The sequence below is a fragment of the Gopherus flavomarginatus genome, chromosome 2, assembly GCF_025201925.1.
Source record: "Gopherus flavomarginatus isolate rGopFla2 chromosome 2, rGopFla2.mat.asm, whole genome shotgun sequence".
Lineage (NCBI taxonomy): Eukaryota > Metazoa > Chordata > Testudines > Testudinidae > Gopherus > Gopherus flavomarginatus.
The window spans coordinates 31,098,854-31,387,211 of record NC_066618.1 but is presented as its reverse complement, the minus strand read 5'-3'; the positions used below and the strand labels follow the sequence as shown (position 1 = coordinate 31,387,211).

General features: G+C 42.4%; 1 protein-coding gene across 10 annotated transcripts; it reads right to left on the bottom strand.

Moving 5' to 3' along the window:
• Positions 1-80,312: 80,312 nt before the first annotated feature.
• On the bottom strand, positions 80,313-246,831 carry ARHGAP12 (Rho GTPase activating protein 12). Of its 10 annotated transcripts, none has more exons than XM_050939052.1 (19): positions 246,726-246,831; positions 237,033-237,777; positions 164,653-164,916; positions 153,964-154,104; positions 152,041-152,121; positions 131,708-131,833; positions 122,006-122,080; positions 116,314-116,375; positions 112,033-112,114; positions 109,019-109,141; positions 105,167-105,271; positions 103,772-103,870; positions 100,322-100,424; positions 99,188-99,307; positions 90,336-90,434; positions 87,951-88,028; positions 83,509-83,643; positions 82,469-82,571; positions 80,313-81,929 (listed from the first exon to the last, which is right to left on the bottom strand). In XM_050939052.1, exons 2-19 carry the CDS (start codon positions 237,693-237,695, stop codon positions 81,755-81,757), a joined length of 2,634 nt encoding a protein of 877 aa, XP_050795009.1. In that variant the 5' UTR covers positions 237,696-237,777; positions 246,726-246,831; the 3' UTR covers positions 80,313-81,754. The 10 variants fall into 10 exon arrangements, with proteins under 10 accessions (XP_050795009.1, XP_050795010.1, XP_050795018.1 ...); XM_050939053.1 differs by having other exon boundaries at positions 105,167-105,268; XM_050939061.1 differs by lacking the exon at positions 246,726-246,831 and adding an exon at positions 246,142-246,146 and having other exon boundaries at positions 237,033-237,384.
• Positions 246,832-288,358: the final 41,527 nt, after the last annotated feature.

Sequence of the window (288,358 nt, the reverse complement as noted above, 5' to 3'; positions counted from 1 at the left end):
TTGGGTACCAAGGTCTCCACATTTCTAAAAGTAAAGCTTCATTATGTTGTTGTTGTGTAAATATTGGTGATTTAGGACCTGATCCTGGGAGAGATTGAGCTCCTCTAGGTCCCATGAAAGTTTATTGGAAATTATGGATGCTGCAATGGGATCAGATCATATATAAATATTGTTGGTGAAATTCAAGGAACTACTCCCTTCTTGCTAGATGTTAAGTGGCATGTGAGATCTGTTGCTAATCAAAATGTTAGGCTATTTTGCTGCCCAAATGTCCAAGCACTTTTTTTTTTGGATGCTCCAGAATTAAGCATTATGACATCTTGGTAGATTTGGCAAAGCATTTTCTGCTGTACAGAAAGAAAAGTGTGGTGAGAGAAGGAGAAAGGGTATTTAGAGCAGAGGTGATTGCAGCTCTGTGCCAGGACTACTTTTTGTATGGAGTGGCTAAAAAGCTGTCTAATGCTGATTCATGGCTGCATCTGTAGTTTCTTATTCATTTGCTTGAACTTTCAGACATCCCAGGGTTTTAATTTTTTTTTAATTTCTTTTGTTTTAAATCTGAATGTAAAGGGCTTGCTCGCTAAACAATTAATGTAGGAGAAAGTGATAATCTTCACAGTATTGCTGAAGTAATAGCTAGACCTTTTTATCCATTTCTAGTGCACCAAACACCGGGTGCCAAATAGAATTAAAATCTATGTCATCTTGGGAGGACCATTTTCTCTCCTTCTCCCTTGTGATGTTTTATCATGTGGATTTTACTACATTCAAGCCATATATTTCTAAAATTTATTTACATTGAATATACCTGTTCTTTGAATGGGGAGCTTCATCTCCTGTAGAATAAGTATATGATGCTGGTAAAGTGCAAAGTACAGCACTGGTCACTTTTAGAAGCAGAAACAAATATAATTTAGTGCTGGGGAAAAATGCCATCTAGACAGCTTTGGTAATTGAAGTCTGCAGTTCGTCCATAGGCAACAGCAATACAAGAATGCTGACACTTCTCCACCTGTAGGCCCTGATTGTGATTGGGAGAGAGGGTCTCTCAGAGTTAAATGGGCAGATAGCTCTCATATGCATTCATTTCTGGGGAGTTTACAATCAGGGCACTTATTCATACCAGTTGTGGTGATATGGACTGAATTTAAACCAACTTGGTAGCCACTGAGCAAACATCATCAGACACTATTGAATTTTGGTTGCTATGGGGGTGACTAGAGCCATCTTAGAGGTAGCTACACATCCAGTCCCAGTATGATCTGCAGTTCTGAAAAGGATGTCAGTCTGAATGTGGGTATAGCTGTATTAATGAGTGTGTTATTGATACAAGTTCTGCCTAGCAGGAGCGAGGGGGTAGAACTTGGGAAAGAATTTGCAAACTCTCTGATCTATTCATGACTTGCTGGCTGAGTTCACATACATTCTATAGTCTCACATCCACTCTGAGTAAAGCTCCTTCCTAAGAAAGCTCTTGACAAAACATTATTCACATTGTATTAAGTGTGCAGTGGGGTTTTCATTTATACCCGATCTATGCTTGATTGTCTGCTTCTGGTGGGGGAGGGCAGCAAGATCATTCTTTATTCACAAAGGAAGATGCCGGAGAAAGTCTCGGCTGTGTGTGAAGCTTTTTGCCACCTCCACTTGTACATTCCTGAAATCTGACACTGCCAGTAATTTTTTTGTTTTGTTCCAAGGTGCTCATACTTCAGACGGTGGTGTCTTGACATTCACATCCATTATGTGAATGGATTGCGGAAATAGCTCAACTCGGCACTCTCTCTCCCTCTCGCTTTGTGATATTAATCTGCTGCTGCGTTCTAGAATTGAGTGGCTGTCATTTTTGTCCCTAGATCATAGACACACTGAACAGCCCACATGCTCCCCAATACCTAGAGTGCTAGATCATGAGGAAGGCACAGAGCATTTTCAAAATTAGGCCACCTCCTGCTTCAAAATTGAATCCACGTCAGCACATTTGAGCATTTCACTCAGCTGATCAGACACAAGTGCTCTGGGTAAAATATAAGATCTTTAGTCTGATGGTTGCTACCACTAATATCGCATTATGGGAACCAGAATGGCTTGATTAGGCAGTGGCTGAAAAGTGTACAAATGAGACCGAAGTCAGCAAATTTTAAAATGACTGTTTCTGTTATTGTGGCAAAGAATGATTAGCTTTGAGGTGAGGAGACCATGTTACCTTTTTATACCCTGTTGATTCTTAGTGCTCACATTTTTATACAAACACTGCAGGCTGGTTCAAGCAATGCAAACAGTAGTAATTACTCCAGATCTCAATCCATCACTCCTTGGAGCAGATGTCCTTAGGGAAAGAACCTGCTGAAGGAAAAGAGAGAGGAGAAAAGAGAAAATTAGAGTAATTGTACATTAGTGAAATGGGATGCCCATCTGGATTGGGGACTAGCGCTGGCAGAGTGCATGGTTGCTGCACAGGATTTTGCCATGATGTTGCACTATTTCCTGTAACCATTGGGCACTTCTCTGACTGCCAGCACTTAGGAGAAAACACAACAGATGGGGGAAATATCAAAGGTTGGAAAACAGCTACTTCCTCTGCTTAACTATTCCTGAAGCCTAAACACTCGCTCTTCCGTAAAAGGCCATGAAGATTTTTTTGGAGGGGGGGGGAAGAAAGGGGGAGACCTGAACTGCACCAAAACAAAAACAAAATAACCCATGGAACTGTCTGTGTGAAAGCTAAAAAGGAATGCAAAGATGCACTGACAAAACAAGCCAGAAATCTGGAGGCCTGGGTTTGAAACACGTTCAGTGTGTGTTGTTCTTACCGCAAACCAAAAATATGTTCCTATTTGAAATGGTTGAATCCACAGCTGTTTTAAAATCCCTTGGTACTTCTGAGACAAATGATTGAAGTCAGATTGTGCTAACAGGGTCAATTTTAGAGCCAAGTGAGAGCTGTGACTGATGCAGAATCACTGCAATTCCAACCCCTTTCACATCAATCACTGCTCAATGAAAATCCTGCCGGGCTGCCATACTTTCTTACAATGTTGTTTACATTAGAAGATGATGTAAAGCTCCTCCAGCAAAACTCTAGCTGTCTTGCTGTTCGTGAGGATCATAATCCAGCAGCAAAGTTACCATACTTATTGCAGCTGCAGGACAGTACCTCCAAATTCAGACATTAATGTGTATAAAACATACCTGGCAAATTTTATTCCTTGATCCCAATGATTATAAAATACCTTGGGGTGAGTCTGTGTCCAAGATACTTTATAAAGTAACCACCATTGACGTTGTACTAGCTGAAACGGCTTTAATACATTTCCTCAGAGTAGCAGTTTTAATTCTGAGAGGCTTGACTGTCAGGAAAATAATATTTTTCTCAGAATCACACCTGAGGTCAAAACCTTGCCCTATATGTCAGAGCAAATACATCACAATTTTCTTTTGAATTGCTAGGACAGTATTCACCAGAAAGACAAAAATGATCTTCAAGGGAGTATGCACCATAGCAGGGAGGGTTAAGAATCAAATCAGGAAATAAACCCTTCCAGCAATATACTATAATCACGCATTGGGAAGGGAAGGCTAGCAGTTGTTCCAGCTGTCAGGCTTTGCTAAAGAAAGATTGTGCACCTGTTTAATCTTGATTGAAAGATCTCAAGTTATGATTGCTATGCTCTAATAAACCCTGTAAAATATTTGCATATTAAAAATACAAAAAAGGAAATCTTTTTAAAGTGACAGTGAATGAATAACATCTCTACCTCCTTTGTCCTCCAAGACTCTGCTAGACAGGCCATTGCTTATTTCCTCCCTCTTTACAACTTACTGATTCAATGCTTAGCTGCATTCTTTTAAAAGGAACAAATACTCTGGACGAACCAATGGTGCAGAGTGGTCACCGTTTAAAAACAAACACACACCATGTGTAACTTTTAGGTGCCTAGAAAATCATGGGGATTTACAAAGACTGAGTTAGACACCTGGACTCCCTATGCAGTGAATGGGGAGAGATGGGTGCCTCAGAGAGGGATTCACAAAAACCAACGTGCTAGTCAGGCCTCTGCTTAAGCTAGCTACTGGCAGATGCCAAGGAGAGGGGTGTGTCCTTAACCCCACCCCTCTTAGGGAGTTAAGCGTGGAAGTCCGGGCTGTAGGGAGGCCCCTTTCTGTGCTTGGGATTCTCAGCTTTGAACCCTCATGTGGAGTTCGGCACCTATGCTGGTTTTTCAAGAAGTGTGGGAGAGAAGGAGCTCCCTCATAACATCTAGCCAGTGGGTAGGGTACTCACAGAGTGAGTTTGAGTGCCTACCGTGTTCAGCAGCAGCTGGCTGGAAGTTTTGTGAATCCCAGTGAAGTCTGATTCTGGGATTTAGGTACCTCAAGTGGCAGTTGGGCACCTAACTCCTCTGGTGAATCTAGCCCTATGCAACTCAGTTAGCGGGTTGAACCTCTGGAACTAGAATCCCACCTGGGAGGATTGAACGTGACGGCTGGCAAGCACCTAGAGGCAGACTCACCACAATGCTGTGCCCAGATGCCAGGGGGCACCCAGGCTGTGAGTTGCCTACTACAATTCAGAACGGGAAATAATGCAGGACCTCAGATGCTGCTGAGATTTTAATGGTGATCCCTGTGGGCCAAGAAACTCCATTGTCTTGGCTCTCCTGATACCAAATGTCCTCCCCCCACACACACTACTATTGAGGAGTCTGGCTTCCTGATTTCAGGTCCAGTGAGTCAAAATCAGATTTTTTTTACTTGAACTGAATGTCCCTGACTCTGCAACATCTCTACAGCTCACGTGATGGATATTTTCAAGTCCTATCCTGGGTTTCCGTGTAATTAGACATAGACAAAAATGTCTCTGTGCTGCTCATCAGGATACAAAAGAGACCTGGACTCGTTTGTCCCCCTCTTTTAGTCAAGCATATGTCCTTAAAATGTGTTTGCTCACCTGCTGTGCAGACTGACTTTGGAACATTCTCTCCTGATATCACCTTACATGCTCTCATATACTCCATCCTGTGTGCTAGCAAACTGCCCTGCACTAACTTGCAAATGCTGCAGTGGCAAATGGCAAACAGAAAACAGACATTAGGCCTTGCTCAACTTCTCTATTTTGTATTGAAATGTCCAAATGCTCTCCTGGAAGGCCTTTCATCATACTGATAGAGAGACCCATTGCTTAGTGCACTACTACAAAGTGCTTGGATACTAAGGTGGTGAAGGGGATATAAAAACCTATCTAGAATAGAACCTAACTGACATTGCAATAGCTTCTGAAACTGAGCTTAAAAGCGATGCTTCATGAAACTGCTCTATTCTGGTCCTGAGGACAGCAGGAAATGTGGTCACATGATCCATCTTGCCATGCATATTTGGCAGACTTATCTTAAAAAGCTGGCCTCAGATGTGGTTTTAGAGGTAGCTGATGTCTGGTTGACATGGTCTGTTTTCAGATGTGGTTTCAGAGGCAGGCCTCTCAAGTGCTCCTCGTTTTGCAGAGTGCTTCTCACATGGGAAGGAAAACTAACCATGCTCCTGCTCCTCAGGCTTCTGCTCCTCACTGGGCCCAGATTTGGCAGAGCACTTAAGAATGTGCTTAAATCCATCTGTAATCAGCAAAGCACATAAGTTTTGCCTGTTTAGGTCTCGCACTCATTTCCAACCTACGAGTTGGAGTATTGTTGCTGCCCTTCTGGTTCTGGACCCATTACGAGGCGTTTCTGAGCCACTGGATGCTCTGGTCTGTCCCCTGCCAGCCTTAATGACCCTCTCCAGGCACTTCTGTGCAGAGTTCCTTTGCTATGGCATGCAGTGAGTACAGCTGTCCTCTTTGTGTGGCTGCTTCACCCATGGTCCTTATACAGCCCCAGGGCATGGTTCAGATAGTATGGAGGGTCTTACATGGGGCCTTTACACATGGTAAATTTAACCCAAACCATGTTTTTTTACTATTATTGTTGTGGAACAGACAAAGGCCATAGTATCTCTTGTCTCCCCATTTACAAAACCTCTGGATTAATGAATATCTACAATTTCTCCAGATCCTGCTGTGGGGCTGAGCCCCACATCATCAGGTAAAGCACTCCTGGACTCTGCAACCATTTTAATTCTTTCCATTCTTTAATTCTTGCAAACATAGAGCAAAAAATCACTCAGGTGCTGATGTGCCTAATTGCCCAGCAGTGGCAGAAAGTGATTTGGCAGCGTACTCTTTAACCTGCACAGACTGATTCTTCACCTTGCCATATGTCTGCTCAGACGTTTGCTACTACTTGCCTGAACAAACATCATGACCGCCTGGAAACTCCATAAAAGCCATGCATGCTTTTCTAGAGAGGCAAATAAAAGTAATTCCAAATGCTCAGGTTTTCTCTGTCTGTGCTGGAGGCTAGAATTATGTTTCCAATCCTGCTTCCCACTCCTCTCCACTATCCCCGCACCGTAAACCTTGCAGATGCTGGGAATGAAATCCTGCTTTCTTCTTGTTACCATACTGGTCTTTTTTTGCTAAAGAAAGACTGGTAACATAAACAGAACCATGGAAAAGATGACTTTTCCTATCGTTATTAGCAGACTGGGTTGGTTTATTTCAGGCTCTAAACACATGCTGCCAGTCATTAATGTGCAGGAAGTGCCCTCCCTATCAGTCATTATTGCTCAACTGTCCTGCAATAGAAAGGTCTCAGATTGTCAGACTGTAGGAATGCTGCAGAGTTCCTGCTTCACTGCTATTCAGTACTTTTCAGGAGCTATACAGATTGCAAATCCATGCATTCTGTTAGGCTACTACCCTCCTGGTGCTCATGGAAGAAAATACTGCAGTGAGCCCCAACAATAGCTCCAAACACTTGCAGTATTTATCACTATTGCAATCTGTAGTATTTGGGACCATCACTTTACAACATGGTAGAACACTTTTACAAGGACAATCATTTCCACCATAAACACAGCAACCTCAACTTCTTGATTTATCCTGCTGCTGGGAGAATAATATCTGCAAAATATTTAATCATTAGGCATTCTAAAATGATACCTTCAGGATACTTCCTTTTGACTTAGTATTAACAGTATCCTAGGCTAACAAGTTCTTTGGCTCAGGTGTCTTGTACATTCCTCTTTCTCATACTCCCTGTTGCATTGGTCTCTCAGCAACAAAAAGTTGACAAATGCCTTCCTCTAAATCCAATGTCCTGTTACGGGCTTCAGCAGGTAGAAGGGGCTGAATTGCAGCAGTCTCAGCCCATTACCCAAGGAAATTAAATAAAAGAACATTATTGGGAAATACGGGCATGAGGAATCCTATCTGAGTGCTTGATCAGATGAAATGAACTCACAGCCAGTCTGTATTCGCTACCTGCAGTAGTCTCAGTGCTTTCTCCTGTGCTTCTAACCCCTTTTTTATGCCACATAGTTGTTAGATATAGATGTTGCTTGCTTTAGATACAAGTCCTTCCTCAGGCAAAACTTCCACTGAAGTCAGTGAGAGTTCTGCAGCAGTAGAGACTGAATCTCTCTCCTAGTCCTAGATGTATTAGGAATAGGTTTAAATCCATAGCAGACACATTATATGTGGGCTCCTGAGGATGAATGCACAAGGGAGGCTTAATGTACCATGTATTGTTGAATTTCCCTGACTCCTCTTTGCAGTATTCCTCTCCCCAGGCAGACGCACAGAGTAGGTGCTGGTGATTGGAATTCAGATGTCTCCCTTTACAGTCTGAACCCTTTATGGGTATCAGTGAGACAGAGGGAGCACAGAGGCACATAATGTTCTAAAGCTTCTGGGGGAGAAGGTGTGCGTGCAAGCTATCACCACTCACAGACAGCCAAAATGGATACTGAGCTAGGACTGCTGGATCCTGTTTGGAACCCAGCCAAGCTGAGGGGGGAAAGAATTCTGCACGAAGAGGACAGGCATTGGTCACTGAGTCTAGTTCCTGGGCCAGATTCAGCCCACAGAACTGAACCTATTTGCATCAGGGATGCACTTGCTTTAATAATAGGCCACCAACTGAGAGTCCTTGGAACAAATGAGCTCTTCCATTGTTTGCCAGAGCTTTGAACCAGCCCTACATAATTCCTCTGGCCACTAGAGTTGCAGCCTTGTTCTCCCCTTTTGTCCCCTCCAAAATTACCTGCTTTAGTCCAAGGAACTGTCCTGATTGGTCTGTTTGATGCTGGCAGCTCACAGATGACAAAGCTGTCCAAATAGCAGTTACTTTGTTATCAGTTTGAACAACCCAGCCACAGTCAAGGGAAACTAAGACATGTCAGCACTAGATTGAGCTTTCCCTAGAAGTTGTATATGTGCAGGATAGCTATCAAAATCAATACACTGGTTTCTTTTACAATTCTACCTCTTCCCTGGCAGTTGTTTGCCATAAAAATATTACTATTAGCTTCCATGAATGGGGAATACAGTAAACACATTCTTCACAGGACTGTGTTTATTCACTCTTCATACATACACGCTTCACACATGTCGTACCTACAGTCAGACTTCACACAAGAAATAACCATCCTCATATCTCACATCATCCCATTTGCACGGCTTATGTGCTATATTAAGAGGCTTAATGGCAGTGTCTTTGCCTGCAGTAAGGTAGCAGGATTAAGCCATGAAGGAAGGGAGTGGGTTTGAAGTCCTTTCCTCCTCACCTTAAAACAGGGGTGTTCTATTTTCTTGTAAAACTGAAGAGTCTTGCACTCCATAAATCCTGCCACATGATTTTACTTTTTTATTTTTATAATTCTTGAGTGAATTTATTGCTCATGAAAAGTAGGGGCTTGGCTGCCCTGGAAAGCAGATGCCTTTATTTAACAGAACAAGTACAGCACTAGCAGGGGTAGTCCAAAGTTTCTCTGCCAGGGTACTTCAACTCTGCTCCAGAAGGGCCACCTCAGCGCTGGGAGTGGAGTTCAGTTTCCACGTCCATCAAATCCTCAGCCTTCTACTGAGACTGCCAACAAAGAGGCTAACTAGAGCCACCTGTGCTGATGGTTTTTCTGCTGGAGAAACGTATTTATTTATGTTCCTATGCTTTTCTTACCCCAGCCTCCCTCTCCCTGCCAGCGTATTTGTTTGATTCCCTGTCACTTAATGTATAGCACCCTGGACTGCTGAGCTGGTTGAGGCCTTTAGGCCCTAATGCAGTTTAAATGATGAATAATAAAATAATAGTTCAATTCCTAAAAAAGAGGCTAAGACTTCCAATTCATGTCAGCACAGAGCTATCTGATGGCAATGACTTTTGGGTGCTATTAGTCTAACTTGGATTTGAGCTGGTGAGCTAGAGGTGAAAGTCTTCTGGTATTATTTAGATTAACATAGCACTGAGGAGTCCTGGTCATAGATCAAGACCCCATTGTGCTACGTGCTGTACTGTCACAGCACAAAAAGATTGCTCTTGCCTCGAAGAACTTACAGTCTATGTAGCAGCACCATCCAGATCTAACTTCTATTTTTTTTTAAATTTTACCCCACGGAAGCCACAACTTATTTTCCAGGGGTTCCGGGGAACACTCATAAACTGAATAAATTAAAAAGCAACAAAGATTCCTGTGGCACCTTAAAGACTAACAGACGTATTGGAGCATAAGCGTTCGTGGGTGAATACCCACTTCGTCAGATGCATGTAATGGAAATTTCCAGAGGCAGATATAAATATGCTTTTTACAGATCCAGACTAACACGGCTACCCCTCTGATACTTGAATAAATGAATACATTTCAAATATTAAAGCAAGGTTTCTCTGAAATAGATGATCAATAAAGTACACAAAGCATTAAATGAATCCAGTCATTCCCTAATATACTGTATATACATATTTTTGTTTCAAGTAATCCAGCCCAGTTTTTTCTAAGAGACGTAACAAGTTTGACTTAAAGATCTAGGATGCATTTGCAAACAGGTGCACTATGGCTTTTTTGCTATTGTCAGAAATGTTAGGAATGGGCCACTGCCAGAGGCAGCATACCAGACTTGATAGACACTCGGGCTACCCTTTGTTCCTATGTTCCTATTTTAATGTCTGGTGGGACTGAATTCCAGTCATGTGGGGATGATTTTGCTAATTAATATTTACCAAGTCTCTCTGCTCTGGGAATACAAGTCAAAGAACAACTCCCCATAAATTGAACATGGCCTAGAATTAGCACTGTAAAAATATGTCAAGAACATTTTCTCCTTAATAACGAAACAATAAAAATACTGCTGTGACTCACATCTACTTTTAGTACTCAGCTAGTCCAGCTTCTCATATTGTACATTTTACTGGGTTCTGGGTTCATAGGATTCCATGCAAACTATGACGCTAGGTAACGTGTTGGATCACATCTTTATAATTCAGCATCCAAACAGTAGGTTACCTAAGTCTCTTGGTATCCTCTGCAGTGACAATGTTTGTGAGTGCATCTGGCTAATCGCAAATAAACAGGCCACATCATAATTACCCTACCTTGTACCATGTGCCTTGTGCTCCCTCTGGGAACCAGACTAAGCCCCATCAGATGAATGCCTATATGTTTCAGCACTTCTTGTCTAGACCAGAGGTTTTCAAATGGTGGTTCGTTTATCACTTGGTGCTGAGTCTGTGGAGAACTGGCTGGTCACAAGGTATCTGCTCCACCTCCTTCTTTCCATCTGTTAAATTTGATTAAAACAAGCTACGAATTAATCATATTTTTCTCCAGTATTGCACAGAAAAGCAAGTAATTGCTGCAGTTGCTACAAGGCTGTTATGTAGTCACGTAAGAGAGGAGAGGTGGTCTGTGCGCTTATACATGGGAGGGGAGGTGTCTGCGAGGCAATCTCTCTATGAAGACATGGTTCCCCCCACAACAAAGTTTCAGAACCCCCGGCGCATAGCAAAGTACTGTAACAATATTCTTTTTAAAATGTGAACCAAGCTTGGCCTAGAAAAAAGATACCATATAAGGCCTAGAACAGCAGTGACTGAGCCACTAAGTGTTCAGCTTGGACCTTCCTAAATGATCTATCAAGACAAAAACAGAAATCTTAGTAAGAAATGAGCCTTTTTTCCACCTCTCTTAATACAGTGACTAAGGGATGGAAACTAATCTGATGAAAGATCAGAGTCCATGAAGTATTTATGAAGTATTTACTCCTGCTTTGTAGAGTGAGCCTCTAAAGCACAGGTTCAAGCCAGAGAAGATACGGAGAGACACTGTTACGTAGGGAGATCCACAAGAGGTTGTGCCTCAAAAGGGATCCTTGAAGATGATGTTGCCTGCTTCTCTCTCTGCAATCTACTGCAGAGGGGACTTAGGCCATCTGGCTTCTGCACTGATTCCCAGATTCCTCAGTCCTCTTGGCAGCACAGCTCCCCAGTGCAGGCTTGCCAACCACAATCATTCAAAAATCATGGCTCAAAAATCATGAGATTTTTAAATAATAAATGTTGGGTTCTTTGCCTTCTGGGTTATGAGCCTTTTGGGTGTACTTGATTCATCTTTTCAGACTTTCCTCTGCAACCATGAGGGTTAGAAAGTTACTTTAAAATATATATATATATAAAGATGAGATTCTCTTCAGGTGGAAAGCATCTGAGTGCTGCCAATTTTTGCAATCATAATGTGAGGCAGGGACTGTGTTTTTTTATTTTGTATTTGTACAGCTCATAACTGAGCTTTTAGTGTGTTGTTGGACATGGGAATATGCATCTGAATCTCTTCTAGTCCTGTCTCATTTTGGGTGATGTGGATTTGGCTACATTTGAAAGAATGAGGCAGAATTTGAATATTTACACAGGTCATCATGTAACTGCAAAAAATGTAGGACAGACGATTTTGCATTAATCTGTAATGTTAAGTACTTAATCAACAAGTTAAATATTCTTCAGGTTCACAGCTCGAGTGACAACATCTGAATAGTTTTCTGTGAATTAAGTGGTCTTAAATCTAAGCACATTAGTGTTTTTCTAATTACTGCTGATAGATGTAACCAGGGTTCCAGGTATGCATATTTATTCCAGGGAGTAGATAATGTGTTAAATCCAGCTTTGGAGGTGGGTTTTTTTTAGAATTGTAAAACCTCTCTAAAGGACCAAAGCATCAGAAACACATGGTATTAGTGTTGTTTATTTGGCATTTGCTCATTAGGAGCCCTCTCTTGCACGTCTGTAGGTGGTTTGGTTTACTGCACAGTATGTCTGTTCCCACTAGAATATTATCGTCACTACTACGAAATACATGACTATAAACAATGATAGGTACATTAAGAATTATGACTAGTCATTCATCTCTCTGGGCTTCCTGGGGCACCCTGTCTACTTTGTGTCTCTTCCTGGTACTCGCATGGCCCCATTTCCATAATAGCCGAGCACCTTGTGATCTTTAGCATATTTATGCTCACAACAGTCCAGTGATGTAGAGCAGTGCTATTATCTCCCTTCTACAGATGGGGATATGTGACCAACCAGGTCACACAGAAAGCTTGTGGCAGACCAGAGAATTATTATTATTATTATTATTTATTATAATTTTTTTGTATTCCAGCCTCATCATCAAGAACAAGCCTTATAACCATCAGCTCTTCAGTAGAAAGGAGCTGTAAGGACTTATTGGAGCCCATTTGTGCTGATTTTTAAAGCCACTCAATTCCACCCTCCCAAATGGGTCAGTGTTGAGTTACAGGAAGCACACGTGTTCCAGTGAATGAGTACATTACTTCCACATTAGCTTTTAAAGGTTATTTTCTTACATGGATGCCTTGGGCTAAGAATAATTTAGTTTGGTTTAAAAAAACCCTGACATTTCACCAAATTACTATTGGACTTGTACAATTTTGTATTTTGATATCACTGGACTCCTAACTGGCCTGATGGTAATGCATATGGAGCCGCCATATAGAATATATAGGGTTAGGAACTCTGAATCCCCAGGCTAATAAAGCCAGTGAAAGTGCCTAGGGTTAGGAGTGTGTGCAGTCTGTTAGGGGCCAGACACTGCTTGCTGGGCTGTTTGTGCAGCAGCAGTTGGTTTGTCTTGAAGCAGATTACTGGGAAGATTAGCAGCAGAAGTTGGCTTTTAGAGGTTGGAGATTCAAAAGATTATAGTGTTATTATTTATTATTGATGTAGAAAATTATACTGTACTGTAGGACTTAGGCCACAAGGCCAGAACTTTCAAATCACTGTGTTTGGTGCTTTATAGATGACATGACCTTTTAGGCACCAAAATCCGTAATTAGACACCTTCAGTAAAAGGGGCCTGAGTTTTCAGAGGTGCTAAGCACCCAGGGCACTCACTGATGCTTATTGGGCTGGAGGCTCTCAGCACCTCTGGCTTTTATACACCTGTAAAGCACCTGGCGCTACATAAATAGCAAAGCTATTTCAATAAGTAACATGCTAAAAGAAAAGTAATTACAGCAGAATTCAGAGGAGGATGAACAAGCTCCCTAGTATGCCAAAGTTAGTGTCCAGGATGGACCCAGGGAAAGTGAATCCCTCCTTTGAGTCCTGCTGGGGAGAATCTTTCCAGAGTCCTGATAAAGTGAAGCCCTGAATGCCATGCTCAGCATGAGCAAATAATTGCCAGATTTAGTTAGAAGAGGGAGGAGGGGGGAATTTGCTAGGAGAAAAAAGAGCATTTACTAATGCTGTAACCGTTAGCTGCTATTAGCAGTGAACCAGGTGTAGACTTTGTGAATATATTAAGTCTAATTTAATTTAGCACTTGGATTAGGTGGATACTATTTATAAGTAAGCAACATGGAATGAGTCCTCCGGTCTTGTAGCAGGTGGGAGCCAATTTAGCTCAGAGTCAGGCAGTGTTGTGAGTTTTGTCTTTGCCCTGCAGGGAGCAGCTTGAAGCCCTGTATGTCAGGCAGTGCCAAATCATCAGTACATAAAGAATAGCCTTAAGTTGTCTAACGGAATGCTTTTTAATAGGCAATGTGAGTGTGTCTCATTGGCTTTGTTATAGCATACACTGAAAAACAGCATAACCCTTTGTGTTCAATAATATTTGCATAAAGTACAGTAGAAGTGGTTTGCTCTGCCTTGATGGCTCTCCCTTTTAGAGAGGTGAATTTGGTATCTTCCACTGGACACAAAGAAACAGCTTCCAAATGTCCATGTAGGAGGCCTTGCTGAAGAGCAGTGTTGCTGCACTGAGACACGTGACAGGGGCTGCGTGAATGCGGGGACTCTGACTTCTCGCTCTAAGTGCAGAGTTTGCTTCACTGTCTAGACGCCATGGCTCTTATTAAATCAGATTCAGAAGTTGGAGACACTGGTCTGGCAAAGTTACCAAAGCAGTAAAACATTGTAGGAGATACGGACAGACAGTGAGGTTAGCCTGTGGGATTCATATGGGCTGAAATCTTGTCAGGGCAGTCAGCAAGAGGCAGAGCCAGTCCCAGCAAAAAATGGAAATCTTAAACATCCAGGAAGCAGGATGAGGAGCTGTTGAAATCAGAGAACTGTTAATTAAATCAGTGATATTGAGTTATTTCTGGTGCCGTGGGTTATTAACATTTAGCATTAAGGGTTGTGCATGTTCAGAATGGCAACTGAATAACAAACACCATTATACTTTCTCTAATATTTAAAATCCTCCAAATATTATCGCGAAGAAGTAATAGATCTTACGTGTAGGGTTACATAACATGTCCTACAAGACAGAGACTGACTCTCAGCACTTCTAGATGTCTGACTCTAACCTAATAAAACGTAGGCACCTTGAGAGACTACCTGTGACCCAAAAAACAAATAGGGCTGCCAGGGCCTGATCCTGTAAGGTGCTGAGCAACCCTACTCCGTCTGACTTCCAGGAGAGTTGTGAGGTCTCAGCAGCTGGCAAGTTCTTGTACAGAAAAGACACAGAGCCCAGCTGGTTTGGAAGAGTTTGCTGTACTTCTCAAAGTAGCAGTGCACCTTGCCATGCATGGGAATACATTAAATGTTGTCATTCACCTGACTGAGAAGTTGTTCACTTATGGCACTAAAGTATCTGTGAAATGTTTACTGCCGCTGTACCAGGCACACACTTCATTTTTTACACAGGTCACAATTTGAGTCTTAATATTTGCCTCAAACAATTTGTTGTTTATGATAATTTAGGGGGTTTCCTGGAGCATCAGCCAAACGCTGAAAGCACTGATGCTAGCACCACATAGTGGCATTAATAATTAATAAATAATGTTAGGCAATATTTAGATTTTTTAGTATCACATAAATTCCAGTCAGGATGATAAGAGTTGGTCTCTACCAAATTCCAAGAAAACAGTGTGGCCTCAAGCCTGCAAACAGTCTATGCACATGAGTAAAATTAAGCATGTGAATAGTTCCATTGAAACCAAAGCATCTTTATTCTATACCATCTTAAGACAATAGCCCAAAATGTGCAAAGTATTATATATTTTTAAGCAGGATTTTCTATTTGGTGTTTAATTTCCTTGTCCTATTTGTGAATGTTTCCTGCATACTCAAGTACACGGTAAGATCTTAGAAATGTGCTGGGTTGAAAATTGCAGGTTGGTTCTATACTAGACATGATAGAAGCCAAGAAATCCCACTGCACGGAGGATTCAGATGTAGAGATGTATACTCACTTTAGTTTTCCTTGTAAACTATCTTGCTCACTTTTACTAGCTATGTTGCATTATCTGTCATGCAACTTCTCATATACATGTTTTCCCAGAGAGAAAGCAGAGCCAATCTGGAATTTCCACTTAACTCAACTTGCCATGGCTTTACCAAAGGGCCATGAAAGCTGTCTATTGTTTTCTTATGCGTCGCTCAATATTTACTCATATCCTCTTTGATTATATCATATGGTATAACATGTATATTCTAAGGGCCTGATTCGAAAAGCATTTGCTACTGAGTGTAATGCTTGCTACCATCAGTAGTTTGCTGAAAGCATTGAAACTGTTTGGTATAAAGTGTTTGCAGGCCTGGCCCACAGTATCAAATACTATCCTGGACACATTGCACTGCATCAGAGATTTATGGAAACTGGCAGGTTTTTCACAGTAATGGAATTGGCTTGTGTTAGTGAACCAATCCCATTCAGGAGCTACACAGCATGGTTTGTGTTTGCAAGAGTTCCCAGCTAAAGTGAGGCAGATCACAGAAAGCCCTGAGAAAGATTATCCTCCAAAAATAACCCAAATGTCAATTTACACATGTAAATAACGCTGAGCACCATCATTTTGAAAAAACTATACTATGAGCCATCTTCCCCATTAGTTCTCCTAAGACAATAACTGCTGTTAAAGGGTTAGGGTGTTGTTTGTGTCTGGGGATACGCTTTAATTCTTCTGACAACAAGAGTTTGCACAGAAATTAGAAAATTACAGGTGGTAAAAGTCTTGTTAGGTCTTCTGGCCTGTTACCTCTGATAAAAGACAGAGGATCGAATGAAATAAGGGCAGAATGTTTGATTCTATTATTCTTTATTGGGTTTGCTGTAACACAAAGGCCTTCTGCTCTTAGCTGCCCTGCATACTAGCAGATGATGAAGATACAACAACCACAGAGAGTTATCAAACTTTCAGAGGCTCATTCTTTGTAGAGATGAACTCTGTTACTAGGATATCTGACACATGCAGGGATGAAGGTGTTGATCTGTTCACGTCTAAGCCACAGTCTGCAGGCTGCTAGTAATTGTGTCCCCATAAATGTGCCTGTCATGCCGCCTAAGTCTTTAAATATCAAAACTCAAAATAGATGTCTGTGCAACATGTTGAGCCCAGCGCTATTGTTTTGTTAGACAGTATTATTCATTTAGCTTCAGCCAGCTGCTCTCTATATTCAGAGGAACTGACTGGAATTTGCTACCTCACGGGATGGTAACTTATTCCCTAGGTTGAGAAACCAGTGCATCAAAAGTATGCTAAATAAATATCCACTAGAAACTCCTTGCAACCCAGTGCCTCAAAAACAAATATGCCCATTAAACATTAATTCCAGCATAAGCTGCATGACATGGTGTTACGGGTATGTTAGTCATGGCACGTTACACCAGGATATGGTGCTATGTTAGACAGGGCATTGTAATGTACTAGATAAGGTGTATGGATCCCACTGCCTTCTGCAGGATGGACTGGACCTGCTTAAGTGTTTGTGATTACATTGCCCTCTAGTGGCAAATCCATGAAGAGGTTAAAACCCTAATGCTGCTAAACCTAGCCTAGCAAGAGGTTCTCGGGTTAGCCAAGATGGTGTGATACAACATGAAATGGTGTCCATGTTACAGCATGACATAGGACATCAAGAAGGCTTTAAACTGACATGGTGCAGGCAAATTTTATACAGCCATAAGTTACTGTATTTTTATGGAGAGTGTTTTTACAGAAAAGAAGTAGTGCTTAATTGTTTTCATTCTATTCTTAAACCTGTTGTGGATATTACATAGTGGGTAGCAATACGGACAGTCCAGCTGCAGATTAATGATTAACTCACAGGTTGTGAGTTGCCCTAACTTCTCTTGCAGTGTTCGGCACTACTCTAGAAGCCACAAGAACACATACTCTCTATACATTGTTATTGCTGCTCAAAGAAATTGAGCCTTGTTCATGTGAAAGCAAACAGGATGTTTGAATGAAGGGGTGGAAGTATGGGTAAACCTCAGTGTTTACCTTGTTTGCAAGAAACTGCAAGTCAGCTACTGTATTATCCTAGGACAGTGGTTCTCAGCTAGTGGATTGTGACACCGTCTCCCTCCAAGGAGAGCACCAGCATTTGTTTGTGGAGCTCACAGGGATAAATTGAGCCCTGGCATAAAGTGGCACAATTTCAACTTCAATGGAGCTGTGTCCACAAATACCAGGCCTTAATTTGGCCCCATTCCCTGTCTTTAGTTTTCTGCTGAAGTGGTTTTGCTCAGTTGCTTATAACAGCTCCTTACCAGGCTCAAGGAGCACCACGAGCCATTGGGCTGATTCCTGGGGTGCATCTCTTGAAGCCTCGCAGAACTCAACAACGCTTCCTTTGAAGTACCAGCAAAGAATTCTCCAGTGCATTTAAGGAGGACCGGCTGCAAGGGACCGAGTATTAGATTATGGAGTGAAAAAGGTTGTAAACCCATGGCATATTGTACTGAGATATGATTTCTTCTCTTCTAGCCCTGTATCTAGCTGAGATGGCTATGAAGTTTTAAAATGAGACCACTGTAGTTTAACAACTATGAGATGAGGACAGACAGACAAGTTTCCCACATTATGAGCCCTACTCCTGTCTCAATTACACTGGTGTAAATCAGGAGTAATGCATATGAAGTTACACGTGATGAGAAAAGTCAAACTCTATATATTTCCCAGCTGAAGACCAAGATTCTGCTCTCATTTACATCAGTGCAAATCTGGGGTAACTCCATTGGGACCCATATTTTTTTTTCAAACACTAAAGAGCAGTGCTACATGATATTTTCAGTCACAATGTGTTTTGTTTTATATTAAAAGAAAATGACAAAACCTGAATACCTGAGAGAGCACAATGCATCTGTTCATCCCTCACACACTGCGCTCTCTCATACACATGTGCGTTGTTTATATGACAGGATTGCCTACTGTAACAGAGGAGTGGACACGATGACCCATGAGATCCCTTCTAGTCCTTTGTCCTATTAATGGCACTGTGTCTTCTCTACAACATGCTGCATTTGAACTGAACATAAAATGGCTGCTGCCTCCAAAAGAATCTTCGATATTTTAAAGGTGCAGTACATGGAAAACAAAATAATCTGTCACACTCCATACATGCCACAAACCCTACATAAACAACTCAACTTCAGTGCAGACTACTCTAGGTTTACACAAAATAGAACTTTGCCTTGATCTCTTTAAGCAAAAACAATGATTTAAAATAATCACATTTGCTCCAGATTTGGATGCTTATTATCCAAGCTGTTGATGGGCCTGAAATGTTTTTAAAGTTCTATGAAAACAAAACAAGTGAGAACATCTGTTTAGACTGATGCGGGTGGGGGGTTCGCTGGGTGAGCTCATCAGGAAGGAAACCAGTGATTGATCAGCTCAGCGTCAGGTGTCGTCTCAGTCAATGGAAATGCTGGCAATAAGGGGAACTGGACATGGGAAGGAAATGAGTAGCAAACAAGTCACGAATGAAACACTGGAATCAAAAGTTGAAAAACAATGAAGCATAAGTAATGAGAGAACACATGCCACAGAGGAACAGGCTGCAGACTCATTCCAACCCAATCACTTTAGAGCAAGTGTATAAATCATGAGGGTGAGCACATGAGAAGTTATTTATAGCTGTGAGTTGAACTACCTGTTATTTATTATGATGTTTATATAAAAAGAAAAACCTCAGCGTAGGAGGGATGCTGCTGCGGGTCTCCTGTGCTTCCTGCTGATTCTATATACATACTTTCCCCCCGGTTTTATTTAGGTTGATGTCCTTTATTTAAAAAGGACATGGATTAACGATGGCAGCACTGATAAATATTTATTAACACCCGTTGCTCCATCTCGAAAGCCTGAGCCTCCTGTGGGAGAGGTGTCTCAGAAGGATGTGGCGGGGGTTCTCCCACCCGATTAGCACATGCCAGCTCCTGCCAGTGTTTCCATTACCAATCTCCTCAAGGGCACACATACAATTTAAAAAAAAAACACTTCAGGCTTTTCCTTACAAGATAAATAAATAAATAAATTGACGTGGATCAGACTTCTGGCCCCTGATCTAGTGGGAGTAGAGAATGAGGGAAAAATAGTCAACGTGATAAATCTATGGAAATCGCCTTTGATGCCACATTCTGTCCTCGGATGCACCATGGACTCAGCATTGAGGCCTTGAGATTTTGAGCATAGGTGTCAATCCCATCCAGTAGTACTGGGGTGCCCATGACTTCAGGGACCCTTAGTTGCCTGAGGAAGTCCAAGTTCTAAGGTCCAGCTGCCACCTGTGGTCTGCTGCATAGAGGCAGCTGAGCAGGGAGAGCAGAGGACTTCAGCACTTGGAAACACTGTTTCAGTGTAGCAGGCTCTTGCTGGTGTTGCTAGGGAGTGTGTGGCTGTTCCTTTTGAAGGTGTTTGTCTGCCCATCTGACTGACTGCTGGCAAGTCACATGCTGTTCTTGGAACTGCAGATCCTGTCAGCAACCTAGGAGGAGGGCAGCTACCTACCCAGCGTGGGTGCAGACAGCAGCAATATCCTCTTTTGACAACCATCAAGGTAACTGGACAGAGAAACATGGGAGGGCATTGAGGAAAGGCAGAGCCACCAGAGACTGGAGGAATGGGGAAGGCAAGAAAAGCAACAAAGCAGAGAGGATATGAGGATGCGGGAAGAAGAGGGGCAGAGCTGGCAGGGACTGGTATAAGAGAGCAAAGGGGAAAATGGCATAGGATATGATGAACATTTTGGGTGGATAGCAAAAAGGACAGGATATGGGAATGGCCCCACATTGAATGTGTGCTTGGAGGAGAGGGGAATATTTCAATATGTTTAGATGCATTGTTACCTAAACTCAGGAAATTCAGAATAAATGCTTTCACAACAACCACAGCCAAGCTTTCTTGTGTCCATAACATTGCTGCAGCTATGGTCCTGAGACGGAGATAGCAAAGGGCCTATATATGACCTACACCCATACGTGCCACTAGGACACATTACTTCACAGTAAGGGATAGATCCATGACAAGTTATAGAGAGGCGTGCCCGGTTTCTACTGTAGGATAAACAGGTGAACCCAAATTATCCATAGTGCCCACTAATTTTGGATGTCCAACTGGAAGCAAAGGCATGTGACTTCAGCTGGAGCTGTGAGTGTTCAACACCTCTGAAAAGCAGGCCTGTGGTGTCTCAAGCTGGGCACCCACAGAAGGGGACCATTAAAATATGTGGCTTATGTGTAGGAATAAATCCAACTACACAGTATGAATTCTAATCCTGTCTGGCCAGGTCAAGGTGAGGGACTCTGATGGATAGGACTGTGAGTTCTGGAATCTCCTAGAGACAAGGGAGCATAAAAGCAAACAGTACTTTGGAAGCCTGCATTTCCTTTCTGTTGGGGATTTTTACTGTTTTATTCCTCCTCTGCCAAATATTTGATGCTGAAGAAACATGATATTCCAGCTGCTGTTGCCTTTCAGAGTTAGCCCCAGAAAAGGCCTGTGTTTCCAGCATAGCTCAAGAAAGCAGGGAGCAAGTTTTGCCAGCATGCCTTATGTGCATGCCTGGGACTGCCAGAAGCAAGAAATGCCTCTGGTCTCAAGATCTGCCTTTCTTGAAAAATTGCCAGAGTGAATAACTCCCCAGGCATAATGGGGACCTGTTCACTGCCTTTGACACTGGATACATCAGGCAATCAGCCTACCCCCTGTGGTTGACTCAGAAATGGCTCCAAAGAATGTTCTCATTCCACAGCTACAAGGATGAGGGATGTGGCCCATGGGCCTGAGGGGTTGTAAACCGTTTGTCTGTGAGGCAGCTGGAAGAGGTAGGGGCAAATGTGTGCTTGTGCTCTGACAGGAATAGCCCTACTCCATTAACCACTATTGCAATCGGCACTAACTGGCGCCTTTGTTGGCAGCCACACCAGGCCACTGTTGGATTAAATGGTCCAGAGACATTGTTTTATCTACCGTCTCTCCCCAAGTAGCAGTCCCTCTAAATCAGGGTTGAGAGATGCAGGTGGGGAGGGTATGGAGGAAGGAGCTTGAATTGTCACTGCCCCTACTGTACCTTGTGTAGGCTTCAGTGTCAAGGTCTGCTTCAGCATGACACCTTTCACTAGTACAACATTGTGTTTTCCCCTTCACCACAGAAAGGGGTCCCTATGTGATCAGTTGACTTGTTTGCAGGAATGAATCGAGCTTTCTCCAGTAACATCAGAATTGTACCTGTGGCATTTTGCTCCACTGAACACTGGAGCAACCCATCCTCCAACTTCTGAATGACAAAATAGTCATGTAATCTGGACATTATTATCCGCATTTACAGATAGGGATACCAAGGAAGAGACTCACCTATACAAGTGCCATCTTATTTTGAATGCCTTTGTAATGGGACAGGGAAGGCAGAGGCAATTGCGTGTAACTCCATTACAGTCTCCTTGCTTCTTCCTGTTTATCCCTTTGCTGAAGTGCAAGCCAGATTTCTGTCTTTTCAGAGTTAAAATCGGTCTTGTACAGAGTTAAAATCTCAGCACTACTGCATATAAAACCCTGACAGGTAGGTTTAATAGCTCCTGGTCAGCTACAAAGAGAGTACTGTACAGTTTCTTATTGCATATCTACAGTACAAGCAGCTATGCCACTATCTACTGCTGTAGTAAATCCAACCCCTTGAGAGGCAGTAGCAAGGTCAATGGAAGAATTCTTCTGTCAGCCTGGCTGCATCTATGGTGATGGTTAGGTTGACCTAACCACGTCACAAAGGGCATAAAATTTTTCACAGCCCTGAGCAATGTAGCTGTGTGGAACTAAGTTTTAGGTGTAGACCAGGCCTTAGTGCATGAACTTTTAATGCACACCAAAAGCATAGTAAGTAGTATTTGGAATACTTATGCTTATGCTTAAACAAAAGCTATTAGGCAGTAAATCTACTGGTGTTTGTTATACAGGGTTCCCCCTTTTCTGCTGTTACATATATTTAAATCCAAGGTTTCAACATAATATTTACATTTCTGTACTTCAGCACACACATATAAACACATTCCTCTCTCATCTTCTTTCAGACATTATTTCTCAGTCTTCAGAGTGTGACCATAGTATGTAGTCTGCCACCTGGACTCTTGGGAAGAATGGCCCCATCTCAGTTCTTTTCCAAACACTTCAGAACCCTCTCAACAAACAAAGAATCTCTCTCAACAAACAGCTAATCTTACTCCAGCTGACAGATCTCCTCCATTGCTGGTAAAACATACATCTGCAGCCTGTGTCCAAAGTGGTACAGGGATTGGAACCCAGCCCTCAAAGCAGACACATCTCTTGGACCTGCATCAGTCAGACACTACATCCACAGGGCTGTCTTTAAATCCTGTGTTTATAACCTTCTTCCTCCCAACCCATAGCTCTGGTTGGTTCATATTTCAAATGGTGAATATGTTCAGGACCTGCAAGATTCCTTGTCTACGCTGAAACCTTCTTACACAGATTAAGAACAGCTACGGAGCGTATCTAGTAACTATCACGCTCCACTTTGGATGTTTCTGGGTCTTTCTTGTTGAGTCACCTTGCCCTGGACGTGTGCAGAGAGACAGAATTTTCAAACAAAAATCCATGTTTCCTCTCATTGTTTCTCCCCCTTTCTTTGGGGAGGGGGCAACTGATCAAATGCTGCAGTATAAAGCATGTGGGTTACACCTCATTGTGGGGTGCCCAATTTCAGACACTGGCAGATTGATTTTCAGCCTACAAATCCAAATGGGCTCCAGAGGAGCTGCAGACGCCCAGCACCTCTGAAAATTAGGCCAGAGGTGTCTCAATTTAGACACACAAATTAGTGGATACCTTTGAAAATTTTGCACAGACAAGCTTGTCAGTTGTGCTCCAGAGTTTCAGCTGTCTTGTTTTTTTTCTGTTTTTTTTTTTTAAGTGAGCTTCTAACTTTTCCTGACTATTTGCCCTGAGCACACTATGGACACTAATCATGTGGATGTTGCTCCAGTTATCCTGGGATAACTGGCTTATCCTCTGCTCCCTGGTTAATGAAGCCATTCACAGGCCACTTGGACAAGAACTATTTAAATACTGCCTCGGAAGTTGCAGAATGACAGTGGAGTGTGCATTTGGCCATTTGAAAGGCAGATTTTGCTATTTGTGGAATAGATTGGAAGCAGCAGGAAAAAAATTCCCAAAGATCATAGCTGCATATTGCATTTTTAACTACATTTGTGAGAGTGAGGGGTATGGCCTCTGGGAGCGTCCGCAGGGATACAACAGGGAGGAGTTGCTGTAGTTCCCAGTAGCCTGTATTGTCTAGGGAAGAGGTTCTCAAAGTGGGGGGTGGGCGCCCCTAGGGATGTGGATTGTATTCTAGGGGGTATGAGAAGCTTTAGGAAAAGTACTTACTGTGCACATTTTATTCACAGCAATGAATAACTAGCAAAGCTGATTCCCCCAGACATAGCAGGTCCTCAGATGGCGCTGTGCATTTTGAGGGATTTCTGTTAAGCTTGTATAGTATTATACAAAGATGTTGCCAGCTGTACGTTAATCCGTTTGCTACGACACGATGTGTACATTTAATGGTAAGCATGGACTGCAATTGCATTTTTACTTTTGCTCTTATTACAATGGATTGTTCGCTCCTTTGTGCAACATAAAAAAAACCCAACTCAAGTTAAAAAACAAAGAAGCCAAAACTGATTCAAGTGAGGCACCACTGCATGTATTGGTATATGTACTTGTGTGGCTGGGGGGCGTACACTACCACAGACACAAAGAAGGCGGGTACAATCAAATAAGTTTGAGCACCACTGGCCTAGGGGTTGCATAATATGCCTGGGTGTTGGTTTACAGTACTGCACTACCTTCTGCCCTATAGTAACATGCACTGCAACTGGGAATTTGGGCTTTGTTTTGCCTCCAGGAGTTGCCTCTGCATCTCCCTGTCTTTTCCCTGGCAGCTGTCACAGTGTCCTTTGCCACTGCAGCGATCTCTATGGAAAGGTCTTTGTCAGACTCCCTCTCCATCCTCAGATACTGCCTCCACCTCTCCGCATTGGTCTTTTTTGGGGGGAGAGGGGGTGCTCTGTAATAAGATCTGCAAACATTTCATCATGAGTTTTCTGTTTTCTCCCCCTCAGGTGAGCCTGCTGCTTGGCCGTTGGTAAGGGCCATGTCCTTGAGGGTCCAGCTAGTGCAGGTGCCATGGCTGTGGGGATATTTTTTTAAAAATTATTATAGTTCATATTTTAGGAAGGCTTTGATAGCAGGGGGTTTTTTATGTACATTTCTGGCTGTATCTCCCTGCGATTCTTACCAGTTTGGGGGGGACCTCCGAGATGGCCAGTGATGTGTGCATGGAAATTTTTTGTTGATGCAGTATATGCTGTTTGGTTTTGCACTTGTGCATTGGGGGGTGGGAGATGGACTTGGGAAATAGATTCCTGGTCTGTCTTTGCTCTTTTGCTGTGCCTTGAAGATGTTTGTATAGTGTCAGTAGGATTAGCGGAGGAGTATGGGGGTGAACTGTACAGGAATCCCCTCCACATTGCCATTAGGCTGTCCTGACTCTGGATGATGATACACTGAGGCAGGTGACTAGGAGGCAGAAAATGGCCTTGTTTAAAAAGGCAAAGGGCAAGCTGGTGCCCTCATAAGGGCTGCAGAAGTGGAAGGAAGTTGCTAGCTGTGCTGCTGTTTCTCATAATCTCTGAGCATAAAAAGTGAGCAATTTCGCAGTCTTTGATTTTATTTTATGTTGAAAGTTCAGAGAAAAGTAGATAGGGTCTTGCAATGATTGCATGCCTGTAAAGCTACAAAGGGTACAAATCCCCACTGATGTATAACTGCCCTATAACACACATTCTTGCAAACTGGAAGAGTGAATGCCTCAGGCAAAGTCCACGTCTACCCCATGTACACTCAGAACACCAACCAGACTTTTTTTCCTGTTATCATAGTCTCAATAAACTATTTTGCATTTGCACAAAAGAATGTTTCCTTATATGGATCTGCTACAGGAGGAGGTGGAATAGAGGCTGCTGGCTGCCATTTTGAGTTAGCAAATGGAGGTGGAGAGGGGGTGCCATTCACAGACAGGACAGCTGAGGCAAGAGTTTAAAAAAAAACACAGATATAGTGGCGTGTGTCTTCCGCAGCACGGCCCTGAAGATGAATGGTAGTTGGGGCTTAGTCTGAGATGGAGGTTGTTTGCCCTGCTGAAATAGATGTCATTTTGGAAAGGTGTACGGGGCGGGCAAACAGATGGGGAGGGAGAGAAGTGGGGAGCTAAGACTCAGAAAAGCTTCTACCTGTCATCCGCCTACAATGGCTGTGGCCATGGAGTACCTGGAGCAGAAGCTAGCATGGCAGTATAGCATAACAATACATTAAAACTTAAAAATTACATTATTTTAAAAATTATTAAGAGACTTACATACCAAGATTCCCTCCACAGGGTCAGCTTCCTCAGTCCTAGTCTTTTGTTCTGCTCTTTACTCTGAGGTGCAGAAACTGGTGGGCCAGGGCCCCGGTGTATTTTAGGGTCTTGAGTGTGTCCCTCAAGAAAGGTTGTATTATAATAAAAAAAATTGTATTGGTAACAGATTATGAATTGCGAGTGTGCACGCCAGTAGCATTTTTTTCAGCAGGGGAAGGGAGTGGGTGGTAAAGAGTAAAGGCGTCTCTGAGCTGCCTGCTGCTCCTTTAAGAAGAGGGGAGAGAGCAGTGAGAGAATAAAGGTCTGGAGCCATGTACTCTTCCTTCCCTAGAGGAGGGAGCAAGCTATCAAGCAACTGGTGTAGGAGGAACTGGAGCTCCCACAACAGAGCACTAGGAAGAGGAGTAGCAGCAACAGAGGTCCCACAAAAACAGATAGGGAGCAGCAGCAATTGATTTTGGGAGGTTGTGGGGCCTCAGTAATTGATGTGAACTAATTTAAGAAAAGAAGAATTGCTTTTGGGATGAGGCAGTGTGGGGGGAATGGATGCAGAAGGGTTTTTTTTGGGGGGTGAGGGGTACCTGAGGAGCACAGAGTGGGAGGAGGAAGAGATTTGAAGGTTAGGTTCTGTCCCTGGGAACGGGGGTGGCAATAGGAGAGGTGGGTGGTCGGAGAAGACAAGGCTGGGATTGCTTGTAAAGGAAGCAGTTCTTTCACTCAGAGTTGAGGAGGAGGGTTTCTCAGCAGATAGGTTGGGGAAGACGACTGAGATAGGTGTGTTTCTGAGGGATGTGGGGGAGTTAAAGCAATATTTAAAAGGAGGCCACCTTTTCTCTTTCCAAGCCTAGCAGCTGCTCTAAAAATGCAGCTCAGCCTCTTTGAACCCAAATGTAAGGAGACTGTGGGCCCCTCCTTGCTTAGCGGGTTTTTTCGGTTGGCCCTCTCCCATTACCAAAAGAAAGCAGAAAGGTCAATGAGAAATCAGAACCCTGGGACTGGCAGTCCCCAGGGCCAATGGGAAAAGTAGATAGGGTCTTGCAATGATTGCATGCCTGTAAAACTACAAAGGGCTTTGTAGCTGATTGACAGGACAGGCAGGCCAATGAGGGAGTCGGGAGGCCATGGTCCCATCCTCTGTGTGAGCTGGAGCTGCCTGGGCCAGAGTGGGGCTGAGTTAAGGAGAGAGCAGCAGCAAGAGCCAGAATAAGTTGGGGGAAGGTGCCTGAGCTGAGGAGAGTTGCAGCAGCCAGAACCAGAGGCGCAGCCCAGGGAGCTGTGCTGGAGGGAGAACAGCAGCAGCAGTGCTGAGGCAGAGTGGAGTTGGAGCTACGTGTGGTGAGCAGCTGGGAAGTGCGAGGGGGGGCCCTGGGCAGTGGGCCCAGTGCAGGGAGAGGCCATCAGCCAAGGGGTCTTATAGACCAGACTTGGAGAGGGATCGTAACCCTGACAGGGCAGGGGCAGTGCTGGGGAGAAGGGTCCTACCACCTAGAGCCTGAGGGCGTGTGGCCACTGCCAGAGCAAGTGTCTGACCCACTGCACCCCTGCAGCACAGCCAGGGTCTGGGAAGGAGGCCTGGGACATGTGAGGAACAGACTGAACGTCCCTTACGTCCCAGTAGGGTAACCAGACAGCAAACGTGAAAAATTGAGACAGATGGGGGGAGTAATAGGTGCCTATATAAGATAAAGCCCTGAATATTGGGACTTCCCCTATAAAATCGGGACATCTGGTCACCCTACAGTCCAGAGACGCTGGTTGTGATGGACCCAGCCTTGTTGGGGTTACAAGGACTCTGTGACACAGGAGAGTGGAATGGCAGCTTTAACCAGCCCCTCTCCTCTAGGCTGAGGTCCCTTGACAGTTAGAAATAATGTACTTGGCTCTTGGGCTGGAGCAGTTAGACTCCTCCATGCTATATCATGCTATCTCTTTAACCTATTGAGACCTGTGCTTGGCATCCTACATCAATGGCAGGGAGTTGTAGTCTTTGTACTGCAAGAGAGCAATGAGGCCACTACTTGTTGAAGGAGAAACACTCGAACCCCTGACTTGATCCTGTTCCCATGAAAGTCAGATGTTCGAGTCTCATTCAATTCAATGCGAGCAAGATTGTGCCCTGAAAGGAGAGTCTATTCCAGAGGCTGTGTTTTGGTGTACCATGGATGTGTGATTTCAGATTACCCATGCTAATGATACAGGATTCTAAACAGTGTTTTAGGGTTTAGTCATGTAAAATAAGGAATTCAGTTCACTCTCAACAGGAGTCCCAGCTGAATTAACAATTCATTTCTAACATACTGTGTCTCTCAGAAGCCACAGCACTTTCTTTCATGCTCATTGCACTTCCCAGCACCTTTTTAACATATGGTCTATTGGGTGTAAGTGATGCTCACCTGCTTTATTGTCTTTAAAATAGCAGGAAAATACTAAATATATAACAGATGCTCAAGTACCTTCAGATTAATGTATTATGGAAACAGAACTGTCATCACACCCCTTGCAATCACATTTTTCACCTGCTTTATGTGCTGTTTACCTGTAGCTTGTTTTGACAGTGCATTTGTTAGCAGTTGGAAAGTTCCCAGCTTCAGAGCTAGCCTGCTGTCTATGTGGCTTTTGCAACTCTTCCTCCAAAGTTTTATCTGATTTCTAAGTGCTGCTTAAAACCTGTTACACGCTCTTTAAAATATGCTAAATATGTAGCCAGTCACAGAGACATCTGGATAAATAAAGATGCACAGACAATGTAAAGACCTTTTAAAGACCTCAGGACAAGCAGTCCTATATGGTTTTATTAAAGATGTGTAAACAGGGTCTGAATGAGCTGTCCTCTGACATCTACTGATGTGCTGGGGAAAAGACTTCAGGAGCAGACCGTATTTACATAGACACACCTACTGTGTCTAGGTGTTCAGCAGACAGGTCCGCTTTGCCAAAGCAATCAACTTTGGCTGGTGTAAGGTTAGAATTCACTTTGGTACTGAATACAGGGATAATGAAAGGTTATCCCTCCTATATGAGTACAGGGCAGCAGATCTGTTACATAGCTTGCCCTGATTGAGGGGGGTCACCCTAAACTGTGCCTCATTTGCTAATCAGGGGTAAGAATGCCAAATCCAACTGATAGTGAGAGGGGGTGTGGACTCTGCTTAAAGAGTCCGAAACACCATTTGACCCTTCTCTCTCTGGTGATAAAGAATGCAGGTGATTGGACTCTATTAAGGGTCTTTATTTCTGTTCAGTGGTTGTTAGTGTTAAAATTACTGATGAACTGGTTAAGGGGCTAAGTCTTAGACCTGGTTTGGGGACAGTGTTGCAGTGAAAGACAACAGAGGCAGTAGCACAGTGGTTCCTGCTACCCAGTGAAATTATTAAGAGCTGTGTTAGGTGGGGGAACCTCAGAACATGGCATTGTGGAAGCGCCAGAGATAATGGCAGCAGTGATCCAGTGGAGGCATTGCTTGATGACCCCCTCATGCTTTTCAGGGATGGGAGGTGGACCTATGTGAATGTACCACTGAACTCTGTGTCTTCACTGACTAAGGACAAACAACTGTGAGTGGGGTGCAGTAGAAGAAAAGGGGAGTACCACATTAAAGGGACATTTGTTCGTTGGACTTCACACTGCAAGGTGGGAAACGGAGGCAAAGGGCACTGCCCACTGTAGTGTGAGGTGGGTGTTTGCTTATCATTATGTGTTTTCAGTCAGTGGTTGTGTTCGCCCCCCAAAAAAAGTTATTGATGGATTCCCTTTCCCTTTTAATAAAGTTTTCTTTTGTTATACATAGACTCAGTGCTTGCAAGTGGGGAAGTATTGCCTCTTAGAGGGACCTAGAATGGTGGTTGTCTCCTTAGATTAGTGGGAGGGGGCTTGAGCTGTTTTTTTTTTTCATGTTTTAAGAGGAACCCCGGATATTGAAACCTTGTTTCTGCCGTCTCCACCTGACAGAAGGGTTACAGATGGATTCAAGTGCAAATTGTGACAGTGCACGATTCTGTGGGGATGACTGCACACAATGAGTTCTCCCAACATACTGAAATGACAGAAAACTCTGCTTAGAAGTTTTGTGAGGAGTTATTTCTACTGCTAAAAGCAGTGGATTGTTATGATCCTAAGAATTCTATATCTCTTCTTAGGGCTGACTTCATATTTCTACATTGGACCGCACAACAGGAAAAGCAGGGAATTGTCTCTCAATCACATTTAAAGGTTTTGAGGCCTGATTCTCAAATAATTTATACTCTGTTTGAGTACGTCTGTGCAGTATTTTGGAGCTCACAGGAGTGAGCATCCCCGCTGTGTTGGACAGATTTGGGCTAGCAGGGCTCACGTTAGAACTCTAAAAGCAGCTGTGCAGACAGCGCTTTGAAGTGGTGGCTCGGGCTCTGAAGCCCACCCCAATCCCCATGCTTCAGGGCCCAAGCTCCAGCCCAAGCCACAATTTCAAAGTGCTGTCAATTATTGCTGCTAGCGCAAAGTGCCCCCAGCCAGTGTGTGTCATCTCAAGCTGGGAGAGTTGCTTGTGCAGGTTCCAAACAAAACACTTGTGCAGATCTTGCTGGAATGGTGCAACGGGGCCTTCGAAGGAGAATTGGACTCTTTCTTTTCCTGCTTGTCTGTGAAATGCTTTTGTTTTGTGGCCACTCCAGCATCTTGGTTGTCAGCTATGCTGCGTGCTGTGGCTGCTCAGACGTAATGGTAATTAGCAGTAATAGCACTTAGGAACTTCTACTGCAAACACCACCCCTGTACTTCATCTCATCCCCTCTGGGAGAACTAAATGACAAGAGAAGGGCAGTTTTCTACCAATGTATAGCAGTGACCTGGGAATGTCTCAAATGCCATTTCCATCCTCCCAATCAGGGTTTGTCTTGAACCTAGCTCACGAGTGAACAGTCACACACAACAAAGCTATACCTGAGTTACTGTGTCCTTACTAATTCTGTACTCATCCCTCTGTGGTGTTAGGTGTTCTGAGGGCATAGTCCATGGTTCTTTGTGCTGCTCAGCCACTGTCCTTCTGGATGACCTGTGGGTGAATTGTGGGTAGGCATTGGAGGAGTATCAGGTTTTGAATGGTTTAGCTTGTGTCCTCACTACGCAGTGGATGTGTTATCAGACTGAGTGAAAGCACGCCCTGAGCTTTAGCCTTTACCCCCAGCCAGGCCAGCTAGCCTGGGTTGAAAGCACCACTAAAACTCAGGTGACAGGGATGTGTGTGTGGATGGGAGGGGGGCTAGGGGCAACTCCCAAGTAAGAGCCCATGTAAACTTGGCAGTGAAGACATACCCTTACAGCAGAGGTTCTCAACCCTTTTCTTTATGAGTGCCCCTACTCCTCCAGGATATAAAAACTCCACGGCCCACCAATGTCACAAAAACTGTTTTTCTGCATATAAAAGCCAGGGCCAGCATTAGGAGATAGGAAGCAGGGGAATTGCCCAGGGCCCCATGCCACAGGGGTCCCCACAAAGCTAAGCTGCTCAGGCTTCAGCTTCAGGTCCAGGTGACAGGACTGGGAGCCCTGGGCTTCAGTCTCACACTGTGAAACTTCAGCTTTCTGCCCTGGGCCCTAGCAAGTCTAACACTGGCCCTGCTTGGCGGCCCCCATGAAACCTGCTCGAGGCCCCCTCGGGGGCCCTGGACCCCTGGTTGAGAACCACTGCCTTACAGTACAGACCTGGATAACGCTGTGTACCAGGTTACTGGCAGGACTTTGAATCAAAGCAGAGAGACTCAGTATTGAGTTCTTACTGAAGCTATGAGCTTTATTCTTCATGTCTGTGCACTTCAGTATCTACACTTCTGACCTTTAGATAGCCAATGTTCTACACACTCCAACAGCAGTGAAAAACCTGGCTGTGATTCTTCTTCAGTTGTTCCAAATCTTGGCCAGGATGCTGGTGTGGGCCTTCCCAGGATTGTACAGATAATATCACTATAATTGTTAATCTGCCTGCCTGCCTTCTATGCACCTACAAAATGGAGAACGCTAGCATCCCAGAGTTCTGTAGCTGAAACAAGGAGCACAGCAGAGGCCTGCCCCATTCTTCACAAAGGAAACACCACCTCTGTTAATCTTCCGTGGACACATGGATAGATGAGCCTTTCTAAATTCAACAACCAAAGACAATTCTTAACTGCTATCCTTGCTCTCAAGACTAGCACAGCACTCAAATATAATACTATTAAAAGAGAAAGGTAGACTAATATCCTACTATTATCCATTTAGAGTCAAAATCCTGTTCTCTTCAAATAGTCTGATTGAAGCCAGTGGGACTACATGTGAATAAAGTGATTAGGATTTGGCCCTTAGTAACACCACAGAATGCCTTTTATTCCCTTCCTCTCTCCTGTTCTGTATGCATGCTGGCAGGATTACTTTGCATGGATGTGTTTGTATTTGAGAACTGCACCTTATCATTATAGAAGCAGCTTCTTTTGGGACACCCCTTGCTCCTAATGAAGTCAGTTGGAAGCCCCCACATTCACTTCCGTGAGAGCAGACCCTTAGTGCTTAGGAAAGAGGAGGAATTCTTTTAATAACAGAGGGTGGAACTTGCCTCAGTATAGTCTATTCATGCTGAGATTCCTTCTCTAATTCCTCTTTTGCTGCCCCCTTGGATGCTGGCGTATCTGCACTTGGGCCACATTGAGCAATGGGTTAAGGAGACAGTCTGGATTTTTATCTACCAATAAGACAGATCAACAGCAGCCTAAATGACTTGCTCTGTAAAACTAAAGTATTTTTTTAAATGGTACAAGAATACCTGGAAGTAGAACAATAGCTGTGGACTCCCTATACCTTGGACTACTTTAAGGATGAACTTAAACGGAAGTCTTGCATTGGCCACAATGTTTTTACAAGACTAAAAACAACTTGGGAAAAATGAAGACACTTCTTGTTTACCTTGCAGAGAAGGTGTCTGAGAACAATTAATCTTTACAAAAGTATTACCACAATAATGACATCAAGGGCTGATATACTTATTTGTCATGTAATTACTAGGTATGCAAATTAAACCTGACCAGAAGTCAGTCTGTGTTGGCAACTGGACTTTTTAATCTGAATCTTAAAATATGTTCTAATGTGTTATCTAGGATATCATTGCATTTTTTAAAATTGCTCTTTGATTGCCTATGGTATTCTGCTGTGCTCTAGTGTTATCCTCAACAAAAATTTAAACATTTTCTTTATTAAACAGAGCTGTGGAACTTAGAGCCAGTCACTAAGCAAATTATATTCTGGCTGAGCATAATTTATTATGAGCATTTCTGAGCACAAATAATAGCTGACATTAGATTATTAGACTCATTCTCACCTGCAGCCTTTTGCTTTTCTTAAAACATTATTAAACTGCTGCCATAGAAATCTACATAAGTGAATGCATGTATTGGCCATTGGAAATTCTGCGTGGTGTAATTCTCTGATAATCCTGAATGCACAGTCTAATGTCTGCAGTTTGAGAAGGCTTTGCTGTGTTGGCTTGATGTGACTAACTGGCATAAAAATGATTCCATCAGCAAAAAGTAATGACGTCGGCTACTGCAGTATTAGCAAAGGTTTAGTAGTAAAGGTTAGCCATTAAAATACATAGCACCCTCTTGTGGAAACATGCAGTGCCAATGTACCTCCTTTGGGCAGAGTAATACCAGAATCATTTTCTTTGCAAACCATCCAGAGCCTGGTTTTTCAACTGTTTTCCAAAATCCATTATTATGTACCTGCAGATGTCAGTATAGCCTAAAAAATACATATGTAAATAGAGGGTTCCAAATTAGTGAAGGTTGAGGCATCACTTTGGGCCATTCACAGGGATACCAGTGACTTTTTGGTACAGAAATAGGGCTTTGGTGAACAAATATATTGCTAAGGTAAATGAACTACCAAAGACTTCATTGAAATACATGGCTAAGTATGTGAGAGACCAGAAGAACAAAGCAATTGTCTGGCTGATACAGGTCGAGTGAAAAATCTGATTCCTAAAGCAAAGGTACGAATGAGTTGTTGTTCTTCTGATTAAGCTGTCAGAAGTACATGGCACTGATAGTGCTGGCCTGGCTTCCTTTAAGCTGTGGCAGTTTGTTCCTGGTGTTCCTTGTTAAAATGACATCTTAAAAGACAGATACAGGAGTCTTTGTTGAACTAGTCTTCCAGGATTCATGTGGTCACTCCCATAGCCTGCACTGGGTGACGTGTCCCTAAATGGCACAGGTCCTTGCACCCTCTCCATGTCATCACAATTCACTCTTACAGGCTCCTTTGCTGACTAACATGGGTTTTCTGGGCCGTTCTCACATGTTCTTGGAAAAGTTATAGAACAACTTTGGGTAAAATCTTAATCCCACTCAAGTCAAAGGGAGTTTTGCCATTGGCCTCAATGAGACTAGGATTTCACTCTCTATTTGCCTCCCTCCCTCCCTCTTCACTCAGAGCTTTCAGAGGTTTAATGAAAAGGGAACATTTAGTTATCTTTATTTTAGAAACAAATGTAATGTTAACACCTTACATTTGTATGGGGGCTTAGATACCAAATTGCTTTACAAGGTGTATATGGCACACAAGAATCACATCTCAGACCACTGAAATGCAGCCTCTTCTAGGGTGGAAATGCACAGCTCCACTACATAACAGTTTAGGATAGGAAATGAACAAGAATACTGTATGCAGCTAAACATGCAGAAGAAATGTAAGCAGGAAGAATGCAGTCATCCATGTTGGCCTGTGGTCAGAACACATTATCAAAATTGCTGTCGGATTGTGTGGGGCCCTTGGTTTTATGGCCATGCAAAAGACATGGCCCTCTGGGTACTGGTACATTCTGACTTGGGAAAGAATGCTACACAGTGAGTTCACAACACCACTTCCTTTAGCATCAGGAGCTTTGCTTGGAAGCATCTCTCCTTAGCTTGTGAGCTCACAGCCTCAGGGGGTAGTTGAATGAACTACGTCATAACATAAACCTTCTATTTTCCGATTTAAAAATATACTGTGAAGTCTTGCTGGAGTCGAGCACTATAATGAATATAGACTAGCTTGCTTTGAAAGGGAAAATAAACATCATTCCAGACCTTCCAGCATTCCATTTTATAGCAAATATCATGTGTAACATCCTCAAGGTAACAAACCATGTACACAAAGAGCTGGAACTATTCATGTGTGGTGTCTCTAGGGATTACACAGAAAAAAGGTTGTATCTGGCTGAGCCCAAATCTGAGAGAGAGAGAGAGTGAGTGTGTGTGTGTGTGAGTCACTCTTTCCCTTCCCATATATGCTTTTTTCCTATCACTTCCTGCCAGCATCCAGAGACAGCTCCCCCCCCCCCCGCAGTCTTAAGGCCAAGCGAAGAACACAGGTGATACTTCAAGAATCACATTTAGGGGCCTGTTCCTGTGGGATGCTAAGAACTTGGGCTCCAATCGGCATGGACGAGGCACTCAGCATCTCAGGCATTCAGCCCTGAAGAATGAAGCAATAAAAGTATATTTCTGTTAGTGAGAGAGATGTGGTAGCAGTCTCACCCTTGTGCAGCTTCTGTAACATAACACTAAAGCAACCAGGAATGCTGAATCACAGCCTCGCAGGTCTTGTTCTTTTTTGGCAGAGAGGCCGTTGTGTCTGCAGTGGAGTGTTCACTCTCATTGCTACGGAGAGGAGGGTGATGTATGATGTACATTAATTTAAATTAAAATAAAGGGGTGTTGTCATGGCTGTGCAACCCACCACTCCCAAATCAATAAATAACTAGAAATTGAAATAAGAATCATAAAGAGCAGAAAATCACCAGCAGCTAGTGCCCCCAAATCTGCCAATAAGACACCAAATAACAAATAATCATTGCAGCAGATGTAAACAGAGATGGGAGGGTGCCATGAATATTCCATTTGCATTTGTCTCATGGACCAGGAATAATAGTATTCACTAAGTATTTGTAAGTGATCATACTTGTAATGTGGTGCTCCCCCCAAAAGTATGAATTATAAATAGAACTTGTGTGCATTCATTAAGCCTGTGTCACCGACACAGGGATAAATTCACCTGTGGTTTATACAAATGGTGGCAATGTCCCTGGTAGCTGACAGTGTGCCAGTGTACCATGTTACAGGAGCTCAGAGGGGCCCACTGGGGGCTGTGCAAACTCAGAAGTAGATGGTGCTTGCCAAAAACGTGGTAGTATCCAGGACAGCTGAAGAGAGCATTAATTTATCATCTGATTTCATAAACTCTTGCATCCAGAGTTCCTGTGAGTTGAAATATTGGATATTAAAGTTGAACTGCCTGGTGGAAACCTTGCTGGATGGAAACCCTCCTACCATCATCTCCCTTCAGGTGCAATGGCCTTAATTGGTGCAGACAAGTGTACTTTAGACCTCTGTGTTTCAGCTTTGCTAAGTTTGTTCTTGTGACAGATCAGATTTTTTTTCTTAATGACATCACACTTAATCTGATACTAACACCCCCACCCCATCCTGCTCTGTGGGAAAGCAACAACCCCTTGCTGCTCTCTGGAGCATTCATTTACTTCAAATAAATTATTGTTTAAAAAAAATTGGGGAGGTGTTCTAAATTGTAACGTATTTCAAATACCCCAAAGAAACTCTCTCCTCTTGGCATCTGATTCACTTCTGGGTTCAACTCAATCTGAAGCCCTGGACCTGGGTTTCTCTATCTGAGAAGCTGCCTCTTCTCCATGCCCTGTCTCCACCGTAGAGACCCACTGAGGTGCTTTTGTTGGCAGTGCCTCAGATTGAACCACTGGGGACTGGGAGCTACGTGTGAGCAGCAGTACTTTGCTCTGGATTTCATTTGGTGGCAAAGTGCGTTAATGCAGATACTTTTTTTTTAATTCTCGGTAATGTGAGTTGTGTATTAGGGAGTTGTGAATGGTAATGTATGGTGCAGCATAGTTTGTTCTGACTCCTCTGTGGGTGATGTGCACTGTATGTGCTTTTTTTCCCTGAAGTTTTGCACGCAGATGGCATGGCATAGGTGCCAACAAATCTTTGCATAAATAGAGCATCTCACCTATGCCACTCCCACAAGGAGGCTGATGAGAACAGAGGCTGAGTCAATGGCTACAGCAATAATATATCCTTTAATCACAGTGCATCCTGTGGCTGTTGTCACTAGAGATGGAGCCACAGTTTCAGGAATCTCAAACAAGGAAGTATTCTAAACCCCCAAAAAGTACAGTTTCCAGGCATCTGAAAACTATGGAACCTTTTTTACCTATGGCCAAAATATTTCTATCACCTATTGACAGACTCGGACTAGAAAATCCCTGATCTGCTAGGGTATGAGAATTCCCATACCCCACCACCCACTTATCCTCCCAGTAGAATCACTGTAGCTGCCCCAATGGCTAACTGATTCCAGAAAAACAGCCCCCTTAGCCAAAGGTCTCAGCTTCAAATTCCCTTTCCCCCTCTTGATGTTGTCAGTAAGCCTCATTTAAAGAGAGAGGAGTATGAGATGAGATTTTTAAACAAAGAAGCTCAATTTGATAGACAATCCTGAGGCTTAAAATAACAAAAGCCAACATGATTGAACTACCCAGAAGTGGGTCCACCTAAAGAATGAAAGAAACTCTCCAAGTTGCTATGTGGTTGCTTTCTCAGTCCTAGCTCTGGCTGCATGTACTCAGAAAAGTATTCTGTACCACTGAGCTGTGTTAGGCAGGCCATTAATTAGGAAATTCTAGTGGAGAATGAATGTTTAGCTGATCTAGAGCCTAATGCTTTTGTAAAGTAAGCTGTTAACTATGGAAGCCACAAGCTGCAGAAGGTGTGCATAGGAATCCCAGAGGAGCACTTCCCAGCTAGGGAGGAAAACAAAGAAGAAATTTTAACAGGAGCACTTTCTTCCTAGGTTCAGAATAACAGATGTTTCCCTTTAGACATTTAAAAAACCCATCTCTGAGTTTTGTTTGGTTCTTTCAAGCCCTTAGCCAATCAAAAGAAATTTGTAAAATTGCTTAACTTTTAACACCTACCAGTATTTAATATCAAGGTGAGCAGGCATTCACTAAGGCAGGGCAGATTTTAAATGACTGCTCTACGCAGATATATTTAATATTTTCAGTTTCAGTTACTACAGTAGAACCTCAGAGTTACAAACACCTTGAGATTGGAGGCTGTTCATAACTGAAATGTTTGTAACGCTGAACAAAATATTATGGTTGTTCTTTCAAAACTTTACAGCTGACCATTGATTTAATACAGCTTTGAAACTTTACTATGCAGAAGCAAAATGCTGCTTTTAACCATCTTAATTTAAATGAAAAACAGAAAGTTTCCTTACCTTGTCAAATCTTTTTTAGACTCTCCCTTTATCTTTTTAATAGTTTGAATTTAACACAATACTGCACAGTATTTGCTTTTTATTTCTCTGCTGCTGCATTGAGGTGTCTGGTTGACCACTGAGTTCATAACTTGGTTCTACTGTATACTGCAGTAAAACAACGCATGGAGGTTTCTGGTTTCGTTGGTTGCTTGTTTAAAACAATCTGAAGCATTTGTACTAGTACAAGAACATTGAACTAGCCTAGTGGATCACATCTGAGGTCCATGTTGTCCAGTACCCTGTATCCAACAGTGGCAGAAGCTTTAGAGCAGAGGTACCCAATCTGTGGGGAACACCCCGCTACAGGGGCACCGAAGACTGTTAGTGGAACATGGCTGGGTCCCAGGCCAGCCCCTACAGTTGGGCAGGAAGGGAGTGCCACCCAGCTCCAGTTCTGGCCCTGCGCCTGGGGTCTCGCCCCCAACTATGCTCCCAGCCTATGCCCCTTTACCCCATCTGCATCCCCACTCCCAGCCCTGGCTGGCAGGGGGGAGGGGCAATGGACAGGGGTAAGGGGAGGCGTGAGGTAAAAAGTTTGTGAACCATTGCTTTAGGTAACATCATAGTGGACAATTATGGACTATCCTTCCGCTTGGGGAGGTTGGTTGTTTTTTTTTAACCAATCATTCAGTGTTTGGCTTAGGCCCTTCCTGTATCACATGTATTTTTTATATTTTATCAACTGTGGATGTTCTTTCTCCATATAAATGTCTAATCCGTTTCTGAATCCTGCTAACTCTTGTTTGCAGTGATATTTGTGGCAATGAGTTCAGAAGGTTAAAGAGTGCAGTAAAAACGATTTCCTTTTATCAGGTTTAAGTTTGTTGCCTTTATGCCCCCTTGTTTTTGTATGATGAGGGAGGGCATAAATATTCCTATCTGATTTATCTTTTTTTTTTACCATCGTTCTGTATACCTCCTCCAGTTCCATCGTATTTGTCTCCTCTAGCAGTCCTAATGTTTTCAGTCTCTCCATGTGTCGAATAATTTTCGTCACCCATTTCTGGTACCTGCTCTTCTGATATATATGTATTGAGGCGGGATGACCAGAACTGACTACAGCTCTCTCCAATTCCTTGTATTTTATGCTATCACCTTCTTTGAGTGATACAGTCTGTTACTATTTCTCTACCTATATAAACCTGTACCTTGTCAGCATGAGTGGTCTTTGACATCTGAGGCAGAAGACTTTGTGGAATATTTTAAAAAGAATAATTTTTTTTTCAAGATAACACCAAAACAAGGGCAAAATGAAAATGGGATTACTCTTTATTTGTATACATCAAACTCCACTCAAGATCTATTGGCCTGTTACAGTTACTTTTTAGTTACTGTCCTTTTAGCTACGTTGTAATTCTCTATTGCCTGCTTTCTTCCTGGCCTAGCAGCTACAATTTAGGCATTAACTTTCACCAAATAAAAAAATGTGTAAATGTTTATAGGAAAATCTAAATGCTACAGGAAATCCATTGCATCCCCTGTTCTTTAAAGAGCTAGGGGAGACAAAAAAAACAACCAAAAAAACAAAACAAAACAAAACATACTTTGATAAGAGCTAGGGCGAAAGGTAAAATGTCATCCTTTCTCTTTTGCATTGTTCTGAAAATTCTTAAAAGTATAGCTTCACCGTAGCTAAATTCTTTGTTTTACCACAGTAAAGACATTTTTCCAGTTTACTATTGATTGAGTTGTTAATAACCTCCTCTCTAAGCTTGAATAGAAGGTAAAGGATTGAATGTGAACCCAGCACTTTGCATGAGAACTTTCTTTTTTTTTTTTTTAATTCAGGTTGTGACTTAAAATAGAAAAATACATCAGAGTTAAGTCTTGAAATTTGTCTCTGTTGTGTGCAAGTATGATAGCTAATACTGGGCCATAGTCTGAAGTTTTTAATCAAATCTGGTTCAGTTAGGGACTGCAGAACTTGGCCTATTGTGGCTTCCCTGCTCCCAAGGTGCGTAGTCTCTTATTTTACATACTATACCGTGTGATCTGCAGTTCCAGACATAACAAGGTGAACTAATAATAGATTAAGTTTAAACTCTGAATTTTCTGTTCCCTTATCTTGGTTTACATCAAAGCTTTACCATTGTTTTAATTAATTTCTGAGGTTTGGCAGATTATTTTGAGCAAGGCTGCTGTGCTGGATTAGGATAGGGAATCCGACTGTGAATGGATTGGTTTAGAGTTTTGTGTGTGTTTTCTAAGATGTTCCCAGCAGCTATTAGCACTTTGGCCAGCTGAAAATTCCTGTGTTGTCATGGGGCAGAGTCACAATTCCTGCAGCCATAATAATGTTTTAGGAGGTGACCAGACTGGATGCGTACCATTTGCCAGACTGTGAGAGGAGAGGATTTTTAAGACTCTGCACTCTGACATGGAGGTGTAATTTACAGCTTGAGGTGACATACTCATGCAGGCTTTGAATGGGCTATTGTGCTAAAACTATAGTGTAGCTGCAGCGACATGAGGGCCTAGCTGCCCTGAGCAAGTGCCAGTCTGAGCCCATAGGGATACTCTAAACCAGGGTATGTCTACAGTGCAATCAGTAGGTGTGATTGCAGCTCATCGAGACAGCTCCAAGCTAGTGTAGATCTAGCTAGTGCTGCGCTAGCATAGGTATGACTACACAAGATCAAAGCTAGCCTGAGTAACACTAGCTGTGCAATGATAGCAATATAGCGGTGATAGCATGGGCTAGCTGCTCGAGCAGATCCTGGGTAGAGCTGTACTCTAGCTAGAGCAAAGCTAACTTGGGAGTGCCTACACAAGGTGCAAAACCTCCTCGTTACAGTGTAGACAGTGGCTACCCGAATTACTGAATGGAAATCGGACAAGGCATCCAAATGATGGCCCCCTTTTGGGTAGGTGTTTTCAGACCAAATTGGGATGGCTCTAGCACACTGATTTAGGCACAGAGTGGAACTCCACAAATACTGGCGATTTGTGTGTGTGTGTATGGTGAAATAACGTTTTCTGCTTGTTTTTTATTTTAAAATGTCAGGAATATTGAGTCTGATTTTCCCTGGTTTTATTAGAGGACTGTTAGGAGGCCCCAAACATGGGCACTGTGAAGGGCCTTGTTCCTTAAATGGAAAGGGCCAGTTCGTGAAGCTTTAACAGAGGCCGTTTCCACCCCCCCCCCATGTATTTTAGTGTTTTAAACCAGTGTCTCCAAACTTTTTTGATTGCGCACCCCATCAGTAAAAAAATATTTTGAGCATGCACCCCCAATACATGTATAGTATTTATGTATAAATTATATGCATGTGTTACTATACTAATATATTATGTACATTATAAAACATACAAAAAAATAGAAATTAAAAAAGGATGAGATAAAAATGAAATAAACAATATTTTTAAAATTTTTGTTGTTTTGTATTTATTAACGATACAAAAAACCTTTTTGCTCTCACAAAAATGTTTTTATTATTAATAATAATTTTTAGTGAGAGCAATGTGATTAAATATGCTTCATTATTTCTGAAAATCTTGGTTTAACACTTTTTGTTATACAGCGATTCGAAGGTCTGGATTAGGGTTAGGGTGCGGGAAGGCACTCGGGACTGGGGGTGCAGGGTCTAGGAGGGAGTTAGGGTGCAGGAGGGCACTCAGTGTGGGGGTGCAGGAGGAGGCTCAGGGCTGGGGCAGGCAAGAGGTGTAGAGCACTTACCTGGGGCAGCTCCTGTTTGGTGCAGGGGGTGTGCAGGTGGCTCTGCATAGCATGGCACTGCCCCCATGGCCACGATTCTGGGAGCCGTGATTATGGGACCTGCCCCCCTGGGCAGGCAGGGCCACCCAGAACACAGGGGCTTTAGGGGCTTAAGGCCCCAGGCTAAGGGGGCCCCAGGGCTCTGGCCTGCAGCTCTAAAGCCCCTTTCGGAATGCAGCCCTGTGAGCACAGGACGGAGGACTCAGGGCCACATTCTGAAAGGGGATTTAGAATTCAAGGCCAGGGCCCCAGGGCCCCCTTAACCCAGGGCCTTGCAGCCCCTAAAACCCCTGTGTTCCAGGTGGCCTTGCCTGCAGGGGTAGGGGAGGGCAGCTTCCCTGCTCCCTCCCTCCTACGGCCGCCCTCTTCCCCTCCGCCCCCAGCGGCACACCTCCTGCCATACCCTCACAATGGATCATCTTGCGCACTCCACTTTGGAGACCACTGTTTTAAACAGTCCAAAGCAAAATCACTTCCATGCTCAGTTACTCAAATTTTGCATCTATGGTACCTGGGATGTCTTAATCCATTACTTCTGCAGCCATCCATATAGTATTCTAGGGTAGATGGGCCTTGGTTACTCTTGTGGGAACCAGAGCCTTCCAAGTCTTCTTCCCACATTATGAAGAACAAACTCGTAGCTTTTCCTTTGTATATTACACTTAAATGGTTTTGTTTACACTGTGTAATGTTCTGCAATGTTGCTTATATGTATTGTTTTTTCTTGCTGATTTAATTTGAGTTAATGACTGTGCAGATCTCTGGCCTTGACTGTTCAAAGGTATTGCTCACATTCACTGGACAATAATTCAGTATTAAGGAGCCTTTTTCCAGACCTGTTATGTCACCAGTACACTTTTGCACTTCACCTTGCAATCAGCAGCTGTCAGCGGTTTTTGTTTGGTTTTTATCACAACCTGTCCTGTTGCTAAGACTGTATCCGGAACAGCCTTTGCTGTTGTAACTTGCTGCACAGTATAGGTCAGAAAAACAGTTGTGTGCTACCCGGGGAAACTGCATCCTTCCTCTCTTATTTCACCTTGGTTAGCTGAGGTTAATGTCATGGTAAATGAAGTCCTCCCGTGATCAGTGATGAAGTATTTTTTTAGAGATTTCTTATCTACAGAAACGCTTCCTGAGCTGCCTTCCCATCCTGCCTTGGAGATATATTTCAGTTTCCTGGCATGTGTTTTTTGTTTTATTTTGTTTCATTTTTTGCCCTGCTATTTTTATCTTCTGCCTCATTTTTAAAAAGAGTTTCTGCTGAGCCTTTAATATCCAGACTGCTTAGGTCATTTCTTTCTTCAGACATTCTCGCTCAGCCTTGTTGACATCCCCTCCCCCATCTTTAGTCTGCTGGATTTATCTCCTATTTACTCTGTATCCTGGTAATCTAACATAGCAGACAGTCAACTGATTTAGCCTAGCCAAGACCTGGTTGTGCCAATTAAACAGGGTATTTCTGTAAAAATGTATTTTCCTGTCCTTTTAAATAACTATTTGAACAGGTGTGTAAATCTGAGGGTTCTCATACATTATTCTAGATGCTTTGGCACAGTGAGGAGAAATAAACTAAACAAACATTATTTTAACCAGAATGATTAGAGGCTTGTCATACTCTTGGAGATAGGCACTGTGTACGCTTTGGAATTCTCTTTAAAAAATCGCTAGTTTGACTGTAAATACAGAGAACGTTGAGCCGAAAAAGTAAAAACACTGTTTAGATAATAACATGTGGACTCAGTTACAACAGAGACTTTCACCTACTATTACATTACATAAAAAAACTACACTAAAAGAATTTTAAAGTCACAAAGTCTAGCACTCTAAAGTTAAAATCTGAATCCATGCAATCTCCATTTGGCCACTTTGTGCATATGCATTATGATAGTATTTAATTACATGCTCAGATACATTTTTTTCCGCAGGACCTCTGTTCCATTCAATTCACAAGTAATGAATCAGAGTTGTGTAGTGAAGAAGGCTGTTGTTGTTGGTAGGTCCCCTGCCTCATTTGTTGCAAAATTTGGAAAGTGTGTGGTGAATGAGGCAAGAGATTAATAGAAGTCATGGTCATATAGTTAAGACAGTTGAATGCTACCCTGGAGTAGGCTGACCAGACAGCAAGTGTGAAAAATCGGGACGGAGGTGGGGGGTAGTAGGAGCCTATATAAGAAAAAGCTCCCAATATCGGGACTGTCCCTATAAAATCGGGACATCTGGACACTCTACCCTGGAGAACTGGATTCAGTCACTGTCAGTGTTAGAGTTCCTCTGTGATTCTGGACAAGTCACTTAAACCAAACTTTTCACACTAACTGTGTGTGCCTCATTTTCTGGGTGTCTGACTTGAGACCCTTGGGTCTGACTTGCAGAAGTGCTGAGCACTCAGAACTGCAATTGAAGTCAATGGGAACTGTGCTTTGAGCATATAAAATGCTATATAATGCTAAATACTCTTTAAAAAAAATCAGGACCTAGACATCTCAAATTGGGCACATAAAATTAGTGGACTTTTGACATTGTCTCTGTACCTCAGTTCCTCATTTGTAAAATGAGAAGAATACCGCCTTCTTGCCTCACAGGGTGTTACAAGATAAATTCAGCAATGTTTGCATCGCACTTGGATACTATAGTGATTAGACTGCAGAAAATCCCATGATTTAGGGCTCTACCAAATTCACAGAACATTTTGGTCAATTTCATGGTCATAGGATTTAAAAAAATGCAAATTTCATGATTTCTTATATTTAAATCTGAAATTTCACTGTGTTGTATTGTAGGGGTCCTGACCCAAAAGAGAGTTGTGGGGTGGTTGCAAGATTATTGTAGGCGGGGTTGCGGTGCTGCTACCCTCACTTCTGCACTGCTACTGGCGGCAATGCTGCTGTCAGAACTGGGCGGCTGGAGAGTGGCAACTGCTGGCCGGGAGCTCAGCTCTGAAGACAGCAGCAGCACAGAAGTAAGGGTGGCGTGGTATGGTATTGCCACCCTTACTTCTGTGCTGCTGCCTTCAGAGCTGGGCCCTTGGTCAGCAGCTGCCACTCCCCAGTTGCCCATCTCTGAAGACAGCAGTGCAGAAGTAAGGGCGGCATGGTATGGTATTGCCACCCTTACTTCTGCACTGCTGCTGGCAGGACATTGCCTTCAGAGCTGGGCGTCCAACCAACAGCCACCACTCTCCGGCTGCCCAGTTCTGAAAGGCAGTTCAGAAGTAAGAGTGGCAATTCTGTGGACCCTACCCCTAAAAAACCTTGCAACCCCATCCCTGCAACTCCCTTTTGGGTCAGGACACCCAGTTTGAGAAACGCTGCTCTCGCCTGTGAAATCTGTATAATATAGAGTAAAAGCACACAAAAGATCATATTTTACAGGGGAGACCAGATTTCACGGTCCGTGATGTGTTTTTCATGGCCGTGAATTTGGTAGGGCCCTACTCATAAGGAAATTAATAGTTCTGGCTACAGAGCAAGGTTTGAATAGTCTGTAGTAAATAAGACCTAAGACTACACATTGAACAATGAGGATAAAACAAAACATTGAATAGCTGCTTATTAAGGAAGCACTGTCCAGCCTGTGTACTTAATGAGGCAGAATAATAGTGGAAAAATAGTATGTGCTCAAGTAATTAAAGATTCTGTCATAATGCATACACACAAAGGAACCAAATTAAATTACATAGGCAACTTTAATACTGGCATTTCCCACCTTTTTTAAGTGCTTGATTTTGTTACTATAATGCTTTTTTCATGTTGTTTTCTTGTATTTAAGTTTCTAGAGTTTTTATAAAACAAGCTGAAAATACAGAAATTCCACCACCTGAAACCATAGTGACTCCCATATGAGTGATCAGGAGCGCTGAAACTTTTTGAATCCACAGCACAGTACCTCTTGAGCTGGAAGAGAAACTGATAGCAGTAGTAGGTTGTCATCCTCTATGACGTAGCTGAAGTCGACGTACTTAGATCGACTTACTGTGATGTCTTCCCTGCAGTGAGTCAACTGCTGCCGTTCTCCTGTCGACTGTGCTTGTGCCTCTTACGAAGCTGGAGTACAAGAGTCGATGGGAGAGGGCTTGGGGGTTGATGTATTGCATCTAGACTAGATGCAATAAATCGATCCCCGCTGGATCAATCGCTGCCTGCCGATCTGGTAGGCAAACCCTCGGGTTTATTCCAGGTTCTGTAGGGCATGTTCTCTTTGGAGTTACAGACTTGCCTGAGCCCAGGTTGGCCCTAGCCCCAGCCCCTGCAGCCTGTCCTCATCCCAGCCTCTGTCTCTGCTGCTCCACATCCCAGCCTCCCACCTACGCCCTGTCCCCTTGCTCCAGTCTCTCCCATTGCCACCCTGGATCCTAACCCCTCTGCATTCAAGTCAGGTTGCTTCCTCCTTCTCCTAAACACCTGGGCACGAGCAGAGGGAGTACTGAAATACAGGAGAGACATTTTCCCTGCTCTCACTTCCTGTGCCTGGCACCACACCAGTGTCTGCCTAGAGGGGCAATTACAGGAAAAATCCTGCTCAGCCTCTGCAACCCTGGGTTGAAATTAGGAACACCCGGTTGAAAAGGGACCTTGGCAGCTCTGGCCAGCACTTCTTCCTGGGCTGTTAAAAGTCTGGTTGGCAGCACAGTGAGTCCGGCCAATGGGAGCTGCGGGGACAGTGCCTGAGGGTGGGGGTGGTGCTAGCGAACAGAGCCCCTTGACTGTGCCTCTGCCTAGGAGCTAGAAGGACATGTTGCCGCTTCCCTGGAGCCTGCACCCCTCACTCCCTCCCACACCTCAACCCCTGTCCCAGCCCTGAGCTCCCTCTCGCACCTGAAACCCCTCATTGCTGGGCCCACCCCAGAACCCACATCCCCAGCCCAGAGCATATAACCCTCCTGCACCCAAAACCCCAGCCTGGAGCCCCTGCCTACACCTCAAACCCCTCATCCCCAGCTGCACCCTGGAGTCTGCACCCCCAGCCAGAGACCTCAGCCCCCTCCCACACTCCAAATCTCTAGTCCACAGCCCAGAGCCCCCTCCTGCACTCCAAACCCCTCATCCCTGGGCCCACCTCATAGCCTGCACCCCAGCCACAGCCTTCACCCCCTACTCCAGCCCAGTGAAAATGAGCAAGTGAGCGAAGGTGGGGGAGAGCGACGGAGGGAGAGGGGATGGAGTGAGTGAGGGGCAGGGCAAAGGTGTTTGGTTGTGTGCTATTAGAAAGTTGGCATCCCTAGCTGAAACGTGCTCAATACAGGTGGAATGTTCAGAGAATTAACTGCTACATTTGAACCAGTCTCTATGGAGCATGTGTGAACTAAGCTATTCAGAGGCTCATCCCTGCCACAGGAGCAATTCCCTTGCATAATTTCAAAGTTTTTGCCCCAAAGCATGGTGGTGGTGGTGCGGTCCTAAAGCCTCTTGGTTAAATGGTTGTGAATGTTTTTTACATAGACAAAACAAAATACTTTTCCTCAGCCTTGTTCATAGTTAGCTAACAGTTTGGCTGAAATTTTCAAATATAAACAAACAAATACATCAGCATGAGGCAGACACCGTGTATGGCAAATTTCAGCCCAAAGTTTGGCAAAGTTATAAGCAACTGAAAATAGAGTCTGATTATAGACTCATAGACTCTAGGACTGGAAAGGACCTCGAGAGGTCATCGAGTCCAGTCCCCTGGCCTCATGGCAGGACCAAATACTGTTTAGACCATCCCTAATAGACATTTATCTAACCTACTCTTAAATATCTCCAGAGAAGGAGATTCCACAACTTCCCTAGGCAATCTATTCCAGTGTTTAACTACCCTGACAGTTAGGAACTTTTTCCTAATGTCCACCCTAAATCTCCCTTGCTGCATGGGCGGGTTGGGCAACTTTAACTGGAAGCCTCACTATCTGTGCTGCCTATAATTAGATAATAGACCCCCGATCATGCAAGATGTTTAGTGTGGGCAGACTCTCAACACTGATTTCAATGGGACTCCAATCAGGCATTGGAGTCTGTCTGCGTGAATCAGCTTTTGGGAGTTGGCCCTAACTGTGTATTAAGATTGAGTCTATTGGTTATGTTTTGACACTTTTTTCCCAGGAGATCATAGTAGTAGAAGTAGAAAAAGGCTGAGTCAATCATGTTCACCCCCTTATAAGAGACCTTTTTTCCTTGCTCAGATCAGCTGAGCAGATAGTGGGTCAACCATAAGAGTTGTTCTAGGGACTGAATTGCTTCTGTGCTTTATTCTGCTAACCAAATTACATGTTAAAAACTACTAGAGGCCTTTCAGGTTTACCAGTTTCTGCTGCTTGACTCCAGGCAGGACAAATACAATATAAAGGAACTTGATTTTGCTTCTCTGAGAACCAGGAAATACCAGACAGATTTTTTTGTTTAATAACTTCATGTGACTTAGATTGTATTCTAACACTAGTGGACGCAGCATGGCCTAGTGGACTGAGTGTCATTCACTCTTTAAGTTGAACTATCTTTCTAATCAATTGAAAGATGCCTCTTGACTTGAATGGATTAAAACATGTATGACTTTGTGGAAGACACTTACCTTAGTTTTACCCTGGATTTCCTACCTATAAAATAAGAACAACAGTAAGTGTCTTGCCCAAGGTCAGGTGAGGTTGAAAGAGGAGCAAAAATCTGGAAGAGTGTGGCAGAATGTGTGAAAGGGGAAGGGAACCAAGTCTCAAAAGGGAGAGGTTGGGGGTGGGAAGGAGGGACGGAGAGGAATGAGAATGACAGAAGTGATGGGACTGGAGGGGATCACATAGAGACAAACACGGAAACAAGGTAATGGATGGAGGAAGATGATTAAAAGTGGCTTTCAAATGAAACTTAAAAACCATTGAATGCCCCAACTGTCTATGCAGTGACAGTTCTTCAGACACCAATAGATGGAGGCTGCCTCCAACGGCACTATTCATGAGTAAGTGCACACATGCGTAAGTGTTTGCAGGGCTGGGGCCAATGAAAAGACACATTTCCTGCTCCAAACAGCTTGCACACAAGACAGGATGAACAGCTAAGCGCTGTGGGACATAGAGATCTTGAAAGAGGAGAAGGGTGGGATGTAAGGAGGGGCCCAAAGGAGGAGAGAGGGCCTGTGGCTAAGGAAAGGGAGTGTTCCAGGCAGCATGATGGAAAGCAGAAAGACGAGAGTGGGCAAAGGCAATGAAAGGAGGATGTGAGATGGAAGTATGAGCATGGGGAGAGTAGGACAAGAGCTAGAAGCAAGAGAGATGTAGGTTAGAATAGAGAGAGCTTTCAGTGCGGGGATGAGAAGCAAGAATTTGATCAAACCAATAATAATTCATGAGCCTTTCAGTATTTTTCCCCTCAAATGTTTTGTAAAGAATGATCTGAGCCATTACAACCATTTCTGCTTTGATTGTTTACAGAGCCAATGTTTCCAAAGCTTGTTTAAGCCGTTCATATACACCTGGCCTAAGCACTTCCCCCCTACATGGCACAATGGCACATCCTGCTGGTGCTAGGTGCTGGAATATTGTTAGCATTTACCTCCTATAGTAATAGCTCATTCAAGGTGCTGTGTGAGCAGTAGTTGCCCAGTTATCCTTTACGTTTGTTCACCAAGCTGTAACAAGATACCTGCTCCTTAGCACAAGCCCAGATATACTGCAGGAGAGTGAACTGGGATGTATAGAGAGGACTGCAGCAAATTGATTTGGGTTTTTACAGCGTGCCAGCTTCTTTTGAGGCTCAGATTTAGACACAGTTGCTCAGTGAAAGGACATGGATGCACAGACCCGATCTTCACGCTATGAAACATAATAGAACAGTGCTAAGAATGGCAACGGCAACTCTACATAAAGTTCATAGACTTTGAGAAGGCTTTTGACAGCATTCACAGGACCAGCCTATGGTGCATTCTGTGGGCATATGGAGTTCCTTTCCATATAATCAATGTCATCAAAAACTGCTATTTCAACTTTACATGTAGTGTTGATCCCAGTGAGCTCAGTTTTGAAGTCAAAACAGGAGTACGTCAGGGGTGTGTCATGTCTGCAATCCTCTTCAACATTGCCATTGACTGTGTAATGTGGCGTAGAACAGAAGACATGCCAAGCGGCATTCAATGGACACTCTTCTCATCCCTTGAAGACCTGGACTTCATAGATTATACAAGAAAAAAATAAACGCATTCAGCCAGCAAATTGGACTGAAAATCAACCATAACTAGACCTTTAATATTGCCTCACCATCACCAATACGGATAGAGGATTATGTTCTCACCATTGTAGAAACATTCACATACTTGGGCAGCACCATCAGCCAGGATGGTGGAACAAGCAAGGACATCTGAAATAAAATCTGTAAGGCCAGGAACACCTTCAGGAACTTAAATTCAGTGTGGAAATCATCAAAATACAACACCAACATCAAAATCAAACTCAAACTCAAGATTTATCAGAGCTGCGTACTTTCAACACTACATTATAGTGAAGAATGCTGGGGAATGAGAAAGTATGACACGTCCAAACTGTCTTCATTCCATACAACCTGCTTCAGAAAACTCCTCTGTATATTTTGGCCCAGAACAATCTCAAACCGAGATCTACTGACACAGTACAGCCAAGAGGATCTGAGCACCATCCTTGCCAGGAGAGGTTGGAGATGGGGTGGTCATGCGCTTCAGTTGGAAACTGATTCCATCGCCAGAGTAGCAATAAGATGAACACCTGAAGGCAAGCGAAAATGACGCTGCCCAAAAACAACATGGCAAAGAGCTGTGGCAGCTGAGCTGAAAAACCTGGGGCACAGCTGGGGAGCCATTGAAAGACTTGCCAGAAACAAACCGGAGTGGAGGAGCTTTGTCACTGCCCTAAATGCCAGAGGCATAATAGGAACATGATGATGATGCTCAGTGAAGACAGTTTGTGGCTCTTGGCAGCCTGCTCTGGGCAATTCTCCTTTGTTACTGTCTTCCTCTTGGCCAGCCAGATGCCAAGATATAGTGGTGTTTTCCCCCTCCCTCTCTTGTTTCTCTGCCTTTCTCCCCTCCTCCCCACAATGCAACGCAGAATTATTTTGGTGCCTTGTCCAGGCTCAAGAGTAGAGCTGATTGGAAAACAATGTTGTGGAGGTTTAGGAGGGGAGGAAGAGGGGTTTCTGCAGAAAATTTCAATTTTCAATTGAAAAAACAAAACCCCAAAGTTTTGTTTTTTGACGAAAAGTTGCAATTTTCCACAGCGAGCAGCCACTTTTCATGGGGGAGGAAAAACCTTGTTCAGTTGAAAGCCCAAATGTCTGTCAAAAATAGCTATTTGTATTATACACATAACCACACTACAAACCAATGAGAGACTTGCAATCACATGTCATTAGGTCCACAGTGCCTTTTGAACTTGATGCATTGTCTAAATCAAACAATTCCACGTACAAGGAACTGTTAGAGGAGTTTTGATTCATGCTGATTAATCCATGGATGCTTCATTAAACTGATGCAATACATTATTTCAACCATGTACATTTTAGTAGATTGCCTTACAAATAGGTTTGGTGCACAGGTAAAGAATATGTAAAGTAGCTGCTGTGCTTCTGGAAGTGATGGTGCTGCCTGTCAAACTTGACTCTCTCACATATTAAACAAATAACATTAAAATGATTAGAAACTGGTTCCTACTACAAATAATGCAAAATGTTTACTTTTTTCTAATAATCTGTTTTAAAAACAGGTGCAGGCAAGAAAACTGTCAAGGGCCAAACTTCCATTGACTCCAGGAGTTTTTGGGAGTCTGACTTCAGTGAGAGATTTGGGACTGAATAGTGTCTGACTGCACAGGGGCCAGAACTGTAAAATCTGGATCCAAATTTCAAACCCTCCAAAGTTTGGAGCCTGGGTTTCAGAGGCCAGGCAAGATTGGGGTGGAGGGATGGGATTTGGATCCAGAGTTTTGATGTTGAGTCCTTCTCTACAAAATGAGTTTATATTTCAATACTATCAATTGCTTTAGACATCTTAATGAAGAGAAGGGGCATTCTTCAGGAAATGTAATATCTATAATATAATATGCACATCTGCCCAGGTAGCCATGCGTGCACAGAATGGGACAGATCTTCAGCTGGTGTGAATCAGTGTAGCTACATTGACTTCAGTGGATCTGGCCCTAAATATTAGGGCTTTTAAACAATTAAAGAAGATGATTGTAATTAATCTTGAGATTTAAAAAACAGTCATAATTGCAGTTTTAATCACATTATTAAACAATAATAGAACACCAATTTAAATGCAGTGTGGAAGCATGTCCTCTGGCGTGGGGGTCGAAGCATGAAGGGGCATATGAATATTTAGGATCTCTGGCACTTAAATATCTTGCAACACCGGCTACAACAGTGCCATATGAATGCCTGTTCTCACTTTCAGGTGACATGGTAAATTAGAAGTGGGCAGCATTATCTCCCGTAAATCTAAACAACCACGTTTGTCTTAGCAATTGGCTGAACAAGAAGTAGGACTGAGTGGACTTGTAGGATCTAAAGTCTTGCATTGTTTTGTTTTTGAGTGCAGTTATATAAAAAAATTCTACATTTGTAAGTTGCATTTTCATGATAAACAGATTGCACTACAGTACTTGTGTGAGATTAATTGAAAAATGCTATCTTTTGTTTCTTTTTTACAGTGTAATCAAAAACAATATAACGTGAGCACTGTACATTTTTTATTCTGTGTTGTAATTGAAATCAATATATTTGAAAATGTAGAAAAACATCCAAAAATATAGTAGCAATAGAATACCAATTTAAATTTGAGTGCAATTAAAGCTGTGATTAATCACAACTTTTTAAAACCTAGTTAATTTGTTTTGCATTAATCGTTTGAGTTAATGGTGATTAATTGACAGGCCTGCTAAATATATAATAATCTAATACATGTATATTTCCCCCCTACGAGTTTGATTAAAAACCTTGTTCAGCAGTCCCCAAAAGAATAGTGTGGGAAAGAGGCCCCAAACAGTGCTTTAAAATTTGATAGCATGGTCTGGTTTTTCCAGCATGGAACGGCATCTCTGCACTTTGAAGCTTGATTTGTTAATGTTTGGTAAAGCACTTTTGGAACTGTGGATGGAAGTTGCTATACAAAGTAAATGTTGCAGGGTACAGCATGGGATTTATTTTCCTTTATCATAAAATCTGGGGATAAAATGGTTGACAACTAAAGATGGGCCTGATCTGCAAAATTCAGATCTGAGTTTTGAACATGTGACTGTTCTTTGAGTTTTAGATCTTCAGGTTTTGATTCAGACCCATCTGCACTCTAAGTCATTTTAAAAAGAAAAACTGCATGCAACCTGCCAGAGTTGTACACTGAATATCAATCTAACCTGTTCTATAATGGGAAAGTAAAGCTAACAATCAAGATTTAGAATGGAACTGACCCTTAAACATAAAACTGCTAGGAATACTCCTAATCAGAGCCTTCCCTTTGGAAGATATGCTGGTACTAAAGGCGAGCCTCTTCTGTGCCACAGCTCATTAAGTATTTCAAGTCAGGGATGCGATGACTTGTGTAGAGAAGGTTGCACAAAATTCCATCTGGATCCTGCCTGGCTTTAATATTAAGATCTGTCCCTATTTCCATTTCTGAAGCCTCAAATTTGTCAAACACATGTTTTACAAGGTGGCTGGAGAGTGGAGGAATTGTCCTGTTAAAATTGTACCAGTGTGTATCATCAGGCATAGAAGGGATTATGTGAACCCTGCTGCTTATGAATGATGGGAGAGAAAAAGTTCAGTTAAAAGATTTGGACACTCCCATTAAGTTCCTGAGCACTGGAGTGGTTTGTAAGTAGAGCAATGTTGGCAAACCCAAAGAATGTATCATTGTGAGGCTAGATACAAGTCCTAAGAGCAAAAGTAAAGAAATTGGCAAGGAGAAGCCCTTCTTAGTTTTTCATTTTAAACAAGAGACCTAGAATAATTGTTAAAATTAGTTTTTAGTTTAATTTTAAGATCCTGTTGGTGCACCTACAGAAAACCTGGAGTCTTGAACACTGGTACAAGAAAGGGGTTAATTCTTTACAACATTTTATATTCTGACAGTTGCCATAAGAATGGATAAATATTTCATATTAACTGTGTTCTTCTGCCAATTTTTGTCATGAGAACAAGGTCTTGGAATTGTAGTAGCTTTGAATTATAGTAGTAACTGCTCTGACCTTTTGAAATGTCTCCGGCATGATTGGCTGGCTGTCCTACCCTTTCCCCAGAGGTCAGTCAGGTTGTAAATATAGGAGAAATGGAATAGCCAGATAATCAAATTGAGCCTCTTTCACTGCAATGCAGTGCAATCACAGTGTAGTGAAATTTCATCATTGTTAGAGATTGTGTTCATAGTGCCATGGAAATCACTTTGAAACTTCCCACTGACCTCAAGAGGCAATATATACAATTGCAGAGCTATACACCTGGGCCTTGCATTTTAAAATGCTAAAAAAAAAAAAAAAAAAAAAAAAAAAGAAGTATTCTCAGAAATAGCCACACCATCCAAATAATCTCATTAGGCATGCTGAGTGATTTCAATGTTGGAAGTCAAAAAGAAAATGTTCCTCTGTTCAGATTTGGATGGGTGGTAAAAGTCACAGCTCAACAAAAATGTATGATGCTTCATCAAAGAGCAGCTCAAATACTTATACTTACTGTAGCAGCAGAGCTGCAGTACGGTATGTAAGTAGTGCTACAAGAAAACTCCATAACTCTAGCCATGCATAAGGAGGATATTTGGAAGAAATGTCCTCTGTATAGAAAATCAAAATCAGGCTCTGGAGGCTGAATCTTAGGAAAAAACTGTTACTAAAAAAATGTAAGCCAGGTACGGGGTTGTAGTTCTATTAAGCTGAGCATACCGTACCTTAAACAATGTGCTAGCAGGGCATAATTAATGTTTACTTATAATCAGTGTCTTTCCATGCTAGCAATCATGGCAGAGTAAAACTAAGCAGGGAACCAGAAAACCTGCTGCTTTCAGCTGTCTGGAACAATAATTACACGGTGCCACAGCACCTCTGGGAGTCTGGCACCATTTATCCTCCATGACTTTTCTCATTGGTTACCTGCCACAGAGTAATCCCCAAAGCAACCAATCATCAGCATCGTTTTCATACAAAAGGTGGAGAGAATTATAATGGAAAAGCTATTGCTCTGCCTTCAGAAAGCTGGGCTGATGGCTTAATTAAAATTAAAATAAGCTCCAATCAGAGAGGTAAAAAACCTAACATGACTACTTAATCTTATATAAATACAGGAGCAATACAAGTGCATGAGGAAAGAATAATAACTGGCTCCAGTAGGGTTTCTATGGAGAATAATCATTAGACAGGCACTGAACAGACTGGACTAGAAGCAGACTGTTTAGCATTCATGACCTGGTGGCAAAGGCTCTGAATCGGAGGCTAATTTGAATTTTAGAGGGGCTGGGGGGGGGGGGAGATTAAGCTCTGTCTGCTGCAAAAGCAGCATCATACTATTTTTTCCCTCAGACATGATGAATAAAATAAATAGACTTTTAAACTGTAGCTAGGCTGCAGATTGTGTCTTATGTAACTGAGCTGTAATTCTGAGGTTGCACTGGGTTCACTTCACTCCGGAAGAGTAAGGCTGATCTGCAATAGCACAAGGAAGATACTGGGATGTTCTGAACTGTGGCTGTGAAATGCTTTAAAAAGTCCAACTCCAACCCCCTACCCATCACCCTTGCTCCAAGTCTACCACACAAAACAAACAAAAAACGAATTTAGAAGAGAATTCTAAACAAACAAAAAGAGACTCCTTTTCGAGTACTTTAAAAATAATATATCCTTAATTTAGTCACATAACTCACCCTCTCCCTTTTCAGGGCTGGAAAAATAGAAAACTCATTCTCTTTCACACTACTGGAAATGGTGGCTAAACGCACACACATAGAGGAAATTAAACGTTATTATTGCAGTTTATATTTCTGAGAACTAAGAGCTTTCTATTATGCTTAAACTAGATATTAGGATTTAGAATTGCCAGTTAGATTAAGTACTTTTGAGACTTTACGGGTGATCAGTGTAATTTTGAACTTCTGCTTCAAGTCCTTTTTCAGATAACAGCTCTTCAAATTTTAGCTAAACTTTCAGTTTATTTTCAGTTCCATTTGTAAATTGCTTGCAAGATTATCTGGCATGATCATTTGCCTTTCAAACTGACCACATGAAAGAGGTGCAGTAAGTGCCTGGATATGTACAGCTCCTACTGAAGTACAGTTTTCTATGCGTTATTTTTGTGTGTATATTCTTAGAGAGAGAGAATTATTCCATTCCCAGCTGTGCTCACCTCAGTAACTCTGCCTGTGGAGTTGGGACCTAACGTTTTAGTTCTGCAGCTAGGGTCAGAGCTAGAGGTAACATTAAGGTGGTATTTTAACAATTTATCTTAAGATCTCTTCTTTTCTTTTATAATGTTGAACTAGACATGAAAAATGTATTTGTACAATTAAAAATGTCACGGAGGGATTTTAAGTCACAGTAGGGCAGTGCTATACATTCTTGGTATAGTATTTTGTTGTGTCTAACAGAGCCAATATATAATTATTGCATTCTCCCTAATCTAAGATGGAATTCTTCAGGTAAAATGCAGAGGCAGATACATTTAGCTCTGCATAATGCCACTAGTATCCTTGCAGCTCTGTACAGTCAAGATACACCATTGGTTCAGCAGAGTGCCGGAGTCCTCAAAAAAACAGTGAAAATGACCCCTGTTCACACACTGAAAAAGCCTCAGTAACTTCATGAACTGTTTGTAAGGCCTTCAAGGAGAATAATTATGCTGGGAACTGACTGTTTAGCATTCAAGAGCTAGCTGTGCCCTCAGGAAGAAAGCGTGCAGGATCCCTTTAGAAATGAGCCTGTGAATGGTAAAGTTTCCAGAGTCCTCTTTCTATAACAAACAGATAGCAGGCTGAATCCTGCCTTCACTCCTGTGATCAGACCAATTGTGCCATACGTACCACAGTACCTGGATAATAAATGTACGTCTTTCCTGCACACATGGCTTAACAGATAATCAGATTTTTATTGGTGTAAGTTTACCCTAGCTTTAAAGATTTCACTAGTGGCAGAGCCATCAGTGATAGCTCAACATCAAACAAATTAACCAGTGGGATCTGGGTGCTCCAGGCAGTAGATTTGGTATCCTGTGACCTTCCACAGTAAGCATTCAAGTCAGGGTAGTAGTGACAAAGCTAGTTACTCTCATAGATCAGTGTGGTCTCACTATAGTTGACAGTCACATGGATGGGACACTGAGCCAACTACCCTCTCATAGAGTATGTCCAGACTACCTGCCGTATCGGTGGGTAGCGATCAATTTTTCAGGGATCGATATATCATGTCTCATCTAGACGCGATATATCAATCCCCGAATGCGCTCCTGTCAACTCCGGAACTCCACTGGAGCGAGCGACGGTAGCGGAGTCGACATGGGGAGCCGCGGACGTCGATCCCGCACCGTGAGGACCTGAGGTCAATCGATCTAAGATACTTCGACTTCAGCTACGCTATTCACGTAGCTGAAGTTGCATATCTTAGATCAATACCCCCCCAGTGTAGACCAGCCCTCACACTCTAGCATAGAGCTGGAGCAGGGCAGGCTCAGGAAACTCTCACTGTTGCTGCCTCTGTGGTATCTGTGCTATAGATAAAGAGGGATTGAGTCTGTCAATGTAAATTTCAATAAGTGTAGTCTCTTTCACCAGCGAACATTGGTCCAGTAAAGGATATTGCCTCACTCACCTGGTCTCTCTCTAATAAAATATGGGTAGTTTGCTTGGGCCATGTAACATTCTTTGTTACGTTTCCTGAATTTGATCTGCTTTTCCTATCATTCTGCTTTCCTGGGGCTTGAAGGAAGGAAAGATTTGTTCCTGTTGTGGCCATCTCAGTGGGCTGACACACAATTTCAGTTTTCAAAGGAGTTGAAGAGGCCACATCTAAGTACAACTAGCCCCTACTCATGATCAGCAAACCACCGAAATTACAGGACTAGCAGTGTCGTGAAATTCATACGTTTGTCCAGTGTTGCGAAGATGAATTGTGACTCATTTGTTAGATAGTTGTGGTGCCTGAGCAATGAATCAATTCCACAGCCAGAGCATTAGAGAGACTAAGAGGATAAGTTTGGAGGGGAGGGGCCTCTTCAGTGTATCCTAACAGCATTGCTGGCAGAGCTAGTGGATATATACAGGAAGTATGTTTCAGCCAGAGCTGCCTTATAATAATCAAGACAAGGTGGGTGAGGTAATATGTATTATTGGATCAACTTCTGTAGGTGAGAGACACCAGCTTTCACGCTTACACAGATCCCTTCTGCAGGTAATAAGCTAACATGTGGACTAAGTACATGTACCATTTTATGTGGCATGTGGTTGTGCAGAGACTTGTATTTTCATTTGTTTGTGTGCACTCCAACTGCCCTTACTGTGTTAGAGACAGCTGTGGTGGTGGGGCAGGGATTTCTTGCAGCAGGTTGCCACTGCTCACACTGTGACATGAGAGGAAGTGCATCTGCACCCAAAGGGATTGCAGACTCCTTTCTGCGCTGAGTTCTGTGGGCTGTGCAAGGGGAGGAGCACAATAGTCTCTTCTTGGCAAGGGGACTTGTAGCAGGCTCAGAAAGAGTTGGCTGAAAGTCAGAATTGCTGTTCCATGGAAAATTCTAGAAAAAACCCTTCCATTTCAGCACAAAAAGTGTAAATTCTTCTTTGAGTGCTTGCTCATGTCGACTCCATTCTAGGTGTATGCGTGCCCATATGCACAGTTGTCGGAAACTTTTGCTTTAGCGGTTTCCATAGGGTCAGCTGTGGCACCCTCTGGAGTGCCGCGCTCATGCGTCAGTATATCAGGCACTGCCCTGCGCCCTCTCAGTTCTTTCTTACCACCCATGTGGTTGGTCGGAGCACCTCTCTCCCTTGCCTCACAAGTGGTCAGTGATTTCCTCTCTTTGCTTTGTGTATTAGAGCTGTAAATAGTTCTGTTTATTGTAGTTAGTTAGTAAGTACTGTAGTTAGTAAGTTAGCGTCCCGGCAGGGACTTTGCCCCAAGCAGGGCATGCCTCAGTCTCTGGGTTTTAAGCCCTGTGCTGACTCTAATAGGCCTATGCCTGTTAGTGACCCCCATGGCAGCTGTTTGAAGTGCTTGGGGGAATCTCACGTAAAAGAGAAGTGTCGCATCTGTAAGAACTTTCATCCCAGGACACAAAAAAAGAGTTCCCCATCCATTTGAGGCCCTCCTCATGGAGACTGCTGTCTGTCCAGCCTCAGAGCTGTCTCAGCTGGACACAAGTCCCAGCATTTTGGCCTCGGGGTGTAGTGCACCCTTGGCACCTACCTGGCACCATTCCCCTTCACCGGTGCCCAAAAATAAGTTGGAAAAGAAGGACTAAGGGGCATTGGGTAAAGGATTCTGTTTGGGCCACGTGCCCGCTCCGGAGCCACATGGGGACACATCTCCTAGGGGACCTCTTACTCCCCCCCCTCAAAAAAAAACCTGCCACTGACTTCCCAGCTCCCAGTGCCCAGAGAGCAAAGGATACTACCAGTGCAGCCAGTGCTGCGTGTGGCGTTGGACCCGGCAAAGGCTTCCTATGAGGGCAAGCCAGCCGTGAAAGCCTCCAAGATGAGTGAACATCACTGGTCTCTAGAGCCAAGGCACAGCTCTGTCTCTGCATCAACCCAGGTTGTCGGTTCGCTGCCACAGATCGCCATCACCAGACTCCTGGTCTCCACCCTCTCATTAAGACTTGCCCAGAGAGTGGCGCTAGTCACCGCATGGTAGGCACTGGTCATCCTCCTGCTGACCCTCTCCATGATGTCGATCATTGTCTTCTAGACCACAGGAACGTTCCCCAATGCGGTGCCACTCCTCCTACGCCCAGCACTGCTCACCCAGTTAGCCGCCAGACTCAGGCATCAACGGCCCCGCTGGCACACCTCTGGCACACAACAGGAGTTCAGCCCCTCGCCGAGACAGCACTGTCATGACTAGGCTCCTGAGGCTGCTTGCATCTCTGCAATGGTCCTACTGGAATGCCTGGGGCATTCTGGTTATGTTGATGCCCCCTTCGCATCAATCATCAGTCACTGTTTCAGACAAACATCAGACAGCACCGACGGCACTGGGCTTGGTGCACAAAGTGCAAGCGGACACTGGGGTGGAAAGGCAGGTGCCCACCCCGAGACCACCTTCCCTCACAATGGTCCAGTTGTCCTTATCCTCTCCAGATGAGGCTGTGGCAGGGCCCTCTCATGCTAGCTCACCAGATGATTTTAAGGAGCATCAAACCCTGCTCCGAAGGGTGGCCACTGACTGCTGAAGAGCAGCTGTTGTTTTTTGAGAACTGTTGTTCTTCGAGATGTGTTGCTCATGTCTATTCCATTACCTGCCCTCCTACCCCTCAGTTAGAGTTGCTGGCAAGAAGGAACTAAGAGGGCGTAGGGCCAGTGGCGCCTGATATAACAACGCATGAGTGTGGCACTCTAGACGGCGCGACAGCTGGCCCTACGGATACCACTAAGGCAAAAGTCTCAAACTGTTCACGTGGGGCACACACACACCTGGAATGGAATGGACATGAGCAACACATCTCAAAGAACAAGAGTTACGAAAAGTAGGTAACCATTTTTTGTTTTGTTTTTTTTTTCCATAATTTCCCATGGCAGGGAGAGCTGAACATTTAATTTCACCATTATCTTGATAGATTTCATGTAGAAACTTAAAAAAAATTATCTTGGGAAGCCCAGTTCTGAGACTCCCAGCTTCCCATCAAGCAGTCATTGGGGAGCTGGGAGCTTTAAAGTCCTGAGATCAATGACTGAGCTGGTAGCCCTGGGTACCCGCACTCCAAGATAGTTTGCAAGGCAGGATTGGCCTGGAGTTACCAACCTGAAAGCCCAGAAAGATCACTAGTATTTAATTATTAAAAATAAGTTTAAGCTACATATAGACGTGTGGGAAATAAAGAAGATTAACCTGTTTAAGTTTAAATGAGAGAGAACTTCCTTTTCTCAAAAGACGATATCCTGATTAATTCCACCTATTTCATAATGGTGTCTGGATACTTATTTTTAATAATTAAATACTGGTGATATTTCTGGAATTATATATGTGTACACACTCTCTCTCTCTCTCTCTCTTTTTACCTGATGTGCAAAATGCCATCATATATATGTATATATACACACACACTCGCTCGCTCACTCTTTATCTGCAGTTGTGCAAAATAACCGTTGTATTGAGGGAAGTGCAACCCATAGTGGGAGCAGGACTGCAAAATTACTGTACAAAATTTATTACTTGGATTCTTGGTAGACCTCCAGTGACCCACCTTACCGCCTACTTACATTTCTAATCTACAGCATTGTGCCAGACGGCATTTTAATTTTACTTATTGACGCTGCTTTTTTTTTTTCTTCTTTGAGGAGTATTATTTTGTATCTAGAGTTCATCATCTTAAAGAGAGAGAGGCTTTTGTAGTTTCTTTATTTCAGGCCGTGGTTGCTAGAGCAACTTTAAACACACTTGCCCTAAGATCTCCACTCATGGTAACTAGTCAGGTCATGACTGTATTAGCAAGTCCTGCCACCACTCACAGTACCCGAGTCAAGTGTATTACCAGAGTGAATAGGCCAGTGACAGGTTTACTTAATTTCATTTGTCCTTTAAAATAAAAATGAAAATTTAACGACAGGCCACAGGAGAAGCACTTTCGGCTGATATGAAGCATGAGTGAGTAAAGAACACAAGCATGGTGCCAAATTCATTCATAGATTTTTAAGGCCAGAGGGAATCATTATGATTATCATGTCTGACCTTCTGCATTGCACAGGCTACAAAGCCCACTCTAGTATATTATAGGCAGGCTGAAGGGGAATCTCTCTCTCTCTCTCTCTCTGAACAAAGGAAGCAGGAAGGGAAAATCAGTAATCCCCACCTCACTTAACTACCATTAGTGTTGCATTACAGCACAGCTACCCATAGCGCAGTAAAATGTTGATGCTGGCAAAATGGAGTTTGCTTTTACAGCATAGTGGAAGTAAAACATTTATACTGAGTGTGCCATCACACAAAGGACTGGAGAAGGGCAAACATGGCAACTATCTTTAAAAAGGAGAACAAAGAGGCCCTGGGGAGTTACAGGGTTGACTGGTCTAACTTCAATACCTGGAAAGATACTGGGACAAATTATTAAGCAATTTGTAAGCACCTAGAGGCTAATATAGTGATGACAAATCCATGTTGGCTATTATTTAAGAACAAATCACGCCAAACCAACCTAATTTCCTTCTTTGACAGGTTTACTGGCCTAGCGGATAGGGGTGAAGATGTAGAAGTGATACATCATGATTTTAGTAAGGGTTTTGACACAGTCCCTCATGACATTCTCATAAGCAAACTAGATGTAAATTATTATGAGGTGGGTGCACAACTGGTTGAAAGACCATACTCAAAAAATAGTTTAAATGGTTCGCTGTCAAATTGGGACAGCGTATCCAGTGGAGTCCTGTAGGGGCCAGGCCTGAGACTGGCACTGTTCAATATTTTCATTAATGACTTGGATGAAGGAGTGGATCATATGGTTTAGAAGGTGCAGCCGGCACCAAGCTGGGAAGGGCTGCTAGCATGTTGGAGGACAGGATTAGAGTTCAAAATGACCTTGATAAAAATGGAAAATTGGTCTGAAATCATTAAAGACAACTGCAAAGTATTAGCTCTTAGGAAGGAAAAGTCAAAGTCACAACTACGAAATGGGGAATAACTGGCTAAGCATTTGTACTGCTGAAAAGGACCTAGGGCAGGGGTGGGCAAACTTTTTGGCCTGAGGGCCACATCTGAGTGGGGAAATTGCATGCAGGGCCATGAATGTAGGACTGGGGCAGGATGGGGTGTGGGAGGGAGTGCGGGGTGTCCAGGGGGGTTCAGGAGGGGTTATAGAGTGCAGGAGGAGGCTCAGGGCAGGGGGTTGAGGTGCAGGACAGGTGTGGCAGGGGGCTCAGGGCAGGAGGTTGGGGTGAAGGAGGGGTTCAGAATGTGGGCTCCAGCATGGCAGCAGTGCGCAGCAGGGCTCAAGCAGTCTGCCTGCCTGCCCTGGCCCTGCTCCGCTCCCGGAAGCGGCCGGCACCACATCCTTGTGGCCCCTGTGGGAGGGGGAGGACAGAGGGCTCCGCTTACTGCCCAAGCCTGCAGCTACCTCCCCTGAATCTCCCATTGGCCACAGTTCCCCACAACTGGCCAATGGGAGATTCGGGGGAGGTAGCCACAGGTGAGGGCAGCGTGCGGAGCCCTCTGCCCCCCCTCTCCTGGGTACCGCAGGACATGGTGCAGGCCACTTCTGGGAGCGGAGCGCGGTGCCACGGTGGTGGTAATTCTGTGCTCCAGATCCAAAGCCCTGACGGACCAGATTCGGCCTGGGGGGCCGTAGTTTGCCTACCTCTGACATAAGGGTTATAGTGGACCACCAATCATAGTCAACAATTTTATAGAATCATAGACTTTAAGGTCAGAAGTGACCATTATGATCATCTAGTCTTACTTCCTGCACAATGCAGGCCACAGAATCTTACCCACCCACTCCTGTATCAAACCTGTATCTGAGCCATTGAAGTCCTCAAATTATGGTTTAAAGACTTCACGCTGCAGAGGAAGGTGATTGGCTTCTGCCAATCTGCCCTGGAGGAAAATTCCTTCCCGACCCCAAATATGGCAGTCAGTTAAACCCTGAGCATGTGGGCAAGACTCACCAGCCAGACACCCAGGAAAGAATTCTCTGTAGTAACTCAGATCCCACCCTATCTAACAACCCATCACAAGCCATTGGGCATATTTACCGCTAGTAGTCAAAGACAAATTAGCCAAAATTAGGCTGTCCCATTATACCATCCCCTCCATAAACTTATCAAGCTTAATCTTGAAACCAGATATGTCTTTTGCCTCCACTACTCCCTTTGGAAGGCTGTTCCAGAATTTCACTCCTTTGATGGTTAGAAAACCTTGGTCTAATTTCAAGTCTACACTTCCTGATAGTCAGTTTATATCCATTTGTTCTTGTGTCCACATTGGTACTGAGCTTAAATAATTCCTCTCCCTCCCTGGTAGTTATTCCTCTGATATATTTATAGAGAGCAATCATACATCTCCCCTCAGCCTTCTTTTGGTTAGGCTAAACAAGCCAAGCTCTTTGAGTCTCCTTTCATATGACAGGTTTTTCATTCCTCGGATCATCCTAGTAACCCTTCTCTGTACCTGTTCCAGTTTGAATTCATCCTTCTTAAACATGGGAGACCAGAACTGCACAGAGTATTCTAGATGAGGTCTCACCATTGCCTTGTGTAACGGTATTAATACCTCCTTATCTCTACTGGAAATACGTTGCCTGATGCATCCCAAGACCGCATTAGCTTTTTTCACAGCCATATCACACTGGCGGCTCATAGTCATCCTGTGATCAACCAATACTCCGAGGTCCTTCTCCTCCTCTGTTACTTCCAACTGATGCCTCCCCAGTTTATAACAATAATTCTTGTTATTAATCCATTGTTACTGATGCATTTGCAAAAGAAGCTAATATAATTCTGGGCTCTATTTATAGGAGTGTTGAATGTAAGGGTACGTCTATACTACCTGCTGGATTGGCGGGTACTAATTGATCTATCGGGGACTGATTTATCCCATCTCATCTAGACGCGATAAATCTATCTGCGAATCAACTCCCATACTCCACCTCGTCAGGAGGAATAAGCAGCGTTGATGGGGGAGCCACAGCAGTCGACTCGCCGCCGTGAGGATGGCCAGGTAAGTCGAACTAAGATACTTTGACTTCAACTACACGAATAGCGTAGCTGAAGTTGCGTATCTTAGACTGATCCCCCCCCCCGCCACTGTAGACCAGCCCTAAGTTACGAGAGGTAATTGTCCAACTTTACTTAACGCTTGTGAGGGCACAGCTGGCGTAATGTGTCCAATTCTGGGCACCACACTTTAGGAAAGGTGTGGATAAATTGGAGACAGGAGCGCAACAACAACAACAACGATGAAAGGGCTAGAAAACCTGACTTATGAGGCATGGGTAAGAAAACAGTATGTTTAGTCTTAAGAAGAAATCACTGAGGGGGGAACCCAATATGTTTTCAGATATATTAAGGGCTGTTATAAAGAGGACTGGTCAATTGTTCTCAATGCCCATTGAAGGTAGGATAAGAAGTAATGGGCTTAATCTGTAGCAAGGGATATTAGGCAAAACTTTCTATGATTGTTAAGATAGTTAAGCACTGGAGTAGGCTTTCAAGCGAAGTTGTAGAATCCCCATCATTGGAGGTTTTTACAAACTGGATGGACAAACAAGGATGGTGTAGGTTTACTTGGTCCTGCCTCAGCACAGGGCACTGGACTAGATGACCCCTCAAGGTCCCTGTGATTCTAGGCTTTTCTTTCTGTGAAGCCTATTTTAGAAATGCAAAGAAGGCCCAGCACACATTTAAATAGCTAACTGGGGCGTTAGATATGATTTTTTTTAAGAGCTGATGCTACCATCCTCTGTTCATTGTTTATTAACTGTCTTTACTCACTTTCACTTGAGTAAACTGTGTACATACAGGGGACAAGGCTGAATACATCACTGCCATACAGAACACTTGGCTAATTGCAAGGAAATCTGTACCAAGAGAATTTAATGGTGAGGCAGGGAGAAAGTTAGTTGTCTGAACTACTTTTTATACAAAACTAAGTAAAGGGGCTGGCATTAGTGACCTTCCTGCACAGTGGCATTAGTCAGTGCAAGTATTCAGATGTTCAGTGATTTGACAGATGGCTTATGTATCAGTCTACTCTCAAATGATGAGATGATGTTTAAGTGTTTGGCATGAAATTGTATTGCCTTCTCAAACATCACTTCAAAAATATCTAATTGTTTTATTCATCCCCACTTTTCTGTACTTCTGCCACACCATGAAATAGGCTACCGATATGTGATCTGCTTTCACATAGTTGTCACTAGTTGTAGAGGAAAGTTGTTATATATTCCTATACACTCAATTATTTTTAAATCTATAGTACTGCTTGGTTCAGATTCATGATTAGAAAGTAGCCATCAGTGTTGCAGTACTTAAACGTGTGTGATGCTCCCTGCAGGCAAAGCAGCAACCCAGCATTCTTTGCAGACTAGAGCGCATTCCAGCCCACATTCTCAGTGATGAGACTGTACAAATAAGGAAGCAAACAGTCCCGAGTCATACTGACTTTCAGTGCCATAGAAATAACAGGTGGATGGACAGCGAAGTTAGTGCTTACCAAAGAGGGAAAAGGACAGACTAGCTATGAAAGAAGTGTTATTTTTAAAGCTCCAAAAAGGAATTCTGAATCCAGTAACTAATGGGATTAAACTATCACCGGTTAACAATAGTTCAGTTGAGCTATGAGAAACTGCAATCTTGTGCTTATTAGACAAACTTGTATGTCTGGAAAGGGGGCTACACTCTCATGTGGAATACTTAAGCGCATGTACTGAGAGGAGAGGTCTCTGCTCCTGGCAGGCAGCCTGGAGCAAACAGCATCATTCTTCTGTGAACAGAAATTATGGGATGTTTGTGTAATAGGCAAAGACGAGGACCAATCACTAACCAAAATACCCAGTAAACAAAAATCCCAAGAATTTAGAATGCAAAGTCTTTAGGGTGGGGACTGTCTCCAGACAGCACCTAGTACAATGGGTCCTGCTTCATAACTGGGGTTCAGTTGCTATGCTAATACAAATAACCACCCAGCAGAATGCACTCCATGCTTTGCCTGAATATTAGAGCTCGGGCACTGCAAATTATTTCACTCTGCCTACATGACAATAAGCCATTATTTTTATGTTTATGTTTTTTATTTATATAAATATGATTAGTCTAGCTTAGTATTCTTGGTAAGGCTAATGAAGAGCATATAGGCAAATCAACATGACAGGTAATTTGCCATTAATAGTTTGATTTCATCAGCCTGGCCGCAGTGCATTATAAACTAGGAAAATTATATGAAGCATGAGATGATGATATCAGTGTTTAACATTTAGTTTCCATTATGTTACTGCAAAAGAGAAGTACGGCATCTCTTACTGCATTTTTGTTAAAGTATTTTCATCTTTAAAAAAATTTACAAACTCAGTGGTATCTTTTCTTCATCTGGACAAACCACCATCCCAGCAGGCTGGCCCAATCAAGCAGAGCTGTTGTACTACAGAATCTTCGTGAAAAGTTTACTGAAGCAGATTATGACTTAAACCTACTGTGACGGGATCCCCGGCGTGCAGCTTGGGACTGTAGGACTGCTGTTTGCCCTTAACTCTTCAGCCTGGGCTGTCTCTAACAGTGTTTTCATACAGACAAGCAGGAAACCTCTCCAGGAGCTGTGATCACTCAGCACAACAGCATGTGGAGCCGCACACCCAGCTAGATTGCATGAATGCTCCCAGAGCCACTAATAAGTCACACAGAGAAAGGCACCAACCAAACTCCCAGCTTTGTACCTCAGGAATATACCATCTTGCACTGCTCAGGACCAGCAATGTAAGTTTATTACTTGGTTCACCCCTTCGTAAATAGAAAAGGACAGTTGCCTGTTCCATAACTGGCATTCTTCGAGATGTGTTGCTCATGTCTATTCCACAGTAGGTGTGCATGCTCGCCACATGCACTGGTACTGGAAGTTTTTCCCTTAGCAGTACCTATAGCGGGATCATTGCTGCGACCCCTGGAGTGGCACCTCTATAGCGCGCTATAAGGGGAGCTGTGTGCTCCCCCCACCCTCGATTCCTTCTTGCTGGAGCAACTCTGACAGAGCGGAAGGAGGGCAGGATGTGGAATAGACATGAGCAACACATCAACAGTTACAGAACAGGTAACTGTCCTTTCTTCTTTGAGTGTTTGCTTATGTGTATTCCACAGTAGGTGATTGCACGCTATGTCTGATGGAGGTGGGTAGGAGTTCACAGATTCCCTGGCTGAAGCACAGCTCTACCGCAGCGAGCGTCATCCCTGGCGTGGGAGACAATCGCATAGTGTGAGGTGAACATGTGCACTGAGGACCAGGTAGCAGCTCTACAGATGTCCTGGATAGGGACATAGGCCTTGTTGGCTGCCTTTGTGGCCCGAGCCCTTGTCGAGTGAGCCCTCATGATAGGTGGTGCGGGAACCCCTGCTGGGTCATAGCATGTGTGGATGCACAATGTGATCCACCGGGAAAGCCTCTGGGTGGAGATTGGTTGACCCTTCATGCGCTTGGCTGAAGCAACAAATAGTTGTGGACCTGCGGAATGGTTTAGTCCGATCCAGATAAAAAGTCAGTGCCCAGCGCACATTGAGCTTATGGAGGCAGCATTCATCGTTAGAGGCATGAGGTTTGGGGCAGAGGACAGGCAGGAAGATGTCCTGGCCCATGTGAAAAGCAGAAACCACCTTAGGGAGGAATGCAGAGTGTGGGTGGAGCTGCACCTTGTCCTTGTGAAAGACCAAGGGGGTGGGGGGAAGGAATCGCAGGTCAGGATCCTGAGCTCCGAAACCCATTGGGCTGACATGATAGCCATGAGGAAGGCTACCTTCTATGAAAGCTGAGACCACGAGCGTGTGTCTAGGGGCTCAAACGGGGGTCCCGTGAGGTGGGATAATACAAAATTTAGATCCCACTGAGGAACAGGGGTTCTAGCATAGGGAAAGGACTGGTCTAGCCCCTTGAGGAAATGCCTGGTCATGGTATGGGAGAAAACCAAGCAGCCCTGGACCGGCAGATGGAATGCCAATATAGCCGCCAGGTGCACCCTGATGGAGGAAGGTGCCAGGCCCTGAGTTCTAAGGAGAAGGAGGTACTCAAGGATAAACTGGAGCAGGGCAGACATTGGGGAAGTACCCCACTCGCCCGCCCACCTGGACAACCTGCACTACTTTGTCAGGTAGGCTTGGCACATGGATGACTTCCTACTTTCTAGGAGGACATGCCTGACCCCTTCCGAACACCTCTCCTCTGCAGCTAGCCATTGAGTAGCCATGCTGTCAAATGGAGGGTGGCCAGGTTGGGGTGGAGGAGGTGGCCCTGATCCTGGGAGAGTAGGTTCTGGGTGGAGCGGCAACGGCCACAGAGGGGCCATCAGCAAGCCCAGGAGGGTCCCATACCAGTGTTGCCAAGACCAAGCTGGGGAAATCAGGAGGACATATGCCTTGTCCATTTTCACTTTCTCTAGGACCTTGCCAATGAGGAGGAATGGGGGAAAGGCATAGAGGAGTTGACCTGACCATGACACGAAAGCATCTGAGATCGCATTCCTCCCCACCCATCCTCTCGAACAGAATTGGTGGCAATGCCAGTTCTGTCAGGTCACAAACAAGTCTACTTGGGGAGTGCCCCACGCTCAGAAGAGCTGGTGAGTGACCTCCGAGTGGAGCGACCACTTGTGTTGGGAGGAGAAAACCCTGCTCAATCGATCAGCCTGTGTGTTGACGCTTGGCAGGTGGAAATCCTTCAGGAAGCTGGCGTGGGCTATACAGAACTCCCAGAGGCTGAGGACTTCCTGGCAGAGCGCCGAGGACCTCATCTCACCTTGCCTGTTGGTGTAAAACATCGCGGTCCATGAGTGCTCTGACCACTTTGCCATGCAGTTGTGAGCTGAACGCCACACAGGCTAAGCGTATTGCTCTGAGCTCCCTGACATTTATGTGAAGGGGCAACTCCAAGGCCGAGCACATCCCTTGAGTCTGAGAGTTCCCTGTGTGGGCCCCTAGCCCAAGTCCGACACATCAGACATGAGGTTTAGTAATGGGGTTGGGTCCTGGAAAGGAATCCCCTGGAGCATGAGCTGATTGAGGTCTCGTGAATCCAGGATAGGCCTGAGCCCCCCTTTCGCCTTCAGGATAAGGAAATAATGGGAGTAAAACCATTTTCCCCAGAGCTCCCTTGGAATTTTCTCCACAGCTCCCAAGCTGAGGAGCTGTCCCACTTCCTGCTCTAGCAGGGGTAAATGTGACGGGTCTCCCCTGCCATCTGAGGGAGGGGAGATGGGAGGGTGGGGGTAAGACAAATTGTAGCATGTTGAGGACCCAACGGTCCAATGTTATTCAGGACCATTCTGTTAGGAGCACACAAAAGCAGTTGCTGAAGACAAACTTTATTGGTAGGTGCCTCTTGGGGGGGCACCTGGGTACCCTCCTGCAACTAGTCAAAAATGCCTGTTGCCCCTTGTGGGCTCAAGTAGCGGGGCATAGCGAGATTGTCTTTGAGGTCGCCTCTTTTGGGTCTTGGACCTCTTATAGGTAGGCTCATATTTTGGCTGGGGAGCCGGGGCAGGAGCCTGCGGCTTAGGCTTTTCCTTGGGCAGAACATAAAGCCTGAGGGTTTGTAGGGTGTACGTGAGTCCTTCATGCCAGGAAGTTTCACGTCCGTTTGTTCCGCAAACAGGTCCTTGCTATCAAAGGGAAGATCCTGCATCACAGACTGTGCTTCCATGGAGAGCCTGGACAGCAGTAGCCACGATGCCCTGCGCATGGACACTGCCGAGGCCATGGACCGAGTAGCTATGTCAGCTGCTGCCAACAGAGCAGCCTTTGCAGCAGCGGCACCCTCCTCAATGAGTGCCTTAAATTCCTTCCTTTCATGTTCTGGGTTCAAATTTCAGCAGTGATCCCCCACAAGTTTAAACTCATTAAGGAGGGCTTGGTGGTTGGCCACCAGGAGCTGGAAACTGGACAATGAATAAAGTTTCCTACCAAATGAGTCCAGCCTTATAGAGTCCTTATTCTTGGGTGTGGGTCCTGGTTGACCCTGTCTCTCCCTATGATTTACAGACTCCACCACTAGGAAGTTGGGGGCCGAGTGGGTATAGAGATACTTGTGCCCTTTCGTGGGCACAAAATATTTGCGCTCTGCCTTCTTTGATATTGGCACAAGGGAGGCTGACGTTTGCCAGAGGGCATTGGAAATGTTAGCCACCCCTTCATGCAGCAGCAGGGCCACTCTGCTTGGTGCCAAAGGCGAGAGGACATTGAAGAGCGAGTCTGAGAGTCCCTCCATCTCCTCAGCTTGGAGTTTGCAGCTCAACGCTACTCACTTCAGTAGCTCCTGGTGAGCCCTGAAGTCTTCCTGTGGTGTGGAGGGGGGTGGGGATGTAACCTTGTCATCCGGCACGGGGGAGGCCAGTACGGAACTCCATACTCTGCTTTAGTCACCAACTAGGTTGTCTGGTTGGGTTCCGTCGAAGACTGTGCAGGCCTGAGAGCGGTCCTCTGACTGGGATCTGCTTTGGGTCGGGGTCAACTGTCTAGAGCCCAGCAGTGGCTTGCCTCTAGAGCAGGGCCCGGGTGCCGGTGGTGCCCTGGGTACCTGCAGAGTCATAATTTCTCGGGCCACCTGCAGAGCATCCGGACAGGCCTGAGTCGACGCAACCAGGCTGCTCCGCTTGATATGAGTTGGAGCTCTGGGGCCCGGGGCAGGAACTCGGGCTGCCCAGCGTGGGTCTAGCCTCTCCCCCTGCTTTCTCGTGACACCGCTGATTAGACTGGGCCTTTCTCTGTTTCTTAGATGGGAAGCGGTGCTGGCCGCTGGAAGGTGCCGGCAGGGCCTGCTTTAGGCCAATTAAACCAATTACCCTGAATCGGGCCCCGCCCCTAAGAGGGCCCCGCACCCAAGCCCCGGTACTGCGTACCAGCAAGAGCTGGTGCACTGTACGGGGTGGCCCAGCTTCCCCAGGGGGCACTTTAAAGGCACTCCAGGCCCTTTAAATTGCCACCAGAGCCCCACTGCTGGAGTCCTGGGGTAGGGCTGAGGGGCTCTGGGAGGCTATTTAAAAAGTCCGGGGCTCCCACTGTGTCTACCACCCTGGCCCTTTAAATAGCCGTGGGAGTCCTGGGGAAGTGGAGGAGTTCCCAGGGCCTATTTAAAGGACTGGAGTGGCAGAGGCAGTTGGAGTGCATCCCCACCCCGCCCCCGACCTGCTACCCCAGGGCTCCCACGGCTATTTAAAGGGCCGGGGCGGTAAAAGCAGGGGAGCCCTGGGCCCTTTAAATAGCCCCCGAGTCCCAGGCTGTTGCTGCTACCCTGGTGGGAGGAGGTGGGGCTCTCACCATACAGGGTGGGCTGCACCCCCTGTACCTGCACCCCCTGCCCACAGCCAGCCCCTGCTGCACCCCCTGCCCTGCCTGCAACAGACCCACACCCCCCTGCCCTGCCTGCACCAGCCTGTCTGCAGCCAGCCCCGCACCCCCTGCCCACAGCCAGCCCGTCTCCAGGCAGCCCCTGCCACATCCCCTGCCCTGCCTGCACCAGCCCCTGCACCCCCTGCCCTGCCTGCACCAGCCCCACACGCCCTGGCTGCACCAGCCAACCCCTGCCACAACCTTCTGCCCGAAGCCAGCCAGTCCCGCACGTCTCTGTCTCCAGCCCTACCAACCCATGCCACACCCCCTGTCTCCAGCCAGTCCCGCACCCCTTGCCCTGCCTGCAGCCAGACTCTACCTCCAGTCAGACCCTGCCCTGCCACCAGCAAGCCCCATGTCCACTGGTGCCCTGCAGTTCCCAGGACAGTAACCATGCACACCTGAGTCAATGAGGGTTCAGGGAGCAGCTGGGACCCACACATGTGCCCACCCGCAGGGAGTGGCAGGAACCCACACATGTGAAACGGAGCTCATTTCTAGTTCAGGTCCATCTTTTTAAAAAAGAACTTTAGGTAGGGTTAACATATATCCGTATTTTCCCAGACATGTCAGGCTTTTTGGTTCTTAAATTGCCATCCGGGAGGAAAATATGGACATATGGTAATCCTATGGGTACAAAAAATACATACTGTGGCACATCTCTTAAATCAGAACTTTTTATAGGCAATCAGTTGCTAAGAAATGAAAGGCTTTTTTTTTTAACGTGTTTTTTTTTTTTTTTTTTATAGTCATCCCTGGCAAGGCCCTGCCAAAAATGTTTAAATTGGGCCCCACACTTCCTAAAGCCGGCCCTGGGTGCTGGGGGATCACTGTGCACCAGGGTTGGAGCCAGTGCTGACTCCAAGAGAAGGAGTCTAATGTCTCTTTCTTTTTTAGTTTTAGGTTTAAAGGACCTGCAAGTCACTAATGTGGGATTCACCCAAGCAGCAGAGACAGTTGGCAGGCGGGTCACTTCTGGGCATGGAACGCCTGAAAGAGTCGCACGATTTAAGCCCTGGGGCACAGGACATGCCCCAGCCCGAATGCTAACTAACTGAACTGAAACTAATGAACACAGGTACCACTAACAATAAATGACAAGTTCTGGGACGAGCTGCAGCAAGTAGGTCCAATGCACCCTCACTGGCGGCAAGAAGGAACTGATGGTGGGGGGAGCTCCCCTTATAGCACTATGGAGGCATCACTCCAGGAGGCGCAGCAGCGTTCCCCCTATGGGTACTGCTAAGGGAAAAACTTCCAGCATTGGTGTACGTGGCAAGCATGTGCACCTACTGTGGAATACACTTGAGCAAACACTTGAAGAAGAAGCGGATATACACCAGCCTTTTTAAACCTGAGCAGATTTACCAAACACTTCAGGCAAACTTAGGGTTGCCAGATGTCTGGTTTTCAACCAGAACACGTGGTTGAAAAGGGCCTCGGCGGATTCAGTCAGCACTGCTGATTGGGCCGTTAAAAAGGCCAGGCCGCAGCACAGTGGGGCAAAGGCAGGCTCGCTGTGTGCCTGGCTTTGTGCAGCTCCCCGGAAGCAGCAGCATATCCCCCACCTCCTTCGGCTCCTACACATAAGGTCAGCCAGGGGACTCAGCACGCTGCCACCACCCCAAGCGCTGTCTCTGCAGCTCCCATTGGCCAGGAACTGTGCCCAGCAACACTAGGGGACGGGGCAGTGCACAGAGCCACCTGGCTGTGCCACTGTCTTGGAGCCAGAGAAGGGACATGCTGCTTCTGCTTCTGGGAGCTGCTTGAGGGATGCTCCTGCTGGAGCCTGCACCCCTGCCCCCCTCACATACCCCAACCCCTTGCCCTGATCCCCCTCCTTCCCTCCAAATCCCTTGGTCTCAGCATGGAGCACCCTTTGTACCCCAGAGCCCACAGCCCCCAGCCAGAGCCCTCTCATCCCCCAACCCCTTGTCCCAGCTCAGAGTTCCCTCACACATCCTGAACCCCTCATTTCTGGCCCTACTGTGGAACCTGTCCCCCTAGCTGAGCCCATATGCCCCCCAAATACCCCACCCCTGCCTCAGCCCAGAGCCCCCTCCCATACTCTAAACCCCTTGGCTTCGCCCCCCAGTCCTCTCCCATACTCTGAACCCCTCATCCCTGGCTCCACCCCAGAGCCCTCACCCCCTCTCACATCCCAACCCACTGCCTCAGCCTGGAGTCCCCTCCCGCATCCTGAACTCATTTCTGGCCCCACCTCAGAGCCCACCTCCCCAGCCAGAGCCCTCACCTCCTCCAACACCCCAACCCCTGAGCCAGCTTGGTGCAACTGAGCAAGTGAGTGAAGGCGAGGAGAGCAAGCAACAGGCGGGGGTGGGGGGGGCGGAATGGCGTGAGAAGGAGTTTTGTGCAAGTAGAAAGTTGGCAAACTCACTGGTAAAGATAAACAGTGAAACAAGTTTGACTTTTTGCCTATAACTTATAATCACTTAAACTCTACCTTTTGTAGTCAGAATTACCAAAATATAAGCACGCAGTCTAAACTCTCAACCCTATTAGACTAGGCAACATGTAGATTAAGGATTTTCTGCCCCCCCACCCCACCCATTAGATATTGCAGTTCATAGTACACAGGTTTCACCCTTGACACCTGGGCCAGTCTCCAAAATGGCGTCTTCAGTCTTCTCAGTGTTCTGGTTGCTTGCAGCATAGGTGCAGGAGAGGAGAAACAGCAAAGCATGGGGCCACTGTGTTCTGTTTTAGCTCCTTAGTCTACGTACTTGGAGAATACAAGCCCAGGCATGTCCGGTGAGCATTGCTGAGGCACCATGCAAGGTTGAGCAATTCCCCTGGTGTGGCCCTGTGCGAGTGGCATTGCACCGTAGCCTCCCTGTTGGACAATGGCTGTTGATGGTTGGTTGACAGCGACCCAGGCATTGGTTACTTTTCCTTGCTGTTGTCTCTGGGGAGCTGCTAATTCCCCTATTTAGAGCATGTTTTAGTGACAGCCATATAACAGTCTCATAACTTCATAGCACTAATGATTTACATACTTAGAACAAAGACGTTCAGCAGCTCATGGCCTTCCCTGATACCTCACATGGCATGCTTTAATGCAATACCACAATTTTATATAAATGAGGAATATGGGGGGGGGCAGAATTTACAGGGCCCTCTCCCAGATACAGTATGTCACACTGACCAATAGTACTGTTTTATATACATGAGAACTCCCACTTAAACTGAACTTATGTACTAAACAACTGTTCTGTCTCATTTAGGTAAGAGCTTTAGGCCATGTACTGTGTCCCAGTATATGTACAGTGCCCAGCATGGTAGGGTCCTGATCTTGGTTGGAGCATGTGGGTGCTACTGTCCTAGCTCTTCATGGCAGGAACCATCTTCTATGTGTACAGCACATAGCACATTGTGACCTGGCTTGCAGCCTGTGGGTGCTACTATAATATGTGCTAGTGAGCTGCACAAAACTTTATAAAAGGAATCAAGATTACAGTAGAGGGTTTACATAGAAATGGTATAGCAAAATGGGAAGGGGGTATATTGAGGTGGACCCTCCACATTAGATTCAGGTAGGGGTATAATCTCATCACAGTGGTGGAGACTTGCGTGCATACCGTGGGTGTCTAACTTTCAAGTGAAAATCCTTTATTGCAGGTCACCCCTTCAGATAGAGGCATTCTAGATTGGGATGGAAGATTTGGCCTCTGTCCTGCAAGAGGAGATGTAGAGTCAACTGTACGGTGATTGGTGGACAGACTGCCATGTGCATGAGGTATGGGTACCAAGTCTGTCATGGCCATGTTGAGGCTATGAGAATGACCGTGGCTTGTTCCACCTGATTTTGTGAAGCACTTCAAACAATAAAGCCATATAACCAGTACATCCCATCTAACGAGGAAGGCGTCCCTCAGACAGCTGACCCAGACCTGCTCTTGAGCAGAACTGTGGACATTTGGAGTTTTTGAGTGTGGCAAAGAAATCTATGGTCAGGAATCCCTAGCAGTTGAATATGTGCTGCAGGGTTCATGTCTAACTCTCACAAGACCCCAAGTGCGAATCTCCTGCTCAGTGAGTCCACCATGGTGTTCTGGTGTCCAGATAGGTAAGAGGTCAAGCTGTTGATGTCACGTTGGATACACCAATTCCTCAATTTTAGTGCTTCGGAGCACAAGTTTTGGGACCTTGCTCCCCTTTGTCTGTTACTATAATATGCAGGTGACATTGTCATTACTCTTGCCATCCTTTAAAGTGCTGGCACATGTTGCAGACTGCATGTAATTCTCACCAGTTGATATGGAACACCAATTCTGAAGGAGCGCACCTGCTCTGTACTGTGTGGGTCTGTAGCCATGCTCCCCAAGCACAGAGGGTGGTGTGGGGGCAGGTAATTGGTTGTGAGTATCAAGGACAGTCTGTGCTCTTCCTTTGGTAATTACTGAGTATCCAGTGACAGGTACCGGATGCTGCAGGGAACAGTGGGGACTCGGGGATTGGTGTGTGCCTAGTGCTAGCCTGAACAGAGAAAGCAAGGTCTGCGGCGCCCTGGAAGGTATTGTGCGTGTGTGGGGCGGCTAGCAGCACAGGCTCTTGGTTTCAGGGAGCTGAGCTACAATAGCCACAGGCAAGATTGCTTCTTGCTAAGGGTAGATAGTGGGCCTCAAATTTGGAGGCAGATAAATAATATCTGCTACAGTTCTTCAGCTGCAGAAACTACTGCACATGCTGAGGCTGGGAGACATTACTGCAGTTCCAGAAACACGTGGTTGGAAGAATGATGGGGATGTGTGGAGGGAGCTTATTTCATTGAGCTGCTCTTTCCAGTTAGCTTAAGTTCCTTTTCCCACCAGCCTAATTGCACTGTCAGACCTTTCCCAGGGTCAGCCAGTTCGCACAGCTTCATGTGCGCTGGAGTCACAAACTGGGCTCAGAATAGGCTTCTTAATAGTAAGCAGTAAGCAAAACCTGCATATACATACTGAAAAAAGCAAAACCAAGGACTGGAAAGAGAAGATAGCCTGCTTAGAACTGAATCCTTCCATACTAGGAGATAAGGGGCAGCAGATTTTCCCCCACAGCTTCAGAGGAAACCCTCCCCCAGTCAGTTTATAGAGACGTGTCTTCATGAGCTGTGTAGCTTTTACACAGAATATGCTGGCTGACAGAAAAGAGCAGAATTCCATGCAATCTGGCTCGCTCAGATCTCTGCTTCCTGGCCAGTCTACTGCTCTCCAGTTTTTTTTCTAGTTGTCTGTTTTGGGCTCTTCCGTCTCCAATTGCTTTGGACTATTTGTCTGATCTCTCCAGTCTCCCCCCCTCTCTCTCATTATCTCCTTTTTGTCACCTTTAGAATCCTGCAGCTAACATTACTTACCCAAAACCAGTGAGATCTATTTTTGTTTTCCTAATAAGCTACATTTCTGTGGAATATGCAGTAGGAGGACACAATCCTAAAAGTAGCACCTGTTCATTACCAAGGCCTTTCCCAAAAGGAATCTCATTCCATCCATAAACTAAGCCTCCATTTAAGAACTGCTGATTTACACATATTTACAAGGCTGCTGCGGGTAGATTAGGCACTCATTTCTTTCACAAAAATCATTCTAAGTGTCTTTATGTATTTTTCTCTGAACAGTGAAGCTGGCCAACTTAAAGAAATTGCAAGATCTTTAATGTCAGAGCTACCATTTGATTCTTCAGGGAAAAGAGGACCAAAAGAGGCCAGGTTCCCTCCAAATGCCTTTTATGTTGCTTTGTCACAGTGTTATCTTGTTTTACAAGTGCTCTGTTTACGAGAATGCCATGAAGAAAAATGTTCATTTAAGTTCCGTAATCACATAGGGCTACTTTGTAAGCCAACAGAATACAGCCTCAGCAGCTGCTTGCCCACAAAACTTTGCAATTGTGGAGACTAATTAAGATTCTTCAGAGGAAGTACCTTCTCTTTGCAGAATGCCTTATTAGATATTCTGTACCTCCCTTCTTCAGAGCAGAATGTCTGACGGTGCCTGTTCTAAGTTTATGGCTTATGAATTACCAATTGATTCCAAAATATCTCTGCTCTTTTCTGTGTCTGAATAAAGTTGTTTCCTTTAAAGGAAACAAAAAGTGGCATTCTGCAATTAACTACCAAAAGTCTAGCTATTTAACTGTGTTAGACTGAACTTTTAATTAGACAGCACAATACTTTCTAACTCATCTTCTCTACCAAAGGCTGTTAGGATTTGCATGTCATAATGCAGAGGGTTCAATAAAGGGGGAATTAATCATGGCTTTCAGCTGATGGTGGCTAAAGTTCAGGACAGTCTTGCCAGTTTGTAAGACTTGATTAAATTCAAGAGATTTTTTTTTAAATCAACAGAAGGACATGTCAGGTCAATTTGAAAACTATTTTATTTACAAGGTTGGATACACTTATTAAAGTAGTCGGTATCTGTGACCAGTTCTCTTCATTGATCCACAGTAACTACAGCAAAATGTCCTCAATATCAAGCTTGAGCTATTCCAAATGTCACTCTTTAGTACTACTATATTCAGCACCTCCATGAGGCATGCAGCTATTGCCCATGGGACAAAACTTGAGTTTGTAAAACAAGTTGACACCAGTGCATAGCCACAGTGGGGATACAGGTTGTACGTCTGGTATACTAATGTCTCCAGTTTTAATAAAAAAATCAAGTTTATACTCTCACTTCTATGACTACTCACTTTTCTTTACGCATTTTTATTCCTATTTTGGGCTCTATACATTAGATAAAACTTTTATAAAATGTAAATAGTTACCTTTACCTTTTCTGCTGCTCAGCTTCATCAGTTTGTGTTCTGTTCCACACTGGCTTTGAAATAGTCAATGTAAAAATAAAGCCCTTAAACTTAAAGGTATGCCAATTTCAGGAAGCAGCAAGGCAAGTGATTAATGTTAGACATGGAAGACACCATTTGCTACAAACTTATATCTATTACTAGGATTTGAAAAGGAAGTAAGAGATGTTAAATATGTAAACAAACTGCCATGGTTCTAATGTACAAAACTTCTAGCTGGTTTGTCTGTCTTTTACCATCAAGTAGATCAGTTTTATTTTTCTGTTGACTGCAGTACGTGTTTAACTCTTGCCACATTATCTGGATTTTTGGGGAAGTATTTCCATCTCCCCAAATTTAGCAACTTAAAGCTTTCATATCACTTGCTGCACAAAAGTTATACTGTATTATGTAGTAACAAACACTTAATTCTCTGGGAATATAATGGAAAGTTACATTCCTCACTGTTCAAAGAGGATATTCAAAACAGGTATTTTCTTACTTTGTTACAGCAACACTTAGACAACATGATCTGTAATTAAACAATGCTATTCAGAGGAAATTGATCTTTTTTTAAAATTGGGATTTGACTAAACTATAACAAATTTCAACTTCATTTATATTTCCTACTAGAATGATGCGTCTCAGAACAAGTATCAAAAAAGAAATTGTACTTTTAAATCTCAACAGGAGGTTGAAAATGCAACATCGATTTATAGATATCACGATTCTCACCCAAGTTGTTTTGCAACAAACCGCAAGACTTCACCACTACCACAACAAAAATGAAGTGAGAAAACCACAAGATTAGTCGTCCCTTCTTTTATCTACAAAGACTTTTTCAAGCAAGCTTTCTGCTGCTGGAATTCACACCTTCAACATATAAAAGATCAAAGGTCAAATGGGATAATTTCACCCCTTGTCTGCTTTCCTTTTGTGAGCAGGCGGTTTGTGTGTGGAATATATCAAACATTAGGACAAAAATACTTGTGTGGAACACTTATAAATATTTGCAAATTTAAACTTATAAATTACCCATCTTCATAATACAATCCAACTACTGTTGAGGGAAAAGTGGGATTCTTAAAAGTTTCAGTTAGACACGCCATTTTTAATCACAGCACAATCTCTGCTGCAGGGAAGATCATTTCAGGCAGTCAGACACAACTGAATATTTGGAAGTGTTTGCAAATTCAACAGGGGATTAAGTCATCCAAATTTGGACTGGCAAACTCCAAACTAGCTAATAGTTTTCTTTATTCAGATTAGACATAACAAATATCAGGTACAGCAGTTAGTCTAAAAAAATACATTTAAAAATCTTCGTAGACCATGCTCCCTATAACAACATTCTTCCAAAACCAACTTTATTTTACAAATTAATCTACATTATTAATGTAAAAAGAAATTCTCAAATTTAGCATTATGTCATTATTTCCAAACAAACATCTATTGGAACGTTTCCATTATTTGCAAATGTTAGAATCTGTAATACATTTCTCTAATGTATCCTGTACATATTAAATAACCTAAAAGGCTCCTCTTGTAGTGCATTAACAATTCAGCAAGCACACAGTATTTTTCCAGTACCATTTGCATTACAATTATTTGCCTGCAAATGTAATTAACATCTAAAAGTGCACGTTTAGTTTTTTGAGTAACCTGTTTATCTGAGGAAACCTAGACCTCCACTGGAAGTGTTACTCTACCTGTAGCTAATCTAACCATGATTAGAAATGTGCAACTAGAAGGTACTTTGAGACTATACAACAACTGAATTATGTACATAAGTCAAAGGTCATTCAGTCTTTAGCTTGTATTTACATCCAAAAATGTTCACTACCACAGGATCATACCGTGAACTCAGTATAGCATTAGATAATGATGGTATTTAATTAGAATTGGTAACTGCAATTCAGTATAGCACAAAATGTAGCCCAAGAAATACCCTGAAAAATGGATGTGTGTATTAAATAAAACTCTAATATGTCACAGAACAAATCCTCTGCTGGATATTCTTACAAATTCAGTGTTTGAAATAATAGGATCCTGCTCTATCAAGCAACTAGAAGATCCAGCAAGGATGCTATATAATACAGTTAAAAAAAAAAGCCTCAAATGAGGGATTATTTGAATTACTGTAAACCACACTGGCCACTGTTAGCACTAGTTTAAAGACAGTCACACTACATGCAGAATCCCTGCTGACAGGATCCACACAGGTTTCAGTACATAAGCATAGGATGAAATTTTATTGTCACTAAAAGTATTAAACATTTTTGAAGCCGGTTGATAGTGTTTTCCTCACTCTACCAAGTGGTGAACCTTTAAAAAAAAAGCCATTCCAGATTATCCAGTCTGAGATTAATCTTAGCTTCTCACCAAGAAATCCAGTGTATATGCCCATACTAGAATTGCAATTTGTATTATTAAAACAGGCTTTGAAATATTCACAATGTAATAAGTGAATTATAAAGAAATTCAAAAGGTTATTAATTTGCATGAATAGTAATTAAATCGGTCAAACACTCCTCCCGTTTATTCCCTCCCATCCTACTGAAAAGTGCAAAATTGAGCTATCGCTTGGTCCACAAACACAATACATCATGTACACAGAGAGATTTGACTTCTGATGGAAATCTGTTGCCAACTCATATCTTCAGTTTTAACTTTGAGAAAACTTCAACATCCAAAGATGGAGTTCAGTTCCAGCAGAATTAATTCTACAATCTGATTCTGGTAAACAGTGTGGACTGCTATGTTACCCGTCTCTTTCTCTGGCTTTAACAGAGTTGGTCCAAAAACTATTGCTACACTTTGATAAGTCATTCGGTTCTTTTCTCCATTTTCTACAACTCTGGGGAAAAAAGAAAATATGTGTTTAAAATAAATTCATCCATGTGAGAGAATAATGTGTTAACAGAGAAGAGAAACAAAACCAAATCAGTATTTCCTCATAATATTTATTCCATATTTACTGTCATTCATGAAACATGCCACTATTGTAATCACTTTCATTGTTTAAAATATATTTGACAATAGCTCTGTCCCTATAATCTACAAATTTCGCAGCTAAAGCACAACTAATAAAAACACTGTCCAAAAGTTGGATTTGCTTCTCCATAAGCTTGTATAAACACAGACAAGTGTTTTGCTTTGATGAAGCATGAACATCAAAGGAAACATGATTAGAACCTTCCCCGAGGACTTTTAATGTTTGATCACTCAGCTTTAAAAAGGGTGACTAGATGTTCTGATTTCATAGGGAGAGTCCCGATATATCTTATATAGGTGCCTCCCCACCCCGTCCTGATTTTTCACACTTGCTATCTGGTCACCCTAGCTTTAAGAGAGTACTGCAGTACATTAAGACTTCCTCTTCCTTCTACTACTCACCTCTTGAGGTGTCTAAAAAGTATCTGCATGGTATCCTGATTTGGCTTTGGCAACTGTTTAATTAAATCTTTGAGAGCATGAACACGCTGTCTTGGTTCTTGTTCTGGAAAAGATAAAAGGCAGATACACCATAAATTCAATATTTTTATTTAAAATTTCAGTAGCATATAATTTACCAAAAACTGAATGAAGCAAATTTTACAGTGCTGATATTAAGTAATACATTGCCACCTGGTGGCCATATTGAATATTACTGATAATCTGAAGGTAACACTTTAGAGACAAGAAGGGTGAGATAATATCTTTTATTGCAATGGCTCTCAACTTTTCCAGATTACTGTGCCCCTTTCAGGAGTCTGATTACCTTGTGTACCCCAAGTTTCACCTCACATAAAAACTACTTGCTTACAAAATCAGATATAAAAATACAAAAGTGTCACAGCACACTTACTGAAAAATTGCTTACTTTCTCATTTTTATAAAATAAATCAACTGGAATATAAATACTGTACTTACATTTCAATGTATAGTATATACAGTAGAATAAACAAGTCATTATCTGGATGAAATTTTAGTTTGTATTGACTTTGCTAGTGTTTTTTATGTAATCTGTTGTACAACTAGGCAAATATCTAGATGAGGTGACATACCACCTGGAAAACCTCTGCAAACCCCTGGGGTACACAGAACCCCTGGTTGAGAGCCACTGTTTTATTGGACTAACTTCTGTTGATAAGAGACAAGTTTTTGAGCTTACATAGAGCTCTTCTTCATGTCTGGGAAATGTACTCAGTTTCATAACTAAATACAAGGTGGAACAGATTGTTTAGCATATATCAAGGACCATTCATTCACCTTGGCTCTAATATCCTGGGACTGACACAGCTACACCACAACTGCATATAAGGTAAAACCTTTACAAAATTTCATAATTTCTCCTTTTTAAATAGTGAAAAGGAGAACATATTACAATTAAGTGCACCGTGCATACTTAAATATTTATGATTTATGAAAATGCTGTGCATGCTTTATGGACTTACTAATTGCATTGACAAAGTCATTGAAATGATTATATGTGAAGAGTGGTTCTGGCAGTTCTCTGAAAAACATTTTTAGAGCTCCTGTGATGACATGTATATCTTCCCATTTACTGTCATTCAAGTCCAATTTCTCATCTGAAAGAAAGCATATGGATGATTACTATAATCTAGTAGATATTCATCATTAATTACCTATTTCCTATACAAGTTGAACAATGAATGGGATTCTTATTACCCAGTGTAACGGGACCAGAGGAAACTGTTACTTACTGTAACTGTGGTTCTTCAAGTTGTGATTCAGACATGTATTCCACTTAGGTGTGTGCATGTAATCCACATGCCTAATACGGAGATACCTCTAAGAGATTTACTGGTGGGTGAGAAGGTATGAGTTGTGTCTGTCATTGTTGCTAGGCGGATGCACACTTAGCACTCCACATCCAGAAGTTTCTGGAATTGGGTGTGGTAGTTTTGGGTATGCTCAATAGGTTCCCTACTGGTACAGTCGGACTCCATGAGGGCAAGCAGTGAGGGCAGCTGCTTTACAAAAGTCCATGTTGCTTTGTGTGGGCTGGGAGAAGCTGAGCCCAGGAACAGAAAAGCAGGCTGTCTCTAACTCTAAAGCATTTTGCAGCAGGTTAGTGATACTGTTAACCCTTCAACAGGGAAGCCCTAGCAATGTTAAATACAGAAAGGAAAAATTGGGAGGGAAAAATAATTTTTTATTTTAATCATATACTTTGAACAATGTTTGATTTTAGCCAAATCATTTTAGTTAAATTGTCTCAACTAGTATGATTCACCACCTTTTCTTTAAATGTAATAATGGAGAAAGTCATTTATTGCTGTTCTGTTTTGTATTTTTCTTGTAACAGTGTTGGTTTGTTTAACCAACTGCTCAAACAAGTATATGGGTTTTCAATCAGTTGACTGGCTAACACTGATTTCAGCAGAGAAAGAGTCTGCATGGATTCCAACTGAAGATTCCTACAAGCAAGTGGAGGAAAGATGTTGCTTTTAACTCAGCAGATTGTATAAATTTGGTGATCAAAGACTAACTGAAACTCAGGTAAACTCAACCTAAGCTTTTGGGAACTCTGAGTTTCATCTCACTGTTTTTCTGTGGGAACTGACCTGTTTAGATTTAATTTTTTTTTTTATGTTTCTGTATAACTGTGAAGATAATGTGTGTGACTTATAAGGTAGCCATGTTATGTTGTAAAAAATGTAGTTATTTATTATGTTTCTTTATCATAAGATTTTTAAAAGTTGGTACTTAAGAATTAAGTTAATTCTTTGAGTTCCTTTGGACTTGATTGTGGGGAGGCTAACTCTTTGCAATCCTTGCTGAAAATCCTCCATGACTGATTTCTGTGTCTCCAGGTACTGAAGAAGGCACCCACAGGTTACAATGCACACCCAGCATGCAAGAGCCAGATAATTTTACCTAGCAGTATCCGTAGAGGGATGGCACTCATGCCTTCTTGCTGTAGCCCTTCCCCTGGCAGCGGTGTTCCAACTCCCACTGCACTGAGCACCTGGAGTGCACAGAGACTCCAGTGCAGAGGGCATGGAGAGTGGGTTGTGGAATAAATGGCTGCATCACATCTTGAAGAACCACAGTTACAGTAAGTAACAGTTTCTTCTTCTTCAAGTAGATGCAGTCATATATTCCACTTACATGACTCACAAGCTGTATCCCCCGGAAGGCGGGGCTTGGAGTCTACCTAAACAAGATTTGTAGGATCGCCTGACCAAAACTTGCATCCTCTGGAAGATGCAGTAACAGATCGTGTAGAATGACCTTGCACACACTGAGGAGGCATAGCTGAAGCTATTTTATATGCAGTCTTGATACAAGATCTTATCCATTTAGAGATCATTTGTGAAAAGACTACGCCATATGTCGTACAATCTACATAAGACACAAACAGGTGAGAAGAAGCACAAAACACTTTAGTCCTGTCCAGACAGAAGGCTGGACATCACCTGACATTTAACGTATGGAGATGAATGTGGCTTAGGAAAAAACACAGGTAAATATAGCACCTGGTTCAAATGAAACTGAGAAGAAACTTCACGACCACACCCCAAATTTTTGTCTAAAGTCACTTGGTCTTTGGAGACTTGTGTCTAAGAAGGCTCTGACATGAGAGCCTGCAACTCTCACACTCTTCTTGTGGATGTTATCGCTACCAGGAATGTAGTTTTCGGACACAAAATCAGAAAGAGACAAGACGCCAGAGGCTCAACTGGAGGTCCCATTAAAGTTGCTAGTACCAAGTTAAGAGACCACGGAGGAAATGGCTCTCAGATCAGAGGATGGAGATGTAAAAGCCCTTTTAAGTATCTTGCCACCACTGCAATGGAGAAGACAGATCTTCCCTGAATGGGTGGGATGAAATGCCAACATTGCTGCCAGATGCACTTTCAATGAACTAAGTGCAAGACCTGACAACCGAAGGTGCAGCAGATATTCTCAGAACCTGAGGGCAACCTCTGATTTGACAAGGGCCTTGGTGCCGAAGCAGACCACATGCTGCTTCAGATCAAGATCCCTCACCACTTGAAAGTCTGTTTGGTGAGCAATTTGCAAATTAAACAGGCCGTGAGAAGGAACCGAGGGGGCTCAGAGTGGCACCACCTCATTCAGCCAGGGGAGGGGCTATGGCAACAAGGTACAAGCAACGCCCTTCTACAGATTCTGCTAGGCAAACATTCTTGCCCTGGATATGCATGCACCTAAGTGGAATACATGGCTGCATCTACTTGGAAAAAAACAGGGAGAAGAGTTGGAGCAGTGTAAAGGGGCTCTAAGAGCTCCATATTTGTCTGGGGGAGGATTCTCCTAGCTCAGGCATTGTGGAAGACACCTGAAAGACTTCATTCTGATGACCCACTGCCAGCCAGAGCCTGCTCCCCTGACCCGCTCCTGTGCCCCAACCCCCTGCCCCAGCCCTGATCTCCCTCCCGCCCTCCGAACCCCTCGGTCCAAGCCGGGAGCACCCTCCTGCACCCCAACCCCTCATTCCCAACCCCACCCCAGAACCAGCACACCCAGCCAAAACCCTCACCGTCCCGTCCCGTCCCCCCTGCACTCCCAACCCTGGTGTAAGGTCACAGCTGTGCGGAGATTATGGGCAGCACTAAGCCCATAAGGCAGTCCTAGGGAGGTTGCTGTAACTCAGACAGGCCCATTGGTTTACCTAAATTATAAAAAAGAGCCTTTTCAGCCTCCAGAGCAGCAAAGGACTGGGAGGGGCAAAGGTGGCTTAAGCTACTTTAGAATCCCCTCTCCCTCTAAGCCAGGTGGGCAAACTTTTTGGCCCGAGGGCCACATGTGGGTACAGAAAAATTGTATGGTGCGCCATGAATGCTCAAGAAATTGGGGGTTGGGAGTGCAGGGGGGGGATGGTGAGGGCTTCAGCTGGGGGTGCAGGTTCTGGGGTGGGGTTGGGAATGGGAGTTGGGATGCAGGAGGGTGCTCCTGGCTGGGACCGAGGAGTTCGGAGGGTGGGAGGGGGATCGGGGCTGGGGCAGCAGGTTGGGGCACAGGAGGGAGGGGGTCAGGGGAGCAGGCTCTGGGCGGCACTTACCTCAAGCTGCTCCCAGAAGCAGCAGCATGTCCTCCCTCTAGCTCCTATGCGGAGCCGCAGCCAGGCAGCTCTGTGCGCTGCCCCTGAAGCTCCCATTGGCCATGGTTGCCGTCCAATAGGAGCTGTGGGGGCAGTGTGTGGAGCCCCCTGGCTGCACCTATGTGTAGGAGGCAGGGGGTGGGGGGGGAGGCAGGGAGCATGTGCCGCTGCTTCCGGGAGCCTCGTGGAGCCCCAGCATGCATGGAGCAGGGCAAGCCCTGGACCCCACTCCCTGCCTAGAGCTCGAGAACTGGATTAAAATGTCTGAAGGGTTGGATGCGGCCCCAGGGGAGTAGTTTGCCCACCTTTGCTCTAGGCTGAGAGTCCTTTGCTGGACTGCCTCAAGGCACAATAGAGATTCTCACCCAAGGTCAGAAGGATAGACAAATGTTAAATGCTAATATAAGGTTGCTGGGTTTTTAAATACTTTTTCTCTTGCTTTCCATAAGATATAAAAATATTCTATTTGAGCGTCATTCCTTTTAAACTGCCATGCCACACGTTGCTTCAGAATTATTACAGGAGTGACTAGAGGGCTTCAATTAGGACCAAGGCTCTGGTGTGCTGGGCACTGTATGAACAGCACTGTATGATGTAGACAGTACCCACCTTGAAGAGCACAGAAGCTGCTATTTAGTAGCATTTTCATTTTGAAAACTCCTAGATATTTCTCATGAAATGTTGTCATATTGTTTTAAACAGATGGACCAAAAATCAGTGCACAATCTGAAGAACTTTCTAGCAATTTTGACAAACACTCTTGCATATATTTTCAAATTGATAATACAGTTAGAGAATGGAACTTACCATGATTAACTGCAAATCTTAGCTTTTGTATCACTGCAAGATTACCACTAACTCGGTATAACCCATCAACATCCAATCCTAAAACAAATTTTAAAATTTTTTTTAGATACTTAAATGTGTCAGTCTGCTCATTTTAGAGATTCGAGTTAGCAAAAAGAAAATCCACCATCTGGAGAACTTCAAAACCTCTTGTCACAATGAAAACTATTTACTTATCTGCAGAGATAGTTGCTGACTAGTATCTTGCCACTGCTAAACTTATGCTTGAAATAATGTCTAAAATGTGATGTGTACTCAGACAATGTGAAGGAGTCTTCAGGAGTGAGGTGCCCAGCTCCCACTGATTTTCAATGATGGCTAGGGGCCCACCCTCCAATTAGTTTTTAAAAATCTCACACCAAGATTTAGTTAGCAAACCAATGCTTAGTACATGAAGGATTTCACCTTCTCTCTTGCACATATATGCGCGCTTTCGCTCTCTCATATACCTCCACTAATCCTAAAATACTAGCAGTGAGATTGTAGGGTTTTTGATTTAGGTTTTCCTTTCACATTGATACTATATTTACCAAAATGTATGGCGACTATACCAAGCTAAGTCAGTTATTCTGGAAAACATCTCAAAGTTGATAGTGAGTGACCAGGTCCACCTGATACCACCCATTCTACTGGTTTATGAGTCTTCATGTGTGTTTAATTCCACCCTGTTCCCTTACTTTCTCGTGGCAAGCAGATATCCCCTCCATCCCTACCACATGTTAACATCTTTACAGTTTCGATGAAAACACTGGATTTGGCAAAAGGAGAAAAACTACTTCTCAGCGGCTGCTGTTGCAGAAGATCAAAAGTGGTCAAGTGCGGAAGACAGGAAGGATTTCTGTCTACCGATGCTCATAACGTTTACATGAATTCAGTGCATTGTTTTGGCTGATATGAGTGTTGCAAAGACGGGATTCAACAACTCCCTTAATCCCATCCACAGGGTATCCTGATGCAACAGAAGCATCAGGAGATATGGCGCACAATTGTCAGTACCATCTGTCCCACCCATCTGTTCCCCACTACCTTTTACTGCCACAATCTATTGGCCATTCTCTCTCTGCAGGGATAATGGGTTGGGGAATGGAGATGGAAGAGGAGGGAAGAAGCTGCTCATATCAGTCCACTTTAAGGTAAAAGAGAATTTGCTTCTTTCACTGCTGTCCTATCTCAATGCAGAAAACACACATCCACTGCAGCTTCTGGAGTTGGGTGGAGGACAATAGAACCAGTTCCTGCTCTTCCTTCTTGCACTGAGTCACCAGACAGCAGCAGTAAGGGTGGCTACAAGTTGCACCATATTATTTCACTGTAGCTGCTTCCCCCATGGAGGGCACCTATTTCGCCCTGCAACATTTACCCTTAGCTCCCACTCAGGTCCTGAATGTGATTTGCCAGATCTAAGGTGGGAAGGAAGTGGGGTGCTCAAAAAAGATGGGTGGGTAGATTCTCTTACACACAACTTTGATCTTTAGCATCAGCCACTACATGGGAATAGTTTCAGTACAAGGGAGTAAGTGATCCACTTGCAATACTACTCTCATAAGAATTCTAGTAACGACCACAACAAGCAAGCAAGCAAGAGACAAGCGAGGACACAAGTCAGGGTGGGGATAAATATGCAGCCACTGTTACCTAAAAGTTTTTATACATATAAAATGCAGAAGCCTTGGGTCATCTTATACCTCAGACTTTCCAAAATTTTAACGTTCAATCTAGATTCACTTTAAATACTTGAGTAAGAGAGATTTGCCTTCTCTTACTGTGAACAGGAAAAGAGAAGGACATGTTCAACAAAATCAGGGCACTTGAACAAATCACATAAAATGTAGAAATCTGGTAATCTGAACAGTTTCAAGCAAATTTTCCAAGTTTTATCAGTGTAACTGGCAAAAGGAATCTCAGATGACTTAGTGTTAACTGAAGGCCTTGATTCTCAATGTATTTACACAGGTAAGGCGTCCCTAAAATGAACTTGTAGGATAAACAGTCTTTAATGCAAATGGTGTTTTGTTAACATAGGTAAGGATAAGAAGCAATTTTATTAGTTACCTACTGACAAGGTCCTTTTCAACAATCCCATCCCCAAATATGATGAGCTGTTCCCAGTTCCCTCTTGCTACTCTTTGCTAGCCACGATCTCACTGGATACTAGTTCAGGTTCCCTTCCCTCCTTACATCCCAGCTGTTGACATCCTATTGCTATAACTCCAGCTATAAGACTCAGACTTCACAGTACTCAGTTACCAGTCATTTGGAAACAGGATAAGAATTAAGCTTCCAAAATTAGATACTGACTCTCAGAGATTTGAGATAAAAAACAAGAGATGAACATTTGCACCCTACCATGTTCTTCAACGTGTTCAATGCACAGCTTCACGAACTTTGGCACCGAGCTGTTTTCCCTCTGACATAAGCTGGTGAGATTGGAACCGAACACTTGATCTGGAATCAAGTATATAAAACAAAACAAAACAAAACAAAAAAAAACCAACCCTCATTTATAGTTGAATGAGCTTCAAAGGATAAAACTAGTTCATGTACAACAGTGATATACCAAGAATATATGGCAACACCATGCTGGGTAACAAGCAGCAACGGGCACAGTTTTCAAAAGAGCTCAATACTCAACAAGGTTTTCAAAAGAGCTCAGTACTCCTGGGGAGCAGTGGTAACTTTTGAGTGCTGAACGCTTGAAAATTCACCTCCAGTTGCGAGAGCTGAGCACTCTTGACAATCTGGCCCAACATGTCTGGCGATTCGAGTAAAAGATTGGAAGTTAAAAGACTAATTTATTAAATTCTCAGCCACCAACTCAATGTATGACCTTGAGAATGTCAATGAACTTCAGTAAAATCTGTTACTATCACAACGGGCGGAAGTATAAAACATCTTAAGATACATACTTATCCACCTAGCTTAGATATTGTTATAGCTCTCAGACATGAAGTATCTTAAATGCTTCGTCTATAGAAATCACTCTGACAGCCTCCAATGAATTATTATAAAATGTCAGGGATACAGTTACTGTAAAAAGGGACCTTAAAGGATTTGCATGTTTTAGGGTGTATTTTGCACTCATATGAATAATCACAGGATTATACAATATATATTTACTGTAATCTTTGTGCCCAACTTTTCTGTACAGAGATAGGGAGTACCAATAAGGAATATTTAAATCACAACTTTTGGCATTATCTTTAATGTTACTTTAGAAGAGCTACTAAACAATATTTCACATCATCTACCTGTTTAACTTAGTATACCCCTATAAACAGAGATCCAGATCTATAACAAGTGCCCTCATGTTGCAATTGGATCCATAAGGGTGGATCCTCGTATCAGTGCACAGCCCTACTGACTTCAGTGAGGCTCTGCACAGGTGATCCAATTGCCTCCTAATTCAGGTCCACCAGACTTCACTTCCTCATTTAAAATCTTTCTGAAGATTCATTTCTTCTTTGAGGGCCACAAACACATGCAAAAAATACACACTTGCAAGTGTTTAAGTGCCCCCCTTTGGGGTACTCCAGGTTCCTTTTCTTTCTGTTATAGGTTGAAAGCTCTCCCTGGACCACAGATTGCCCTTGTGTTTGCATCATGCACAGCACCAAGCATGTTTTGGCTCTTAATAAATTAAGTGGCCTCCTGTTCCTGACATGAGTGCTAAAGAGTTTTCTATCACTGGAGCATAATGGGATATCTCTACAGGGTTATGGGTATTAACCATCACCCTGTGCCTCTTAATGTTTTCTTCCATTGTATCTTCAAAGTATTTTCCTTAATTGTACTTTTTCATGTAGTAAAAGCTCATTTAAAAACAGTTACTATAATTAATGCATGCTGTTCTCCAGTGCTTTCCTAGAGATTGTTTTTTCAACATTTTCCTTATTCTAATCACCTGCTTTTGTAGTTTACTACACTTTTTTGTAAAAGCTTTTGCATTTTTGTGTCTATTAACAGCTTCTGTATAACTCATTACACAAGGATAATGCAGAATTGCAGATTTATATTTTAAAATAAACTAATAGCACCAACTTTTGAAGTTTATATGCTTGCTTCTTAAATAAAAACACCTTTATTAGATCCAAACACCAGCATTGAATTTGCGCACACAGTTCAACTTGGATCAGTGTTCATACTAACTAATTTCTCAGAAATTTACACACAGTGCATAAAGTCAGTTCCAAATTATAAAATGTAATGCAAAGCTGCAGTCTGGGAATAATTCCCTCCATCCCAATTAAAAATCCCACAATTTACCTTTGTAATTACGATCTGGAAGTATGATATATTTAGAAATGCCACCACATGCTGCTGCCTGTGCTATCACAGTTACACTATTATTTTTAGCACCCTAGCACAGATGAGAGCTAGTGCGAGTACATGTACACGAGCTGGGCATCATACCCCTAGCTCGTAGTGTACATGTAGCCTTAAGTCTGATACAAAGACGTATCATTTAAGAACTACTTTTTGGAAAAGATCAAATAAAAGACGGTTACTCACCTTTGTAACTGTTGTTCTTCGAGATGTGTTGCTCACATCCATTCCAGTTAGGTGTGCGCGCCGCGCGTGCACGTTCGTCGGAAACTTTTTTACCCTAGCAACTCCAGTGGGCCGGCAGGTCGCCCCCTGGAGTGGCGCCGCCATGGCGCCCAATATATATCCCTGCCGGCCCACCCGCTCCTCGGTTCCTTCTTGCCGGCGGCTCCGACAGTGGGGAAGGAGGGCGGGTGTGGAATGGATGTGAGCAACACATCTCGAAGAACAACAGTTACAAAGGTGAGTAACCGTCTTTTCTTCTTCGAGTGATTGCTCACATCCATTCCAGTTAGGTGAATCCCAAGCCATACCTAGGCGGTGGGGTCGGAGCGAGAAGTCGCGGCATGGAGCACAGCAGATCCGAAGGCCGCATCCTCTCTAGACTGCTGGACCAGGGCGTAGTGGGAAGCAAAGGTGTGGACCGATGACCAGGTCGCTGCCCGACAGATTTCCTGGATGGGTACACGGGCAAGGAAAGCCAGCGACGACGCCTGCGCCCTGGTAGAATGCGCAGTCACACGGCCCGTAGGGACGTGGGCCAAGTCATAGCAGGTCCTGATGCAGGACGTTACCCAAGAGGATAACCTCTGGGAGGAGATAGGAAGCCCTTTCATGCGGTCCGCTACTGCCACGAAAAGCTGGGGGGATTTGCGGAAGGGCTTAGTCCTCTCCACGTAAAACGCGAGAGCCCTACGGACATCAAGCGAGTGGAGCTGCTGCTCCCTGCCTGAGGAGTCAGGTTTTGGGAAAAAAACCGGGAGGAATATCTCTTGGTTGACGTGGAAGGCTGAGACCACCTTGGGGAGAAAAGCAGGGTGTGGTCTCAGCTGCACCTTGTCCTTGTGGAAGACCGTATATGGGGGGTCTACCACAAGAGCCCGGAGTTCCGACACCCGTCTAGCTGAGGTGATAGCTACTAGAAAGGCCGTCTTCCAAGAGAGGTAAAGCAGGGAGCAAGTAGCTAACGGCTCAAAGGGGGGCCCCATGAGTCGGGACAACACCAGGTTAAGATCCCAGGTTGGAGCAGGGGGACGGACGTTAGGGTATAAACGTTCCAGCCCCTTAAGGAATCTAGACACCGTCGGGTGGGAAAAAACAGAGTGACCATCCGCACCCGGGTGAAAGGTGGAGATAGCCGCTAGGTGGACTCGTAACGACGATATGGCCAGACCTTGCCCTTTGAGGGACCAAATGTAGTCTAAGATGTCGGCTACTGAAACTTCCATAGGGCGGAGATTTCTCTCCACGCACCAATAGGAGAAGCGCTTCCATTTGGCCAAATATGTCGCTCTTGTGGACGGCTTCCTGCTGCCCAAGAGCACCTCCCTCACCGGCGTGGAACAGCGCAGCTCAGAGCCAGTCAGCCACGCAGGAGCCACGCCGCTAGGTGCAGCGACTGCAGGTCTGGGTGACAGAGGGTCCCGTGCTCCTGGGTAATCAGGTCCGGATGAAGGGGCAGGGGAACTGGGTCGGCTATGGTCAGGTCCAGCAGCATGGGGTACCAGTGCTGTCTGGGCCACGCCGGGGCTACCATGATCACGTGAGCCCTGTCCCTGCGCACCTTCAGAAGGACCCTGTGGACCAACGGGAATGGGGGAAACGCATAGTACAGGTGGGTCGACCACTGGATGAGGAAGGCATCCGCTATCGACCCGGGCTCCCTGCCCTGAAAGGAGCAGAACGCTTGGCACTTCCTGTTCCCCTTGGACGCGAAGAGGTCCACCCGGGGATAACCCCACCTCCGGAAGATGGAGAGGGCGACGTCTGGGCGAAGGGACCACTCGTGTGACAGGAAGGATCTGCTCAATCGATCCGCCAGCGTGTTCCGTACTCCGGGGAGGAAGGAAGCCATGAGGTGAATGGAGTGGGCTACACAAAAGTCCCAGAGTCGTATCGCCTCGTGGCACAGGGAGGAGGATCTGGTGCCGCCCTGCTTGTTGATATAATACACGGTCGTCGTGTTGTCGGTGAACACCGCGACACAACGACCCTGGAGCTGATGACAGAACGTTTGACAAGCAAGACGGACTGCTCTCAACTCCCGCATGTTGATGTGTAGCCCCACCTCCTCCTGGGACCACAGGCCCTGCGTCCTCAGGGTCCCTGCGTGGGCCCCCCAGCCGAGATCTGAGGCATCTGTTGTTAGGGACACCGAGGGCTGAGATGGGTGGAAGGGGAGACCCGCACACAACACTGACTGGTCCAGCCACCAGCCGAGAGAATCTAAGACCCTCTGGGGGATCGTGATTAACATATCTAGTGGCTGTCTTGTCGGCCTGTAATGACTGATGAGCCACAACTGGAGTGGCCTCATGCGGAGCCGAGCGTAATTGGTCACGAAAGTACAGGCCGCCATGTGGCCTAACAGGGTTAGACACGTCCTCACTGACGTCAGGGGGGCTGTCTGTAGTCGTTGCACGATTGCCGACAAGGCCTGGAACCGCTGCAATGGCAGCAAGGCCCTGCCCACAGTGGCGTCCAGGACGGCCCCGATGAATTCCACCCTTTGTGTGGGGGCCAGGGTGGACTTGTCTGTGTTCACCAAGAGGCCCAGAGTGGCGAACATGTCGGTGATCACACGGACATGGCTGCAGACTTGTTGTTCCGACGTGCCCCGAATCAACCAATCGTCCAGATACGGGAACACGTGGATACGACTGCGCCGAAGCTGCGCCACAACAACTGCCATGCATTTCGTAAACACTCTCGGGGCCGTGGACAAGCCAAATGGGAGGACTGCAAATTGGTAATGCAGAGACCCCACAACGAAGCGAAGGAAACGTCTGTGGGGTGGCCAGATAGCAATGTGAAAATACGCGTCCTGCATGTCGAGGGCGGCGTACCAGTCTCCCGGATCCAGGGATGGGATAATGGTCCCCAAGGAAACCATGCGGAACTTCAACTTCACCAGGTACTTGTTGAGCTCTCGCAGGTCGAGGATAGGCCTGAGGCCTCCCTTGGCCTTGGGGATCAGAAAGTAGCGGGAATAAAACCCCTTGCCTTTCTCGTTCTCCGGCACCGCCTCTATAGCTCCTTTGCCGAGGAGCGTCTGCACCTCCTGCCGAAGGAATTGCTCGTGAGAGGGGTCCCTGAAGAGGGACGAGGAAGGGGGGCGGGGAGGAGGAAATGAAACAAACTGCAGGCGGTATCCCGACTGCACCGTGCGTAAGACCCAGCGGTCTGATGTTATTAGGGACCACGCTGGGAGGAAAAACGAAAGGCGGTTGGAAAACGGGGGGAAAGGATCCATTGGGGAAACTGTTACTGCGCCCTCGGGCGCACCTTCAAAATGAAGGCTTGGGTCCAGGCGGGGGCTTAGAGGAGCCTTGGTTTTGCCCCCCTTGGTTCCCCGAGTGCCTGCGCCTTCCGTTCCTGCCGCGGCGCCTGTTAAGGTCCTGCCGCTGGCGGAACTGGGAATACGGCCTGCGCTGTTGTTGTTGTTGCTGCGGCCGGAAGGGTCTGCGTTGTGTCACTGGTGTGTGCATCCCAAGTGACCGCATGATGACTCGGTTGTCTTTCAGACTCTTGAGTCTGGGGTCTGTCTTGTCCGAGAATAATCCTTGGCCTTCGAAAGGAAGGTCCTGTATAGTGTGCTGGAGCTCCGGCGGAAGGCCGGAAACCTGCAGCCAGGAGAGGCGACGCATTGTTACACCCGACGCGAGGGTACGGGCAGCCGAATCCGCAGCGTCCAAAGAGGCTTGCAAGGACGTGCGTGCGACCTTCTTGCCTTCCTCTAAGATGGCCGTAAACTCCTGACGAGCATCTTGTGGCAGCAGCTCCTTGAATTTATCTGCTGCCACCCAGGAGTTGAAGGCGTATCTGCTTAACAGGGCCTGCTGGTTGGAGACCCTGAGCTGCAGCGCCCCAGCCGAGTACACCTTACGGCCGAGGAGATCCATCCGCCTGGCCTCCCTGGATTTGGGGGCTGGAGCCTCCTGGCCGTGACGCTCTTTATCGTTAACGGATTGGACCACCAGGGAACACGGAGTCGGGTGTACGTGGAGGTACGCGTATCCCTTAGAAGGAGCCATGTACTTCCTCTCGACGCCCTTCGCAGTGGGAGGAATGGAGGCCGGAGACTGCCAGATGGTGTTGGCGTTGGCCTGGATGGTTCGTATGAACGGCAGGGCGACCCTGGTGGGAGCGTCTGCCGAGAGGATGGTCACAATAGGGTCCTCTACCTCCGAGACCTCCTCGGCTTGCAGACTCAGATTTTGGGCTACCCGCCTGAGGAGGTCCTGGTGCGCCCTGAGGTCCAGCGGGGGGGGCTGTTGGAGGAGGTCCCAGCCACCGCTTCATCAGGGGAGGAGGATGAGGAGACCCCCGGCAAGAGAGTGTCTAATGGGGGGTCTCCCTCGGCCCTCGCCTCCGCCTCAGGAGCCAAAGCGGAGTCTTGATGCTTGGACCCTTCCTCCCCATCCGGGGAGGGAGGGGGGCGAGACAGCGAGGCTTCAGGTGCCCTGCGCTCCGCAGTCGCCGGCCTAGCAGAGAGCTGTTGGGGGCCCTGGGCCTGATGATATGCCCAGGGTGTCCAGAAACCCCATTGCTGCGGGCCTTGGTCCTGCTGTGGAGGCTCACTGAACAGCGCCGCCTGCCGGTCGGTGCCCAGCGCGTACCCACTGTCCGTTAATGAAGACACGGACGGCTGTCTAGAGGGCCATGGCGGGGCGGACCCTGGATGGTAAGGGTCCGCGCGGGCCGGCACGGGCGATCGTCTCGGTGCCGGGGACCGGTGCCGGGAGTCGTATCGGTGCCGGGACCGGGACCGGGTTCTGTCACGGTGCCGGGATCTGGACCGGTACCGGGCGCCGCTTCGGTGCCGGGATCGGGACCTACCACCGGTTCGGTGCCGGGAGGTCGACCGGGACCGGGACCTGCCACCAGCTCGGCGCCGGGAGGTCGACCGGTGCGGCGAATGTCTGGATCGGCTCCTGGAATCGCGGTGCCGGTAACGGCGGCTGGAGTCTGACCGCGATCGTCTCGATGTCGACCGGCGCCGCGAGTGCGACCGGTACCGCTGAGGGGAGCGGTGCCGGGACTGCGAGCGGCGGCGGGATCTGGAGCGACCGTGACGTCGGGACCTGGATCGAGAACGTGAGTCCCGAGACGGTGCCGACATCATAGGCTTGCCTCTGGACACGACCCGCACCGGAGGTACCGGGGGTGGTAGCTGAGTGGGCTCGGTCATGGCTATGAGGTCCCGTGCCGAGGCGAAGGTCTCTGGTGTGGATGGCACCACTATCTCGACCCCAGATGTCATGGGGGAGCTTGGCGGCACCGGACTCGACGGACCCGGCGGCGCCGCGGCCGATGTTGAGGCCGGGCGCTCCACTCGGGTCTGCCTGGCCGGAGTAATGGACTTCGACAGCCTAGGCTCTGTCCCCGGTGCCGGAGAAGGTCGGTGCCGGGGAGTCTTCTCGGTGCCGGTGCGATCCGGTGCCGGCGCCGACATCACGGCCTGCGAAGCCGCCGGGTCAAGTGCCGCCTCCATAAGGAGAGTCCGGAGCCTTTGATCCCTCTCCTTCTTAGTCCTTGGCTTAAAAGCCTTGCAGATGCGGCACTTGTCGGATCTGTGCGATTCCCCCAGGCACTTCAGGCACGCGTCGTGGGGGTCGCTGGTAGGCATGGGCTTCTTGCAGGCCGCACACTGCTTGAAGCCCGGCGAACCAGGCATGAGCCCGGTGCCGGGTGCCGGGAAGGGCTAAGCCCCCGGCGAAGAACTATTTACAAACTACTTATCACTTAACTACTACTATCTACACTTAACAATCTAATTAACAACTACAATAAAGATAACGATAGAGAACAAGGAGAGCTAGGGACGTGGAGGACAGCTATGCCGCGCTCCACAGTTCCAACGACCGACACGGCGGTAAGAAGGAACTGAGGAGCGGGTGGGCCGGCAGGGATATATATTGGGCGCCATGGCGGCGCCACTCCAGGGGGCGACCTGCCGGCCCACTGGAGTTGCTAGGGTAAAAAAGTTTCCGACGAACGTGCACGCGCGGCGCGCACACCTAACTGGAATGGATGTGAGCAATCACTCGAAGAAGAAGTAAAATTAAGAAATATTAAAGCTAAAAACAAATTGACCAAGAGTAAAGAAATTTTAAGTTAGGACTTCTTTAAACTCATCCTGTTGGGCTTAGGTATTTCACTTGTTTCTGAATAGCACATGGCTGTCTGGTACCTTGAATACTACAAGATCCCTTTCTGTAACAGATGAGAATCTACCTGTGTTCAACTCTGCATTGTAAGATCATTTTGTTGCCAACAAAAGAGTGTTGGCTTCCCAAGCTTGTCAGCTGAAAGTGCAGAACAAAAAGAATTCTGCTTCCCGTAGGCATTGCCCAAGGCCCGGTGGGTTCTTGGGACCTCATCCACCCCATCCCTTCACCTCTGTCCATTATAATAGGAAGATTACTTCCTCTCTGTAGCTGAATTTGGTGACCACTAGGGCTGTTGAAAGAATGACTGGAACTGAAACTATCACATCTGCCATGTGTTACAACAAGAACTGGTTAATTTTCAGTCAAATGTAGTTAACGTTATAAAGCTGGTTTCTTCTACAACACTAATTCCTGCTCTACTACAGACAGGATTGTGAAATTCAGCTTATCAAAAGGTTTCCTGAAGAAATAAGGATAATTTACCCTTAATGTAGCCTTTCTCTCGAACAGCTTGTAATGTAGGGCGTCGTGTAAGAAATTTCTTCAGCTTTGTTTTTGTCTTCTTCTGTTCTGAAGGATCCACGCTGCTAGATATTTTCATGGCTAAAAAAGAAAAAGTAAATTTAATACAGAAATGTAAAAACAAGCTTACTAAATGTAAGTAGCTAATAGTTTGCTAGAGAACAATACAAGAAAAACTTTATTTGAAACTGGCAAATACTTCAAGGAAAAAACAGTATATGCTAACACATTAAAATATACAGTGCAAACTATTCTCTCTCTATATATTTTTATTTATGCAAGCACCTGGTACACGCTAGGCACTTTCCAAACTCTCAAGAATGGCCCCTTCTCACAGGAGCTTACAAGGCAAAGGATTAGTTGCAACATTGCCATATACACATACACAATTTACTACAACTGTACCATTTCTAAGTCAGGCTTTTTACCTTAGATTTGTAAACTTCATATCCAGCATCAAACCTCCTTGATATGAAATTACTTACGCAGTTAAAATAATTAGAAGTGAAATGTTTGCCTGATCACTTTGTTTATTCTGCACATTTGACAATGCCTTTTAAGTTTCAGGTTAATTTGTCAAAAACATGAAACTTAAAGACGGGATCTTCACTTATTGATATATCTGCTAACTTTAAAAAGCTCTCCAATTGTTCAGTACAGAAACCTCGAATTCATTTTATTCACTAGTCCTGGATTCTAGAGCAGCAAACTATTTTTCTTCCATTCAACCTTATCAAAAATCAAGTTAACTACAAAAATTTGAATCTCAAATTATGAAGTACTTCTCTTATATCTTGCAAAGCTTACAAAAAAACAACTGATGAAGCTTAAGCTTTATGAAACCAAACAGCTAAATTTCAAATTTTTGAAAAGTAGTTATAATAATTAGTATATGGATTGTACACTGGAAGGGTACAGGGCAGTTAGGATTGTTTGGAAAACTTTAACTTTGTATGATCTTTCATTTGTTTATCCTTTTAAGGTGTTTTAAACTGCAATGCACTAAAAGTTCTTTTTGCTTAAATTATATTATTTCCAATCTTAACCAGGTAGATATTAATAATGAAGGTTTTACTAGGAATTAGCTTAACTTACAACGAAGTTTCTTGGAGTCTTTATGGTCCTTCTCTTTGTCTTGTTTTTCCACCCCTGGGGAATCCGGTACATCATCTTCAAACGCTTCATCGGACTCCACTGCCTGTTGATTAAAAAAAGACAATGATTAGTTCTCTTATAGCTTGACAGTTTTCAGAACAGACAACGGTATATTTTATTAACAACCATAATCCATATAGTGTCTTATAATACAAAAATGCTTTTTAAAAATATTAAACTGGTAACTTCTTGGAATCAGAAGCTATTGTCTTGTAAGCAATATTCTTTTTTGTATCAATAAGACTAGTATTAACTCTTAACAGTTACAGGATCTGTTCACAAGGCCCAACAGAGAAAACATCACTGGACAATCATTAGGTCAAAACACTAGGCCCTGCTGAGATTCTGTAACAACAACCAGCCAACCATTTATAAAATATTCTTTCATGTGGAGGTAGGCTGTTCACTATTCTAACTATGTTTTCCACCACAAAATCGCTTAGTGTGGGGGGTGGGTGTACAGGAAGAGCACATGAAGCAGTTTCCCTATCTTTGTCAGCCATGCCTATATATAAGAAGCAATCTTCTATGTCAGAATCTGGAAACGCCTATTGGCAAAGCAAAGTGTTGTCAGAACAACACACCAAAGATAATTTGATATAGTGATCTTGTCAGCCTCTGAAAGCCTAATCCTTTTTGCTAATGTCAGTGTTCTCTCAGCATGTTAAAGTGAATAGCTCACTCAGATGTAATCAGTGTGGATTATTTTCTACAATCAGGCATAAATTCCAACTAATCCAAGGGCTATTGCCAAAGCCCCAGTGAAACTGTACCTGCAATGTGATACCTGGACAGAACACACAATTCTGTTTAGTTTGGTAAGGGTGCTCTTGTTGGCTTTAGTGTAACATCTCCATATTCTGTTCCTTGTACTCTACTCCATGATTCCAGGAATGATGTACTTCTGCCTCATAACTATCATACTAACAAGACTGTTTTAGACTTGACTTTCACACTATTTCAAGGCCTCTATGTGCATCACCTTATTTTTGAGGAAAGAGTGAGACATTTTTATTAAAAAAACAAACAAACAAAAAAACCAACAATAATCAATGCTCTGGTCACACGTACAATAAACATATTTATAAATCCAGCAATTAAATCAATTATCCATTCAAAAAGGCTAGAATTTAACCCTAACCCTTCCTCATTCCCTGCTGCCTTCTCAAAAGCCTAGGAGAACAGATAAACTCTCCAGGATGCCCTGAAGATCAATATACTCAAGTTCTCATTACAACCAGAGATACGGCTACCAGACATACGGATCTCTGAGAACACTTGGCCAGTATCCTCTTCCATTCAGATCCTTGGCTGATCTCAAACCATTTATGACTAAACCGATTAAAGCCAAAACCTTCACTGAGAAATTAACTGGAATTCAAATGACATCATAGAACAAGTGTAAGATGCTCATTCCTAGACACCTCACTAACCAAATGGGCAACCACATTCTGTACTAGCTGAAGTTTTTGAATGGTATTTGGGTATGGTCCCTTGCACAGCATATTGCAGAAATTGAATCCTGAAGTGAAAGATTAGGATATATGTAATGAGGTCTTCAACAGAAAGAGGTTGGAACCCTTTAGCTAGCCACAGAGGGAAAAGCACTCTTGGCCACTGCTGCTATCTGGATATCCAGAACCAGCTGTGAATCCAGTGTTGTTTCCAGGTTTCACAACTGTTACCAATAATGGGAACATATTTAGAGCTCTGAGCGGATACAAAATTTATACCTGACGATCCAGATATCCACGGATATAAAGCAGATATCTGTGGAGCTGTAGGGCTTTACAAGGAAATGGAATGGTGAAAGCAGCAGCATACCAGGCTGCCGCTTGCAGGAGCTGGCACCCAGCCCAGGCAGCTCCTCTGGTGTGGCTGTCATGCCCCTCGCCTTTCCCACTGGGGTGGGCACCAGGCTTACTGGTAGCTGTCCCTGGTCACACTAGTGTGGACAAGCAGCTCGCATGCTCCTGGACAGGAGACTCACACTACTGCGTGGAAGAGACTCCTGTCCGGGAACGTGCATGAGCGCTCTAAACATATTCCCATAATCAAGGGAGCTGAAATAAACTCAGCTAATTTTATCGGTTGCCTCCCCCAGCCAAACAAGCTCTACCTCATTCTTGTCTGGACTAAATCTCAACCAAGTTAGCCCTAAGCTAAATTGAAAACTTAACAATGGGTAATCCACTCACTTGTGGCCCACGGGTCAGACAGGAGGAAGACAAAGTTGAGACCATCTGCATACTGGGGACAGTGCAGCCCTAACTCTTAATTAACATTCATACCATATACATGTTAACCAAGAGAAAGCCCTCAGGGTAGATGAGCAGTTGCCCAAAATTATCCTGTGGGTCTGTGAAGAAACGAGTTAAGCCACTCAACAGATTTTTCTACTTGTGCCTGGGGATCACACACGTGCCAACATCATTTCGTGGCCAAGAACACTGTTTTAGACTGTCATCTGCCTTCAATCCGCAATAAATAAAGTTTGTATTTGTTGCCAGGAAGATAACAATTGAGACTATTGTGCAGTCTTTGTGCAATACCCAGCTCTAAAATTAAACTGACTGCGGTAACAAATCTTAAGAATCTAGATAGTGATGGAGCTGCCTCACCACCACCTTCTCAATAACCTTTCCCAAATATAAAGCTTCCCTATAAAATGGTAATTACAGTTTGTCAGTATCAAGAGATTGTTCACAAGAGGTCTAATTCACTTCTTTTAACAAATAAAAAGCCCTTGGCATAATGCTTTCTCTAGGGAGGCACTGAAAATCAACTCTAATAATATCACACTAGTCTTCACCAGCCAGGAAGGGTATTACTCTAATTTACATGCAATTAAACGTATGTAACTTAAGCGAATGACTGACATACTCAAGCAAAAAAGTCTGCACTTAATATGGAAGTACTTATATGGACCTCCTCATTGCAGCATTCAAGTACATCAGACATATATAGATTTTATCTTCATAATGCCTTTTTACCACAAAAGTATTATCCCCATTTAACAGATGGGGAACTGAGACACAGGATAGATCAAGCGACTTGCTCAAGAAAGGAAATTGCACAGGAAGCTTGTAATTGAGCTGGAAATTGAATCCAGGTCATCCCAGCTGAGCATCCTATCCATTAGACAATCCCTTTTCTCCTTATCAGTGCTTGGTGCTATTAGATTAGCCAGTCAACAGGGACCGCTGAACTAGCTACTAAATACTCTTTCCTCTTCCCACCTCCAGTATACTCACTTTCCAAGAAGTCAAGAAATGAAAGCATGAGTGATACATTTAATGCTTGAAGGGCTGGAATCATGGAGTAGGTTCACAAAATAGTTTCTAACTACGACAGCACTGAAAAAAGTATGTTCAAGATTTAAATACATACCTGATTACTGATAGTATAACTAAGAACTTTAAACCACTCATTAATAAAAACGTCATTATCAGATTGAATTAAGAGTTCAGTTCCTTGGCGGGTTTTCAGCTTTAAAGAAAAGAAATATTCTATCAGAATTAAAACAAAATACAAATATTCAGAATAATTCAGTGTTTTAATATCATGTTAAGTTAAAATCAACAGTTGTACATGACCACAAATGTGCAGTAGCTGCAACTCATAGGACAATTCAAGCCTGTGTGTGTCAGAAAGGATATCAAACCCTAAAGTGAATCTTAACTATCCTTTATTGTGTATACATGCTGTACAACTATTGTTTGATTAATATAGAAATTTTAAATGCTGTAACTGTTAATGATATTTATCTGTGACCTCTGTCTTCTCATTTTCAGACAGGAGAACAATGTACAGCATGTCGTAGTTAGCTATGCTGATAATATAAATATAGCAGACCCTCGCTAGAATGTGCATCTTTATAGCGCAAATTCGGTTATAGCGGTGGACTGCACATGGATCCCAAACTGAATTACCTTCATTGGAATCCATGGTAATGCGCTCCCAGTGTTAATGCGGGACCGCGCATGGATGCAAAACCCTGCGTTCCAGCAGGGGTCCGGTATACAAGGTACACAGCCAAGGGGTATTATCAGATGATCCAGTTCTCCAGGGCCAGCTCCAGGCACCAGCGAAGGAAGCTAGTGCTTGGGGCAGCCAATGGAAAGGGGCAGCACGTCCGGGTCTTCGGCGGCAAGTCCCTCAGTCCCTGGGAGTGAAAGACCTGCCGCCAAATTGACGCAGAAGAAAGAAGCGGCACATTTGAGCTGCCGCCAAAGTGCCCCCACACTTCGCCGCTTGGGGCAGCAAAAAAGCTGGAGCCAGCCACACAGTTCTCACAACAGAATTAAGAAATAAGACAAGGGTATAACATGTTGACCACTGCTTAAAACTTATTCAAAACACATGCACAAAATTGAATACTATTTAGCAGCAAATGACAACAGTTTATTTCTAAAAGATGTGTTAAAATGGCAATATAGTATTCTGGTTTCAGCTAACCTTAAGTTCCTGGCTACTGCTTTCAGGTGCTATATAATGATTCAAAAATTGATGCCACTAAAAAGAACAAGTTAACCTACATTCTAAAGCAATTATACATTATAGGCTATATTAAAGAGGTAAACAGCTTGCACTTACAGTAATGTGTACATATTTTAGAAAAACCTTTATCTTTATATTGTCCTGGGGCATGTATGCCTTTAATTCAACTGACTGATTTTTTGTTTGTTTGTTTGTGTTTGTTTGAATTTTAGAGAAGTTTTCCCCCCCTGGAGTATAGTAAACCACCAAAACAAAGCCATACTTCTGAAAAGTAAATAAATTCACCTCAATAACATTCTTTTTGCTGGATTTGTCCTTTGATGCCCAGTCAATAACTGCCCCTCTGAGATCCACTGTGAATTCTGGCTTAGATTGATTGACCCCAAACTTCTGAAAGAAAGAATAAATAATGATTTTCTTTGACTAACTACCCTAAAAAGTGTACACAGACTTATGCCCTGCATAAAAAATAGAGCTTAGTATTTTACAGTCTACACACAGTTAACTCAAGTACAGTGTTCTGCCCAATTACCCAACAGAAGCGATACCATGAAAAACTAAATGTTTCCAAAGAATGGTCTGTTTTTGAGGCTAGGTAAATGTACGAATACCAAAAAATGCTTTAAATGAAAGAACCAACTCCAACACAGAATATTTAATGTGACAATTGTACAACTATAATTTGACTATAGTATGGTTTTGGGCATAGATTGTCCAGAGTTGTAAACAGGTTGGCGTTGGTGAAGTCATTCTAGCATTTAACCAACACCTGGACACTGGGACCTAAAAAATACTAATGGCTTTACTAGACAGGCAAAAATATACTCTTGTAGAATATAGTAAAACCTCTCTCTGGTTTACTGAAGGGATGTTGGTTTTTAAGAAATGTTTCATAAAACCCAATTGATTTTACTATTAAAATGTTACTTAAAACATTTCCCTGTAGTATTTGCAACACAAACACTGCTGCACTGTGCAAGTGCACAGAAACAGAAGGCAATTTCACTGTCTAATGTTCAAACACTGAATAACCAACATAAATTGTGAAAGACTGAGAATTACAACCCACAAGTGTGCTTCACGCAAGTGGGGAAAACCATTCACAAACTTTCTTTTTTCACTCTTTTCCTGGTATCAGCACAACCACCAGTTTCCTTGTTAAACAAGAAGTGTTGCATTGGGTTTTATGAAACAATAAAATAAAAATTAAGAACACACTGATAAAGTTTTACTGTGGTACATGTATAATGTAATAACAGTCTTAAATAGAAAACTGAATGGTCACTCGAGTTTCACCTCTTATCACACAGCTTTTATTTCCCTTTTAAAGGGTCTGAACCTGTGGTCTTCACAAAACACAAAAGGTAATTTTGGGCCAAAAAATGAATAATCCAATTTTTAATTAGCCAAAAAGGGGAAGATTAGAAGTGAAGTTTTGATGGCATAGAAATTCAGTGCCATACCATCACAGAGACTCCTGGCTCCAGACTAATGACTAAACATGTTTTGTCTTTCTATAAAGGTGATATGAATGTTTGTGTGGAGTGCTGATTGACTGCTTTGGAGAAAAAATATCCTCACATTAACCACAGAAGAGAAACCCATGGAGAGAATCAATGAAAGCTTCTGCACAGTGAATCTATCAATATGCCTCAGCTCTATTCAGGAGGAACCACCTTTAGGATGACAGTGGTTCAGTTTCCATTCCCATTTAATCTGGGTCCTCTCCGCTGAGACTGTCAGCAATGATGTCTGTTAGGGCCAATGGTTCTGTACCATGGATACTGTGCACCAGGAACAGAGCAGGAGGTTTTCAAAGGCAAACAGCAGCTGGGTAACTAATTATTATTTGTGGCTTTACAGTCTTAGTTTATTGAAAAATTTTCAAACACTGTGGAGACAACAGCTATATGCCAAACAGAATGACCACTTAAAATAAAAACACTACCTCATTTCATATGCGCCTCTAGGCAGCCATCCAATGATAAGGAAAACCATTTTAAAATAGTCTTGCAGCAGTAGCCAGAGGACTTGTTCAGGATCAGGCTCATTGAGATAACTGCTGTACAAGCACACACAAATACAGGATACCTGACAACCACCTAGGCCAATTCAAACTATCAACTTAGTCTGGTAATATATGAAATGAAAATTCTCTGAGTCATTCATTTCTTAACATATGCTGAACTTTTTTGGCTATTATTTTTTTAAGTAATTTAATGAAGGGAGAAGGGATTTTACTGTTTTCTTTATTTTCCCAACAAAAGGATAGAAGAAAAGTTTTTCAGTAAGAATTTGTCTTTAAACTAGACAGACCCAATCCTCCAGAAAGATTTTATGTTCCAATTAGAGATAGTGCCTTGTAATTTTATTCTTTAATATACACAGTTGCACAATACTGGCAAGTTATGGTACAGCAGATAGTTTTAATAATATAAACATATTTAAGAGATCTCAGATAATGTAGACTTTTAGTATAGGTTGACAGCTGAACATTCCAAAGCAGTTTGTTGTATTTTAGTAAATCACACAACTCAGATTTTCCTAGAATATTTATTAATTTTGTCTTATTTCTATTACCATAGTGCCTAAGAGCCCCCATCATGGACTAGGGCTCCATTGTGCTAAGTGTTACAGACAGAACAAAAAGCTGTTTCCTGCCCACACTGAGCTTACATTAGTTGGCAGTGGACAGTGCAAAACTTTTGGTACCAAGCAGTTAAGAATCAGGCTCTCATTCAGCAACTAAAAGTCTAAATTTTTTCAAGAATCAGTTCAGATTCTGAAAGAATGTAGAAAAATCCAAACCACATACTCAGAGACCATGTATTCAGGAACAACGGATGGTAAATATTTATGAGCAATCTGGGCCTAACATTTCATGCATTCAACAGCACATTTTGATTGACAATGGAAAAGAGTTTACATTAGTTTAATTTCTCTTATTATTTTGCTAATTAAACATGCACAGATGCATTTATACTGTCCTATTGCAAACCCCACCAAAGAGATCATAATCAAAAGTGATTGCCACAAGTGAAATGTTGCCAACCATACCAAATCTCAAGTAGCCTGACTGCATTTAAAGTTAACAGCCTCTTTCCCTTTCCTCTAAAGGCACTAAAAGGTAATTGTACAACTATGGCATTTTTTTTTTTTTTGGCAACATTTCTGTCCATCGTCATCAAAACATACTGAAAGTATGCCCATGAAAGCTTATGCCCAAATAAATGTGTTAGTCTCTAAAGTGTCACAAGGACTCCTCGTTGTTTATACTGAAAGTAGATTTTGAAGTTTCGCGTTTGAGCTTTAGCTTTTTTTATTTAACTGATAATTTTGCAGAACTGAAGATACCTCAAACGAGCCAATTACCATCACTGACAAACAAACTTGCTAGCTGAACAGTAACATTTTAACCTACAAATATTGGATTCTTTTCTGAGAATACAGCATTTCTATATTGTATCCACACTATACCAAAGAAAGCTGTCTTACTGTATGTAAACTGGTATGGTGTTTTGCATCTGTTTTCTGCATCCTGTGCAGTAAGACATCTTTGACATTTTCCTCTTATTTCAGCTGCATTACATGTCCCATGATGCACAATGTGACATGTATGCAGTCATGTTATCATTAGGTATTTCATTTATAGCTAAAATTGACAGATTTCAAACTGATCATTCAATCAAATGCATATAAATATCCTCCAAACATCCTACATTAGTTGTCTTGTTAGAAAGAATTAGAGACAGGCCCTAAAAACTGTTCATGTACTACATCATGCTCTCCATTAGTCAAGATACTAGTGGTTCCAGTGATTGGTACAATGTGGATTAGAACTCCAGTACCGATGAAGTGTACATCTTTTTATTTAGTTCCATTAGGATGATTAAGGGATTACTGGAATATACCCGTTAATTTTTACCGTATACAACCTTAATGCATTTCCAAAACACACAAACACAAAAAACCCCACAGAAGATACAGAGAAAACATGAAGTGTTACATAAAATGGCATGAAAATGACTTCAACTCAGTTAGCAATTCTTGGGAAATTATGTCTTTCAAATTTATTTTAAGATACTGATAGTGAATAAAATAGTATGGTGGCAAGAGGCATGTAACAAGAACACATACAGTGATAGCTGAAACAGGATCACAGTTTACATAGGTGACAGCAGGCCGACCACTGAGAGCATTTTTCCAAGAAGAAAACAGCGAGAGCAGGAGCTCAGGAATTAAGCCCCACTGGCAAAATGACTTGGTGAGAAAAAGGAAGAAAAATGATGAAGTCACAAAGCAATGCACAAGAATAACAGCAAATACATCAACCACTAGGTAACCACTAAACAAATATCTTTTCAACCAGATGATGATGACACTAAATTTGGGTCTTAAATAAGTTTCAAGTGGATCTTAAGCATGATTGTACAACATGTGTTTAAATATTCTTATGGGTTGTTTCTGAGGGGTAAGAGTTTACAAATGACTGATGAGTAATTTTTAAAATATTGTATTCATTTTTTTCATTAAACAGGGAAGGCAGAAAAGTGCATAAGTATGTACACACAGAAATATACAGTCTTTGAAAACAGATACTCTCTCTTGATAATTTAGAGGCTAATTTACACTGATCACACAGTAAATATCTTCTCATTTCCCTCACTATATTCCTTAAAGTACTAAATAGAAAATATTTTACCATACAGTGGACAAGATATGTACTTGTATTTAAATTAGATCCGTGGTTCCCAAACTTTAACAAACTGTGTTAAGGAGTTTAAGACCAGATAGGACACTATATTATCAGGTCTGACCCCCTGTATCTTACAGGCCATCACATTAATCCCAACAATCGAAATTAGACCAAAGTATTACAGCCCATAGGAGATTAGATATGTGCCACAAGCAGAGAATAGGTGTACCAGTGCGTGAAGCCCCTGAGATGGGAGGGAAATAATTAAGTGAGATATACCTAGATAATCCTGGTAAGTAACCCAAATGGTGCAGAGGAAGTGCAAAAAACCCCAAGGTCACTGCCAATCTGACCCAAGGGAAAATTCCTTCCTGATGCCACATATGATCAGTTATATCCTGAGTATGCAAGCAAAAGCTATCCAGCTAGGCACCCGAGAGAGAGACTGCTTGGTGCCACCTCAGAGACCTGGCCCTCTCTGTCCAACCTCCAGCTGGAGATTCGCTGAATTGATTTGGAAGATTACAGTATGTGTTATACCTTTAGCTACAGAAAACTATAAAAATGATTAGAGGGAACCAATAACAGCAATGTGCTTTAAAGGGAAGGATCATCTTTATATATGATAGAGACTGAATATCAGAGTTCTCATCATCATCAGTAGTGAATATGCTATTCTGTAAAGTGGGTTGGTGAAATTAAGCTAATTAGATTCCAGTCAGCAATAAAAGGGAGAAAAATTTAATTTGTATTCTTGCCAAATCTAATCACTTCACTAATCCCAGCATTTCCCACTCCCATGCTCACCTTTCTAGATTCTTCAATATTTCTTCAATATGCCATGTTATTAAATTTATGTAAAAATCACATGCACTGCACAGAAAAGCATTTAAGTGTTTATATGTAATTGATTTTTTCCTTTAAAATGTAAATGCTTGTAGATGTCTTCTACCCAGTATTAGAATGATTATAGATGCACAAGTCATTTAACATTTGTTTCCTTTATCCTTTTAAGTGTTTCAAACCCACTTTCTATGCTTCGTCAACCATGCTTCCACCCCCATGCACACCCCCTCCTGTTCTTCCAATTCATTCATATTGTGTGAACATATCCTTAGATCACTAGGTCCATTCTCTATCATATCCCAATATGATTAACATTGCCTCATTCCTTTTACTCTTCATTTTGTTCTTCTCCTCCTTGTTTTTTCTCTCTCCTTCCTGTCACCTGCTCCTGGTCCATCCTAGTAGTTTCTCTGTCCTTACCTATTCCCATTGTGCTTCCTGCAACCATCCACTCTACTGCTACAGAGCAACAGAATGGCAAAAACGACAAGATTTCTGATCTCTGAAATGAAAACAGTTCTTCAGAAAAATTGTCAGTACCAATTTGCTGCTCATACAGTGTGAAGCAGCAGAGGGTGAATCAAGGAGAAAAAAGTTCCAGAGAGTATGCTAGAATAATAGCACATGCCAGTCAAATACAGCTGCTAGAATTACAATCTATCTAACCATTCATTAGTTTTCAAATAGGACTACATACATATTTAATAAAAGAACTTCAGTAATCTTGTACAAAATCTAATATGGAAAGAAAATGGATAGCAAGACACTTCTGTGATGTAACTGGATATATACATAATTATTGAAACAATAACTGTTGTTCAACTTGGGGTGGATATACATTTGAAGACTTTTCAGTCTCAAGATACCCTTAACCAATGCCTTTTGTCTATTGGACATACTGCATGTGAAAAAAATATTTATTTCAACATGCAGCATAAAACAAAATGCAATAAAGCATGGATTGTAACATGACAAAAGCTCAGTAAGTGTTCTGCCTTCTCCCCCATCCTTCAGATTGCTTCACACACATCGGGAGCATAATCTATGAAGTACATACTCGCTGATTCAGTTCTTCCAGTGTAATTAGAGCATTAGCATTTCCTTTATTATTTAATTTTATGTATTTATTTCAAACTTACCTCAAAGTGTGAAAAATCTCTTCAAGCTACTAACTAATCCATGAACCAAAAAACACACACAAAACAGACCCAATTCAGAAACGCATTGGTGAGAAACAAATCAAGGACATATTTGGTGTGGAGCATCTTCTGCAACCTTCTGTCTTTTTATTCATTTCTGACAAACTTGAAGACAACTGAAAACCCTTTATGAGTTTCTAAATTAGTGCTGATAAAATAAAATAAAATAAAATCTTGATACATTCTTTTTTTTCCACACAGAAAAGTGTATATTTGGTTTTCTTCTTACCCTTCATCAAAATCGACTGCTACACTAAGCTATTTTCCCCCTCCCTCATTTTCCTTGTTTTGTCATTTTTTGAATGATGCAAATACCTTTTTATACAGATTCTACAGATAATTGCTAGAATTTATTGTGCTTAATCTGATCCACATTTAAATAAAGCAAAAAGATGGGTTGAAGTGCTTACCCAACTAGTTCCAGTTCCTTGGGTTTTAGTAAACAATAACGATGAACCTTGTAATACTGCCCACGACGACATCCAGTTCTTTCTGCAATTAAAATACTGACATTTATATTTGTTTGCAGATAAAATTAAACTACCTCATATTGTCCATCACTGCTAGAATGCTGACTGGTGTGTTAGCACAATTAACTACATATATTCTCATTAGTGATATTAGTAAGTCTTTTAATTGCTACTATTATATTTGTGATGGAGAACTTGTGTTAATAGCCCTAAGCTGGCCATCAAAGTCTAAACCAAACAGAGCTATTTAGTAGTGAAAGCCACCAGTTTCACTAGAAGAATCACAGTGTATAATTATGATCTCAAAGATGCTAATTTAGCATGCCCAAACTGCAGAGTATTAAATAGGTTATGTCAAAGCATTGCATAATCATGAGACTGACTGATCATGTACCTCACACCTACACAGGATGTAAATGTACCATTAATTTGTACTTGGATTGAAATAATTTTTGTTGTGCATTTACAATGCAGAAAAATGTAAGTCCGTTACCATTTCTGAACATCTATTCCTTTGAGGTAAAAAACAAAAAATCTTGAGTAGCCATGTCTTCTAGTCTTATTGCCTAAGTATGAAATAATAATAAATAGCTTAGCAAAATAGACAGAGTGGCCATACTACTACTTTTTAAGCAGAAGTCCATAAACCTAAATGGCTATACTAAACCTACCTGCATGATTTTTAAGGGCTTCTTTGGAACAAAAAATGTAATATTGCATGTGAGTCTAAGCAAGACACTAACATTCCACATTTTAAATTAGACTAAATGAAAAGTAGACCTGAGTTAAGTAGAAAATATTTCTACATTAAGGCAACATTTAAAACAAAAAAAAGGCAGAATTCCAAAAGTCGTCTCATAACATCAGACTGTCCATATTACAACCTGTATATTTATTCCTATGTATAATTTAAGTGGCCATCTGTGGAACTAAGCAAAGTGTCAGAGAAATTAAAGATGAAGATCATCACTTAGGCCAGAAGTAAGATTGAGCCAGTACTCTGCAGTATATCATACTGACAATGCTTTGGTGGCCAACACGTTTCTGAAACATTTCAGCTTTCATTTTTAAAAAAAAGTTCAGTTTATAACCCTTTTATCCGAAAAGAGAATACTCTGAATGTGAACACTGCAGTCTTACTGATGCCACACATGGATAAATTATCACTCTAAGTAATGTGAGCTGCCTCACTCCTCTCAGCTCCAACACTTAACTATTTCACAGCTGATCAGTTTCATCCAACAGTGATAGATACCCCAACTTCAAAATAGCACTCCAACATAAAACCTTAGCCGATTGACCTCATATGCCTTCAAGTCAATTATATCAACAAATCAGCGCATGCTGGATCACTTAAGCTTTTGTTTTAGAATGCAAGTTTGCCGAAGTTGGGTACCTACTGCTTTTGAGTATCTGTTGGAGGTGGAAATGAAAGCCTTATGGAGTACTGGAGTGAGTTACCTACTGTTGTAGGCAATAAGAAAGTGGAAAGGAATGCACAAGTCTATCCTTTTAAGATATTTCCATGTCTTTAAGGTTTTGGGTGGACGCTGTCGCAATCTTCACTGTTACAAAACATAGTTTTTGTTTTTCCTAGATATTTTTAATGCATATTTGAGGTACCTCAGTGAATGGCACCAGAGCCAGGGAGAACAACAGCTGTACCTGCCTGGAATTCAGAGGGAGAAACTGACTTTCCAAATCTCCTCCAGTGTTGACCCTCCTGACAACTGTGAGAAACTGTGATGTGCCTCAGTAAATTCTTTGTGTCTAACATTTTATCACCATTTTAAAAGTTACTGAGACTAAGTACACCAAAAGCAGCCCTATATTTAGCAGTAACAGCATAACCTGTCAGCTGGAGGGAACAGCACTAAAGGAGTCACTTCCCAACACACTCCATGGCCTCTCATGGACTTCTAGAACTTGGATACAGCCAGATGCATTTGCAGCACTAGGGTGCATGTGCTTGTATTACACCAGCAGATCTGTTTATTGTTCTCCCCATTCCCTGATGGAATGAAGCATGCTTCTCAAATTTCAAATGTGTCAGCGGAGGACAGTTGCAAGAGTGATGGCCACCATGTTGGCCAACACAAAGGATTAAACCAATGACCTCCACAGCTAAAAGCTTTTACAACTTATCCTAAAGAGTCAGGCTCTCAAACTGTCACAAACTCGCATCCTCTGTGGATTTGGCACAAAAAGTGACAACACACTGACCAGTGAGTTACACAAGCAAAATGTGTGATAAATGACTGAAATGTGCATTTTACAATTCATATAATAATTTAGAGATTATCATAGTTTAAGTACAAAACCTACTTTTAAAATGGTCTAGTCACTGTGCAAGTCACACGTAATCATACTAACCTCTCACAGAGGAGCAGCAAGATACTAACCTCAGGACCTTCAGATCCCTTACTACTAGAGCTACAGGAGTAACTGCTAAAGCCTCCGTAGACCTGATATTGGAGGAGGACCTAACACTTTCCCAATGGGTTACACAACTGTTTACTAGTCAGCAGTAAATGGTTAATGATCCGGAATCATGGATTCTATCCCTAGCTCTGGGAAAGGAGTCTGGTGTTATAGTGGTTAGAGATAAAATAGCCAAAATAGGATTAGTTGCTTTGAAAGTCAACACAGCGCAGTGGATAGTATTGTTTTTTTTCAGAGATCTAAGTTTTGTATTGGCAATGATATTGAATAAACTCTCTAATTTAATTGAACGAATTAGGGTGGGTGAATGTTTGGTAGCTCTTCATTAACTGTTCTAGGTTGGGGTTGAGGGTTGTTGTCAATAAGGGTAGTGAATTGCATGGAAATTTAAACAGCATTTAGAAAAGGTGAGATTTGAAGTTCTAGTCTTCGCTTTCCCACCTCAGGAAGCTTTCCTCTAGGCATCAGAGGGTATTTGGTGAAGGAGTCACTGTGATAGTGTTTGCACAATGATGATTTTTTTGTAAAATCAGCCTTGGTGCACATTTTCCATTATGGCTAAAAAATAATAAAATGCTCTCTGGATTAACACTACTAACATGAAACTGATACTCGAGGAATCAGTATGAGGCACCACAATGTAGACAAAGGAGAAGATCCCAGAGTGCTCTTGATTTCTTGCAAAAGAGGTACAAAGAAAAGTGAGACAATCCGGTTGGGAAAAAATTGCCCAAAGTGGTAATATTACAACTTATTTTTTTTGTATGAATTCATTTTTCAAACCATGAAAAATTCAAATAGTGTTCCAAGCTCATGTTTTGTTTTTTGCCATTTCAATGAGATTTTTACAAAATAAATGGTTAATGCTCCTATTAAAACTGAACCTCAGTGCAACCTCAACTATAGTGCAGTTATAGCACAGCATCAAAATACACCTCACACCAGTCTCTTGGAAAGTTTTTTTTTTTGTTTTTTTAAGTGCAAAAGATGAAAGTGGTAAAACTTATATCCACAAAAGAAGTAAGAATCCGGACCAGAACATCTCCTCTCCTATGAGGTATAGGCTAGACAAGATAGCTAGAGGCAATAACTGAAGCTTCTCTCTCCTCCAAGGAATACAAATACTCTTGGAGTACTGGAGAAGAATTAGTACAGTGTTGATTAAAATTTAAAATTAGCTTTGTTATGAAAGTCACACTTAAGTCTTCCTTTAAAGAACTGATTTGATGGGAAAACAAAAAAGAACAAAGGTCTAGTTAAATTGCTAATGACATACACGACTAATACCTTTCATCACCATATTCCTTTACCATCACCATATTCCTTTACCAATCAGTCTAACTGGTATTTGGAAATGAACAATTTGGATAATTACAACAAAAATTAATTAGGTGAACCTGTGGATTGATTAATAATAGCTATTGCCTCACAATATCGCACCCAAATGGAGTATGAATGAGCACTTTCAACTAAAGCAGGATCTTATTCAGAGACCTGACATGCCATAGTCTGTGTTGCCAGAAATCTAGGATCTTTAGTCCACTGACAGAATCACATGTTTAGCTCTGGGCTAGGGAAAATGTTATCCCAAAGAAAAACTGAGACAAATTCACACAGAAATGTTACAAATTCTATCCAGAATAAAGAGGTTATAAAAAACTGATTAAAAGTCCTATTATGAAAATCCTAATATTTGCTATTGCGTACTTACTTTGATAAATAGCAATACACAGAACTAGAATAGGATGACCAAGGAGATATAATTAAGTGTAGACTTACCTGACTTTTTTCCCATTTTCTGTAATTTTTGTTACGTTTAATAATCCATACTTCTCTTGACCCTGTAGGACAACAAACATTACACAAAGAATAAGACATTACATTTATGAACACTAGCCTCTATATTCTTGTTCATCAGTAGCACCACTGAATAAGCATTTGGCAATAAAATATTTTCACTGATCTGGCACTTGCAGAAATTATATTATGTTTAAATATATGCATAGTGATGAAAACAAGATGACAATGGAAGGTTCATCATTACCATTCAATAAGTGGGAAGCTCACTATTCAGGGCCCCATGTACTCTGTTGGAAAACTAATTTATTTGACAGTCTGGGGCAGAGGACTGGAAATTCTGTGGCAGATTCATTTTAAATTAAGGTGTATAAATGAAGGTCTCTCTACACATTGATGACATACTGTATGCCCTCTCTTAAAATGATTGGTCTAATTGAAAACAAACCAGCCTTAACTCTGAATTCTGTCAGTTAAGAAGAAGCTTTTAGAAGTAATTTTAGCATTGCATATTTTTTAAAAACATACTCTGCAGACTCAGTAAAAATTTTTTCCCACTAATGTGTGTTTAATTTAGCTTAAACATAGGAAGTGAAACACTGCTTTGATGTCTCGTATATTATTTCCCCACCCCACGTATGTGCTTAAAGATTAAAACAAAAACTGCTGAGCTAAGATCTCTTAATGGCTGATTTTTTTTTTTTTTTTTTTTTTGCTGTGTGGGGTTATCAAAGTGGTTTGCAGGTGCCACGGGGTTAAATATTTTCCGATGTTATGCAACATTAAGAACATATATAGGCATATTTATCAAATTCTCAGATTAAAAGAGGAAACTTTATATTCGTACTGTTTCAGACTTGCAGAATGAAGTAATAAATATAAATTCTGCCACTTCCTCCTTTGTTGTATGCAGTTTAGTTGTAGCCATGTCAGTTTCAGGATATTAGAGACACAAGGTGGGTGAGGTAATAGATTTTATTGGACCCACGTTTGTTGGCGAAAGAGACAATGTTTCGAACACACAGAGCTCTTTTTCAAGTCTGGGAAAAGTACTCCCAGTGTCACAGCAAAATGCAAGGTGCAGCATAAGAAGTTAGAACATATTGTACGGGACCATTCAAGGTAGAGTGGCCTGTTAACACCTCTGAGTCATAGTACAAAAAAGAGGGGGTTAGTGGGTTACGGATCATTATAATGAGCCATAAATCCAGTGTGTCTGTTCAATTCATGATTTTTAGTGCCTAGCAGAGCAATGAATTTAAGCTCCCATGCTCATCTTTCGAAAGTGTTGGGTAGGTTTCCTTTAAAGATGAAAACTGATAGGTCAGATATACAGGGATTGCTTTGTGAAAAGTATTCATCCACAGGTGACAGGGTGTTTTTGTCTTTTATCATTTTCCTGTGAGAGTTCAGTTGAGAGCACAGTGATTGTTTGGCTTCACCCACACAGTTATTTGGGCATTTACTGCACTAGATGAGATAAAACCCAGATAATTCATATACCATATACCAGCGGTTCGCAAACAAGGATAGAGTACCTCTGGGACTACACAGAGGTCTTCCAGGGGGTACATTAACTCATCTAGATATTTGCAAAATTTTACAACAAGCTACATAAAAAGCACTAGTGAAGTCAGTACAAACTAAAATTTCATACAATAGCTTGTTTATACTGCTCTATATATCATACACTGAAATGTAAGTACAATGTTTATATTCCAATTGATTAATTTTATTATATGGTAAAAATGAGAAAGTAAGCAATTTTTTAGTAATAATTTTGTATTTTTATGTCCGATTATGTAAGCAAGTAGTTTTTAAATGAGGTAAAACTTGGGGGTATGCAAGATATATCAGACTCCTGCAAGGGGTACAGTAGTTTAAAAAGGTTGAGAACCACTGCCATATACCACATGCTGTGATAGGACCCATAGATCTTGAAAAGTGTGTTGTCGGGTGTGTCATTACTGTAGGAGTGGTGATACAGCTGCAGTTTTTGCATCTGTTGTTCTGCTAGAGTCTGGGGCTGCTTTAAGTTGGTGTGTCCTGGTCCAGGAAGGCGGAGGGGTTGGGGGGGGCGCGCGGTAGGGTAGCTTGCTTCTGATGATAAGCTTGGAGAGGTTGGGGGGTTGTTTGAAGACCAGAAGAGAGGGTTCAGGAAAGATTTCTTCCAGGATGGGGGCCCAATTGAGTATAGATGTTAGTTTGATGATACCCTGTATGGTTTTCAATGTGGGGTGTTAGTTTACAACTAGGGTGTATAGTTGAAGGGCATTTTATTTCTGTATTGAAGCAGACTCTCTTGGAGTATCTGGGTGACCCGTTCTACAATGCAATCCACTTCCCTAGTGGAGTGTCCTATTCTGATGAAGGTGGTTTTGAGTAGTTAACATGCATATCCTGGACTTTCTACTCAGAGCCTATTCTGTGGTATCTGAGTGCCTGACCATAGATAATAGATTTCTTAGGGCACGGCTACATTTGCAACTGTAGAGCGCTGAGAGTTAAACTCACCTTCATAGAGCGCAGTAGGGAAAGCGCTGCAGTCTGTCCACACTGACAGCTTCAAGTGCACTGGCGTGGCCACATATGCAGCACTTGCAGCGGCACTGAGAGCAATGCATTATGGGCAGCTATCCCAGCATGCAAGTGACTGCAATGTGATTTTCAAATGGGGGGTAGGGGTGGGGTAGAGTGGAGTGTGACAGGGAGTGTGTTGTGTTTATGTGGGGGGGAGAGACAGAGTGGGTTTTTCGGGTGCTGCGAGTGTGTCAGCATGCTGTCTTGTAAGTTCAGACTGCCTCTCCCCCCCACTTTCTCTCTCTCTCTCTCTCTCTCTCTCTCTCTCACTCAAAGCAAACAGTAAATGTTTGCTTTTCCTTGGAGCTGATAAGCAGCTGGCTTCTCCGAAATGGAGCTTTGAAAGGGCATTTCCACATTCCTGCAGCTGATTTCACAACAATGACAAGAGTGGCCACTTGACTTAAGGGGATTATGGGACGTTTCCGGAGGCTGATCGCAGTGCAGTACTGCAACACCTTGCTCACACTGGCGCCGCGGCACTCCAGTGGGGGTGCAGCAAAGGTTATTCCACTTGCCAAGGTGGAGTACCAGCAGTGCTATAGCTGCGGAGTCAGAGTGCTCTACATACCTTGCCAGTGTGGACGGAGAGTGAGCTGGGGTGCCCAGGCCTGCTTAATCGCTCTAACTCGCAAGAGTAGCCAAGGCTTGAGTGTGTTCATCAATTATCTCAGGTATATTATCGGTTTCATGGTGCATTTGTCCAAAAATTCTTCTTAAAGGTGGTCCATGAAGAGATTGGCATATTGGGGAACCATCCAAGTACCCATGGCTGTTCCCATGGTTTGGACAAGTGTTTGCTGTTGAATGTAAAATTGTGGGTGGAGATGAAATGGATGAGTTTGGGATGGGTATCTGAGGGTTGTCCGTTGTCATGTAAATATTTGAGGCCAGCAGCTATGCAGTCGTGAGGGATGTTGGTGTACAGGGAAGTGACATCCATGATGGCGGGAATGGTGCTCTGAGGGAGATTGTTAATAGTATGGAGTCTGGGAAAGAAGTCAGTTGTGCCCTGGGGGAAGCTAGCCAAACCACTCATCATATAAAGGGCAAGCTTCCTCCAGGACACAATACAAAATTGAAAGACGCTGATTTGGGTCAATGTTTTATTTTGATAATTTGTTATTGTTTCAGTTAGATTTTTACCAAATTTCATTTTTTTTAAACTCTTATTATAATTAGTTCAAGTTTCAAGAAAAGTAGTTTCAACCTGAGAAACTGAAATTTTTCATTTAAAAAATGTCAGAATGGGACGTTGAGAATATTGAAGCTTTTATCAACATTTTTCCAGTGATGAAATTTGCAGTGAAGGGTAGGTTTTGACAACAGTTTCGGTTTCAAATTGACATTTTGTAATGCAAAAAATGGTTTGCTGAAATATTCTAGAGCTGCTTGGGAAGTAGCATTTTCTTTGTAGCATGCCCTTTGTGGTCCTAACAAATCACAACTAATATTTGCATTTTTGCACTCTCCATTCAAACCTTAAAGCTTTATTAATAATAAGGGGGACAATTTATTTCCTCCCCACAACCGTTAAACCTCCCCTCCACTTTTTCAGTGTTATTAAGCAGGCTGAAACATGCTGTTGCTAGGTATATATGGCAGTACTATTGGAAGCGCATCACAAAAACACCTTTGCACCCACCATAGCCTGAACAAGAGACATCGATCTTCTCAATGGGGAGGAAGACTCCAGAAGATAGAGTAAACTAAATAATTTCCTACTAAGCAATAGGAAGTGGGAGAGCTAAAGTAATTTCTCATGTGAAAAAGGAATGAGAAGGGAGTAAGTTAAGGATCAAGCAATACAAGAAGATTTACTTGATTTTGTACGGATGTTTGAAAGCAGTGGAAAAACAATGAGCTGAGAAACACAGAATTTGCTGGAGAGGCAGTATTTTTCTGTCATTTAGACTGGTAGAGAATTCACATAAAATACATTTTTAATCATTCAAATACTGTGCCATATATAAAAACAATGATCAAAATAAGGAGTAGTGTTGTCTTAGTGCACAGGCAAACAAGCAATTCAGTTTGCTTGTAGGTGGAAAAACTTAGCATATTGAGAGAAACTACCTATTTTGTTCTATTTAGCAACCTGAATGTTCATAAAATAGAAAAAACAGCACATCGTGAATAAACTGTGGAATGATTAATACATGCCTTGGATGCACTGAGAGAGATGAGACTAAAAGATGTAGCCTTAAACCTCACGAGATAAATATTAACGACCATTAAACACGCTTCAACATGACATCACATTATGGCTTTTCAGTTTTGAAAAGGAAAACCCAATTGCTTTTCCTATTCCACAATTATTTAATACAGTTTCAAAAAACAAAGACGTATTTAAATTTAACCTAAACCCCAAATTGTTAAATACTCAGAACATGAAGTTGATGGACCTTAAAGGTTGCACAGGTCACCACATAAAACCAGCTGAGTTCAAGCTTTCCTTTCAAAGCTGAGCTATTGCTAGAGAAGAATGCACACTACTGACTTTCATTAAGTTTCCACAATTTCAGTCTCTCTTTTGCAAGACACCAGTAGTAGCAGGAAGCTCAGAAATAACAGTTGTAATTAACTATTACTGTTTACTAACAATGGGAAGTACTTCATGCCTTTGACTTATTAAATTGCCAGCTGAACAAAAATAGTGGAGATGTCCCTTTGAGATGTTAAATAACTTGCCATAAATTATTTATTCCATAAGCAAGTCCTAACTAAATACTTTGGAAAAAAAATGTAAGCCATTAAAGAAAATCTTCCTATCTCTACAGGGACGTTATGAAGATATTATTGTTTGTGTAACAGGTAAGCATGTTACAATCTCAAACGATAGGTATATGAGATACTGAATGCTATTCTAAGGGAAAATCATGCAACATTTTCTTTTCCAATATTATTGGATAGAGTCTAAATCCTAATGTACTTTTAAAATGTAATTTCAGAAACAGATACAAGACAACAGAGAGAAAATCCTGACACACCTTTACTTTGTTTAAAAGCACAAACAGACTTGCTGTCTTAAACTATCTAGTTCACCTGTTGCCTCACATCTACATGTCTATTATGAGAAAACTTGCATACTGACTGTGGTTTGGTGCTTTGGCGAGGAAGGAGAGGACTCATTTTCCGGACAGTTGGGCTTTGAAGCAGCTGGAAATTCCTACAAGAAAAATAGATGATGCAACCAGTTATTCTCCTTCCTACAATAATATTATTTATATCAGTCCTGGAAAGAAAAAAGATAAGTCATTTTACAATCTCAGTCCTGGACTATGGATCGTTTTCTGAAGCATAAGTAGTATACTGAAGTACTGATATTATAAAATTGTTAACTCAGCAGGAGCTCCTGCAAGATTTACAGAATCCAAACAAACTGAGTTAATGTGGACATGTTCGCTGAAAAGGAATAGTAACACCATCTTCACTATGCCATATTAGTTTACAATGATGCTTCTTAATATAAGCACAATTTTTGTATGGTATTATTTTAAAAATTCACCTGTTGTCAAAAGGTAAATCATGTTCTGGATACTAATGTGTTCTGGGTACGGGTGGGAATACGTGGTATTAGGTAAGAAATGTTCAGAGGAAATACGCCTGTGCTTGGTTGGTAACTGTACAAATACAAAATTATTTTAACGTGTGGATAATTATTACATAGATTTTGCTAAATATTCTGAAGTAATTTTGGTTAAATTTCTTGTAATCAGTGACTAGAAGTTTCTGGAAAAAATCCAAGAGAATCTGGTTTACTGAATTATGTATTAATTATGCCTCAAAAAGGGAAGTGCTAAATCTCGAAAGACCAGGAAAGTTATTCAACTGAAAATTTTTTTTTTTTTTTAAATTAAGTGTTTCCTCTGAAGCTCTTTATGATCATTCTGCGTTTGAAAAGTTTTGTGCAACTTTCCCCTACACATCTTCAGTGGCAATATTTCATATAAGAGACATTGTTTGGTTTTACCTGTTATTGATTGAAATTCTCTTTCTTATTCACTTTCCCAGGTACTTCTCCAAAGGTTAGACCAAAACGAGATTAGTGAACTGTCTCACTGCATATTTAATATTAAAGCAATAGTTTTTCCAGGGGCATGCATAACACTCATGATATAGCCCCAGATTCCTAAGTGGCCCCCTCAAGGATTGAACTAACAACCCTGGGTTTAGCAGGCAAATGCTCAAACAGCTGAGCTACCCATGTCTCCCCCAATATAAATGTTTGAAATCTATCCACAAGTCTAACTATAGCAGTAGCATGCTAGCTTTTTTACAGTCATGGTCACCAAGGGCATTAGAGTTGTAGAAAAAAATCTAAATACTAAAATTCATGTTTCCTAATTTTACTTCACTTATAAGGAAAGACAAAAATCTCCTCTGACTGTCACACAGAAATGTAAATATGGACAAATATGTACAAACACCATAGTGCATATCGCCCGTTGCTGCTAGGCATCGAGCAGGTACTGATTGACATTGCTGAGTTATAAATTGTGAAGTTAATTTTTGTAGCCCACTTGGTGACCTACACTGCTGCTCCTGTTGCCCACTTCAAGTGCTCCTTTGACTTCATAGAGAAAGAAATAATTTTGTTTTTTTCCCAGAAATTGTTTCCTAGAAGTTGGATGTGTTTCAACAAACAGTGATCCGCATTACTATCTGCACCTACCAGGCTAAGTGCATTTTAGATTGAGGATATAAAGGGGTAAGTTATTTTCCCTGTTAGTGCTATGAAAAAAAAAAGCCACCTAAAATTTAATTTAAACAGGAAAACTCCAATGCATCTGATCGTGGACTACCCCTCACCACCTCCCATCCCATCCAAGCCAATGCAATGCCACGATGGTCATCCATCCACCTTCCAGTGGGTACCTCAATGATCTGAACAAGGGTTGTGATATTTTCAAATTCCACTTTCCATTCAATGTTAGCTTTTTGCTCCTCTCTCTATTTTCTTTTCTCAGAACATTTGCACATTAGCATAGAGACTGCAGTTTTCGAAGAGCATTTGCAAGTGCATACTGCCTCACCAGCGCATGTAGTAGGCTCTTACAGCTAGCCATAAGTGCTCACCAGGTGACAACGAATTAAACTATTGGCTCAGACTGAATATGTATTATATATGCAAAGCCTTGAAATGCCCAATGCAGTGGCTGTATCACCTTTCAGGGATGTAGATGATACTTAGTCCTGCCATGAGTACAGGACACTTGACTAGATGACCTCTAGGTCTTGAAGTCCCTTCCAGTCCTATGATTCTATGATCAATAATTTCCTAGCTTGTTTTGAAAGGATAGGTCTGGGGAAAAAAGGAGGAGGTGTTGCATTGTACATCAAGAACATATACACTTGCTCTGAGGTCTAAGAGAAAGTGAGCACAGACCTACTGAGAGTTTCTAGGTGAGGATAAAGGGCAAAAGAATAGTAGCAATGTTATGGTGGGGTCTATTATAGGCCACCAAATCAAGAAGAGGAAGTGGATGAGTGATTCTACAAACTGGTAACAAGATTAGCTAACACATGAGCAAGTATTAATCTGGATTTTAACTTCCCTGATATCTGTTGGAAGACTATTATAGCACAGCTTAATATGTCCTTCAAATTTTTAGCATGAGTAGGGAACAACCTTCTGATTCAGGAAATTGAGGAAACGAGAAGGGGGTCATCCATTTTGGATTTGGTTTTGACCAACAGAGATGAAGTAGTTGCAAACGGGATGGTGGCTGAGAACTTGGGAGGACGTGATCATGATCTGACAGAATTCAGAATCCTATGGAAAGGAGGACATGAAAACAGCAAAAGAAGGATGTTAGACTAAACAAGGCGAATTTTAACCAACTCAGAAAAATAGTAGGCAAGGTCCCAGGGAAAGACAAATTAGGAAGAAAAGGAGTCAAAAGGAGCTGGCAGTTCCTAAAAGATATGATACTAGAGGCTCAACATCAAGCTATTCTGATGTACAGGAAAGGTAAGAAGAGCCACAGGAGGCCATGTGGCCGCACAAGGATCTTTTTATCTAAAACCCAAAAGGCATACATACAGGAAATGAAAGGAGGGGCATGTCACCAAAGAAGTATATACAGGAATAACGCAAGCATGTAGGGACAAAACTCAGGAAAACCAAGGCAAAGAATGAGTTAGGCTGGCAAGAAACGTTAGAGACAACAAGAAGGGGTTCTTCAAACACGTCAGGCAAAAGGGAAAGATCAAGGATTGTGTGGGTCGGCTGCTCCATGGAGAAGGTGAACTGGTAACAGACGATGTTAGGAAGGCAGAGGTGCTCAATAACTACTTTGCTTCAGTCTTCTCACAAAAATAATGTGACCACACAACTAGCTAAGATACCATAGTCAATAAAGGGGAAGGGATGCAAATCAGGATAAGTAAAGAACACATTAGAGATTTTTTGACCAATCTGAATAAGTTCAAATCAGCGGGGCCCGATGCTATTCACCTGAGGGTACTGAAGGAATTAGCTGAAGTAATTTTGCAATACTGTTTGCAAACTCATGGATGATAGAAGAGGTCCCGGAAGACTGAAGAAGGGCTAACGTAATACTCGTCTTTAGACAGGGGAAAAAGGAGGAGCTGGGGAACTACAGACCAGTCCGCCTGACTTCAATATCTGGGAAGCGACTAGAGCAATGTATAAAACATTCAATTTACAAATACCTGGAGGATGAAATGGTAATAACTAGAAACCAGCATGGCTTTACCAAGAACAAATTATACCAAACCAGCTTGATTTTCTCCTTTGACAGGGTAACTGATTTGGTGGATAGTGGGAATGCAGTGGACATAATATACCTGGACTTCAGCAAGGCTTTTGATACGATCCCACATGACATTCTGGTAAGTAAGCTCGAAAAGTGCGGGCTTAGTGGAACTACCATTACGTGGATGCATAATTGCTAAACAATGCATAGAAAGAGTCACTATTAATGGAATGATGTCAGGTTGGAGGGAGGTCTCAAGTGGAATTCCACAGAGTTCTGTTCTGGGTCCAGTGTTGTTTAACATCTTTATTCCTACACCCAGATCATTAATAGAGAGTGTGCTGATCAAATTTGCAAAGGATACAAAGCTTCTGGAGGACAGAGTTAAGATTCAGAGGAATCTTGATAAATTGGAGAACTGGGCTACAGACAACAAACTGAAATTCAACAAAGACAAATGTAAAGTGCTACACTGAGAAAAGAAAAACCAAATGCATATATAGAATGGAAGGTAACTGGCTTGGTAGCAGCCCTGCTGAAAAGGATCTGGGAGTTGTGATGGATCACAACCTCAACATAAGTCAAGTACATGATGCTGTTGTAAATAAGCAAATGCATTAATAGAGGTATACTATGCACGTCATGGGAGCTGATAGTACTGGTCAGGCCTCAGCCAGAGCATTGTGTCCAATTTTGCTCACCAATGTACAGAAAGGATGTGGAGAAACTTGAAAGGATCCAGAAGTGAGCAAAGATGATCAGAGGGATGGAATGCAAGCCATATGAGCAAAGGCTGAAGGAACTGGATATGTTTAGTTTGGAAAAGAGGAAATTGAAGTGTGACATGAAAGTCTTGAAATACTTGAAAGGTTGCAATAAAAAAAAGATGGAGAAAAGTTGTTCTCCCTTGCCAGATAGGGCAGGACAAGTTCAAACTACAGCATAGCACATTTAGATTAAATCTCAGGAAAAACTTAACTCTAAGAACAGTAGGACAATGGAACAGATAGTCTAGGCAGGCTGTGGAAGCTCCTTCAATAGAGGTTTTCAAAAAGAGGCTGGATAGCCATTTGTTTCAGATGGTTTAGACACAACAAATCCTGCATCTTGACAGGGGGTTAGACTAGATGACCCTGGCGGTCCCTTCTAACCCTGTGATTCTATAAACATTTGTACTAGTTGCCTTTAAAGCCAGTGCAAGATCTTTACATTTGTGCAGCTGGATTTGAGTTAATCTACAACAATCTCTCTCCAATGTGAACAAGCTGCTGCAAGTGTTAATTCTTTACTGGCTCATGTTGTTTCACATAGTTCCACTCTACAAAATAGCGTCCAACTCTTTGTTTGGTGCTATGAGATAGGTGCACCAGGAACCAGAGAATACAATGATACAACCGCAGCCACAAGGTAGGCTGAGTGTGGATGTACCAAAATGGCAAACCACCACCACGTGCGTGTGCATGGAAAAACCAATTTATAAAACATTTTATTTGCTCAGTGTTCTGCAACAACTTCCTTGGTTAGTATAGTCACACCCAAGGACAACCCAGTGATAACAAGAAATCTTACTCTAGGAGAAGAGTCTCTGGTGAAAAACAAGGCCTACAAAATTAAGCCTAGAACCAATGGAGCCCATTAAATACATGCCAGTAGTCCTGATTTGGCTGGACCATCCCTGAGTTTTGAAATTAGACTGAGAACAGGATTTTGTGAGGTGGGCTCTTCTATAGGCTAAGATAAGCATCTAAAGGTAAGTCTGCACTGCAATAGAAGAGCCTGGGTTAGTTGACTTGAGCCCAGGCTGAGGGGCAAAAAATTGCAACACAGACATTCAGGCTTTGGCTGGAGCCCACGCTCTGGGGGACCCTCTGCGTCCCAGAGCCCAGGGTCCAGCCTAAGCCCAATGTCTACACTCAATATTTAGCCCCACAGTCCAAGCCCAAATCAGCTAACTTGGGCCAGCTGAGGCTGTGCTGCAGGTCTTTTATTGAAGTATAGACGTACTTTAAATGTCTGAATGCTTTTAGAAACCGTAAGTCACTGAAAATAAGATTCACCAGAATGCACACACCCCCAAACTTCCACAGCTCCCAGCCCCCAACCTAGGTAATAATGATCTCAATATTGGCAAGTATTTAACTGGTGACACACTGTCAGGAACATGACAATACAATGGACTACTACAGCTCTTTGGACAGAGTCCTCACATCAGAGATAGAGAATTGCCACTTCCAGGAAAGCAAAGATTAAGAGATTCAGTCTAATAGAATTTAGTGAACAATCACCTCTGTAGCACTTTTCATTATCAACCACAAAACGCTTCCCAGAGGAGGATAAGCACTTCTGTGCTCATTTTGTGCGTGGAAACTGACAGTGCCACAGAACTAGGCTTCCTAACACCAGTGTGGTGCTCTATCTATTGGACAACACCTTTTCCCTCAAATATCAGTTCTATATACAATTATTTGTTTTCAGCAAGTTGAATAGTGAGTTGTTTTTGCTTTGTTTTTCAATATTCAACTTGCTCCATTGCAAGGTTAAAGTAAAATTTTAATAAAAGACCAAATAAAATTAATAACTTGCAATATTACCAAAAGATTTTTAAAATTTAGGTTTATTGTTCAATACTTATGTTTCCTGTTTACTTTTTGTATTCAGTAGCTTTGAAAATGAAAATAATTAGCAACATTTTGCAATATCTGGCTTGCAAACACAGCAGAACCTTTATTTTAAAAAGTTGGAATCTTTAAAACACTTGTTTTAGTCTTATTTTTACAAAACCTTAATTCTGACTTAGTCTAAACGGGTTGAAGTAAAAGTGTTCTTCAGTGTGTGAACGCACATGTAGGAATCAAAAGTATCCTGGTTCTTCCAGTCATTGCTGAAACCGTAACTCTGTAAAGCGCGGAGTGTCCTAAACTGACTTCAGTGGGAATTAGGAGCACATAGAACATCAAGCCTTGAAGCACTGTCTATACTAGGAAAGTTTCTAATCAGTTTTTAAAACAATTCCACTAATTGTTTCAGTAAAAATGTTTCACAGGGGTGGTGCATGCAGAGAGGGGCAGTGCACGGAGCCACATCCCATCCCATCCCGCCTGGACCCCCAGCAGGGGCACATTGGCCCCTTCCGGGAGCAGTGTGGTGCCGGGGTAGGCAAGGAGCCTGTCTTAGCCTCGTTGCGCCTGCTGCCGACCGGGAGTTGCCGGAGGTAAGTGCTGCCCGGCAGGAGGCCACATCCCAACCCCAGCCCTGAGCCCCCTCCCGGAGCCAGCAACCTGTACATCCTCCTGCACCTCAACACTCTGCCCCAGCCTGGAGCCCTCTCCTGCACCGAAACTCCGTTCCAGAGCCCGTACCATGCACCCTCTCCTGCACCCAACCCCCTATCCCAGACTCAGCCCAGAGCACCCTCCCACACTGCAAACCCCTTGGCCTCTGCCCAGAGCCCGCATCCCTTCCCGAATCCCCTACCCCAGCCCGGTGGGAGTGAGTGAGGGTGGGGGAGAGTGAATGATGGAGAGAGCGGGGGGATGGAGTGAGCAGGGCGGGGCAGATCCTGGGTTGCCCTTAGATTCAAAAAGTGATCTTGGGTGCAAAAAGATTGGAGACCACTGATCTATGCCATCAAGATTTTTTGAGGGAGGGTGGGGGGGAAGAAGCAGATTTAACTATAGTATACAGCATTTGCCCATCTGAGGAAGTATTAACATTTAATACAGAATTGTGTGCAGCACAATCTCCAACGTGTTCTTTAGTATGTTACTTTTTCTCAAGAAGTTTGCGTTAACTGATATGACTATATTACATGAAAATATAAGGTTCCTTCTAATTCAGATTTGTTGCTTGGTGTTTTTTTGCAAATTATATAATCTTGAAGAACTAAAGCTCCTGTGGATTATAAAGAACTAGACTATTAGTCCACAATTTCTGGAAATATATATTTTTATCCATCCATCTTTTATCCATGGTTTTGACTAATTTTTATGTTTAAACCTTTATTCCAAAGAGCTATGGTACCTATGGAGTTCCCTGCGGTAAGGTCCATTAGTATTTTATAGGCTAATATTAAAATTTATTAAGGTCAAAGGGTTTATAGTAGACTTTTCAATAGGATGCAGATCCTGCAGGTCTTTTTAACATTGAAGTATTTTAAAAAGTTGCTTCTGAATTGCAGGTAGTACAGCCAGTTTTTGTTTCAAACACATTTTTGTTATCGGTATAGGAAGACCGCTATTTGTGAACGATTATTTTACAGTTTCTTTTGAGTCCCAATCTTGCCCACATTTGGAATATGGGATCTATGAATCCTTGTGGAAAGCCTTGACTCCTACTACTATTTTCTATTGTGTTCAGAGAACTTTCCTAATCTTGAACCAGACTATACCTTGCATAAAGGGGATGTACCATGGCTCGGCCATATAATAAATTTCTCTTAACAAAACAAAGTTTTCAATAAAGTAACATGGGCAGGTGAAAACTGTGATTCCAAGACAAATACTACCCAATGGCTCCCGGGCACTGTGTGTATTCTAATTGGGTAGTCCAATAGTATTTTTTGAAGCCAGGTAATCCAATACATTCACCCTCTTTTGGGCACCTGAGTTTACTCAGTGCCGCTCATCATCGTTTCTGGAAGAAAGCATTCTATTTCTACCGAGAGAAAGAATGATTTAAAATAAAAATACATCTGGATACAGTTATAATATTCTAAACAGCATATTCATTTTTATTAGTCACTCTACTCAACAGAAATGCAAAACTTTTTCCTTTTAACAAGAGTTTTAACATTTGTAATTGTAGTTGCCCATTTATGTTTATACAACTATGGAGATCCATATTCCCAACTATCTAATTTTCCCCTTTGCCTTTATCAAAGAGAAATTTTCAGGAGGAAAGCATGCATCCATTCCAACCGATAGGAATCAGATTTTAACTAGTTTATCTTATATCCTCAGTATTGCAAAGTTACCTATGATTTCCATTAAAATCCTGAGACTGATTGCTCTGGCTGAATTATGAAAGCTAGAAACTCACCAGGATACAATGCTAGTTTCATTTCTTTTCCATTTATATTGATACTTATAATTTACTGAAAGCATCTCATGGTAATAACTAATTCGGCTATTGCTAAAATGAGATATAATAGGGTAAGTGGGCACACTTGTCGCTTTAATTTTATTGAAGTTTCTTTATATTTTGTTCGGTGCCAGGAGGGCCTAAGTGAGGGGGACCATCAGCAATCACTGTGCAAGGAGCAGCTTTTAAAAATGAGACTGAAAGAGCTACTCAACTCAGTTGATCTCTGCAGAGAAATTAGAGCCACTTGTTTAGCACGTTCAATACCCTCTATATAAGCAAAAATAGCTCCATGTGACAATAGCATATCCTCAACATTATTAGCCGAAATGTTCTCCTCACCAAACCAAATACAAAGGAACTCAAGAGAATATCTGTTAAAAGAATAAAGTCACTACATATTTCTACTATCATTCCAATCTTAAAAGATAATATTTAGCTTGGCAAATACCCATGTGTGCCTAATATTACTGTGACAGTGAAACCCATATAAACACCTATTGAAAAAGGAAACTGTAAATGTTTGCACTTCACCAGCGTTTTCATACCATAACTCTGCTGCTGACAGTTCAAACCTTCAGATACAATGTACCGAGCATTTTACATAATTGATATTACATTGCTAAATATTATCCATTTTTAACCAAAACATAGGTGGTTTCTAATTAAAGGCAAGTAAACGGTTTTGAATATACAAAGCCTAAATTAATGTTAGTTAAAATTCATCAGCCAGTCAAATGAAGGCTATGGAAACAGTTCAGAAGAAAGGAAAACAGCCCAATAAAGATAAAAAATAAGCTACTCTATTTCAAAATAAAAAGAAAGATACCAGTTTATCAAGTTGTCCTTGGTTTCATCAAATATTTACGCACACTACATGGTATGTAGCATAGAAAAACTGCCAATAATGAATCCTTCAGAAATTAGTGTGAATTAAACACTTCACAAACCAGACAATGACCAAAATACTAACATGCTCTTTAACTCATTCCTACCTTATCATTGGTGTCCAACACAATCGTGCTGTGCCTCCACTTTGTTAAAACTATTGGTTCTTGTAGCCTCCTGTCCAGACTCCTACTCTTAATTATTTCTCTTTGCTGTTGTGGTGAATCATTACACTAAAGAAGAGAAAAATCACACTATCAACAGGGTCAAAATTATACTAACACAAAACCCAGGTAATTCATCTGTATATTTTCCAGCAGTACCACTGATTCAGCCATGAAACTGTTAACAATAGCCTACATTTTTAAACCCTAAATCTTGAAAGCTAAATTTTCTGGTGCTGTTTTCTGAAGAGGTAAACAGGTACTAGCCTGATGTGATAGTGCACTGCACTGTCATTCAGGTGTTTGATTTCTGATCCCAAATTCTTGCTGCCTGCACCTGTAGGCATTGGGAATGCCACCAAAGCACTACAGTGTTATCAGCCACTCTTTAACAGAGTGGAATTAACATTGGATTTAGACCTGGGAAGTGTTAAGAGCACTACAAACACAATTGTATAAAAGGGGTGTGTCATGTCACCCTATTGTGATACCTCTGAATCAAGAACTATGATAAGGTCTGAGGGTGTAACGTCCAATCCTGTTTGGCCAGAAGGATGTTTGTGGGGGAAGAAAGGAGACACTGCAAGGTAGTCTATTCTGATACAGCAATTCCTGTCTCCTAGTGGTGGCAATGCAATAACTTTACTTCCTAGACCAGATTTATGCTACATTTAACCACAAACAAATATATACTTAGAGTAAAAAGTTGCAATTTAGTTTAATATCCTGATAGTAACCAAAGAGGTATGACTTAGCCCTCGTCCAGACTACCCCGCCGTATCGGCGGGTTAAAATCGATTGCTCGGGGAGCGATATATCGCGTCTAATCTAGACGCGATATATCGATCCCCGAGCGCGCTTATATCGATTCCGGAACTCCATCAACCCGAACGGAGTTCCGGAATCGACACGGAGAGCCGCGGACATCGATCCCGCGCCGTCTGGACGGGTGAGTAATCCGATCTTAGATATTCGACTTCAGCTACATTATTCACGTAGCTGAAGTTGCGTATCTAAGATCGATTTCCCCCCCCTAGTCTGGACGAGCCCTTAGAGAAAGGCACAAAGTCTATAAGCAGGGCCATGCATATTCTGTATAATAGTAGCCCTAAACTTTGCAGCAAGCCCACCATCTCTGGCACAATAGCACTAAGTTATTATGTGCACAGAAATTCATGCAACATCCAAGTAAGTTAAAAAACATTCCAAACAAAGCTTTTTATTGAATATACAAACAGCAAATAAGAATGATATGACATTTTAACAATAAAAAAATCTTGACTGGAATTTCTTTCTGGGGCAATGCTAAAGTAGCAGAACCTGCGCTTTGAAACACATTAGACAACTAAGAATGAACTTGTTGATTCACTACACAAAGGATTGTAATCCATTGAGTTTGGCATATGACAGAAGCAGGACATCATAGTTTTATTAAAATGTAAAAAGGGGATGATGATGTGCCATTGCACTCTAGATGATTTTATGAAAATATGCTGTGTGAATATAATGTAACTAAAATATGCTTCATGCAAAACGTTTCTTGTAAGGTATCATTACAAAGCTTATAATCTACTGAGTGTGGTCATCTTATTTGTATAAATGTATCACTCTTGTATCTGAAACTAGAAATATGAAATATAACTCTGAGGGCCTGTTTTAATTATGCAATGTGTGGGCTATTAATGGTGGTTTGGTATCTTGATGGCTCCCATCGGCCAGGACAATTGACTGTGAATGGCTCTGTTTGCAGGCAGGCCTTCCTGTGAGTCAAGCTGGGAGGAATGAAGGCTTGGAATCTCACAGGAAACGTGACCATGTCAACCTGGTACTGAAATACATCTTAAACCTGGTGCTTTTCCATTTAGAAAGGGGGGGGGGGGCGCCAGAGAGATAACAGATTCCCGCCTTGTGCCAAAGCCACATAAGGGGGTGGAACAGAACAAAGGGGGCTGCAATCATGAGAAATCCCCTTGCTACCACCTGAGCTGGAACAAGGGCTTTACCAGCAGAAAGGATTGTGCCAAAACTAGGAAGATGTCGAGTTTGTGAAAGAAACTTATTGAAACATCTCTGAGGGTGTGATTTTTATCTATATTCATTTTTATTACTGTATTAGGCCTAGATTTGCATGTTTTATTTTATTTTACTTGGTAATTCACTTTGTTCTGTCTGTTACTACTTGGAACCACTTAAATCCTACTTACTTTATTTAATAAAATAAACTTTTTACTTATTAATTAACCTAGAGTACGTATTAATACCTGGGGGGTGGAGGGGGAACAGCTGTGCATCTCTCTCTATCAGTGTTATAGAGGGCGAACAATTTATGAGTTTAAAAACGGATTTATTTGAGGTTTGGACCCCATTAGGAGTTGGGCATCTGAGTGTTAAAGACAGGAACACTTCTTAAGTTGCTTTCAGTTAAGTCTATAGTTTTGGGGCACGTGGTTCAGACTCCGTGTCTGGCTCAACAAGACAGGGTGTTTGAGTCCCAAGCTGGCAGGGAAAGAAGTAGTTTTGGCAAATCAGTTGGCAGCCCCAAGGGGGTATCTGTGATCCAACCCATCACAGATTACACTAACCTCAATCGTAGAGTGCTTTAAGACCTACTGATGAAAAGTATTATGCAAGAGCTAGGAATTATTATTCTCAGATTTGCCACTGACTCATTATGGTAACATCTGGCAAGTCACAACCTCTTAACGCCTCAGTTTTTCTATGTGTAAAATGGGAATAACACATACTGATACTTATGAAGCACTTTGAGATCTACTAATGAAAATTTAGACAAATGTAATGAATTAACATCCTGAGCTGCACCATGCTCCAATAAAGGGTAAATACTGCTACTGCCATGGCAGATACCATGCTTATGTTTGCAGCTTTTCATTTTATTATATATAGGATTCATGCTTCAACAAGAAATGTAAAAAAAAAAGTAGTGATTTTTCATGTCTTATTGAAATATTTCCACATGCATCACAAGAACGAATCACTGCAAATGGAGAACCTCACGTTAAAAAGAATAAAATTTAGTAATTGTGTCTAAGACAAACATACAAGTCTCCTATACTAGTAAGAATTATTTCACATCTGAGAACATAGAACATGGATTCAGTACACGCATGTCTGCATGACAACTGGAACAAGTACAGTGAAATAGTGAGGTCTGTGTGGCTGTCACAGTTTGTTCCCATGTCAAATCAGAGCTGAATGGTCAGCCATTTAGTCTTTCAGAAGTGTTCTTCCTCATGTGTGCTGGAGTGCATCTAATCTCTGGTTACTTCAGGGGTAGGAAACCTATGGCATGTGTGCCGAAGGCGGCATGCGAGCTGATTTTCAGTGGCATTCACGCCGCCTGGGTCCTGGCCACCAGTCCGGGGGGGGGGGGGGGGGGGGGCTCTGCATTTTAATTTAATTTTAAATGAAGCTTCTTAAAATTGTAACAACCTTATTTACTTTACATACAACAATAGTTTAGTTATATATTATAGACTTATAGAAAGAGACCTTCTAAAAAAGTTAAAATGTATTAGTGGCACGCAGGGCCACCCAGAGGATTCAGGGGGCTTGGGGTCTTCGGCAGCGGGGGGGCCCATGCCACCGAATTGCCGCTGAAGACCCGGCACTTTGGTGGCGGGTCTCAGGGCGGAAGGACCCCCGCCATGGGTCTTCAGGGCATTTCAGCGGCGGGTCCTGGAGCAGAAGGACCCCGCCACCGCCGAATTGCCGCCGAAGACACAGAGAGGAAGAAGCTCCGGGGGCCTGGGCCCTGTGAAAGTTTTACGGGGCCCCCAGAGCGAGTGAAGGATCCTGCTCCAGGGGCCCCGAAAAACTCTCATCGGGGCCCCTGCGGGGCCTTGGGCAAATTACCCCACTTGTCTTCCCCCCCAGGCGGCCCTGCTGGCAAGCAAAACCTTAAATCAGGCCATGGCTACACTGGAGAGTTGCAGCGCTGGTGATGGGGTTACAGCGCTGCAACTCACTCTGTGTCCACACTTGCAAAGCATGGCCAGCGCTGCAACTCCCTGGTTGCAGCGCTGGCTGTACACCTGGTCCGCCTGGGGTGCAGCGATTCCAGTGCTGGTGATGCAGTGCTGGTCATCAAGTGCGGACACCAACAGCGCTTTTATTGGCCTCCAGGGTATTAGGAGGTATCCCAGCATACCTTTTCAGCCACTCTGCTCATCGTTTCACACTCCACTGCCCTGGGCTCAGGTGACCCGCCCTTTAAATGCCCCGGGAATTTTAAAAATCCCCTTCCTGTTTGCTCAGCCAGGTGTGGAGTGTAATCAATCAATCAGGGCTTGTCTACATCAGAAAGTTGCAGCGCTGGTGAGGGAGTTACAGCGCTGCAACTTAGGAGGTGTACACATCTGCAGGGCACCACCAGCGCTGCAACTCCCTGTTTGCAGCGCTGGCCGTACTCCCGTTTTGTCTCGGGTGTAGAGGATCCAGCGCTGGTGATCCAGCGCTGGTAATCAAGTATAGTCACTTACCAGCGCTTTTCTTGACCTCCGTGGAATAAGCAGGTATCCCAGCATACCTGAGGAAGCCTCTGGTAATCAAGCTGGTCTCCTTCCCCGGCTTGCTCTCGCGTTCCCCAAACCCCGAGCAAGCAGGTCTCCTTCCCTGAGGTTTTGCTGGGTGGTTCCGGGAACGCGAGAGCAAACCTGGGAAAGGAGACCAGCTTCGCCGCGGTTTGCTCTCGCGTTTCCCGGAACCACCCTGCAAACCGCAGGGAAGGAGACCTGCTTGCTCGGGGTTCGGGGAACGCGAGAGCAAACCGCGGCGAAGCTGGTCTCCTTTCCCGGGTTTGCTCTCGCGTTCCCGGAACCACCCAGCAAACCTCAGGGAAGGAGACCTGCTTGCTCGGGGTTCGGGGAACGCGAGAGCAAACCGGGGAAGGAGACCAGCTTTGCCGCGGTTTGCTCTCGCGTTCCCCGAACCACCCAGCAAACCGCAGGGAAGGAGACCTGCTTGTTCGGGGGTTCGGGGAACGAGAGAGCAAACCGGGAAAGGAGACCAGCTTCGCCGCGGTTTGCTCTCGCGTTCCCCGAACCTCCCTTGAAGCCGCCCAACAGCGCTGCAGTGTGGCCACATCTAACACCACTTGCAGCGCTGGTTGCTGTAAGTGTGGCCACTCTGCAGCGCTGGCCCTATACAGCTGTACTAATACAGCTGTAACAACCAGCGCTGCAAAATTTTAGATGTAGACATGGCCTCAGTGACCATGCCTCCACGCCCCAAACGAGCCCCAGCATGGAACACTTCCGAGCTGCAGGACCTCATCAGTGTTTGGAGTGAGGAAGCTGTGCAATCACAGCTGCACTCCAGCCATTGAAATTATGATACCTATGGGCAGATATCAAAGTCCTTGCTGCTAAGGGGCCATGAACGGGATGCGTTGCAGTGCAGGGTAAAAGTAAAGGAGCTGCGCAGTGCCTTCCCCTGCAGCGTGGGACATGGGTCACTTGCTGGTGGATTCTCTGCAGCTTGAGGTCTTCAAACCACAATTTGAAGACTTCAATAACTCAGGCATAGGTTAAGGGTTTGTTATAGAAGTGGATGGGTAGGGTTCTGTGGCCTGCTTTGTGCAGGGGGTCAGACTAGATGATCACATTGGTCCCTTTTGACCCTAGAATCTATGAATCTAACTGTCTGCCCTCTGCTTTCCCCACTGCTGCTCCCCAACTGTCTGCCTTCTGCTTTCCTCAATGCACAGAAACCCCAGCCCTCTGGCAGTTCCCCTTCCCAGGTGAAGTCACGGCAGAAACACTCACCCCATTGCTCGACATGCCTATGCCTTCGCTGCCGTGGCCTCTCTGTGCTATGTTAGGTATGTGGTAATGATGCTACCAAAAAGTCTACAAACTCCTTCACTGTGATAATAAACAATGTAGCCTCTGTATTAAATGTTTCTATTTATGTTTTTTTAAGTGACCTTGAATAATCCAGCCATATCACTGCCTGCGCGAAGGTTACAGAACTTGAGGAAAAATCCTAGAAAATCGAAAGAAGATTTGATCAAAGCAGTTATGAATCAGTACGCCAGAGACAGTAAGAGGCTGAAGGACTGGAGAGAGAAAATGCATAAGTGGAGACAAACACAGAGCAGGAGAAAGGAATTGGCTACCAAGAAAAGCACAAAGCAGCTGATAAGCCTCCTGGCTCACCAAACTGACTGTATGCAGTCTCTCGTAGCCATGCAGGCAGATCAGTACCGTGGTAACCCCCACCCCTCCCAAAGCTCTCTCCCTTGTTCCCCAGTGTTCGCACAAAACACCCTTCTCCAGCAGCCTGGTTCTTACCACCACCAGCTGCCCCCAACACCTGTACGTTCACCTACCAGCCCTGATAACTACAACCCTTACCCTATGCACTCAACCCCCATCACAATGCAGCATATTAATCCTGAAGTGCAGCAGGCATTGAACAGCAATCCAAGCAGGACATATTCAAACCTCTGAATGTACAGTTCACCACCCTACCCCCCTGCCCTTTTATGTACTGTATTTTGAATAAATGATTTCTTGGCTTATAAAACATTTTTTATTATTGAAGAAAGTGATAAATACTGTACCCCAAGGGAAAAACGGGCACAGCAAAGGCACCAAACATTACTGTTGGCTTTCAGCCTCAAATTGTTCCCTTAAGGCATCCCTAATCCTTGAAGCCCTTTGCTGGGCCTCTCTAGTGGCCCTGCTCTCTGGCTGTGCAAATTCAGCCTCTAGGCGTCAAACCTCGGAGGTCCATTCCTCACTGAATCTTTCACTCTCCCCTTCACAAATATTATGGAGGGTACAGCACGCGGATATAACAGCGGAGATGCTGCTTTCCCCCAAATCTAGCTTCCCGTAGAGACACCTCCAGCGCATCTTTAAACGGCCAAAAGCACACTCCACAGTCATTCTGCACCGGCTCAGCCTGTAGTTGAACCGGTCCTTCCTCCTGTCAAACTTCCCTGTATATGGTTTCATGAGCCATGGCATTAAGGGGTAAGCGGGGTCTCCAAGGATCACAATGGGCATTTCGACATCCCCTACTGTGATCTTGCGGTCTGGGAAAAAACTCCCGGCCATCAGCTTCCTGAACAGGGCACCGTTCCGAAAGATGCGTGCATCATGCACCTTTCCAGGCCATCCTGAGTAAATGTCAGTGAACCGCCCACGGTGATCCACAAGCGCTTGGAGAACCACAGAGAAATACCCCTTGCGATTAATGTACTCTGATGCCAGGTGGGGTGGTGCCAGAATAAGAATATGCGTCCCATCTATTGCCCCTCCACAGTTAGGGAAACCCATTTGTGCAAAGCCATCCACAATGTCCTGCACGTTCCCCAGAGTCACGGTTCTTCTTAGCAGGGTGCAATTAATGGCCGTGCAAACTTGCATCAACACTATTCCAACGGTCGACTTTCCCACTCCAAACTGGTTCGCCACCGATCGGCAGCTGTCTGGAGTTGCCAGCTTCCAGATTGCAATAGCCACCCGCTTCTCCACTGGCAGGACAGCTCTCAATCTCGTGTCCCTGCACCGCAGGGTAGGGACGAGCTCAGCACACAGTCCCATGAAAGAGGCTTTTCTCATCCGAAAGTTCTGCAGCCACTGCTCATCATCCCAGGCTTGCAGGACGATGTGATCCCACCACTCAGTGCTCGTTTCCCGAGCCCAAAGGCAGCGTTCCACGGTGCTGAGCACGTCCGTTACTGCCACAAGCAATTTATTGTCTTGCGCGTCAGGCGAATCAATATCATCATCTGACTCCTCACTGTCACTTTGGAGCTGAAGGAATAGCTCCACTGCCATGCGTGATGTGCTGGCAACATTCATCAGCAAGGTCCTCAGCAGCTCGGGCTCCATTTGTAACAGAAATCGCGCTGCAGACTCACAATGGCGCCAAACTGCTTGGAATGTGTAGCAAAGCACCACAGGGCATTGGAACAGGAAGCGGAAAGACCCGCACCCTTCCGTCCCCTTCCCACAAGCCACAGCGCCAAAATGGGACGAGGTGCTCTGTGGGATAGCTGCCCACAATGCACCACTCCCAACAGCACTGCAAATGCTGCAAATGTGGCCACACTGCAGCGCTGGTAGCTGTCAGTGTGGCCACACTGCAGCGCTGGCCCTACACAGCTGCACGAACACAACTCAGCACACCACTTCTGAAAGGTTGCCGACCCCTGGGTTACTTCCTTGCTAGGGGAATATCTACTCTGCAGGTATTTAGCCCACAGAGGCACTCTCACAATTCACAGTATATCAGCAGCTAAGCATTATCTAGCAACCTGGCCCATCTTACAACTAAAAACTGAACTGTCTGCTATGGGACTATGCTTACAGTTAACTCAACTTCTAGGATTCAAACAGTGTTCTCTCAAGGACTTAAAGTAATTTAAGAAATGTATAGGCTGAAAACATATTAGCTACTTATTTCCTGCTATGGAAAAATGGGATTACTACTTAATTTAGTGAATTTATGGCATCATTGTGAATTTATGGCAGTCTGTGTATGCTTTTGCATTTGATTGTTTTATTTTTAATATGCTTTTCAAATACTGTACAAGTTCAGAGTCCAGGATAAGTGTTTTGAATTCCACTGAAATAAAAATTAAATGTATTATTTTAAAATAAATCTTAAATTTGTAAAATATGCAGGGCCTAACTGTACATGATCTATAATCAGAGGTGCCTCTGGTACCATCACAAACCAAGAGGAGGACTTTACTGAATAGGACAGACAAGTCCATTTTGAAGAAGGAACCTGTAAGGCAACATAAAACTCAGGTTTTAAATGTTTCTGCCAAAAAAGCAGAAGACAGAAACAGTTCAGGTATGAAGGACTGATGACAGCCTTGTTCAAATTCAGTGACAATAAGCAGTGCTTCTTAGCAGCTTAAATACTTTGCATTGCTAATGTAAATAGTGTTAATATACCCTGTAAATTTTCTGAGAGAACATTTGCCATTTTTCTATTTTCTCACATTGCAGGTGTCAAATAAACATCTTTACACTTGAATGTTTAAAGATTGCTTTCACTTCTTCTTCACCGCACAATACAACTCAAAAATAGTGGAAACAATAACATGAGGATAAAGCTGGTATATTTCTAGGCTAGAGAAATCCTAGACTTTACAAGCACAGGAAAACAGTCTATTTACTTTAAGACTTTTTGCTGTCAAGTCATTTTTCTGACTGAACCTATTAACAGGAACTGTCTCCCATGTGACATGTCTTCAGACAAGATTCTTTATTAATACTTAACAATGCTGCCTTCAGAAGTCATTTGACATAGTCTATGCACTTCTGAAAAGTTTGTTAATTTCTTCTCTATTAAAGTAAATGATTGGCTTTTTTTAATAGCATCCCAGCATAGAATGTACATTGTTTACATTAATTCCATCACCAAATATATCAACATTCGTCTTCTGTTGTCTATACAGTTATGCTTATGGACCTGACCATTGTTAATTAGTCTTTGGAACTGGCAACAAGCAAGGATCATTTGTTAGGTTAAAGTAGGCATGTCCAGGATTATGGCTATCCTACTGGGAGAGTACCCTGTTGGTACTCAGTAACCAGAGGACTAATACTCAAGTATGAGCTTGAAGGTTAAAGCTCATGCTTTAGGGCATACAATAAATTGATCAACTCAGGAGGTTAAAAAGGTATCTTACTATCATCCCCACGTATAACACTAAATATTTAGCTAGATCAGGAGTTGGCAACCTTTCAGAAGTGGTGTGCCGAGTCTTCATTTATTCACTTTAATTTAAGGTTTCGCGTGCCGGTAATACATTTTAACGTTTTTAGAAGGTTTCTTTCTATAAGTCTATAATATATAACTAAACTATTCTTGTATGTAAATAAGGCTTTTAAAATGTTTAAGAAGCTTCATTTAAAATTAAATTAAAATGCAGAACCCCTGGACTGGTGGCCAGGACCCGGGCAGTGTGAGTGCCACTGAAAATCAGCTCGTGTGCCACTTTCAGCACCCGTGCCATAGGTTGCCTACCCCTGAGCTAGATGATGAAGGGAGTTCCAAGCTTTTCACAAGGTGTAACATATTCTTAATTGAGATTATTAAGATCATTTTGTCCTCTCCCAATCACAGTCACATTACATCACTGTGACAACTACATTAATATATTTACATGGAAGAATTAAGATGATAAAGTACCTTTACATTTTAATGCACTTTATCAACAAAAAATGAGAAGAGCCAGCACCACGTGACAAGCCAGGTCTCTGAACCATAAGCAAGTGCTCCATGGACCAAAGTTCGGGAACCGCTAGACAGAGATAGTATAGGCATGCATAGTGGTTTTCTTAATTCTAAAGCTTTATATATTGCTTGCTGCAAGAGGTAGACTTGATGAACCAACTGATTTGGTAACGCAAATTCTGTGTGCTTCTGCTACAATCAATTAGAGGCCGGTTCCACCCAAAACTGAAATCTTATGCCATCACCACAGAACACCATCTCAATTTATCCTACTTTTGGCCATCAGTTTCCCTCCACCATCGTGGAGATAGTAAGCACAATTTTCATGACTAGGTAAGATATCTCAATTTAACTATATGCACTAAGGCCATGTCAATACGTACAGAGCTGCAGCAGCACAGCTGTACCGTTAAAGCTCTCCCATTAGCATAAAAAAACCTCAGCGAGCAGCAGAAGCTATATTGGTGGAAGAAGCTCTTACACCGGCGTAATTTATGTGGCTCGTTGGGGTGGTTTATTCACATCCCTAAGTGACAAATTATGCCAGCACAAACTGTAGAATAGACAAAGTCTCAAAGTAACCCAGCCTTATTTCTGTTCTGTTAATGTGGTACGGCTCAAGGCTGTGTTCCAGCCCATATGTGCCTATTTGCAGCAGGTGTCCTCATTCTTATGTAGATGACAGGTTTCAGAGTAGCAGCCCTGTATCCGCAAAAAGAACAAGAGTACTTGTGGCACCTTAGAGACTTAAATTTATTTGAGCGTAAGCTTTCATGGGCTACAGCCCACTTCATTGGTTACATGCAGTGGAAAATACCGTAGGAAGATAGATACACACACACACACACACACACACACACACACACTTCCTCACATCTTCTTGTCAATTCCTGGAAATGGGCTATTTTCATTACTACTACAAACAGCTCTTTTTCTCTCCTGCTGATAATCGCTCACCTTAACTGGTCACTCTCCTTATAGTGTGTATGATAACACCCATTGTTTCATGTTCTCTGTGTGCATATACTGTGTATTCCTACTGTATTTTCCACTGCATGTATCCGATGAAGTGGGCTATAGCGCACCAAAGCTTATGCTCAAATAAATTTGTTAGTCTCTAAGGTGCCACAAGTACTCCTGTTCTTTTTTATGTAGATGAGTTTCTCAAGTTTCAGGGAGAGCACTGGTTCCTCTTTCTATGTCAGAAAGTACTTTCCTCTTAAGGACATCTATAATCAGATTAAAAGGAATTGGGCACAGCTTCATTAGAAGAATGTGGGAGAAAAAAATTGGCCACTTTTAATAGACATAGCTCAAATTAGATTTTACTTTGTTTGCTTGGTATCTTAGATTAGTTTGAGATTTCAGTTTTTCCCATTACAAGATAATTTTCTGACTTGCAGAGACCTATTACATTTACCTCTCTTTTTTGAGACTTCTATCAACCTTCGTTACCCTAATATATTTACTGCCATTCTTCTGACAACAGATTTTAAACTGAAGCTGGAGAGAAACCCAAAAACTAAAAAATGTTTCTGCAATAAATTCTTCTTCCATTACTCATTTTTATATATTTGGTCATTTGAGGCTTGAGTTCATAATAAGTAAAAAAGAGCATCTGAAAATTAAGTGCTCCTAGATGGGTTTCGGGGTTTTGTTTGTTTTTTTAAACCTGCCCTTAGATATGCTATTGTTGATCTTCAAACAAAAAATGTTAAGACTTGCCCTTTCCCCCCTTTATATAGGTAAAAGGCCCAATGTCCTCCCCAGGTATGTATGCACACACGTTTGAGGCATTAGGTGCAATACATGAGGCAGCTGCACCTGTCTATAGAGAAGAGGATGCCGCTGCACAAATCAACTCGAGATAACTCCTAAGACGGAGAATGAAGAGACATCCTAACAATCCAATTCCTTCACTAAACTGTCACACGTACTCTTTCCCCAACCTTACACTCCCAGCATTCCTTCAGATTGCTAGTCTTTGAAGCATCAAAAAGCCTGTTCTCTGCAAGTAAGTGTTGATGCCACAGATCTTGCTGTTATACCTATTTATAATTCCTAACTAAGCAGAAGGAAGGTATTCTGTCTATACCAAGATCTGACCACCCACGCCCCATAAAATATCCAAAGTTGAAAAAACAAAGACGACAGGTCGTTTACTCAGCTTTACTCTCATTTTTACAGCAAGAGACATCAGTGATATATGAACTACATTTTAAGATAGTTTCAGACTTTTTGCAGAAGTTTACACTTTTATGGCATATTGTCTTCTTTTATACTACTTTTACTCTAGATTAATCTCTTTGGCTGAATTTTAGATGACATCAATGATAGAGCTTTCAGTTTTACACCCACGCTATAGAACACATTCCCTGAATCTCAGAATTATCTTCTCCTTTATTAGCAAGAAATGAAAGAAAAAGGCTGATTATTAATTTAACACAGCTGACTAGCATCTTTTGTACACAGTATCCCAGGAAAACATTTAAACCTGAAACCTGAGTGCAGGGATGGGTGGGCTGGGGGTGGCGTTACTGTCCAAGAAATTCAAAGTTTTCTGAAACTCACAGAGAATAATTTTACCTGCTTACGTGTGAGTTCATTAACATTTTTTAAAACCTACTACTTTAAAATTTAAGTTGAAAAAACTGTCCTCTCACGATGCATGCCCAATCTGCCACCTATCCAGATTTTTTGGGATTCGTCCCAGTTTTGTCAGGGTGATTCCATGTGTTATGAGTAGAGCATTAAGGACAGTTATTGGTCCCAAAAATTACATAACATGTCATTACATATTAATCAAGTAACATAGTTGCAACTGCAAAAAATGTTCCTTTTATTTAGCCACAACTGACTATTGTGTCAAAGGACCTTTGGACTGAAAGCAAACTAAATTATTGTCTTTTGTTAATTCAAGCCTACGTGCTTCTGATCAATACTGTATTCTTCAATGTTCCTTTCATACCTATAAATTAAGTCTCAGGCTCTTCGGTAACCACATTTATCACCATGACAGTGGGTTTGATGAGCCTTTCACAGTTCTGCTCATCTGTTGGTTTTATCAAAGCTGCTTTGCAGCCCTTGTTATTTTTATTAACATAGTGCCTATTAGGGTCCCATGGATCAGAGTCCCACTGTGCTAAGCACAGTAGAGAAAGTAAAATGAAGACTACAATCCTTGCCCCAGAGAACCCTCAGTCCACATCATCAGAAGACGGAATGCAGCAGATGAAGGAAAGACAAAAACAGTGGAGATAAGTTGGAAGGATGAGGTAGCAGTGAAGGGAACAGAAAAGCTAAAATTACAGCTCACCACTCACTTAACCAAGGTCAAGTGACATTCTCATCTAAAATTATGTGGTTGACAAGATTATTAATGACAGAGTTAGCTTAGAACTGATCTGACATCTAGCCCAAGGCTCTGTTCATGCAGACTACTTATGCATATGAGCAGTCCCATGGAGTTCAATGGCACTATTCATTTTTGTGAAGTTATGCCTATGCATTAGAATTTGCAGGATCAGGACCCAAGACACTACTTTAAGTGGTGGATTTTCACAGTACTTTCATGAACCTTGATTTTTAAAATGCAACCTTTCTATTTTTCTAAAATATTGAAGGGGAAAATTAGAAATCAGATGGAAGCTACTATTTTTAGCTCTAGATATGATTTCATGCAAAAATGTATAATTTTCATTAGCTAAAGTATAAATGGTTACTGTTTTTGCAGTTATTTTAATATACAAACTATTTAAATTGTTGAATTGGAAAGGTGTATATTATACCATTTCTTGATCTCCTCATTCTTATCATTTTAAATTTTGTTTCTACATTTCATTGCATGTTATTTTCTTAATATTACTTGATCTTTGTTCTGCTTTTACATTATTCAATTTTAAGTTGCGTGTAGTAGACAGGACTTAGCATTCATTTGGCAGTACTGTGGCCTTTGAGACAGATGATCACAAGTTTGACTTTCAAAACCAAGATTCAGACTTATATCTAATGCTGACAGAGCAAAGTTAAGAAGTGAATAATGGACTGTTGGTCTAATCAGGTATCAAAAAAGGAAGTCCTTTTCTGGTGACTGTGCTGTACGTGGTGGGCGAAGGGGGAAATTGATGCTATGTTAATTTCTTGACAAAAGGAAGACTATCACCCAGTTTTTATGGTCAACATTGATACGTTTAAACTTTCTAAATATAAAAAACTGCGTGTTAGCTCAATGTTTAGAGATGAGTGTGATGGAAAGACCTAGGAGTGTCTCTAACGCACAATAGATTTTTTCCTTCACTCCTGTTTCACTTATTTTGTAATTTTCTCTCATTTTTGCTTTCTTTGACCTCAGTTTTTGCTTCTTAAATTAAACTTTTTTATTTTAATTGCTTCATTTCAGGGATATATGACTGAGAGCTGGACTAGACAGATCAATCAGTGGTCATATGTTCCTATGCCAGTGTGGGGTGAAAGATTGAGAATGCATGTTGGAAATAGGTCTGTTAGTTTCAGTGTCCCTTTAACCTCTACTTGATTGTGCTGCATTCTTTCCCACTTCTCAAAATTATTTATTCAGTATTTTGTAGGTAGATAAAAGGAAACACTGATAAACAATTTTTTAGACAGCTAGTATGTGTTACTCCAGACTTTATATTTTTTCCTTTATAAATTATGCCTAATGTTCTCACAATTAAAACTAAGTGTTTTTAAACACATTTTTAACTCTTCATCTGGATTTTAAGCGCATGCAATATTTTTTCCTAGGCATCCATTTTATTTCCCATATCAGGGCTATAAGATCCCGAAGACGTGTATGACAGAGGAGGGTTGAAGCTTGAGCCTCAACATGATTTGGATATATACACACTGGATGAATAAAGTGTGGAGGAGAAAACAAAGCTAATTAAGACAGCTAACTGTCACAAATATTAGAAACTATTAGGGCGATTTAAAAAATTAATCAATTAATTGCACAATTTAAAAAATTGTTATTAATCACATTGTTAATCAGTCAGAGAATATCAGGGTTGGAAGGGACCTCAGGAGATCATCTAGTCCAACTCCCTGCTCAAAGCAGGACCAATCCCCAGACAGATTTTTGCCCAGATCCCTAAATGGCCCCCTTAAGGATTGACCTCACAACCCTCAGGCTAATGCTCAAACCACTGACAGAATACATTAAATATCTTTGGATGTTTCCTACATTTTCAAAAATATTGATTTCAATTACAACACAGAATACAAACTGTACGGTGCTCACTTTATATTTATTTTTGATTACAAGTATTTGCACTGTAAAAAAAAAAGAAATAGTATTTTTCAATTCACCTAATACAAGTACTGTACTGCAATCTCTATCATGAAAGTTGAATTTACAAATGTAGAATATGAACAAACAACTGCTTTAAAAATAAAAATGTAAAACTTTAGAGCCTGTAAGTCCACTCAGTCCTATTTCTTGTTCAGCCAATCACTCAGACAAACAAGTTTATTTACATTTGCAGGAGATAATGCTGCCTGCTTCTTGTTTACAATGTCACCTGAAAGTAAAAACAGGCATTTGCATGGCACTTTTGTAGCCAGCATTGCAAGATATTTACGTGCCAAATGTGCTAAAGATTCATATGTCCCTTTATGTTTCAACCATCTCAGGGAACCTGCGTCCATGAAGATGATGGGTTCTCCTCAATAACAAAGCAAAGCATTCGTTTTCATTATCCGAGTCAGATGCCATCAGTAGAAGGTTGATATTTTTTGGTGGTTTGGGATGCTTGGTTTCCGCATTGGAGTGTTGATCTTTTAAGACTTCTGAAAGCATGTTCCTCACCTCGTCCCCCTCAGATTTTGGACGGCACTTCAGATTCTTAAAACCTTGGATGGAGTGCTGTAGCTAGCTTTAGAAATCTCACACTGGTACCTTCTTTGCATTTTGTCAAATCTGTGGTGAAAGTTTTCTTAAAATGAACAACATGTGCTGGGTCACCATCTGAGACTGCAACAACCTGAAATATGTGGCAGAATGTGGGTAAAACAGAGGAAGGGACATACAAATCTCCTCCAAGGAGTTAAGTCAGAAATTTAATTAATGCATTGTTTTTTTAATGCGCATTATCAGCATGCAAGCATGTCCTCTGGAATGGTGGCCGAAGCAAGAAGGGGCATATGAATGTTCAGCATATCTGGCACATAAATACCTTGCAATGCCAGCTACAAAAGTGCCATGGAAACACCTATTCTCACTTTCTGGTGACATTGTAAATAAGAAGAGGGCAGCATTATCACCAGTAAATGTAAACAAATGTGTTTGTCTGAGCAATTGACTGAACAAGAAGTAGGACTGACTGGGCTTATAGGCTCTGAAGTTTTACATTATTTTATTTTTGAACGCAGTTATGTAACCAAAAAAAATTCTGCATTTCTAAGTTGCACTTTAACAACAAAGATTGCACTACATTACTTGTATGAGCCGAATGGAAAAATACTATTTCTTTTGTTTATCATTTTTACAGTGCAAATATTTATAAAAAAATATACACTTTGATTTCATTTACAAAACAGAATATAATATATCTGAAAATGCAGAAAAACATCCAAAATATTTAATAACTTTCAATTGGTATTCTATTGTTTAACAGAGTGATTAAAATTGTGATTAATCACAATGTTTTTGAGTTAATCACATTAGTTAACTGCAATTAATCGACAGCCCTAGGAAAAAAGTTATATATATTTTTTATATATTTATTTAAAGTGTACTCTGATTTTCATTTTAAAATATAATTGTTGAGATGTGACAATTAAAATTTTTCAGTCAGCAGAATCTGTGTGGAATACAGGAAATAGTTTTCAAAATATTCTTTAAAGAATAATAAATTTTGTTCATAATGTAAGGCCCTATTCAGTATGCTCATCTGTTGTAGTATAGCGGGATAGGCCACAATCTTGCAAGGCCTACTAAAGTTCTTTAGCAGTTGTCAAAGCAACTCCAATCATCCAGACTTTGTGTTAGCTGGAGGCATTCTGCTACTCCAATATGTCACTGTATTCATTTTATTTCTATATAGAGTTCTTATATCAATATTATATAATTAAATTGTTGTTTTCAGAGAAAGATATATATTTTTTCTCTCTCTCTCTCTCTATATATATATATGGAAAGAGTACTGTATATACTTGTTCATAAGCCGAATATATTAGGTAAAAAGGCATGCATCAAAGAGCAGGCGTCGGCTTATAAACGGGTCTACACCAAAATTTGATGATTTTAAACTCTATGGAATCACTGACTTGAATATCTAATACATGGATAAGCAACCTTTGGCACGCAGCCCGTCAAGGTAAGCACTCTGGTGGGCTGGACCAATTTGTTTACCGGCCACATCTGCAGGTTCAGCCGATTGTGGCTCCCACTGGACACGGTTTGCCATCACAGGGAACTGAGCGGCTCCATGCCTGCAGACGCTCTAAGTAAACAAAACGTCCCGACCTGCCAGCAGCTTACCCTGACGGGCCGGAAGCCAGTTTTCCAACCCCTGAAATACAGGGTCGGCTTATGAAAGGGTCATACAGTTTTTGCTATTTTTACCTAGCCATTTTGGGGGGTTGGTTTATGAAGGAATGGGCTAATGAACGAGTAGATATAAGTTTCCCTAAAAAACATTTATATATTCACAGTTCAAGAACATGCACTACAATCCCAGTATTTTTATCTCTCCAATATGTGTTTGAATTTTCTTCCAAGGTGGTATATTCATAGCAGTGTCCAGTATCCAACATACATCATGAGGATTTTAAAATTTTAATCTTAGGTTAGCATCTTTCACAGTTAACTCTTTCCAGACTATTTTTGACGATTTTTTGGTTCCCAGTGATAAGCAGTTGCTCTAAAGGATTTGTAATAATTTACCAAAAACGATTCTAGGTAAGAGAACTGGTGTGGTCTATATGTAATTTTTTTTTAAGTTCATGTTCAGAAGGATGTCAGAGTAGGACCCCCCTAGCTTCAACAGTATACCTTTTCAGTTGTAAAAAAAGCCAAAAAGTCTCCTAAAGTCTTTTCTTCTCCAACTCCTGACAGTTAAGAAGAGAAAAATCTTTTTCCTGAAACATATCTTCAGTCTGTATTATGTTTTCCAATCCTTTACTTCCTGGGTAAGTTTTGAACCAACTTCTAATAAATCAGGTGTTTTCCAGAGATGAGGCTTCAATTGTGCTCCTGCCTTTACTCATAAATCTCTATTACTCGCTGTAAGTTATAGATTGGGTAGTCTTAAAATCTTCTGTGGAAAACTGGTACACTAAATGACTTCTAGAATTTCAAGCTGTTATTTTAACAGTAGATAGGGCACTGGGTTATAGCGCGCAATCAAGTGTTCATTTGTTTACACCAAGTTAATATTTGGCAAATTTTGGTAATTTCAGACTCATTTACCATTAATCATTCATTTAAAAGACTAAGATTATTTCCTAACCATGTAAACAGAGACTACTTTAATTAATTAATTCTTCCTATTGTGGTGGTGACTACAGGCCTCAATCACGACATCCTTATGCTAGTACAAACACAGTGAAAAGACCATCTTTGCTTTAAGAACAGAGTCTGAAGTGATGATGAAACAACAAGGGGATACAGACAAACAAGGGAAGCATGTGTTAACAATGAGGCAATTGTGTGTTTTCATTTTGGCTACATCTGCACTTGGAACTGGGGGTGTGATTTCCAGACACAGCAGACATAGTTGTGCTAGCTCTCATCAAGCTAGCACACTAAAAACAGTAGTGTAGCCACAGTAGTACAGACAGCAGCACAGGCTAGCCACGTTAAGTATGTACCCACAGGGTCCAGGTAGGTTTGTATTTGGGGCGACTAACCTGTGCTGCCGCTCACGCTACTGCTACACTTGAAGAAAGCTAGTATGAGCATGTCTGTTCAATCTGGGAATCACACTCCCAAATTCAAGTGTAGACACAGCCTCTGTGTAGTTACAATAACTAGTACAATCACGCCCTGATCCTTGATTGGGACCTCTAAACTACCGCTTTACAAAACACACAGCACCTTGAGACACCGCCTTTTTCTACTCTTCTGCTTTAGATAAATTTCTATTGGGTTGTCACTGTGAACTGTAGTTCTTAGATTAGAGCCAATAGTATCAATTATTTGTATAATTCAGATCCAAAACTGAATTAGTGTGCAAGATAGACCATTCCACTCTGTCAAAAACACTCTGCATTAAACATAGTGACAGTATGCAGCAGAAACTCATCTTTCACTTCCTGGATTAAATTTATATTATACAAATTGACTGCTCAAGGTGCTTTTGATAAAAGCAATTTGTCCAAGGGTATAAGACTGCTAATTACTAGACTGAAGCAACTGGGCAGTATTAGCCTGGTAGGTCTTTGGCTGCCACAAAATTTAAAATCTCTATTGGATTTGAGGATTAAAGAAAAATCTCCCTAACACATTGTGTGCAGATTACAGAAGAGTTCCATTTAACTCCTTAGTAATTTAGAGGTCAATATATTTGCACAGGCTTAATAAAGTTTGTTACAAAACTATCGTCCTTGTCATTTCCCACTTTGCTCAGGTCTCTCTTTCTTGGTCTCCTAGTATTGGTATTGCAACTTGTTTTAAAAGCTAGTTCACAGTTTCTCTCAAGGGCCTCTGATGAATATCATTGTCTATAGAGCTGAGTTTAAAAAGTGAACACAATACTACTACTCAAAAAATACTTTGAAAACTTTGCCTCTATAACAGGAAGGCCAATGCTAATGTGCAGCACTACTTGAAAAATACTGTTAGGCACAGAGGTAAGATTTTCTCTTGAATTTTTAATACTATTATACTGAATTATTTCTGATGTCACATCCTTCATGATAATGAGTTTGTCTTCACAGAAAAAACTCCAAGAAGTGTCAAGAATAATTAAACATGGGGCATTAGCGCCACAGCTGAAAGAATACATCTGTTGTGAAAAACTCCCACCACAGATTTCTGAACGTTTACTGAAAGAACAACCAGTTGTCACCATACTTTTGGTTTTTGTTACCTTTGGCAGTTCCCATTCTGATCGTGATCCATCAGCACTGTAGTAATATGGTCTACCTTGTTCATCTACATGTTTTATCCACTGTAGAAATAAATGTGATAATAGGAAGTTTAATAACAGTGACAGAAAGACTGACATCACAACACATCTTAGATACTTTGTATTCAAGCTTGAAGACAACTTGCAAATATAAAAATTCCATTTACTTCAGAAATGTACCAATTGTGCACCCTTTTCAACTAGGCAAAACTAAAAAGCAATGAGAAAGTAAATTGTATGTGCTCTTTTTCAGTTCCAGGTCACATTCACTTTCAACATCTCTGTTGTAACTCCCCAGAACATATAAACCTGTGATGTCACAGTGTTGAGATAAACAGGGTTTTTTTTAAAAGTACAGTATACTGCACTCTTAAAAACTTAACCATTTCACATTGAAAAAAGTCTGAGAACAGAATACAGACATTTATATAAAAGTCCTGCCACTTATCTGATCAAGCTCCATTAGGTTCCTGGTACGGCTAAGAGGTGAGCTGTAATAAGGGCTCATTTTAGAGAGATTATTGCACAAAAGTATTGTTCTAAACCTTTAATTATTTAGTAAGAGTATTGACAAGTAATTTATTCAGCTCCTGTAACTATTTGTCCAGAGGACAAGCAGTCTGCAGACCCAACATCTGTAACAGTACACGCTCACAATTTCACTGAAAAGGAAGAGCTCTTAAGGGCTCTTAAGTTCTTTGTATCAGGCCCTGATCCTGAAACAAGATACACAGACAGACCTTTGAAGCCAGGCAGAGCCCCTCAGAAAACAGTGGGACTTCACACAGATACTCTTACAATAAATTCTTTGAGTCAGGAAATGTATTTTACTGTAAAGCATAAAGTAAATTTATATTGCTACACAGCATAGTAAAGTAACACATTCTGCAGCACCCAGGGGCAGTTTAAAGAGAGGAAAAGCTCTGGTAGCGGTGAAATTCTGAAGTTTTTTCTGAAGTAAATTAAATTTATGACTTATTTGCACGTCAATTTTGAGAAACTGAAGAATTAAACATGACAATTCATATCTCCTTAAAAGTACACTAGCTAAAACTTTCACAAAATTCAAGCCTTTACTAAAAATCTATTGTAATTTAAATTCTGCATCTTAAAAACGATTTTAGCATATAACATATTTCAGCAGCATATCCAATTCAGTTACACGAAATTCATAATTGTTTCAAACAATTATTTTAAAAAGAATTAAGAGCAGCATTAATATGAACACAAATCAAAAAGATTACAAACTGTTTTACAAAACAGGGGTGTTATTCCTATTTTACAAATCAGGAAACAGTGTTATCGTGACTTGCCCAAAGTCAAAGTTAGTCAATGGCAGAAATTAGAACAGAACCCAAGTCTCCTGATACTGCTGTGATCTAGTCACTAGATTTTGCGGCTTCCCAAAGGAAGATTTAACAAGGTTACAAAAAGCAAAAACAAAGCAACTATATTTTCAGTAGGAAACAGACCCAGGGAGAGTACTATATTATCAACCCTACACAGCACCATCAAAAGAAGTGTTTCTGAAAGACAGAAAGAAGAACATTAGAATGGTAAGGAATACGTTCTTATAACATCACAAAGAGGACAGAAATATAAAGAATTGTGCAATATACAGTCGTGTGTAAATTGGAGCTGATGCCCCAAATCTCTCACTGAATTAGCATTAAGAAAATTATCCCCAAGGAATATCAATACAACATACACCAGAGCAAACTGTTAGTTCAGTTGCCAAAGTTGTGGACATTTAAGAACAAAGGAAGCCAGCACTGAGTAAAGATTTTCACCACTGCAAATGAAACTGTATCATCTTACAACTAAATTTACTGAAAAGGTTCTTCCAATTTAGAATATATGTGATGAGAAGAAAGGAGAATGTACCTTTTCATTAGTATAGTCATTGGTATATAAGGTTTGACCATGTTCATCCAATTCTTCTGACCAACCTTTTGGAGGAGAACCATACTGACTATCTGACTGGCTGTAACAAGAACTGTGGTCGTTTTCTTCAGATGAAAGCAGCTATAAGTAGTCAGAAACATACAAGCAAGTTTTAAGAATGAATATAGTTCAAAATCTGAAAGAGATCAAAGTTTACTTGGCTAGAAATAGGTTTTAAAATGCAGAAATAATTCGAAGGGTGTTTCCAGTTTTATTTAATACCATTAAGTCAGAAAATAAATACATCTTTAGTGTTTAGAAACTTATCTGGTTATCACTAACTAATTTCAAGACTTTGAATTTGAAAGAGCTAGATGACATCATAGAACAATGCTGTTCAGTATTTCCTGACATCAAACATCCACTCACCAAATTATTTTGGCATGTGTCACGTAACAAAGCAGCTTCAATTTAATTCATTTTCTCAAGGTTCCTGGTCAGTCAAGGCACCTGCATTTTATTAACATACATCTATTTGACATTTTTGGGCTGATTCAGTGGTTTAACTGCTAGCAATCCACACAGTCTTGCATAAAACCTAGGGGGAGCAGATACCAGCTATTTATATCAAAATCTTACTCCCAAACTCAAAGTACCAAACCCCAGGAATAACCTGAAGCCCCAGCGGTACCTGTGCTAGGTCCCAGAACCCTCTTACTGAACAGTTGTGCACATGCAATGGAACCTACGGTGCTCCAAATTTCCACTGGCAGTCTCTCCCGCTCCTCCCCCCACCCCAACTCTGTTGCATATCACAGTGAAAAATTAAAAGGGCAGATGAAATGAAAGCAGCAGCCTGACAGCTGAGCACCAGTATCTTTAAAATATAAGAAAAGGATCATTATGTGTAGGAGAGGTAAAGAATAGAGGCTTTGGAAGGTGGATGATCAGGATATTCAGGGCATGTGGAATAAAATTTGAACAGGCATCTCTAACTTGACATGTCTCCTCCATTTACTTTTTTATCCATGTGATAGTACAGTCCCAAAGTCAGATGTGCCATACACCAAAAACTCCGGCAGCCATCTTATCTATAGATTCCCTTTTAGATTCTCTAGCTCCCACTGCTGGTAGCAGTTCGGACTGCTTCACTATTCATAGGAGGGGGCATATTTAGGGTTCCCAGGTGTCTGGTTTTCGACTGGAACACCTAGTCTAAAAGGGACCCTGGCAGCTGCAGTTAGCACCGCTGACCAGGCCATTACAAGTCCGGTCAACTGGCCTGTAGGTAGGGCTGGCTACAGGCACCAGGTAAAGAAGCAGGTGCTTGGGGTAGCCAATACCAAAGGGCGGCATTCTGGCTGCCATTGGGGCGGCACGTCTGGATTTTCCGCAGCAATTCGGCAGCGGGTCCGTCAGTCCCTCTCAGAGCGAAGGACCTGACACTGAATTGCCGCTGAAGAGTGGAGCGGTGCAATTGCACTGCCACGACTTTTTTTTTGGTGTGTGTGTGTGGTCGCTTGGGGCGGCAGAAAACCTGGAGCTGGCCCTGCCTGTAGGTCTAAGGCAGGCTAGTCCCTACCTGTCCTGGCACTGCACTGCGTCCCGGAAGTGGACAGCAAGTCTGGCTCCTAGGCAGGGAAACCACAGGGCTCTGCACGCTCTCCCCGCCCCAAGCACTGGCTCTGCACTCCCATTGGCTGGGAACTACGGCCAATGGGAACTGAAGGGGCAGTAACTGGGGCGAGAGCAGCACACAGAAACTCCTGGCCCCCCGTCCTCCCCTGCTGGCTGTTTCCAGGGTGCAGCAAGGAGCCAGGACAGGCAGTGATTGCCTGACTTAGCCCCACTGCGCCGCTGACTGGAAGTCGCCCAAGGTAAGCCTGTGCCCCAACCCCCTGCCCCAGCCCTGAGCCCTCCACACACACACACACACACACAACCCCAGAGCACTCTCCTGTACTCCAAACACCTCATCCCCAGGACCATCCCAGAGCCTGCAACCACAGCTACAGCCCTCAGCGCCCCCCACGCCCCAATCTCCTGCCCCAGCCCAGAGCTCTCTCTCATACTCGGAACCCCTCACCCCAAGCCCAGGGTCCGCACCCCTTCCTGCACCCTAATGCCCTGCCTCAACTCACAGCCCCCTCTCACACTCTGAAACCCTTGGCCCCAGACCAGAGCCCCCTCCTGCACCCCAAACCTCTCATCTCCAGCCCCACCCCAGAGCCTGCACCCCCACCAGAAGCCCCCTCCTGTGCCCCTCATTTCTGGCCCTACTCCACAGTCTGCACTCCCAGTTAGAGCCCACATCCCCTCCTGCACCCCAATTCTCTGCCCTAGCCTGGTGAAAGTGAGTGAGGGTGGGGGAAGTGAGCCACTGAGGGAGGGGGAATGTATTGAGCAGGGGGCACAGCCTCAGGGTGGGCCTAGGGTGTTTGGTTTTGTGCGATTAGAAAGTTGGCAATCGTAGGCACAACATGTTACTCGACAACCCTGACAGTTAACACATAGCCATAACAGGCTCTAAAGGGAATGGGTCCTCAGCTAGAAAGATGGGGCCATGATACAAGATTTTGAGAGTAGGAAATCTGTAAATCAGGAGGAAACTGGCAGCTCTTCAGCTTTTGTAGCAATACAAAACAAGAAATTGGTTTCCTAGTATTTATATCTTTTAAAACAATACTAGTAATGTTGGTTCACCTGAATTTTGTTATACCCAAAAGACCTATTTAGTTTCTTAGAGAGGGAGGCCATAGTGACTTTTCCTAAACAAGCATACCCATTTCTGCTGCACAGCTTCTCTCCTCATTCCATTTCTCATGGGCTAATGCCTCCCACCTGTGGAATTTGGAAGCAGCCCAATGTTGCTGGAGCCTCCAGGACTAAGCTCTGTCCTTCAACTTCAAGCCACCAGATTCTCTGCCTTTGGCAGTGGGACAAGCTGGTAGTTCAATTTCTCCCAACCATTGTGTTTCAAAGTCTTAAATTTCAACTATATAAAAGTGAATAAAAATAATCTTCCTCCCCACCCTGGTTTGGGTACATGGCAGTGTGGTGGTTTCAACCACCTGGATCTGCCACTGCAGTGCCTCCCTGTCAGACTCCTCTGTCCCCATTAAGGTATGGCAGAGCTGTCCTGCAAACACCTGGATTAAATCTGTGTTCCCTACATGAGGCAGCAGTCAGGCTCTACAGAGGGTGAATTATGGCTAAAAAGGCATATTTATTTCCTTCCATGCGTTTTTTCTTTGATGTGTGTGTGTGTACTCCAAAAGGAAGTACAAGCCTAACGTATAGTTTTACATGAAATGGCCTCAGTATTTGCATGAGCTAGCTTCCCAAGTCGACCAAAATAGATGAGCCCTCTGCAGAGTCACCTTCTGGATGCTAAAAAACAAAGCATGAAAAACCTGTTGATTATAAATGATGCCCACTTCAAAGGAGAAAAGACATATACCTCACCCATAAACTTAACATAATATTACTTATGTGTGGAGTTTGATGTGGATGTTTGTAAATCACTTAAAGCTGAAAAGCCTTTGGGTATGTTCTGTCTGTCAGTTATAGTCCATCCTTGGTTCTGAATATCAACAGATGCACTGAAGAGATCTTGACAGTTAAGAAATACTAGTGTAGGCCCAACCTGATAAAGCCTTAAATATACTGGTATCTGTAGAACCAAAATAGAGGACTGAGCGCTGTTTGGACTTTTCAGATATCAGTGTGTCTTTGCAAATATTTTAGTGTATCTATATTCTGCTTCTGCCAAGCAGCTGCTGCTACTACTACCACCATGCCACTGCAGAACTACCACACAATTAAATCCCAGCAGAATACCTGTGAATGGAAGAACTCTGCTAGAACAAAGTCTCATCTACTCTACTATACAAATTCTGCCCTCAAGTTACATTCCAGTTAGGCACAAGTGTAACTATATAAAAGTTATCATCCTTGAGGATCACAGAGGCAAAGGAATCAGCTAGAATACCTTCTTCACATCATCATGCAATATCTTACACGACAAAGGAATTTACGTGGAATAGGTCTAAACTTTAATGAAATTCCTGTTTTGTGATTAGAAAATAAATCAAGTGAAGACATTTTATATTCTTTATCTGGCAGAAGCAGTTGAAGAAGAAGTTTAAGCAAGTCTGGGCCCAGAACTGTAGAAGACACCTCCAATTCCAGGAATAACTAGGCTTCATGAGAACCCACCTCTCCCTCCAGCTGTGTGGGCTTGGAGAAAGGAAGAGAGAAACTGCAGGGAGGAGTCAGACAGACTTAAAGGCAGCTGCAGAAGCAGTTGAAGCAGGAGCTATAAGACAATAATGATAGACTGCTTTCTCCAGTTTTCACTCTGAATATTCTCATATTCCCTCTCCGATGCTGACTGGCTATTTGCTACAAACCCTCCTGTGTGCTCCCTCAGTCTCTTCACCACAACTCCATTCCATCTGCCTTCCATACTCCCCTCCTTCCTTCCTGCCTTACATCCTTACCCTCCTCTCTTATTGTGTTTGTCTTTTTAGCTATTCCCCTTACTAAACTGGAGCTACAAAATAAAAAACATTGTACCACCAACCTCCATCCCATTGCGCTAACACAACAATTGCAAAGCATTCTTTCATTCCTTTCCCCAACCTTTCATCTTCTTTGTCTATTTAGACTATAGCTTCTATTTGTACAATGCTCAGTGGTATCCTGTTCTCAGCTGGCTCCAAGGCACTGTTCTAATACAAATAAATACCACAGTGAAATAAATAACCTTGTGAAAGAATGAATGGCTTATTCAGTTTGTTCAATAATTGTTACAATTATACAGCTGTTTTGCTTATACCACAGGACTCAGTGGATAATTAGAGATCAAACTTAAAAAGGGAAAAATGAAATATTTGCTATCAAACCAATTACATTTTGGCAGGAAAGGTAGCTTTGAACCAATTTCACTTTCCTACCAACTACCTTTAGAAGGTTCACTCACTTCTAGAATCATATGCTTTCAAGTCAGAGCTATTCCCTTAACACAGAATTACAGGTGTTCTTAAAAATTGAAGAGAAACATACAAAGTTACCTTCTCTATTCCAGTTTCTCTTTCAAAATTAAAATATTGGCCTATGCAACTTCTAACATTCCTGACAACATAAAATTTCCTTTCTATATTATTATTTTTGTGGCTCTTAACTCTATTCAAGATCAGTGGTAAAGAGCCTGTTGCTGACATTCAACAAACAATCATTTTTGTAGTAGTTCTTGTTATTATGCACTATGAAAGATTCCATCTGTTCTCATAGAACTACCACAAACTCCCAGAAAAAAATATCCATAAAAAGGGTGCTACTGCAGACCCATGAAGTTCTGGATTCTTTCACTGTTTTTCCACTTACTGTTTATCTTCCCTATCTCCATCATCTTTTGCTTGTTCATTATTTTATCTATGCTCTTAATAGGTTTTTTAATTTCCCCTGTCCTCCGAATCTTATACGTTCATAAGAAAGAAGTATTTTCACCCTTCTCTCCACATCCAATTCTCCATGGTCATCATATTGTCTCTAAACAGATCCCTGTATTTTTGTTCCTGTCTTCTGTACAGGTCTATTGCAACTCCAGAGTTACTGTTCACAGCTATGAGAAATATGAGAGTGACAAAATCACCAAATCCATTCCTTTGCCAGTGTCCACCCCTCCTTACAATATACTTTCTACTGTTCGGGTTAGTTCAGTTTTACAAGTCTTGAGCAGTGCAGCTTTCACCACCTCCTTTTGAAAATTATTCCACAATTAAATTAATTAGGAAGTTTGTTTTTATTTCCACCACTCCTAATCGTAACTTTGTTTACAACCTTAAACAAGTCCTTTCCCTTTACCTATTTCAAATATTTGGCAAAGATAAAAACTAAGTGTATCTAATTTTCAATCAGTCCCTACAGCCTTTGTTTTTGTTGCTCTTCTATGGATTGCCTACAACTTTCTGCTAACGAGGTACCCAGAACAGCACATTCTATTATGTTCGTTTCTAAGCCATGTACAGAGAAACCCATGCCATTCTCCGTGACAAAATACCTCTGTACGTGCAATCAAAAGTTGTATTACCCTTTTTGCTACCATACTGCCTAGTTCCTAGTTCAAACTTAACTCACTGCCCATACTCCCACATCACTTTACTGTCCAACATATTCACCCTGTAAATATCTGTTTTGCATTATTCTTCCTCAGATATATTAGGATGCATTGCCTAGGATGAAGCTCAGCTAATAATTCCAACTTCCTATTTACTTTCTAGACTCCTGATCTTTAGGCCCTCATTCTTGATCATTAGGTCCTTTTTTTTGTGCTAAATACCAAGAACTTGCAGAAAACTTCACTGGAACTATATTTGTTTTTCCTTTGTGTTTATCAAGTCCCCCGCCTGTCCATCTGAAGTGCAGCTATGCTCTGAAACACTTTCACTTACTTTGCCTATAAAAAGGTGGTGTTACATCAGTTTCTAATTATCTAAACTTTCCTTCCTAATCAAGGGTTTTCAGGACCAATAATGATCTAATTCAATTGCCATCTGCTTCAGTATAACCTTACACACTCGTCAGATCTAAGTCACCCTGCTTTCCCACTTTTCTGACAAAATTTAAGTGTCCAGTCACTTCTCCCATGTATACAACTTATAAGAAGTCCTGTAGGTTATTTTCTTTTCTATTTATGCTTGCTGGTTAACATTTTGAGATATACTCATTCATTTCAGTGAGAGACCTAAATGTGTGAAAATACAATTTTATACATCAATCACTACTCTAGACCAATAGTATTAGGGTACACATTTTAAGAAAACAATATGAATCTTGATCATCAGAGAAGATCTAGAACTAGAGCAGTTACATGTGTCCTATCACAGCTGATTTTTCTCAAATCTTGGGAGAGTCTCATGTTTACATCTTTATCATACCCAATCTTGCACTTAAGAAATATTAGCTGCACCCTGGATCTCATTATTTAAATTGTCATTGTATTGTATTGCTAGACATCTACAGCTCAACCACTAGGACTCAAGGGAATTAGCAGTTTTGCCAGAAGTTCCAACAAACATACTTGAAAAAATTCATAGTTAAGATGTCCAACATAAAGCAGATAGAAAGAGATAATTAAACTCCCAAAATGCAAACAGGAAAAGGCCCAATGGATGAAAGGGCTGAAAATACATACATCTGACAATTTTCACTTTCTGAAAAATACTATCTCCATTATCAGGTTATAGCAGTCTCTCAGAGGTTCAGAGACTGTGGAATCCAGCCATCAAGGACACAAAGGTTATTTAATTTATGAGGATCATTCGTGATTGGGAAACCTTAACCAGAACAAAGTTTACATTACTCAAAGCATGCACTCTTCAGTGGCCTTAAAGAGACTGAAAAGACAGGACTGTCCGAAAACAAAGTGCACAAGGATCATGAACAAAGATGAAGAACTAAACTTTAACCATCAATGAAATGAGGTATTCATAGCAAAAATGAATAAAATATTCATGAGGGTGGGACCACATGGTAAGATGATGATTCAGAGGTAGAGGGAAGACAAAAGGTAAAATGCAGCTCTTTGATGAAGGACTGGAGCAAAAAGACAAGGCCCATTCTTAGTGCTGACAGTGGAAAGAAGGAAGAAAGATAAGGTGAAAAATAATGTATACCATCAACGTATTGTCAGGAGACTGCTAGATGGCTGGTTACTGAAGAGCTACTATTTCAACCAGACTCTGAATGAAGTCCTCTTCTAGTCAACAACCGTGAGTGGAAAACTTTTTTTTAAGCTAATGGGAGTGTGTCAGAAGCAGCACCATGACATTTACAAACATATAATCTGCTTCACTGCTACTGCCTATAGGCTGTGAGGCAGTGAAACTGATGAAATGATTGTAAATGCCACAGTGATGCTGCTTCAGAATCTAGGAGAAGCAGAAGAGATTCGACCCTGTTGGGGGTGGGCAAGATCAGGGAAGAGGAATCATCTCTTTCTACACTTCCTCTTACTACATTAATAATCCAGAGTCAGAAACTTTTGAAGTCCTCATCTTTTACATCAGGACACCAGTATTCTAAAGTTTTAAATCAGTTTTCTGATTAAGTACACCTCTACCCCAATGTAACGTGACCTGATAGAACACAAATTCAGATATAACGCGGTAAAGCAGTGCTCCGGGGGGCAAAACTGTGCACTCCAGTGGAGCAAAGCAAGTTCGATATAATGCGGTTTCACCTATAACACAGTAAGATTTTTTGGCTCCCGAGGACAGCGTTATATCGGGGTAGAGGTGTACTTATAACAAAGTACTTACAACAAAGTACAGCTGAGAAAGACGCTTGTACTTAAAAAACCAACAACAAAAATGAAAATGTTAAAACTGGGCACTGAAAAATCAAGTAGGAAGTTTGCCAGTAAATGTTTGTTTTTTCATCCAGTCATATCAGTTTCTGAGATTCATCTAACAGTTAGAATGGCAAGATAAGAGTGTATTTTAAAAGAATTTATAATTTTAAATAAATAGTGACACCTCCCTCCAACAAGAGTTTCCTCATTTTTGTCAGACTGGTTTATTGAGATGCAAGGAGAGGAGGAAAGTGGTGTGGCTGCTCAGTTTGGAAAATATGCATGTACATCTTAGAAAGTTTTCAGGTAAGCAGAGATTTATTTATTTTCAGCAGTATTTCTAAGTAATAGGTTCCATGGATCCATTATAATGCCTCCTCAACATACTTGCAATTTTGAATACTGCCTCCAATGCTACAAATATGCTGAGGTTCCACTGTAACAGATCTGTGGAATATATTAAGACACATTAGGTAAATAAAGTGCAGGTACTATAAACAAGGGAGAGATGGCTATATAGAAATACATTATTTTTCCATCTACATACGCAAGAACACAGTCTTTCCAAACAGGACTTAAACTGCCCTAACACAAAATTGTACCTGTCCTGCAGCTGATTCGCAATTTGCAGTCTTATAATTCTGAACTAAGACAGGTTCTACGTGACCATTCAGAAACTGTTGAAAAGCATGCAAATTCAAGTCTAGGAAACAGGTGTTAAGGATTGCTCCCATGATGATGCATGCAATCACTGTAATTATCCCATCTCTGATGAAATCAAGTTCAAAATAAAAAATTTCAAACTTGAATGTATCACCGTTCTCTTTTGCTTTTCCTTTTTATGTAATGGCTTAAGTATGACATCTTCACATTCCATCACTGTTAATGTATCAAAATTATACTCTTTATTGCAGAAATAAAATTTACATTTCTGTCTAAAACTGACTAAGAGCATTATTTCTATTCTACAAACAGTACTGTTTCTGCACATTGTCTATCAAGACCCAATAAGAGTAGATCACTGAGGAAAATAGTGGGAGCAAAGCAGCATGTACTTCCATTTTCATTCCAATCCACTGTAGACAATTTTTAAATGATTTGTTTTCTTGCAGTTTTTATCATATTATTAATTACCTGGTATCCAAACATCTAAATAACCCTTTTTTCTGTTTTGTTATACACGTAACTGATATGTTATAGAAACCCTTCAAAAATTTATAAGCTAGTCAATGAATATTAGACCATTTTTTCCAGTAATTAGCTACTATTTTGCAGTGCTAAAATATGAAAAATGAACTCTTATTTCCTACCACCACTAGGAAGTACTATAAAGAATTTGTAGGGAATTATTTGGCAGTGTTTTCACACTATTTTGTTTAATTTGAGCTTTAAATTTCGTTCCAATATTCCTTAAGGAAACTTGAGGAAATCCCATTTTTATTTGTCTATAGGTCAAATTTAGTCCTTCTGCCCAAGGAGGACTGATGGATCACATTCTGAGCCTAAAATGAAGCTCTTTAATGGGAAGTGCTGGGAGAGAAAGCTAGGGAATAACTGTTCCTCCAAACTGCCCTCCACAAGCTGAGTATGATACCCTTTACAGCAATGGAAGCTTCTGACAGCATGAAAGTGAGATGCCAATAAATGAATCTGTGCACTGTAAGATATGTGAATTGTACTATGTTCTGGTACAGATGAAGCAAAGGACAAAAAAAAAGGATCAAAGCACAAAAAAGCCACAAGAAAGAGTTGCCAAAATTGTGTGGCCAGTGATTGACTCCACTGTTTTCTGTCCATTGAGATAGGAAGATATGCCACAAGATCCAAATCAGCATATGAGAGCACGAAGAATAATTTAGTATGCAGACTTTCAAGCCAGTCACATCTTATTTTTCCAAGATCCCTCTTCCAAACATAACATCAATGAGAGGACAAAATGCACAAGAGAATGCATTCCACATGCTAGAAGTTACAGCTGACTTACTCCATTGTTACATGGAGGCTTATTAGTTTCAAAGAAGGCCATTCACTTGTTCTTCAAAGGAAGGAAAGAAAAATAAAATACTAACTACAGGTGGGCTCACTTCTAGTTTGGGGGCACATGAGTTTGACAGATTAGAGTAACACAAATTATACTAACACACATCTAGCCAAATGAAAGAGGCTTTTCCTCCAGAGAAGAGGAGGAAAATAATGAAAAACAATTCCTCTCTACCGCAGAACAGTTTACATTTTAATTTTACAGTTCAAATAGGTAGCAACATAATTTACTAGCCCAAGAGCATAGCCACGCATGACTCAATCTCACTGTTCTAGTTACATTGAATAACTACCTCCTGATCAGCTTGGTTCTGGGAATCCCCTTTGTTTATGCTTGCATCCCGGGTCCAACGAGGAGGTTTCCAGGTTCTTTCTTGTGTTCCTCTGTTGTAGTAGTAACAACGTCCTGTGGTATCTTTATGTGTTTCCCATTCTCCATTAATCTGAATTGCGGAACTTGTAGGTAAAGGTGGAAGTGCAGACTGAGATATTTTCAGTTCTTGTAAATTAGCATAAACTGGTGAATCCGGCCTGCCTTGGCTTGGAGGAGTAGTTGGCTATTGTGAGAGAAGAAATTAAGTATTACTTAAACTGCAAGTGCATTTTTAATTTTTTCCTTTAATAAAAAAATTGATTATAGCAGTATAATAGGAAATATAATTTATATAATCAAAAATGAAGTCTTACTTTTATACAGAGAGATCTTTTATAAAACTAAAACAGTCAAATCAAAGTCAAACAAAAACAAATCTATTTTTTGACCCGTAACCACAAGGGTTATTTCACAAACTGTATTTATAGTTTATTAAAAATCTTTAAACATTCCTGCAAATGGCATCTTTTAATGATCTCATATGACAGACTTGTGAAAAGATAAAGCAATATTCAATAACTGGAAGATTTCACTAGGTTTTGTTTCAAGACATGAAATATGGATGTTTCCTCTCCTCCCCAAACCTGAATGTGTGTGGAGCGAAAGGAGGGGGAAAAGCACTGTTTTATACCTCTCATCCTCTATCTTGAAAGTGAGCTCTAACAGGCAGGGCAGTCTAAAGTAATGAGTACAGTATTGGACTAAAGAACTTGGGAATTTCACTTGAACCTTTCCTCTGTAATTTTTTCCAAATCAACAGTCACAGAACTGAGCTAATCAATCTATTTTAAATTGATTTAAGATATTATTTAGTACAAACAAAATATTTTGCATACCACAGTAATTTAGCAATGTCAACAAAAGGAATAACTTTTACCTGTTTAATCTGTAATGTGGAACTGAAAATACGTAGTCAGATAAAGTTTAGTCCTAAATACAAGAAGCAGAACCACAACCAACATCTGCAGAAGAATGTAATACTACTAGCAGCAATGGTACATAAATGCAATTTTCTGCTAGGATGGTGAGCTCAGGTAGAGAACATCCTCAACCATTTACTCACAGGAAAAACTATTGGAAATTCAGACAGAGAATTACGAACCACAAAGCTACTTACAGGGGAAAAACTGTCTTTTTATTTTTAAAATATATATATAACACCACACCATAGTATGTTATCACCATATGACAGGATAGATAAAAAAAATTTCCATTGGATTTTATTTATTTAAAGTATGTTTCTTTTTAAAAATAAACCTGTTTAAAATGAAATCTTACTGCAATACAAAATGTTATGTCTAAATTTATCAGAATCTCTTAAAACATTTTAAAAATAAATATGCTTAATCCATGAACCTCTATCAAAAACTGAGTTAAAGGCAACTTTTCCATACAAAGAAAGAATTAGAGGGAACAAATCTAACTTTTGAGGTCAATAAGTCATATACTACATCAAAGGTATAATCCTGTGAGGGATCCAGGGGCTGTGCTACAGGGTGCAAGAGACTAGCAAAGTCATCACAGGCACTGGGACCCAGCCTCGGACTTTAGGAGATACCATCATGGATCCCATCAGGATCATTCACTGACCACCTGGGTGGTCTCATACTCACATACTCCTATTTTATAGCTTCTCCCTACCTAAGTTCTGATTAGCTCGATTCTCAAAATGATAAATGCTTATGACTCTACCCACTATGGAAACTTACTCTTCAGCTCATGGAAAAACACTCATTTACCCAGTAACTACCAGCCCTTGCTTCTGGATTGTTCTGGGTACTTCAAGTAAATGGCCTTGCTCTGCCTCCTTCCATGTACACACACAGATACAAACTTAACAGAAATCCATTAATTTTGCAACTGCCTCCCTCCATCTCTAAACAAATAAAATACTGCAGTGCACAAGGCATGTGGGTTACACAAGCAGAAGTCCTGGATTGTTATTAGTCCTTTTGTTTTCTTGGGGGTAGGGATGGGGGAGTTATTTAACAAGGGAGAAGGAGCACAACCAGAAAAGGAGTAACACTGGTGTCAAAGCAGGACACTGTGTGAAGAACGGATGACATTCATTTGAGTGCAGCCTCTAGTGTTGATTTCAACACATGGGAACAGAAGGAAAAAACTGCCCTGACTGCAGGTTATAAAAAAAGACCCTATTTGGGAATATTTTTACTTATTTTCCAGAATTTTGTGAACCTCCGGATAAGAAAGGAACACATGCAAAATGAAACAGTGCAACACAAAGATGAAAGGCCTGGTTATCAGAATGAAAGATTATGAAAAATGCTCCCCAAAAGGAAATGATTGCTTCAAACACATCCGTATCATCATCTTCAACCTGGATTAGCTGATAAGAATGGTGCAAAAATAAATTTATTAGACTGCCTACCATTTCTTACTATGCTAGGAAATGAAAACAGATTACTGTCATAAATTGGTGTTTTGGGTAGATTTAAGAATTTTAAAATGTTTGCATTCAAAATATAGCTGGTATGTTATTTTGAAGTGCATGTATTTATCAATTATATTTTTACTGTTACTGATACACTTCTGAAGTGATTTTTATTGCTGCATATAAGCAAATTTCGAAGGTAAATATTTCCAGTTTAAAAGTAAAGTTTCATTAGTCATTTATGAATTTTAACATTTAAAAAATGTTTTTTCTCAAACAGTTTGGTATGTTGCTAGAAATAAAAAGTTTAAAAAGATTTAGATCGGGATGGCCAACCTGAGCCTGAGAAAGAGCCAGAATTTTCTAATGTACATTGCCAAAGAGCCACAGTAATATGTCCGCAGCCCCCTATCAGCTCCCCCACCCTGCTCCCAGCGCCTCCCACCCACTGACAGCCCCACTTATCAGAACTTCTCCCTCCCTCCCCATCAGCTGTTTCGTGGCACGCAGGAGGCTCTGGACGGGAGGTGGGAGATGTGAGGGCACAACAGGCTCAGGGGAGGGCATAGGAAGGGGTGGAGTGGGGGGTAGGGCCTGTGGCAGAGCCATGAACACCCCCGGCACATTGGAAAGTTGGCACCTGTAGCTCCAGCCCCGGAGTCGGTGCCTATACAAGGAGCCGCATATTAACTTCTAAAGAGCTGCATGTGGCTCTGGAGCCACAGGTTGGTCACCCCTGATTTAGATAATCCTAGTGATCTATTAAATAATTATTCTCCCTAACAATGTGGGTTTAGTATAAGCAGAAGTACAAGCACCTTCACAAGGAGGAACCTTTCATTTACAGATTTTTTTTTTAAATCAATGTATTGAATAGTACTCAGTGAGTATGAGTGACTTTTCTTAACCACTTTATAATTCAGTGTCTAAGCTGGACCCTGAAACAAACATCCAACATCTGCAATGTCTACAACTTCAGAGTTATCTGCTTGTACTACCATCAACTAAACAGTCTTTTTTTGAGCAAGTTACTTGTATGTCTTTCTTCATTATCTAGTAAAACCATGAATCAGGACCAGCAAATTCCAGGAAGACTCCATAGATAAAAAGATAGCGGAATTCATTTATAAAACAAATTCTCCCTTTTGTCTTGTTCAGAACAAACATTTCATTGACATGGTTCAATCATTATGACCAGGCTACATGCTACCTCGCAGAGCAGACATTGCCAGAACATTGCTGGATACACTGTACCAGAAGGAAAATTGAACAGTGTGCAAAAAACGTTGATGGGAAATTCGTTAATCTGAGTCTTGATGGGTGGAGCAATGTACAAAATTATCCAATAATGTATGATTGTGTGACATCAGCTAATGGAACTGTCTATCTTATAGAAACAATTGATACATCAGGAAATGCCCGTACAGCAGAATAATTAGAAGTAGCAGCAGTAAAAGCCATAGCAAATTGTGAATAAAAACCGAAGTGTCGAGTGTGGAGCTTTGTCAAAGACAATGCCACAAATGTAACAAAAATTAAAAGAAATTTAGAAGATATTAAAGTAACCTGAAACTTAAAACAGATGGGTGCAGTGCTCATCTGATTCCTCTTTTAGCAAAGACTTAACTCCAGGAATAAAGGAAAAAGCTGAAATTGGAAAATACTTCCATAAGAACTGCATTGCTTCAGTTTCACTGAAGAGAGCAGGACGCTCCAAACTAATTCTACCCCAAGATGTAGGATGGAATTAAGTGGTTGACTGCTTTGACCCATTTATCAAGAACTGGCCTATTCTGATTACTATTTTCTGAAGAAAACCATGACAAAAACACATGGACCTAAAAAGCCAAAGTAGTCAACAATGGACTACAGAGAAATGTAGAAGATCTGCTGAATATATTGAAACCTATGTCCATAGCTCTGGACAAACTCCAGAAAGACTGTTGCTCTGTTTCTGATGTTGTTGAAATTTGGATAGAACTTCGAGACACTGAAGAAAAAAATACCCAACAACAAAGTTAAACTGCAGGCAGTAAGTAAAGAAGCAGATGGATCCAGCTCTTATTCCACCTCATTTTCTTGCCAATATTCTCAACCCAAAGTACCAACGGGTAGATGCCTAACTGCTGAACAAGATGCTAATGCTATGACATGGGCATCTAATAATCACCAATCAATCATGCCAACCATAAATTTCAGGACTGAAGGTGAACCATTCAAGCAGTATGAAGAATATTTTCGTCATTTGGAATAATTCATTCAAAACTGAAAAGGCGACTAGAAGCTGAAAAACACAAGAAAGCTTTGTCTCTCTCTTCCAGTCTATGAATAAAACCAAGAAAGAAGGGGATGTGAGCTACTTATTTTAGTAGTTTGAAGGACAGCCTTTAGTAATCTAGGCAATTGTCTCATTTTCAAGAGACTTAGGCCAGTAGAAACTTAAGATCTAGTCACTTTCATTGAGGCATTTTTGAAAATTGTCTCAAGTTGACCAGAAATAATCAGTTCAATTCCCTGACTACAGGTAATTCCTCTGTTCCTTCAATAAATCATTTCATTGTAAATGCAAAACATGTTTTGGTAAGAGAAGTTTATGTATCCAAAACATTAAGATTGTTTTGTTTAATAAAAATAAATGTTATATGCTATTGTGTGTGTAATTAAATTCCAGTTACCATTCTAATGCAGCTTGACACGTCATGAACACAAAGTTAATTTTCCAGTAAACAGGCAATATATTGTTCACCATTTTCTAACATCCTAAAACTGTACAAGTAATAAGAATCTGAAGATATTAAGTTATATAATTGCTTAAATAAATGTACTAAATCTAGTGACAGACCAATTAGTTGTAAATCAACATGTTTTAATAGTTATATCAACTAGTAAGAACGCACCTTTTTTTTTACAAAATAACTGAAGTTCAAATGGAAAAATTAATTTAAACCAGGATTTAAAATAATTGATTTAAAAGTCAATCCACACTGCCATATAAATTCAATGGCAAAAACTATGTTAATGAAAAGTTAAGGCTGCATGGGGGTATGTCGTCCCCTTGCAGGATGCCGAGTTTAGCAAAACCTCAAAATTGTGAAAACCAGGAAATGCAGTTAAGGTTGCCCATGCAATCTTTAATTCGGTTCTCTCTTGCAGTGCCCCATTACATGCTGTTAACACATACAACTTTACTCTGCCAATCCCACAGTTGCTGAAATGTACAAGACCTTCACCTCCTTTCACAACCCATTCACTTTTATACATAAGATTCCATTTAACCAGGGGTGAGCCGGAGCCGGTTCGCACAAACCGGTTTTAGAATCGCTTGTTAACTGGCTTCCCTGCGAGGGAAGCTTTGATGGGCAATGGCGGGGAAGTGTGTAATTCCTCCTCCCGGCTGCCGGGAGGCGCTGTGCTGCGCTGCAGGAGCCATGTGGGCTGCCTCCTGGCCCTATTGCTGCTGCTCCTCCTCAGACTTCTGGCCCTGGGGCTCCGGCTGCTACCTGGTGGGTCCCCGGCTGCATCCTGCTGCTCGGGCTGCTCCAAGCCGCTCTCTCCATGAGTACCTGCCATCCTGCCCGTAACCAGACCTGCAGCCCCTGCCCTGCCTGCACCAGCCCCACACCACGCTGCCTGCAGCCAGCCCTTGCCCTGCCCACAGCCAGCCCCTGCCCTGCCCGCACCGCCTGCCCGCAGCCGGCCCCTGCCCTGCCCGCACCGCCTGCCCGCAGCCGGCCCCTGCCCTGCCCGCACCGCCTGCCCGCAGCCGGCCCCTGCCCACAGCCAGCCCGCCGCACCCCCTGCCCACAGCCAGCCCGCCGCACCCCCTGCCCACAGCCAGCCCCTGTCGCAGCCAGCCCTTGTCACACTCCCTACCTCCAGCTAGCCCTGCCCCACGCCCCTGTCTACAGCCAGCCCCATGTCCACTAGTGCCCTGCAGTTCTCAGGGCAGTAACCCTGCACACCTGCTTCAATGAGGGGGGGCAGGGAGCAGCTGGGACCCACACATGTGCACACCCTAGGGTAACCAGACAGCAAGTGTGAAAAATCGGGACAGAGGGTGAGGGGTAATAGAAACCTATATAAGAAAAAGACCCCAAAATTGAGACTGTCCCTATAAAATTGGGACATCTGGTCACCCTAGCACACCCCAAGGGAGTGGCAGGGACCCATACATGTAAAACGGAGCTCATTTCTAGTTCAGGCCCATCTTTTTAAAAAAGAACTTTAGGTAGAGGTAACATACGTCTGTATTTTCCCAGAGATGTCAGGCTTTTTAGTTCTTAAATCGCTGTCCAGGCCGAATTTTTAAAATTTAAAAATTCCTCCCAGGAAAATACAGACATATGGTAACCCTATTGGTACACAAAATACATAACTGTGGCACATCCCTTAAATCAGAACTTTTTACAGGGAACCGGTTGTTAAGATTTTAGCAGCTCATCACTACATCTAATGTTATTAAAGGCAAAAGAGGGGGCATGGGGGGGAGGGAAGGGTGCCCACACCACCTTTCCTCTATTCCCCTGGGTCAGGCACTAGCTGATGGAATCATTCACATACACTCCAGTATGCATCCTTTCTATTGCAAAACTGTGTAGATTACATGGGTAGCAGGTCTTGTCCACAGTAAGGAGGAATAAGATAGCCATCATTAAAACATTAGAATCCTAAATTAAAGCGCAGATTGAGATGGTATCCTTGAGTAAATGTAAGGGAGGTGTTAGAGGCTGTGAAGTGGTTCTTAAACTCTACACGTGTGGTATTCCTTTCTATGTCAGTATATGGAACCTCCTGGATTTTATAGTGCCAAGAATCAATGAGAGTATGGGCTATGTGCCTATTGAGGCATTACTCTAAGATGGCAGAGGGGAGGTAGCACGGGAATTTTTTTTTTCTTTTTCTGTCTTTCAATAGTGTTAGATGGAATTCTGTGGTGAGAGTGAATGGGGGTTAAAAAAGGAAGTGAAAAGCTGGTACATTTCTGCAACTGTGGGGTTGGCAGAATAAAGATGTGTGTGTTAACAGGACCTATTGGGGCATTGCTCAAGGAGGGTAAAGCTAAGGGTGCATGGGCAACCTTACCTGTGCATTTCCTGATATACAGAAGTTTGTATTTTGCTCAAATCAATGTTCTGCACTAACTATTCTGCTGCATTCACAGTAAGCCTCGCCACATATTAAAAATCTCATTATATTAAGTGACCTTTTAGAAGCAGCGTTTACATTTTTATTGCACAGTGGTAAAAGGTTTGGACCAGAAACATCACTGGCAGGGTGTTCACAAGGGCAATGGCGTCAGCACATTCTCTTGAATTTCCCAGGCAAACATAACATGTCTCTATAGAAAGCTTCATGTTCCCCCCACTCCCCTTTATGGGTGAATGTGCACTAATCCTCCCAGACTGCACATCTATGCAAAGGAAGAAGTGAACTTGTTTTTAATTTGGCATCCACAAAAACTTAATGAGTGTCATGCACTTAGATAATAAACAACTATTTGAGACCATTTTGACCTGCACCACAGCAACAGCTGGATCTCTAGCTCTGCCCTTTGTGGAGCTAAAAGCCCCCCTCGCCCCCCCGATCTGGGGCCACACATGAGGGGAAAATGTAGAGCTCCCAAACTCTCTGCTACTCAAACCCATGTCCCTTCTCCCAGTATTCCACCCCTCACTTGATCACCTGAGCCAGGCATCTCTCCCCTCACTTCCCACCCACTCCCATTTATCCCGCTCATTACTCTCTTGAAGCCCCAAACCCCTCTATTGCCCCATCCTTCACCCCTCAATTACCTGTACTCTTGCAGGCAACATTCACATGATTATTTCCCCCCAAATACTTTGATTATGTTTCCCCCAAACTAGAATCGCCACCCATGACTCAAATTGTTTTAACCTCCAAACACTCAGTCCAAAACTCCTTCTGTCTCGGGGCTTGTCTACACCACACAGCTTTTAGCAACAAGGCTGTGTCGACACAGCCTTGTCACTAGAAGTCAGCATATGTAAACGCTCTTTGTTGGCACTTTTGCGGACAAAATACTTCCAACCCCACTAGCGGCGTAAGCTTTGTCAGCAGAAGAGTGCTCCTGTCAACAAAGCCGCAATCACACTGCCACTTGGGTTGGCAAAACTTTTGTCGACAACTTCACAGTGTAAACATACCCTCAAGTGCAGGCTTGTGATTAAACTATCCTTAGTTATGTTAATCAAATGGTGAGTTCCCAGTCATTAAGAGGTCTGTGATTCATTTAGTCATCAGGATCTCAGTTTAACAGTACAAGGCAGCAGAAGGGAACAGTTTTGGGAGGGCAGTAACTTGGGGACCCGTTGGTAAAAGAACCCCAAATTTGGATTACTAATGCTACCCCGCATGCCCATAAGGCAATCTAACTGTTCAGATTTTAGGGCACTTACAAGAGTTGAGCTTTAAAGCACATAAAATGGCAAGAAGAGAAACCTCGACCCTGTTTTTCTGTATTGCACACGCACAGTATAAAAATGTACATTTTCTTAAGTAGAAGAAAGAATGTGGATCCCCCAAAGGCTGAGTAGATACCATGCACTCTCTTAGGTAAAACTTGACAGACTGACTATTCTGACTCACATCACATCAATAGTTTGATCTCTAACGTGACGCAAAAATCTAGGAACTTTTTTTTTAATTGCTATTTTTCCTCCTTGGCTTACATCTCTGGAACCCTTGGCTCAAATTACTCCAAATTTGGTCAGTAACACCCTATCTTGCACCCTGCTGATGCACACCAAATTCCAAAAGTATCTGACTAAACATGTCCATTAAGATTGAACTTTAAATCTGCTAAAACCGATGTCATGACGCAACCTTAACTATATGGTGCTGCTGTACCATTATAATACCTAGAATATGATACTAGTATGTCATTTTTCAGAACTGAGGTGATTATACTAGCAACCTATTATTGACTCATGCTGTACAGAAGATCCTGTTAATGCAGAATCTATATCCCTGTGCCTGGGATTAGTACTGTCATAGGGTTTTCTTCTTCATAGCTCCTAAATAAATAATATTCTGTATTTTTCCCTTCAGTCTTCTACTTAGTTTTAAACTGAAATTTTCATCTCTGGAGGCAAAAATATCATCTTTTTTTGCTGCATCTTTTCAAAGCAGAAAAAAAATCTGTTTCAACATAAGAAAGAGCTTGCATTATACAATTATAATCAAAACCAACACTGATAATCTAGACTACACCTGGTCATAAATACATGGTTTTGCTTACATGAGGAAGCATATTTTGGTTTATACCACACAGTCAAATAGAAGCCACAAGTGGCCTACACCCATAACCAAAAGGGGAAATAGCTATAAGAGGAACAGATTTCCTGATTTACAACAAATATACTTAATAGGAACACAGAAAAGTTGGTCAAAAAAGTGGAAACTTTCATTGCTGGAAAACCAGTGAAATAAATAACATTTTCCACCATATGTATGACAAGTTTTCGTGTTCCTACCAAGTTTTATTATGGCATATGATAGTTTAAAAGGTTAAAAAACAAAACAAAACAAAACTATGTTAGCCTGTCAAATAAAAACCTCAAATCTCATGCTGGAAGGAAAAAAGCTTCTCTACTCCAGAAACAGCACATCTGGTTCCCCACTTCCCATCCCATGGATGGCTATCTTGGAATGCAGAAGGAACTGGTCCTTGTGTATATGATTAGTATATCCAGCTGGTTTAGCTTCCTTGTGCTTACAATATTAAATTTATACTTCACTCTCACTTTTAAAATTCTGAACTCCACATCACCGCATTCATTTCAAATCTTGTTTATGCCCCCCCACCCCAGTCTCCTTAATTTCAGTAATGCAGCCTCCATACCCCATCTGCTTGCTTCTCCCACTCCTGTCTCTGCCATCTTCCATGTCAGCTTCTATGCATGCATGTAACCACCCCAATACCAGCATCCCATCCCTCCATCCTCTCCTCATTCAAGTCCCCTCATAAAGACTCACTACTTCTTAAGCATGAACCTGTCGGACAACTTTTCACCACAAGAGATTAGTAAAGTTAGAACAGAAAAAAATCTAAATTATTCCCTTCTTCAAGGTCTTCTCTTTTGTAAACTCTTCAAGGCTGATAATTGTGCATTGTACAGCACTGAGGCCATTCCTGTAACTTAAAATATAAGAGGTTACTTACCTGTAACTGGAGGTTCAAGATGTGTGGTCCCTATCTGTATTCCACACGTGTGCTCAGGCGCACCATGCACCTGAGTACAGAAGGGTTTCCAAATAGTGTCCGCTGACCCACACATGTGTAGTGCATTTCCTCATGCTCTTGACAGAGGGCATAAGGGGCAGTGCAGGTCGACGCCACTCCAGTTTCCCCTCTTACTGTTGTGCAATTGAGTTCAAAGAAGAAGGGAAGGAGGGCAGGTTGTGGAATACAAATAGAGACCATACATCTCAAAGAACCTCCAGTTACAGGTAAGTAAGGTCCTCTTCTTCGAGTGATGGTCCCTATGTGTATTCCACATGTGGGTGACTTTTGAGCAGTAATCAATGCAGAGGTGGATGTGAGGATGCTAACAGCAGAGCCATCTGAAATAAAGTGTGACCTAAAAGAGGAGAGGTTTGACTGTTTATAACATTCCAGAATTCAACCTGGGACACACTTAGAGATAATCTGGGAGGAAACAGCAAAGAGTCTGAAAACATCTAGTTCTGTGCAAGTATAATTCCAGGACACATCTGACATCAAGAGAGTGCAGGGCTCTGTTGTTGAAGGACGCATGTGGTTTTGGATGGAACACTGCCAAGTGGATGGATTGGTTGAGATGGAATTAAGACACCACTTTAAAGAGGAACTTGGGGTGTAATCTCAAAGATACCTTGTCTCTGTGGAACACCATGTAGGGAGGGTCTGCCATCATGGCACTGAGCTCACTGACCTTTCTGTCCGATGTGATGGCAATCAGGAATGCCACTTTCATGGAAAGGTGGGTCCTGGAGCATTGTGCCATGGGTTCAAAGGGCGGTCTCGTGAGGGCTGAGAGTCTCAAACAAAGGTTTCAGCTACTTTCTTCCCCAGATCTGTGTTCTCAGAAATCTGCACAATGCTCTTTTAAAAGGAATCACTTTGTAACTAAGGCCTTGGAGCCATGCTAGTCACAAAGGTCTTCGTAAGTCAGAGATTCTATGACTTCGGCGACCTCCGTGATGAAGTCACAACCTTACTTGTAACCACATCTTTGAGAAATACTATATTCTTATCCAGAACTAGTCTAAATAATTATATAATATGCAGAAATGTTTCATTAGAATTTAACGTCTTTGTAAGTTTACAGTGCCTACACACAATGGAGCCCCAACAGATTGCAGTTGGACCCAGATGCTCCAATATACATAATTAATAAATTACAATGTACTGAGGAAAGTTGCAATTTTTAAAAATTCAAACCTAACTGAAGTACATTAAGGAATTAAATTCACTTTTTCGATATAAACAGGACTCTCTCTTCCCCAAATCTCACTTTTTTTTTTTAATTTAAACAAGAGTACTGTAAAAAGCAATCCCCACTAGATGTCAGTGTAGAGCTCTAAAGAACTTGAGGAAGTTGTAATTTAATTCATCCTGGGGAAATGTTTCTAGAGTTACACAGACACTAACCAGACAGATATATTAGGCAAAATAGTCCTTAATAGTTCCAAGTTAAGCTATATTTAAGCCATTTTAAATGCATTCCTCTTACTTACTACTACAAAATAGTATAATTCATCATAATGAGCATTTTTTTTTAAATCCCTAATCCAGAAATCTAATCCTTCTAGTTACATCTTAGTAAAAATTTCTAGTAGACTCTGTATGGGCCAAGAGAAATAGATTTGAAAGAGGGCTAGAAAATACTGAGTTACAATTAGAAGAACAAAATTTTTTGTACATGTTACTTCCTCAGATTTGTCCTTGTAATCTTGACACTTTATGTAGTATCTTCAGCACACAGAGACAGACTCAGGCTGCCATCATTATAAGCCTTACCAAACAACAAATGCATTTAATGATTTTCATGTAGTATTCTCCCACTAGAATATGGAAAGTTAGAAAAAAGAATGTTATAGGACAGACTTTCAAAGACAGATAAATGCAAATATTTGCATGAGTTTACAATTTTGCATGCAAATTCCAAACATATGCATGGCCAGTTAGACATTTAATATTTACATGCACTGAACTTTTAAAGTGTGGTCTCAAGTCATAATCTACACAGGAAAGTTGATTTGTGAGCAACAGATCTTCGTGAACCAGTGTGAAGACTATTTAATCTAGTAGTGTAGGCAAGAAAACACAATTTTTAGCACCATTATAGAACGTGTTCTTGAAATGAGGCTTGTATATACAGGTCTCCAGACATAAGTTTTCACAGTCACATAGTACAACAGGTAGGTATCCACCCCTAAATAAAACACCTGGTTAATCATTTATGAATGAACTGTCAACATTTTCATACAAAAGACCAGACATATATTTCCTAGCCAATAAACACATTTGCTTGAACTCTGCGCCAAGAAAAGCAGACTTACCATACATCACAAAGCATACTTTGATATCAAAATGAATGTCAGACTCTCAGGTAAAACTTGGAGATTTTAAAACAGCACCCTATGTTTTGATGGCTTACTTTATTAAAAAATAATATATGCAAACAGCATTTACTTTTAAATGCTCAAACACTGCATGAAGCACTAACATCAAGATGACTTGAAACCACATGCACTTATTACATACACTCCTTTAGTATAACAGATTGTGAATGGCATGAGCAAAAGACATCCAGATTTTTTGGACAACTTGCTGCAATTTTATTAATCCTCTAACAACTTCTCAAGACAACCTGTACTTGCAGAAATTAAAAAACTGTTCTAACAGTTACCTGCCTTCCCCCATCTACACTGTTTAACTGCACAGCATCACAACTACAAAGCTTAATAGCTGCTTAAGGGCAAGAAGATATAACATGGGGTCTGCAAACAAATCACTAGTGTCTCTTGTTTCCTGAGTGCCAGCAACATGAAACTAACAAGAGGTTTATTAGTGTCATTGCTGGTATTCAAACGCACGTGGGCAGCAAGTAAAAGAACAGGAATCATGTAAGTTTCACTGGGCTGCTGTTTAGGAAGCTACCAGCACTAACAGACATTGGGACTTGTTATACTCCCACATGAATACAAGTTGAAGGGGGGAGGAATGATCCTAACCACTTAGATTTTTGCCAGAAAATTGCAGCTGTATCTTTTGGCAAGGCCCAATCCCTAGACCTCACCCCATCCCTGTCGTCCCTTGCCTAGTAACTAACTAGAAAATTATTCAAAGTCTAAGTCTTTTTTTTTTTTTTAATGGCATATTTATTAGTTGACAGCCCAGGCCAACCAACAGTCTCTGCCACATGAGGGCTATTAGACATGGGAACACTATTGAGGGGCATTGGTTGGCTACCTCTTTTCGTTTTATTACTCCTGAGCTTTTAACATACATCTTACATGTATTCTCTAGGTTTTGCCTTCTTTCCTTAACATACCTTAATACATTTAAAACAACCCACTATATGGTCAATTTTGTATATGTTGCACTTTTTTTCAACAGAGCCTTTCTTCAGAAGCAAAAACAGAAGCCTAGTTTGGGGGGAGGCGGGGGGGGAGTTATGAATCCACAAATAATGCTACACTATACTAGCTATCCCCATCTAAATACCAATTGGATAAATTATTGGTTAAATCTAAATATACATTTTAATTGGAAATTCAAACACTAAATGTCACCATAAATCCACTTACTGAAATTGTCCCTTTCAGTTTAGGACAAACTACAGTAATTCCTCACTTAAAGTTGTCCCAGTTAACATTGTTTCATTATTAGGTTGCTGATCTACTAGAGAACATAAACATTTGAAGTCATGCAATGTTCCATTATAAGGCTGTTTGGCTCGCCCCGCTCCGCCCGCCCACCCAGCATTCCAGCCGGGGAGTGGGCAAGCCACTAACCCCGCTCCCTGGCAAGAGTGCCAGGCGGGCAGAGTGGGGCGAGCCCCCATGCCCCAACTCCTCTATACCCCTGACTCAACCAAGCTTCACAATCATCATTGGTGAGTATGGTATGAAATTGTTTAAAATTATGTAAAACTTATACTGTATATGTATATAATGTCTTTTGTCTGGCAAAAAAAATTCCCTGGAACCTAACCGGTCCCCTCCCCCTCCCCATTCACATTAATTCTTATGGGGAAATTGAATTCTCTTAACATTGTTTTGCCTAAAGCAGCATTTTTCAGGAACATAAACTACAACATTAAGCGAGAAGTTACTGTATGTTACATACGGTTGTCTAAATCTGCAGCAATCTCCCACTCTTTATTCAGAGGAAACACGCAACACTACTTGTGCAAGGTAACTGACTTTCAACCACCAGGTTGAAAATTAACAATTATATGATAATAAGTAATATATCTATTAAATGGCAATTCAGAAACATTTGTGTTCACCGAGCAGAAAAAAGTCTCATGCTATAGTGTTTCTGGGCATCCTCTTCAAAAGGCATCCTAGCAAAATTGAGCAAACATTTAATAGCTTTTGCTGCAAAAGCTGAAACAGATCACTCAAATGAATGGAAGGACATGGGAAGCAACGTACATCAAGCAGTACTAGGCTAATGCATTTGTGAAATGTACATGTAATTCAGTATTAAAGTGATTAATAATTAAAGAGGACACTCTTAAAGAGATACTGCCAAGTTAAGGAAATAACTTTAAAGTATTTCACCCAATTTTGCCTTAGATTAAGACTAAATGTTAAGCATCTAGTTTATTTTTCATCATTTATATTTTGAACTAAAAGTAGCATGCAAAATGCAGACTTTACCTTCACCTTTGTATCTAGTGATATTTGTACATTATAATAACGGAAACATTTCAATTCATGTTTTGTTTTATAAAAACAAAATGGTTTATGAAAAAAAAAGGAAGCTCTTGTGGTTAAGGCACAGGATTTGGACCGGGGTTATTCAAGCTCTCCACAGACTTACCTTATCCTGTTACCTTAACCTGGTTACTTAAGTCCCTTAAGTTTAATACTCAGTGAGACAACAGTACATCTGTTTGCATTGCAAAGATTAATTTCACAAATCAAAAGAGCTAAAAGCCTCATTTTGTTCTTCTCTCTCATCTATATTGTCCTAGAAATACAATTTGAAAACCATACTAGCAAGACTGTTTTCCAGCACAGTTTGATCTGCTCTTGTGGGCGGAGATTTTATCAGCACTGTATTTAAACATCACTTATTTAGATTTTAAATTATTGTATTTAATATAAGAACTAGGGGCCACCAAGTTAAATTAATGGGCAGCAGGTTTAAAACAAATAAAAAGAAATTCTTTTTCACACAGTGCACAGTCAACCTGTGGAACTCCTTGCCTGAAGGGGTTGTGAAGGCTAGGACTATAACAAGGTTTAAAAGAGAATTAGATAAATTCATGGAGGTTAACTCCATTAATGGTTATTAGACACGATGGGTAAGGAATGGCGTCCCTAGCGTCTGTTTGTCAGAGGGTGGAGATGGATGGCAGGAGAGAGATCACTTGATCATTACCTGTTAGGTTCACTCCATCTGGGGCACCTGGCATTGGCCACTGTCAGTAGACAGGATACTAGGCTGGATGGACCTTTGTTCTGACCCAGTAAGGCCATTCTTACGTTTTTACCATGGGCAAAAAACAATTTTCCCCATCAATCTCAGTCTCTGAAGTGACAGAAACATTTTGTTTGAAATTTTACAAAAAAAAAAAAAAGTTCAGCCAGTGACAGATATCCAGTGTGTAAAATTTCAGCTCGAACTATTAAAGTTAGGCAAATTATAAACAAGTGAAAACAGGGTCTTATAATAAGTGTTGGGCAACCTTAGTTACAGTGGTGCTACCAGCCCCACCTATAACAAATGCAATGCAATTTTTAAAAAATTGTTCGGGATATTTTAAAAATTCTTTCTGAAATTAAATGAGGGTCATGATCATATTAAAAACCACTTCTGCCTGGTCAGCCCAAGTAATAAGTATTTCTTTCCATCTATCGGATTTATTTAGGTCAATAATCATGATTTGCTTCTCCATCTCAAACTGTCCATAGGTGTTTAAAAACAAAACAAAAAAAAAATCAAATCACATTTTCTGGGAATATATCTTTAGGTCAGTGCATAGGAGTGGGGATGGTGTGTGGAGATCTTAAAACCCTGCATAACATGATATGTCCCAAAAGAGAGGTATGATTTCCTATCTTTAGCTATCATCCCAGACTTTGGCACATCTGTTTCACCTTACCCTAGAACCACCAAGTTAATGGCATTATAAAGGCCAACACTTATGAAATGTCGAAAGTCTATCAACTTAGATTATGAAAAATAATTAGCATAGAGCCCTAATAAAATGTTCTAGGGAGCAGGAAACCCTTTGCATGTTACCAAAAAAGTTACTACACATAAAAACCAAGGATATTCTTTCACAAACACATTTTGTCAAAATCAATGACTACTGCAGTTTTAATTTATAATACTTCAGAGTGCACTACAAGACATATTATACAAGATTTAGTAATATGAATGCCGTCTCAGTAAATAAGACACCATGCTAGAGTCATCTGTTAAATCTTTGAGAAATGGAGCAAGGCCACCAGACGCTTTTTTGAATTTTTTTAATACTCAACATTCTATGGCAGCTAGAACTACCATTGCTCCAACAAAAATGTCAGTGATTCAGAAGAATAATCCACGTTTTCTGACACTTTTGTGCTAGTGTAGCTAACTACTACCACGTTAATCTCAAGCATGCTTCATGAGTGGGCTACTACAACTGCACTACAGTTAATATCGCGGCTAGTCACCTTGCATCCTACTCACCACCTCAAATACTTCTAGCTGTGGTGGTTAGGATGACCAGACAGCAAATGTGGTGGAGGAGTAATAGGAGCCTATATAAGAAAAAGACCGAAAAATCAGAACTGTCCCTATAAAATGGGGACATCTGGTCACCCTAGTGGTGGTTCTATCCACATTTCTCTCAGCTGCTCCAGATTATTCAAAAATGAGTAACAGTCAGTTTGGCCCACATGGAAACTGAACACCCAATACCCTGTCTACATAAGTGGCACTAACTCCTGGGAACCCAAAGCTTATTAGAAATTCTGCAAGAGGATTTTTCATGAAAACAGGAAATCACTGCCAGTACAAATATGCACAGCTAGGAACAGACAGGGCCACTACAATACCAGTTATAGTACTAACATCATGGTTCATTCCCTCGCTAGCCTCAAGAGTTATGTGCTGCTACCAATTACAGTACTGTTGTAATTATCATGTGTTCATTTCAGTTGCAATGTCACACATACAGAAAGAGGTGCCCATCTTTATTTATCTAGTCACCTCTGACAGAACTGAAAAGAAAAAAAAAAACAACCACTTTAAACCAGCAGAGTACCCTAAAATTGAATCCCAACCTAAAGAGGGAACACTTTGCTCAAATTCCCCTCTCCCATACATCTTACCTACCATCAGTTCTGTTCCTCTAAAATCCAGATAACAAAACAGGCCTTGAACTGTGTACTTATGGTCAACCTCCTTTCTGTGCAACAGTTTCTCAAGTAGCAAACTTTTATCACCACCTTGATGTTTCAATTTACAGGACTCTTTATTTCCTGAACACATACACAGGATACACTCTAGATGAGTGAGAATTCTGACACTGAGAAGTACATTTTGCAAAGAAATTGAGACTCCTATGCTGCAAAGCATATTCCAGCAGTCTCAAAACAATATTGAGTACCATTGAGGTTAACAAAAATACCATAAATGATACTCATAACAATAGAATTAAAATAAGAGGAAGTGACACAAGCCACAAATCAAAGCAAAAGCTACCGTGAAGCCTAAAAAAAGCAAAATATATTTTGCAAATAAGGTGTTCTTACAAATTTTTGATAATGGAAGTCATAATAAAAACACAGGAATCACTGTTCCACAACAGAACAATGGTTAATTTTGTCCAGTAACCTGTCTCAAGTGTGATTAATGCTAAATACTTCATAGAAAGGTGTACGACTCCTGTAACAGAATTTCTTCACAACCCCCAGGTACTTTATGGTTGGCTTATATCTCTTATAAATTTTCAGCCTATTTAATGTAATATAGCAGCAAATATTAACATGAGCAATCTTTTGATTTTCACAACACTCTTTGCCTTAACGACCTCTTGTGGAATGAGTTCTACAAGTTAATTTGTGTTAATATTTTCTATTGTCATTTTTATTTTTTTATTTTTTTAATTTGTTTTTGATAAAAACATCTAAATGAACCTGTCACTGAGGTGCATGGTTGGAGAGTTTAACAATGTAGGTCTACATAGTCCTAGGCAGCCACAGCAGGTAAAGATCCATTTATTTTCCCACATTTCATCTTAGCAAGCAAATCATCTAGGCTGTTACCCTTAAGCTATTCTGGGATGACATTAATATTTTTTTAAAAATGCACCCATACAGTGGCTTTTATGAGCATGAGAGTCTGATATTGGGATCCCTTAACAAACAGGGTGGAGGGAGAAGGGATTTATGAACAACACATTTGTATTAACGAATTATCTGCATAAACCCCCATGCATACACAAGAACAGTTCTCTCTGAGTACAGAAACAGTAGCTACATGGACACGATTGCCTACACTGAAAATTTACTGAGGCTTTGTATAAATTCAGCAGCAGTTCATGCACACTGAACCCTCACCCTGAAAAACCAACATTCTGATGTCTCCTGAGTTACATCAATAGATACAGTGAAACAACCTATTGTACAAAACTATGCCCTCAGCTGGCACGCTGATCTCAGTTTGATACCTTTTCATCAGAAGGAAATTACTGCCCTAGAGAAGGAGAAATGTAGGACAATGGCAATTGCAGCATTTAAGAATATGGTCTAAAGGAGGAAAGACCACAGGCATTCAAACTTATTCTCAAAGGATAAGAGAACTATTTCAAAGTGATGCCTTCTCCCTCTCAAAAAAATCAGAAAAATAAGGGATTTTGATAAGCAGAAAAAGGTGATTAGTAAGTTCCTATTAGCTAGTACTATAACAACACACAAGCAGCAATATGACTGACTGGTTAAAGAAAGAAAGCCCTCATTAAGACTATCGGCACTAATATAGTGGACTTCTGCTTGCACAGGGTAACAATCACTTCATTTTTTTCAGCAAAGAAGATTATTTTGCAATAACTATATGTTCTCTTCATACCAGTCCCAGAATCCCACAAGACCCTCTGAGCCCTTAGGATCCTACCTCTCCTATTCCTGCAATACAGGAGTAAAAACTGAATCTTTCCTCTGGAAGAAGACTAGTTATGACTCTCTTCTGAGCCAGTCAGTCCCATTTCACGCTGCAGGAGGGGATGCCATACAGGTAGCAGATGTAAGCCTTCTTCAGTAGACATGGATTTTGATTGTTTACTGCAAGGAATTCTCTCATTCTGCTCATAGTGCAGTTCTTCCATCACCTTATATGAGCGAGTAACCACAGGAAAGAAAAACTAGTTGTTTCCACTACAATGGTCATTAGCAAAAAGAGAAGAGAGGGAATAGAAGAAGTCTTAGTAGAAGAAAGGGCAGCAAGCATTCTCACCTATGCTTGACAGGTGTGCCTGTAAATCTGTTAGAAAGGAACAGCAGCCCATCAATTATAAGTATTGAAAGTACTGAACTATTTTAAAGCTATTTATTTAAGATTATTATACTTCAGGTAAAAATTAGTTTTGTTAATATCTTTAAAATGAAAATTGATTTAGACATTCCCATTGTACCTGATCCAATTTTAAAAAGGAAAGATGCTTTATTTTTCATTTCTTCTGGGAGACTCTAGGGTCCATCAAAACCTAAAATAAGTTCCAATACAAATGCAGCCTGGTCTACACCTTAAAATTTCCGTCAACCTAGCTACATCACTCAGGACTGTGAAAAATTTTATTTCCTGTGAAATATAGTGAGGCTGACCTATCCTTCCATCAACCTAGCTACCACCTCTCCAGGGGATGGATTTACTACAGCAACAGCAAAAACCTTCCATCACTACAATAAGTGCCTATAAGTACAGCAGCGTAGATGTAGTGCTGCAGCAGTGCCATTATAGCACTTCTAGCGTAGACATACCCTGAGTTGCAGAACATTCAGAAACCGACCAATAAAGACACAGGGAGATTTCTCCCAATTGTTGAAATTAAAGAGTTTCTTCAGACTGGGGTACAGCGGCAGGGATGTGTGAAGAAACTTGTCCTAGACTTATTCATGCTGCATCTGGTTCTAATCAGTGCTATTAGGCTCTTCAGTTTTTTGAGAGCCAAATAATTTAAAGATTTTAAGCAAAATGTGTTTCCATTTGCACTCAGTCATTCTACCAATTTTGACCCCTGCACCTCCTTTAAGCAAACAGATTTGCAAAAACAAAAAAAAACATTTTTACTCAAGTGGTAGCAAAACAAACCAGAGACAAAAGTTTATAGCAAAATACAACACAATTCAATTCTGAGGAAAGCTAGTCAGTCAAGAGTATGTAAGAACTTCAGTACAAGAGTGGACAGGTCTATCTTGTATAATTTCTACCACAACAGTAAATCAGTGAAATCACGTTGAAGCAAGGAAGTTATATTTATAGAGAAATGTCACCTGAAGCATTACATTATTTAAGAATGTTATTAGGCAACTACAAAGGCTGATGCCTAAACCAATTTTTCTTAATACCAGTTTCACTCTTTTTGTCAACAAGAAAGGAAGTTGGCAAACCAATCATGGAGATAATTTGCAAAATATGGATGACAGGTGGCAGTGTGCATCCTGAATATCTGCAAATTTAGACTTGGAAGGATTAGATTTTTATCAGTAAATATTTCTCACACAAATTTACACATAGGCAAAGCAAAATGTTGTGCGAGAACTCACTAGAGTTTAGTCTATGGATATTTATTGTGTTAAAATAAACACGATACTGACAATTTGTGGTTTTATGGTCATAAAGCTTTAACTTTTTTAAATCAACGTCAACTGTCATTAAATAACTGGCTGACCCCCATAATTTCCCACAGCTCCGAACATTTTAAATCAATAGAAAAATGCTTTAAATCATGATATCAAACTTATAAAAAATGAAAATAGACTTCTGCCAAACCTACACCTATTCAAAACAGTTCTATTTAACTAGACCTGTGACTATTTCTCACTTGTCAACTTTTACAGATCCATTAACAGGAAGCCTCATGTCACCTGTCTTGTCTGAAATGAATTACAAATTTTGAGTTGTTTCATCATTTGCCTGGTGGTAAGACAAAAAATACAGTCCTCACAAACAAAAGTGAAAATACCTCATGTTTTAGACTACTTTCTAGAATGAATGCTTACTTTTCAGGAAAGGTTAGCTACATCTTTTCCAATTTAACAATGCAGTCACTAAGATGACTGTAGCAAGGCAGTCTGAACCATTAAGGCCTGTGGAGCCAGGGGCAAGCAGGCCCTGGTCTACCAAGAAGTCCAGCAGGACAGTACTGGCAACCAGCTGATTCAGTTAAGCAGCAGCTAATGATTGTCTCCGATTCCCAACTGGAAGATATAAGTAAAAACCCAGCTCTGTAAGACAGAAGACTAGGAGACAGAATTTCTCACAACAGCAGTAAAAGGCTGCAACAGGTCTGTGGTGCCCCGGAGCCTAAGGGAGGGCCATAACCCATGAACTACTGGGGGGCACAGGCAATGTGCTCTCTAATCTTTTACATCCATGTGCAGAATGTATTTTGTTATGTGCACCAATATGGAGAGGATGCGTGGCGAGCGAGAGGGCTTCGGAGTGGGGCTGGTGATGAGGGGTTTGAGGTGCAGGAGGGAGCTCAGGGCTAGGGCAGAGGATTGCGGTGGGGGCGGTGAGGGCTCTGGCTGGGGGTGCAGCCTCCAGGGCCGTAGCAGAGGCACCTCTTCCTCAGCTAGGGCACCTCCGGGGCCAGGGTAGAGGTGCCTCTCCCCACCTGCTTGGTCCTTGATAGTCTGCTGTGTGCCCACGCAGCTTAGAGGGAACTTAGGGCAGAGGATCCTGCGATATCAGTCCAGATCAGAACTGTTACTTTTCCTTATTCTTTTCCCTTTGTGTGGCAGAAGAATAAAAGCCGGCATAGCAGGCTAAACCAGAGTTGGTTGTAGCTGATTTTTATGCCCAAACCCACCAGACTACAAATTCTCTGTATTGTATACATTGAGAATGGAAAGAAGGGCCACTTAGGGTAGTGTCAGTGCTAGCTCCCTCCCGCCCCAAACTTCATCTAGCAAATTGTTTCACCGGTTTTTGGCAGAATTAGTGAAGGACTCAATACTATTGGTCATTTATGTTGCACAGTTTAACAACTTACTAAGAAAACATGCATGTATTTTTGGAGGAAAATTAATACATGAAATATCAAAATTAACACTGCATAACAGTAAATAGGTTTCTTATCAAAATGATCCCTACCACTGAGAAACTAAGGAATTCTCAGTCATTAGAATTCTTAAATCAAGACTTGGTATCTTTTTTAAAATGCATGCTTTTTACTCAACAGAAGTTATGCAGGAGTAATTGATACAGAAATAATTATTTTTCTTTGGCCTGTGTTATGCAGAAGGTCAGACAAGCAGTTCAGAATGATTCCTTCTGTCCTTAAAATACATTAATCTGCAAGTCTGACACCTCTTGAATGGAGATTACAGTAAAAGAAACCAAAAAAAAGATTAAAATGTAACAGGGGTGAAATATGGTAAGATAAGTGCATTTTTAGGTAGAAAGTAATGTAGTTTAAGTAGTTCAAGAATGGGACTCCCCAATTCCATCACTAACTTGCTGTTTGATTTTGGGGAAAATCACTAGATATCTGTGCCTGTTTCAACATCTTTAAAATAAGGATAATTATGTCATTGTCAAACTTTTAGAAAATCAGATGAAAGACTATATAAATGCATAGTACTGTTATTCTTTCCAGCAGATTCCAGTAACAAGAGGGGAAACAAACTGTTTCACTTTTAGAGTTAGTTCCACAATGCTATTATCTAGTATTAGAACCTATCAAAGTCAAAAAGAGCCTAAAATATGTGTAACTACATAGATGAGAGTCAGCCAAACTTCCTATAACATATTTCAGTAGCCTAACAAGAATGTTGTTTGTGTATGAAGTACCTTTTTTTAATTTGACTTCCTCTGAAACAGTTGTATTCTAAAGTAATACTCTTTTCAGTTAAAACTACTCAATTCAGAAAAACATTTAAGGAATAGATTTCTGTAAGCAAACCACATTGGAGGAAAAAATTAGATTGACACATTTTTACCATGACAGCATGGAAAAAAACCAAGAGTTTTACATAAGTACACACATTCAGCTCTAATACTAGTATTGTACTGTTTCCGGTGTTTAGCTGGCATTTGCTTCTTTAATTCTACAAAAAAAAAAAATTTGTTTTTAGGGAGTTAAAGGAGAAAACCATCAAGCATGAATAAACACACTGTTACTAGTATGAAAGAAAAAAATTGTTCACTTTGTTAAGCTTAAAGCTGTCAGAAATCATTCCTCCAAGATTACAGTAAAACCTAAAGCCAAAATATTTAAGAAACTGGACATCTAAAATTTGACACACAAATCCACATTTAGGTATCTAAATAAGTGACCTGATATATATATATATATATTTTTTACAACACTGTGGGAGTTTTGAGTGATTCAACCCCTCCAGATCAGAACACTTACGTAGATGCCTAGCTTTTAGCACCCAAGTTTGAAAATTCTGCTCTAATGCCTTGCATGCTTGTCTTCCCAACATGGGTCTATACTGGTTATGGAAGGAAGTCAACTGCTTGAGAACACAGAAGAGATTTTTTTAACTTGTAAATTTTGTTTCCGCATCTTTCACCCACCACTCCAGATTGGTGAGTTGGTCTTGTTTCCTCAGACAAAAGGCAGAAGAAACTAACAGTTAAAACCTTTATCACAGTTTTCTTGCCTGTTTGTATATCCTAACCAAGAAACGCTTTTACTGCATGGGGATGGGGCAAGGGTTGGGGGATTTCCTGTCCACAAGAACAAAAGTTTAGTTTTTGGCTGGAAGCGACAGTTCCACATCTCTCATTGTATGTTCACAAACAGCTATTATAGAACTCAACTTCTTACAAACTGTGCTGCCACGTTGAACATACTGAAAAAAATTCAGTTGTTTGGTATTGAGAGTGAGGGCTCCAGCTCCAAAGTCTTGAGGTCATGTTCAGAATAATCCAGACTCTGGTAATGCTATATCTTTCAGAAAGTTAATATCCTATCAACCCCATTACAGATGCAACATATTGGAAGTAATGGAATGAGGTAAATAGTGGTGTCCCCCAGGGGTCTGTACTGGGTCCAGTACTATTCAACATATTCATAAGTCATCTGGAAAAAGGGGTAAGCATTGAGGTGGCAACATTTGCAGATGATACAAAACTACTTAAAATAGTTAAATCCAAAGCACACTGCGAAGAACTACAGAGAGATCTCACAAAACGAGGTGACCGGGCTACAAAATGGCAGATTAAATTCAATGTTGATAAATGCAAAGTAATGCACATTGGAAAGCATAATCCCAACTATAAATATAAAATGATGGGATCTAAATTAGCTGTTATCTGTTAAGAAAGATCTTGGAGTCATTGTGGATAGTTCTCTGAAAACACCAACTCAATGTGCAGCAGCAGTCAAAAAAACCAACAATGTTGGGAATCATTAAGAGACAGATAGATAATAAGACAGAACATATCATATTGCCTCTATATAAATCCATGGTATAACGTATTCCACATCCTGAATACTACGTGCAAATGTGGTCGCCTCATCTCAAAAAAACCTATATTGGAATTGGAAAAGGTTCAGAAAAGGGCAACAAAAATTATTAGGGGTATGGAAGAGCTTCCTTATGAGAAGAGATTAATTAGATTGGGACTTTTCAGCTTGGAACAGAGACGACTAAGGGGGGATATGATAGGGTTTGCTGTCCCAGGCCAACGGGCACTGCGGGAAGTAGCGTCCCGCGCCACTTCCTGCAGCCCCTATTGGCCTGGAGCGGCAAACCGCGGCCAGTGGGAGCTGTGATTGGCTGAATCTGCGGACGCGGCAGGTAAACAAATCAGCCAGGCCTGCCAGGGGGCTTACCCTGGTGGGCCGCAGGCCAAAGGTTGCCAATCTCTGTATAGAGGTCTATAAAATCTTGATCGTTGTGGAGAAAGTAAATAAGGAAGTGTTATTTACTCCTCTCATAACACAAGAACTAGGGATCACCAAATGACATTAATAAGGCAGCAGGTTTAAAACAAGTTAAAAGAAGTATTTCTTCACATAACGCACAGTCAACCTGTGGAGCTCTTTGCCAGAGGATGTTGTGAAAGCCAAGACTATAACAGGGTTCAAAGAAAAAAAAAACTAGATAAATTCATGGAGGATAGGTCCATCTATGGTTATTAGCCAGGATGGGCAGAGATGGTGTCCCTATCCTGTTTGCCAGAAGTTAGGAATGGGTGACGGGGGAGGGGGATGTGGATCACTTGGTGATTAACTGTTCTGTTCATTCCCTCTGGGGCACCTGGCATTGGCTACAGTCAGAAGACAGGATACGGGACTAGATGGACCTTTGGTCTGAACCCCTATGGCTGCTCTGATTTTCTTAATCCCCACCAGGGAATCCAATTCACAAGCACCATGTTGGACTGGGTGTGCATGATATCTGTCTCAACGTCTGGCCTGAGAAATGAATGAATTTGAAAATACAGCTATGGATGAATCAGATTTTGATGTGGAAAATTAGGACCTTGAGCTGTTTTGCTTGATTGTGACAAATATGGGGACAGCTGAAGCAATCCACCCACTCTCCTCCTTTCTCACCAAAATACTCCTAACTGGAGAGTATCTCCCTCTCCCCCAAGTTGAATTTTAGCAACTATTTACGATTGGGACTGATGAGAAGATGAAAATTTCTTCCCTGGAGCTGTAGTTATAGAAGGAAGACTCCATTAAAATTTAGCTGCTATCAGTTGGTTTATGTATTTACTTTAAGGGATCAGTCTCTATTCCCATCCTCCTAACCAAAATACAGAAACTGTCTAGTAGAGATTGTCCCTACATGCCAGTTCAGCAAGATTTGTACTAGAAATATTGGATATACCTTAAGACGAGGTTACCAATAAAAAAAGTGGTCCACAGCATAAGTATTACTGAATTTTGCATGTAGAATCTAAATGGTCTTTGCTGCAAAACTATCAAGTCCCTTGTGGGATAATATAAGCCCTCTGATTTTTTAAGCACATCCATGGCATAACTTGGATGGAGAAAGACAGGATCAGCCCTAAAATGTAACAGAAGATTCTGTGGTTAAGATCATGTGTCTGGGAAGAAGATTCACGGTCACTGGTAGGGGAGAGGGAAAAGGTGTCACATATTCGTATGTACGGAAGGAATACAGATTTCGGACTGAAGGAAATCTGTCGTTAAGTGAAAAACTTGCAAACAGTGACATATGATGGAGGCTCTTAGGCACTATGGCAATACAAATAAACAACAATTATTCTTAAAGAAGTCCACAAGCACCTGTGGGTTGATTTGTTTTTTCTTTTGTTGTTGTGTTTTTAAACTCCCAATACATAGGAAAAAGAGTTCTAGCCAAAACCATACTTCTCTTGCTTCCTTTGCAAAACACTACTTAGGGAGAGTTCTCACAACAAGCCAGCTAACTAAGAACTGTTGGCCCTTCTATCACATCAGGGTCCAGTCTGAACAATAATTCCACAAACAGGTCAAATGCACCAATCCAGAGAACTGGCTGCACTAATGTCTGACATGAAAAAACTATTTCTTGCCTTTTCTGGAATCCTGGTCCTAATTCTGCATTACAAAATGCAGAAATGCATATTGCCTCTAAAGCAGAAGGTACAGACAGGAGAGGTAACAGAAAAACAGGACTGAGAAATATTTTCTGCTATTCATCCTTGTGATTTATTATCTCTGATTGTCTATGGAGGAGGTCTAATTCACCATCCTCTGAACTGCACATTCCAATTTATTTTCAAATCTGGAGAAAAATCTAAAAAAAAACTTAAGTAACTTGTTTAAAAGTCTTTTTAGAGACTTTTAATATCTACAGTAAAACTATAGACATGTATAGCTTCTATAAAACCAAGGTCAGAGTACATCAAAACAAACTTGTTCATTGTGACTGTAAATTTTATTGCTTTGTATAGCATATTTCCTGGGACGACTGGAGATGGAAAATTATGTAGACAACTCTAGTTAGTAACACTAAAACAAATAGCATCTCACATGTTGATTGGCGTAAATACATTCATGTTTATTTATGAGAGAGAGGTTAAAAAAGGTGTCAAACTTCATTAAGTTGAGGTATTTGCAATTATTAAAACATCCCAGATTCTTTTGCTGTCACTGGTCAGTTAAATAAATAAACCCATGATAGCTGAGATGGCAGGAATTAGTTAACAGTTTCATGCTGATTAAGCTCATGCAGTAATCGGGTGCCTGACCATTCATTAGAACTAAATATCCCCCCACACAGGACTGAATTATAACGCAGTGTTCAGCATTCAGAGGAACAGCTAGTGAGACAAATCTTTGGAGAATTTTCTCATTGTAACTTCTAGTAAGAATATAATAAAATGTAATGGCACTATCCTCCATGCTTAGAAAGCAATACTTACAAAGATGTGTTTTTGCTATAAGTGCAGTATGGTCTTTACATGATTACCATAAAGTTATTCCTGGAAGCTGACAGCTTTTTTGTACTACAGAAAATGACCACACCACATCAAAGAATATTAAAGGAACTGGCACATGAAATTGCAAGCCACTTAGCAAGAATTTTTAATCAATCTGTAAACTCAGGGGTTGTACCGTACGATTGGAGAATTGCTAACATAGTTCCTATTTTTAAGAAAGGGAAAAAAAGTGATCCGAGTAACTATGAGGCCTGTTAGTTTAACAGTTGTAGTATGCAAGGTCTTGGAAAAAATTTTGAAGGAGAAAATAGTTAAGGACATTGAGCTCAATGGTAATTGGGACAAAATACAACATGGTTTTACAAAAGGTAGATGGTGCCAAACCAACCTGAGCTCCTTCTTTGAGAAGGTAACAGATTTTTTAGACAAAAGAAACGCAGTGGATCTAATTTACCTCGATTTCAGTAAGGCATTTGATAACATTTCCACATGGGGAATTATTAGTTAAATTGGAAAAGATGGGAATCAATATGAAAATTGAAAGGTGGATAAGGAACTGGTTAAAGGGGAGACTACAACGGGTCATACTAAAAGGTGAACTGTCAGGCTGGAAGGAGGTTACTAGTGAAGTTCTTTGGGATCAGTTTTGGGACCAATCTTATTTAATCTTTTTATTACTGACCTTGGCACAAAAAGTGGGAATGTGCTAATAAAGTTTGCGGATGACACAAAGCTGGGAGGTATTGCTAACACAGAGAAGGATCGGGATATCATACAGGAAGATCTGGATGACCTTGTAAACTAGAGTAATAGTAATAGGATGAAATTTAATAGTGAAAAGTGCAAGGTCATGCATTTAGGGATTTATAACAAGAATTTTGGTTATAAATTGGGGACACATCAGCTGGAAGTAACAGAGGAGAAGGAGGACCTTGGAGTATTGGTTGATCAAAGGATGATGATGAGCCGCCAATGTGATATGGCCGTTAAAGCTAATGCTGTTTTAGGATGCATTAGGCAAAGTATTTCCAGAAAAGATAAGGAGATGTTAGTACCGTTATACAAGGCACTGGTGAGACCTCATCTGGAACACTGTGTGTAGTTCTGGTCTCCCATGTTTAAGAAGGATGAATTCAAACTGGAACAGGTACAGAGAAGGGTTACTAGAATAAGGCGAGGAATGGAAAACCTGTCTTATGAAAAGAGACCGAAAGAGCTTGGTTTGTTTAGCCTAACTGAAAGAAGGCTGAGAGGAGACACGATTGCTCTCTATAAATATATCAGAGGGATAAATATCAGGGAGGAAGAGGAATTATTTAAGCTTAGTATCAATGTGGACACATGAACAAATGGATATAAACTGGCCATCAGGAAGTTTAGACTTGAAATTAGACGAAGGTTTCTAATCATTAGAGGAGTGAAGTTCTGGAACAGCCTTCCAATGGGAGTAGTGGGGGAAAGACATCTGGCTTCAAGACTAAGCTTGATAATTTTATGGAGGGGATGGTATGATGGGATAGCCTAATTTTGGCAATTAATTGATCTTTGATTATTAGCAGGTAAATAGGCCCAATGGTCGGTGATGGGATGTTAGATGGGGTGGGATCTGAGTTAGACTACAGAGAATTCTCTCATGGGTGCTGGCTGGTGAGTCTTGCCCACATGCTCAGGGTTTAACTGATTGCCATATTATGGGTCGGGAAGGAATTTTCCTCCAGGGAAGATTGGCAGAGGCCCTGGAGGTTTTTCACCTTCCTCTGCAGCATGGGGCACGGGTCACTTGCTGCAGGATTCTCTGCACCTTGAGGTCTTTAAACCATGATTTGAGGACTTCAACAACTCAGACATAGGTTAGGGGGTTGTTACAGGGGTGGGTGGGTGAAATTCTGTGGCCTGCGTTGTGCAGGAGGTCAGACTAGATGACCATAATGGTCCCTTCTGACCTTAAGTCTATGAATCTATGAATAAAGCGGGGGCAACATTGTCTGGGCTTGCCAAGGGAAAACAACTGTGCTCTATGGCCAGTGGGGGGGAAGAAAAGGAACGAGGTCAAAAACAGCTGTAAAAGGGGAACAGTGGTCAGCTTTGTGGCACTGACTCCTCCGCCAGGAATGTGAGGTCTGAAGGCTATAAAGGTGTTGGAAGCCCTTTCTACGAGTTTGTGGCCCAAGGGCACTAATGGCTACATGTGATATCAAGTCTATTTTTTGACTGCTGCCTGTGCATCCATTGGACTTTTTCCCACAAAAGAGAACCCAAAAGGTCAATTTTATTTTGACAAAGTTATGCCCAGGGCTGTCCAGTATCCTGTTCAGTATTTGAAAGATTTAGTACAACGTTGCACTGGGCAGTGATGCAGGTAGTAGGACTATGCCAAGTAGTGCATTATATACACAATTTTTTGTTTGCGGGACGAGCCAGGTCAGATGAGTGTGTTCACCTGTTGGACACATTTCAGGTCCTGGCTAAACAGATGGGGCTACCCCTAGCAAAAGAAAAAACAGAGGGCCCTTACACTACATTGACCTACCTGGAGATCGAGCTGGACACCGGGGAGAGCATATCGCAGCTCCCTCAGGATAAAAGCTACAGGAACTATTGGGATTGCTCAAGAGAGCTGTAGGAGCCAAAAGAACTTTCACTATGAGGCCTGGTCCACACTACAGCGTTAAATCGATTTAACGCTGTACCCGTCCACACTACAAGGCACTTTAAATCGATTTTAAGGGCTCTTAAAATCGATTTCTGTACTCCTCCCCAACGAGAGGAGTAACCCTAAAATCGATATTACTATACCGATTTAGGGTTAGTGTGGACGGAAATCGAAGTTAGTGGTCTCATTCTTTTACTGAGTTACCCAGAGTGCACAGCTTCGGAAACCGATGGTAGCCTAGGACCATGGACGCACACCACTGAATTAATGTGCCATAGTGTGGAAGCGTAAAATTGATTTTATAAGGCCAGTTTTATAAAACCGGTTTTAATAATTTCAATTTTATGCTATAATGTAGACGTGGCCTGAGACCTGCAGTCTATTCTAGGACACCTGAACTTTGCCAGCACGATTGTTGCCTGGGGCAGGCATTTTGTACCCGGCTGGCGGTGGCAACAGCAGGCATATCCAGGCCACACCATTACATAGGAGTTACTAGAAGAGATGAAGGAAGACTTCAAGGTGTGGGAATGTTTTTTGAGTCAATTTAATGGTGTGTCATTGTGGAGGGCAGAATGATTGTTACAAGGGGGGTTTAAAAATCAATTTGGATGCTGCAGAGGGTACAGGTTTTGGGTTGGGGTTTTTTTTTTTTGTTTGTTTAATCAAGGCAGTTCGTGCGCCCAGAAATGGCCTGCCACCTGGATGCAAAATGAGGTTGTGTGTGATATGACTTTCCTGGAATTTTTTACCCATTTTAGTTGCAGTGGTTATTTGGGGACCAGAGATGGCTAATAAAAAGGTGTGCTTCGGATGTGACAACATGACAGTAGTACAGGTTATCAATCACCAAACTTGCTAATCGCACAGGGTTATGAAGTTAACGAGGACATTTTCTCTACAATGTTTAAACCTCAACATTTATCTATCTTCCAAGCACATGTCGGGCACAGATAATGGCATAACAGATGCCTTGTCTCACTTCCAGTTTGACAGATTTCGTGAGCTTGCACCAGGAGCTAGCAATGAACCCGAGCAGATGCCGCTGGCTCTATGAAACCTCGGCATATGATGTCGTCAATGGCATGGAGATTCTTGGCTCTGGGCATATAGCTGAGCTATACATTAAGTTTAACTGAGATCTTCCAATTTCAGGATCTGGAACACTAGTCACAGATACTGCTCACCGCGGAGAGCGGGAGTTGCAGTACCTGGTAACAGACAGCCCAGCTGCAGGCATCCTTGACAATCCTGGCATAGTGCAAGGGACAACTGTTTCTTTCAGGAGAATGGGGCTTCACCTATTGGGGCTACTATACAAGAGGCCGCTGGGAGATGTCTGGGAACCCAGCTGGGTTTCAGGGGGGGCAGCAGAGCAAATTGCTGGCACATCCTTGTGGTGGATGTCCAGTGCAGGTACTCCATAGGGAGGGCACCCAGTGATCAGATAAATGGCCCGGTAAAGGACTTAAAAGGAGGTGCTGGATAAAGGAACAGAATGGGGGAGGGTTGGGGACTCCTATGATTGGTATGGCAGAAAGTGAATTCTCTCCCCTCTCCCCCTTCCCCTCCGCCCCCGTTCTTATAGATCACCTTAACCCTCCTACAAGGGAGATGGATGGTAAGGTCCAAGCCATGGGTTGGCTAGGGCGTGGGGGGACCTGGATGGAAATGAGGGGGGGGCTGGTGGGAGCCCCAGGTAATGATTTGAATAAGCATGGATTTGCCTGCACTGTACAATTTATCTGCCGGGTAGTCCCAGATAGCTATATAACAAAAGTTGTGGCCTGATTAAAATCCATATCAAGTGTCTCCTGTCCTCCTTTCAGTATACCCAGACAACATAGGTTAAAGCAGGGGTCGGCAACCTTTCTGCAGTGGTTTGCTGAGTCTTCGGTCTTGGCTACACTTGCAGGTGTGCAGCACTGGGAGTTACAGCTGTCTTCGTACAGCTGTGTAGGGAAAGCACTACAGTGTGGCCACACTGACAGCTGCCAGCACTGCAGTGCGGCCACATTTGCAGCATTTGCAGCGCTGTTGGGAGTGGTGCATTATGGGCAGCTATTCCACAGAGCACCTCGTCCCATTTTGGCACCGTGGGTTGTGGGAAGGGGGCGGAGGATGCCGGTCATTCTGCTTCCTGTCCCAACGCCCTGTGATGCATCACTTCACATCCCAGCAATCCCCGTTTTTCCGTCCACGTTTGGCACCATCTTGACTCTCTCAACAGTTTCTGTGCAGCACGATTTCTGTGGGAAATGGAGCCCGAACTGTAGAGGAGTATGCTGATGAGTCTTGCCAGCACATCACGTTTGGCAGTTGAACTATTCCTTAAGATCCAAAGTGATGAGGAGTCCAACCATGATTGCGAGTCGCCTGACGCGTACGACACGAAATTGCTGCTGACATTCATGGAAATGCTCAGCACCGTGGAACATGGCTTTTGGGCTCGAGAAACAAGCACTGAGTGGTGGGATCACATCGTCTTGGAAGTCTGGGATGACGAGCAGTGGCTGCAGAACTTTCAGATGAGAAAAGCCACTTTCATGGGACTGTGTGCTGAGCTCGCCCCCACCCTGCGGCGCAAGGACACGAGACTGAGAGCCGCCCTGCTGGTGGAGAAGTGGGTGGCTATTGCAATCTGGAAACTGGCAACTCCAGACAGCTACCGATCGGTCAGGAACCAGTTTGGAGTGGGAAAGTCAACTGCTGGAATCTTTTTGATGCAAATTTGCAGGGCCATTAATCGTATTCTGCTAAGAAGAACTGTGACTCTGGGGAATGTGCAGGACATTGTGGATGGCTTTGCACAAATGGGTTTCCCTAACTGTGGACGGGCGATAGATGGGACGCATATTCCTATTCTGGCACCACCCCACCAAGCATCCGAGTACGTTAATCGGAAGGGGTATTTCTCTATGGTTCTCCAGGCGTTTGTGGATCACCATGGGCGTTTCATTGACATTAACACAGGCTGGCCTGGAAAGGTGCATGATGCATGCATCTTTCGGAACACTGGCCTGTTCAGGAAGCTGCAGGTAGAGACTTTTTTCCCAGACCGGAAGATCGCAGTAGGGGATGTTGAAATGTCCATTGTGATCCTTGGAGACCCCGCTTAACCGTTAATGCCTTGGCTCATGAAACCATATACAGGGAAGCTTGACAGGAGCAAGGACCGGTTCAACTACAGGCTGAGCCGGTGCTGAATGACTGTGGAGTGTGCTTTTGGCCGTTTAAAAGGGGCGCTGGAGATCTCTGTAGGTGAAGCTAGACTTAGGGGAAAGCACCATCCGCGTGCTGTACCCTCCATAATATTTGTGAAGGGAAGAGTGAAACATTCAATCAGGCATGGACCTCTAAGGTTCAACGCCTGGAGGCTGAATTTGCCCAGCGAGAGAGCAGGGCTACTAGAGAGGCCCAGCACAGGGCTTCAAGGATTAGGGATGTCTTGAGGGAGGAATTTGAGGCTGAAAACCAACAGTAATGTTTGGTGCCTTGCACGGGAGTGAAGTGCAGTGGTTACAATGTTAGTAGGAATCTGTTTTTCCTAAGCTGATTTGCAGTGCCTGTTTCTTTCCTGGGCTAAGGTATCTTTTGACTTTCTGCAATAATAAAGACTGTTTTCAAAGCCAAGAATTCATTTATTGAAAAGAAAATAACTTTATTGACAGACACACAACATTTCGGGAACCTAAAAGGGCAGCGGGGTGCGGTGGGGAATTGTACATCACAGGTTTGAATATGTCATGTCTGGAGTGCTGTGCAATGACTGCTGCACTTCAGGATGCCTATACTGCATGGTGATGAGGGTTGAGTGCAGAGGGTAAGGTTCGTAATTCTCAGGGCTGGTTGGTGAACGTACAGGTGTTGGAGGCAGCTGGTGGTGGTAAGAACCTGGATGCTGGGGAAGGGAGTTATGAGCTGACATTAGGGCACAAGGGAAAGAGCTTTGGGACGGGGAGGAACCGGCACGGTAGTGCTCTGCCTGCATGGCTACGAGCGCCTGGATAGAGTCTGCTTGGCGCGCCAGGATGCTTATCAGCTGCTTTGTGCTTTTCTTCCTGGCCACTGCATTTTTCTGGCAGATCCTGTCCTGCACTTTTTGATTCTCTCTGGCAGAATGATCCATAACTGCTTGCAGCAGGTCGTCTTTGCTTTTTCACAGCTTCTTCCGGAAGTTTTGGAGTCTTTCAGCTGTTGATTAACATGGGCATTCGAGAACTCAACGTTGCTTGGAGAAAGACAAAAAAGGCAACAGTTAACAGAGGCAGCATTGTTTATATCACATCAGACAGTTATTCCCACACAGTGAAGGAGTTTTCAGTCTTCACAATAGCAATTTTCCCATACCAAAGAGAGTGCACATAAGCCACAGGAGCCCCGAAATGGAGAGTAAGGGGGACTGATTGCTTTAGGGCTGTACTGGGGTTTCTGTGTGTTGGGGCAAGCGAACAGCTGCAGGGAGCACCTACACTGAACACTCTCCCAACATTTTCCACAGGAGTTGATCCTGGAAGATATCTCGCTGCTGCGGGTCACCTGGGAAGAGCGGGAGGGTCTTCTACAGCAGTGCGGATTCTGCCCTGGCCCCTATGCAGCTTGCCTGTGTGCAGCAATGGTCCCCCCACCCCTCACGGCACAGTGGCGCGGACGCATTAGCCTGACTGGGACAAGGACCACAGTGGCTCTCCCAATAAACTTGCGCAAGCACATTGCCCACGTTCTGGCTGAAACTTTTGAAGAGATTACTGAGGCCAATTACCACGACATGATAGACCACATCAATGGGCTATTCCACATCTAGGCATGCATGCATGCAGCCCTAACCCTCCCTCCTCTCCCGAAACATTTCCATACTGAAAATAAAAGCCACTTACCGGGAACCCACTCCTCTGCTTGTCCTTCACCAAGTACTGGCTGCTGCGACTGGCTACCTTCCTCCTGGCTTGAGAAGAGCTCCTGGATGCATGCTTCCTGGGACTCTGGGGTGTCTCCCCCCACCCCAGTACCCTCACTCTCGGTTTCCTCCTCCCCCCTCCTCTTCCTCCCCTCCCCACTCTGAAGTGTCCATCGGGGTCCTTGGATTGGTGGTGGGGTCACCTCCAAGTATCGCGTCCAGCTCTTTGTAAAAACGGCAAGTCGTGGGGGCAGCACCAGAGCTGCGATTTCCCTCACAGGCTTTGCAATAGGCACTCCGCAGCTCCTTCACTTTAACCCTGCATTGCAGCGTGTCCCGGCCATGGCCCCTTTCCAGCATGGCCCTTGATATCTGCCCATAGGTATCATAATTCCTAGGGTGGAGCGCAGCTGGGACTGCACAGCCTCCTCCCCCTAAACACTGATGAGGTCCAGCAACTCGCCATTGCTCCATGCTGGGGCTCGTTTGGCGCGTGGAGACATGGTCACCTGGAAAGATTCACTGATTGCACTCCACACCTGGCTGAGCAAACAGGAAGGGGATTTTTAAAATTCCCGGGGCATTTAAAGGGCAGGTCACCTGAGGCCAGGGCAGTAGAGTTCGAACTGATGAGCAGAGTGGCTGAACAAGCATTCTGGGATACTTCTGAATACCTCTGGAGGCCAATAACAGCGCTTTTCGTGACCACACTGGCGGAGCAGCACTGCATCAGCAGCGCTGCAGTCGTTATTCCCCAGGCAGAGGTAGAGTACAGCCAGCGCTGTATCCAGAGAGATACAGTGCTGGAAGTGCCTTGCAAGTGTGGATAGTGTGTGAGTTGCAGCGCTGAAAAGCCACCACCAGCGCTGCAACTCTCCAGTGTAGCCAAGCCCTCTATTTATACACTCTAATTTAAGGCTTCACGTGCCGGTAATACATTTTAAAGTTTTTCAGAAGGTCTCTCTGTAAGTCTATATATATATATATATATATATATATATATATATATATATATATATATATAACCAAACTACTGTAATACGTAAAGTAAACATGGTTTTCAAAATGTTTCAGAAGCTTTATTTAAAATTAAATTAAAATGAGATCTTATCTGTTTAATGTGATCCTTGCCCTTGCTTTTCCTTGCTGAGTTTTCCAATGTCTGGCATGTATTTGGACACTTTTAAGCTGCACACAGGCTTCTGAGTGATCACTTGTTAACAGGCTCTGAGAGGGACAGAGGACAGATTTCATGTGTGAAAATACACCTGTTCACACAGGTATGTGGATTCAAATGCTGAAAGCACTGCAAACGCAATTTTCTTCAAACAGTTAAATTCCACCAGCAGGGATGTCCAGCAGGTCAGAATAGAGGCCTCATGATCTCTCTCGGTAGCTTCAAGTGCGCTCCATAGATCCACAAACTTTGATGTCCACAATTCTGAGCTTTTTAACTGAATGAGTTGCATTTTGAAATCTTCAACCATCCACTGAAATACAGACAAATCCAAGTCGCTTTCGTTCAACTTTTCAGGTTGAATTAGAAAAGAAAGCATTGGGCCACATCGCTGGAAATCTTGAAATCTGTCAGAAAATTCCCATTACAATTCTTGCATGTACTTTCCAATCTCATCGACACTGACAGCGCAATGTGTCGATAGCTCTTTTATGAGTTGGAAGTAGCGGAAAATTTGAATACCTACCTCTGGAAAAAACTGCTAGTTTCGCAACAAATGCTTTCCAGGCTTTATAAAGATCCAGAACTGTTTGCCCTGCACCCTGGAGACAGAGGTTGAGTTCGTTTAGGTGAGCGGTGATATCAGTTAGAAACATAAGCTTACACAGCCATTTGCCATCATCCAGTTCAGGGTAGTTTTGTTCTTTTTCTGACAAAAAGGCCTTGACTGCATCAAAACAGTTTACAAAGCGCACAAAAACCTTGCCACAACTTAGCCGCCGAATGTTGCTGTGAAGTGGGATGTCGTTATAAGCACTGTCCATCTCTTCTAGTAGCGCTTGAAATTGTCTGAGAGTCAAAGCAGATCAAGCAACAAGGAAATTCACAATTCACACCACTGTATTCATCACATTATTAAGCTCTGAATTAGAAATTTTAGCACATAGGTTTTCTTGATGGATGATACAGTGAAATTTGACTGTCGGATGGCCAATTTGATCTTCAAGTAACTGGAAAACGGAAGGGATTTGTAAAATCATGGCAGGAGCACCATCTGTTGTCTCTCAAAATGTTTTTCTGATGTCAACTCCTCGTTCTTCAAAATGGTTTACAAAACTTTGCAGTACATCTTCACCCTTTGTTGTGCCATGCAGGGGTTTTAGGCACCAAAGTTCCTCCTGGATTTCATCGGAAGCACAATATCTTGCAACAACTGCCAAACATTCTCATCAACTGCAACACTAAACACTGCTGTGTCTTTCACTGCAGTCGTTTGCTTTTCCTTAATGTTTTCTGCCATTTCACTTATGCATCTCTCAACTGTTCTGGCAGAGATGGACAGTTCTTTTATTCTAGATGGGGTTGTAACTTTATTTGGCAAATCATTTAACAAAATCTCCGAACTGCTGAGAGAAACTTCTTTTATATATTCCCCATCTGTAAACGGCTTTCCGTTTGTTGGCAATGCACTGTGCAATCTTGTAACTTCCTTCTGTAGCTTGATTTTTACTTACACTTAAAAACTTTTAAAAACACTGCTTTGCTTCTCATAGACTGCTACTGCCTTTTTGATTGATCCAGTCTTGTCTGCTTCGTCAAGAAAGGTTTTCTCATGCTTCATTTCACAATGTCGAACACTTGATGTGCGACAAACACCACCTTCATAACAGAAAGTACAAACAGCACGGCTGGCAAAGGGCCAGCACCAGGAACCCCAGAGTGGCGGCGGGCTGAGTGGCTCAGCCCGCCCCGCAAGCCATCAAAAATTGGCTCGTGTGCCACCTTTGGCACTTGTGCCATAGGTTGCCGACCCCTAGTTTAAAGCATTGGGAGTTGAAGTCTCTACTGAACTTTGAGGTAATTTCAAAGTGGCATTTGTATTTTAGTACAGAATTTATTTGTTGAAAATCTAGTATTCCTGATCTACCTATTACATTAAGCTGTAACAGATTCTGCACCTTATCTTATAGTTTTATTTGGTGGTTTTGAGCAATCATTTAGGATTCTCTATGGATAGTCCCTTTCCCATTCATGGAGAATTTAATGATTGAAACAGTAGTCATGTTCAAATTTTAAATAAGACAACAGACCTTGAGCAGGTTGACAAATACTGAAAGTAGAAGTATGCCTTCTTCCTTTACTCAACCTATTTTTGGAAGAGAAGTATATTTGTGAAGGTTGAGCAGCTGGCCATTGGTTAAAACAGCGATCACTGCTTTTATCCAAAGCTGCAACACAAGTTTCCAACCAAATGCCCTGCCACTAGCCACAACCCTAGTTTGCACATTAACCTGATGAAATTTCCATTTGAGCTTCCTGTAAGAAAAGCAGACATATTATTGCTAATTGTGAGCATCCTAGTGGTTGGTGGTTCTCTGATGGATCTTTTAAGTCTCTGTGGTTACACAGTTGAAAGGCTGATGTTCATTCTTGCCAGTGGTTCAATTAAACATATTTTGCCTCGATTCACTATTCAACTACTATTGCTCAGCTGTCTCTAGTACAATAGCTATATTAAATATAGTTTCCAGAAAAGCTTTAAATACGTTAATGGGCTTTAGATTAAGATTACCCCAAATTCTTTGTTTTCTCAAAAGCTGCAACTCCATATAGTGTCATTAACCACATCTTCCCTATAAAAATCAATTAACTGGTTTCAATACTTGTACATTTTCCGTTGAAATCAGTGAGCTTATATAAGGAGCAAATACATAATCTGGCCCAGTCATAGTAACAGTAATTATAAAATACAGGGCTGAAGCCATTCAGTTGCACTTGTTACATTTGCACCTATGCTCATGGCTACCATCATTATGTCCCACTGGAAAAGGGAAAACAATAGTCATGGAAACAAATTTTAAACCTGTATGATTTTGCCCTTACCTGCCAAATGTATATTCTTGTATACACCTATGTATTATACAAACAGATACACTTTTTTTGCTTTAGTGTGGTAGAGTCAGCCAGCAGTGGAAGCATAACTTACATTATTTAAGCTGCATGCAGTGCAGTTGTAGCCATATAGGTTCTAGGATATTAGAGAGACAAGGTAGGTGAGGACTTATCTTTTAAATGGACCAACTGTGACACTATCAAACTAGGTTTGAATAAAGACTGGGAGTATATGGCACATTGCACCAAGTAAAACTATTTCCCCATGCTTATTTCTCCCGCCCCCTCCTGTAGTTCCTTACATCTCCTTGTCAATTGCTGGAAATGAGGCATTTTCATTACCGATACAAAAAGTTCCTTCTCTCTCTTGCTGATAATAGCTCACCTTAACTGATCACTCTCCTTATAGTAAAAGGAAGGAGTACTTGTGGCACCTTAGAGACTAACAAACAGAAGTGAGCTGTAGCTCACAAAAGCTTATGCTGAAATAAATGTTAGTCTCTAAGGTGCCATATATATATATATATATCTTCCTGCTGTATTTTCCACTACATGCATCCGAAGAAGTGGGCTGTAGCCCACGAAAGCTTATGCTCAAATAAATTTGCTAGTCTCTAAGGTCTCACAAATACTCCTGTTCTTTTTGTGATTCTCTGAGTGCCTTTCCAGACCTGAAAAACAGTGCTGTATGATTCGAAAGCTTGTCTCACTCACCAAAAGAAGCAGGTCCAATAAAAGATATTATCACATCCACTTTGTCTCTCTATAATGTGCTGATCAATCCATTATGCTATTGGTCAATACTGTATTTAAAAAAAAATTAAATTAAAAAAAAAAAACTTTCAGCCACATGCACCATGAAGGAATGGTGGCGTCAAAAAGCTATAATAGTCAATTGGAAAAAAACACACACTTTATAACACTATGTGTTATACTGTTATTGGAATCCTTAAGGCAAGTATTGAAATACTTAACAAAAACACCTGAACTAGCATTTCGTAATTAGCACAGGGCATTATTTAGAACGGTGATTTTCAACGTGGGGTACACAGACTATGTATAAGATTTCTAAAGGGGTCCGTACTTCCATATGAAGTGTTTTAGGGGCCTGCAAAACAGGTTGAAAACCTTTACAATAAATTACAATACAGAAAAAAGTCACAATAATTATTCAGCTTTTCCTAAACACATGAAAGTTAAGTTACGAACACTTGGTAGCTAATACTCCGCATACCGCTCATAATCCTGGATTTTCATTTAAACAGAACAAAAATAGACTGTCATTTTAAATTGCTCAGACTTTCACACATGAAAGTCACAGTTTTGCTAATCATTGTCCTGGACCTGGCTGGGTACTCTGGGAAATGCTTGCTTCTGATTCTCCTGACATTTTATTGACTGCCTGCTAGGTGGTTTATTTGCCCTGAAAGTCGTCTTTTTTTTTTTTTAAATGGGTAAGTAAAATAAATCCTGAGCTATAATCTAACCCCATTATGCCACTTTGGCACAGGAAAAAAGTGAAAAAGCATATAGATCTTCCTAGCTGATTCCCTTACTCTAGCAATGAACTTTTACAGGTTTTATACTCCTGAGGGAATTGACTGAGAATGGGAACAGGTTAACTTAGGGTATGTCTACACTACGGGATTATTCCGATTTTACATAAACCAGTTTTATAAAACAGATTGTATAAAGTCGAGTGCACACGGCCACACTAAGCACATTAATTCGGCTGTGTGCGTCCATGGTCCGAGGGTAGCTTCGATTTCCGGAGCGTTGCACTGTGGGTAGCTATTCCGTAGCTATCCCATAGTTCCCGCAGTCTCCTCCGCCCCTTGGAATTCTGGTGGTTCTGGGTAAATGTCGTCAGTCATTCCTTCCTCTGGGAAAGCAACAGCAGACAATCATTTTGCGCCCTTTTTCCCTGGATTGCCCTGGCAGACGCCATAGCATGGCAACCACGGAGCCCGTTCAGCCTTTTTTTTTTTTTTTTTCTTTTTTTTTTTTACACACTGTCACCGTATGTGTACTGGGTGCCGCTGACAGAGGCAATACTGCAGCGCTACATAGCAGCATTCATTTGCCTTTGCATGACAGCAGAGATAGTTATCAGTCGTTCTGTACCGTCTGCTGTGCCATTTGAGATGACGGTTATCTGTCGTTCTGTACCGTCTGCTGCTGTCATGTGTGCCCCTTGCTGAGGCCGGCCGGGGACGCAAAGACAAAAATGGTAATGACTCCCCAAGTCAATCCCTCCTTTATGGTATCTAAAAATAGAGTCAGTCCTGCCTAGAATATGGGGCAAGTGTACTAAAGAACCAGTTGTATCAGAGAACCAGAGAGCACAGCCGCTCCGTGTCAGATCCCACAGAAATGATGAGCTGCATGCCATTCACGGGGGTGCTGCAACAACCCCACCCATTGCTTCCCTCCTCCCCTAACCGTCCTGGGCTACCGTGGCAGTGTCCCCCTCATTTGTGTCATGAAGTAATAAAGAATGCAGGAATAAGAAACATTGACTTTTTAGTGAGATAAAATGAGGGGGAGGCAGCCTCCAACTGCTATTAGTCCAGGCAGGACATTAAGCGGTGTGGGGGAGAGGAGCCCAGCATCCTGCTGCTATGATAGTCCAGGCAGTACAGAATCTTTTCTTTACACATGAAAGGGAGGGGGCTGATGGAGCTCAGCCTCCAGTTGCTATAATGAAGATGGTTACCAGCCGTTCTGTACCATCTACTGGGAATGACCGGGAGTCATTCCTCTTTTTACCCAGGCGCCCCCGGCCGGCCTCACTTGAGGCCAGCCAGGAGCACTCAGCAGATAGCAAGCATATTGTACCGTCTGCCACCGGGGAGGGAAGAGGAGTGGATACTGCTCTTTACTGCCACAGCATCACGTCTACCAGCAGCATTCAGTAGACATAGGGTGACACTGAAAAAAAAAGTCAATAAACGATTTTTTTTCCCCTTTTCCTTTCACGGGGGGCGGGGAGGGGGTAAATTGACAAGCTATACCCTGAACCGCCCCGGACAATGTGTTTGAACCTACAGGCATTGGGAGCTCAGCCAAGAATGCAAATGCTTTTCGGAGACTGCTGGGGACTGTGGGATAGCTGGAGTCCTCAGTACCCCCTTCCTCTCTCCATGAGCGTCCATTTGATTCTTTGGCTTTCCGTTACGCTTGTCAGGCAGCACTGTCCTGTGGACTCGGTATCATAGCCTGGAGATTTTTTTCAAATGCTTTAGCATTTCGTCTTCGGTAACAGAGCTCTGATAGAACAGATTCGTCTCCTCATACCACGATCAGATCCAGTATCTCCCGTATGGTCCATGCTGGAGCTCTTTTTGGATTTGGGACTGCATCGCCACCTGTGCTGATCAGAGCTCCACGCTGGCCAAACAGGAAATGAAATTCAAAAGTTTGCGGGGCTTTTCCTGTCTACCTGGCCAGTGCATCCGAGTTCAGATTGCTTTCCAGAGCGGTCACAGTGGTGCACTGTGGGATACTGCCTGGAGGCCAATACTGTCGATTTGCGGCCACACTAACCCTAATCCGATATGGTAATATCAATTTTAGCGCTACTCCTCTCGTTGGGGAGAAGTACAGAAACCGATTTAAAGAGCCCTTTATATCGATATAAAGGGCCCCATTGTGTGGACGGGTACAGCGTTAAATCGGTTTAACGCTGTTAAAATCTGTTTAAACGCGTAGTGTAGACCAGGCCTCACAATAGGAATATTAACAATGTTCCTGAGCAGGCAGGTTGCTACATTTCTGCCTCCAGGACAGAGCCTTCCCTGTGCATAATAAAAAGATCTACCTCTCCACGCCCAGAGAGGGAGAGTCTCTTTCACTTGTTGGCAGGCATGCATGCTCAGCCCCGCCCCCTTACAGTGATCAGTGTCTCCCCCACAGGCACGTACACCCAGCCTCCTTGCTTTTGCAGTAATTTGTGTCCCTGAGGCTGCTCCAGGCAACTGAAACAGACATTCTGCCTAGGCTGCAGGAGAAGAGGTGAGTGTCCCCCACAGATTTCTTTTGGATTTTTCTGCGCAGGGTACACAGAAATATGCAGGCCATGTGAATTCTGTGCCCCCGCAGGAGCACAGAATTCTGCCAGGAGTACTGTGCATGTCAGTACTGCAAAGTGACATACTTAATAAAAATCACAAATATCAGGTCTTAAATTACACACAGATTACTAGATTACTTACTGCATACAATATTTACTATATAAAAATAGTAAATTCCTGAGAGACCAACTTTTCATGCATCTGATCTGCTTTCTACTTTTGTGTAATTGTTTAAAGCAGTACAGTAACTCCTCACTTAACATTGTAGTTATATTCCTGAAAAATGCGACTTTAAGCGAAAGGATGTTAAGCAAATCCAATTTCCCCTTTAAGTACACTGTTAATGAGATCAGCTTGCTGAGACCACAGCTGCTGCAAGCTCCCTCCGTCCTGAGCCCTGGTGTGTGTCCCCAATCTATGGAAGATGGGGTAAGCAGGGTGCAGGAGGGAAGGGGACACCCTGACATTAGCCCCCCTCTTCCTTCCCTCCTCCCCGCACAGCAAGCAGGAGTCTCGGGGAGCAACTCCAAGGCAGAGGGCAGGAGCAGTACATGGTAGTGAGGGGAGGTACACAGCTGAACTGCAGGCAGCTACTGCACAGAGAACTTTGGGGAGCGGGGAGCTGATGGGGGGCTGCCAGTCCACCCTGGTTACAAGCCCCCACCAGCTAGCTGCAACGGGCTGCTCTTCCTACAAGCAGTAGACAAAGCAGGCGGCTGCCAAACGACCTTAGAAAGGAGCACTGCACAACTTTAAACAAGCATGTTCCCTAATTGATCAGCAACATAACAACGAAACAACGTTAATCAGAGCAACTAAAGTGAGGCGTTACTGTAGATGAAATGCATCCCTATCTGCAGTGGAGTTAAAATATATTTGGAATACAAGAGAAGTTACTCCCCAAAACAAAATAATTTCAGCCTAAAACTATAACTTGACAGCATCTCTATGTTTAAAATTTCCAAATGATAGTTAGTTAGCTACTGATTTACAACTGAATCTTCCTACTACTACTTTTGTAAGTGACTAAAATCATTTGTTTTAAAAGTATTTATTTAATTTACATCTCAACATTCTGGAGATAGAGGGAAGAAAAGGAGATCTTTTTTAATTGCTGTTCATGTTTACACAGGATATAACCATGCTGAAACTAGTAATATAAAAATTCTTGGTTATTAGAATAGAACCAACATTGTTACGTAGAGTTTAGTTTTGTTTCTTCTTCCCCTATACGCCCTTTATCTGACCCACAGTAGACCCACATAAAACTGATTTGTGCTCAACAGTGCCTGTAACAAGAATTTAATTTACATTCAGCACAGTCTTGCACAATGACGATCTTTCTGCATGACCACCTCCAACAGTGCAGGCAAATACTCGCAGCAGGCTTCATTTACAATCTTCCCCCACTGAATGCCTGCATTCTATTATAAACATCAACTTTATAATATCTAGCCATCATTAAAGACTCAAATGCACATTTCCATATAGTTTTAGTTCCCCTTTGGGAGTCTGGAGTATATGCAGATTATTCACTATTTTTTTCTTTCTATTTGTGTACAAACTCATTTCATGTTGTGAAGCTCTCATCATTAAAAACATGGTAGGTCTCCGGCACTCAAAGTAGTAGTAAAAGGGACTCCATAAGAGTTAAGAGGAATAAAAAACAGCTTTTACAAATCTGGAATTAAGAGTTCTAAGGAGAACATGCCTAACAGAGTCAGCAACTAGGAAGGCAGAGTGTAGATTCATAGTGTAGATTTTTCAGACAGACATCTAATCTTTAAAGACTTCAACTATTGGAACAGTTTGCCTAGGGAAACTCCAACAGTTAATTGGCTTCATTTAAAAAAATGCACCTTATTTCTAGTCTGGATTTGTTTAAGTTTATCCTTCAGACATTTGATATTGTTATGTCTTTGACTGCTAAATTAAAGAGCCCTCTCCTATCAGAATTCTTCTTCCCATGCATGTACTTATAGATTGACTATACCATCTCCTAATCTTCTCTTACACATTTGCTAGTTCAATGCTTTCTTCCCCACAGATGGGGTGGGGAGAGGAGGGAGGAAGGAGGAGACAAAAACAAAAAAATTATGGGCAGTATCCACATAAAAACATATCACCAATTGACCCCTAGCTCCTCTAGCGTCCAGCCCCACGACTGAAACCCACCAATATAAGAGTTATTAAACATTCATTTTGCATCTATAGAGCAATGCACATGCAAAAGCATGTAGAATAAAATTAGAAAGATTAAGGCACAAAAAGAATTACACCTAGCAAGGGACGTAAGGCAATTCTTTAAACACACTAGAAGTAAGAGATGAAGAAAAGTATAAGTCCACTACGTAGAGGGGAAGGAGAGCTAACAACAGAGGACATCAAGAAGACTGTGGTGTTTAATGCCTATTTTGTATCAGTCTTCACTAAAAAGGTTAATTGTGACCAAATCAGTAACACAATTAACATCAACAATAAAGGGAAGGAACACCAGCCAGAATAGGGAAAGAACAGGTAAAAGACAATTTACATAAATGAATATACATTAAAGTGACCAGGGCCTTATGAAGTTCATCTTAGAATTCTTAAGGAACTAGCTGAAGCAATTTTTGACTCACTAGTGATTATCACTGAGAACTCATGGGAGGATGAGTCAGGTCCCAGAGGACTGGAAAAGGACAAACTACTTATCTTTAAAAAGGGGAACAAGGAGGACCCAGGGAATTATAGTCCAGTCAACCTAACTTTGATATCTAGAAAGATACTGGAACTTATTAAAAACAATCCCTTTGTAAGCAACTAAAGAATAATAAGGTTATGAGGAATAGCCAATATGGATTTGCCAAGAACAGATCAACCTAATTTCCTTCTTTGATGGGGTTACTTGCCTAATGGATGGGGGAAAAAGAGTAGATGCGATATCTTGATTTTTAGTGAAGATTTTTGACACAGTACCACATGACATTCTCATAAGCTAACTAGGGAAATGTGGTCTAGATGAAATCATTATATGGGTGAACAACTGGTTGAAAGACCATATCAAAGAGTAGTTTCAATGGTTTGTCATCAAATTGGGAGAGTGTATCTAGTGGAATCCCAAAGGGCTCATGCCTGAGACTGCTACTATTCAATATTTTCATTAATGTCTTGGATAAAGGAGTGGCAAGCATGCTTTAAAATGTGACAGATGACAATGTGGGAGGGGATGCTAGCACTTTGGAGGAAAGGATTCAAATTCAAAAGAACTCAGTTACAGAACTGGTCTGAAATCAAGATGAAATCCAATAAAGACAAGGGCAAAGTGTGAAAATAGCATGTCAAATGTCAGCTCTTGCTCAAGCTGAAGGCATTAATTAAGAATGGATTACCTCGTAGCTGGAGAGCAGACCAGATCACCTGTACGTTAGTTTTGTTCAAAACAGATATTAATCTTATAAGAAGATATTTAGTGTTTAGACTCTATGATATGCTTGTAAATTGCTGCATGCATTAATCTCACTTGTAATGTCTGTATTTCATGCTATAAACTATACAATTTTGAAAATGTTTGCCCTGAACTTGTAAACTCAGGGTATGGCTACATTTGGAATTTCAAAGCGCTGCCCCGGCAGCGCTTTGAAGTGTGAGTGTAGTCAGAGCGGCAGCGCTGGGAGAGAGCTCTCCCAGCGCTGCATGTAAACCACATCCCTTACGGGTGTAGCGTGCAGCGCTGGGAGCTGGGCTCCCAGCGCTGCTGCCCTGATTACACTGACGCTTTACAGCGCTGTATCTTGCAGCGCTCAGGGGGGTGTTTTTTCACACCCCAGTTGCAGCGCTGTAAAGTGTGAGTGTAGCCAAGGCCTCAGGCATGGGAATTCTCTCCCCCTACCCCTCCAGAAGGACTATCAAAAATCAGATGGGCCATCAAGAATCATTACAATACAAAGGAATGATTAATGGCGCTATTGCACCTAGGAAATGCTATGTGCAAGGAAACTCCTCCTGTGGGTTGGAAGCTGAATGACAGAAATAAAACCACAGGAAATTTGTCTTATCTTTTTTGCTATTTGAACTCTGATGGGCCAGAAACTCTAAACTAAAGCCAGAGGATCCCCAGGGGTTGCCATCCCTCTCTCTACTGTGAAAGACACTTTGAATAACAGCTCACTACAACTCTGTCACTCTGAGGATTTAGATAGTAACTCATCTGTGTGTGTGTTTGCTTGCTTTAACCTGTAAACAAGTCAATTCTTTTTCCTAGTTAATAAACCCTTACATAGTTTTATAGGATTGGCCACAGGCATTGTCTTTGGTGTAAAATCTAGGGTGAGTGACTGATCTCTTGGGACTGGAAGCAACCTGAATGTGGTACGATTATTGGTGTAAGTGACCATTTATTTCAAAGCCCAGTTTCTCTGGCGGCAAGATAGACAGTGCCCTAGACTCTCCAGTCTGTGACTCCATGGTAAGACTGTTATAGTGATCCAGAATTTCACATTTGTTACTTGCTTGGCGAAATCTAATTATAGAACATACCATCAGTTTGAAGTGTCTTCCCTGTTTCTGACAGTGTGCCCTGAGGTAGGGACTCACTGTCGTAAGCAAAGGGCGTGGATCAGCCTTCACGTCGCACTCCCTGTCAGTGCCTTACCCAAGCCAGGGAAGCTAAAGATCCAACCAACAGACCAAATTCGGTGATTAATCCTGGTCACATGCTACCTGAGGCACATTGGACATATGCTAAGATGACGATTATCATAAGCCATTCTAGACAGAGCAATACAAAGTACTACATTTATGAAGGAAAATTCAAATGCACAACTACAAAACGGGGAATAGCTGGCTAGGCAATGGTACTGCAGAGAAGAAACTGTGAACCAACAAATGTGATGCAGTTGTGAAAAAGGCTAACATTCTGATGTATATTAACATGGATGGACAAATAGGAGAGAGTCCAGAGGAGAGCAACAAAAATGATAAAAGGTTTAGAAAACCTGACCTATGAGGAAAGGTTAAAAAACTAGGCATGTTTAATCTTGGGGAAAGACGACTAATGCCGGACCTGATAACAGTCTTCAGATATGTTAAGGGCTGTTATAAAGAAGACAGTGATCAATTTTTCTCCAAATTCAATGAAAGTAGGACAAGTAGTAATTTGCTTATCTGTAGCAAGGAAAATTTAGGACAGATTCCAGGAAAAAGTTTTTACCTATAAGGACAGTTAAGCACCTGGAACAGGGTTTCCAAAAACGGTTGGGGATGGGAATTCTACAGAGGTTTTCAAGAACAGATTATGGAAAACCTGTCAGAAATGGTCTAGTTATAGTTGGTCCTGCACGGGGGGGAAGGACTAAATGGTCTCTTAACGTCCCTTCCCCAGCCCTACATATCTATGATTCTACAGCTGATCTGAGTTACATGTTGCCATACATGCAGGAGTTCCATGATGGTTTGTCTTGATTACTATAACATATTCCAAATGACTAGCATACAGATGGTAACATTTTTACTAACTGACCAGCTGCTCAAGCTGAAGGCTTTGGGGAAACCTAGATTGCAACTCGAGCAGGTAGCACAAGGTAAAAGTAGCTGTACAGCAGTGAGCTGTGTCCAGGAAACTCAATCGTGCCCCTCCTACAGGTTCTTCTCAATCAATCATTCTCCCCTGACCACCATTAGATTCTCAAAAACCACAAAGGAAAGTCACCACACACAGAAAACAACAGTAAAAGAGTTAAGGTTGCTCTGTAATGGATTGTATGCTTTCAGAATGTGGATGGTGGCAGCCAAAACCAAATCTGAGCTGAGGAAAAATATTCAACCATATTAAAACACAAATATTAGAAAAATCAGGAAATGCACTGCAAAGGTAAACGCACCTCGCCTATATAGAGATTGCAATACATCTTCCAAGTATAACTGAGCCACAACCATTCCTATCAGCACCTGCCATTTTCATCTGCCTTCTCCCACCCCATTCAAAAAACCCTTTACACATCCCAAATCTACACTCATATTCCATACACCTTATGGATCTTCACTGTCCTATGCCTGCTACTGACCTGGGGAGTACTAACAAGGGGTCGGCAGGTATCACATTGGATAAGATGACAATGTAAAGAGTAAAGCTGGGATTCCTCAGAACAAAGACCAAAGTTTGAAATACTTAGATTCTTTAGAATTTCTTTAGCACCACTCCTCACTCCACCTGATGATCATCAAGCCTATAGGCAGAACACAGTGGTGTACCCCACAATAAGTGACCCTTTGAGGCCTTGATCAAAGGGGCTGAAACATTATTTTAACTATGCAATTAACTCAGGTTATATATTCCCAGTTTCCCAATGTTTCTGTTCTATGGTTCAGTATTTTTCCCTGACCTCAGAGATTTACGATTTTGGCTGCCACAAATTCCACATTTTGGAGGGATATAAGGCACAGTGCAAACTTAAATCCTCTTTAATAAAGTGTGTTATTGAACTGTAAGTTACTTACATAACACTGAACATACAACAGAAAATACGCAGTGGTTACAGACAGTTTACAACTGCTCTGGAAAACACCAATATCCAACTCATATTAGAGTCAAACATGTAGCAGAGCCATAGGAAGGCAAATACCTGCTTTTTATTGGACTCCCACAGAAATGTTCCGATTATCTTAGTTGTGTACTGGAATATTCATGCTGACAATTGGAATCCTGCACTTATCAATATCTTAAAAAAAAAAAAGAAAAGAAAAGAAAAGAAAGATCTGAAGACAAAGGAGTCTGTACATAGGGCAAATATTCAGATTCATCTGAACCAAGGAAGAACTCCACTTTTACCATCCATTCACTGGAAATGCTGCAATAAAAAGGTCAGTATGCAAGAATGACTATTCAGCAACTCTATGAAGAAAGGTAACAGTTGAAGGCTTATGGAGGTAGTTTGAACTGATAAGAAACTTAAGTGGGAAATCGGAAGAAAAAAAGCAAAGACAAGTGAGCAAAACTTGTTTGCTTTTCTTACCAGCTAAATTGTTAGCCACAGTAAATCATTAAAGATTTCACAGTAAAGTAAATGGGAGGAAGTTTCTGCCATTTAAAAGATAGTAAGATCCTAAGCCAATGCACACTTTGGCTTTAGAGCTTTTTTAGCACAGGATATGCACTCTAACTGAACTAGCTAAATCTAATTACCCTTTCAATTATACTATACCTCTACCTCAATAGAACACGGTCCTCAGGAGACAAAAAAAAATCTCACTGCGTTATATCAAACTTGCTTTGCCGCCCACTGTTCCTTGTTCCCTGACCACCTCCTCCAGAGACCCTCATTCCTAATCATCCCCCAGAACCCCACTCCCTACCCAACCCCCCTGTCTCCTGACTGCTCCGACCCCTATCCACTCCCACACACATCCCGCCGCCCCCTAACAGGCACTTACCAGCAGCAGCAGGAAGTGGAGCAGTTTGGCCCCAGTCCGCTCCACTTCACCAGTGGCACTCTGGTTCCCGCCGCCAGTGAGTGCGGGGAGGCTGGGGAAAGGATGCCATGCCGCACTCACCTGCGGCAAGAAGCGGAGCGACGCGGCCCCAGCCCACTCCGCTTTCCTTGCCCCGGCCCCAGCCGTGTCACTGGGGGGCAGCTGGGGAAAGGTCCTGCACTCACCTGTGGCGGGAAGTGCCATGGCTGGGAGCTTGCAGAGTGGAGCTGGCTGGGGCTGGGCTGCTCTGCTTCCCGCCGCCGGAGAGTGCAGAGAGGTTGGGGAAAGAATGCCCTCCGCACTCACCAGCGGCGGGAAGCTCCACTCTGCCACCTCCCAGTCACGGCGCTCCACTTCCCCCTGCAGGTGAGCGTGAGGGGAATCCCTTCCCCCGGGCTACTCTAGGACTGTGGGGCCCCCAAAAGTGCCCTCCCACAGCTCCTGCCCCCCAGACTCTGGGGGAGAGCCCCTGACCACCCCCAAGACCCTCTGCCCCTTATCGAACTCCTTGGCCCCGGCCTGGCCCGGCACCCTTAACACGCAGCTCAGAGCAGCATGTCAGAGCTTTACCGCGTTGTATGCGATCCCACGTTACACCAGGTCGCAGGTGTACTCTGTTACATTAACTGGAGGAATAAGTGAAGTGATTACAATTCACAGCATGACCAAACTTTGGAACTCTTAAAGTTCCTGATAAAGTCATCTGTATTTGGGTAATTCTCTGTTATTTGAGTAAAATATCCGCTATTACTTTGTAGGCAAGCATAATCTCTCCTTCCCCACCTCACTCCCTACTCCCCCCCCCAAAAAAAAGTCTTTCAATGCTCTTCTCCAACAGAAAAGCCAGCAAGTACAGCACTTAGTGCAGTGATGCTCAAACTTTTTCAGTCACATGCGCCACGCATTTCTTCCCTCCCCCCCGCACCTCCATTACTGCACAGCCATGGCTTCCTTAGCAGCAGAGCTTGGGCTGAAGGCAGAGGTGGGGATGGGGGAGGGGCTGGGGCTAAAGACGGAGCTAGTCTGGGGGGCTGAGCAGGGCTGGAAGCATGGCACTCCCTTCCTGCCTCCTGTGGGAGCGGGCGTTGGCCTTGCTGAGAGCACCCCTCCCCCCCCCCGCAAAAAAACAAAACTTTCCTCTGCACCCTTCTAGGGGGCCACACTCCACAGTTTGAGAACCACAGACTTACTGTGCACATAATGAAGGAAAACAATTCTAACAGAGATTTCAGTTTCAAGCTCCAAAGACTTTTTCAAACACAAATTTTTAACAGTGTTATAAAAATATGCTCAGGCAGTGTGTTTGTTTAGTCATATAATATAAAGATCAAATATTGAAACCTTTGCAGTCAAAGTAAGAACAACAAGTTCTTAACCAAACAGTAATACTAATAATCCAAAGAATAAATACTATTGAGAACACAAAAACCTGGAATCAATCTTCTATTTAACTGGAATATCTACAGTCATGGAATAGGCTACAATAAATTTCAAAATGAACATGTAATTGGCACACTTCTGTACAAATATTAGTGCCAATGTTATAGAAACACAGTAAAGCCAATATTTTCTAGAAATTCACTCACTGCACAGTAGACTAGCCCCAAATGGTTAGTACCGAAACACTCTTTTAAAAGTACTTATTTTATAAAATACTCTAGTCAAGAAGCGCATAATTGTAATATTAGCCGTGACCTCATCATCAGCCAAAAATGAAAAACTGAGAAGCTTAACTGTTTATTACATTTAAAAGGTGTGCATGAGGCTTTCAATAAAAAGTAAGTCTAGAGGAGTTAAATTAGAGGTCTCCCACAAGGTTATGCTTTTCTCCATGATAAAAGCTGTAACACTGTATGCATTTGTCCTTTGACTTCCTTTATTACTCCCTACTTGCAGATAGTTTGAAAGCACTTGACAGTTTTTCCTGGGGAAAGCTTGACATACAACCACACATTTCTGTATTTTCGCTTCCTCTTTATTTTCCTTACTTTAGCAAGAATTTTTTTCACTTTTAGAAACATTTTCTTTTAATGAAAAAGGAATTTTTGCTAATTCAGTGCTTTTAGAACAAGAGTATTTGCTTAGCTTTTTCATTTTACTGTTTATATGTGTTCAAGAATTAAACAGAATGTATATAGGGCTTTAAAATAAAGGATGTCCCAAATTATCAAATCCTATGTTTCACTTTAAATCATTTGTCTCTACTGAGCTAGCGATCATCCATCAAATATTTTAACATTTTTAATTTCCATATCACTTACACAGTTCTTTCAGAACATCAAAATAAAAATCTCCAAATTTTATCTGTCACAATAGCACCTAGAGGCCCTATCTATGTCAGGACCCCATTGTGTCAGGCACCTTACAGACCTGCCCCAGAGAGCTGTACAATCTTAGTTTTAAGATATGACAAAACACGTGAGTGAAACAAAAAAAGGTTTGCTTTTTCTTGGGGGGAGGGAGGGTTTGAAAGGTTGTGAGGAAGTGACATCAGAATGAAAGTCTTTTCAGATAGGATGTGTGATGCTGTATGGAATATGTGGAACACTAAGATATTGTTGACAGTTTTATAAAATTGCAAGGCATCTGACCAGATATGCCATGTGAGGTATCTGCAAAAAATTTAAAATTTGCCAGTCTTGTTTATGTGTTTGTATCACCTTTGTATTATGAGTTACAGATATGTAGGGTATATCTGTATTTCCAAACTTCTGCTGTTTCTGGGTGACACCTCCAGGCAGATTGGGTCAACTGTACAATGAACCCATTGAAAGGAACCAGGAGGACACCGTAAGAGTCAGCAAGACAGCATGTGGTTTGCCTGCCTGTATAGAAAACTCTGAGGTCTTGTCTATGCTGCTATTTTACAGCACTGAAACTTTCTTGCTCCAGGGTCTGAAAAAATACACCGCAAGCACTGCAAGTTTCAGTGCTGTAAAGTGGCAGTGTAGACAGTGCACCAGCACCAGGAGCTGCACTCCCAGCGCTGGTAGCTACTCCCTTCATGGGGGTGGTTAGCTCTCTCCCAGCGCTGGTGCCACAACTACACAGCCATGTTAAAGTGCTGCTGCAGCAGCACTTTAACACTGCTAATGAAGACATACCCTGAGGCTTCCATGCCATGTGCTGTGAAGCTTGTGTTTGGGATAAAGGAAGTACAAGCCGCATGGCAAAAGACTATTAAAGGGCAGTTGCATGTTTTCCATTGTGTCTTCATTCCTGCTTCTTACCTCTGGAGGATCTTTTCTACACACCAAACTCTGACTGAATGACCTATCCAAACTGTGGATGTGTTCCAGAGGGACTTGCAAGCCAGCAAACTCACCAATACTGCTAACAACCTGATATATGGCCTTTGAAGTCTTTTTATGTATGTGAGTGCTTTATAATTTAATAATGCTCTTCTTGTTCTTTTTTCTTTATAATAAACCTTTAGTTTTAGGCACTAAAGGATTGGCTGGCAACATGGTATTTTGGGTAAGATCCAACCTAATATTGACCTGGCAATGAGACTGGTCCTTTGGTGTCAGAAGAACATTTTGTATAGTGAGCAGAGCTTTAAAATAACTTCTCACTGTACTGGACAGGGTGCTGATTGGCAGCCAGAGAACTGGAATACAACAAGGGGGCTATGTGATTCTTTTCTTTTCTTGGCTCTTGATAAACAGTGTGGGGATCGGAAGTAGTTTGTGACTGGTTGGGGAGTTTAATTTCAGTGTTACCCACCAGTCTTGGGAGTATCCGCTCTCCTTTTTGCAGCCTGCCCTGACCTTGGCATTTCCAGTGAGGGCTACCCCAGGCACACTAGGTGACAAGCTGAATGGACAATTTTTATGCAGAGGCTCTTTTTTTTTTTTTTTTTTTTAAACGGAAACAAGCAAACAGATCAGTAGCAGCAGTCTCAGCTCACCACTTGCTTAGACATTATCAGCTGGCAGTGTTCTATAGGCATCACTGTGACAGTTCAGTAGGGATTTGAAGGACTGAGTTGTGGTTTTTCAGTTTTCAGCAAGGGAGAGGTTGACAACGCAATAAAATAAGTGGATAGGTAGAATGAGAATAGGTGACTGGCATTACAGAATTTGAACCTTTTCATTAGAGTTCAACATAATGCTGCCTTTGGCTCAAACTGAGACTTCAACAGTTTCATCACATTGCTGGCAGCACACTGTTACATGCTTGCCTGCCAACGGTACAGAATTAGCTAGTAGTTTCACCAGAGTTAAAAGTGTAGTATTTCAGTTTTGGCTTACCATTTCCATTCATCCATTATGGAGAAGACTGATACAGTATAAAGGAGAGGCGTGTGGATTTTCTGAAGTTTAAGGGGAAAATAGGTTTTATGCCTGTTTTGAGCACCACACAGAACTGAGCATGTATGCTGTGCTGAAAAATGAACCAAGACTTGGAAGGTTACAGCTTATTTCATCAGTGGCAAGTTCCTTTGGCTAGCATGTCTGGGCAGAAATGTAAAACCAAAATAAGCTTGGCAACTACTTGCTTGTGCACAACACAGTCTACAAGAATCAATTTCACTTTTCTGCTAAGGCCCTTATAGCAGAAACAACAATCCTGTTGTGAGGAGATGAAGGTGGGGAAGAGACAGACAGACGGGTATGTCTATACTGCGAAGTTGTCGACGAAACTTTTGTCTTTCCTGGGAACTTAAAAAAGCCCCCCTGTGAAAGACAAAAACTTCTGCCAACACAAGTGGCAATGTGAACACAGCTTTGTCAGCAGGAGTGCTTGCAGGGCTAGAAGTATTTTGTTGGTCAACACAGCCTTGTCGCTAAAAGCTGTGTGATGTAGACAAGCCCACAAGCCCTCTCCTGCTAACAACTACAAAGGACATAGGAAGAAGAGATGCCCTCCTCTTAGGAATCAGCTGGGAAGTGGGGTCTCCCAATTTAGATCTCTAATAACTAAAGCTTATCATAAGAAAGTTCCCACCATCAGAGACATCCAACAGCAACAAGCAAGTAAGGAGATCTTTCTAGCAGCCATGAAGGGTAAGTTTTCACCAAACCCTTACAGAGCACACAACCTGCTGAAGTCTCAAATGGCTTTACAATGTAATAAAGCAACGAAAAATATCTAGAACAAAGTTGTAGCCAAGCACTCAGAGTTGGTTTTGTTTTTAAACTAAATTGAAGAGTATAGGCAAAGTTTGCGTACTACAAAGTGTCATGCTGACAATTTGCCCAGCATGAAGCCCCCATTTATTATTCGTAAAATGGAGCAGATCTAAAAACATGAGGGTGCAGCTTCTGGAGATTATACATACTAGGCAGTTCAATCAAAAAGGGAACTTGCAGCACGCCACATTTCCAGCCTGCACTTTCCTATTAAAGATTAGAGCAGCTGCCAACCACACTTTGGCCAGCATCAATATAAGACAGACAGTTACTCAGACTTATTTTCCCCTTAAAGTTTGGCAAAGGTACGTCAAATATCTCAATGATCTTTGAGATGCACAGAAATTCCTTTCTTTTGACCAAACGTGTTATGCAGTTACAAAATACAGTTAGCCTCACACAAAGGAAGACAGACACCTGTAAAGCCTTAGAATCTAATGTAGATAATCAGTGCTGTATGTAGACAATGAGAAATCAGGGTGGATATTGTTAGTTTCATGTGCTTGCAGTTTAACAAAGCCTGTGGATCTCTCAACTTGCTCAATTGCAACAGGAAGAGCGGTCTAGTCAGCATAACTCACTTGAGATCCTTGAATTTTTAGTAGTGCTATATTTCTCATTTTCATAGACTCTAGGACTGGAAGGGACTTCGAGAGGTGATCAAGCCCAGTCCCCTGCCCTCATCATATAAAAACACTTCTAAAATGAGCGGTCACAAAAGTATCTTTCTGAATGCACAAAGAACAAATAGTGCCTACATGTATAACTGTGCAAAATACATGGGTTCCAGACAATGCTAGGAAATCTATTAAGTTAGAAGATAAACACGTATGCAACACTAACTATTATATACACAGAATGCCAAAGTTCAGAAAGTCCACTGTCCAGACTTTGAAATGTAAAATTACTCATGCTTTACTGAAGAGTATTTATATCAATATTTATACTGAAAGTCTCACTTCACTAAACAATTTAAAGCATATTCTTCTATTATAAAAGATCTGCAATGCTTTGTATTACACTCTTTACCTCAATCTAAATCAGGGCTGGGCAAACTTTTTGGCCCGAGGGCCACATCTGAGTGGGGAAATTGCATGCAGGGCCATGAATGTAGGGCCAGGGCAGGGACTTGGGTTGCAGGAGGAGTGCAGGATGTGGTGTGCAGGAAGGGGCTCAGGGCAAGGGGTTGGGGCAGACAAGGGGTGTGCGGTGTATGAGGGGGCTCAGGGAAGGGAGTTGGTGTACAGGAAAGGGCTCAGGGCAGTGGTGCAGGGAGGGGTGAAAAGTGTGGGAGGGGACTGCTGGCAGGGAGTTGAGGTGCAGAAGGGGTTTGGGCTGCACACTCCAGGGCGGCAGCGGCACTCAACGAGGCTCCCTGCCTGCCCTGGCCCCACGCTACTCCGGGAAGTGGATGACACTGCGTCCCTGAGGCCCTTAGGAGATTGGGAGCAGAGGGCTCTGCGCTTTGTGCTGGCCTGTGGGTAACTCCCCCGAAGCTCCCAATGGCCATGGTACCCCATTCCTGGGCAATGGGAGCTTTGGGGGAGGTACTCACAGGCAAGGGCAGCATGCAGAGTCCTCTGACCCCCCTCCTCCAGAGGCTGCAGGGACATGGTTGTTAGGATATAGATATTCAGGCCTGTCTGCAAAGGCCTATACTTTAAGAATTTAGGTGTATTCTTATCACTTAGCTACTTATAGAGGTATAAAAGAATCAAAATCACTTTCTGTGAAATGGCCTTCTCTTAGGCCACGTCCAGACTAGGGTATTAAAATAGATTTTAGATACGCAACTTCAGCTACGTGAATAACGTAGCTGAAGTCGAATTTCTAAAATCGAGGTACTCAGCCGTCTGGACGGCGCGGCATCAATGTCCGCGGCTCTCCGTGTCGATTCCGGAACTCCGTTCGGGTTGATGGAGTTCCGGAATCGATGTAAGCGCGCTCGGGGATCGATACATCGCGTCCAGACTAGACGCGATATATCGATCCCCGAGCAATCGATTTTAACCCGCCGATGCCGCGGGTTAGTCTGGACGTGGGCTTACTGTGACAGGCTAAGGCCTTCAGCTAAGATGTAGTTATGCAGCCATAAGCTAGGAAGTGTGTGGTCACATCCTCACATTCCAAACTAGTCACATTGAAATAAGGTGCTATTGGGCTATTAGGAATACAATTCTGTCCTGATATTCCTATCACCTCCAGAGAAAGGGAAGAGCCTAGAAGATGTAAAAGGAAACTTAGTTTGATCGCATCCTGTCTGGCAAGAACTCACTTATCAATAGACACAGCTGGAGAACCCTTATGTCTGTATAGACGTAGTTGTGAAATCCTCACTTCTGTATTGTTTTGTATGTTTATTTGCATGGTCTCTGTCTGGTTCTGTAATTGTTTCTGTCTGCTGTATAATTAATTTTGTTGGGTGTAAACCAATTAAGGTGGTGAGGTATAATTGGTTAAATAACCATGTTACAATATGTTAGGATTGGTTAGTTAAATTTCAGTAAAATGATTGGTTAAGGAATAGCTAAGCAAAACTCAGGTTTTGCTATATAGTCTGAAGTCAATCAGGAAGTGGGGGGGGAATGGGAACAGGGACTGTGGATGGGGGAACTGGGATCATGTTTTGCTAAAGGGGGAAATGGGAACAGGGACAGGGACACAGGCACGGCTCTGTGGTGTCCGAGCTGGGAAGGGGGACACTAAGGAAGGAAACTGGAATTGTGCTTGCTGGAAGTTCACCCCAATAAACGTCAAATCATTTGCGCCTTTGGACTTTGGGTACTGTTGCTCTCTGTTCATGCGAGAAGGACCAGGGAAGTAGGTGGGTGAAGGAATAAGCCCCCTAACAATGTGCCGACTGCTTCTGGGAGCAGCGTGGGGCCCACAGCACCACAGGGGTGCAAATCCCACAGGCAAGATCCAAAGCCCTGAGAGGCCGAATCCGGCCCGTGAGCCATAGTTTGTTCACTCCTGGTCTAAATAGTGGTAAAGAGAACCTGCCTGAAGCCTGGGAAGGACAGGGCAGCCGATTGGGGACACCCCAGGACAGGAGCCAGGAAGAGCACTGTGCCAGGGAGGAATTGCCCAAGAAGGATAGGCCAACATCAGGGCTGCCCAGAGCTGCATGGGGCTGTGAGTACTGGGGCTTGTGATTCTGCATTGGGAATAAGGAGGGAGGTTGCTAGATAGTTAAGTGGGGAGGTAGTCGCTCTGTGTGGCTTTGAAGAGAGTGGCAGAAGACAGCACTGGAGGGGTTTGTTGGGGAAAGCTCACTGGCGCCGAAGATGACCAGAAGCACCCAAGACTCACCACTGGACTGGAATTTTGCTCAGGACTCCTGAACTTTGTGTGCAGACACATTGCTCGGTATTTGCCCTTTCAAACTGAGCTACCACTGGGCCCGAGGGGCCTTGGTTTGGAGGCAACCCTGTTCTACTACTCCCCCTATATTTCCCCTTGTTGTACTTCTCCTCTCATCCCTCTGTAAATAAATATTTCCCTTTCTTATATCCACTGTACGTCTCCTGCGGGTGGGGGTGTTCAGTCGGGCGGGGTTTGGAACAGGTGCCCCTGGCATGGAAGGGATTTCTCCTGCTGCATTCCTGTGCGCGCCTTCTCTTGGCCAGAGCTGCCTGCAGAGCAGGCTCCATCTTGGCCACAAGAGCGCTAAAGTTACATGTATATAACACAGGGAAATTTCTTTAGTTAGCTGGACTATCTGCAGGGTAAAGCCACCACACTAGACTACTCTGAAAGAAAAACAGAGTCAAATATAGTTCTCTTTTTACTCATCAACACTTGATAGAATTGATCAGCATAGTTTGAAGTTAAAAAAAAAAAAACTAAACTAAAAGAGCAAGGCAGGTAACATCCAATTATCAAGTTTGACTGTGTTCAAGTGGATTTACTGAGTCGGAAAATACCATTAAATGTTTTACACTACTGGAAGAAGTCACATGAAAAAAATAAAGCCAGTGGTTGGTTAACTATCAAATTAAATGGAAGTTGGGGAGTAAGTGGATCCTTCAAATGGACATCCGCGTGGAAGGGGTACCAAGATCCTGGAATTACAGGGATTTTTCCTAGCACAATACCAACACTAACGAATGAAAATTGTACAGATAAGTTCTGAAAATAGGCACTCTTTTCTAACCATATATTTAGTAAGCACACAGCCATCCAGTAATAGCTAGGCAGGTGGCAAGTAGTAATTACTGTTACTGATTAGCAAAAAGTTCTGCCTACAGCTAGTCCGGAATAAAGCAGCCTATTATTTTTGTTACCATATCCACACTTATTTCATCCACCTGTTGTGTCATCTTTTATATTGTAAGCTCTTTGGGGCAGAGAGACTCAGTTTGTACAGTGACTAGCAAAATGGCATCCTGAACTAGTTGAAGACTCCACACCCTATAACACCATGATAAATTTAAGAAATCAATATTTACCTCATTATCATGGTATCCAACCACCATCTAGAAGCAACACAGTAAGTAATATAACATCTGCCACATGTTCTTTTCTTTTTCTCCTTGTTTCTCAAAAAAGGAAAAAATCTGTAGATTTTTAATTTTTAAATTGTTTATGTGCAATGTTTTTGTACCAATCAAGGTAAGGTCAAAGAATCGACAAAATTTGATGGTGGTTCTATAATCCTCTGAAGTTTGTTCCACAGACTTGGACTGGCCCTCAAGAAAGTCCTGTCTTCTGCACTGATGAGCTTTACTTTCAAGACAGACATTTCCACTATACCAGGAGAATTGCACTGTCCAGTTCACAACGATTAAGCGACGATATCAAAATGATTCATTATTATTGGGAAACAGATGACATAGCTACATGATAGCTCTATATTGCTGCCTTAAACAAATGTACAGATGTTAGCTAGGTAAAGCCATACAACATATAAACAAATATTTTCCCCAAAATGTATAAAAATATAAACTGATGCTAACAAGTGCCCTCAAACAGGAATTTTGTTAATTTTGACGCATGTTTGCACATGTTCAAGATCAGAGGTTCCCAAACTGCAGCCCACAGAATGCCTATTGGCAAAAAACAGGCTGATCCCACCTTATTTCCAGCTGCTAGATTTCATTAAGAGACAATATATTCATTACATTTATATCACTTTCCAATTAAGCATTTGCACTAGTTGCCACAAGGATGACAAGTTATGAATGGCGCAAGAGATACTTTGCACACTCTCAAACAGAAGGCAGATGAGACCACATATACTATAATATGATCTACATTGAAAGTTTGAGAAACCTTTTTCTAGACTTCAGCTACCAGACAAAGTATATGGCAAGATACAAAATTAAGCACTGCAGCTTTGCATCAAGTAATGCATCAAGGCATCAACTAATGCTACTCAAACTGAAGAAATTTCAGTTGTTAATAATGTGGGATCAAATCAATTCACATTTACCAGCATAAACTGATGTCTTAAGAGTTCTACATTACCATGAGTCATACATGCACAAAAATTGACTATGAAACAAAAGTACAAAAATCAATCTTCTCTTGACTTTTCAACTCTGCATTCTAATTCAGAAATTGTAAAAATGTAAAATAAGATTGCCTAGACTGAAAGTAGATTTGCATTTCACTGATCTAGTCAGTTGAGAGACATGCAACTACTTAAATTACTATCATTCCAATATTTAAATAAAAACTAATTAAAGCCTTCACTAATTAAAGTCTATCCCAGTTTGATTTTTCCATTGATCTCTAGAAAAGATCAAGCCACTTAAACTCTCAAAAATACTTGCTGTTGTAGAAAAGAAAGCCAGAGACTGTTTTGTTAAAGTACAAAGTTAATTCACTACACTAAAGCATCACTATGGGATGGGTCAGGGAATAATAATGAAACATGGAACCTCTTTGCTGTAGATCATTCATATGAATACAGAAGTATCAGTTGTGACTGAAAGGGAGTACCATCTGCTGGCTGATACAAAGAGAGCTATCAGTTTCATTAGTTCGTCAAAGAGATGTTGACATCAACCATTTTAAACATGATTAGAACCCTTGTTAGAGAAGCCAAGAAAACTGAACTTCTCTTGTCTTGGAGGTGACCCCAATCCTGGCAGTTGAAGGACAATTTAGTGTAGAAAAGCTTACACCAACAGGAGAGGTGCTGGAGTGATAGCACTAATAGTCACTTAGAAAACACTTCAGGGTGGATATGAAATGCTAGATGCAATAACTGAAGAAAACACAAGTCTAATAATTTTAGCGTTTTGCAAAATACTTCAACTTGCAAGTAGTTTTTGGTCCTAAATTTAAATTTGCCTTTAAAAATCTTAACTATACCAGACAAAACGCTGTCCTGCTACCAAAAGCATAATTTCCAGGGGTAAGGGAAAGGGGTAGGAGGGGGAGAATTTTAATTATTCTGGCACAGATCTTATTTTAAATGGGTTTTTAATATTACACATAGCACTTTATGCCTGGGATCTACATTAACCAAGCTATATATGCAGCCTCAGAATTTGGTGTACATGTCCAGTTTGATTAAGTATAGGTCTTGTAAACTGAATTCTTTCAATATCCCTCCTCAAATTACTAATTGCTAGACCCTGTGAATTAAAAATGAAGACAAGCAGAATAAGCAGCACATTTCCAACAATAAAAGCAAGTTAAATCTGGGACCTAGAGAACTTGACAACTCCCCTGTATTTAGAGGCCTAATTAGATTTGTCTAATTAAGAGGAAACTATAAACAGGGTTCTGTGATTTCCCCTAAAGAAACTTACCAGTATACACACACATTTTCTAAATATAGTTAACTTGCTATGTTTTAATGTAATCAAAAACAAAATTACAGCATTTTCTAGAGAAACTGTAGAGGTAAAAATCAGCTCCATTTGTGGGATCTTTACTACTCAGAATTAATCAAAGCAAGACAGGCATCCCAGTGATAATCCCCTTTAGCGCTTCATAGTTTATGCAATAGTCAATTACTAAAGAGGATAAAAGACTGAGCACTCTTTGCAAATAGGTCACAGTCTATATTTGTAATGATTAAAACAGCCTACTACTAAAAGTAACTTTTCTATGAACAGGAAAAGATAACATTTAATCAGCACAACAAAAGGTTTAAGGAGTCAGGGTCACTCCACAACAAAAAAGAGGAGGGAATGCGAAAAGCGAGGAAGTTCCTCACCACCACCATGCCTACCATGGAGGCACCAGGCAGACCACAGGAAGATTACCCACATTTAGCAACTTTATAAAGGTTTAAAAAAGCTCTCTGAGGGAATTGTTAAACAACATTAAAGTACTATAATATAGAAGTATTGAGCACATGCTTATTCAAATCACAAATGGGTATAGAATACAAGTGGAACACAGGAATACAAATTCCAGGTAAACTGAATGTCCCACTTAGAGGCGTCTTGCACTAGAACATAATCTTAAAGTTGGATCACGCTCCATGCTGAAGCTATCAATCAATTTAGTACAATAAAACTAGAGCAGATGGTATCCAAACTTGCTCATGATTTCATTATGGAAGTTACTTTACAGAATTAAGTCATATGCTCAATATTTTAATTCAAATACGACCACTGATTGGTGCAATTCATTTTTATAAACCACCTTTAGAACAGTAGTATAGGTGCTCTTACAAGATAAATGACAATAGAGACTAACTACAGAAATCAGAAAGGTATGCTACTGCTGCCATTATTGGGGATATTCCAGCTGCTTTACACTTACGGTTGATATAAAGTCCAAAGTGATTTGCGCACTACATCTTCCAGACACTAAGATTACTACAGATGCAGATAAGCCAGAGGAAAATATCACTTGCTACTTATGGCTCTAGTATTTCATTCAGTTCTCTTAATCACACACAGAGAAAGAAGCTACTGAAAAGCCAAGATAGGACATTCAATTAACAACAAAATGACTACATTTTCCTTCACGTTAAATTCTTTTAGTGCAGGTGGCCATGTCAAAGAGTCAAGTAGGAGAGAACTGAATATTTAGATTTGTTTTTGTTGAAGATGTATTACTATAGAATGGAGATTCTCAACCTTTTTCTTTTTGAAGGCCCTCAAAATGCTATAAAAACTTCACCTCCCACCTGTGCCAAAGCCAGGGCCAGTGTTAAAGCATAGCTAAGAGGGTAACTGCCACAGGGGGCACCATAAAGCTATGTTGCTCAGGCTTTGGCTTCAGCCCCAGGTGGTAGAGCTCATGGCCCCAGGCCACAGTCCTGTGCAGCAGGGCTTTGGCTTTCTGCCTTGGGCCCTAGCAAGATTGGCAGACCCCCCTGAAACCTGCTCATGGCCCCCCAAGGGGGCCCCGTAGCCCTGGTTGAGAACCACTTATATAGTGTTCTTGGCCAATAAGCAAGATATACAAAGTGGATTGTATACTACAGTAATCTCCAATAATCTCCAGATAATTCAACTATGGCCCTATCTCCATTCTGCCCTTTACCTCTAAACTCACTGACCATTCCACCTTCAACTATTGCCTCGAGTGCCTCTGCTCCAACTTCATTCTGATCCCCTCTGTTCTGTTTTCCATCTTCTCTACTGCACTCAAATTGGTTACACCAAGGTTTCCAATTACTTCAATATCAAACTAGCTATGACACTACTTCATTCTCATCCTCCTTTATCTCGCTGCTGTTGACACATTTTATCATACTCACATTCTCTCTTGATCTTGTCCAGCTTTGGCGACAAAATTCTCCTCTCCTTGCTCCCCTCCCTTCTTTAGGCATTCCTTCATTCCAGTCTCTTGGAGGAAGATTTTGTCAACGCCTCCCTCCTTCCCTGGGGTCCCACAGGGTTCTCTCTTTGCCTCCCTCTTCCCCCTCATACACACACCTTTTTTCCTGGGTAACCTCATTTGCCCTCCCAGCTTCAAGCACCATCATCTTTATATCAGTGACTCCTAGATCTACTCATCCACTCCCGACCTGTCTTCTTCCATCCAACCCCACCACTGCTTATCTTTGGCTTCTCCTCCCACATATGCGTCTCGCAATTTAAAGTGGCTACTTCTGAACTAGTTTCCTCACAAGCCCTCCCTGGTCACTGTAAAACAGCATCATCATCCTTCCTGCTACAGGACAGGCCCAACAAAGAAAGTAACAGAACGCCACTAGCCATCATCTTCAGCCCCCAACTAAAACCTCTCCAGCGCATCATCAAGGATCTATAATCTATCCTGAAGGATGATCCATCACTCTCACAGATCCTGGGAGACAGACCAGTCCTTGCTTACAGACAGCCCCCCAACCTGAAGCAAATACTCACCAGCAACCACACACCAAAAACACTAACCCAGGAACCTATCCTTGCAACAAAGCCCATTGCCAACTCTGTCCACATATCTATTCAGGGGACATCATCTTAGGACCTAATCACATCAAACACACTATCAGAAGCTCGTTCACCTGCACATCTACCAATGTGATATATACCACCATGTGCCAGCAATGCCTCTCTGCCATGTACATTGGCCAAACCAGACAGTCTCTACGTAAAAGAATAAATGGACACAAATCAGACTTCAAGAATTATAACATTCAAAAACCAGTTGGATAACACTTCAATCTCCCTGGTCACTCGATTACAGACCTAAAATTCGCAATATTACAACAACAAAAAACTTCAGAAACAGACTCCAATGAGAGACTGCTGAATTGGAATTAATTTGCAAATTGGACACCATTAAATTAGGCTTGAATAAAGACTGGGAGTGGATGGGTCATTACACAAAGTAAAACTATTTCCCCATGTTTATTTTTCCCCTCTAAGGTTCCTCACATCTTCTTGTCAACTGCTGGAAATGGGCCATTTTGATTACCATTATAAAAAGTTGTTCCCCCCCCTCCTGCTGGTAATAGCTCACCTTAACTGATCTGTCTCATTATAGTGTATATGGTAACACCAACTGTTTCACTGTATATATCGTCCTACTGTATTTTCCACTGCATGCATCCGATGAAGTGGGTTTTAGCCCACGAAAGCTTATGCTCAAATAAGTTTGTTAGTCTCTAAGGTGCCACAAGCACTCCTGTTCTTTTTGCGGATACAGACTAACACGGCTGCTACTCTGAAACCTATCATCCTTTCTACAATTCAAGCCCATAACTCAGTGCTGATTTGATTCCTCCCACTCCCCTTACCTACACGTCCAGGCTACATCCAACTACAACTGTTTCTTTGTCCATAATAATTCTAATATCTAATGTTTTCTTCCTGGCCACATCACCAGAATACTTGTGCAAGCCTTCAGCAGCAAATTCCTCAACATTCACATTGTCACCTCCCCATCAACCTCTAGTCCATATGAATTTCAGCCACTAAGATAATCTTTTCCCATCACTGATAATGTCAGCTCTCCACCTTTCTGAATCCCTGTGTTACACTGGCTCCTTATCAATGTTTTTACTTCAAGGACTTGGTCCTAACCTACAAAGCTCTCAACGGGATGGGACTGGCTGTGACCTGGACCATATCCCTCTCTCTATGAAGCCTAACACACAGTTGCACTTTTCAGGGTCTCTGCAGCTGGCAGAACTACTAGGCAATCCTTAGTGATTGGTCCTGTCCTCAGGTACAGCATTCCCCTCCAAAAGAAATCAAGATGATCCCACAATTCACCAGAATATAGTTTAAAAACCATCTCATTACAAAATTCTTTCCACAATAAGAATAGCCCCCTGACAATAGTGTATGAAAAATAATCCAAAGCCCACACACATACTCCACACTTATGCTACTGGTAAAGAAACAGGAGGTGGAGGACTATAATCCCTCCAATGTAGTGTGCCTTCACAGTTCCATAGCTGCCCATTATTACTATTATTTATATTACCATAGTGCCAAAGAGCCCCAATCATGGACCTGGAGCTCATTGTGCTAGGTGCTGCAGAAACAACAAAATAACAGTCCCTGCCCCCAAGGGACTAACAATTTAAGTATAAGGAAAAAGACCAGATGGATATAGACAAATCAGCAGGGAAGTACAAGTAAACAGTGAAACAATACTGGGCAGCCTGATAGGTCGGGGCTAACTATTGTCAAGATTTTTGTAAGTATCACAGCAAGGGAGAGCTTTAAGGAGTGATTTGGAGGAGGAAAACAAGCTAGTTTTGCAAACATTTACAGGAAGCTCTTTCCAAGCATGAGTCTGAGAAAGCACAAAGGATGCTTGTCTGAGAATTTAACAAGTGGCCAATGAAGGCTAACAATGGGCCAGTCAGAGGCGGGAATCAACCCTTTAGTACTGAATTGAGAGGCTAGGTAGACACCATGGTAATGAGCACATCAGATTCTAAGCTTCCCCCTGCAATAAAACTGTATATAGTATATATTAATGCCAAAAACTGTATAAAAATGTATTCTAAGATGCTGAGACACTTAAAAGCTCACTTTGCTGTGGGATAAGTGTTAAGCAGCCTATACCCATCTCACCCAAGCTCATACACATCCCTTCCTAAAACTTTTACAGAAATCCTGGGTGTAATCTATCAGACCTGTGAAAAACAGTTTCACAAACATACCTGGAAACTTTGGTTTATATTTGCTGATAAATTGCTCTCTCAATTTTTCTGAAAATCTTAAAAATCCCAACCCCCTAATTGCCTCATTACAGACAATAATTAAACCATAAATCTTTTAAAACAACATTTTAACTGTACATTTTAAAAATTTAAATAAACCATTCTCACTTTTGGCTAAAAGTTGAATCAATTTAAGAGATAAATGTGAACTTCTGATAGTACTGTAAGTTAAAGCTTATTATGATACAGACTATGTAAGACTGGATTCCACAATGAAAAAGAAAGGATTCAGCTTGCCTTATGAAATTAAAATAAGCATTTGTGTATGCAGGTTTGGAACTTCATGTTCTGACTACAGACTGAGAGCAATAAAAACAGCTTTCTAAGCCATTAATTTCTGCACAGCTGACTTCTGCTAAACAATGCTGATTATTGAAAGCATGAGGGACGTTCCAGTGGAGCAGGCTGGCATTTGTAATTTCTAAACCAAGCCAACACAGTAACAATGACATCAGCACTACCACTGCTTTAATCCCAATGGCTAATAAACGTCAAATATTTAAATTATATTTAATGAGATTGTGATTCCATATGACGAGATTAAGTTACTCCACTGCTTTAAAAAATAAAACACAAGCAAGCAAATGTTCAATATGGTTTGCAATTGTTTCTTAAGGCAATGACAGTAAACGACAGTTCCACAACAATATTAATAACCATAGCCATGTTTTCTCACAGCTGAAATCATAAAAGTCACATCATTTTTAACACCATGGAGATTTCCCATCACCAAACACAGTGGATACTAGAAGTATCCATGACATTGACCTTTTTCCTCTCCAATGCTTCAGAAATGTATGAAGATTAGCATATTCAGTTCACTAAAAAGTATTAGTTTGTTACTAATATTGCCAAAATTAGCTGGACTAAACTATAAACATAAATAAGTGTGACAGCATGATCAGCCATGCAATGCTAAGAGCATCTACTTATACCACAAATGGAATTGACTAGATTTGCTGCTTCTAATACAATGTTTCTTCCCATTTTAGTGGGATTGTATAAAGCAATATAGACAGCACCAAAAAAAGTGTTTTAACTAGAGTACCCTTTTAAAAAGTCCTCTCATCCTTTCATGAATTTGGAAGTCACCATATCAACAGCTCATGGACCACTAAACATTTTGCCAATACCGAAAGAGCAGTTAAGTATATATTTCATCCTTAGTAGTTCTCTGTGGTGCAGTTTGCTCTCAACTGCAGTTCATAAAACATGTTACTTTAAAAGTTCACACTTTCAGTTTTTTTAAGTGCGACAGTTCAAAGGCTAAATAAATGAGGACATGGTAGCAATATATAAAATTAACAATATGGAGAAAATATATCCAGTGATCCTATTTATCCCTTCTCATTATGCAAGACAAAGGGACAATGAAAATGAAAGGCAACCACCTTAATAAACAAAGACACAACCATAATCCATGGAACATAATGCCTCAAATTAGAGGCCAACAGTTTAGTACATAAGAACAGCCATCCAGGGTCAGACCAATGGTCCATCTGGCCCAGTATCCGGTCTTCCAACAGTGGCCAATGCCAGGTGCTTCAGAGGGATTGAACCGAGCAGGCAGCCATCAAGTGATCCATCCCATCATCCACTTCCAGCTTCTGGCAAGCTGAAGCTAGGGCCACTCAGAGTATGGGATTGCATTCCTGACCATCCCAGCTAATAGCCATGGATTGAGCTATCCTCCATAAACTTCTCTAGTTCTTTTTTGAACCCTGCTTGAGTTTTGTCTTTCACAACATCCCCTGGCAATGAGTTCCAAAGGATAACAGTGTGTTGTGTGAAGAACTACTTAATTTGTTTGTTTTAAACTTGCTGCCTATTAATTTCATTTAGTGACCCCAATTCATGTGTTATGTGAAGAAGTAAATCATAGTTCCTTAGTCACTTTCTCCATACCAGTCAAGATTATATAGACCTCTATCATATCGCCTTTTAGTCATCTCTTTTCCAAACTGAGAAGCCCCAAGTTTTTCACTCTCTCCTGAAACAGAAGCTGTTCCATACCCCTAATCATTTTTGTTGCCTTTCTCTGTCTTTTCCAATTCTAATGTATCTTTTGAGATGGGAAGACCAGAAGAATACAAAAAAGAATTGGACATAACAAGAACACTCACCTTTATATTTTATTGGTTAGAAAGTTTTAAGGGATACAAATACTCATGATTCAGTGCATAAGCCAACCTCTCATTGAATGGGATTAAGAAAAACATTGTCTCAATAAATTGCCAAGTGGGGTAGTGGCACTGTCCAATACAATGTTCCTTGTACACTCCTCTGAAGCATCTAATACTGGTCATTATCAGTCAGGATACTAGATTAATGTACCACTAATCCAAATGTATGTGTGTCAGGTCCGGGTGACCAACTGTACTGGTTCTTGTTAACTGAGCAGTATAATAAAGCTTTGCAAGTTATGCTGTGGAATTTCCTAAAAGAAAACTGTCTTAATTGTGGCTTTTCAGCAAACTGATTCCAGCTAACAGCCATATAATCAAGTTTTCATTTCTAAAATTACAGTCTATCTTTATTTGAATACCATCCTTAAACTAAAACATATTTGGGTGTTAAATAGTTGCTGATAAATTTACTATAATCAATGTTTCTCAGTATGTACTCAAGCTACAGTATCACAGCAAGAGGGGGAAAACGTAGAATTTATTATGGAGATAATGTATATCACCGTTTTAAGTGACCTCTCCAACTGGAAAAAGCACACAGAGCCTTACATTTCTATGTTAATAGTTCAAATGGTCTAGAACTGTAGTGTCAAATTGCCATTACCAGTCAATGGCTCTCTAGCAGCCCTTACGGCAAGGGTCTCAAAGTCCCAGCCCGCAGGCCATCTGCAGCCCAAGAACCTCCCGACTGCAGCCCATGGAGGAGAGACACATGCATCCATGTTGCCTTCAGGCACAGCCCCCCGCAGCTCCCATTGGCTGGAGGAAAGGGACAGAGATACTATCACTAGTCGCCAGGCAGAGTCAGCCATGGAGGCAGCATCATTAACTGCTGGGCAGAGTTAGCCATAGAGGTAGCATATAAATATAAACTAGTCAAAATACCGAGCACAATTATCTGATGCACATCTTGTCGCAATCCTGAAAGTTTCAACTTCTCAGTCACTGAGGCCAAACATCAACAAACTGACAGAACTGAAGTGTTGCCAGGTGTCTGGCAAACACTAAAAACTCTCTGGCAGGTGAACAATTGTAGAAATAATAAAACTGTCATACAACTTTATAAGATATTCAAAATAAAAAATACAATATAAACATTTCCTTTTCTGAACACCATCTTCAGTGACATTATTGGCCCGCTGGGAAGATTTGAAGATTGGCCCTGGCCCGAAAGTAAATCGAGTTTGAGACCCCTGCCTTACGGGAAAATAAACTGGTGAACTCCCCAGCCCATTCCCAATAAGCCAAAAGACACTCTACTAAGATAACCAATGGTACAGCAACCCTGGTATCTTGCCTTTTAGCATAAAAAGAGTCAATTTTTTTAAAGCTGTCACTAACTGGCTTCGGTAAGAAGCCACCCTTACCATCACTACTTCTTTCATATCTCAGCACATCTCTGAATTAAAACTCAAATATGTCAGTTTCCATTAGTTAATTTCAAGGCTAGATAGGAATGTTCTTGAGATATTTTCACACTAAGTGTGAACATTAACTTTTAAAAAGTATCATTTCATAGCCACTAAGCCATTAAATTATATTCAGCTTCCCACACTTCACAAATTACCTACATGCAATATACATAAGAAATCAATGACAATGGCTAGTGACCATCACATGCATCTGGACTAAAGTTCAGTGAACCCAGAAGTTTAAATTAACAGCACTGGGCTTGCTTCCTCTAGGGAAGAATCATTAAGAACTGCTTAAATTCACATCTCCAATTACACGTTCAACACTGAAAAAAAAAAAAAGTTCTAATTGAAGTTCTTCTATGCCATTCATTTCCAAGGACACTGTAAATGAAAAGAAGAGCACAAAGCAAAGTACTTTTTGTTACACAAATTCTATATGCCAATTCTTCTAACTTGACAAATCAATGCCATGCTAGATGAAATGAAAAATATGAAATGAAGATTTCACCTCAATCTTCCAACTCTTTCTATTTAGGAAGCAAATTAAAAACCAACAGTAAACTACATCAAAGATATATAATTGAGAAAGAAAATAATCCACTTAGATCCTTTTCAAGCTTACCTGCACTTGTTCTGTGGAGCTGCTACTGAGTTCATCTCCAGACTCTGAATCCTGATGGACTTTTTCTGAGCTTTCCCCTGCTGAATCACAGGACTGTTCATGTGAGAAGCTGGTCTTCTGTATTTCCATGAACTCTTGACAAGTGAAATGGCCCAGAGAGAGAGACCTGTACTGGCTGGAAACTTTGGGGGACTGCAACTCACTGTTAAGTTTTCCATTATTTTGGGCAAGGTCCAGGCTCAAGCCAAGATTTTGACCTGGGCTACTATTTGGTCCCAGATTCTGATTGGCATCACGAACTAGGCCAGACACTGAAGAGGATTTTCCAAAACTAGAAAGCTCTGGCGACTTGCTCACATTTTCTGTCGACCTCTGTAAACGATGCATCAGTTTCAAAGAGCTATTTGGCAGACCACCTGATTGTTTAACAGGTGGCATTAGTGCTTTTCGTGTTACTTCTTTCACATACTGTGCTGGCACATAGAAGGGCTTGGAATTTTCATCCCTTTTGACTTGCCACCAATCATCATTAGTCTTTTTCACTAAGATGTATCTCTCCCCTTGTTTTATCACAATCTTTTTATCCTTTGCCTCATACTCATAATCATACTCCACTTCAATGTACAGTGGTCCTGGGAGGACCTTTCCAGCTTTGTCAGTCATCTCTATCTGAAAGAGATATTCACGTTTCCAAGCGAAAGATAAGGCACATCATGACTTGTTTTTTCTGTTTGTATCTGTAGAGCTATAAGAAAAACAAAAACAAAACTGTCACTAGTCAATTGCCTAAAATGTCTGAGGGAAAAGTGGTTTCAAAATTAATACCACATATTGCATTAATTATCTAAGTCTTTCAACAAATAATAACAGTGTGATAAGAAAACAACTCTAAGATCATAGCTGAGACACTCTTTATGAAAGTAAAACAGTTGAAACAATGGTCTCTAGGGTTGCCAACTGTAATCCCACAAACCCAAACATCTTTGCCCCCCCTCACCCCACACCTTCTCCAAGGTCATGCCCCCCACTCACTCCAACCCGTCTCCCTCTGTTGCTTGCTCTCCCCCCCTCCCTCTCTTTCACCAGGATGAGGCAGGCGGTAGGGGTGCAGGCTCTTGGGAGGGAGTTGGGGTGCAGGCTCTAGGCTGCGGCAGAGGGTTGGAGTGTGAGAAGGGATGAGGGCTCTGGCCGGGCGGTGTGCTGGCAGCTCCCAAAAGTGACTGGCATATCCCTCTGGCAACAGCTCCTAGAGAGAGGGGCCAGGTCTCCACATGCTGCCCCTGCCCGCAGGCACCGCCCCCACAGCTCCCATTGGCCACAGTTCCAGGCCAATGGGAGTTGCAGAGTTGGCGCTCAGGGCAGAGGCAGCACACAGAGACCTCCTGGGCTCCCCAGGGACATGAGGGCTGCTTCCAGGAGCAGCGTGGAGCCAGGGAGCCTGCCTTTGCCCCACTGCACTACCAGACTTCTAGCACCTAAAATCTCGCGGTTTGGCCTCAGTAGCCTCCAGGAGATAGAGCCTGATTCCAGAAGACTCCCAGCAAAACCAGGAGGGTTAGCAACTTTAGTCACAACTTCTGCCCTCCTATGCTCATGACCCTCTTACTATCTGCAAGCTACCTATTAAGCCTATTGTTTCTGTTACTTAGCAAAGAAGATCAGTGTTTTTTTTAGCTCTTGAGTCAATCACTTACTTACGTAAAAGCTTAAATTCTTCATGGAACAGTCTGACTTCTCTTATAATTAAGTCTTTAGAAGGAGAAGGGCTGGTTTGCTTATTTTGCCTCCCTTTCTCTGGTCCCAATAAGTCCTCTGAGGACCCTTTCAGAGTTCCCATAATTACTCATTAGTCCCCTTAATCATTCTCCCCCCAAACCAACGAACTTGTGACAGGCCAGCAATCCTTGCTATTCAGGTGCTATAAACACCTTTTCTGTATTGGCCAAATAGATCCCTGTATAAGGAACTCTGTCCCTTCCACATGCCCATCTTCTGATACTTCAAAGTAAGGAGGTATTGTAAAACCTCTATGATAAAAGTTTAGGCATCCTTTACAAGCAAATAACGCTAGTGTAGTCTAGAGCGAGTAGTCTGGGGTTAAGAGTTCTTGATTTATTCCTGACTTTGTCACAGCCTAAAATGATACAGTGGATCAAGTTCTGTAACTTCTCTGTCACTCATTTCCACCCACCCACCCCATCATCTGTAAAATGATAATAAATTCCCACTATGGTAAAGTGCTTTGAGATCCTCAGATGGAAAGTACTGTGTATGTGTGTGTGTTTTAAGTATTACTGGAAGCAACTTCCTCTACAGAGTACATCTGTAGGCTTTGATATTTTAATGTATCTGGAAACCTGATTCACGAGATTAATGTTACTGAATGGACCCCTACTGATCACACTGTAGTCAATAAGAAAATTCACCATTGACAACAGGACCGAGATCAGTATCTATACTTGTTTGTTTGGTCAAGGAAAGCCTGGGTGCCAGAGTGCATTTAAAACCACTGACAACATCCTTTAGTCTGGTAGTAATTAAGTTCTCACACTCTACAAGGCATTTGTGCCATCCTAAGGTGACGTACTATGCAGAATACAATTATATTACCTATATAATAGGAACTGAAGCAGTTAAAACATATTAAGTTAGATTTTTAGATTAAGAGCTCATGCACATCATTTCTTAGGGCACCCATTTCCTAGGGGAAATGGAACACTTCTCAACACAGAGACAGTGATTATCCATTAAATTGTGTAAGGATATACTCAATATTGGGTAGGTTTTATGAAAGAAAAAAAGCCCTCTCCTGGCCATGGTTCAGGAGCTTCAGGTCCAAAATTTAGTCTCTCATAAAAAGACTTCTCCAATTTTAATGGAATAATGGGTTTGTTATGACAATTCCCTCATTGTCAGACACATACCCCTGCCAGAAGAGATCAATCAATAAATAATCTGGGGCCTTGTCTAAGCACAAATTTGCACTACTATAACTAAAGTTGCTTTTTTAAACTAACTTACTTAAAATTGGTGTAAATCTGCATGTAAACACTTTTAGGTTGGTTTAATAGTTTATTTCAGTTTAATCTAAATGTAATCTACACTGAAATAAGACTCTCAAACTAAAATAAGAGTGACTACACAGACTTGCACGAGTTTAAATTGATTTTAAAACCCACCTTTAGATAAATCTGTGCAACTTTCAGATAAAGCCTGAAATAAGTACTCTATGGGCTTGGCTACACTGGAGAGTTGCAGCGCTGGTGGTGGCTTTACAGTGCTGCAACTTACTCACCATCCACACTTGCAAGGCACATACAGCGCTGCATCTCCCTGGCTGCAGCACTGGCTGTACTCCTGTTCTGCCTGGGGTATAACAATTGCAGCGCTGGTGATGCAGCGCTGCTCTGCCAGTGTGGCCACCAAAACCGCTGTAATTGGCCTCCAGAGGTATTCGGAGGTATCCCAGAATGCCTGTTCAACCACTCCCAACAGCGCTGCAAATGCTGCAAATGTGGCCACACTGCAGCACTGGTAGCTGTCAGTGTGGCCACACTGCAGCGCTTTCCCTACACAGCTGTATGAAGACAGCTGTAACTTCCAGCGCTGTACAGCTGCAAGTGTAGCCATACCCTATGTAGCTCAGCTACTTCCCCAGATTCCACAGCACCTCCCATTTTCAGATATCAGCACTACTCTACACAAAGGGCAAAGATCTCCCCATGTGTGGTTGCTGTCACAGCAGTTAGTGAAGTTGTGTATTGACTGCATTTCTAAGGGCACGGCTACACTTGCAAGTTAGAGCACATTAAAGCAGCCCAGTGCACTCTAACTCACGAAGCATCCACGTTGGCAAGGCATGTAGAGTGCTCTGACTCCGTGGCTAGAGCGTTCCTGGTACTCCATCTCAGCGAGTGGAATAACATTTGATGCAGCCTCGCTGGAGTGCCGTGGTGCCAATGTGGGTGCCCGGGTCTGTTAACACGCTCTGATCAGCCTCCAGAAGTGTCCCACAATGCCTGTTCTAGTCACTCTGATCATCAGTTTGAACTGTACTGCCCTGCCCTCAGGTGACCAACCATTAGACGCACCCTTTAAATTCTCTGGGAATTTTGAAAATCCCCTTCCTGTTTGCTCAGCCAGGCATGGAGTACCCTCAGCGAATCTTTCCAGGTGACCATACCTCCACGCGCCAGGCGATCCCCAGTATGGAGCAATGGCGAGGTGCTGGACCTCATCAGTGTTTTGGGGGAGGAAGCTGTCCAGTCCCAGCTTCGCTCCAGCTGTAGAAATTACGATACCGTTGGGCAGATATCAAGGGACATGATGGAAAGGGGCCATGACTAGGACGCTCTGCGGTGAAGGAGTTACGGAATGCCTACAGCAAAGCCCACAAGGCAAACAGCCACTCCACTGCTGCCCGCATGACCTGATATTTTTACAAAGAGTTGGATGCAATACTTGGGAGTGACCCCACTTCCATTCAGAGTACCACCCTGGACACTTCAGAGCCCAGTCCAACAAGGCAGGAGGAGCAAAGCAGGAGCAAAAATGCTGAGGAGGAAGACACCCCATCACCCCTAGATGCATGCAGCCAGGAGGAAGGTAGCCAGTCGCGGCAGACAGTGCTTGAGGAAGGACAAACACCAGAGGAGGCTCCCAGTAAGCAGCTTTTATTTTCAGAAGGAAGTTGTTCAGTGCAAGCTCTTGGGGCGAGGAGGGTTAGGGCTACATGCATGCCTAGATGCGGAATAGGGCATTGATGTGCTCTCTCACATCGCAGTAATCAGCCTCAGTGATCTCTTCAAAGGTCTCATCCAGAACTTGGACAATGGGCTTGCACAGGTTACGTGGGAGAGCCACTGTGGTCCTTGTCCCAGTCAGGCTAACATGCTCGCGCCACTGTAATGAAGAGTGGGGGGGGGGGGGCGGGGGGCAGGGGAGGACCATTGCTGCAGACAGATAAGCTGCATATGGGCCAAGGTGGAAGCCACATTGTAGAAGAAGACCCTCCCCTTGCTTCCCAGGTCACCTCAGCAGCAAGATATCTTCCAGGACGAACTCCTGTGGAAAATGTGGGGACAGTGTTCAATATAGGGGCCCCCTGCAGCTTTTGGCTCTCCCCAAGGCACAGAAACCCAGAGGACAGTACAGCCATGAAAGAATCAGTCCCCCTTGACCCTGTGCTTACTCACCATTTTGGGGCTCCTGGAGGTTATGTGCGCTCACTTTGGAATGGGCAAATTATGCTATTGTGTAGACTGTGCTTGCTCTCCTTAAGTATAGGGGAATCCTTGCTCTGTCTGATGTGAACAATGCTGTCTCTGTTAAGCGTTGCATTTTGCCTTTACAGATGCAACCTTGAGATCTCAGCCGTCTGTTATCACCTGCTGAGAGGCTGCAAAGAAGCAGGAAGAGGCCACATAGAAGCAAAGAGGACATGCTGCATGAAGTCATGCAGTGCTCCCTTAATGAAAATCAGAGGGGAGGAGTGAAACGAGGGTCCTCCAGCAGAATGCGGATGGCTGGCACCAAAGCACGTAGAGGCTGATAAGCATCATGGAGCACCAAGTGGACTTGACCCAGGCACTCGTAGCCATGCAGGCGGACCACTACTGCACCCCCTCCCCCCCGCAGCCCTTGTACCAGAACTCTTTCCCTTGTGCCCTCATGTCACCTCCAACCCACTTTCTCCAACATCCGAGTTCTTATCACCACCAGCTGCCTCCAACACCTGTAGCTTCACCACCCAGCCCTGAAAACTATGACCCTTACCCACTGCTCTCAACCCCCATCACCATGAAGTATAGCCATCCTAACGTGCAGCACTCATTGCACAGCACTCCAGACAGGAAGGCTGAGCAGAACAACAGGACATACGCAAATCTATGATTGTACTGTTCCCTACCCCCTTGTCCTTTCTGTTTCCCAAGCAGTTGTGTTTCTTTTCAATAAATGCATTTTCTTGCTTTGAAAACATTCTTTATTATTGCATAAAGTAAAAGATACCTTAGCCCAGGAAAGCAACAGACACTGCAAGTCCGAGTATCATACATAGCAAAAACAGATTACTACTCACATTGGAACCATTGCACTTCACTCCTGTACAGGGCACCAGACATTACTGGTGGCTTTCAGCCTCAAATTGCTCCCTCAAGCCATCGCTAATCCTTGCAGCCTCACGCTGGGCCCCTCTAATAGCCCTGCTCTCTGGCTGTTCAAATTCAGTCTCCAGGTGTTGAACCTCCGAGTGCCATGCCTGAGTGAATTTTTGGCCTGGTCTACACTGTGGAGGGGGGTCAATGTAAGATATGGAACTTATCTTAAGTCGACGTATCTTATTCCAACTTACCTCCCGTCCTCACGGCGCAGGATCGACATCTTTGGCTCCCCCGTCAACTCCACTACCGCCGCTCGCTCCAGTGGAGTTCCGGAGTCAACAGGGAGCACGTTCAGGGATTGATATATCGCATCTAGATGAGAGGCGATATATCGCATCTAGATGAGAGGCAATATATCGATCCCCGATAAATCGATCGCTACCCGCCGATACGGCGGGTAGTCTGGACATACGCTTTCACCCTTCTCTTCACAAATGTATTGGAGGGTACAGCACGCGGATCTGCTGGTCTTTGAAAAAAGTCTTGGTTTGTAGCTTCCTGAACAGGCCAGAGTTCCGAAAGATGCATGCATCATGCACCTTTTTGGGCCAGCCTGCGCTAACGTCAATGAAATGCCCATGGGGATCCAAAAGCACCTGGAGAACCACAGAAAAATAGCACTTCCGATTAAAGTACTGGGAGGCTAGGTGGGTTGGTGCCAGAATTGGAATATGAATCCCATCTGTCGCCCCTCCGTAATTAGGGAAACCCATTTGTGCAAAGCCAGCCACAATGTCATGCACATTACCCAGAGTCATGGTTCTTCTGAGCAGGATGCTATTAATGGCCCTGCAAACTTGCATCAACACGATTCCAACAGCCAACTCCCCACTCCACACTGGTTAGCGACTGATCGATAGCTGTCTGGCGTTGCCAGCTTCCAGATTGCAATAGCTCATCAGCATATTCCTCAGCAGTTTGGGCTCCATTCCCACAGACCGAAAGGGAAGACAGAGCGCACAGTACAAAATACATTGAAAGATGGCACCAATTGTGGACAGAAGCAGAGGGATTGCTGGGATTCGAACTGATGCATCACGGGGCTTTGGGACAAGACCCCAAATGCCCCGCACCTCCCGTCCCCTTCCCACAAGCCACCGTACCAGAATGGGAAGAGGTGCTCTGTGGGATGGCTGCCCACAATGTACCGCTCCCAATGCCGTCGCAACTGCCGCAAATGTGGACACGCCAATGCACTTGCAGCTGTCAGTGTGGACAGACTGCAGCACTTTCCCTACTGCGCTCTTCGAAGGCTGGTTTAACTCAAAGTGCTCTACATTTGCAAGTGTAGCCATGCCCTAAAGCTTCTACGAACTTGACTCCTTTCCCAAGAGTTGTTTGAGGAATATCAGAAAAGTTTTTACAATTACTTAGATTTTTAGGAATATTTTTGAAGAGCTACTGTTATGACCCCAAACAATAGCCACTGTTTATGTGAACCACACAAAAACAATGGCTTGTTTCTTGTACCACCTCTGCAATAGATATTTCATTGATAAGCATTATTCCCTACATCTGCGATGAATACATTAATGATGTTGCTGCACAAACAAGAAAGTCAGCCACAGAAACCATATTTGAGAATATCTGTCATAAATTGTTACCAACTGAAGGTCAGCTGAAATATAAAATCCACCCAATTATCTCTACACTTGGTGGATTTTTTTCCCCCTTGAGTTTGTCCTTTTAGCACCCACAAAAACATCTGCTGCAACAGCATTTCTTGAATATGATATACTTAGTTTAAGGACAGATCCCAAGATATACTTAGTTTAAGGACAGAATTAAACGCTTTGTGTAATTCTTGTTATATCAGGGATGAATTTAGTCTTTTATTCAAATTTCTCCAATGAGGCACTATTTCTTATTTTTCATGATCAAAAACAAAAATTAGCTGATCACTCTTTAAAGCTTTTCAATATATTCAGTGACTGAGGGGAATAACAAAGGAAGTCAGCAATATATTTTGCATTTTATAAGTGTTCACGTTAGGAGCAGAATTTAAAGAAATCTTCTATAATATCCAAAAAGCTACTTTTTTTTTAATGTTATCACAGAGTATTTCAAGTCCATACTTTCAATAAGACCATTTTCCCCTCACATCTGCCCTGTCAGAAATGAATTTCACATACTGAAGTTCATCAGAACAGTTTTGCTTGTCAACATGCATCAGGTATTTGTACAGAATTTTAGGCAAAAATCATTTCAAGCTAGTGTGCACATATATATAAAACACAAGCAGCTAATGCGGACAGTACGGACTTGCAGGCCCTTTAAAAAACAGGTCTAATCCTCTACCCCCTTCCTCAGACATAAACCATCATTAGTATTAGGAGACAAATGCAATTCCCAAGTGGAATAACCCCCCCCCCCCCCAAAAAAAAAATGTTTAGACTTCCTTAAAAATTAAAAGCATAACAAGTAACCATCCAATTCCTGATAACTGTCTATTGACTAAGCCTACAGACTTGTGAGTACATGGTATATTTTATATCGTTGTCAAAGTCACTTTTAAAGGCCACTTTTCACCAACTGTACATAGTAATGAGCATGCAGCCTATCAGCCCCTTGCCTTTCACTGTGCACTTTTGTTATGTTGTTGACAATATATAGCAATATAAATAGCTGAGCAAATCTGTGTCTATACACTATGATTAAATCACACAAACAAGCACCATTAAACTATTTTAGGGCGTGTTAGTCACCATTCAACATGGACATCTGATAAATACAGTAATGGCTACCATCCCAATAAGCATTTAAGTTGTTTTAATCGGAGCCTTAGGATTCGTTTTAACAGGTGAAACAAAAATTACATAAGACATTCATAGCTCCAGTGACTAATTTGTGAACACGTATATCTGCAGTATCTAAATACACAAAGGTCTACGAAAAATATACCAAACAGTATTGAACACAGCCTGTGCCATGACACACACACAAATCACTTCACATTTTCAACTCAAGAAAGTCTCTCTCTGCCAACTGCACAACCCGGGCTACGCTGCCAGCTTGTCGGCATAGGGAAGGCAGGGGGATAACAGTGCTAGTGTCACTCACTTTGCCCCCACCCAACCCAGGAGTTACGGTGAGTCAGAGCAGGCCAGCCCCGCAGGGGTCTAACCGCCCCTGGAGGACGGCGCAGGAGGGACTGATGCCTTCACGCTTCCGGGCACAAGCCAGCCAAGGGCAAGGGCCAGGAAGCCACTTCCCCTATGGGCAGGTTATTCCCTAGCTGCCCGCTACCGGGATCCTCCAAGCGGCTGCTCCCAGTCACCGTCTGGGCAGGGCCAGGGCTGCCCGGCTCGCCCCGCATGGCACCCCTAGGACCTCCGCCCTCGGGCACCGCAGGGGTGGGGGCACCAGGAGCCCAGGCTCCCCCACAAACAGACTTGGGGGCACCGTCCGAGACCCCCTCCCGCCGCAGCCAGCCAGGGGGCGCCCCTGGGAGCAGCAGCCTCCCACCAGCCAACGGGGCCACCCGCAGGGTCCCCGCCGCCCCGCGCTCCGCCTCGGCTCGCAGCCACCTTACCCGGGTGGGCGTCGACTCCGCTCCCGCCTCAGCGAGACGACTCCCGCCGCCACCGTCTCCTCCTCGCACAGGGGCAGCTCCTCCAGGGCACGGCGCGGCGTCAGCGCTCCCGCGTCACGTGCCGGGGGAGGGCGGGGCGGGGCGGGGGACGTGGAGAGGAAAGGTGCCGAGGGCGGGGACAGCTGGGGGCGTGGGGAGCTGGAGCGGCGGAGGCGCTGTGTGGGGTGGGGAGCTGCAGGAAGAGAGAGAAGACGGGGGGGTTATGGGGGAATGGGAGAGGAGCTGTGGCGGGGGGGGCGGGTTGTGGGGACCTGGAAGAAGAGAGAAGATGGGGGTTGTGGGGATCTGTGAGGGGAAGGGAGATGGGAGGGAGGGGAAGCGGCTGGCAAAGGGGGGGTCACTGGGATGGAGACAGGGCCAGCTCCAGGGGTTTTGTCCCCCCAGGCAGCCAAAAAAATAATAGTAAATCCACGATCACGATCTGCGGCAATTCAGCGGGAGGTCCTTCGCTCCGAGAGGGAGTGAGGGACCCTCTGCCGAATTGCTGCCGTATACCTGAAAGTGCCGCCCTGCTCCGGAGTGGCCGCCCCAAGCACCTGCTTGATAAGCTGGTGCCTGGAGCCGGCCCTGGATGGAGAGGTCAAAGGACAAGGTGTCCAGCCTTAGGTCTTGCTGCTTCTGGCCCAAGGCTGCCTTAGTCTGTGTTGGGGGGCGGGGGCAGGTTTAGGGCATTGTCCGGGTCTGATATGACTCTCTTAGCACAAGACATCCAGCTGGGACAAATCCAGGATGGGTTTTACCCTCTGTCTTGCTACCTTCAGGTGTTCTGTGATCTCCAAAACCCAGTGCACTGGAACTCACAATCTCCTCATTCAAGTTCCCCCATCATCTGACTCACACACTGAGCTCAGGCAAATGCCCTCTACATCCCAACATCCCATCAGAGAAGGAGTGAGCTCTGAATAACTCATACATCACACACAGGACCTGTGCTAATTCCATTGTTTGCATTCCCCTGAGCATTTTGTTCTTTTTGTCCTTCAGATTGTAAAATCTTCTGGGAAGGTTTGGCCTTAACTGCTCAGTGTCTTGTACAGTGCACAAGTACATTGTAAGTGCTTGATCAATAATAATAACCCTCAATCTATCCTGCTCCCTCCCCAGGTTATTACCAATTTTGCATGATCCATGTTTTAACAAGGAGATCTTTGTTCTACAGCATATCCCAACTTCGCAGTGTCAAAATAATGCACATTTCCCAATCAGCAAAACTCAAAAAAAGTGATATCCTTGTCTAGCAGTAGGGGCTAAGTAAATGCTGGCCCCACACCATTAAGCTTCTGATATCTTTAGCTAATGTAAGCCCTAATTTTAGCCAGGAGTTGGCAAACATACACACTTTAATTCATTCTGCCACCCTTCTTCATGCAGTATCCCTATAATCTGTCAAAGTAATCCTGATACCACTATGTACACAATAAAATCACTCACTAACACAGATGGTAGTATAAAATATAGAGATCTCTATGTGTGTTCAAAAAGCCTGATAAAGAGTAAAGAAAATCTGCACCATTTTTGGAAATGCACCCTTCAGTACATAATTGTGTACACGATTTCAGAAAATCTCTCCCTGAAGTCACTTCACTGGCTTCCTGTTAAGCAACCAAACATTTCTAAAATTGTACCCTCATCAATCTCCAATTCATTGCAAGTCCCCCTGCCCACTTCTTGTATCATGGGCTACTTTCATCATATGCTGCTTTTGACACGAGGGGGTATATTTTTCCATACATATTGTCATGTGGCTATAGCAACCTTAGTCATTTCACTCCCCATGTGGTTTAAGAACTGATTGTCAGTTCAATCACTCAAGCCTGGGTGACCTTGAAAATCTAAACTTAAACACTTATTTGTTCTGATTAGCATTGTTAAATATCTTATTTTAGAATTTTTCTGTGTTTCACTGCTAATTTTAACTTTAATTGGAAACTGCCACGGGCTACAGAACTCACAAACATGACCATCTAGGTTAAATTCTCATTATTACTGATGAAAATCTACAGAAGTCAAGGAATTTTAAATTAACCCACTTAAATAAGATTATTATTATTTTGAGTGCCCAGAAATGTGCTGGGTGTCTCACAAAAGCCAGTGAAGAGCCTGAAATCTAAATTAGAAAATGATGCAACAGATGGGGGTAAAAAATCTAATAATGGGAGGATGGAAGAGGCACGATTGAGGTTGCAATAATAAGAACACAGATCTGCAAAGAGAGGACTTGATTCATTTTAAATTTATTTTATTCTACTTTTTATTGCTAATTTCCCCCCCTCTAACTTCTCACTTGCAAGGCAGCAATAGTGAGTTTTTAGGAGGGATTTGAATGGTGTTTTTGTAAATTTTGGATATAGGAGTTGCCATACTAGAACTGATATTTGTAAATGTAGCTCAGCTTTCTAAATACATTTATAAAAGTCTTCCTTACCCTTTAGGAATTTAAGCCCTCACTGAAGTGTACTGGTCTGATCCTTTGTGTTACTGAACAGTTTTCTTTGGGCTCTTTGTTCTCTATTATAGCCACTTACGTTGTCCAAACTTTGCAGCTCTGAAAGCAAATTAAACTAGACCCTATCTTTACTGGCTAAACAACTGAATTTAAATCCTACTTAAGCACAATTTGAATTTGGTTATAAACAAATGGGATTCTAACATAACTGGATTCCTGACCTAGCACGTACCCAGTGGGTCAGGTCATAGGCATAGTTTGACTTAGATATCAGGTGGGGGAAGGGGGGGCTCCGGTCAGGCCACTGGGGCCATATGTGGGGGGACAAATTCTGCACCTGTCTGAGGTTTGCAGTTTGGGAGTGGGCAACGTCCCTTCTGACCCCTCCAAGCTATGCCCATGGGTCAGGCAGGATTGTACTTGGGTGGCTAACCCAAACTACTTCCAGCGTCACCACAGCCACACTGCTCTTCTTATTGTGCTAGCTGGAACAGAGCTAGTGCATGTGGAGCACTCTCCTGCTGCGTAGACATACCCACAGTGTGCATGGGGCCAAAGATATGTTAAAACAATGCTCTAGTTTAGATAGCATGACCTAGAATAAATCATCATTTTTTAACTCTGTTCTAGCTTAGTACAATCATGTCTATACTGGCCAACCAAACTATGTTACAACCATATTTGGCCAGAGTTTAAATTCTGATTAAGCAGGTTTTTATCTGATTGTTCAGCCAATTACTCCTAGAGGAATTCTGCACCAAAAAATTCACAATTCTACTCTCCAAAAAATTAAAAATTATGCACACAATATTTTAAAATTCTGCAAAATTCTGCATATTTAATTTGTCAAAATTACACAATATAATCTCGCTGGTTTCAATTATTTTGGTAATTTATTTAAACTACAATACAATGGATGGAGAATGGCAGTGGGGAGCACTGGAAGAAATCCCCAAACCTCCTTTGTCTAATAGGAATGTAGTTAGGTTTGACCCTTTCTAGTTATTAGTCAACAAATATATGCAACCATATGTTCAGTGTTACATCATAGGCAACTGAAGAGCAATTGAGGACTGGGGAATCAAACTCACAATTTTATTGGCTATTGACCATCTCCAGAAAGGTCAGTAGCAAACACTTCATGGAGCATATTTTGATAGGAAATGTTTTCAATCCAAAAATTTAGACAGGTTCTAATAATTAAAGCACCATAAGCATTTATAAGCCATACTGTCATTTACAATATGACTCCTTTACATCACACTGGCAATGTAAAGGAGCCTTAAAACTTTTACACATGTTTTATACTCCTGTGGGATTCACAAAGACAATGAGAACAATTCACTAAGCAGGAAGGCTGCTACATTCTGCTTTGCCTGAGGAGATAGAGCCTGACCCATGCCTACCTCCTCAGAACCCCAAAGACCTGCCCCTCCATGTCGAGTGTGCCACAATAGCATGCAAGAGGGACAGAATGTCTTTCTCTCTCACACGCATGACTACCCAGCCCCTCACCCCACCCAGGAGGTGATTTACGTCTCTACTGGCTTTTCCAGGTACCCAAATCAACCTGCCTGCGCTGCTGGGGAGGGGTTTGTGACTGCTCCTGAGACTTCCCTTTGCTTCCCCATCAGAAGTCACTTTTCTGCGGGGAAGCAAAGAAATCTGTGGGGGACATGAATTCTGTGCATGTGCAGTGATGCAGATTTTCCCAGGAGTAGCCAGTGTAGATAGCCCTTAAGGTGACCTGCAAAGGAAATGGGATTTGTGTTGTTTTTTGCTTTTCTGTGATAAAAAGGCAGCTGCAAGCTTTTGTTTTGTTTTAAAGAGCTAATTTTTGCTTGTTTTTTACTTTGAGAATATCAGAAATATTAATTCTGGTCTTCCCAGGTTTTGTTTAATAACCCTTTGGAAATGTCATTTGTGGATTGTGAGCTTTTTCAGCCCTTAATTGATAGGATGTTAAATCTTTAACAAAGACATATCAGCTCAAGCAGCAAAGAGTCCTGTGGCACCTTATAGACTAACAGACAGTGCATGCATCCAACCAAGTGGGTATTCATCCATGAAAGCTCATGCTCCAATACGTCTGTTAGGCCATGGCTACACTGGCACTTTACAGCGCTGCAACTTTCGCGCTCAGGGGTGTGAAAAAACACCCCCCTGAGCGCTGCAAGATACAGCGCTGTAAAGCCTCAGTGTAATCAGTGCCGCAGCGCTGGGAGCGTGGCTCCCAGCGCTGCAAGCTACACCCGTAAGGGATGTGGTTTACGTGCAGCGCTGGAAGACCTCTCTCCCAGCGCTGGCGCTCCGACTACACTCACACTTCAAAGCGGTGCCGCGGCAGCGCTTTGAAATTTCAAGTGTAGCCATACCCTTAGTCTATAAGGTGCCACAGGACTCTTTGCTGCTTTTACAGATCCAGACTAACACGGCTACCCCTCTGATACATATCAGCTCAAGTATTTCTCAGATGTCTGAGTTTAAATAGAAACCCAAGTTTTTAAACAGCCTGACCAAAACGTATTTTCCATTTCAATTAGACACTAATCATTTGCTTAGTGTCTCTGATTACATTAGCCAGTGGTGTCAAATATCCAGCTTGCAGCTGGATGCATTTAGGTGGTCTGCGTGACAAATTCAGATTTTGCATAAGCCCCCCCCCCCTTTTAAGTATCTAGTACCCATAGTTGCAAAGATAACCTTGAAAACATGAACTGACTGTAACAGATGCAGTGATATCTGAGTGAGTTTGCAAACATTCTGAAACAATGATATAGAGAGGTGTGACCTGTCTGCCCTCTATTAATCGAATCAAGAGCAATGGTGATATTTCAGATGTCAGCTTTAACTATTTCATTGCTGATCACTTTAGCATACGGAATAGGGAAGGAGGCAGGAATGAAATCCATGAGGGTGTGAAATAGGAATTGCTGAAAGGAAGGAAATGCAATGGGAAGAACAGAGAAGACGTATACAGACAGGGAAGAGGGAGAGACACAGAGACCTTCACCGAGGAGGAAAAGGGGAAGATACAAAGCATAGAAATAAGAATGATTGCAAAAGTGGGAAAATTTCCCACTGAGGCCAAATGTGACACAAACTTACAGGACAAATGATAATTTTAATAACCAAAAGTTTAATTATTATGTATTCTAGCCTTGATCTTTGTACAAAGCTCCCAGTAGCACCAGTGAGAATTCAGCTCTGAGCTGAAGTTAGTGTGTGCTCATGGAACATTATTATTGAAATGGAATTTAACTCTCTCCACAGAATGAGTCTGACACCACTGTCATAAGTCTACTAGCGTCCAAGTTGTTCACAGCATCAGGAAAAGGTTAGACAAGACTAGAATTTGTGTTGTAAACAAGGAGAACAAATTGTTTTAAATAAACCCTTCCAGGTCTTCTTTATGTATTATAAAGATTAAAAAGAGGATGTAGGGCATAAACTCATCTTCCACCCATCCCCGCTTTGACTGTTATTTTTTAAGGAAGGATCCCCATCCTTACTCTGCTCCATAGTGCAAAAGGCAAGTGGGTTTGTCTTTCTGGGTTAAGTTTTAATTGTTTAAAATGTGAAAATGAATGTAGTATAAATTGGGATACAAAATTCAGTTTGATACTTTTAGATAATAGAATTTTCTCTATTGTTTTGCATAACTTTGGTATAAAAAACAATTCAGCCAACAGTCCCTGATATTTTTAATATATCACATTGCAATTTATCTACTGATATTCCTGACATATGCATGAAAGCACAGTAACCAGATTATTTGTTATGTCTGTTTACTGCCAGGACCAAGCCAGTGTGCTACAGGATGTGGTGTTAGTGATTCAGTAGATATCACTGTAGCAGTTTTCCCACTCTAAATCAGTGTCGAATCAATGGCCCAGCATAGTGTTAAGGTGCACAGTACTGATGAAGGTGCCAGAAGATGGTATGTAGATCTGAGGTCCTGACCATGTGCAATCACTAAAGGTTCCATACTACTTTGGAATCAGCTTGAGTGTTCAGCACAATTTCCAATTCAGTATTTACTGTATATTCTGCCTATCTCTGTCATTTCAGTTGGTTAAATTGAGTTAAATTACATAGTCCATCACTATATAAATGGCTGTGTATCATAGTTCTGCTACTCCAGAATGGCTGCCACATGTACACCTCAAATATGAATGCATTTCAGCAATAGGTGAAGTGATCCAGCACCTAAACAGGCATGCCACTCTACTGCCACTGTGCAAATCAAAGCCCTGATTTTCCCAAGTCTGCAAAGCCATTTGGGACAAAAAATGCTATGTGAAAGTTATGTGTTGTTATTATGAAAGTATATGAATATGATACACTAGAGGATGTGTTTGGGGTCAGCCACATAAAGAAATAGAACTATGCATGTGGTGTTTTATAATTATAACTTTCACGTTAATTTGAATTACCTGTATTCTGATCAGAAGAACAAACCATAAAAAGCTGCACTAAATGCCCAGGAAGCAACTTGAGTTCATTTCACTTTCTTGCTTTTCTTCCACTAATTCTTCCCTGTCTTATCATTATTTGTCTTACAGTAGCACCTAGATGCCCCAACTAAGACTAAAGCCTCATCCTGCTGGGTGCTGTACATAGACATATAGAAAGTGACAGACCTTGCTTATACTCTAAATAGACAGGACAAACAAAGTGTGAAATAACAAACTATAGAAATGAGCAGAGACTGGAAACTGAGGCATAGAGAAATTAGGTAACTTGCCCAAAACAGACAGTGAGTCTGTGACAGAGCCAGGAATTGAAGCCAGAGCACCCGAGTCCTAGCTCGCTGTCTCAGCCACAATACTGTTAGTCCTCTCATTGGCTACAGAGTTGGTGGGGCGGGGACCCCACAGACCATGGACAACCACTTTTAAGCACCCTAGATAGCTGCCTAGTTTGCCTATAGCTGCCTAGTTTGCCTATAGCAACCACTTTTAAGCACCCTAGATAGCTGCCTAGTTTGCCTATAGGTAGAGTGGCCACTCTACCTATAGGCAAACTAGGCAGCTATCTAGGGTGGCAGATTTCTGGGTGAAGCATCACAGTCTTGTCTACTGGGGTGTGAACTGCAGCAAACTTTAATATGTAGTTTCAAATAGGACTACATTTATGTGTGCTAGGTACCTTTTAGTTTGCGCCGGCCCAGCAGGATCTACTTGAGACAGCTAGAGTGCTTGGTAGAAACATCTGCTCCTAATTAGCCCAGGCACCCTATTTAAGCCCAAGAGGCATGCCAGAAGTGTCCATGTACTAGCTGCAGTCACATATTCTTGCCAGTTGTAATGATAGACCTGCTTCTTGGCTTGTTCTTGGACTCCTGACCCTTGGCTCTGGTTCCTGACTCCAGCTCTGATGCTTGCCTCTGATTCCTGTCTCCAGGGCCAGCTCCAGGCAACAGCAAAGGAAGCAGGTGCTTGGGGTGGTCAATGGAAAGGGGCGGCATGTCCTGGTCTTCGGCGGTGGGTCCCTCATTCCCTCTCGGAGGGAAGGACCCGCTGCTAAATTGGCGCCGAAGAATGAAGTGGCGGGTAGAGCTGCCACCGAATTGCTGCCAATTGTGGCTTTATCTTTTTTTTTTTTCCTGCTTCGCTGCTTGGGGTGGCAAAAAAGCTGGAGCCGGCCCTGCCCGACTCTGGCTCTGACCTTCAGTGCTGTTCCTATGTTCTCACTGCCCCTGTTCTGATCATTAGGACTGACCACCCAAGCCCCTGTTGTGAGAGGGTGGAGGTGAAGGGAAAGCAGGAAGAGGTTCTGACTGGTGCCAGTTTCTCCAGTGGGAAGGGAGGGGAGAGGTCCCAGCCACCACACTTTAAATGGCTTCATCCTCTTGCCAATTTCTTTTCAGAGTACTCACTAACAATATAGTGTAAATACTCCCCCCCCCTTTTTTTAAACTAGATGTATATTTGAGTTCATTAAATGGGAACTCTAATTTTATGTTTTTTCTTTTCACCAAAAGTCGAAAATTAAAATCTTAAACTATCCATTATTTTACAATTTAATTGCAATGATTCTGTATAAGCATTTGTGTTCTGATTAGTTTACAGCTATGTGTATTCAAACCGTCGCAAAATTTGATGTTGGCATCCTATTATTTATGATGTCTGTTAACTAATGGAAACACGGTGTTAGAAATGTGTTACTAATTCCTGTAAATTAATTGTTTTAACTGTGATTTTTTTCTTTCCCCTAACAAAATGGGCTGACTTCATTGTGAATTATACAGAAACTTTGTTTGGGGAGTGACGAAGAAGGAAAACACTGCTTCCCCACATTTGGTGGACAGACAGTCAGGAAATACTCGTATCACTGTACCAGTTTCCTTATTGTTTTTTTTCCCTTTCCTTCACTGGGCTTCTCTGTGAGCTTAGAGCAAGAACTATGTGATTAATGGGGCAAACTACTCTGATATAAATGGAAATATTTCTTTTGTAATAGCTAAAAGTGTTCTAAAAGTTTATTTTTAAATACCTACCCAATTAGCCAGACAAAAATATCTCCTGAGGCAACTCCTCTCTGCTGTTCCTCTGCTCAGCACTTTGGCAGCTTCTCTTCACTCACCATTATATAGCAATAGTTGTTTCACCACCTACACATACAGTACAATCACTTCCTCCTTTAAGTTCATTCTAACAATCTAAGAAAGCACTTCTTGACAGAAATAGATTCCTGTGGGTTTTTTTTTTATGAACTTGTCAATTTACTCGGCTTCCTGCCTCAGCTAACCAATAAGCCATGTTTATTTTACTTGTTTGTGGCAAAGTATGTAGTTGTGTGTACATGGAAAATCTGATTTAAGCACACATTATTTATCAAAGTTCAGCAAAGATCTCTCCTTCACTATTAAACCAAAGAGAGAAGTTTACAGGACTCTATATTCTTAAGAAACTCCCAGCAGAGTTTCTTTTACATGATATTAATCAATTGGAATGAACTGTGGTTACAAACACTGTCTAACTGATTCCATTTACCTGCCTCATGGATGTTGTGAGGCTTAATAATTGTAAACTTCTCTGAGATCCTCAAATGGAAGGTGCTATAAAAGTGAAACACATGACTATTATTTGTATACATATAATTTGTATCTGTCTACAGTACAGTCATTTGTAACTTTCACAAACTTCTGATTATCTGCCTGAATTAAATGGGGGAGGAGGCAACACAGCCTTTAATTTGATTATCAGAAATAAGCACCTGAATTACTTCTGAAACAGTAATAAAATTGTTTATATTTTTTCAGCCCAATATCCTAAAATCAGTAACTTTCATAATGAGCAGTTTCAATCCCATACAGCTAGCAGTCACGGCACAAAGATAAAATGAGGGAATGCACCAAATGGTTTGCTGATGAATTCCGTGTGGCAAGTAACGGGTGAAGGGGGATACTTCCTAAGCGACCTTGACCTAAAACTTTTGCAGTGAGACAGAACAAAACTTCAATCAAACCAGCCAGCTCTGCATCACTAGTTTTAATCTTACTCTATGCAAGTAGCTTGAGCTAGTAGACAAAACACACCAAATGTGCAGTTATCCCTTGCAACTGGGAATGTCTCTTTCTTGGAATAAACCTATATGAAAGGTTTTATTCAAAGAGCCTCAACATAATATTTCCTTCTAGCATCCTGTTTTTTCCCCTGGTGAATTAAAGAGAGACCTCACACAAGTCTCTGCCATTGTTAAATAGCTTATTTTTGTCTAATGGAAAAGTAAGAATTATATTTCTGTGCAGCATTGAAATGCAGAACCTAGAGGAATATAAAGATATTATGTGATTGTGTGGGCAAAGAACAAGGTAAAATGTTTTGTTTAAAATAAAAATTTCTTCGTGCTGAGAGTTATTTCATGTCTGTTAACACTGCACAAAACAAAAGACTTTAGAAGTGGGGTGAGGTAGGCTCACAATCCCCAAACTAGTTAAGCTCAGAATCCCCTTTTTATGCAGAGTTTCAGTATGGCTCAGCTGGCAATATGCTTACTTCTGGGCCAAGCGGTTTGGATTCAACTCCCAAACTAGGACTTGAGCTTATAGTCAGTGCAGTACAGTATCAGGAGATGTTGCCATTCCATAGGGGTGCCCTCCTCCTGACAACATGTCAAACCACATGTTACCCAGTGTAACAATTCCAACAGTATTTTTGAGAAAGAGCAGGGATAGACATTGAGCTCAGTTGTAATACTGTTATGAATATTGCTATCTAATCTTATGAACATTGAAAGTCACCTGGTCAGAGAGGGGAAGATATATTGTATATTGCATCTATTAGGATTTCCTGTATGGCTGTGCTGCTCTAACTTAATTGGGGTGTGGGATAGTGGACTGTTTATATGCCTGTAATGCTTGAATTCAATGGGCCTATACAGGAAGATGAAGCAATGACTCCCCAGATAAGAACACCTAGGCACACTGTCAGGGCCGCCCAGAGGATTCAGGGGGCCTGGGGGAAAGCAATTTTGGGGGCCCCTTCCATAAAAAAAAAGTTGCAATACTATAAAATACTATATTCTTGTGGGGGCCCCTGCAGGGCCCGGGGCAAATTGCCCCATTTGCCTCCCCTCTGGGCGGCCCTGTACACTCTTGAAAGACAAGGGCATCCTTTTAAGCTCTAAGATGAAGTGACACAGTTGTTTTGTCAGCCTGAGAGGCTAAATAATAATAAAAGGGCTATAAACAATTTAAAAGTATCTTTATCCCTGCCAAGGGAGAGAATGAGGGGGAGTCACTAGGGCTGGCTAGAGAACATCAGTGAGATCTATCAGAGAGAGGCTCTGTGGAAGAGTTTATAGGGAGTGAGCCCTTCTAGAATCCCATGAGGAAGATAGCTAAACATGTGTGTAATGTGTTTTACTCTTTTTAAGATACTTTTTCTCTGAAATCTTTTGTTCTAAATAAATTATACTTTGATTTAAGAAGGCTGTCTGGTCACTGCTTGCCATTGTCAGGTTTGCCTTATTGTTTGCTTCATTGTCACTTTCTCTGCTAGTTTCCCTGGTTGTGTAACCCTTCTGCCAGATAAAATCGGCAGCAATACAGGCCAGGTTCAATATCTAGAGGTTCTTCTTACATAGAATTGATTTGAGCCCCCATCCAGTAATCTGGGGAAATTTAACATCACCCCTGGGAGTCTGCAAGAGGCAATACTTCCCTGCTGGCAAGCACTGAGTCTGTGTATAAGAAAAGATCATTATTTTAAAAAAGGAACAGGAACTAAGCATTAGTTTGGGAAAACACCACAACCACATTCAAAAACATGCAATCATAAGTCAAACATCCACCCAGAGTAGTTTGGGCAGTGTCCTTTGCATCAATTTCTCACATTGGGGTGTGAAAGACTGACAAACAAGTGTTCCTTTAACAAACCACTCCCATCTCCTCTCCACTGTCCCCACTGACTGTTGCTGTCCTTGGTCAGCAAAGACCCACAGTTTCAGAGTTACGTTCACCTCCCACCCAAAGGGATGGTGGAAGGCAGTAGCATCGAGCAATGCCTCAGCTATTGCTGCCACAGCATCACGGTTGCCACTGTTCACTCTGCATAAGTCCACCACCATCCGTCACTGTGCTGTCACTTTCTCTGCTATTGTAGAGGTCCCATCATCACTTAATTAACCCAGCTCTCAGTGATTTCAGCAGTTAGTGAAACCTCACCACAGTCTCTTTCACTGAAACACTGTCCCACAGTAGGCCTAAGGTTTAGCACTAGACTTGGGACTTGTTTACATTTGCACTTTACAGCACTGCAACTTTTTCGCTTGAGGTGTGAAAAAACACACCCCTGAGCGCAGCAAGTTTCAGTGCAGTAAAGCGCCAGTGTAGACAGTGCACCAGCGCTGGGAGCTATGCCCCTCTTGGAGGTGGGTTTTTTTTAGAGCGCTGGCTCTCCCAGCGCTCTGCCATGACTACACAAGCCAGGTTAAAGCGCCATGGCAGTGCTTTAACATTGCCAGTGTAGACTATCCCTTGGTTTCAGTGATTTCAGCTCTAGTGATCACTTAACAGAACAAAAGACTCTCAGTTGAGCCTAATCTACTCCAGCTTTACAGTGGAGAGGGGGATAGTCAAAGGATGTCTAGGGCTATGGCTATATTACAGAGCTTGCAGCAGTGCAGCTGCACCAATGCAATTGTACTGCTGTAGTGCTGCTAGTGCAGATACTCTAAACCAGGGGTTCTCAACCTTTTTCTCTCTGAGTCCTCCACTACATACTACAAAAACTCCATGACTCACCTCTGCTACAACAATTGTTTTTCTGCATATAAAACCTAGGGCTGGCATTAGGGGGTAGCACGCAGGAAACTGCCTGGGCCCCATGCCACCGGGGACCCCAAAAAGCGAAGTTGCTCAGGCTTCAGCTTCAGCCCTGGGTGATGCAGCTCAGGACCCTGGGCTTCAGCCCCATGTGGTGGAGCTTCAGCTTTCTGCCCTGGGCCCCAGGAAATCTAATGCTGGCGCTGCTTGGCAGCCCCCCTGAATACTGCCCCAGACCTCTGGTTGAGAAGCACTGCTCTAAACTGATGGGAGAAAGCTCTCCTGCCAACTTAATTACTCCAGCCCCCGCGAGCAGCGGTAGCTAGAATGACGGGAGAAACTCTCCCGCTGACATAGCACTGTCCACACAGGCACTTAGGTTGGTGTAACTTACATCGCTCAGGGCGGTGGCTTATTCGCACCTCTGAGCAACATAACATATACCGACCTAAGCTGTAGTGTGTACATAGACTAAGACTCCTTGGGCATAGCCCATACCACTTCTCACCTTTCACTGGGATTTGGCATCTCTATCCTTGCTTAGCAAATACAGTTCAATTGAGGGACTTGCTAAGTCCAGTTCTGTTGCCCTTTACACATGCAATAAGAATAACAATATTTCTTTACCCCTGCATTCAATACTAAAGTGATTTGTAACCAGCACCAGCCAAAATTGATCACGGCAAACCAGCTCTGTCTGCTGAATACCTAAGCAGAGTAAATGCGTTTATGTAAATATAGTCTGCTCCTGAAATGTTGCCCCCCAGCTCGTCACTAGATATCAGGGGAGAGCTCATTCAGACCCTGCTTACAATTGCAATTCTGTTTGTTTATTTGTTCTTCCCTGCATAGAAAAAAAGAAAGGGAAGTGCCTTATTCCTTCGCTCTGGTGCAATGGTTCCCAAACTGGGTTCGTGAATCCCTGGGGGTTCATGAAATGTTACAGGGGGTTCTCAGGAAAAAATTCCCTAATGGCGGACAGAGCTGTCCCTAGGGACAGAGCTGTCCCTAGGGACCCCTGGCAGCGTGGACCCAGCAGCCCAGAGCCTTGAGGACTTCCAAGAGTAAGCAGATCAAAGCAAGCATATCTTTCACACTGAGGAGATTTAAACTTCAGGACTCCTTTTATGAAATAGAAAGGGAGGTGAATATTTTTTGCTGTTTTTAAAATTAAATAGGCACCTAGTGTTGTTTTTAAAAATTATTATGAAGAACAAGTTTAAGCTTTGTTGTAACGTGCGTTGTTTGCCTGGACTGCTAAAGATCTGAGGAGGAACTCTTTGAGTTGGCTTCTTAAATATCTTCATGCTGTTTCACATCTGATACTCCTTGATGAACCATAGGAGCCAGAGGCGCCAGTATCGGGGGTGGGGGGGCAATGACGATCATGTGCCGCCCCCACGTCAGCACACCGCCCCCCCTCGCAGGTCCCTCCCCTTTTTTTCCATGGGCCTCCCCACTTTTCCGGTGGTGCCCCCCACATCCTCTCTACTGGTGCCTCTGATATGAGCTTTGTTTTATAACAGGCTTAATCAAAAGTGATACAAGCTACAAAAGTGAGATCTTGGAAGAGTATTGCCATTTTCATAATGTAATAAAAATACTATAATGATAAATAATAATTAATAAATAGTGTGTAATAAGCATGTCATAAAAACAAATTTTATATTTCCAAGATCACTGCTTTTATAATTTATGCTGAGGTAAGGGAGAAAATCCCTGGAAATATTCATTTTTAGGATGGGGTTCATAAGACTTGACATTTTAGTGAAAGGGGTTCGAGGGTTGTTAAAGTTTGGGAACCACGGTTCTAGTAGAATATATTCATTGTAGCAGGATAGGGCTAGCAGCAGTGCCATCACCACTTCTGTTTTCTCAGATGGCTGTAGTCAGAAATGTAGCATTCATTTTCTAAGCTAGAAAGCAAATTAGTTAAAAATAAGGTTGAAACGAGTCTGGCTGATATTATTCCTCTTTATTTTGATTTATAACAATGTCAATTTATAGTTAGAAAAATATGGAAAGCTACAGTGTCTTGGCGAAATTGATGTGGGTGTTGGCCTACATAACACATTGAGGACTTGAGAACGTTCAGCAAGTTACAGCATGTGATTGGCTGAACTTTCTTACTGCTCCATTGCCTGATTGAGAGAAAGATTGTGCTGGCTAGTAGCAGTTGCATTGCTTCTTCACTGCAACTCCTAAACCTCGCTGAAGAACTATGCTGGCATTTCATAATATGTTCATAAAGACTCCTTACCTGTCTCTCTCTGCTATTGGGTCAATTCCAAGACCCAGTCACTTGTTATCAAAACCATCATTGCAGGTTATCAGAATTTTTCATTTACCAGAATGCATGATTTTAACAAACAAAACAGTTCAATAACTGTTTCCATTTTTTTAATAAAAACATTGATACAAAAATTAATGGAAATTTTTGAAAAATTAATCCACTTTGAACCCTCTGAAATGTAAACAACTCCAAAATTTTGATTTATTATTTTTCCCCAACCAGTTCTAATGCAAACTGTTTCATCTATAAACAGGAAGTTTTGTGCAATACTATCTCATGATAGTAGGATAGGCTATATGGACCTACCCTGTGTTTTGCATTATTGGGATTAAAAACCTATTCCTGCACACAGATGCCAAGGAAAATTGCTGTCCTAACAGCCAGGGCCATGCCAGAATCCGACTGTGCAGGAAGCTGTTGGGGTTCATTAGGATTCCATGCCCTAAAAGGGAGGTGTCTCAGCTAGGCAGAAATGAAGCTGAGTCAGGATGGAAGCATATAATGCTAAACCACATATATATGTGAGTAGATCTTTTAGGTACGTATAATATAATTGCTATAACAATACGTTGAGGGTGCTTCCTGTTTACAAGATGATGACTATATCCTAGGGCTGATAAACTCCAAAGCCAAAAGGATAGGTGTTTATTAGACCAGGATCTCTTTATTATTCAGTCACCAGAGACCTTTCAATTTATTAAACTAACACTTTACATTAAATATTTAAAATGTTGCCTTTGGCTGTTTTGTTTTCCACACCAGAAAATAAAACACAAGATAATATATTTTAAACAGGCCTTTCCAAACACCAGTTTTCTTTGTCAGTATCCGTGGCACTGAGCAACAGGCGAGTCATCACCTCATTGTATCAGCTTCATAATAAGCAAAACCTAGCACTATAGCAGTGTACAAGATCCAGCAGTCTTGATCACATGCTGTATCAAAGGAATCTCATGAGGTGCTGATCACAATAGTCATCTGATGTTTTATAAAACCAGTTGCTGCTGTGGATACTAAGGAGCTCTGATGTAAATAAAAGAGTTAAAATAGGTCTGTTGACATGGCAGTGGGTAACAGTAACAAAAAATTGTAATACTTTTTCTGACATAGGGCTCATATGCCAATGAACCTATTATAATTGTTGTTACTTTTATTATTAAGATCCCACTTGGTCACATGGTCCCAGAAACTGCTATTTTTCTAAGCCATCTTGATTAGCTTTTCTGGGGTAGGGGGTGCAGACAGGTTTAGAAATTAGGAAGCATCCTTTCAACAATGGTTTATATAGGTTGCTTCATGGAAGAATGGGTATTACTGCTTATTCCCACGGATTTTTGCCTTTGCCATTTGAAGAGAGATTTAAAAGATTTGCATTGTTTGCCTTACAGATGAGATGCATAAGAAGTATACAAAATAATGAATTGTAAACGGAAAGTACATCAGGAACTTCTATTTCCTTTGTCTCATAAGTCAAGAACAATGGAACATTCAATTATATTGAAAAGGGGCAAACTATAAATTGATGAAAGGAAATACTTTTTCACATCATGCAGTTACACCGTGGCAGGGGCGGCTCTAGACATTTCGCCGCCCCAAGCATGCCTGCGGGAGGTCCACCGGAGTGACCGGCAGAGTGCCTCTCGTGGCATGCTGCCCTAAGCACGCGCTTGGCGTGCTGGGGCCTGGAGCTGCCCCTGCACCGTGGAACTCATTTCTACAAGATATCACTGAAGCCAAGAGTTTAGCAGGTTCCAGAAAAGGGTTAGGCCTTTATATGAATAACAACAATATCCCCAGTTATTATAATAAATATTTTTTTAAAATAATCATGATCTTTGGAAGGGATATAAATCCTCAAGCTTCAAGCTTCATGACATAAACTAACCTATAGCTACTAGTGATTAGGAAGAAACTTTCCCTGGAGCATTTTATCCCGTAACTGCTTACTTAGGGTTTGTTCCTCTGAAGCACCTGGTACTTACTACGGTCAAAGAGAGGTTCCTGGACTGGCAGTGGTAATTCTTATGTGCTGTCTCTGACACCATAATGAGGCTTTGAACTATGACACAAGCAGGTTACACATTCATTATTAAATGTGTTTATTATTGATTATCATCACTTTATAAACTCCAAATGCTTGGCTCCTGAGGAATATTTATTATAAAGGCTCCAGTACTGTTTTAACTGGATCTACTGTTTGTTCCAGGTAGTATTTGTGTAATAAGCAAGTTAACTAGATTTCCATTTCATAGGGCAAAATCCAAAATCAGATAAATACTGATTAACTTAGATTGTTACTTGCAAACAGAAGATTAACAATGGACTAAAAGATATAAAATCCTTTATAAAATTCTTCCTCCCCACAGAGTGGTGAAATAGTGGTTTGCAAGATAGTAACAGGCTTGGGGTCACTCATGGTAAGCTAGAACTAAACCAAGCTTCTTAACTGAAACTTCTACTCACATGGTTTCCACTTGGCTTCTGCAGCTTCATATGGAATAGCCCTCTTTGGGTCTCAGATATGGTTCAGAGTCCTTTGTATAATCAGCCATATCACCTGATTTAAAGCACCACAGCTGTTGGTGCGAAGGATTCTGGGACATACCTGAGCAATATCAGGTGTATACTGCCGATGGCTCAGTAGAAACAGTAGCATTCTTCTGGCAAAAGAAATAATACAAATAGGAGCCAATATCTTGGTGGTGATCAGGAAATGATTTGTGGGGAAGAGAGTAGCACCAAATCCTGTCATCTCTTAGTTCTGTAACATACCTAATGGCCTTGTTGCCCACAGAATATATAAAATATTTCTAAAGCGTGCTGTTGATTTCCTTTGACCCTGCTCCCATCTTTTTCCTGTGTTTGAGGCATCTCCATGAATACTATTCATCTCCAACACTGCAGCATGGTCTTTCAGTGTTGAACAATTGTTATCCTCCATTAATGTTAATGATAAAAAGATTATTTTTCAGCCTACATTTCTGCAGCTTCCTAGCTAATCATTTGAACACATCGCACACTCCTAGCTCAGTTACACTTTAAAAACCAACAAAGGGAACAAGCATTTTATCTTTCTCATCTTTATTTAAAATCCCCTCTAAGCAATTATAGATGAATTATACACTCTCTCCCTCTCCTGTGTATGCATTTTCTAGCTGGGTAGATTTTAGCCATCTATTATTTATTCGCTCACTCACTCTCTCTCTTGGGACTCATAATTTTTTTCTTATTGCTGCACTGGAAGCTTATGGTCCCATTAATGTTCACACTCTCTACAGTCCTGTGTACATTCCATTCATCCTGCTCACTCATTATAAGTTATTGCCACCTGCTGGAAAAACAGGGTGGATTACCAAATAACCACCTCTGAATTCCTGAAAGTAAAGTTTAAGCAATAGATTTGAAACATGCACATTTTTTAAAAAGCGATTATTTTCTGTACACTTCTGCTGGATTCCAGTCATTTGAATGGCTGACTTGTAAACAAGTTTTGTATGCATAGAGCCAAAGGCAGTTGTCATCAGGCGTGTTTAGGGAGAAAAATATATGCCCCACAGCGTTATGAGTAAGTCACAAAGCAACCATACTGTTGCAGTGACCAAGTTGTTACTTCTGACAAGACTGCTGAGCAATCTTTACATTATTTTGAATATATACATATCACCATTTAGTTAGACTTGCAAGGAGATGGCCTTTTCTTTAAAGAATTAATTTACCCCAAATAAGAGTGAAAGACAGGAATTACACTGAAACCTCCCCTAAACAATCCAGATATTTTATCAATAATTTGCCCAGCAAAGGAAAAGACCTGAGGTGAAGATCATTTCTTAAGGAGAGGACTAGAAGCCAGGCACTCTTTATTTCTAACAACAGCTGTAAGATTGACTTTCTATAGCAGAGGTCGGCAACTTTTCAGAAGTGATGTGCCGAGTCTTCATTTATTCACTCTAATGTAAGGTTTCGCGTGCCAATAATACATTTTAACCTTTTTAGAAGGTCTCTTTCTATAAATCTATAATATATAATTAAACTGTTGCTGTATGTAAAGTAAATAACGTTTTTAAAATGTTTAAGATTCATTTAAAATTAAATTAAAATGCAGAGCCCCCCAGACTGGTGACCAGGACCTAGGCAGCGTGAGTGCCACTAAAAATCAGCTCATGTGCCGCCTTTGGCACGCGTGCCATAGGTTGCCTACCCGTTTTATAGCCTTGCACAAGTCACTTAACTGTTCTGCCATTGTAAGATAGGGATGATATATACTCTACCTTATGGGATGTCAGGAAGATTAATGTTCATAGAACCAGGGCCGGTGAAACTACTAGGTGAACTAGGCAGCCGCCTAGGGTGTCTAGTGGTTGGGGGCGCCTAAAAGCTCACTCAGGCGAGGAGGTGGAGTGGAGGTGAGCTAGGGTAGTTTCCCTGGGTGGGGTTAACTGCAGCGGAGAGGGAGGTGTTAGCTTCTGCGGAAGAGGGCTCCCCAGATGGGGTTAACGGCCGCAGGGCAGTGGCTCCCCAGGCGGGGTTAGCTGCAGGAGGGGTACCTACTGCAGGGGCGGCTCCCTGGGTGCGGGGGTGGTGGGTGTGGTTAGCTGCCACAGGGGGGCTCCTCTGATGGGAGGGGTGGGTGGGCGTGGTTAGCTGCCGCAGGGAGGTAGCTAGGTGGGCGGGGTGGCGCAAGCTGGAAGTTTTGCCTAGGGCATGAAGCTTCCTTGCACCAGCCCTGCATAGAACACTTTGAAAATAAGTTATTTTTATGCCTTTCACCATTCTATAAATATGTTGATGTTCAGGTGATGTTGATGTCAAGAGAAAAAGAATTCATCTCTTAAGTTGAGGCTGGAACATCCGCTTCTATATGCTTCATTTGCTTTATTTCTGGGTCGAGGCTACAGAAGCATTTAATAGCCCACTGAGTGATTATGGTTTTTTGCAGCGATATGCAGGCTCCCTTTTTATAATTCCACCAGATTACTAACCCAATTCACTATCTCCTTACTTATAGTGCCAAAAGAATCTTTTACTCAGGCTGCCAGGCAGCAGAAAGCCATGCAAGGAGTAAAATGCTTGAGGAGGTGATATTGTACAAGGAATACATAGTTCAGATAGGAGAGAACCACTAGAAGTGCCTGTGGTATATCAATGAGAGCTATTTTGTCTTTTAGTCACAGCTTTGGCGCAATTTCAAGTGATAATGTAAAAGGGGAGGAAGCTAAGAATCTGAACTCTACCCCCGAATAATTTTTGTGTTAAAGCAGATGTGTTTGCATACACTCACACGTGGGGCACATCAAGCCTCAGGCATCGGAATGTTTGACTTGGTGCCAGTGCTGAGAAATTATATAAAATAACTAGACCACAATGGATGTTCAGACTTGCCTTGTAGATGGAATGCTAGGGGAAGTTCTAGCTTCCCCTCCAACTTTGTGGTACTCTCCTGACAAATTATAGTCCTGCCAAGATGATACTTTGATGACTATCTATTCTCTATAAACGCTCTAATTTCAGATTCAGAGATTGTAAAGTGGGGGAAGGGGAGGACAGATGTCCCTTTTGAAATCAATGCTTCCCAAAGGAACATGAGTTTTTCCTTTTTAGAAAGTCTGTTTTTCTTATCTGGAACTTCCATGTGACGTTCTACAGGAACTTTACAATTAATTGATTTTTAATCTTTGTAAGATGAAACAGAAAAACAGATTTCGCAAAGATTGCTGGGGTGCTTTACACTAGGAATTTTGTTACCTATAGATGTTCCAAGAATTTATTCTTGTTGAATGGCAAGAGTAAAATATTAGTGCCATGCAAGCTCCATACAGTCCCTGAAGTGGGGGATTTGCTTTGGACATAGCATTAAGATAGTGAAGAACTTTTGTTTAAAGAATTCTATTGCAGAGCCCCAAAGATTTTACAAAGAATGATAAAGGTTTTTCTGTTGATTTAATCCAATCCAATGGTATCCAATAATCTGGTAATTATACTGTTGGTCAAAGCAGTCTCTCTAGTCCTTGATTAGATCTTTGCTTGTAAACTGCTATATATCACTCATGTCATTATTTGCATGTATTTTATCTGCTCTTAGGATCCTCATGAGATCTGAAGGTTATTCACAAGGCATGGAGGAGCCTGTGTCCAAACTCAGAAAATTAATGTTTCTTTCAGGTACAATACAGTGGTTTCTTGAGAATCCATAATGAAACCAATGTTCTAGCCTCCCTCATATTCTACTATAAAGGCCTGTCACCATGGTATCTGAGCATCTTCCACATGAAATCAGTAGCAATAGCAAAGTCCTGGTGGACATCCTGGAGTCTCTGGCACTTCTTCCTGTTGAGGGTAAATATTCTGCCTAGGAAAGTTTTTGTTTGTTTGCCTTGTTTTGGTTGCTTTGTTTGAGGGTTATATTTAAGTTCTTTGGGGTATTCTGAGTTGAAGGGGTTGGAAAAGTTGTGTGTCATTCTTATGGTGAAATGGCCTTTGTCAAAAGAAAGGCCATGACTGTGTAAAGAAGCTGTCCTTCTAACCAGGGACTCTTAGAGCCAAAAGTAATAGCCATTCTACTGCTTGTATTAAATGAGACTCTCCTTTAGATGTCAGTAGTAGCCTCACATGCCCTTTCCATGCAACTGCATTGCCAGCCCTGCCTCCCAACTGATCTCAGTCTGAATGCTCAAAGTGACTTGTCTGTCCCCTGCAGGTTCCTGGTCTGAGACAGCAGTCAGGAACTAACAAAGGGAAGTGGTCACATCAAGAGGGCATGCTGGGAGAAGATGAGGAAATTTGGCAAAGTTAAAGAGGGAGACAAAGGCAGTTAGAATTCACAACAGAAGAGTCCCAACATACCTCTGCCTCCCATACCTTTATAGCCTCACGCCTCTGGCACAGGGTAATTTCCTTTTTATGGGTTCAGTTTATTTATTTCAGTTATGTAACTTTAGTCAGATTTCAAAGGGAAGAACTCTGCTCTTGGAGCTTATTCTGATCATAATTAAATCACAGGCAGAATTTCCAGTAGGACCAGGACTGGGGCCCTTGTCCTTAGACATTCAGAAGTAAATGTTCAACCTTGGTACAATGCTATTCATTTAAGTGGAGTTGTACCACAGCTGAATATGGCTCCTTAGTCTCCAGTTTCTAGGGTTTGGGATTTTTTAAATATATACACAAAATATTTCAATCTTGCATTTTGGTTTTACCAGACAAAGAGCATGAGAAGTGGCTATTCTCTAGGCAAATTATTGATACAATTTTCTCAATGTGTGCTGTAAATAAACTTGTAGTTTTCAGACAGACAGTAAAGACAGAAGAGCAGCAAAGTCAAGATATACAGAGCCATACAGGCAAGTATAATCACAGCCACCTTTGGGTAAGTACAATAACTAGGCAAATAGTCTATATATCGGTAGCCAGTGTAAGAAATGCAAGATCACACAAAATGTAACTCTACTGAAATTTATAACTAATTTGTTTTATTTTGTTTTAAACATAGGATGCTGTTGGTGCAAGAATTATTAAGTTAAAGGTACAGATAGTATTTGAAAGGTAACTAAAGCAGACTTAATGACAAATTATGTATTTAATAACAGCATGAAATAATTTATCAAATAGAGACACTACTGATTGCTGCTGTAATTTAGCCTGGCTGTATTACGTCTCAGTCTCTGCAGCTGGGTCCTGTGTATGTGTGTGTCTGTCTGTCTGTCTAAGGCCTGGTCTACACTACACAATTAGATTGACCTAAGCTGTCTTGCATTGACGTAGCTGTAGAAGTGTCTTCACTTAAATTTGGTTCCCGCTGACGTAAGTGCCTCTCTGCGCTGATTTGGTAACATCACCTCCCCAAGCGGCATAGAGTCATGGTCAATGTAATTAGGTCAATGCAGTGTCAGTGCAGACACTGAGTTGCTTACATCAACTGTTACTGGTCTTCAGGAGCTGCCCACAATGCCCCACCCAGATAATACAATCAAATCAAGGGCTCCTGGTGAGGATGCACACTGCCAACACCAGGAGCCAAGCGTGCACACACACAAGCAATTTAATAACTATGGTGGCTGTATGCTCATGTAAGTTAGGTTGACATAATTGTGTAGTGGAGACATGGCCTCAGAGTCAATAGGAAGTGTAGCACTGCATAGTGCCCTGCAGTATTTTAAACTTCCTGCTGAAACTTAAGTCTATAGGCACAGAACATTGGTACAAAATCCCATATAAAAACAAGATAGCCTGTGTTATTAATAAGTCATTTGAATATTAAAACAGAAGTGATTTCTAAAAGCCAGTTTACTTCTCACCACATATATTGTTTACTGTTTTCATTTCTCTCAGCATGTGCAATGAAAACAAGCTAGTTACATTCACTGTTATCTAGTCACTTCCTGGCTCTTGGGGAATGTGTGCATCCCAACAAAAATAACTGTTTCATTGGATTTTTTTTTAAAATGGAAACCTAAGTTCAGTAGAAATGTTTTGTAAAAAAACTTTATAACACCTGTTTTGGGGACCTAAATGGGATCTGACAGTGTCTCTTTAAAGCCAAAAACATTATGGGACTTGAAGACTAAATATATTGTCATTAGCAAGACAGAGATCTCCCTTGGGATTTTTTTTTTCTCAATGGAAAATGTTATTTTTGGATGAATTGTGCATTTAATCATTGTCAAAGAGTCTAGAACCTGAAATAGGCACTTTTTATGTATACACATTAAAATAAATAACATACTCATTGACAAATGGTGCTTATATCACAAAGACTTTGCTAATAAAAGCAGCATTATACAGTATTCCAATGAGAGATCAGGAGTACCACTTATTTATATAGTGACAGTGTACACAGTGCTATATGTTACAGATCACAGCTCTGTCCCTTTTGTGTCACCTCTGGAGGTGAAAAGGGGTCTGTTAGCTATCCTCCCAGGTCAATGGGGGATTGTGTGTAGTTAAGGGCCATTACAGATTGCAGAACTGATTGATTTAACTCACACAGTGAGAAAACATTCTTTCAACTAGGTGTTATGGTTAAAAACTATTATCGCCTGTTGCACAACACGCAACAAAATCTAGGTGTTCCACATTCTGTACATTTGAGAACAAGTGGAAGAATCTCTGCCCAGCCATCAGGCCCAAATCTGGGTTTCTTCTGGGGCACCAGGGAAAGGAGTAGTTCCTGCCCAGATTGTCCCCAAATTCATTTCATGCTATCTTCCTATACAATCAGTGAAGCTCCTTATCCCCCATTAATGCCACCCTCTTACAAATACTGCCCTTTCTCTTAGTGCTTGCTGCCCTGAACACACACACACACACACACACACACACACACACACATTTAATGTATCCTGCCACAGTTAATGTTGGCTACCCCTTTACAATTAATGCAGCCCCATCAGCAGCTGCTGCCATACTGCCCCAGGGATCCAGAGCTGCTTCTCCTCTTACTGCAGTTCTTGCCTCTTCTCTCTTAGGAACACAGAGATGCCTGTGAGGGAATGAAGGGGGAGCTTTCTAGAATGATAACAGTAAATTTCAGGTCAAGGAGGAGTGACAAGGAGGAGCTCTAATAGGCTGACATATTATTCACTTCATGGATGGGGGAAGGAGAGGGTATCCAGCAGCTCAGAGCCAGTTCTATTTTGGGAGAGGCTACCTTATATGCCATAAACCTGATGTAGTTTAATATAGACAAGGTGCAGTCCCCCAGAAATTATGTTTGCAATAGAACTGTTGATGGATGCTAACCTTTCAGTGCTGTGGTGCTGCTTAGTAGGTTAATAGCTGCTCAAATTGAATGGGATTTTTGGTAATTGCACTAACATCCAGGAATTCCTAATTACTACTGCAACCCTAATTGCACTAACATTCAGGAATTCCTAATTACCACTGCAATCCTAGCATCACATGACACTCACCTGATGTCATTCTAGATGGGTATTTCAAAACAAGACAGTAAACAAACAAATGACTATTCCCCTAACAGGTGTTTCTCTACCTCAAAGCCATGTGTATACAGTTCAACTTATCTCAAACGTAAACAGATTCATGGCAGTAATGACCTCCTATAGTAGACGGTTCAGGGAACTGGTGGCTCATTCAAAGGTGACTTGGCTGGGAGGCTAATGGTGGTTACCACCCAACTAAAATGATTTGGCTGTCTCAGGACAGTTTTTAGAGAATGGGGTCACCATCACTGTGCTAATTAATAGCACATTTATTGGTAGACTCAGCCAAGAGGCCAAGGAACAGGAACAGCCTGGAGGCTGAATCAAGATGGTAGCAGACTGATGTTGCAGGCAGCGAGGGGGGAGTTTGCACTGCAACTTTTATGAGCGCTAAATTCAGTTTAATGAAATATACTAATAAGCTTTTGTTCACCTTACAATAGCTTGATTTCTTATTTTTAAAAGGGAAATGGCAATGACAATGTCTTGCAATGAGAAACAGTCAAGAGCAGGTCAGTGTTACAGCCTGGTCACACGTCTATTGCACCTCTTCCTGCTCAAGGCCAGAGAGCATTCCAGTGGGCCCAGCTACACTAGAGAGTTTTCAGGCGGTGCAGTGGTAACGCTCTCCTGTCGGCTTAACTACAGCCCCCGCGAGTGGCAGAAACTATGTTAGCAGGAGAAGCTCTCCCACCGACATAGCGCTGTACACACTGGTGCTTGTGTCCGTGTAACTTATGTTGCTTAGGGGGATGATTTATTCACCCCCGAGTGACAGAAATTATGCCGACATAAGCTGTAGTGTAGACATAGCCAATGAGTCAGTCAGATTCTTTTACCTCTTCAGGTATGAAGGGCATGTGCTCCTTCCTGCCTCAGTCAGCTTTTGAAAAAGTATTATGGCAGCCTTTGAAGTGATATCTCATCATTGCGCAATTAACATTATTTCCCTTTGCCACATGTTAGTACACTGGACATTGTCATAAATGGTGATGACTATTACAGAAATCCCTGTAAATAAGTCGGTCGGGTCTTAAACATCTTTGTGCCATTATGAGAATGTTAGCATTTACAAATGCTCCTAGAGTTATGGGATGGCACTACTTTAATCTCAACACGCCCACCATTGCCACTGTGGAATCTATCAACATCCTGATTAGCCATCCTATTGTAAATCTATTCAGCACTGTTAAGGACATGACTCACTGGCGAGAGAAAGCTGTCTAGCTCCCAGATTCAGCTTAAAACCATTTTAATGCCAAAGTGAAACAATACCCTTTTTGTTTTCATTTTCACATCTTTTTTCCTTTGAGAAAATGCCTGCTTTCCTCTTCCATAGACATGGAAGGCCCCAGAAACAGGGCAACAAGTGAAATTGAGCTGTATAGACAGAAAAAAAATTTGGGGAGTTTGTGAAGGCAGCAAACTGAGGGTGGGGGAAGCAAGGGCCTCCAGGAAGGAGAGAGAAAAGAGACTAGAGTACTGGGCTGGGCATCGGGAGATGTGGGTTCTCTTCAAACAATATGTCCGGGGATCTCAGGCAAATCACTTCACCTTTCTGTAATTCCATTTTCATATCTGTAACATGGATGAAGTGAACCCTATCCTCCTTTGCAAAGTGCTTTGAAATCTAGTGATGCACAGCACTAAGGGTTACCATTCTTCTGTTTTTCCTAAATGCAGCAAAGTCTTTTCCAGTATTTGGCTAGTTAATGTCCTTTTTTAAAATCTAAAAACGAAAGAGTGCTAGAATGGAAATGAGGCTCAGGCATATGAGACAATCCCCATGCAGGTGATACTATGCAGCAATGTTAGTGACAACGCTGAACGTTCATTGAGCTAGACACAGTGGGGTACAGTTTCAGCAATAGATGCACACTATGGACATTATATATAAAAAGGTTATTTTGCGAGAGCACATTCTATACACCCACTCAGTGTGGATGTCCAGAAGGCTGCATAGACCAGCAGCTGTGTGAAAAGTCTTAGTCTCTTTAAAGCATAAGCCAATATTTAATGACAAATGGTTTCCCACTAAATCAGTGGTTTCCAAACTTTAACAGTCTCTGAACCCCTTTCACTAAAATGTTAAGTCTCATGAACCCCTTCCTAAAAATGAATATTTCCAGGGATTTTCTCCTTTATCTGAGTATAAATTATAAAAGCAGTGATCTTGGAAACATAAAATTTGTTTTTATGACATGCTTATTACACACTATTTATCATTAATTATTATTTATCATTACAGTATTTTTATTACATTATGAAAACGGCAACACTCTTCCAAGATATCACTTTCGTAGTTTGTATCACTTTGAATAAGCCAGTTATAAGACAAGGCGCCTATGTTTCATCAAGGAGTATGGGATGTGAAACAGCATGAAGGTATATAAGAAACCAACTCAAAGTGTCCCTCCTACACAAACATTCAGATCTTGAGCAGTCAAGGCAAACAACGCACGTTACAACAAAGCTTAAACTTGTTCTTCATAATAATTTTAAAACAATACTAGCTGCCTATTTAATTTTAAAAACAGCAAAAAATATCCACCTCCCTTTCCATTTCTTATAAGGAGTCTTGAAGTTTAAATCTCCTCAGTGTGAGAGATATACTTGCTTTGATCTGCTTGGCTCTTGGAAGTCCAGGGGCTCTGGGCTGCTGGCCCTGTGCTGCCCGAAGTTCCTAGGGACAGCCCTGTCTGTCATTAGGGATTTTTTCCCAAGAACCCCCTGTAACATTTTGTGAACCCCCAGGGGTTCACAAACCCCCGTTTGGGAACCACTACACTGAATAAAAATATAGGACAAGAGCTTGCACTGGTGCTTTGGGGGTTCTTGTGTGGGATGAGGGGATAGTTTCTTATCACAGTCGCCACTGTGGAAAAAATTACAAGATCCCTTGATCTCATGTGAGGCCATGATGCCTAATGTGCTATCTCACCCTTTGTCCACCAGCTGGGCACATGATCAGCTCTCTCCATCCATCTAGAGGATTTGCTACCATCAGTAGCAGCAATGAGCACAGGACTTGGCACTTATATGGATGTTTTAAATTTTCAGAGCCATTTACAAACATTAATTAATCCTCACTATGCCCTGTAAGGTAAGTAATCATTTCACAGGGGGAAAATGAGGCAGAGAATTTAAGTGGCTTGCCTGACATTAACACAGACAGTCCCTGACAGAGGCTGGATTAGAATTCAATGTTCTCTGGCACAGTCTGCTAGACAATGCTGCCTTCTACAGCAAATGCTGAGCCATGCTGCTCCTTTTCTTACTCACTGCAGAAGGTCTTATGCAAAGCACAAAATCATTATTGTGCTATTCCCTCATGGGTCACATGGAGGAGGAACAGGACTTTGCTTTTAGTACAATATGGGCTTGTTCTAAACCCCAGTGAAGTAAACACAAAAACTCCCATTGACTTCAGTGGTCTTTGGATCAGGCCTTAAATAGTGTAAAATTCCTACCTGTTCCTTAAGAACATAAGCAGCAAAGAATCTTGTGGCACCTTATAGACTAACAGACGTTTTGGAGCATGAGCTTTTGTGGGTGAATACCCACTTCGTCGGATGCATGTAGTGGAAATTTCCAGGGGTAGGTATATATATGCAAGCAAGAAGCAAGCTAGAGATAACGAGGTTAGTTCAATAAGGGAGGATGAGGCCCTGTTCTAGCAGTTGAGGTGTGAAAACCAAGGGAGGAGAAACTGGTTTTGTAGTTGGCAAGCCATTCACAGTCTTTGTTTAATCCTGAGCTGATGGTGTCAAATTTGCAGATGAACTGAAGCTCAGCAGTTTCTCTTTGAAGTCTGGTCCTGAAGTTTTTTTGCTGCAGGATGGCCACCTTAAGATCTGCTATTGTGTGGCCAGGGAGGTTGAAGCCACACAATAGCAGATCTTACAGGTTCTCCTACAGGTTTTTGTTTATTGCTGTTCCTAATATCTGATTTGTGTCCACTTATCCTTTTCTGTAGAGACTGTCCAGTTTGGCCGATGTACATAGCAGAGGGGCATTGCTGGCATATGACGGCGTATATTACATTGGTGGACGTGCAGGTGAATGAACTGGTGATGGTATGGCTGATCTGGTTAGAACATAAGAACGGCCATACTGGGTCAGACCAAAGGTCCATCTAGCCCAGTATCCTGTCTTCCAATAGTAGCCAATGCCAAGTGCCCCAGAGGGAGTGAACAGAACAGGTAATCATTAAGAGATCCATCCTCTGTTGCCCATTCCCAGCTTCTGGCAAACAGAGGCTGGGGACAACATCCCTGACCATCCTGGCTAATGGCCATAGATGGACCTATCCTCCATGAATTTATCTAGTTCTTTTTAGAACCCTGTTATAGTCCTGGCCTTCACAACATCCTCTGGCAAAGAGCTCCACAGGTTGACTGTCCATTGTGTGAAAACCTGCTGCCTATTAATTTCATTTGGTGACCCCTAGATCTTGTGTTATGAAGAGGAGAAATAACACATCCTTACTTATTTTCTCCACACCAGTCTTGATTTTATAGACCTCAATCATATCCCCCCTAGTCATCTCTTTTCCAAGCTGAAAAGTCCCAGTCTTATTAATCTCTCCTCATATGAAAACTGTTCCATATCCCTAATCATTTTTGTTGCCCTTTTCCGAACCTTTTCCAATTTCAATATCTTTTTTGAGATGGGGCGACCACATCTGTATGCGGCATTCAAGATGTGAGCATACCATACATTTACATATGTCAAAGCATGTCTATGTCAAAGCATTTACATAGAGGCACTATGATATTTTCTGTCTTATTATCTATCCCTTTCCTAATGATTCCCAATATTCTGTTAGCTTTCTTAACTGCCGCTGCACATTGAGTGGATGTTTTCAGAGAACTATCCACAATGACTCCAAGGTCTTTCTCGAGTGGTAACAGCTCATTTAGACCCCATCATTTTATATGTACAGTTGGGATTATGTTTTCCAATGTGCAGTACTTTGCATTTATCAACACTGAATTTCATGTGCCATTGTGTTGCCCAGTCACCCAATTTTGTGATATCCCTTTGTAGCTCTTCACAGTCTGCTTTGGACTTAATTATCTTGAGTAGTTTTGTATCATCTGCAAATTTTGCCACCTCCCTGTTTACCCCTTTTTCCAGATCATTAAAGATCTATATCATCTAACGGAATTACTAGTGCTAGAGGGCAAGTTTGCTTATTTTACCCCACAAAACTGTTTTCTATGTCAAAGCATTCAGCAACATTTACCTTTTCAATGGATGAGAAGTGCAATATCCAGAAAATACTTATAGCTGGATCGATCTGTGAAAAAAGTAGTCTGGATATACAGTGCAAATAATGCAGGGCTGCCGGGGGGGGGGGTGGTGTCAAGTGGGGCAATTTGTCCCAGCCCCTGGGCCCCGCAGGGGCCCCCACGAGAATATAGTATTCTATAGTATTGCAACTTTTTTTTTTATGGAAGGGGCCCCCAAAATTGCTTTGTCCCTGGACCCCTGAATCCTCTGGGCATCCCTTAAATAATGAGCAGTTTCTTTCGGTTTAAGGCTACCCATTATAAGTAGCTTTGTGTGATTTCCGTTTATTTTAAAAATATTTAAATACTGGCTAGTATCTAGGCTAATGAGCACTTTCTAAATTATCATACATATTAAACATATACACTAAGAAATGCAAACTGTATGCTGCCTATAAGGAAACCTAACATTATGGCACTTTTTTAGACAAAGAATTAGAGGGGAAAGCATACACTAGTCAGTTTGCTTTTAGGACCCAGTCTGGAAAGGGGAATCCACCCACCTCAGAATTATGTGCAAGATCAGGGCTCTAGATTGTTAACCCAGATTGTTTTCTGATGTCTGTGCAGTATTACGCATTCCTGTGGTGCTGTAAAACTAAAATAGCAAATTTTTAAAGTTGTAGCATCTCATTAATATATAGTTTTTAAAGATTAAAAGGCCCATTTCAGTGCTAAGCCTTCCATTATGAACATTGGATTTTCTACTTAGATGCTCATTGCTACTCATGGAAGAACTAAAACTCTTTCAGCTCTGTTGTGGTTAAGAGCTTTAGAGCAATGATGATGTGAAAGAGTATTTGTTCTAATAATTAGAGGTTTGGTTTTGTAAGAGGCAGGGGGTTGGGATGGTGACAGGGTGCCTGTTGGCAGGTGAGGGAGATGAGTTTGCAAAAAAAAATCTAAAAAACATTGTTTTGTTTTTGGAGGAAGGAACAAACAAACAAAAAATCCGCAACATAAAAAACAACAAAACAAAATCCCTAAGCTACACCACCCCCAAAACCAAGCAAACCCGTTCTTCTTCCAGCTATTCACTCTAATCACTTTTGTTTCGTCTACTCTTATGGGTGAGCTTGATCCTTTATTGTTTGTGATGAAGCCATCTAAAATTGTGAGTAGCTCAGAGTGATGTATTTCTATAGAACTAGGCATATTATGATGCTGTAAAAAAATGTGAATAAAATACGTTCCTACCTTTACATCTCAGCACAATATTTTTTTTCACAAATAACTTCTTGAGTAAAACGGTGGCTATATTCTGGAAATGTCAGCTAACCCTAAACTATTGCAGCACAAGAACGAGTCTATAATAATTAGAGAGATGCATCCTTTGTGATTACAGTATATCACTTTTCATCACTGAATTTCAAAACTTTAAAGAGACTGGGAAACCACAACTGTAGGGCGGTATATTTGAACTGGCAGTAACTGATAATGAACAAAAAGTACTTTGCTGTATCAAGATTCTGGCACAGCCCTAGTTACATAAATATTCTCCTGAAGTGCCATCCAGGTGCAACACAAAGCACAGATATGTTCCATGACATCCGATACCAATGCCAGTTAAAAAAAGTAAGTCACAGGCCCTTACGCATTGGCATCATATATATAGCTCTATATACCAGCTCCCTCACAGAAACACTAGTGTATGCTGCAGTCTGCACACACACTTTTTCTAATGGCCACAATTGAATTTTGCACATACTTGCTAGCATTCATCTGGGTCACTGGTAGGTTTTCATCCTGATTCATAGCTAGAAGATAGTAAGTAGTACCCATTAATTTTTTTAACCCCTTAAGAGTGTGAATTAGTGCATAGCTAATTCCTGACAGCTAGTGCCAAGGGGCTGATTAATTGATTCCTTCAGTAGGAAATTCACGCTTTTATTTATAGTTATAAGGTCTTACAGTCCAGTATCTTCAAATGATAAAAAAATCATGAATGTTAAACCCTTAAAGTGAAATACTATTATTCAGAGAGAAATATATACATATTTTCCTCTTTTCATTGTCTCAGAGACAGTGTGGCTTGTCTTTCATCTCCACTCCCTGTATTTCTCCTCCGCCTCCTCTTGTCCCATGAGGAACAATCCTAGCCTTGTTTCCATTCATTGACCTGACGCAGAGATTAACACACATGAGTGGCTGCACCACTATGTTCCATTGTGTGCACTCCTGCCAGACGCTGATGCCATCTGGTGGGGGGGGGGGGAGAAGATCAGCAGCTCTGATTTTCAGCAGTCACATGGAAGACTGTGGCTCATTCATCATAGTCATTTAAGAACAGATACAACAGCAGTTTGCTGGGGGTGGGGAGAGGAGATTTAAATAAACCAGATATAGGCCATGTCTACATCTAAAATTTTGCAGCGCTGGTTGTTACAGCTGTATTAGTACAGCTGTATAGGGCCAGCGCTGCAGAGTGGCCACACTTACAGCAACCAGCGCTGCAAGTGATGTTAGATGTGGCCACACTGCAGCGCTGTTGGGCGGCTTCAAGGGGTTTTGGGGAAGGCGAGAGCAAACCGGGGAAGGAGACCAGCTTCGCCGCGGTTTGCTCTCGCGTTCCGCGAACCACCCTGCAAACCGCAGGGAAGGAGACCTGCTTGCTCGGGGGTTCGGCGAACGCGAGAGCAAACCGGGAAAGGAGACCAGCTTCGCCGCGGTTTGCTCTCGCATTCCGCGAACCACCCTGCAAACCGCAGGGAAGGAGACCTGCTTGCTCGGGGGTTCGGCGAACGCGAGAGCAAACCGGGAAAGGAGACCAGCTTCGCCGCGGTTTGCTCTCGCGTTCCCCGAACAAGCAGGTCTCCTTCCCTGCGGTTTGCAGGGTGGTTCGCGGAACGCGAGAGCAAACCGCGGCGAAGCTGGTCTCCTTCCCCGGTTTGCTCTCGCGTTCGCCGAACCCCCGAGCAAGCAGGTCTCCTTCCCTGCGGTTTGCAGGGTGGTTCGCGGAACGCGAGAGCAAACCGCGGCGAAGCTGGTCTCCTTCCCCGGTTTGCTCTCGCCTTCCCGGAACCACCCAGCAAACCTCAGGGAAGGAGACCTGCTTGCTCGGGGTTCGGGGAACGCGAGAGCAAGCCGGGGAAGGAGACCAGCTTGATTACCAGAGGCTTCCTCAGGTATGCTGGGATACCTGCTTATTCCACGGAGGTCAAGAAAAGCGCTGGTAAGTGACTATACTTGATTACCAGCGCTGGATCACCAGCGCTGGATCCTCTACACCCGAGACAAAACGGGAGTACGGCCAGCGCTGCAAACAGGGAGTTGCAGCGCTGGTGGTGCCCTGCAGATGTGTACACCTCCTAAGTTGCAGCGCTGTAACTCCCTCACCAGCGCTGCAACTTTCTGATGTAGACAAGCCCATAGACATTTTAAAAGTTTGTTTTCAAGAAAGATCACTAAGAGGTTGAGCTATAAACACAGATTTAGTCCGAAAAGGACTAAACTACTCCATCTGCAGTCTAAGTGTTGCACTGCAGGTCGGGGCTGAACCCTGGACCAGGTTACACAGGCCATGGTAGAACAAGGAATACAATATATCTGTCTATAAGGTGCCACAGAACTCTTTGTTGCTTAGAACAAGGAATGTTTGTACAGCATCTGATATTGAGAAGCCCTGATCGGGTTGGTCTCTAGTCACTGCCATGATATGAGTAATGCATAAAGGATTCTCCATGCTGCCATGCCAAGAACTCCAGCCCTGATATTGAGTCTTCATGGCAACTGCATCTTCATTTCTGAGAATGCCAGACTGTGCCCATTGCAGTGGTGGGTTCTTTGTGATATAGCGATCTGTGATGGAGAGATCAAAGTGAGCCACCAAAAACATTTCATATAGGCCACCAAACAGCTGATAACAGCTTTCAGTCACCAGAAACCTGCTCTGAAGTGGAGCTGGATGCACAAGCTGTGCATTCATTCTGCAAAGCAACACTTTCCTATCAGTTTGGAAAGAGGCTGCCTGTTTGCCCTTAGTGTTTTTCCTTATTTGTCACTCCTTTCTGCTCTTCAGCAGTTCCAACGAACAGTGGAGAAATGGCTCATTGTTTTAAACTGATGACAGCTGCTGTACAGATCACATCAGGATGTTGTTGAGTGACAAGAGCTGAATCTTTATCCCTGGAGAATCAGGAAACGCCTTTGAATACCTCGATTCTTTACTCCCAAGGGCATTCTGCACCTAAAAATTAAAAATTCTGCACATAATATTTTAAAATTCTGAAAGTTTTATTTGTCAATAAATGAATGCAGAGGCTCCAGCATGGCAATGGGGAGCACAGGCCACTGGCTGCACGAAGGTGGGTGATCACCCTGCTAACCCCACCACTCCTGGGACACGGACTCAGCGGTGATGCTGCACCCAACCCTGACACAACACAAGGTCTGGACTGCCCCAGAAACACCCTGGGGCACTGTCCCTCTGCGCCAGGCAGGCAGGCTTAACCAGGCAGTATCCAAGTGTGAAGGAGCTCAGTGTGGGGGGGATCCAGGTGTGGGGGTGAGAGTTTTCTGTGTGGGATAATCTGGATGCAGGCAGCTCAGTGGGTGGTCTCTGTGTGGGGGGATCTGGATGCACAGAAGCTTGTTTGGGGGGGTTCCAGGTACAGGGGCTTTCAGGTGAAGGTGGTTAGGGCTCAGCAGAGAAGTCTGGGGGTCTCAGCAGAGGAGTCTGGGTACTGGGGGCGTGGGGGTTGGTGGGGTGGGGGTCTGGGTGCAGCTAGTTGGGGGTCAGTCATGTGGTCTGGATGTGGGGGCACAGGGTGGTGCAAGGGGTGGGGGGTTGAGTGAAAGGTCTCAGAAGGGGATGGTCTGGGTGCAGGGGTGGGGGTCTGGAGGCAAGGGTGCAGGGTCGGCTCCAGATGCATGGGTTGAGTTTCAGTGGGGTGGGGTTCGAGTATGGAGGGCTAGGGGTTCTTGGTGTACAGGGTAAGGCTTGGCGGGAGTGTCTGGGTATGGGACATCTGGATGCACAGAGGTTGGGCAGATGGGGGAGCAGCTTACCATACAGTTACCCCTCCCCCCACAGCTGAGGAACAATGGGGGCAGGAAGCAGGGGAGAATGCTAAGCTTCTTGCAGCTGGGGGAGGTTTCTAGGGGTGGATCTGACACAGCCCCAGCCACTCCTTGCAGGGGAAGAGGAAGTCCCACCCTCTCCTGCCTTCAGGCTAGCCGGGACTAGCAGCTGATCTCGGCTCAGCGTAGGAGCCACTAGCTGGGGTGTCCCCAGCCCCATGGTGATTTACTTCTCTGACAGCTGCTCTGGGTGCCTGAAATGATGTACTGGCACAGCTAGGGAGTGCTGGGTGACTGCTCTTCAAGCTTCCCTTTGCTTCTCTGTCAGAAAGTCATTTTTCTGCAAGCAAGCAAAGAAATCTGCAGGGGACATCAATTCTGCATGGATGCACAAAATTCCTTCAGGAGTAATTCTTGCAGACACAAGCTGGGTGAGGTGAGGTAATATATTTTATTGGACCAAGTTCTGTTGCTGAGAGAGAGAAGCTTTCGAGCTTACAGAGAGCTCTTCATGTCTTGCAGTCCTGGAAAGCAAACAATTGAAGCTACAGCATAGACTTGTGTCTCACAATCTCCGATCTGCTTCAGGTTCAGAGAGATTCTTAACCTTTTTATTGGCCTGGCTTAAAATAGAGGAAGGGAAGTAGTGGCTTTCTCCCACCCGCTGTTACTTTCCTCTCTCAGATTCTGTGCATTCAACATTTACCATCCCCACGTTTTCACCTTCACTCACAGTGAGATAGACCTACCTCTGTAGCGCCATACACCCTCCAGCATAGGATCGCCACTTTCCAGAAGGGTAAAACACAAGCCAAGCTTATTTCAAGCTCCACTCTCTCTCTGTCTTATAGCCACCTCTCCCAGCTGTGGATAGGGAAGGAGAGCAATCACCCGTCTTTCTCCTTGCATTCTTGCTGCAGAGAAAAAGCTCCACTGTAACACTCCTTCTTTCCAAGTCCTCCACCCCACAGATGCTGGCAGGAAGGTGCTTTTTAGAGGTTGCAAGTGCTGGATGCAATGACCGGGGTATGGGTGATCAGGCCTAGTGGTTGGAGCCAGAGGCAGGCCTAGTGGCCAAAGACAAGGGTCAAAACTGAAAAGTTTCAGGTACCAAGCCAAAGGTCAGTCAGAGCCAGAGCCAGCTGCCAAGCCAGGGAACAGTGTCAGAAGTAAGGCAGATGAACAAGGACCTGGACTAGGGGAAGATAGCAGGAACTGAGAGTCGATGGGAATCTGGAATAGGAGGACAGAAACCAGGAGTTGGTGGGGAAGCAGGACCCAGCAGGAATGCAGGGCTCAGGAGTCAAGTAAGCTGGAGGGGTCTGTAGTAACAACTAGCCAGCCAGGGATTCCTTTAGTTGCTCAACTTCATGGTTTGTATAGAGTCCCTCAGCCAATCACGGGGCTGCATGTTTCCCCAAATCATGAACTTTGGGGGTGATGACTTCTGAGCGCTAACCCTTTATTGGTCCCTTCCCTGGTTAGTCAGGTGAGCTGCTGGGTGGGTCTTAGCCACTGGGTTCCCTTGAGTATACAGGCATCAGGTAGAATGGAGAGCTGTGCTCCGCACTCCACTAACTTCCCAGAAAGTGTGCACAGAGCAACAGGACCTGCCATTCTGGGAGCAGGGCTCTCACACTGCAGGTCAGGGCATGCAATACTAGTGTGCACAGGCCCACATGGAGCTCTGTCTGGTGAGCTGATTTTTGCCTGAATGGGCATAGACATAGGACGACACTGCAATGACAGAATCTGTAAGTAACAAATTCTTTTCCTCATTTCCCCACAGCGGGTGTCTCAGCCATCAGTGCGGTGTTACAGCAAGTTAGAGGTTATGCGTATTTTACATCACCATCTGAAATGTTTAAAACATACTGAAGCATCTGTCGCCCCCTAGCAGCTTCAGTAACCACTGCAGCTGTATGTGGGTATATGGGATATTGTTTCCCCCCTTTGCCCTCTTTTGCTAATCCTGGTAATTAAATATGGGGTGATCTTTAAGTGTAGACTTCCCTCCTTACTGATGCCCCTCTAGCCTCACTCATTCTTTCAGGTGTTAGTCGAGTCAAATTCTCCTAGTGCTCCCGGACCGAAAGATTTCCAGGGCTGCTGCCACCTGTGGTAAGTCTGGGGCTTTTAATGTCACAATGACTGCAGGGCAGCAGGAGTTAAGGAACATGGAGATTTAAAAAAAAAAAAATCAGGTCTCTATAAAAACTGCATTTAAAAAAAAACTAATGGTGGGTAAGGGGGCGTGAAGAGGGAGGATATAATTTATGACTGTGGCAGCACTTCCAAATTTAGGTTCAGAGATGTGACCCTAGAGCTGACATTTTGTGGTTCCATATTATTCTCTTTCAGGGTCTTCCACAGAAAATTTAGCAGTTCACAAATCTAAAGGTTTTGTTCCTATCCATTATTTACCATATCAAATTAGGAAATTCTGAAACAGTTATGGAGAAAATGCTTTTTAGCTGTTCAATAATTTAAACAACCTACTCCTCCTTACCTACTTTTTTCCCCCTGGTGTTACTGTTGGCATTAAATGAAAGTTCCGTTTCTATGGTTACAAAGATCATTTCCCAGTTACAAGAGATTACGATCAATAAAACATGCCAGATGCCACTTGAAGTAAAGAGCTTTGGCTAATAAAAACAAGCGTGATGAGCATCTTCGGGCTAATTCTGGTGGACTATGAATAAAACGCTTTTAAATAAGTGATCTGATAAATCTGAAAGCAGCTAAAGATCATAAGAACTCATACCAAGCTGTAACTGCAGTGTTACTACAGCAGAGAACATCCGGCACACACTGCAGTCACTAGGAGAACTATCACCATTTTCCTTATGATAAGAATGCTGCATGAGCTCTCTTTCATGCAGAATAACTGACATATAGAAGAAAGAGATTCCAAGGCAGGAGTGAAGAAATGTTAGTTCTAGTGTTAACTACAAAACTGCCAATCCTCAGTGCCCTCCAGTCCTTTTTGGGTCATCACCAGGTCACGATACATCACATTTTTGGGGGCATCCAGTTGTGTGCCAGGTGTGCCCGAAGTCCAAAGACAAAGGCTATAGGCACATTATATACTAAGCCTGAGCACCTACTGTGTGCCAGCTACATACCTAATAGAAAGTTGATCTCTGCTAGGGGTGACAGAAAGAAGTTGGGCAGATTAATCTAGAGACTCTGGTGTTACAGTGGTTCTATGGGCAGGCAGTACAGTTCCCAGCTAAAGCCTTGACAAGGACCCCATAGAAAGGTGAGAGGCTGTTACCTCTGGCATCTTCCTAAGTCTTAGATTCTGTATCTCTACTGGAGAGCTCTGCTTTTGTCTCCATGAACACTTGTTAGGCCATAATTCCTGAATACTTCTGGCTCTGCTTCTCTCGTCTCTCTTCCCAGCTCCACACTTACTAAGGAGATCATCTCTTCCAGACCTAGCTTATCCCTGGTTGCCTAACCTGGATCCCCTACGTACACTGAGCCCAAACCCTATGGTCACATACAACCACTGCCTTTCTCCACACTAACAACAATGGGTGAGCTCTGGCCCCAGTAGCTGCTCTTGGGGCTATCTACCCTCAGGATTGTATATGCTTGTGGGTGGTCTCAGATCCATATTGCCCTCTAGCTCCTACGACAACTCATAGAAGGGTTCTAGCTAGAGCTAGTTGAAAATTGGGAAGAAAAAGTTTAAGTGAAATTTTATTTGAGTTTATGAAAATTGACACATTTCAATTCATATCTTTAAACTTTTAAGGTATTTCCAGTCTCATGATTTCTTTCCTCCTGCCCTCGCCCCCAAACCACAATGGCCAATTTAGTAACCTGGCTCCATTCTACCTGAAGGATTTTTTGCCCAGTCATGGATGGCAGTCTGGGTCACTGCAGGAAAAAAAGAGTAGGTGCACCCACAACAAGCTAAGGGACTTCCTACAGTACGCTACCTTACTGTCATTACAATTACCCCATTCTGCAGCTGCAGGACAGTGTTTGTAACCATGGAAATGAAGCATTAATTTAATACTGACTGCATTTATTACAGACTGACTCAATTGTCAGTGGCTGCCAATGTTACCTGACAATCCACTAAAATACTGAGCTTGGAGGAAAAGCCATTTATCATCCATAATGTGCACTTTTTCCAATTCTTTCCCATGCCTTTAAAAATATTGTCAGGTCAGATTTAAGTGGGAGTAAAGCATTAAGAATGGCTCCATCTCTAACCTAAAGTACATTTATTCTAAATATTATTTAATACCAAGTCACCCATGTACAAGTCCTGACTTCATGCCCCTTGCAGAGATATTTTACAAGTTCAAGCAAAGAGTGATCAGAGTTGGGGATTTGAACTGATATTTGCCTACAAAAATTTAGTGAATTTAAGTAAAGTCAGAGGAGTATTATAATAATATTTAAGACTTTCATTCCACTTTTATGTTAAATGTTCTTGACATAGATTAACTAGTGGGCCCTCAAAATACCCGTGAGTCATAGATAAGTTTTATTAATTTTGTTTTACAAGTAGAAACACTGAAAAGGTGATTGAGGGCCTGTTTCTGTAACTCTTACTCATGACAAGTAGCACTTACTCTGCAAGGAATCAGTAGGGCAATTTGCAGAGCAAGTATTACTCAACATAAGAAAGGTGACAGAATCTGTCCTTACGTGACTTTGGGAAGATCACACAGCTGAGGTCAGGGCTGGGATTAGAACGAGGAGTTTCTTGCACCTGGTCCTGTAACTGTCCAGTTACTGGCAAGTGATTCATAACATGTTCCATTTCCACCTTCCTCTCTCAAAATATCATTGCATGATATAATGAGATGCTATGTGATTTATTTTTCACATATACAGTCAGTCACCGGATAGTTATTTGCTCACAAAACAGAATAAAGTAGCTGCTCTAAATTCAGATCCACCAGATCCACCTGACTCATGCGCTATTCTACAGGGCTCTTTGCTGTGGAATAGAGATAGGGCACCTATCCTACAAACCCCAGGGGGAAATAGAGTTCTAACGTATGCAAAGAAACAAGACATACAACATCTTGAACAAAACCTGCAAATTCATCTAGAGATCCCAGCATAGGTACAGTCTCAGTAGCTCAGATCTCTGTTGAAAGAGGCACATGAACAAATACAACTTTTCACTGTTGAAAAACAAGAAGGGAAAAAAGATTCTGCTGGTGAATATTACTACTGAACTTTCTCGTATTAATAATACTCAAGAACTACTAAGCAGTGTCTTGTAATACCACAAACTAAAAAGCAAAAACAAATAAGGCCTTTCATATTTTAATTCCTACTTACCTGTTAATTTTGTTTCCTGCGGCTTGTTCAAAACAGCACAGGCCTTGGGTTTTCCTATTCAGCCTGTATCAGACGGAAAGATTTTTGCACCCTCTAGTGGTTGGTTGATATTCCTGCTTTCTAACAAAAGAGCTGTTAAAGCTTATCTACATTCCATAATGGGAGTTTGGCTCCATTTTATCTCGGAGCCAAATTCCTCCTGGGTTGTATTGATCAAGTAGGGTAAGGAGACAGCAAGTGTGAAAAATCACAACAGAGGGTGGGGATAATAGGAGCCTATATAAGAAAAAGACCCAAAAAATCAGGACTTTCCCTATAAAATCGGGACATCTGGTCACCCTATGATCAAGCGAGTCACAGAAACCAAGTAAATATGTAAGTAGGAATAATTCCCTTTCCCCCCTCATGATTTAATTGATATGGCATGAACTCAGGGTCCTGATCTCACTCTCACGCACACAGTATAAGTTTTAAACAAACAATTTAATACTGGTACACAGTGATGATGATTGTGAAGCTTGGTTGAGGTAGACGAGTTAGAGGCTGGGATATTTCCCCTACTGCTAAATGATGATCTAGCAATTGACTGAGCCCTCTCTCACTCTGCAAAGCAGGAATGGAGGGAGATATGCACATTACCTTTAAGTACACTGCCTTGTTAATTAGATCAGCTTGCTGAGACTGCAGCTCTGGTGTGTCCCCCCTGCTCTATGGAAGATGGGGTAAGTGGGGTTCAGGAGCAGGGGGGAGGTGGACACCCTGACATTAGCCCCCCTTTTCTTTCCCTCCCGCCCCCCCCAGCACATCAAGCAGGAGCTCATGGAGCAGCTCCAAGGCAGAGGGCAGGAGCAGCACATGGCAGTGAGAGGAGGTACAGCTGAACTGCAGGCAGCTGCTGCACAGGGAACTTAGGGGAGTGGGGAGCTGATAGGGGGCTGCCAGTCCATCCTGGTTCCAAGCCCCCACCAGATAGCTGCAATGGGCTGCTCTTCCTGCA

Coding starts and splice junctions, on each gene's coding strand:
- ARHGAP12 (XM_050939052.1), bottom strand. CDS start 237,695: ATGACTGACAAAGCTGGAAAGGTCCTCCCAGGACCACTGTACATTGAA. Junction 154,105..164,652: donor AGAACCAAGCTGATCAGGAG/GTAGTTATTCAA, acceptor GACTACTTATAG/CTGCTTTCATCTGAAGAAAA. Junction 88,029..90,335: donor TGAACACGTTGAAGAACATG/GTAGGGTGCAAA, acceptor AATTTGTTTTAG/GATTGGATGTTGATGGGTTA.